This window comes from Hippichthys cyanospilos, chromosome 15 (assembly GCF_059441005.1).
Source record: "Hippichthys cyanospilos isolate Australia breed blue-spotted pipefish chromosome 15, RoL_Hcya_1.0, whole genome shotgun sequence".
Lineage (NCBI taxonomy): Eukaryota > Metazoa > Chordata > Actinopteri > Syngnathiformes > Syngnathidae > Hippichthys > Hippichthys cyanospilos.
In genome coordinates this window covers 17259489-17546722 of record NC_142383.1, presented here as the reverse complement: position 1 = coordinate 17546722, position 287234 = coordinate 17259489, and the positions used below count along the sequence as shown (strand labels likewise).

The 287234-nt window shown below is 41.6% G+C and overlaps 12 protein-coding genes and 2 long non-coding RNA genes across 29 annotated transcripts in view; 5 read left to right on the top strand and 9 right to left on the bottom strand.

The window, feature by feature from the left end:
* Window positions 1-9791: 9791 nt before the first annotated feature.
* Window positions 9792-15637, bottom strand: LOC148412007 (uncharacterized). 2 transcript variants are annotated; one of them, XM_088435110.1, is made up of 9 exons: window positions 15470-15637; window positions 13375-13739; window positions 13135-13212; window positions 12292-12353; window positions 12126-12218; window positions 11910-12063; window positions 11331-11447; window positions 11226-11259; window positions 9792-10953 (listed from the first exon to the last, which is right to left on the bottom strand). In XM_088435110.1, exons 2-9 carry the CDS (start codon window positions 13705-13707, stop codon window positions 10649-10651), a joined length of 1176 nt encoding a protein of 391 aa, XP_088291236.1. In that variant the 5' UTR covers window positions 13708-13739; window positions 15470-15637; the 3' UTR covers window positions 9792-10648. The 2 variants fall into 2 exon arrangements, with proteins under 2 accessions (XP_088291236.1, XP_088291235.1); XM_088435109.1 differs by having other exon boundaries at window positions 13135-13215; window positions 15470-15635.
* Window positions 15128-35854, top strand: egfl7 (EGF-like-domain, multiple 7). Of its 5 annotated transcripts, XM_088435113.1 has the most exons (9): window positions 15128-15676; window positions 26067-26296; window positions 28736-28936; window positions 29748-29891; window positions 31563-31675; window positions 31890-32045; window positions 33334-33413; window positions 33729-33885; window positions 33947-35854. In XM_088435113.1, the coding sequence occupies exons 3-9, from the start codon at window positions 28851-28853 to the stop codon at window positions 33964-33966; spliced, it is 756 nt and encodes a 251-aa protein (XP_088291239.1). In that variant the 5' UTR covers window positions 15128-15676; window positions 26067-26296; window positions 28736-28850; the 3' UTR covers window positions 33967-35854. The 5 variants fall into 5 exon arrangements, with proteins under 5 accessions (XP_088291239.1, XP_088291238.1, XP_088291240.1 ...); XM_088435112.1 differs by lacking the exon at window positions 15128-15676 and having other exon boundaries at window positions 25509-26296; XM_088435114.1 differs by lacking the exons at window positions 15128-15676; window positions 26067-26296 and adding an exon at window positions 27237-27433.
* Window positions 34571-43555, bottom strand: agpat2 (1-acylglycerol-3-phosphate O-acyltransferase 2 (lysophosphatidic acid acyltransferase, beta)). The gene is made up of 6 exons (XM_088435111.1): window positions 43158-43555; window positions 39735-39868; window positions 38591-38766; window positions 38421-38516; window positions 36866-36938; window positions 34571-36769 (listed from the first exon to the last, which is right to left on the bottom strand). The coding sequence occupies exons 1-6, from the start codon at window positions 43334-43336 to the stop codon at window positions 36615-36617; spliced, it is 813 nt and encodes a 270-aa protein (XP_088291237.1). The 5' UTR covers window positions 43337-43555; the 3' UTR covers window positions 34571-36614.
* A 2186-nt stretch (window positions 43556-45741) lies between these two features.
* On the top strand, window positions 45742-100288 carry fnbp1b (formin binding protein 1b). 7 transcript variants are annotated; one of them, XM_088434751.1, is made up of 18 exons: window positions 45742-46117; window positions 64033-64148; window positions 67032-67088; window positions 67163-67310; window positions 72915-72977; window positions 74759-74863; window positions 76059-76076; window positions 78188-78316; window positions 79246-79392; window positions 80859-81053; window positions 82581-82769; window positions 90999-91013; window positions 91253-91288; window positions 93911-94020; window positions 94119-94251; window positions 95094-95215; window positions 95298-95464; window positions 95641-100288. In XM_088434751.1, the coding sequence occupies exons 1-18, from the start codon at window positions 46094-46096 to the stop codon at window positions 95817-95819; spliced, it is 1953 nt and encodes a 650-aa protein (XP_088290877.1). In that variant the 5' UTR covers window positions 45742-46093; the 3' UTR covers window positions 95820-100288. The 7 variants fall into 7 exon arrangements, with proteins under 7 accessions (XP_088290877.1, XP_088290873.1, XP_088290874.1 ...); XM_088434747.1 differs by lacking the exon at window positions 45742-46117 and adding an exon at window positions 55190-55379; XM_088434750.1 differs by lacking the exon at window positions 45742-46117 and adding an exon at window positions 61224-61486.
* Window positions 100289-100771: 483 nt separating this feature from the next.
* On the bottom strand, window positions 100772-139994 carry LOC148412003 (uncharacterized). Of its 2 annotated transcripts, XM_088434892.1 has the most exons (9): window positions 138650-139994; window positions 136887-137464; window positions 134353-134429; window positions 133856-133924; window positions 130080-130188; window positions 121860-121953; window positions 116622-116760; window positions 102030-102091; window positions 100772-101785 (listed from the first exon to the last, which is right to left on the bottom strand). In XM_088434892.1, the coding sequence occupies exons 4-9, from the start codon at window positions 133856-133858 to the stop codon at window positions 101782-101784; spliced, it is 411 nt and encodes a 136-aa protein (XP_088291018.1). In that variant the 5' UTR covers window positions 133859-133924; window positions 134353-134429; window positions 136887-137464; window positions 138650-139994; the 3' UTR covers window positions 100772-101781. The 2 variants fall into 2 exon arrangements, with proteins under 2 accessions (XP_088291018.1, XP_088291017.1); XM_088434891.1 differs by having other exon boundaries at window positions 136887-139994.
* col5a1 (procollagen, type V, alpha 1) lies at window positions 123449-188814 on the top strand. Its single transcript, XM_088434888.1, has 67 exons — window positions 123449-123765; window positions 138083-138250; window positions 141177-141390; window positions 142683-142845; window positions 153555-153686; window positions 155224-155331; window positions 155401-155772; window positions 155836-155924; window positions 156509-157232; window positions 157570-157626; window positions 159784-159825; window positions 160213-160275; window positions 161209-161283; window positions 163000-163092; window positions 163171-163227; window positions 163308-163361; window positions 164322-164375; window positions 164454-164507; window positions 164589-164642; window positions 164708-164761; window positions 164849-164893; window positions 166516-166569; window positions 166663-166707; window positions 167886-167939; window positions 168038-168082; window positions 168354-168407; window positions 169657-169701; window positions 169770-169823; window positions 170580-170624; window positions 170743-170796; window positions 172191-172298; window positions 172380-172433; window positions 172595-172648; window positions 172982-173026; window positions 173146-173199; window positions 173311-173355; window positions 173430-173483; window positions 173760-173813; window positions 173902-173955; window positions 174081-174188; window positions 174307-174396; window positions 174641-174694; window positions 174829-174936; window positions 175149-175256; window positions 175383-175436; window positions 175512-175565; window positions 175641-175748; window positions 175833-175886; window positions 176257-176364; window positions 178077-178130; window positions 178270-178377; window positions 178454-178507; window positions 178595-178648; window positions 178716-178769; window positions 178841-178894; window positions 179071-179178; window positions 179258-179311; window positions 179395-179448; window positions 179625-179732; window positions 180007-180060; window positions 180138-180173; window positions 180257-180310; window positions 180455-180722; window positions 181000-181112; window positions 182764-182832; window positions 185645-185878; window positions 187355-188814. Exons 1-67 carry the CDS (start codon window positions 123666-123668, stop codon window positions 187499-187501), a joined length of 6267 nt encoding a protein of 2088 aa, XP_088291014.1. The 5' UTR covers window positions 123449-123665; the 3' UTR covers window positions 187502-188814.
* On the bottom strand, window positions 167669-171820 carry LOC148412002 (uncharacterized). The gene is made up of 3 exons (XR_015867942.1): window positions 170557-171820; window positions 169165-169413; window positions 167669-167975 (listed from the first exon to the last, which is right to left on the bottom strand). It is a non-coding gene; the product is annotated as an uncharacterized LOC148412002 (long non-coding RNA).
* LOC148412001 (uncharacterized) lies at window positions 173802-185892 on the bottom strand. The gene is made up of 4 exons (XR_015867943.1): window positions 185555-185892; window positions 175817-175848; window positions 175616-175742; window positions 173802-174954 (listed from the first exon to the last, which is right to left on the bottom strand). It is a non-coding gene; the product is annotated as an uncharacterized LOC148412001 (long non-coding RNA).
* An 11169-nt stretch (window positions 188815-199983) lies between the features above and the next one.
* On the top strand, window positions 199984-226528 carry olfm1b (olfactomedin 1b). 2 transcript variants are annotated; one of them, XM_088434890.1, is made up of 6 exons: window positions 199984-200433; window positions 210003-210152; window positions 210323-210478; window positions 213211-213430; window positions 219033-219139; window positions 224754-226528. In XM_088434890.1, the coding sequence occupies exons 1-6, from the start codon at window positions 200368-200370 to the stop codon at window positions 225426-225428; spliced, it is 1374 nt and encodes a 457-aa protein (XP_088291016.1). In that variant the 5' UTR covers window positions 199984-200367; the 3' UTR covers window positions 225429-226528. The 2 variants fall into 2 exon arrangements, with proteins under 2 accessions (XP_088291016.1, XP_088291015.1); XM_088434889.1 differs by lacking the exon at window positions 199984-200433 and adding an exon at window positions 207102-207535.
* Window positions 226529-263682: 37154 nt separating this feature from the next.
* Window positions 263683-265253, bottom strand: LOC148411998 (uncharacterized). The gene is made up of 2 exons (XM_088435382.1): window positions 264902-265253; window positions 263683-264836 (listed from the first exon to the last, which is right to left on the bottom strand). Exons 1-2 carry the CDS (start codon window positions 265005-265007, stop codon window positions 263923-263925), a joined length of 1020 nt encoding a protein of 339 aa, XP_088291508.1. The 5' UTR covers window positions 265008-265253; the 3' UTR covers window positions 263683-263922.
* Window positions 265254-266232: 979 nt separating this feature from the next.
* dipk1b (divergent protein kinase domain 1B) lies at window positions 266233-271787 on the top strand. Its single transcript, XM_088435052.1, has 5 exons — window positions 266233-266649; window positions 267753-267866; window positions 268452-268559; window positions 268666-268842; window positions 269418-271787. The coding sequence occupies exons 1-5, from the start codon at window positions 266584-266586 to the stop codon at window positions 270228-270230; spliced, it is 1278 nt and encodes a 425-aa protein (XP_088291178.1). The 5' UTR covers window positions 266233-266583; the 3' UTR covers window positions 270231-271787.
* Window positions 271788-272514: 727 nt separating this feature from the next.
* mrps2 (mitochondrial ribosomal protein S2) lies at window positions 272515-273853 on the bottom strand. 2 transcript variants are annotated; one of them, XM_088435053.1, is made up of 4 exons: window positions 273758-273853; window positions 273482-273571; window positions 273261-273381; window positions 272515-273167 (listed from the first exon to the last, which is right to left on the bottom strand). In XM_088435053.1, the coding sequence occupies exons 1-4, from the start codon at window positions 273780-273782 to the stop codon at window positions 272621-272623; spliced, it is 783 nt and encodes a 260-aa protein (XP_088291179.1). In that variant the 5' UTR covers window positions 273783-273853; the 3' UTR covers window positions 272515-272620. The 2 variants fall into 2 exon arrangements, with proteins under 2 accessions (XP_088291179.1, XP_088291180.1); XM_088435054.1 differs by having other exon boundaries at window positions 273261-273406; window positions 273758-273807.
* A 421-nt stretch (window positions 273854-274274) lies between these two features.
* Window positions 274275-282243, bottom strand: ppp1r26 (protein phosphatase 1, regulatory subunit 26). 2 transcript variants are annotated; one of them, XM_088435049.1, is made up of 5 exons: window positions 282065-282242; window positions 277486-280160; window positions 275600-275702; window positions 274813-274865; window positions 274275-274741 (listed from the first exon to the last, which is right to left on the bottom strand). In XM_088435049.1, exons 2-5 carry the CDS (start codon window positions 280086-280088, stop codon window positions 274690-274692), a joined length of 2811 nt encoding a protein of 936 aa, XP_088291175.1. In that variant the 5' UTR covers window positions 280089-280160; window positions 282065-282242; the 3' UTR covers window positions 274275-274689. The 2 variants fall into 2 exon arrangements, with proteins under 2 accessions (XP_088291175.1, XP_088291177.1); XM_088435051.1 differs by lacking the exon at window positions 274275-274741 and having other exon boundaries at window positions 274809-274865; window positions 282065-282243.
* Window positions 282244-283302: 1059 nt separating this feature from the next.
* Window positions 283303-287234, bottom strand: part of ttll11 (tubulin tyrosine ligase-like family, member 11) — an 11491-nt gene continuing 7559 nt past the window's right edge. Inside the window, exons 6-10 of the mRNA XM_088434547.1 lie at window positions 286968-287063; window positions 286797-286909; window positions 285388-285615; window positions 284558-284664; window positions 283303-284433 (exon numbers count right to left, since the gene is read on the bottom strand). Of these exons, the coding sequence (XP_088290673.1) occupies window positions 284096-284433; window positions 284558-284664; window positions 285388-285615; window positions 286797-286909; window positions 286968-287063 (882 nt within the window). The 3' untranslated portion in view covers window positions 283303-284095. The remainder of the gene's footprint in view (window positions 284434-284557; window positions 284665-285387; window positions 285616-286796; window positions 286910-286967; window positions 287064-287234) is intronic.

Sequence of the window (287234 nt, the reverse complement as noted above, 5' to 3'; positions counted from 1 at the left end):
TTTTCTTTTCAAATTAAGGACAAATTAATTGGAACATGAAGCATTTTGTGTACGGCACTATAGCTAACTAACTCACGAGACAAACAGCTGCTAAAACCACGTTGACAGCTACCAAGTTAGCAAGTAACTCCGCAACTAGCGCAAGCATAAGTTCTATCCTGGTTTGCTCAATGCCCGTAGGAGTTAATACTTGCCGTTGAAGTTGGCGTGTTGCAATCCAAAGCAAATATTTCATTCCTCTTTCCCTTTGTTGGCGCCAAATTGCTAGCGGCTTTTTTTTCCCCCTTTCTTTCTTTCTTGCCTCCTGCGGTGCCGCTTTTGCCTTCTTCCCCGTGTGCCCGCTTTTTTTCAAACAAGTTGATGTAGAGCGTGTCAAGCGGATCCCCGCGGGCGTCAAATTATGAGCGGGGCGGAGAGCGGATCGAGGAGTAATTACGGCAAACAAACGCGGAGGAGACTCCGCCAAGGAAGGAGAACTGCGCCGGCTGCTACAAGCACCTTTTCAAAGCAAAACGCGTCGCCCCTTTTTGATGACCGGTGAGCGCGCGTGCCTGCGAGGCGAGACTCTTCACAACGAGCATTCCTCCTTTCTTCTTTTGTCCTCATTACTAACGTGCATTTTTTTGTTGCTGCCGAAAGGTGAGAATGCATTACACTTTCACGATACTCGCTAACAAAGCGATCAGTCGATAACGCATGATTAATCGTCTAACCAATGACTAACCTAGCAACCTAAAAACCGACTATCGGCCAAACAAGCCATCAACTAACTACAAAACTAAGTAATGTGAGCCAACCAAGCATCTGTTCAAATGACTGACTAATGAACGAGTGACTTAAAAACCGACAACCCAACCAACTTACCGCAAAACTGATCAACTGACAGGCTGACTGACTAACCACAAACTAAACTACTGAGTGACCATCTGAAAATCAGACCAGAAAACTAATTAAATGAATAACCAAATGGCCTAGTGAATTAGCCAAATTGCCTATTAGCGTAACCTTAACCCTAACCAACCAACAAACCAACTTACCGCATAACTGATCGACTGACGACCTTACTAACCACAAACTACTGAGCGATCATCTGAAAAACAGTTAAAAAATAACCAAATGACTTACTGAATTTGCCAAACTCCCTATTAGCATCACCTTAACCCTAACCAACCAACCGAGCACATAACTGATCAACTGACTGCATGATTAACCACCAACTCAACTACTGAGTGACCATCTGAAAAACAGACCAAAAACTAACTACCTAAATGAATAACCAAATGACCGACTGTATTAGCCAACTAACTAACGAACCAACTAACTAAGTAACTAACTAACTAACAAAAAAATACATAACCAAATGGCCTACTGAGCCGGTTGAATAAGCAAAAAAACTAACTGAATAAGTCAGCATCTAACCAATCAACCAAACATTCATTCGACTGACCGACTAACTGACTCACCAGCCAACTAACCAAGCGGCTGAAAAACTAACCAGCCAACAGTACAACCTATAAGCCAAACAACTCATTAACTAAACCAAATAACTGACTCACATTTGATCACTAACTAATCAAAAAACAACGGGAATAACTAACTTCCTTTTTTGAACTGTAATTGTATTTTATTGTATTCGTTTCACACATCTTAGACGAGCAACTCCGCCAGTCCCTTCCTGTCTTGTTGATGCAAAAGGCATTTGGCTGGGAAAAAAAAAAAAAAAAAAAGTAGAGACGAGGTGTCGAAAGCGACACATCTGGGACATTACTGCGGGCCGTGTACGTACGCATACATGTTCTTGTTGCGCGAGGTGTCATCTACGAGGTAGCTGAAGGAGCCAAAACCCGCGGGGATCCCACGGTTGCGCGCTATTGCATGTTTGTGACGCCTCCTTGTGTTTTGGTAAAGAGAAAGAAGAAAAGGTCACAGATGGGCGTCAGCGAGATGCTAAGCTCCGGGAATTCGGAACCCCGGTGTGACATTTGTGAAGGCGGTGAAGGAAGCGGCGCCCGCCGGCGATTCCCGTAAGCCGGAATTAGTCAACGACAAGGTCACGCTCACCATCTCGCACTTTACTTCAGACCGAGCGGGTCGAAACTTTTGCCTTTGAGGGACAAAATACAAAGACAAAAAAAATGTAGAAAATGGGCCATAAATGGCCCCCGGGCCGTAGTGTGGACACCTCTCCTTTAGACTATAATTTCTTAAGTTTTATACAACTTTAAAAAACGTTATATAGGATATATGGTGGAAAGGCCAAAGATATGATGTCTTTTTACGGATAGTCGAAAGAACAACATTCAAAAACTTTTGCGTTTGTGAGCTGGCAGCTAAATTGGCTGTCAAAGCTGTCAATGAGCGGTTGCTGCTGGCGACCTTTCGCTCGTTTCCTTGCTGTAATGTGAATGGAGGGCAACGGGGAGCGTGGGGTGTCTTTGGCTGTCACATGTTTCTGCGACCTTTTCCCGCGGTGCCCCGAGGGATAGCCCAATCATCGTCCGGGTCGCGCCTGCTAAATGCTAAACGCTCGATTTGGAATAAATTGGCGCCCACGCGATCTCAAAGCCCTGGTGAGCTCCGTGAGATAATTAGCTAGCCCCTTTAGCTTAACATTACAGAAGCTAAGCTTTATCATAGCCGTACAATGTTAGCGTTAAGTATTTTGTAATAGCAACAAGACCTGATATTAGCATTGCAACGTCAGCCATGTAACTAGCAGAGGAAAGTCTGACAAAGCAGTAATGCAATCGAAAGGAAGAAAAAATAAAAGCAAAGTTTTAGCATAGCTGAGCAATGTTAGCATTTAGCATTTTATAATAACAAAAATGCCTGATGTTATTGACGTACTGTCAAAACCTCTGCGTACTTAGCAGGAAAAAAAGTCTGACAACATAAGGCAAAATTTAGCATAGCCACTCAATGTTAGCATTTAGCATTTTAAAATAGCAACAAGACCACATGTTAGCGATGCAAAGTCAGCAACTTTTATGTACCTAGCAGAAGAAAGTCGACCAGGCAGTAATTTAATGATATAAAAAAAAAACTAAAGTTCAGCTTTAGCATAGCCACGCAATGTTAGCAAATAGACTAGATGTTATCAACACAATGACATCAACTTTTGTGTGAGTAGGAGAGAAAAGTGTGACAAAGCAGTAAGTTAATGTCAAAACAGAAGCTTTAGAAAAACCACGCAAAGTTAGCTAAGCTAAGCTTTAGCATAAGTGCGCAATGTTAGCATTTTATAATGACCACAAAGCCATATACTAGCAACACGTCATTAACTTTCCTGTAACTAGCTGAAGAAAGTCTGCCAAAACAGTAAGTGAATGGAAAATATATACATAAAAAAAACAGAAGATAAGCTTTAGCATAGCAGCGCAATTTCAGCATTCAGCATTTTATAACAGCAAAAAGACCAGATGTTAGCAATTTGTGTAACTAGCTGAAGAAAGTGTGACAAAGCAGGAAGTTAACCATATCAAGAACAACAGAAGTTCATCTTAAACATAGCCGCGCAATGTTAGCATTCAGCATTTTACAATGACAAAAAAGAAAAATGTTAGCGACACAACGTCAGCAACTTTTGTGTAACTAGCAGAAGAAAAGAAAGTCTGACACAGCAGTAAGGTAATGGAAAATATAAAAAGCGGCCGAAAATCGTCCTCCTGTGGTTGGACGCGTCACCGTGCAGTATATTGCGATCGGAGGCGATCCCACCCAAGAGAAATACGCGGTACATAGTATGTACTGTAGATTGTTGTGGCTTGCCATAAAAGCCTTATTACGACCGTTCTTCACATTTATTTGGCCACAGAAGTCATCAGACTCAGCAAAAATAAAACCCTTTCCCCGTTTGGCCAACTTCAACACGCGAGTTGAAGTTGCTTAGAATTGTTACCGTGGCAATATTACACTTTTAATGTCTAAGAAAGGATCGAACTACTTCCTCACATTTTTGGTCGGAAAAAATTCATGCACGGATCTTGGAGTTATCAGATAGAGATATCAAAAGTCCACACAACCAGGTTGAAATCCCGTTTCAGATTTGCAAAAGTGTGCACACCCTTTTAGAGGTGGTGAAAGGTTCAGATTTAACCATATTCACGCTCAAATTAATTTGGAGTCTGCACATGGTTTTTACCATTTGGGGTTCATCTCATTCCCTCCAAAATTTGATTGAAAAAAAGTAGAATAGTAACAATATGTTTCCATATCTTTTTATTATTCATACTGTATATTATTATTATAAATCTTATTATCTTATTATTCTATAATCTTATTATTATCATTAAAATGCCAGCTTTTAAAATATATTTGATTAGCAGTGAAATAAATGGAAAAATAATTACGTATGTATGGCGTTATACGTCAAATTCATTCTTGAGTCAACAATTGGCGAACATTAAAACCATTGAGGTTGAACAAATATTTTTTTTTTCTACTTTCAACATATCAGAGCTTTAATAACTAAGTATGGATACAACGTTTGTAATTTGTAAAAGTTTTTATGCTGTTTTTGTCCAAAACAAATATTACCCCCCCCGACCCTTTTCACTAATATCAGATCTAACAATATAAAGTTAGTAATATTTTGGTGGTAATGTTTTTGTTTTTGCTGTTTTTGTCCTAACCATTGAAGGAAAATATATAAATACACAAAATATGTATTACTTTCTCCCCTAAAACTTTCAAAAGAGAAAAATTGAGTGGGTTTTATGAAAGCCTTTGGTACATCAGTCATTTATAAGATCACCGATTTTAATGTATTTTTAAATGCTGGAGAAATGTCAGCTTAAAAACAACAACTCACTGTGGCGTTGTAAAACGTGTTGAACTTTATCTTAGTCTAATATTTCCACTTCACAAAAAATTGGCATTTGAAAAGGTGTGAGAGGACTTTTTTTCACATCCACTGTATGCACTTTTGAAAATGATACAACATAACCAAAACAAGTTATTTTTTTTACGGGCCACAAGCTACAGCTAGCGGACCCTTGAGGCTCAAATAGAACGGCGGAAAAATTATCGGCGGGTCTGCCGTCCTCAATTCAAAAGTCGATCCGAGTTTCCAGTGGTAGGAAACAAATCAGAGGTGAAAGCTGGTAAAAGTAGGGCCGTGGCGCCGTAAAACGGCGGCCCGCCGGAGCGCAGACCTGAAAATTGATGAGGTGATGAGATGAGATTCGCTCGCAGGAGGAATCCGTCGCGGCAATCTGAATTTTAACGGCGACAGAGGGGATAAACGTGATTGATGGCGAGCGGGGTAAGGCCGACGCTATTTTTGTATGAGTACAGTAATCCTCCGTGTACTCGCATTACTCATCTTTTTTGCTCCCCCAACGGCGTCCGTCTCCAGCCTTTCGCTGCAACTTAGCTTTGAGGGAATGAGTCGAGTAGCTTCACGTAGTGCTTTGGCGCCATCTTCGGCGCCACGGAACTATGTTGAAATGAGGAGTGCCGTGTTTTGTTTTGTGGCGAGGAATAAACGAAGCTTCGTGGAGCACTCCTGTGTGTGTTTTTTTGTTTTTTTGTTTTTAATTCGCCGTTAGCAACAGCACGTCCAGTATATCGAACAAAAACAAAAATGTCGACCAACGGGGGTCAATCACTGTTGTTGGAGGTCATGTTAGAATTTTTTAAACAACTTTAATGATATTAAAAATGTACCAGTGACTATGAAATGGCTGAAAGCGCTTCAGGAAGTATGGCACATTCGAACAAAGTCTTTAACGTTTAATTCACTGCTTTTTATGACTGAAACAGGAGGATAACAATTGTCTTTCCAAATTAAGAGCAAATTAATTCAAACACGAGGCCAATTATTGCTAAACTCTGTAAGCAAAGTGAATAGCATCCCATACAACACATGACACATCAATGAATGCCCTTAACAGAGGACACCAGGACTTGGTTTGAGAAATTTTAACGTGTCAAAATATATCGATCAAAAACTAATGTCCACCAGAGTGGACACAAATAATAGGTGTCTCAGGAGGATTTATGCAGGTTGCACTTACAGCTGCCGCATTCAAAGACGAGTCAAATCTGACGCTGAGGAGGTTTGACCCCGTTTGTCGCCACCGTCCGTCTCCATGGAAACCGGCCAACTAAGGTGACAACGACGACCTGAGGACCAATCACAAACAAGCAAAAAAAAAAAAAGAAATGATAAGAAGCATAATCACGGCGAAAGACAATGGAGATATTTTGGGGCCTTGAGTGCGTTTTTGCATTGATTTCCAGCTGCTGGTCAAATTCCTCCCGGGGATCCATAACACACTTTTAAGGACTTTTGGAGGTGGCTGTGCGTGAGTGTGTGTATGTGTGTGTAGAGGGCCAGGTGTGCTGTCATGGTAACAGATGGCTTGAACTATAAATTGCTTGATTGTGTCCCTGAAGGGAAATATGTGTATGTGCGTGTGTGTGTGTGTGTGTGTGTGATGAATGATTTTAAGTGTACATTAGAGAAGTGGTGCGAGCGTGAAAGATGAGATGTCAGCATAGAGCCGGCCAGCCTTTAGACGTGCTCTTTAAAAGCGTGTATGGCGCAACTTCATCTTTTGTTGCTATGGTGACACCCCAATCACGTTAACTCATTCAATCCCAAAGACGTATTTGTACGTTTTTAAGAGTCCAAGGCATGAAATCCCAGATATGTGCTTATTTATGATAAACTTTTTTAATTGTTTGAGACGGTCTAAAAATGGCGGATTGTATCCATTGCAATAAAGTAAGGATAGGCATTTTTTTTTTTTAAATATAATGCACTTTGATGCTTTTTTTTCATTTTTAGACTAATCTGTAACCTGTATAAATGCTGTAAAATGAGTAAATAACAGTGTTGGAAAGTTGCTTTTTTTCTCGTGTTAATGCTAAAAAAAAAAAAGATATGTTTTAGATATACATACTTATGTCATTTTTATAGATAGTAATTTTATTTCTCCGAGGGACTCCGGACCAATAAAATCATGAAAGCTATTCATATAAAACTCCAACTTCAAATGTATTATTCTTGTTTAATACTGCCCAAAATTCTACATCACTAATAATCATAAAACGTTAACATTACTATTAATCAGAAAATACTACATTTTTCATTTACTGAAAAGATTAAAAATCTGTGATTAAATAGCTGGACCGTTAAACAAACGAACAAAAGAAAAGACGTAAAAATACATCGATAGATTTTTGTTGTTGCGACAGATAATACGATGCATCTAGTCTGAATATTACCAAAGTCATTTTGTTGCAATTTTTTTTCCCCAAAAAACGGTTAGGTCATTATATTGCCCCCTAGCGGCAGGCGTATGCACACCAGAAGGTGGAAAAGTTCAACACTACTAGTAATGAAATTTGTCATCATGATGCCCAATTAAGAAAAAAAAATCAATCCAAACAAAGAAAAAAAAATCCTACATAAGATAAAAAGAGACATAAAAAAAATGGCAGTGTTTTGGCTCCCCGCGCTCATACGAGCTTGTCACATTGACATGACTTGCAGCCAATTAGAGCCGGCCTGAGCGCTGACCCCATGACCTGTTGCCTCAGGCTCACCAAGCTGCTTGTCAACTCCACTGTTGCCTAGCAACTAGAATAGACCCAAATAAGTCAATGAAGCAAAAAACGGGACTCGGTGAGCCTACGGTTGTGTGGGCAACATAAAGTGTTTTGACAAGTTTATATATATATATATATATATATATATATATATATATATATATATATATACTATTTTTAATATACACATATATATATAAACATAAATCCTAAAGCACAGTTACAAATTCTGACACTTGTTGACAGTTTTTCTGCAGGTATCCAGTAAATATAATTTAAAGGCATGCTATCTTTTCAAACCAAGAGCAAAACAACTGGAACATGAAGCAACTCATTGCTAAATAGTGTTATCGTGACTCCTTTGCAAAACTTTTTTCCCCTCCTTTTGTTTTGTTTGGTTTTATCGAACTCTGAATTCGCATTCGTGACACAACTTCTGGAGTTGCTGAGTAAAATACACTTGGAAATCCCACGACAAAAGTACATAAGACATAGAATGTTTTCATTGTATTTTTTCATCCAAAACTTGATCTCATACGGGCTTGGGGTTTGAGAAGTGGCGCTTTAGGTGATAGGTCAGCGACCTTCATGATTAAATGTGCTCCTTGGCTAAAAGTTAGCCTAGCTTGAAGTCCCACAGAGAACAGTGTGTCCTTTTATCTCCCGTTTTTTTTTTTTCCCCGCTGCTTTTTTGAGACAGAGGCAATCATTGAAGACCCTTTCAGGCTCCGGCGCTTTTAATTATTGCAGTGGGGCTTTTTATTTGCCGCACTTTAATTACCATCCATCACGTGGATGTTTATTGGCGTGTGGCGGCGGGGACAAATGGCGCTGAAATGGCGCTCATTATCTCAGCTCGTACATCAAGACGCCCGCTCGCCGGACTGTTCCCGAGCAGCTCCATTAAACCTCAGGGGACACCTCAGGACATTGCTTCTTAAAATGGGGTCCGCGGGACATCTTTCTCCTCATAAAATGTGAAAAATATTCTGCTAGACTGTAAAAAAATTGTCTGTTTTGACGGTAAGGGTCTGAGACCCTTTTTTCTTTCTTCAAAAGAAAAAAAATGTTTTCAAACTTTTGAACGAATGGAAGGACGTAATAAACCAGTGGTTGGGGACCAATGTTATATGATAATGAACTGCATTGAAGCTCGGGCTGCAAAATGGTTATTTTAATAAATCACGAGAAACTTAACAGAATTCACAACATAAAAATGATTGCATTGATTCATATAAAGTCAAATTGTATTTTTTAGTTTTAATTTTGGCATTTTTGTGTCAGGAAACAAAACTGGAATGTTTTTCATCTTCAATATTGGCACTCTGGCCAGAAAGATGTCCAGGGATTACAAAAAAAAAAAATTAAAATCCTTGAAGACAGACAATGCACGCATTCAATCAATCGATGAAAACAGCAAAAGGAAACTTTCAGTCTTGCCCTGCAAAATGTGACGGTGAAGTTACGTCTGTGAGACATGTGCGACCCCTACAGGCCACAAAACGTTCTACTGCCATTTTGTGTCGTTTTAGAGATACAGTATTACTAACTTTTTGGATCTATTTCTAACTTTTTTGACGGGTTATACGTACATTCTTGAACTTGTAGTATATTTATTTATTTTCTCATTATTTATTATAATTTATTTTCTACCTATTATTGTTCATACATTTCTTACTCTGTATTGGAATTATTGCATTATTTTTTTTTTTACATTTAGCCGTTTGGACAATTTTACTCCATTACACGTGCGTTGAAAAAAATGCTAACAAAAATAACAGCTAGCTAGCTAGTAGGTAAACACCTAGTAAGCTAACAAGCGTACGCTTCGGTAAAGTAACAATATGGATATCGAACTTAACTTTTCCAGGATATTACTGATGAAATGTTTAATTTTTAAAATGTTACATTTACGGTAGTATAATAATCAATATAAAATATAATCGATATGACAAATTAAATTCGAGGAATTCCGAAGAGCAAGTTTCCTGTGCACCCATTCAAAACACAATATACGTATGTTAACTACTTACATGAGTTACACTAAGATAAATTGACACTCAATATGTTCTGTATTTGAATGTTTATTAAACAAAACAACCTTACCTTTTACGCCACGCTAAACACGTGAACACATCCGCACTTGTTGATTCTGCGCATGCGTACGGTGGTTTAACCGTTTTAATCCCACTTTTTAGTTGTTTTTTTTAAACGTCGACACTTGGCTACATGCATGCTGTCAGGTGTTTTTTAATTGCAGGTAAAACGATACGATTCCCGGCAGATTTTTTAAAATTACTGACACAATCTCTTCACATTTCACATTGACAATTCGCCTAACAGAACAAAAAAAAACAAATACATTACAGTATAAACAATTCCCGGCTAATGGCAACATCTCGTCACGAGCTTCAGTAACGCCAAAAGAGCAAATCTCGTGAGACTAATTCAACTAATACAAAACTACCTGGATCTGTAAAAACGCCTCATTATAGTCACATTTTAATACGCCTGGCAATTCAAAAGAGGTTTTTTTTTTTTTAATTTTGCAGTCGCATAAATGTCATGGCTAACAATGTTCTGTAGTCGGATAGAATACACGCGAAAATTTTAAAAAGTTAAAATCTGTGGCAATAAAGTATAGGTGCAATAAGAATAAAAGATCCCCAATTTTTTTGCAACTTAGCGATATTGCCACAAGATGGCGGTAAAACACAACTTTTGACTAAAGTCATTGACCTCACGAGAACTTCTTGACTCATGACTCAAACTCAACTCACAATTGTTCTCGAGCCAAGTGATGTCACAGGATAGCGGCAAAGCACTACTTTTAGCTACCCTAATATTTTTAAACCACTTCAACATAGGTCCTTGGCGTCAACATTTCTCATTCAAAACAACAACAAAAAAAACACATCCCGATTTTACAAAAGGGGCTTCATAGCAATCAACCAAAATAAGTTAGTCAGTTCAAGTTATTGGTTTGATGAAAGGAGCGAGGAAGAGTAAAAAAAAAAACAAAAAAAAATCATATTTTTGTACACTATTTACATACACTTTACAATAGACAAAAATAAAAGCAACACTGAGACTAACAGCATCCGAGCAGGTGACGCAGCTTGGCGTCCATTCCCTCGATGTCGGATTCCTCGCCTGAGTCCGGACACTTTTTAAGGCCGAGCGAAGTGGGCGGGGCCGGCGAGGTCGGCGAGGTGAGCGAGCCGGGTGAAGCGAGGCAAGGCGCGGCGGGGGAGTCGGCGCCCTCGGCGGTGATAACCGTCTCCAGCCACGAGGACAGTGAGGAGGACGAGGATGAGAAGGAGGACGCCAAGGAGGAGCATGAGGAGGCGGGCGCATCATCGCCGGTGTTCCAGGCGTCGCCACCGTGATGCGTCGCTGCGGAAACAGCACGGTGATAAGGCGTTTTAATGCCATAACAGGACATTTGACTTTTCGAATTAAGAGCAAATAAAATGAAACATGACAACTCAAATTGTTAAATTGTGTTAAGAGAGAAATTGGACTACACTGGAGTAGATTTTTCTACATTGACCTTTACGCTTGTATTTGGCATCGTGACAATCATGATAGGAACAGTGCACGTTTCTTTTCAAATTAAGAGAAAATTAAGTGGAACATGATGCAACTCATATGTACACCATATTTACCGGCGTCGCAGTGTCGCCTCTTCTTCTTGGGCCCCTGCAAACACAAAACAGACATAAGCATTTGGTCAGCCGATGGTTTCGTTTTCCTGGAGAGCGTGGACACACATCGTGGTCGTCGTCGTCGCTGCTGGAGCCGTCGGAGGACATCTGCTCGTGCAGTTTCTTCTCCACATAGGCCTGTTCGTAGTATTTCGCCTGCTGCTCCTTGCTCAGCGACGTCCACTGTCAACACAAAAGTATTGTTTAAAAATGATAAAAAGAAAAAATCAACAGATCTCGACTTGACTTTATTTTATGTTACAGGAAACAATAACCTGTAATGATGGATAAACGAAGCTTCATGAAGATTTTTTTTTTTGAGGAGGGTCTAAAACAGGCTGGTAATGAATAAGTTTCATAATGTGTATTGAACTTGACAGAGAGATGTGAAAATGAAGCCTCATGAAACACTTGTAATATTTTTTTACTCCTCTAGATGGCGGTCCTGGTTTAAAAATAAAGTCTAGTGCAAAAGAAAACATTTCCAAGGCTTTTTTTTTTTTAACAAATAGCACTTTCTAAAGGAGCAAAAAAATCCCCAAATGGTTCATGAGGCTTCGTTTTCCCCTCACTCAACACCGAAGCTTCATGATGCTTCACTAAAAAAAATGAAGGTACCATAATGTGAATCTGAACGAGACTCACCAATTGTGCCAGAACCTTGTTGACGGCCACGCTGTCCTTTTGCTCCAATTGGTTCTTCAAGGTCGGGCGCCGCTCCCTCAGGAAGCACATGAAGGCGTTGGGCGGCTTTTTGCCGCCGGTCGGTTTGCGGCGCCGCTTGCGCTTCCTTTTATGGCTGAGGGAGCAAAAACCGTACGTCGCCTGAATGTTTTTGTGCTAGCTCCGCCCCCGTCTTACCTGGGTGAGCAGGATGTGGGCGTGGCGGGGGGAGGAGGAGGAGGCGGAGCGGCCTGAGAGGAGTCCACGGCGGCGTACAACACTTCGCCGTTCCTACAGACGTAAACAGGAAGTGAAGGTCTAGCGGACAGGAAGTGAAGGTCTGCTTGGCGTGCGGGCGACTCACAGCATCCCGACGGCGTGCAGCGTGGCGCCTTCGGGCAGCGGCACCACTGGTAGGCTTTTTTTCTGGAGGAAAGACAAAAAAGCTGCAGTGGTGGCACATGTCCTCTAGGTGTCAGCGTGTGCCTTCGTAAAACATGTCAAATGGAACTCTTTTCATGCCTAGAAGTCCTCTGAACCGGCCTTTTCATTTGTGTCCATTGTGGTGGACATTTATATTTGGTTTATATTTTTTTTGACTCATTTAAGTCCTAGTGTACTCATTTGAGGACATCCTGGCCTTTCCAATGATGGCTCATATTTGGGTGGAATGCAATTCACTTGGACTGAGACAAAATGGACAACAGTGGACACAAAAAAATTGGCTAGTTTTTTAGTTTGTTTTTTAACAATGTTTTACAAATCCACTGATTAACTCATTCAAGCCCAAAGACATATTTTGATTTATCTTTCAAAATGTATTCATTTGGATATAAAACTTTTTAGACCCTTTAACCCTAATATGTAAAAAAAGAAATATGATAAATTAGTACCTGTAAATTAGCACCTGGGTTTGAATGTCTGGACTGAAATGAATAGACGTATAAGTACGTCTTTGGGATTGAATGAGTTAATATTGGGTTGCCACAAAATGAATTGCATTTTGCCATGTTTTTTTTCACTCTTTGACTTTTAAATGTCTTCATTTGCTTTTAAATGTATGTACTTTTAACGACAGCATGCAAAGCATATTGTTAAGCTTTGATGAAATGATTTGTAAATCAGCCATTCTAAAATGATTTTAGGTCCTGACAACGGACAATGCGCGTGTGTGTGTGTGTGTGTGTGTGTGTGTGTGTGTGTGTACCGGCTGCGGCGGAGCAGGTGGGAAACTGAAGGACGGCTGGCTGTGGACGACCTGTGGCGTCATCTGGCACGGTAAGTACTGCTGGGAGAGGAAAAGCGTCCTCATTAAGAATAGAAAGACATTGTCAAATAAAACACACATGGGACGCGCGGAAGTCAAATTCACTTTGGGACATTTGCTTTCGGACGGCGAGGAAGATTTGTCCCCTTTCCGATCCCGACCGCTCGCCCCCCCGCTTACCTGGAGACGGTAAGGAGCCCCCGCCTGCCGGCTGAGGTGAAAGGGGTGCATGAGGTACGGGTTGAACTGCGGCCCGTATCTCATACTGGGGACCGGCACTAACTGCGCGTGCGGGACAAAGGGCAAGCGCGGAGGGAAGCGGGCCGGCTGGGGGCGGGCGTCGAAGGACATCCCGGCGTACGCGGGGGAGGGAGGGGGGTTGGGGGGCTGGGGAGGGGGGGTGTTGGTGGGATCGCACATGATGTTGGAGCACAACTCCTGCAGGGTGTCGGCGATGTCCTGCCACTCCAGCTCGCCTACGATCTGCTCAAACTCTTCCCTGAGCTTCTCCATCAGATCATCTAGCTCGCCCTGACTCTGGCTTCCTGCTCGCACACACAAATTACATGCACGCGTGCATAGATTAGACTGGATGGATGAATAGATGGATGGGTAGATGATGGATGGATGGATAAGATAGATAGATAGATAGATAGATAGATAGATAGATAGATAGATAGATAGATAGATAGATAGATAGATAGATAGATAGATAGATAGATAGATACGTGGGTGGGTAGGTAGGTAGGTAGGTAGGTAGATAGATAGATAGATAGATAGATAGATAGATAGATAGATAGATAGATAGATAGATAGATAGATAGATAGATAGATAGATAGATAGATAGATAGATAGATAGATAGATAGATAGATAGATACGTGGGTGGGTAGGTAGGTAGGTAGATAGATACGTGGGTGAGTAGGTAGGTAGGTAGGTAGGTAGGTAGATAGATAGATAGATAGATAGATAGATAGATAGATAGATAGATAGATAGATAGATAGATAGATAGATAGATAGATAGATAGATAGATAGATAGATAGATAGATAGATAGATAGATAGATAGATAGATAGATAGATAGATACGTGGGTGGGTAGGTAGGTAGGTAGATAGATACGTGGGTGGGTAGGTAGGTAGATAGATAGATAGATAGATAGATAGATAGATAGATAGATAGATAGATAGATAGATAGATAGATAGATAGATAGATAGATAGATAGATAGATAGATAGATAGATAGATAGATAGATAGATAGATAGACAGACAGACAGACAGATCTAACAGCCTGTTAATACTTGATCTAGATAGATAGATAGATGGATGGATGGATGGATGGATGGATGGATGGATGGATAGATAGATAGATAGATAGATAGATAGATAGATAGATAGATAGATCTAACAGCCTGTTAATACTCGATCTCGATAGATAGATAGATAGATAGATAGATAGATAGATAGATAGACAGATAGATCTAACAGCCTGTTAATTCTCGATAGATAGATAGATAGATAGATAGATAGATAGATAGATAGATAGATAGATAGATAGATAAACAATGTTTATTCTCAAGGGAAATGAAATGTATAATAGTGCATTCATCAAAACATGTATGGAAAAAAACGTTTTAAAACCTCAAGGTAAATTCATTGCATAATCATGTTATATCAAAACAGAAGCGCATATTAACATCCAAGTTGCGCACATCATAAAAAAATTGTCTTCATAGACCTCCATAGCTTAGCTTTGTTCATTTTAGAAGGACTTCACAGCGCTTAGGTATAAAATTCACAGCATGATGCAACGAGGAGCGAACAACACCATTGAAAATATAGAAACGAAAGCTTGACGTCACATAGACCAGAAACCGGTGGTAGGTTAAGCATACAAATGCATACATCCATGTACTTTATTTAATAATCACCGAGAGGGAATTGAAGGAATAAAATTCTTATTGCAGGCGAGACTTGCGCTAAAATCAAGAGCGGACATTTTGCGATACGAACGAAAACTAATACCGCCGTTGGTGCCTCACAAATGAGGATTTTAACACAACGATTTGCGTTTATCGCGTTTTTTCTTTATGTACATAAACGCGAGTGTACTTTTTTTTTCTCCTTAAAAATATCGCTGTTAATATTTGATTTTTTTAGGAAACAAGTGTCGTTTTTGGATGAGGTGTTCGACTAGCAGTTAGCGAAAACGCCAAAGATGCACGTATTTGACTTGTTTTTATTTATTATTTTTATCTTTATAGACAGCAGCTTACCGACTGTAGTTGATTCCCTAAATCTTTTTGCGTGTTTATTTGTCGTTCTGACGTGTTGGCAATGTTGCAAACTTTGCAACTTGTTGGCGATATTTTGGCCAGTTTGCGACCTCAAGTTGTCTCGAAGTACTGGAGTTTGCTGGAAGCTCCGCCCCCACCTTTCCCAAACGGGTCGCCATGGTAACGGTCGCAGCGTCACCCCCTCACGTGAGTCTCGAAAGTTCACTCAAAAATCTTCGTTATTGATCGTTTTTTTCTGTTATTTTGCTAATTTGAACACACTTTTTTTATCCTCCGTCTAATTCTTGTAACCTTTATTCTCGTACTTTTCCTTCGTTTCCTTCCTCCATTTCTTCGTTCTAATTTTCTTCACGCCGAGTAAAATGAAAGTGCAGTGTTCCCTCGCTACATCGAGGTTTGCGTTTTGCGGCTTCACTCTATCGCGGATTCTTATCTTTTGATTTTTCTTCCTTTTAAGTCTTGCTTCTAAGACCAGACAAAAATCCTGATTTTTGGGGGGGTTCTGTGTGAAATGTAATGGCACGTCCTTAAATGGTTTTAATGCAACAATTTCGCAAGAGGTCCATGAGGCGTGTCCTTGAAAAGGTTTACGATGGACTTTTTGGTCATTATTTGAGAAAATATGGCGTGGAAAGTGACCCTGAAGCCCACGCGGGGTCGTACGTGGGACTTCTTGTTTTCAACCAAGCCGGCTTAAAAGAAAACGCAAACTGGCTTTGACGTCCAAGTTGATCTTGCTGGGAGCCGCGGGGGGTGTCCTCCATTTTTATGTTTTCCCTCCGTAAATCAGGCTCGAGCATTTGAGCATAAAAGCGCACTTTATGGTTTCCAAATGTTTCCTGCGACTCTGCGGGGGTCCCGCCGCCTTTGAGGACGTCGGCGACGCAGTCAAACCCGAAACAGGTGGACGCACGGATATTTTTGGGGTCACTCACGAATTTATAATCGGCCTAAGCCCAGCATTTTTTATTACAAGCTAACAGTTAGCTGCTCAACAAATAGCAGCTAGCTGATTAGCAGGAGCGATCTCTCTGAGATTTTAGATGATCTCCTTGGGAAAGTGAGTGAACGCTTAGCAAGCTCATTCTGGCCTGAAGAGTCTCTGTGCACTTCATGTTCATCAAGTGCGGCGAGAAAGAATAACTGCAGGTTTATGAAAAAAAAAAAAAAACTGTTGAAGTTGGACAGTGTGCAACTCTTACTGAGCACAAATATTTTCCTTGTTATGGCCCACTTTAATTCTGCCTGCTTGGGAACACTCCAGTCTTCCGTATCAGATGTGACAGCGAGTACAGGCCACTTGGGCCGAACAGGGGCTTCGAGGGGGGGCAAAGCAAGCTGTTCCGTGTGAAAGGCGCACACGGTTCTGCGTGAAATGCACGGGGCCCAAATTGCATGGCTTTGATATGATACGTAAGCGAGGCTTGAAATGAACGCAAGATTGTGTGTCAGTGTGTGAAAACTGCATGCAGTTGTGGTAGCATGTCAATTTGCTGGGTTCTGCGTGAAACTTATACACAGTCAGGTTGAAATTTTCCTTTTCTGAGTTCAGTGTGAGAAGCATATGTCGAAGAAAATGATTCTTCCAAGATATACGGCTTTGATGCATCTATTTTGCTGGATAGCTACATCTAAGCAAAAACTGGATGCAGGATTTTGCGTGAAACTATACACAGGAGGAAATCTTGCTTTTCTGGGTTCTGTGTGAAAGGTATTTGTTGAGAAAACATGACACTTCCTACATAAATAGCTTTGATGCAACTTTTGCAGGATTAGCTACATAAGGTCAACGCAGGATTTTGTGTGAAACTATACACAGGAGTAAATTTTGCTTTTCTTGGTTCTGTGTGAAAAGCATCCATTGAGAAAAAAATGACGCTTCCTTCATAAATGGCTTTGATGCAACTTTTGCAGGAACGTCTACACAACCCAGGCAAAAGGTTGATGCAGGATTTTGTGTGAAACTACGCAGGCAGGAATCTCAGGATGAAATCTTGCTTTTCTGGGTGCTGTGTGAAAGGCATTTGTTGAAACAAATGGATGCTTCCAACATAAATGGCTGTGATGCAACTTTTGCAAGATGGATGCAGGATTCAGTGTGAAATTGTACACCGGGTAGAATCTTGGTTTTATGGGCTCTGTATCAAAGGCATTACTTTGCTGAAAATTCACATGGCTGTAGTTATATTACTCTTTGCTGAGTTCTGTGTGAATATTTTTGTCAGTTACATAGTTTTGAAGGGGTTGTCATACCTCGGTTCATCAAAAGGGGGCGCACACAGCTTTGCTCTCATTTCAGACTGGATGGATGTGGACTACGATAACAAAAGACAGCACTTTAGGTCTGTTTCATCTCAGTAAAGGCTTGTTTCCTAGGTTTTGAATATTTTATATTTTTTGATGGATTGAAATATAGAACAATGATGGAAGATAATATTAAAAACATAAGGAGTTGTGCCACGATTTAGATTTTTTTTTTTTAAACACGGGAATAAGTTATCCCACAAACAAGCCCTTAAAAAGTGAAAATAAGTTTTAAAATGCTTAAAGAAAATGATGTACACATGTTCCAATTAATTTGCTTTCAATGTAAAAAGAAAAGGTATTGTTCCCATTAGAATCATTGGCGTTGATGGTTATCACAGAATACTCTGTTTTAGGTCATAAATACTTTAAATATGAAAACATGAAAAAGCGCAGTGCGGATGTGACTTTTGAAACTGGAGCTTGAAATGAAAACACAAAGTTAGCGAGGGGGGAGTCGTCCTCCATTCATCAGCATCCTGAAAGCCTCCCTCACTCTCGGGCTGAGGCGCCCGCTTGCTGGGAGCCAATCAATCACGCGCGCTCATGACCCATCGCTGGCTGACCGCATGCGGCCAAAGAAATGTTAGCGTGCCGTTATTAATCGCCAACTTTATTGCTGCGTGCCCCGCAAATATTTGCTTTTATGACTTACTGCGGGCGCTCACGTGATCCTTAACTGTAACGCTATTGTTTGCTTTTATTACGAGCAGGCAAAAAAAAAAGTGATGCGCCGTCTCCCACTACATCGCAGTTAATCGTTTTTACTGCTAATATATATATATATATATATATATATATATATATATATATATATATATATATATATATATATATATATATATATATATACATATATATAATGTGTGTGTGTGTGTGTGTGTGTGTGTGTGTGTGTGTGTGTGTGTGTGTGTGTGTAAAACTAGGCTAAGCTAAAGGTACTTCCTGGTTTTGCTATTTTCAAACAAAGCTAAATATTGTGCCGCCAACTAGTGGTCAGCATTGGAATTACTTGTCTGGCTAGCCTATCTGGTGTTTTAAAGTACATGATATATTTAGCATTAGGCTAGCCCGTTTTTGCGAGAGGAAAAATGATTTTGTGGTCCACTTTTCATTCGTTGTTTGTATCACTTACAGTTTAAAGCGGGCATTCTTGGCCTCTTATTCGCGGAACCATGCAAGCAAGGACTTTTTTTGTTGTTTTTTTCCTCTCAAAGTGACGTTCTGCAAAAGTCTTCTATTTGTTGACGGTGTGCTTTACGGGTTTAGAGGGATAAAAAGCGAGCAAGAGACATCTGAGGCGATGTTACCACAGCGGGAATGTTTTTCATTCAGTTTCATTCATCCTCCTCCTCTTATGCACTTTGACCCTTGACCCCCACCACCATCCACACACGTACACAGATAACACAGAAAGGCTCGCAGACGTCTGACAGAGCAAAACTCTGATAAGAGCTTGCGTTCAGACATCTTTTGGTTGTTTGATGGGCCCCAGTGGGGGAATTTATTTATTTATTATTGGGGGGGGGGGGTTCTCACCTTTTAAACGTCGGATGGTTGTGGAAGGAAGGGGGAGGGACTTGCTACAGATGGCACCGACAATAGGACGTCTCCAAAGGACATCTGGTGAGGAAAGAAACCGCAAATGACTGAGCTCAGGTGTCCTTGAACGCATCGCAATGATTAATACAATGTGACTCATCATACTCACTTCACTAATCTTTTTCCTAAGCCAAACCATTCAAGTTACAATTCAGGTAGCCGAACGCACAACGCAAAACGCCACTGACAAGCTAATGAAACTAGCATCGATTTTCTGGTAGTTTCAGCCTTTTGCAGTATTTTTATCACTTTTTGGTCATTTTCTTCCATATCATTCTCGCCCATGGATGGACTCCATGTTGTACTCTGACATGTTGTCACCTTCTGGGTGAAATTTCAGCTCCATAGGGTCTTCTTTCAATGTGTTCCCTAATGTGAAATGGCTTTGATGTAAATATAAAAGGATTGGAGCAAATACTGCACAAGGCTTATGTAATGGACACAAAGTGTGCAGCAACACATGTAGACAAGCGATATAAAAACAGGCAGAGGCATATATTAATCTTACATTAAAACATGAAGATTACGACTCCACTTAGGTGAGTCATTTCGATGGTGAATGTGTTTTTGTGCGTAATGATTGTGTGTATATTCTAACATACGTTTTACATTATTAGAAAGAGGATGTTAATTACTGGCGCTTTTTTTCCTGCAATGCGCCGCTTCTTCGTGCACTTCCCTCCTCTCGTCATGGCCCTCGTCTTCCCCAACGCTTACCCTTGTGTTATTGTTGCAGGGAAGCAGCGGAAGTTCTGTTCTCGGAGATTGAAGCCGGTAGCTAAATGACGCTTCCTGCCCCCCCCCCCCCCCACCCCCAACCCAAAAAAAGGGAATCCTTTCTGCCTATAGTCAGTCTTAAAATGTCCATCTTAAAGCCTTAATAATAACCATCATTAATTGATGACAATTTCAATTTTGCATACTTCACTGGCCGCAGGAAACCAAAAACCTACAAGAGTCTATAATAAAACAGGATACAGATATAAATAAATTAAATTCCCTAAAAATATGATTCCACAGTACATTTGCACTACTCAGGATCTTTGATACCCTCTTTTTTTCCAGAGTAAAATGAGTACAAGTACTCAACTCTCTTTAGTCACAGATGCCGATATCAAGTACCGATACTACTAATATTTTTTGGGGTATATATATATATATATATATATATATATATATATATATATATATATATATATATATAGATATAGATATAGATAGATAGATAGATAGATAGAGAGAGAGATGCGTAAAAAGCCAGGCAAAATATTAGCAGCTGTCAATCAAAGTCAGGCCTTCTGATCTTTGGAAAGGTTCAATTTGTGCGTGTTGTAGGTCACGACGTCAAGTGGTCTGCCCCCATTCAAGGCGGCAAAACCCTACGAGGGAAACACCCAAAGGTGTGCGGGGGTCACGGAGGTCCGGTCTGCAGGATCTAGATAAATCCAGAGGGGAGTGGGCGGGAAGTGCTCTCACATCACTTCCTGTCTTTGTTTCAGTCGCTATTTTCAAGGGTCGGAATGTCGCTCCCGTGGTGCCGGGGGCCAAGGAATTCAAAACAAGTTCATTAAGTTACGGGAGAGGCACGGCCCGCCACAAAAGTTTCTCTGCTTGAGGGGCGCACGGCCGCACCCTGCTTACATCCTGTGGCGCTCCCGCCCGCCCACCATGGTCAGCGGATTTTTTTTTTTTGTTTGTGTATATATGTGTATATATATGTACATATAAATTAGGGGTGTGCATTCTGAATTAAAGTACGTATATATATATATATATATATATATATATATATATATATATATATATATATATATATATATATATATATATATATATATATATACATATATATTAGGGGTGTGCATATATATATATATATATATATATATATATATATATATATATATATATATATATATATATATATATATGTATAGAACTCTAGTGAATAAATTGCTTCTAAGTTTTCAAAAAAAAAAAAAATCGACATAATGATCTCAGACATCTCGACCTGAATGCTTCCTGTATTTGATGACATGCTAACAGAGTTATTCAAAACATTTAGCGTTTAGCCTTCCACAAAAGCTGTCAAACTGTCAGCAAACGTTGGCCGGGCCCCAGCCCGGTTCAACAAAGATCCAAAGATCCGATCCCTGGGGACACTAACGAGAAAGGGGACTAAAACGAAAAATGCATACATGAAGCCGTCTGAAGTTATAGAAATGAGCTTTTTGAATGTATGCAGGGATTTCAGGCAAGTGCTATGTCCGCCTTCATATATTCTTTGTTGGTAAAATGAAACACAAAGTCAAGCCGAGAAACGTTCTGTTATGGTTTCCAAAACCGAGACGACCGAGCTGCAGGAATTGGAGGTATACTGAACGTGGCCAACATGTGACAACAATCTCCATGTGCTGTTCATTAGTTTGGCGGTGAGGGGTTAATGTTTTTGTCATATGCACACCTTGCAGTTATATTAAGCGAGTTTCCCATATAACAAAAATCGACTACATTTATTAGGAAGGCAGTAATGTGTTTACATTTTCGAAACCTCATAGTTGCAGCAGTTTCTGGCACCGATTGTCTTTCTCCTTTTTTGTGGAAACAATTTACTGTATTTAGTTGTTGGCAGGGTTTTAATTTTTGGTGCATAGAATTCTCCTTGATGCAGAAAGTTCGGGCGAGTATGCATGACAACAATCTTCTGTATTGTCTGGGGGTGATTTATATGTGGGCAAGTGCTTCCTCTCCCTTATATGTGTCAACAATCTACTGTAATTTGCCTGTCTGGTGGTGATGAATTTCTGGCAAGTAACGGTTGTGCTTTTTCATGTGACAACAATCTACTGTGATTTGCTTTTCTGGGGGTGAATTTCTGGCACGTGCCGGCTGTATTGTATATGTGACAACAATCTACCGTATATTTTTAGACTGGCTGTTACGTATTTTTGTTTTTGGTGCACAGAAAATCCAAAGCTGCAGGAATGTGTGTCAACAATCTACTGTAATTTGCTTGTCTGGTGGTGAGGAATTTCTGGCAAGTAACGGTTGTGCTTTTTTATGTGACAACAATCTACTGTAATTTGCTTTTCTGGGGGTGAATTTCTGGAGAGTGCCAACTGTGTTGTATGTGACAGCAATCTACCGTATTTTTTTAGACTGGCTGTTACGTATTTTTGTTTATCCAAAAAATCCAAAGCTGCAGAAATTCCAGAGCTGCGGGAGGATTGAGCAAGCGCTGGCTGTGTTCTTTATGTGACAACAATCTACTGTATTTTTTTTTAGTGTGGTTGTGATGTATTTTTGTTTTTGGTGCACAGAAATTCCAACGCTGCAGGAAGTTTGGACAAGTCTTGGCTCTGCCCAATACTTGACAACAATCTACTGTAGTACTCTGCTGGTGTTGTTTTATTACTTGACAACAATCTACTGTAGTACTCTGCTGGTGTTGTTTTATTACTTGACAACAATCTACTGTAGTATTTTGCTGGTGTTGTTTTATTACTTGACAACAATCTACTGTAGTACTTTGCTGGTGTTGTTTTATTACTTGACAACAATCTACTGTAGTATTTTGCTGGTGTTCTTATAATATAGTCTAAAAAAAACTGCAGAAATGTCTAGCAAGCGTCACCAGCCGGGCCCTCTATGTGACAACAATCGACTATACTGTTTCTATGTCCAGGCTGCGAGGGGGAACTAAATCTGCCAAAAACATCCAGTAGATCTCACATTCCGAACATTTAGCGTCTCGCCTTCCACAAAAGCTGTCAAGCTGTCGGCAAACGTTGGCGAGCGTCCAGCCGAGTTGAAGGAAGGTCCGATCCCCCGCGCGATTCCGCGAGCTCCGGCAAATATTTATGAATTTGTGCCGGGAGAGAGGATGAAGTCACTCAGGGACGAGGCGTTCGCAGGAACGTTTGGAAAAATCCAAAGAGGGTACGCAGGGGTTAGGAACCCGGGGGGAGGCCGTCAAGGGGACGTTACGACCCGGACCGGCTAAATATGCGCCGTATTAGTCAAGGGCCCGCCGCGCACACGTTTTGAATTAGCCAGTCTTTGGACCAGGAAGCGCCGGGACCACCGGGGTAAAGGGGGGGAGGGGGCGGGGTGTGATCACACAAGCCTGCCTTGGCCGGGGTGGAGGTTGGTAGAGGAAAAGGGTGTCGGGCCTTGGATGGCAGGATGTCCTGTTTGGATGGAAACCCCGCTGAGCACAAAAAAAAAAAAAGAAACATGTGACATTGCTCGTGCTTCCAGATTCGAGTCTGCATGTAACGCACGTAATGTAAACACCACTCAATACAAAGGGGGGGGGGGGGGGGGGGGTAGTTTTGAAAATTACTGCGTCCTACGTGAGACAACTATCTACTGTCAAAAGTCCTGCTAAATTTGACCAGAATCTTTCCCCTAGAGTATTGGCACATATCGCCTCCAAGAAATCATGTGGCTAGAGCAATTTATGGCAAGTTCTGGCTGTGTCCTACATGTGACAACAATCTCCCATAAAAAAAAACACTGCTAAATTTGAAACCCCTAAAGTGTGTAGGTAAATATTTTACATATTTTACTTTTTTTTTTTATTTGGCTTTTGGAGGACATATAGCATAGAGCGATTTCTAGCAAGTGCTGGCTGTGTCGTACATGCGACAACAATCTCCCGCAAGAAGCCCTGCTAAATTCGACCATAATCTCTTCCATAAAGTGTAATGAAAAGTATGTTACAATGACTATAATTTTTTTGGGGCTCTAGGAGCTCATGCACCTAGAGCGATTTCTGGCAAATTCTGGCTGTGTCCTACAGGTGACAACAATCTCCCATAAAAAGCCCTGCAAAATTAGAAAATTTGAAGTTCCTGATGCTTATGTTCCTCAGAATTTAAACCCTCATTATTGACACATTTTTGAAAGCCTCACAACAGGAATTTCTGGCAAGTACTGGCTACCCTTTCCTTGTGATAAAAATCTGCAGATTTTTCTCAACCTTTATTATTGAACAAAAGCTTGCTGATTATGCTCCCCGGATTTTAAACCCTTAATATTGGCACATTGTTAAAGACGTCTCAACAGGAATTTCTGGCAAGTAATGGCTTCCACTCGACACTTTTTTTTTTTTTTAATCTCAACTCCTAGTACTGAAGGTTTCTATTGTTTATGTTCATGAGACTTTAAACCCTAATTATTGACGAGTTTTTGAAAACCTCACAACAGGAATTTCTGGCAAGCGCTGGCTTCATTTTACAGTTTAGCGTGACTTTGGATGGGCCAAAATCGGACGCTCTAACGTGACTTTGGATCGGCCAAAATTGGAGCCATTGTCCACGAAACGACGTCTGATGTCCGGACTCCCAAGCAGCGCCGGAGAGGCACGCGATTTTGCCAGGCGGGCGCTCCCGCTCCGAGGTCACCGCCGCTCGGCCTTTCCCCAAATCTGTCTGACGCAGATCCGCTTCCCGTCCGAGCGAGATCGGTATTGTTCGCGGGGAGCCGGCGCGGCCATCTCGCCGCGCAGCCGTTTCCCGTTTCCTGTCGATGAGGAAGTGGCGCCGAAGTTAAGCCCGCCCCCTCCGCCGATGCTCCTCTGGATTTCGGAGAAGGGAAAGCTGCCGCATTCCCTGCACTGATTTTGCAACCATATTTTTTAATAATGATTTCAACTACTACGCCTTTCATTTTTGTTACTTTCTGTTTGACTTTTTTTTTAATCCATTACTATTTCATGAGTTTTCTTTTTTTTTTCCCCAAAAAGTTTTGATTAGACAGGAAAGTAAAATCGATTACCAAATTTATAGATAACCATTTTCATGATTAATTGCTTGAAGATACACTTAACTCGTTTATAATCCCCTAGACATATTTGTAAGTTTATTTATTTATTTTTTTAGTCTAGCCATTTAATCCCTGGTACATGATTTTTACATTTTTTTTAAGTGTTTGGAAGGTCTATAGATGGCTGATACTAAATATAATTAAAAACTAAAGTAATCATTACTTTTTAGACAAACTCCTGAAAAAAAAAAAAATAATATATATATATATATATATATATATATATATATATATATATATATATATATACACACACCCGAGATTGGTTGTGTGAATTAAAAAAAAAATCCAAAATACCGTAAATCTTTGGGTTCGAATGAGTTTATTTAAGATTGTCCAGTAAATATTCTTCTCATTGTGTCGTCCCCTTCAAAGGTATATAATTATTTTTGTTGTTTTGTTGTTGAAATATTTCCAAACATTTGCTTTTACTTTGGAAAGCGTTAACAACGATTAGTCAAGCGTGAGATGACCAAAAAATTCACAATAAGTATTGTGCGATCAAATCTAAACAAAAACGCGGGTTCCACTGTCCCCGCCCACTTTATTCTCGAAATTGCAAAAAAATTGCCGTGCCTGCCTGAGAAAACGATCACTTAGCTTTCACCCGGCAACACATGCGTTCTAGTTCCATGATTTCCTTAAAAAAAAAAAAATTGGGGTGGTCCAAAGAGGAGATAAAACCCTCGTTTTTACGGCCCCGCTCATTCAAACCGAATTACGGGAGTATATCATAAAAAACGCAGCAAAAAGTGCTTCCAAATCACTTTTAGTCGCAGGATGGGAACATGTCGACTTTGCTTTCTTTTTTCTTTTTTTTTTTTTTTTTTGTCTTAATCAGTGCCCAACAGTGACAGGAAGTCCGCTGTGGGGATTGTCCGTGCAGTTCCTGCCTGAGTTGCAACAGGAAGCGCCGCATAAAACCAAGTGGGAAAACGCCCAGAGATCATTTTGGAGCACGGAGGAGGACCGCCACCGGGACGGGACGCACGGGACGGCTCCATGATGGAGGACGCAGACGGAGGGCCGCGGGGCCGTAGTCCGAGGGGGGCCGCCAGGGCCCGCGCGCAGGTAAACACGAATACAAAAAAAACGTACCTTGAAAGCAATGCAAACTTCAGGGAGCAACATTTGGATCCATTTTTTTCATCTTTGTATTTTTAAAGAATACTTTCTACCAGAGATGGGATAACGAAGCCTCGTGAACCACTTGTCGTTTTTTTTTTTTTACTCCTCTAGATGGCGGCATTGGTGTAAAAATATAGGGTAGTGTGACCGAAATGGATTTTGCATGAAAAAAGCAAAAGTGCAATCTAGAGGAGCAAAAAATATCAAACGTGAGGCTTCGTTTCACGGGTTTGTACATTGGATTTGTCAATTTAAATGAAAAAGGATCAATTACACTAAACATATTTGTGTAATATTAGCCCCTTCCTCCTAAAAAAAATGTTAAATATTTTCTGTTTGGTAGCACAAACAAAACACTTAAAAAAATTTGATATATATTTTGATAAAAGTTCTCTTTAGAATTTGAAAAAATATATATTTAAATTATATATTTAAATATAGTTTCAAATATTCAAGTATTTGTAAATTTGAAAATCTAATATTTTTAAACTCTAGACAGTTTAATAAAAAATATTTATTTGGTATATTTATAATGAACTTATACTTATAATGAACATTATAATCTCAAAAGTAATGAAAGTATTTCTGCATATGTACAGTATATATGTACGTATATAAACAGTCACATTTTAAATAAGTAGTATTACATTTAAACTAAAAACATTCTTTAAAAACTACTTCTCACGCTGACCACAGAGGGGAAAAGTACCGTTATTATATAACACGAAAAAAAAATCTGAATTTTGGGACTGACTTCTATCGTTCGTCATCAAAAAGAGACAAAAAACGATGACGTCAGTGAGTATCTGGAGGTCCGTCGGAGGGTGAGGGGAGGGGGGTGTAAATGGGGGGAGGTGCTCCCATCACCCCCCATGCGCACAGTGTGTGTGACAGTCTGAACTGACCAGTCACACACACACACCACACACACAAAATGACCGACAACAATTATTATTATTAATCGGATTACTATGACTGGGATTATAACGAGTGGATTTGAATTGGACTGGTACAGGAACCGATCTTGGTGAACGATTTTTTTTTTTCCTTTCGACTTTTTGGAGTTTTCCCACAGAAAAGGTGAATGTTGTGTGCACGCTTCTTTCTGTTTAGTGTGTGCGCGTAAACTCGCTCGGTCGCTTCTTACGCGCACGCGACAGTTGAGCGTGAACGCGCATTTCGTGAGTGCTTAGCGGTCCCTGGTGGCGGGGCGGGGAAATGGCGTCCTCCTGTGGACAATTGCGATCATGACACAAGAGTGTTACGTTTTGAAATGTTCATTCGTTAGTTTTTATTTTGTTTTGAGGCTTAGTTTTGATTTTCGAGGCAGGTTACTTGGTTTTTACTCGTTCAAGTTGTTCGTTTTAGTTTCGTTTTTGTTCGTATTTAAGAAATTTTTCGTCTTTTCTTTTCGGTTAAGTAAAATTGTGTCGAGCATTCAAAAAATGTTAATAGTTTATAAAAAACCGACCAATATAAAGGTAGCTGCATCACAATCCGATTTAAATAAAACAAGGAAGCCCACGTTTGCAAAATTGCTAGTTTGTCGCGTATTGGAGGCTTAAACTTCTGCTGAGAATTATTACATTTAGCTAAACAGCATATTTTTGTTATTTTCGTATTTTTACAGTTATATAATCAAAAAAAAAGAAACCACCGCTTACCTGACGTAGCGTTTCGAGCCACAAGTCAAACAACCCACTCGTCACTAAAGAGCGACGTACTTAAAAGTGGGGCTTTCTATTTGCGAATGTTAATGACGTCACGCACACGCGACAGGACTACAACTAACAAGGGATCCTCTGTTAAATTTATTGCGAGACAAAAATGAAAGACACACATTTTAGACTTTATAAAACGTACGTAGTCATTTTGCTATCATTAAAAAATAATTGATTTTTATTTTATTTTGTTGTATTTTTTCACTTTTAATTGCTTAATTTCTGTCAACTAAAATAATAATGACTCATCACAAAGAGTTCTTAAATCGAAAACAAGATGACTGAACCTACAGGGAACGGAACATACTAATGAGGTTGGAAAGTTCTAATTCTGACAAATATTTGAAGGATAAGCACATCCAGGCAAACTAAAAATGGTATGCTCCGAGGTACGTCTTAAATTTGAAGATCCTTCAAGAGAAAAGCCCATGAAAATGTGAAAATTTTTAAAGTTTGGGAGCGTTTTTAAATTACTTTAAAAGGACAAATTATAAAGCTTTGATAGTTCTGCTTTTGAAGCATCAACATTTTTATGCTCAGACCCAAAACAAAAAATAACATCTAAAAAAAAAGAATGTTATTGTCATGAAAGACAAAGAAATAGGACAGATTATTGACAAATTTCCCTCTCGATTCCATGATTTGTGGTTGTGCGTCCCAGGCGGTCCTCGGTTTGGCGCGGCGCATTCCCGGTCTTCCCCTGGCTCCAGCTGGCACGACTCGGAAGAGTGTGAGAGCAGAAGAGAGCGAGCGGGGGAACGTGCTGGGAAAAGGACATGATCCAAACGACGTTCCTCGCCGCCGCCCTTCTCGTCCTCCTCGCCGAGGCCGCGCCCTCGTCCTACGCTCAATACCACCATGGGTAAATCCAAGCCATCTTTTTTTTTAACGGTTTCTGACAAAATACACATAATTGGTTTTCAACATTGTTTTCATAAAATCGCAAAGTCATGCTAACGTTGCGACAAGTTGACACATTTATCTGAGAAATAACAAGTCCACCATTATGCGGATGCAAAATGGCTGCCTCACCCTAGCACTTGACTTCTGGTGTATGGAAATGACATCGTAAAGCTCCCTCTAGTGGCGGTAATGCTAAAAAAACATCTTGAGTGGCAAAAAACTCAAATTCTGAAAGATCTTGAGAAAACATGTTGCACATCACAAACTTTGTTTGGGGAATGACACGTGGAAAGAGATTTTGGAATAGATTTTGCTTTTAAACAATAATACTTACGTCTTTACCGCAATATTATGGATGTATTAAAAAGAAAAAAGTTCAATCGTGTAAGACTGGGGTTACATTCCAAAAAACAATTTTTTTTCTTATGCTTTTTTGATATTTATTTGGATTTGTTTTAGTTTTTTTTTTTATTACTATAGTGATATCATTTTGTTTACAGTTTTTGTCGGTAAATGTTTTTTCATGTATTATTTTTTATTTAATTCAACTTGCATAGAATAATTCAACTTTCATAGAAGTAAAAAAATTTTTTTTAAAAATCAGTTTACATCCCGGCTGCCACGCTAAACTGAATCCAGCTCCTGACTCACTAGGCCACGCCCCTTAAAGAGGCACGTCCAATAAACGAATGGATAAATACCAAGGAATAAAAGTAAGAATAATTGACAAAATTGAAGGAAATGACATTTCTTGGTCTTTGTGTTTCTAGGAGGAGGGTGTGTGGCGGCGGACAAGCCCGCAACCATCAACGACGGCATCATCACGTCGTCACGGCAACCGAGTCGTACATCCTGCCCCTGCACAAGCCTTACATGACCGTGTGTCATGGCCACCGCCTCTGCAGCACCTACACGTGAGAAAATTCGTCATTTCGATTTTCATATTTTTGTCATTAAATGATTTTATTTGAAATAATCATCGGACGCATTGAACAAGGTCTAAAAAAATTCTGATAGGCCGCTTGAATAGCACAAACGCACGCACACACACATACACACACAAGTGGGTCAAAGTGGAATGTAGCGTAGTTATCAAATATTTTGTGTAACTACGGGAAATGTGCGCCCGCAGAGACCGCTCCGGTTGTTTATTTTGGTCGTCCTCCTTTTGGCTCTCTCGTTCCCACCATTTTTTTTTCCTGTTGCACCACTAGTCAAGTTTAAGCTTTGCTCTTGAAGATGTCTGCGCACTTTCCTGGTTTTCCAAGTGAAAGGGCGGATGGAAGGCAGCTGCTTGTCTTTTTTGCCGTCTTCGCTTTTGTGAAATTTTCTTCCTCTGCAGCTTTCCAGACATCAAATTAATACGCTTCTCAAAGTCATGATTGGACATTTATCTTGCTGTAAACAAGATGGAGGGGCCAGATACACGAAATCGGCCGTAAACTGGCGAGGAAACAGGAAATCTTCCCACATGCGATTAAAAAAAAAAAAAAAAAACTCAAATTTTTCACAATATCGTCAACCCCGGGAAATGGTCTAAAATGGCCGTAAAATGGCCGCTTTGAAGCAGAATGGAGCACTTCCTGTGGGTTTTGTGGAATGGATTTTTCAAACTTTTTGTAGGCTTACTCATGAAAACATTTTTCAGGAGTAATTTTCTCCATGTCGTATGCAAAATATTTGGCACAAAGGGGTCTATGATTTGAAAAAAGGGCCGCTAAAATGTTTTGAAACTTTTTGTGGGTCTACTCATGATACCAGCTACTCGTGATAGTTGCCGTTATTAACTTTGATGCTTCTAAGTCCAAAATCTGTCTATAGATGACCCCTAAAAATGGGATGTAAAAAAGCTGCTTCAAACCAAAATGGCCGACGTTAAATGGCTGCTTCAATTCAAAATGGCCAACTTCCTATGTGTTTGAGTGTTGGACTTAGCCTTTTTTGTGTGTCTACTCATGATAGTTAATGCTATTAGTAAGTTTGATGCTTCTAATTCAAAAATCCGTCCCCTAAAATTGACCGTAATATTACCGCTTCACACCAAAATGGCCGACTTCCTGTGTGTTTAAGGGTATGATTTCCTGAGACTTTTTTGTTGGTCTACTCATGATGGTTACTGTTATCATTAAGTTGGTTGCGTCTAAGTAAAAAAGTTGCCAATGAATGACCCCTTAAAATCGGCCTAAAATGACCGTAAAATAACCACTTCACACCAAAATGGCCGACTTCCTGTGTGTTTAAGGCTATGATTTCCTGAGACTTTTTTGTTGGTCTACTCATGATGGTTACTGTTATCATTAAGTTGGTTGCGTCTAAGTAAAAAAATTGCCAATGAATGACCCCTTAAAATCGGCCTAAAATGACCATAAAATAGCCGCTTCAAACCAAAATGGCTGACACGCACAACCAAAATTTGTTTCACATTAGAGTCATCAAAACAAAATCTGGACAAAATCTCTAAGACAAATTCATCGACCCATCAAAAAGGAGACGTAAAGTGACCGCTTTGAATCAAAATGGCCGACTTCCCGTGTGATTTTGCGCATGGCTTCTTGTTGTTTCATGTTTTCATCTTGTCTCCACAGAACGGTGTACACGGTGGCGTACCGCCAGGTGAGCAGAGTGACGTCTTTCCCCAACTTCTACCCCGAATGTTGTCCCGGATGGAGACGCTATCACTCGCTTCACTGTAACCAAGGTAAACATTTACGGCACATTTATAGCCATGCTAACTATATGCTATATGCTAACTACCTAGGTAAGGGTAAAAATGCTACAAGCTATTCTATTGGTTTATCGAGCCCAAAATCGTTAAATTTGAAAGAAATTGTAATTGGAAAAAGTGTAAAATTAGTTTGACTAGGTTCCCCTTTTCATATTCACGCCATTTTTTTTTTTTTTTTGTATTCCAGATGTGGACGAGTGCTTGGAGCATCCGTGCGCGCACGAGTGCGCCAACACCATGGGTAGTTTCCGATGCTCGTGCCGCGAGGGTTTCGTCCTGGCCGATGACGCTCGCTCCTGCCGCCGTCTCGGGACGTCCGCCCCCGCTCCGGCGCCGCCATCAGGTGGGCGAAGGAAAGGCAAACGCGCGCGTGTCCGCGTGTGCGTCTCGTGTATTTTTGTGAAGACGAAGAAGACGACGACGAGATCATAGCCAGCCTCGCGGCTCATTATTACTTTTGGTACGCGCTATGCCGCTCTCAACTCGTACCGTGAGTAATAATGCACTGCGACTGGCGCCCCCTACGGCTCACACCCATTATGAATCTGTGTTTTTCTCCAAGTCAAGTTTATTTGAATCAGCGCAGGGCTTCCCAGGTGAAAAAGAAATCACATTTTGTGTTATTTTGCTTTTTAAATGTTTTACATAAAAGCTATAAATGAGAACCGACATCCACTATTTGAGTGCCATATAAAGCGTGATATTGCCATCCAGTGGACACAAATGCTAATTGCACGCTGTCCCACCTGCATTTTCTCTGAGATTTGATGCGGGTTAATAAATATGACGGTGTATTATAGCTTAGGGTTAAACCCCTTAGCTGGCTTTGTTTTCGTGTTACACTTATATCACTGTGATGTGTTTCAATTGCAGTGTAACTGTAGAATCCCAGACATGGTGTTGTCTTTAAGTGTAAGTATAAAAACAGAAAAAATATTAGTATAAGCGCAGACAGAAGTAGACCAGCGCCTGATGAATGACGGACAAAATTTCACCCTCTAGTGGCGGTGGAAGGTTGGGCAAAAGTATACCTGACGGCGGAGTTTAGCAACTTTTTGTTGCTAAACTGCGCTAGCAAAGAGCAGTTCTGTAATCTGAAAGGATTTGTGGAGGACCTCCGTGTCTGGCTGTGAAAGTGTAAAAATTGCAAGGTTAGCAGATACCTACATTCCGTCGTTGAAAGACTTTTTTTTTTTTTTTTTTGGCCCGGTTGGCCTACACCTGCGCTTTTGGTTCCAGCCGCTTCTGGTTCCAACCGCGCCTCGTCCGCATCTGAGTTCACGGCGTTCTCGCTCCGCCAGTAAACTCCAGCACATCTGGGAGAGATTGAATAGCTCTATTTTTAGTCACCTCTACTTTTCCCGCCGTTCCCATGTACTAGCCCCCCTTTAACCGCACCCCCCACTCATGTTTTACATTCCCTCAACCTCCCTGCAACTTTTCTGTCTGGCGGCGTTACGGATACCACCTGCCGCCGATTTACTTGTGTTGACGGGGTTGTTTTTATTTTTTTTTTAGCTACGGAAAGCTAAATTGAGCAAAGAGTTTAAAAAGTTGAAACGTTTTCGCTCCGACTGTGGCGGCTCTTCACTGCTACCTGCTAATGCTGCGCTTACCCTCCGAAACTGCAGGCGGAGCGTTGAGCACCATACCCGAGAACATGACGGAAGAAGTGCAGAACTTGAGGAGCAGGGTGGAGCTCCTGGAGAAAGTATGTACACGCAAAGATTCAAAAGGCCAGTCAAAGAAAAAAAAAAGTTTGCACGATTTTACTTTTTAACTCATTCAATGCCAGGGACGTATTTTCACGTTTTTTAAAGACATTCAATCCCGGATACTTAAGATTTAATACTTAGGTATCTGTGAATGACGGTCCAGACTCTTAAAAATGTGAAAATACGTCCCTCTTGAGAAGTCAAAATTCTGACTTTAACGTCAGAATTCTCTCGCGATAAAGTCAGAAATCCTGCCTTTTTTTATCTGTAGATTTCCATATTTTTGTTTTTATTTTTGTAATTCCATCCAGAAGCTGCAAGTGGCGCTGGCGCCTTACAGCAGCGCATTCCCAGAGGAGGAGGCGTCAGACAACAGCGCCACCTTGCTGTCGCACTCCTTCCGCCAACTGGACCGCATCGATTCTTTAAGCGAGCAGATCGGATTCCTAGAGGAACGTTTAGGAACCTGTAAGCGAAGCAAAGTCGGACATTTTTCGATTTTCTTTTCTAATTTTGCCGCTCCTCTTAGGTTCCTGCCGGGAAAACTAAAACAACAAGGCCGACACGCACATGGTGGAGATCGGACTCATTGAGTCATCAACCGGATGGACCCCACAAAGTCTTGAAATATCAAGCATCTCCTTGATGTTTCCAATAATAATTGAAAATGAAGCTTCATGAAGCACCTGTTATTTTTTTGATGGTGCTCTTGGGTCTCTTTGAACAAAGAGTGCCATCTAGTGGAGAAAGAAAAAACCAAGAAAGTATGTACACGCAAAGATTTAAAAGGCCAAAGAAAAAAAAAAGTTTGCAAAATTTTACTTTTTAACTCATTCAATGCCAGGGACTCATTCAACGCCAGGGACGTATTTTCACGTTTTTTAAAGACATTCAATCCCAGATACTTAAGAGCGCTTCATGAAGCTTCACGTATGTAAATGGTCTTTGATGTGTAAAAAAAATAACCCGTCTGATTGGTCAGTATTTATCTTGTTTCAAATTTTATTTAAAAGTACGTCCAGTTTGTTTCTCCATACATGTTTTTGTTACGTTTTGTAATAAAAAGAGAAATCATTGAAGAAAAATCTGATGCGTACAAAGCACCGCGGGAAGAAGGTGACGGAAGCAGGCAAAAAAAAATGGAAGACGAAAATGAAAAACAAATTAATTTATTGAAATATTTGCAAGGCATTCACATTTATCCCACTTTTTTTTAGTAATTGAAAAACACAACATTGTCAATATTAGCCAGAATACTGAGAATGGGGGGGCGGGGCTTAGTGAACACGCATGCACGCACACACACACACGGCAGGGTATTACGAATATTCAGTTTTTGAATCACTTTAATAGCTTTGGTGAACGTAAAAAGTAGAAAAAAAAATGTCCATTTTAATGGGGGTCGAAAGTTGTTTTTTTTGCCATAAATGGCACCGCATTTGGCATACATAACTGCACAACCAATCAAATGGTTAAGTCAAAAAAAAGGGGGCGGGTACATCCCTGATTTTTTTTTTTTTTTTAAGTTTTTGGTCACAAATGAAACAAAAAATATAAATTAAATTACAAACGGATCAGTTTTGGTTCGATCTGACATTCAAAACAGCATTTTTAACAAAACCTTTTTTTTTCCACCCAACATTTTCAATCTCAAAACCCAAAATTTGGTGATGAAAGTATTTTTTCCCCGATATCAACACAAAGACTAACATCAGTAGAATATATATTTTTTTAAAGCAAAATCTTATGAACAATTTCCATAACGAAAGTCAACACAAAGTGTAATACGAGACTACAATACCAACGCTACGAGATTAAAATCTGAGATTAAAATCGCCTATTAGGTAGCGGCGGGAAAAAAAGCCAAATGATTGATTAGTACTTAACATTCCCACGACCATTCAACGCAACATCAACTCTGTGCGCTTGTGTGCGTGCGTAAAGCCGAAGCGAATACGGGCGAGCGTCACTCGTCAAACCAGCTATATATCGAACATTGAATCAATAGACGCGCGCTAGCGCAGATGCTAGCTCAGCGCGCAATGACGTCAGCCCACTTCCAAAACGCGCGCACACAAAAACAATTTTACGATGCAGTTAGTAGCTTATCCCGAAGAGACGAGAGGGATACATTCGCAGAACGTTACTTAAGGCCGAAATTTCTTCGTTAAATATATGAAACGCTAAGGGGTTAAGTCGCAAAGGTAAAAAAAAAAAAGGTTAAATTGAATGCCACTTCAGTGTGACAAGTAAAGAAACGAGACTGAGGAATGATTGAAGAATTTTTGGAAAGCGGTAAAATGCGGAGAAAATAGTTGTAACCACAACATTTTCAATAATCAATCGCGATCATTCGCGTTTTTCAACTGGTATTGACGCTTGAAATTTCCATAGTCTTGGAATTCAGAAAAATCACCAAATAAACATCTTGATTGTTGTCGTAGCTTTGTTTGTCCCATGTAAAATTCGCCTTCAAAATCTGACTGAAAAGTGCGCAAAATGTTCATGTTGAGTCATTGAGCAACTTTTTTTTTTGTTAAACTCTACAAACATCTTTGTGCTGCGGATTATGAGTTCCATTTTTCTAAACACTTTCAAAAACTTTTAATTTTCCAAATGAAAACATTAAGAGCCCATATATATATATATATATATATATATATATATATATATATATATATATATATATACACACATACACACACACACACACACACACACCGAAGTCACACTGCATTTCTTATAATGTATATTCAGTGCATACATATATATGTATTATATATATATACATATATGTATATTAGCGCAGAGTAACGTCCAGATAACTGTGACAATAGCAGTCTCGTTTTTTTATTGTCACCACATGTGATCAGTTCCTTAATAACCTCGGCTTTCTAACACACAAGATGAACTCAATGGTGAGTGGACCTTCAAAACATCCCAAAATAAGCAAAAGAAAAAGGCAACAAAACAAAAAAACTGCATCGAAAGAGAGGGAGGCGCAAGGGCATGCACGAGAACCAACGTCCATGTGGGCCCGCCGTCCGTCACTCCGCTCGCAGACACGGCGAGGGTCGGGACCGAGCGGGCCGGGCCGGGCCGGGCCGGGCCGGGCCGGCCGGAGATCAAAGTGGCGCGGTGGGCGCGGAGGGGCGGCCGAGGTTGACGAAACGACGGGCGAGCGGGCGGGCGGGACATCAGTGCGCGACGGGCCCGTTGCCGCACGTCAGGCCGGAGATGTCCAGGAAGGCCGAGCGCATGGCGTCGAAGGACTTGTCGCTGAGGGACGCCACGTCCTCGCTCGTCATGCCCTTGGTCTCGATCTTGGGGAGGATCTTCAACCGGATGGTCCCTGCGCCGCAGGTGGCGACGACACTCACGCGCTGTGCTTACCGCTAAAAAAAAGCTAGCTAGCTAGCTAGCTAGCTAGCTAGGTGGCGGCACTTACCCGATTTGAATTGCTTCTCCTCCCGCAGGTAGAAGTTACTGTAGGAGGAGAAGACCACCGGTATGATGGGCGCCTGCAGACAGGAAGTCAAATGACACATTATGACAGATGAGGAAAACAGGAGATTGTTGTCCCGTGTAGGACACAGAGTACTTGCCAGAAATCACCATGCTAAATTTTTACCAACTGCAGCTTCCCTAATTTGTCCATGTCAAATTCCAGTCTTGCAAAGATTACAGGGTAGATTGTTGTCCCGTGTAAGACACAGCCAGTACTTACTAGAAATCCCTCCGCTAATTTGACCAAGTGCGGCTTCCTTTATGGATGGCTTGACTGGCATGTCCTTTTCAATGTCCAGTCATGCAAATATTACAGAGCGGATTGTTGTTCCATGTAGGAAACTGCCAGTACTTGCCAGAAATCTCCCTGCTAAATGTTAGCAAGTGCAGCTTCCCTCATGGAGGGCTCTAGCGGCGTGTCCATGCCAACGCAGAGACATGCAAAGATTACAGGGCAAAATGTTGTTTTGTGAAGGACACAGCCAGTACTTGCTAGAAATCGCCCTGCATTACCCCAAATCTGTCTGCTAGCAGAGACAGGAATGGCGGAATGTCTCACTTGACTCATCACTGATGTCAAGAATACTAAATTGTCCTGAAATTAAGTTTGATTGCTAGTAGTGCTAATTAAGGGAGCTAAGCTAAGCTAACATTGTATTTTAAGATGCCTATTATCAGTGGTTAGCAGCGGCGCCGACGTTAGCGGCTAGTGCTAAACTGCTCCATATAGGCTGGCGAGAGCCATCTGATTGTTTTCAATAGACGAAAATGTTGACAAAGTTGCCGTTCCTACTGATCACTAAAAAAACAAACAAACAAACAAAAAACAAGTTTACGCAAATGCGCTGTTCTAGCTAGCAAAAATTGCAACTTTTCTTTTTGGAATCACTTCATTGAATTGTTATCCATATACCTATTTATTTGATCAAAATTTCAATATGCTAACTGTAATAAAATAAAGACTTAGCTGATTTTTTCTTTTTTTTTAATTGTATGTTTACTGTCCTCATTTAGTGAAATTCCTCACACCTGTCCTGGCCTTGAGCATGTGCTCTGACGGAACTCTTCCACCCGTTGACCCCCCCAGGCGAGGCAGCTGAATAACGAGCGCAGCTGTCTGTTACCCCGTGGCAAAGTGACGGTGTCAAGAAAAAAAAAAGAACTAAAACAATGGATGTAGGCATGAACGCAACATCACTTATTACGCTTAAATCAGGTCAAAAGTTCAAATTCAGCATCAGTATCTTTGGCCTGCCAGCAAAGACATTGAAAAAAAATGAGATACAGCTTAAATATGTGCCTACTGCCATCTAGTGGAAAAGCATATCATTGCGCTGCGTGTCACTACACCAGGCATGTGGCTTAGAGTGATAAATACGATTGTTTTGACATTTAATAATCGGATAAATTATTTTGATACTTAATTGTTTAGAAACCGGAAATTTCTTGAGTCTTTCAGATTATTTTGGAAAAGAATGATGGACATAGGTACTGACTTGCGCTTGGACGGCCAAGTGGAAGGCGCCTTTTTTGAAGGGCAACAGGTCCCCGCTGTGGTTCCGCGTTCCCTCTGGAAACACCCACAGCCGGATCTACGGAAAGTTGGAATAGTCCGTAAAAACGTGTTGTGGGCGGGTCCCGTTTCAAATGGGATTTCATCCCACACCTGCTGGTCCAGCATGGATTTGGCGGCGTCGCCCAGGACGCTCTTGGCGTCTCGGGTCTTCTTGCGATTGATGAAGATGATGCCGCCCAGCCAGCAGACCAGGCCCACCGTGCCGGCGTAGATCAGCTCCTTCTTGGCGATCATGGAGCAGCGGTCCGGAAGGATCTCCATCATGCCTGCCCCAACGCCGTTTTGGAAATCGTTCAATTGAAGTCAATGATCGTTCAATCCCAAAGACATGTTTTTATATATATTAGTATCTACCTAAAGTAATTGATTGCTTTACAAAGTAATTGACAAGTACTTTAGTATGAAAAGTTAGCACCTTAGACCTTTAAAGTAATTGTAAAGTAATTGAATAACACAAAAAGTAATAATTTGCTTTGTAACTTTAGTACCAAAAGTCGTTAATTGCATGAAAATCTTAGTACCAGAAGGAATTAACTGTTTTAGTATTTGAGTACCGCAAGGAACTGATTGCTTTATTATTTGTGTACCAACACAAGTTCAGTACCAAAAGTAACTGATTGGTTTATAACTAATTACCAAAAGTAATTAATTGGATTAGAATGTTAGTACCTAAGGTAAATGATTGCTTTAATATTTGGAACAAATAATAATTTAAAAGTAGTTGGTAAGTACTTTTGTTCCAAAAGTAACTGATTAGTACTTTACTTTCTCAAGTAGATGTTTAATACTTTCTTATTTTAAGTAATTGATTATTTTGGTACCTAAGTACTATAACGTAAGTAATTCATCGCTTTAGTATTTTAGTCCCAAAAGTAATTGTTTGCTTTCTAACATAGTCCCAAAAGTAATCAACTGCATTGAAGCTTTGGTCCCTAAAGTAATCAATTTCTTGGCTATTTGCGTACCAAAAGTACTTGATCAGCACCAAATGTAAATGATTATTACTTTAGTACCTTTTGGATTTGTTTAGTACTTAAGTATGTCATCGATTACTTCAGTACGCTTTCATATGTATTGATTAAGGGATGTCCCAATTTTTTTTTAACCCCTTGGTGTCAATTTCGGCCCGATCTGGGCTATTGATCTAGACGCATCTAACAAAAAGCATAAAAAAAACAAACAAACAAAAAACACTACATCCGCGCGACGGCGCAAATGGGGTTTGCTTACCCACCCAAAACATCGAGGGAGCTCTGGTGGTTGGAGATGATGACGTAGGGGCCCGGGGTCTGCAGGTGCTCCCAGCCGCTCACTTGGAAGCGCAGGCCCAGGAAGTACTTGACGTGCCGAACCAGGGCGCGGATGATTCTGAAGGGGGACAAAAGAGCAGCGTCACTCCTCGGCTGGCGCCGGAATCCTCTTGACACCTTGCTGAATCACACCCCTTTGTCGGCGTGTCCTCGCTTGGACCCCGGGCGCCAGCGTCTCTTGATTTAAACGCTAGCGGCATTGGCTTACGCTTAGAAAAAGTCTACACGCCCCTGATCGAATTTGTCACAAAATACATTCTAATATAACATATTTCGCAAAACGTTTTTCCACCATTGTTGCGATTTAAAAACATCTGAGGGGAAAGTCAAAATAAACAGGCTGAGATAATGCAGTTGCATAAGTGTACACGCCCTTAATTTGGCCCCAATTAACCCCAGATAACGTTCATTTAACAAATAAATGATTTTATTTCAAACACCGTCCTGTATATAAAAAATAGCTTTGGTTTGGACATACAAAAGAATAAAATAAATACTCCACCACTATTAAGATAAACCCGTAATATATACACATACCTTCTATATAACCAACTATCCTTATACATATATATTATGAACTAAATTAGCACATAACACATTACATCACACTATTCTATTCTTTTCTATGCATTTTATGATATATATATATATTTGGGCATTTCAATGAAGTTTATTGTTTACAATGATCTCTCGCTACTTTGCGCCCTCAGGGCATTGCAGATTTTTTTTTTTTGGGGGGGGGGGGGTATATTATATATATCGTGGAGATACGTGTTGTAACAGTTTCCTGCATGCCAGATAGGCGAGTTATTTATGAATGCACTTGCCACTGGCACTCCTTGGAAGTCAAACTACAGTACAATTTTAGTAAGGATTTATTTTTTTACACCATTTTTTTACACTTTGAGTATCAGCTCCAAATATCCTGTACTACTAATAATCAGTATCGGTCGATCTCTACAGCAGAGAAAAACCAAGTTGTTATTTATGTTACAAATTTTGCTGTAGCACTCCTAAACCTAATATGTAACCTTTATCTAAGATAAGCCGGCGGTCAATTGCTTGCTGTTGCCGTTTTTTTTTTTTTTTATGAGCAGTCATAACAGCAAACAATTGAGCTGTGAGCGGGACTCGTGTTCAAGGCTGTTTCCAGGTCATGTAAACTCACAACGTAGTACATTTCTTCATGTCATTTTCAGCTGATCGTAATCGGGGAGAAAAAGATCGTGGGTTTAAGGAAATGTTCGATACCGCTTTTTTTCAGGCCGATACCACTTTGAGTACAGAACCCTTGAGTTGGCACCGATTTTGATACAAAGTACACATATTACTTGTAACTCTGATACACAAAACCGATACACAAAATTTCCCCAAACAACAATAACAGATCATTTTAAAGCTAGAAAGTAAATACGTGTGAAGAAACAGCTGGTAGGGTAACATTCTGGTAGCTGTCACAAGAAGCTAGCGGTAAAATAGCTAGCATCAGCAGTATGGAAATGATACAAAAAGCAAAGATTTGCAATGTGGATGTAAATTGAGCACTATTTTGGGAGGAAAGGATAGTGCTTTGTTCAGTATATGAGTACATTAAGCATCATTGCATAGATCGAAATATAAAGATGCATTATTTGCAGTAAAACAATCTGCCATTACTGGGGAAAAATAAAACAATCAACTCATCCACTGCCAAGGACACTTATACGCGTCAAAGATCCATTTTTACTGGACTAGATCCTCAAAACGGATGCAAAAAAAATGTCATCGGAACATATCTCCAAGCCTGACATAAATAGGAAAAAAAAAAATCAATGTCCAAATCGATGCATTCAAATCAATGTGGAATAGATAAGCATGTGAGTAAACTATAGTGGTCCTAGGAGGGAGCTTTGCGGTACACCCGATAAAAGAGTATGTTGGCTAATCCTGTGAGATCTGGTTTTCTACATCTGCATGCAGCATACGAACGAGACTTTTTCAAAGTACGGTCAGCTGACCAACTCATGTGCGCTAGCTAGCTCCAATCAGTGGTGCCATCTGGTTCTTGGTGGTAATTAAAGCGATGTAGCAATCAAGCATCACAGCCGCGCTACAAACATGACAGGTGCAGTTTGCCCTGCTGCGTTCCGCTCAGGTGACTCACAATTTTGTGAGTCTTGTTTCCAGAGATAGATAAGATCAAAACGTTCGCACAAAAAGCAGCCGGGTGAATTATGCTGATAATATCGGAAACAAATAGTAAGCTAATGTAGCCAGTTACTACATTCTCCAGCGTCGACACTGACTAATTGATGGGATGGTGGTGAGAATACCAAATTCTTTTTCTGTTTTTTTGTCGATGTTGGTCACGAGGAGATGTCAAATATGCTGGGAGTCATGTGAGGTGTTTACAAACTTTATTACAATTTTTTGGGGATTATTCATACATCTGGTTGTACGAGTTAGGAAAGTACTCGGAAAAAGTCAATATTTTATTATGGAAATTATAAGCATTAAAAAAATAGTGTGTCTAACACCCTGTGGGACTAACAAAAGTTAAATTGGTCAAAATATTTTATGTTTAAAAAAAAAAGTAAAAAGAGTGCACAGAAGCCAACGACAAACATTGAAGTTTTTTTTATGGATTTTCTTTGTTTTAAATTTATTTTACAAAAAAAAAACAAAGTAAAAAAGGGAAACAGAAGCAAAACAAAAAACACTCAAGCTTTTTTTGCGGATTTTCTTTTATGACCATAACTTTATTGCGGGTTTACCCCATGTTTTTCTTGATATTCTTCCATTTTTCTAAGTTAGACCAAATATCAATTCCATATATAATTAATTCTTAACAAACGAAACAAAGTTATAAAACGGGCACAAAAGCACAAAAGAAAAAGTTCCCTCTCTCCTTCGCGGATTTTGATTACTGGGCGTATTTTGGGGACTTAACCCTCGCGATAAACGAGGGAACACGGTCGTTAGTTGAAACATCTGCCTGACTATGACGTTGTGTTGAAAGCAGGATTTCCTATGTTCTGTACGAAAATCCAAAGTTTGACAGTTCCGCATAAATGTAGCATAAATGTATTTCTAGGCATTGCATTTCACCCCCCCCGCCCCCCGCGCACACAAGGGAAATTTCCAGAATTGCACCTTGTTGTTGTTATTGTTAGCGGCTAACATATGGCAGCAGCCAAAGCTCGCTCGATTTCCGTTCAAGGCTTCAAAAAGACTTTAGCGCAGACTTTGTCGCCACGGGAAGTGGAGCTTTTGCTTTTAGCCGCGCGATCGCGGCTAGCGTGTTAGCCTAGCAAGCTAACGGGCAGCGGATGGAGCTGTCAAAGCGAGCACGAGTCAAAAGTCGTCACCTCATGTTCTCCACGTCCCTGCCGCCGCTCTTGAGCACGCACAGCGGGATCGCGATTAGCGCCAGCACCATCATCCAGGCCACGTAGAAGACTTTCTTGAAATAAAAGACCAACGCGTGACCGCTGCTCCACAGCAGCAGCAGCAGCACCAGCGGGGCCACCCACAGGAGAACATCCATAGCGGGGGAAGAGGAAAGCTCGCTAGCCGGGGCTCCGCTCACGCTGCTCGGCGAAGGAGAGGCGCCTCGAACCGCTCAAACATAACACGCTACTTGGTACTTTCTCTTCCTCTCCAGTCTTGTGACGACCATGTATCGTTATTCATCTGTTGCGAGGTGGAGCCCAGCGCACGGTTGTCGTCATTCGCTCTTGTTTTTTTTTTTTTTACAATTTCCGGGACGGTTACTGCTGGACCACACAATGTGACGTCATCAGCACCGTTAGCTTTGGGTGCTAGGGAAATTAGCATTGAGCAAAAAAACAAACAAATTACATATATGTATAAATACAAAAACAGTAAGGTGAAAAATTAAAAAAAATATTTAAAAATATTAACTGTACGTATTAAAAATATATTAAAACAAAAATACAAATACAATATGAGAGAACAAGATGCAAAACACTACTAAAGTAAAAAATATTATATAAACTCTTTGGGGTGGAAATTTGACTGGCTCACAGGTCGATTAGGTTACAAATTTTCGTATACGATTCAATTCTGAATCGATTTTCGATTCAAAATGATTGGATTTGATTCAATTAACAGTAATTTCTAATTCAAAATAATAAATGTACAAAACAATCACATTACTCGTGTCTGCAGACTAACAAAAGTGACGCTAAGTGTGTTTTTTTTTTTCAATTTTGAATTGTAAAGAATGTGCTTTCCCCCCAAAAAAACTAACATGTGGACCATATTATCTGAATCGTGGTAAATGAGATTCCCGTTCTTATGCGAATCGATTTTTTTGGCCCATCCCTAAATTTAAGTTAAGTGTTTAAAAAAAAATCATGGTTAGCTTGTTCCATTTGGCCAATTTGCCCAATTCACTTGTCTATCCCCAGAAATGAGACTAGCATGCACATAATGAGATTTTCTGTGCTAATCCAATCCGTGGCCATATAATCTGAGGCTGTCTGTTTAGAGTTTTTCGACTCTACTTGACACGATTTGGGAGATTAGGAGGGATCGTTGGATCCTTCCTTCGTCCAGATCGGATCCTGATCCCTGAATATCTGTGAGCAGGCTGGCTGCAAAGCCACAAAAGTCTTCTTTTTTTTTAATTATGATTTTTTTTTAATCACAATTTACCTGCAGTAAAATCTGCTTTTTCTTCTAAACACCAAGGAAAAATATGTCTCCAACACAACAGTAGTAACATAGCTTCTTTGATAAAAACAAAGACATTTTATGTAAAAAGTCTACACACCCAATATATAAGGTTGTGTGATATGTTTGAAAATGGCCACTGTTGGTGTGACTTTTATAGCCTGTATAACTCAATTGAAAACGTTCCCCACAAAGAGGTAAAAAAAAATAAAAAAGTGAGATAATGTGTTTGCATAAATGTGCACACCCTGGTAGGAAGTCACCAGTCAAGTTCAAACGGCGAAAGTTGAACCTGGATTTAACAAAATCCCTTAAAGCACACCGAAATGTTTTTTTTTATTCATAATTCCATGACTTTTAAAAATTATGTATCCATTATGTTTTTATAAACATCAAAAGCTAATTTTTGAACAGGTTAAAGCCGAGTAGTGGATTATTTAAATTTTTTTCCACTGGGCGGCAGTGTTGTTCCAACAATTCTGATTTGCTGAGCAGACCCATGATGCCTCTCACGTTGTAAAAATCTTTATTTCTTTATCTACTTGAGTGAAATTTTACAGATGTTGCGGGTCACCCATTTCCCATAAATATCAATGGCAATTGCGTCTCCAGCCAAGTTTTGGAAACAAAAGACAAATCACCAACACCCAAATTGTACGTTTAAAGACAAGGTTCAACACACTTTTTGTCAAAAGATCAAAGACAAAGTAGTCTTTATTTGAGCCTCGCTTGCATGTTTTGGAGGACCCATAAGAACAAACTGAAGAGGATTAAGGTCTTTATCGTGTTGACGAGACTATCAAAAACGAGTTTAACAATTTTGGATTAGTTTATAACATAGAAATGTCATAAAAAAAAACCTTCTAAAAAATCAGAAGCATACTCGTGCAACCATATTTTTTCCTGTTGTTTATTTTATACTTATCCGTTGTACAAGTTAAAGGTCATATTAAGGTTGAATAAAAACGCAATAATTTATCTGGATTATCATTTGGAGAGGGGTGCGCAGACTTTTCATACACGTACTATATGCGCACATTTCGGTGCATACCAGTCAAGTGTTTTCTTGAAAAGCGTGAGGCCATAAAAAGAAAAGGATGGGGGGGAAGTAGTTGTTAAGCCCACTGGGGGGTGTCATTCAATGAAACATCTGCCTTGGCTGCTGGGTGGGCGTGTTCTTGGGGGGCTCCTCCCACCCACTGCACCCCCACAATCCCTCCCGCTTTCCTTTCAAGCCTCACTTCACGTGAAAACATCTGCGAGGAGACTTTGCACTTGTATTATTTGCTCAAAAAGGACAACTAAAGGAAGCCCCCCAGTGGGACCCCCCCGCCCCCGACTCGGTTGCGGTTCTCCATCGTGCACGCGCACCACCAGAGCAGCTGTCATTGAGTCGAGGCGGGAGCGCGCGCGAGCGCTGCATTGAACGAGGATCCATCCGCGAGCTCAAAATGAGACGCTGAACGAAACAGCGAGCAAAAAAAAAAAAAAAAACAAGGATTTTTATGGTGCTCCCTCTCTCACATCGATTATCGTCATCATCACCATAACGATAACAACAAGCAGTCACGTCGTGGATTAATTCCGAGGACATCGTCCCGAAACCATGAGCTGGGGCTCAGAGCTATGGGTAAGTCTTGCTGTTATAATAATAGCATATCGTCACATTTAAAATAATTCTTGTGTTTCCCCCAACGGAGTGCTCCATTTTGAACCTGGAAATAAACGTAAAAAAAAACATTAGCCTGGCTAGCCTGTCAAACGCAACCAAGCTAATTTGGTTTAGCATAGCTAGCTGCCTTTGATCGTTTTTTTTTTTTTCATCGCCTCTCTTTTATGTTTGATGTCATCATTTTCGTTCAGTCGTCGTCATTGTCGTTTGGCGTCCATTTCGACCCAACACGTTAGTTAGGGTGTACACTCCCCCTTTTCATCATAAAACAATAACAACTATCATGCAGTCACCCTATACTCTATCTATCTATCTATCTATCTATCTATCTATCTATCTATCTATCTATCTATCTATCTACCTATCTATCTATCTATCTATCTATCTATCTATCTATCTATCTATCTATCTATCTATCTATCTATCTATCTATCTATCTATCTCAAGATCGAGTATTAACAGTATCAAGATCGAGTATTAACAGGCTGTTAGCTCTATCTATCTATCTATCTATCTATCTATCTATCTATCTATCTATCTATCTATCTATCTATCTATCTATCTATCTCAAGATTGAGTATTAACAGTATCAAGATCGAGTATTAACAGGCTGTTAGCTCTATCTATCTATCTATCTATCTATCTATCTATCTATCTATCTATCTATCTATCTATCTATCTATCTATCTATCTAAATAAATAAATAAATAAATAAATAAATAAATAAATAAATAAATAAAGCGGTGCATGGAGTGGTTAACATAGAATCCCGTGGCAATCCGAATCACCGCATTGACATAATGGAATCGATGGGAGTTATAAAGTGGCGATTTTTAGCTTTCAAGGTTCAAGTTAATGAAGTGGAAAAAAGTCAAGCGACGTCCCGGCTAAATGTCAAGCAAATGGGAGTAGAGGAGTGCATTACGTCATAAGTCGTGCACGCCAGTCTTGCTCAGTACCAACGTCATGCTACAAGTTGGCATACAAGGTTATTGACAATTTGACAGAAGCTGTTGCATATATTTTTTCTCCCATCAATTGCAGTTCGGTGTTAATGTTAGTCATTTTACGATTGTCAGTTTTTAAGCAATGTTGCACACGCAAAATGTTGTCAAATAAGGCCTCCTAATTAGAGCAAAACAAACATTTTAGAAATGTTCCTTTTTCTTGCAGATGACTGCGTTTGATATGATTTTAAATCAAACTTAGGTGCAATATTCATTCTGCAACATTTACAAACATGAAAGAAAATGACACCATTCCATCAACTTCAAAACAATGAAAGGCTGGTATTGCGATAAAAGGCAATACTAGTATTGTCCACTGTTACATAGAAAAATAAGAAAATTCCCATTAAAGGGAAATGCATTATTGTAATATATAGGTCTTTCTTTAAAGTTATGTTACTTTTTGGGGGAAATTTAAGGTATCAAAAGTAACATCACAAGTATCAATGCTTGGTATCGGGTACTCAAGAGTTGAGTACTGGCATTGATCTAGGTCTAAGGACACCAAAGAGGCTCTTTGATGTTTTTTTTTTTTTTTAAATAGGCTTACTGAAACAACAAATATGGCAAATCTGAAACGTAAAATACATTTTTTTCAAGTGTCTCTACTTTTGCGCTTATGTGTATGTACATTGTACATAAATGTAGGGCCCTAACCTAGTGGTGGGCTACCAGGTTTGCATATAATCTTAAGTACTTCATATAGTCTAAAGCACTGCTTTGCTGTCATCTTGTTGCATCTTGGGGCCACTGAACTATGTCAAAGTGAGTTGAGGATCTTCATTTAGACACGAGTAGTAGTTTGCCTCCATCTTGTTGTATCGTGGTGCTTCTGAACTATGTGGAAGTAAGTTGAGGATCTTTATATAGTATAAAGCAATGCTTTGCAGACATTTTGTGGCAACTCGGGGCCACTGAACTATGTCAAAGTAAGTTGAGGATCTTCATTTGGCCACAAATAGCGTTTTGCCACCATCTTTTGGTATCTTGTTGCTAGTGAACAATGTCAGTAAGTTGAGAATCTTCATATAGTCTTAAGCAGTGCTTTGCTGCCATCTGGGGCCACTGAACTATGTCAAAGTGAGTTGAGGATCTTCACATAGTCACAAGTGGCACTTTGTCACCATCTTGTGGCATTTTGGTGCTACTGAACTATGTCAAAGTGGGCTGAGGATCTTACTGAGGCATGTCGGGGCCATTTTAAGTCTTGTTTTTCTGCCATCTTTTGGCATCTTGGCGCCAAGGAAATATGTAGCGTCCAAGCTGCTTCTTTGAAACAAAACTAGCGCTCTTGACTTCTTGCTGACAAGCAACTAACTACGTGTTTTTCTTTTTCAGAGCGAAGATAGATAAAACGGATTACGATTCCAAATTGCATACACTCCTTAAATCACCAACTTGCTGCCGCTTGTTCCACTGTTGTTTGCGACCTTCCTGCACCGCGTCGTCGGTCATCTAATAAGGAATTATCGAGCGTTGACACGCCATTGTAGCACTCCAGATGGTGTCAGGGTTTCTGCAGGTGTGCATCGGACGTATCGTAAAGCCTCGCAATACATTCCCGTCATCTCGCGTCACATTCAAAGCCGTCCATTAACCGCTTTTAGGCCTGTTTTTAGTCATGACGCGACGACCCGGCGAGTCAAAGCTATTTTTATGATAATAAACGGTGGCGGATTGCGGCCTTCCCGCCGTTGACTTCCTGGCACATGCTTGCAAGTCGCTACACGGAGATGTCTTGCGAGCCAGCGGGAAGCCTCGCTTGTATTTGTCCAGCTCCCCTCTATAAAATGTCATAAAAACGTCGCATCGGGTTTAATATGAAAATGCGTAAATCAGAACGGCTTGATCAAAGCGCTACGACATCTCACATCGAAATAACTTGAAGAAACTGGTAGTTTTTTTTACATAGTGGCTCAGTAACAGATAGGAAGGTGTGATTGATAACAGTACTGAATGATTGAATATTCACCGATACAGATACCAAATAGCGATACCACTAGCACTAAAAGTCCCCCCCCCCAAAAAAAAATCGCTTTAATCCCTGTGCGATATTTTATCCTTTAATCTTGACATCAAACGCATTTCATATCAAAGGGAAAGAATAGAAAGAAGACACTAGGAAGCTGAAATTTCACCCGACATGTCACGACCATTTATTTATCACACTATCAGGAGTGTGCCATCCATTTGGGTGATTTGGAAGAAAATACCAAAAAATGGTCAAAATACTACACAAGCGCTAAACCAAGTGCGCCATCTAGAGGAGCAAAAAAATATATCAATAGTGACAAACAAATGGGCCCCAACTAACTCATTCAATCCCTAAGACATTTTTTTTTTTTTAAAGTCCTGAAAGTTTTGATTACTTTAGAGACTAATTAATTACTTTAAAGGCTAAACTAATCAATTACTTTAGATCATTAACTATGAAAGTAATCAATTACTCTCATACTTGGTTATCTAAAGAAATGACTTTGGCTAATAAGTAGTGTCGATCGAATACTTTGGGTAATTAGTTTTCTAAAGCATAGGTGTCAAACATACGGCCCGTGGGCTGGATATGGCCCACTAAGAAGTTGAAGAAGGCCAGCAAGATGTGTTTCAAATCGTCATAACTTCTGACCCATTTGCGCTAACAACTTAATTCTAAGGAATTTTGAAATCGGAGAGGCGGAGCCTAGTGTCTATCACATTCCGGTAGCTGGCATGTTTTCAAGTGTTGAAAGTGGATGCGGTGCGTCATAGTGGAGACAGAGGCGGGCCCTATATTATGATGTGTTCTAAAATATGTATTTTATGAAGGAATGGTAAAATAATCGAATATTTCCATTCATTTCATGCAATTAATGGAAATATTCTACTTTGCATATATTGGGGACTTAAAAGGAAGTTACTTCATTTATCTTTAGTTGTTTTTTTCTTTTCAAAAATCTATTTACAGTTGTTTTTACAATGAATTGCGAAGTTTATTTCATCTTGTCGGTTTAAAGAAGAATAAACAGCAACACAGAAACGTAATGGCGCCGACCGCAGCTTCCTGCAGCGCGTGGCCAGGATGTTGCGGTCGCTGCGCAAGTGCAATTGCGTAACTGATGATATATAATATGCAATACGGTGGCGTTGGAAAAAGTAGGCCCCTCCCTCCTCATTTCGTATTCATCACACTTAAATGTGTTGACTCACTCACTTGAATGCCTCGCTAACGGAAAGACGGATGAGAATTTGCTCACGATTGCCGTAGCTCAACATTCACTACCAGGTGCTTATTTATACTGATATTTTTTTCACAATTTTTAAGGTTAAAAGATGGTCCGAAAATGGATGCTTCAACGTCCAAAACGAGTTCTCAATTCGAGTACCATATTTTCATTTTTGAGGGACAAAAAAATGAAACTCAATCACCATGTCAATTCTAAAATTTTACCTCAGTTATACATTTAATTTGACTTTTTTTTTTACTTTTTTTTTTAACAATTGCATTTTGATATGCTGAATATGCTCCAATTTTGAAGGAAGTTATTTATTTTTTTTAACAATTGCATTTTGATATGCTGCATCTGCTCCAATTTTGAAGGAATTTATATGGGGACAAGCTGCCAAAAAAAACACATAATTTTGTAAAAGAAAGCACAAATAAATCCAGAAATATTTTTTAAATCAACAAAACAATTATATATATATATATATATATATATATTGTTTTTTTTGGTTGGAGTTTGATTCAACAATTTCACTTGAATATTTAATCGAATCATAATTATACTCCATAGGCCATATACTCTTATAGGCCACCGCCACGTGATCACGAAACGGGATTCATCTTTCAGGAAGTGATGTCGGCGTCAAGCAGAATTTCTCAACTTCCTGCAAGCGTGCTTATGAAGCAATGTTGAGGCCCCGCGGTTGCCGTCGCATCTTGGACGGATTTCGTCGAATTATCATTTGTTCGCAATCTAAATTGTACTATCACTAATACGGGACACACCAGATACAAAAAACTCGAGAAGAGCGGTATTTTTTGATCGGTATTTTTTTACGGCACGGCCCAGATGACCGAGAACCCAAACGGGGAACGCGGTTGCTCGATGGACCTGAAATGGCGGAATGCCTTTGGTGCACCGACACAGAACTGATGATGCTATTGACCGTGCTCACCAAGGCGGACGAAGCGAATGAACGGCTACCGCTAAATCATGGCCGTCTCCGTCCCGCGTCCTCGTCAATTCTCCGTATCAAAAGAAACGGAGGAATGTTTCCACTTGAGTCCAGCTGCAAAATCTTAATTTCAAATCCAGAGCCACTTGAAACTTTGTCTTCTGTGATGTCACGTTTGTAGAATGTTGAGTTGCGTAACCACCGAAGCGTCCAACAATCGGTTATTGAATCCCTCGCTTTTGATAGTTTATCTTTTGTGCACTTGTTTGGGTGGTTTGGCTAGCAATGGCTACTTAAGATCTCCGAGCTCCTACGGACGGATAGGCGGACGAATGGATGGATGGATGCATAGATGAGAAAAAAAAAAGTCTTAAAGAAGAAAGACACGGCGTCATAATCTCGCACAACATGTAGATGATAAAAAAAACTACAATGAATTATCCTAAAATTGTAGTTTTTTTCAATCCCTCACTCCTGTACAAGGGCTGCAGCTATCAAATAGTTTAATGTTCGGTTATACTACTTGAAATTCGATTAAATAACAAGCTATTTAGCTTGTTATTTAATCGAAGATGAAACTCAAACAAGACACTGGTGTATTTTTACTTTGTTTTACTTTGTCCTGAATGCAGAAGACAATTTTTTTTCTTACGGTTTTAGACAAATATCGCCGCAGTTGGTTTATAAAACAAAGTGACATGAAATTCACAGTGGCGATTTTTGCTCGATGTTTAAGGATGGTTTGTTAAAATGTGATCAGTAGGAATGGCAACTCTTAGTCGAATCAATGAAAATAATTTTTGAAAAGTAATCCACCAGCTCTCGCCAGTTTTTATCAAACAGTTGAGTGGCATTAGCTGGTCACGCTGCTATTAGCATCCAGCGCTGCTGCTAGCGGCTAACGTTGGAGCCTCCGCTAATTGCCGCCAACACTTGCCATATTTTACAGTGTAAATGTAATCGCGTCTTTTTAAGGCAACCGCTTTGCACAAACATACGCTACAGATCAATTCGACAAAAGTTTTGGAAAAAAAAAACAATTAAAAAACAGCTTCATTTCTGTTTTCACGTTGACAGTTCACCTTTTCACTTTGACTCACCTTGAAAATTTCACTTCTCCAACAAAGCGGGAGTTAGTGAGGAACTCTTTTCGGTAGACTTCTGATGCTTTGAATGGCCTGCGCGTCCTCTTCCGTATAATCGTTGATCAGGCGAGATGGAAAAGATCGAAAGCCTCCTCAAACAGCAGCGGCTGAAGGTAAGCCGACTGCCGATTAAATATTTGAATCGGGAAAGCTTTTTGCCGGAAACATTTACTCGTCGTTAGTTTTACTCGGGGGCGGGCGGATGGATTTCAGTCACGGTCTCTTGTTCTGCATATTCTCACGGTGTCCTTCAAGCTCGTAGTCCACCAAGAGTCCAAATGCTATCTCCCCTGCCGCTCATTTGTCATCCAAGAGAGTCCCGGAAACCCGAGCTGGTTTGTTTCCTACTGTGAGTCAGACGTTTCATGCAGCCAACCCTTGTCATCGCCCACCTGCTGATACTGCCCAGACCTCTTTGAACGGCCCGTAAATTGCCAATGAACGGATCCACATCTGATCTAAAAAGCTTCTGCTGTTCACGGGCTTTTATGGACTATTCAAGCAAAGTAGGGCTGCCTCTCAGTCTATTGTGCGGGTCTACGGGAGATGAGCGAGTAACTGGAATCTTTTGACGTTCCTCCAAGCGTTTGGTACATCTTTAAGGGTTTAGAATAAGATATGTCATGTAATATGTGCGGAAAAATTACATTTGCGCGATTTGATTTCTGATTGAGTTTTATGGAACCGATATTTCTAACCCGTGTAAAAAGCGCGCCTCTTAACGTGTGGCCGCCTTGCCCCCTTCATGACGTAGGTCAATGGCGGCGGGCCGCACAACATGCATCCATCCCTCGTCATGAGCGCTCATCCTCACGAGGCTAGCGGCTAATGGAAACTGTTCAAACTTTGTTTAGGGTGACAAATCAATATTGGAACGTGGTTAAAAGCTTCAAAAAGTTGACTTTTTATGTTACGGCGCTCTTAAATTTCGTCAAGTTTGACCGTAGGGTTACATGGGAGTGGACTCCTATCCTGCAGAATTCCCCAAAATTGTCAACCTCTACTATAAACCTCCTAAAAGTTACTAAGACTATCATTGGATCTACATTTCCCGTGGTATCTTTATGTGTATTTTATCAACTCCAAAGGTTAGAACATGTAACATTACTCGATTTATTTCTGGTTCACTAATGGCAACGTTCATCCCTACGAACCAACAAAATACAAGCATGCACTGTTTTGCAAAGGAACCGCTAAACAATTGAGCAAAAAGCTGCTTCATGTTCCGATTAACTTGCTCTTAGTTTGAAAAGAAAACCGTCCTGTTTCCCGGCATCGAATTGGAATTGCTGTTACCCGCAGAATCCCAGTTAAAAACATAGAATCTAAAGTACTCGTACCCCCAGGAATGTGTGCGTCAATCCTTGTTTTTGTCCTAAAAGTAGACAATGATACCTCCTCACCAATCAGAAGAGGGAGAAGCTGTTTAGTAATGTTGCCTATGACTCAATCACTTCCTGTCACGGACTGTTACAGCCTCTAATCTTTAACCATTACACTCTTGCTAGCTAGCCTCTAATCACCTCTTGAAATTATACCGCCAGTGCAACGGATTTACCTGTTCGGGGTCCCGTATTTATTAATAGTCATATGAGATTAGCTTCCTCATGGCAGTGGTGTCGCACGCTACATACTTCTGCAAAAACAGCAAATAAAGAGACAACAAAAGAGCAAAATTGGCTGTTAAAATTTGTCTGGCAAGATTTACTGACTTTTAGAGTTTCGCTTCATTTTTTATGACAAAAGTTGGTTGAATTGTGTACAGTAACACAAAATGACACTTTGACGTTTCTCAACAGTATTTAAAAAAAATGCATGGCTGCGACTAACGATTATTTAATAATCGATTAATATGTGGATTATTTTGTTGGCTTGGTCCGTATTGTCAAGTAATCAGAAAAAAAAGTTAGTGATTGTTTTTTCAAAGTAAAGCAATTGTTTTGTTTCGATTCAACACAAAGATCATCAAAAATGGGAGCATATTTATTGTTTAAAAATATTCTGGAATTTCCATCATATGTGCAATTTTAAATCAAAACGGTATGTAAATATTGATCAAATAATTTGATAATCATTTAGCTGTGAATTTATCGATTATGTGATTAAAAAAAGCAAGCTGTCACAAAATCTTTAGTTACATTATGAAAATGGTGTGACGTAACGATTGTAATTTTTTTGTCGTTATAATTGATTTTACAATTTCAGCGACATTTGATTTTAGCGTTTACACTATGAAAATTTGGTGAATTTTCGTGAAATCCTTTGAGGCAGAACTTTAAAATAGAATTGATGCCTGGATTACATAACAGAACTATTATTTTTATTATTCATGACAGCACGTGCGAAAACTGACATTATTTCGAACCATTTCTCAAAGAATAATGCCGATTTCCAAATAGCAATTCGAATGACCAGACTGACCCCAGAATGGTGCTTTAGGAATAACGTTTATTCAACCCTAATGGAGTTTCATCACGTTTAGTATTGTCATAGCCCTATTCCAAACAATCTGTTGCATAAGAATTAAAGCGCTTTGTCCCGCACAGAGGCGAAAAACAGCTCAACCGCAACAATGGCCGACGTGTACTTGAAGGCCAAGCCGAATTAATCCGCAGAGTAACAGCCTCTCATTGGATAAGTGAGCTCGTAATCGGATTAATAACTGCTCGTTTCAATTTTCTAACTGCTCGTTTCCACCTCATACGTTTTTGGCCCTGACCAGAGATGGACTGACTACCTCCTGAGATTTTTGCTCTATAAACTTGCGTTAGCGTCGAGATGTTGCGGCGACGAAGCGAGTTTTTTATTTTCCTGGAGAGCCCGTCTGTGAAAGCCGAGATGGACAGGCGAAAGCTGAGTCCTTATCAAGAGTACCTGCAGGTTCTTCTCCAGATGAAGATGACCAGCACTGTGAGTGAGGGCACCTGTTTGAAAGGCCCAGATTTTAGCTCTGAAAACCATCTAGGACCTCCCTCATGATTATAACAATTAAATAGGAAACCTTTCATGCTACGTCGTTTAGGAATTGGCGGGCAACCAAATTCATTGAAATTCGTTTTGTTGTCTTATTGATGAATCAGTTTTAAAAATACATTTGATTTTCCATAAAGGCATCTTTTTTTAAATTGATATTGCAATTTTTGTTATTTGGCTGCTCGGATGGTCTGTTACATGTCAGAAAATCGGAAAAAATATTGATGATGGTTTTCCAACGTAATGGCTAGTCCGCTTTCCAGTCGAGAAGCGAAAATTCTTAGCATTCGGTAAACAACATTATCAAAAATCGTCATCGACTGACTCGATTACTTGTCGATTTATCGATTAACCGTCGCATCTTTCGCCAAGAACAGTTTGACCGGTGTAGTTAGTGAGTTTTCCAACCTCTCTTGCTACTACTGTTGAAAAAAAGTTCCTGATAGCGAAATAATTTCCACGTTTTGGAGCTCAACATTGCCAAAGACTCGGTGCTCTGTGATATGTTGCAAAAGCAGCGATTCTTTTGACCCAAGGTACGGTATGTTCTTTTAACTTTTCCGAGGTCACCGTGCCTCTCTCGCGTGCACAACTCTACATGAGAGTGAGTGCTAAAAATGTCAGATTTTTCATATTTTTTAATGGCCCTAAACCCATGGTAGGTAGAAGTAATTGGTTTTAGGAGATTTGTTTTGAAAAAAATGATCCCACAGGATTATTTATCGCTAATCATTTTGGAGACGGACGTCATGGTTCGCGGTTTCTGGATCCCGGTTTGAAAACCACCGTTGGAGATTGATTGATTGAAGATAGAGTCTGAAAGGAAGGGGCGGTAATAAGGATGAGTCGACCAGGCTTCCAGTTAACCAACGTGACTCATGTTGGTTTACTGGAGTACACCATACGGCGGAGGTCTTCCATTTCAGGCGGGCTGAGGCGTTGCAGCTATAATTAACCGTGCGGCATGCAAACGGCGATTCGCGCGGGTGAGGTCAGCAAACAGCTGCTCTGATTTTACATGTACGAGTGGCCGTCTGCTGTTACTTTGCAGTTTGATAACGGTCCGGTTACTTGGTGGTAACAATTTGAGTAAAGACACCTGAGATAGGAGTTTTAGCCAAGTCTCAAGTTAATATATCTTAATCAAACCAGTCAAGTTGATTTTTGACTTTTCAAGTCATATAATCTCTATCTGCGCCAGTTTAGTCAAGTTTTTAGGGCACATGTCGGCGTTTGAAACATGACGCTAATTGGGACACGTCCCGGAAAATTGGTGTATATTTTTAATGCAAACTTAGCATCCAACAGAGTTCCCCGAGTAGAAGACGAAATAGAAAAATGGAGAAAAACGTTGAGAAATAATGACATGATCCTGGTTTACTCGGATTTGAAGGTGTTTTAGGTCCTGATTTTCTAAAGGCGGTAGATATCATAGAAAATCGCGCCTCAAAAACGTCACGAAAGGTTAAAATTCTTCCAAAACACGTCATCCCATTTTCAAAATTCAGTCATGTTGCTAGAGATTCTCCATCGTCTTTATAAGGATGTTTCACTTAGGGGCAAACATCGGCTTGTGGTTTTGCTGTTTGAAAAAGCAACTTTTTCAAATTACATTATACCCTGAAACTGGTAACCGTATCATATTCTAGTAAGACTGATTGTTCCTAGTCTGTTTATGTACGATTCCGTCAGGAGCCGATAAGCAACTAAGCTATTTATTTTGATAATTGTAACCTGGTCCATTTTTTTTTTCACAATTTCCTCCGATCCGGTCAGCTAAGCTCCTCGCTCTGTCACTAGTGGCTGCTTCTCTCCGGCCCCCGTTCCCTGCCATGAGGTTACTCGGGGCTACGGGAACATTATTCCACCCCGCTTCCTCGGACAAAGCGCCATGTGTGTCGGAAGAAAGGGCTCGGCACGTCCGCCAAATATTTGTCCACGCTTGCCGTACACCCACGGGTGTGACGCAGCGAATCGCTCGCACAGAAGCGGCATAGTGCCTTGATGTGTGTTCTGGTTGAAGAAGCACTTATGTGACCGGTTACACACACTTTATTTGTTTTATTGGAGGAGATTATTGGCCTATTATCACATTTGGGAATAGGGCTTTTCCCTCTCGACTGGATTTATGACCTCTGCAAAGCGCAAAATGCGCAGCGACTCTGCCGTGAAACCGGTTCAAGATGTGAAATCGGTTCTAATTTAGAAGTCAGTTGAATCGTGCTTTATATTTCTCAAGATTGCATCGAAACATTTTTTTTTTTGGTTTTCTGGTTGTGTTTTTTCGGACGCTGTAAACCTATCTCTGTGTTTCCTTGTCAGTTAGCTAGATGCTAGTTTCCGCTTCTTAGCTAGAACTAGCTTTTAAAGCTAATGTTGGATCAATTCAAATATTTTCGTCGTCAAAGACCGTTTTTACTTTTCATGATGATCATGCCGTTATATTTACGAGTTAGAAAGGTCATCGTAAAATTCAATCTTTGTGTTTCCTTGTCAGTTAGCTAGATGCTAGTTTCCGCATCTTAGCTAGAACTAGCTTTTAAAGCTAATGTTGGATCAATTCAAATATTTTCGTCGTCAAAGACCGTTTTTACTTTTTATGATGATCATGTCGTTATATTTACGAGTTAAAAAGGTCATCGTAAAATTCAATCTTTGTGTTTCCTTGTCAGTTAGCTAGATGCTAGTTTCCGCGTCTTAGCTAGAACTAGCTTTTAAAGCTAATGTTGGATCAATTCAAATATTTTCGTCGTCAAAGACCGTTTTTACTTTTCATGATGATCATGCCGTTATATTTACGAGTTAAAAAGGTCCTCGTAAAATTCAATCTTTGTGTTTCCTTGTCAGTTAGCTAGATGCTAGTTTCCGCTTCTTAGCTAGAACTAGCTTTTAAAGCTAATGTTGGATCAATTCAAATATTTTCGTCGTCAAAGACCGTTTTTACTTTTCATGATGATCATGCCGTTATATTTACGAGTTAAAAAGGTCATCGTAAAATTCAATCTTTGTGTTTCCTTGTCAGTTAGCTAGATGCTAGTTTCCGCTTCTTAGCTAGAAACTAGCTTTTAAAGCTAATGTTGGATCAATTCAAATATTTTCGTCGTCAAAGACCCTTTTTACTTTTTATGATGATCATGCCGTTATATTTACGAGTTAAAAAGGTCATCGTAAAATTCAATCTTTGTGTTTCCTTGTCAGTTAGCTAGATGCTAGTTTCCGCTTCTTAGCTAGAACTAGCTTTTAAAGCTAATGTTGGATCAATTCAAATATTTTCGTTGTCAAAGACCGTTTTTACTTTTCATGATGATCATGCCGTTATATTTACGAGTTAAAAAGGTCATCGTAAACGCCTTTGTAGCATTGTAAGTAGACGATGTCATTAAATAGATTGTCAGGTCTTATGCTGTACTTTGTCTTCATAACAATGGGCCTCAGGTTCCCCACCCCCCCACCAGCGGTAGAACATCTGCACAGACCCCAAAGACACCGGCGGGACATCTGCTTTGCGTTGACTCAACAGGTTTCCTGTCTGTCTCTTATGCAATCTGAAAGATGCATGAAGCAGAGTAAATTTCAAACTTGCAAATAAGTAACTGTGGCGCCCCCTGAGAAAGTTTTTGGGGAAAAAAAACCCTCAGCACAAGTTCCACTAATCTACACAGGTCTCAAGGACATTTTGCAACATTTTGGAGATGGTGACATTAAGGAAGAATCCCAAAATTCTCTAAATGGGGCTCTTTTTAATATTGAAAACAATATTGAGACAATAATATCAAATTTGGGGTGTTCAAAGGCCTTGTTCGTTTTTGGGCTCAATTTTTTTGTGGGAGGAATCCATCCTTGTATTATGTTTGATTAAATGATCAAAGTATTTATTCCGGGCGCCTGCAGATATTCAAAAATTCTTCAATCCGAAAATAAGCCTTGAAAATGACACATAATCCTTAAATCCACTGTGCAGAGGTCATAAAAATGGCAGACCCACAATGAGCAACATTACTACAGTTGACCGAGAAGCAACCTTATTTGGCTTTGAATTAGCCTCATAAACTTCATAAAAGCATAATTATAAACTTATGAAAAGCATACTTTGACTCTCAGCTGCTTTTCTCTCCCTGCCTCACTCCTTCCTGTGTCTTGAATCCGATATTGATTTTTCTCCTTTTTCCAATTACCACTGCTGTTGTCCCATCGCAGCAAAAATTTGACTGTCATAAAAAAAAAAAATAAAAAAAAAAAAAAACGGTGCATTGGGACCATCCGTAATCCCGGTCACCGGTCGGGAAGGGCTGCGGGTCAGCAGGCTGAGCCTACAACAAGCGGCGTGTTTGTTTGCTTTCTGTCACATGGGCTTTCTGTACTTATATTTAGCTCGGGGCTCCTTTTGTCGGCCCCCCCCCTCGCGTGAACTCTTTCCATTTCCCGAATAATAAAAAAATGTTTAGCCCCGCACTTCTATTTGTTTTTGCTCATGGGCTTCCACAATAGCGCGCTCATCATGGGGAGCGGCGGCTGTGTCCTGAAATAACAAGCGGAGAACTACTCTAACTTTTTTTTTTTAACTCAAATATGTATTTTTACTTTTTTTTTTTAAAGTTTGACATTCATTGCTAGAGACTTATTGATATTTTCTTCAAATATTTGCCACATGCTTGGTTAAAGAAGGGGCCAAATCAGGGGTGTCAAACATACAGCCCGCGGGCCGGTTCTGGCCCCCAAATGGGTTCGTTCCGGCCCACGAGAGGATTTAGTTACATAAAGTATAAAAATGAGCATAATTTTTGAAATAATTTAAAAAATTGAGATGTTTTACGATTAATAGTAACGTTGATGTTTTATGATTGCTAATGATTTTGTACTTATTTCGAATTTCTTGTTTCAAAACATAAAATGGCCACAAGGTGGTGACGGACACTGGTGTCGGCCTCTGTTTTGATTACTGATGCCATTGAATGAGCCGCACTGCTTTCTGGGAATAAAAGAGTGTCCGAATTTTACACAACAGACTAAAAGGTCAAACAGTTCGTTGGCAGTTCATTTGAATTGTATAAAGAACATGTAGTTTTCTGATCTTTTTTTTTTTTTTTAACAGAATTCTGTATAGCAGGGTTGTCAAACATACGGCCCGCGGGACGATACTGGCCCACAAACGGGTTTGATCCGGCCGGTGAGATGATTTTGTAATATAACGTATAAAAATGAGCAGAGCTTTTGTCAATAAATGAACAACTTGAAATGTTTTATGATTAATAGTAATGTTAATATTTTATGATGAATGGCAATGTCATACTTTTTCCTTTTAGTACACTATTAAAAAAGGTATGAATTTGAAGTTGTTCTTTTAAAGTATAGAAATTTCATTGTGTAGTGTCACTATGTATATGACAATAAAACTCTTTAATCTAGTTTAGCTCCTCTAATAAGCTTTTTATGTTATTTTTTGTGGGGGGGTGGAGCCATGTACATTTGCATATTTCGGGTTTGCGCTAACATTGACTGCTATTTTGCAGTGTTCATAACAAACCTTCAAGTTATACATATAAAGCAAAGGTAATACCTTTGAAGGAGTCAAATGGAGGCCTCCAATGTTATTGTTTTGGTTTGAACGTCAGTCCAGCGAAGGCCTGCGGGTTTGGGAGGTTCAAGGCCAACGCTCCCCCCTCAATTGTAATCCCTTTCCTGTGTAATCCCGCCCCATCCCTCTTCCCTCCCTCCCTTCCTCCGTTTCTACCTCTCAAACTCCCTTCTTCTGTTTCATTCCCTCGCTGTCCTCCTCCGCCATCCCGCCCGTTGCACCTTACGCCCGATGGAGCGCTAAACGCCGCGGGCCGCTTCATATTTCATACTGAGTCGGAAAGCGGAGTCTCTACCGGATTTCTCCACCCGACCGCCGGGAATTACGCATTATCTCGCGGGCGGCGGCGGGCGCGATTCCCAGCTGCTGCTCGGATATGTTTTTGTGGACGGGCGTCGTTTTGGGATAACCTGACGTTTGGATGTTTTCCGGAGCAAAGTGGGATACGATGGTGCCGTTGCAAAAGAGGGTAACGTCACTTTTGAGTGGTTGATGATTGCAATTTATTTGTTTTTTTTTCTTGTTTGGCAAACTTTAGATTCGGGGACTCCTTAGAAAGAGATTTGGATTCTTAGGGTCCATCTCATTATGGACATTAAACATAATTACCATGTGGACTGTTGTATCATAATCACCATTTTTTATATATAGTCCAGTTGTCTTATGACCAACACAACTCTCCACCCAAATTTAGATTTTCTTTTTGCATTTTAGTGACTATTTAAAATGACCAACCAGACCAGCGAACTGCTTTGCCAATTTATTGCACTTTTTTTTGCACTTCCATGCATGACCCCAGTTTGAGTACCACTGTTCAAATGATTGGACTTTTTTTTGCCACTTATCTGTTCTGCCGAGTGAGTCGTTGATGAGTGATTGCCCATTGAAGCTAGCAAACAATGCCGGCCGGAAACTCTCCTCCTCACTCAAGGCACTGTTATTGTTCCCCCACCCTCTGAGGTTTTCAACGGTTGAAGTCCATTACGTCCTTTAGCATGCAATATTGTGGCCCTTTATAAAGCTTTTGCTGTGCTTGGCGATGGAATTTCAAAGCTCATAAATCCTTATTGTCCATAGGCGTTCATTTTAGCGTGACTTGCTTGTTTGTCCATATGTGGCCTCTAATTGGCATCCAGTCTAGGTTGCATTCCGAATCTTACTCTGACGTCCAGCTCACACAAACGTAGTCAGATAAGTGGTATGGAAAATGCATGGGCACTTAGATAGTGCTAGCATGGTAGCATCTCTATTACAGTTCAATAAATCACAGTGGCTAGCATGACAAGCTAACATAAGAGTAAAAATTCACTCACAACCTCGCCCCCCCAAAAAAGTAAAAAAAAACACACTCAAAGGAAGCTTAAAGCAATTATCAGTGGCGATATTTGGCATTTTTATGATTTTTTTTTTTAAATGCTAGCCAGCAGAGATGGGAAAATCAGGACCAGAAAGTATAAAACCCTGCCACAGTTTGGCTTTAGCCACATGTGCTTTCACTTAACAGATACGTTAACAAGCTCATTTGACTGCAAGTTGATATAAGCACCTGTGGCTAAAGCCAAACCGTGGCAGGGATTTTACTTTCTGGACCCGGATTTCCCATCTCTGCCAGCCAATAAAAGATCAATTTAAAACGAATGATTAATGTAACATGAACATTATAAGAGATGCTTCTGAACATGGGAGCTCGCTGCATTTCACTTATTCATTACATTTCGGAAAAACATAAAACGACAATCAATGTTTTTGGAGACATTTTGATCAAACGCTCCTCCATTCTGAATGAGAATTTCCGCCATTTTTAAGGCAGCTCTGGCGATTCGGAAGATGTGTGCAAACGCTCACACAATGTCCTCCACCGCAGCTACTTCCTGTGTCACAATAACACACTTTCCCGCAGAGATGCAGCAGTCAGTCATGTCGCCCGCAGGCTGGGCTCATGAATGTATTGAGCGGACGCTTCAAATATTCTAGATGACAGGATGGGAAGCTGCCAGAGTGATGCCAATCTAGTATGTTTGTCTCATCAAAAATATAGCGACAATATTGTGAGTACACCGGTCGATTTGATCGTCTTTAGCACGGGGTTTCCACGAGCACCGTGGGAAACTTAAAGCAAAGTAAAGAATGTAGAGTATCCAGAGATTAGGCAAAGCAACAAGCTATGCTAACATTAGCATGCCTATTTTTGACATATTTCGCCGTGTAAAGTTGAGTGGATTGCGCTGATACAGCAGTATTCAAATTAAGCTAACGCTACTGCACCTTGCATGTTTTGTTTTGTTTTTTGTTTTTAGCCAGAAATCTGCTCGCCCAATGAATAAGCCGCCATGCTTTAGCTTTAGAAGTTCTCGAATTATTAATCTCCGTTTATCTTGATAATTTACTGGTTGTCATTCACAGTTGTGGAACCGTGTATGGCAAAAAGAAACACACTTGCTATCGTTAGCGTCGCCTGTTGCTATGCCTTTTCCACTCTTTGCATTTTCACGTGGTACATGTGGAAAGGCTTTTCTGGTTGGTTGCTCATCGGTGGCGCAGATTTGTGATTCGTGGTTGGAAATGACAAAAACAAACACGTTTGCTAATGTTAGCATAGCTTGTTTCTGTGCCATAGCACCGAAACCTTCTGTTATACTCCATTATCTCCACTTTGCTGATTTTTTTTTTCTTTGCAGATGTTCATTAAGAGGATTATGGCTTGAAATGACAAAAACAAAACTTACATGCTAACATTAGCTTAGATGTTGTGCCTTCGCTTTAAAGGGGGATTTTCATTATTCCATGCTTGATTTTTTCCCCGTTACAAGTGGAAAATCATTGCCGATTAAGAAGATTTGTAATTTGCCGCAAGAAATGGCAAACAATAATAATCACATGCTAATGCTAGCTTAGCATGTTGCTGTTTCTTAGCTTTTTCAGACAAATACATTTCAATGCAGTTATCCCTTTTCAGTTCATCAAAAGACGCTGCGAAGTGACTGCCATTAATGAGCACTCCATCTTTTTCTGCAGGATCAATTTGACAACTTGGAGAAGCACACGCAGTGGGGGATCGAGTTTCTGGAGAGGTACGCCAAATTTGTCAAGGAGAGGTCCGAAATCGAAGCCAACTATGCAAAACAAATTAGGTGAGTAATTCTAACATGTTACAATGCCGAGCTGTAAAGGGAACAGACACATCATGGCAGATTGGGATATCCAATACCATTTTTTTTCATACCGATACCAAGTACTCGATACTGCTAATACAACGCAGTCCCTAAAAAAAAAACAATATTCCAAGATGGAATTTTTCTAATTGAATGCAATTTTCTATTCTTCTAATTTGTAATACCTGCTTCAAAAGAATGGCTGATGCTGATATCAGTTGCATGGCGTGTACCAAAAATGTTAATATGTTGCTGACTTCTGCTTCAAGTGAGAGAAAGTCAAGTCTGTGTGTGTGTGTGTGAAGTGGAAGTTGCGAGGGCGGGGCTTGTGTATTTCCATGGCAACATGTAGGTATCAGCGTCATATGTGCCCCCCTAGGTCTGACCCAGATTTGCGTTCCTCCAACCAAAAGTACACCCCCACCCCCCACCCCCCCATGAGGCGATGAGTGTATGAGCAGCCCGACATAGCGAGGGATTACACACCCCGACACACACACCATTAGTCATCTTTAAAGAGAACTGGCAATATGCTTTACCCCCCCCTCGTTTTTTTTTTTGACAGTTTAGCCAATACCAGGGTATTTCCATAGCAACAAACACTTTGTAGCTAATGGGCCTACTGCATGTGCTCACACTACAAAGGAGAATTACCCAACAAACATTTATTTAAGTTTGATTTATAATAATGTGTATTGATTATAAATCAGTTTTAAAATATTTCTTCATAGTTAATGCAAAAAATGTCGCTGTGAAAATAAATCTACCTGCATGGATAATTTGCTTTAATGCCACAATTCAGTAGTTAATAAATCACTTCAAAGCATCCCACTTGTACAAAACCTCAATTCCAAATTTTTAAAATGACAAATTAATCCATTTTAATTGCTCAGCTGTATGTTCTACCAAATGTACATTTTTGTGAATCTAAAATTGTTTTATTCCCATTTTATTTTCATGATTTTTATTGTGTACAACAAAGGCGCTAGCCTGAACAGATACAGATATAGTTTGATAAAACAACACAATTCTTACAGTTTTGATTGTATTTCGTTAAAAATTTGTTCTAGTAGACCGTTATCATTATATAATTACGGTTTTGTTCAAATGCGATTCTGGGAGAGTTGATTGTGTTGTATGCTTTTAAAATGATACCTCAATTTCTGTCAAAAAGATGATTTTACTCTGCTGGAATGACAGATTTATTGTGACAATTTTAAAAGACGATGGCATCACCTCAAATGTCCACCACCTGCAGTGTGTCTGTCCCCTCCCATAGCAACCACACACGCTGCACTAATCCACATCTAATCCTCTTCCAGTTGCAATGGTGTAAACATGCACAATGCTCCGGTCCAGGCCATACGTTAAAGCTTCATCCACCCCTCCCCCCCCAAATTCCCGTCCAACATAAAACACGGTGGCGTGGTGACAATAAGGACGATTACCTTTCTATCGAGTTTTTCTTTAAGCACGCGAAATAGGCGAGAGAACCCAAACAATCTTGGCACGTGACGACCGGCCCGGAATGACTGAATGGCGACCTGGGTGCTAAAATTAGACAAGGAGGGCAGGGGGAGGAGTAAAATCTGCCTAGCAACAGTGCAAGAGAGGCATCGGGGATAAGGGCAGATTAAGCAAGATGGAGGACACCTCGCTTCCCTATTACTACTGATGTATATTTTCCCTTCCGACGCAATTAAGAGGAAATTCCATTGTCCATTTTCGAGAGCACTTAATCCTCATTAGGGTTACAAGTGCGCCAGATTGGCTGGATTAGTCGCCAGTCGCTCTCTTCTATTCTCGTAAAATAGTGATTTTATCCAAATAAAATAATGTGACTAATGTGACGCACTAAAGGGCAGAAGTCATTTGGCTGTTTGCAGCCAGTGTGACGGCATTATTTCAAATAAGAAGCAAGCAAACTGAACCCACGGCAGACCTTGTTCACACGCAGGAATATAATCATGTAAAAGTTATGAGTTCTCCACCTGACTCAAATAAGAGTGCACCAAATATGACTCTAAAATCAAGGGTGTGTCCTACACACAGATGTGTCCTAAATTTGGGCACTTAACGATACTCGATTATTAAAGTAGTTTTAGATTTGTTAATTATTTTTTTCACTGCTTTAGTTGTGATTTTCCTCTCATAAATGTATAACTTCTAGTAGGTCGTATGACCATTAAAGATGTCTCGATTTGAAATTGATTCCTGTATCAGCCCCTCCCCCCAAAATAAAAATAGTATGAGTTATTTTTATATATATTTATTTGTATATTAAGTATTGTCTAACTTGGCTTAGTAAACAAAAAATAAAAGAAAACTGCTGATTTCCTTCAGATCATTGTCGTTATCGGACAGTACGCACTCTGTGTTCCGATATCGGTATTAAAAGTGAAAGTTTTGGGATGCCCCTATCCAATTCTGGTAAAACGAAAATTTTGCCATCGGTGACAGTGCTAGAACATCCGTTTTTCCGTCTCGCGCTGCTCAATCGGAGTCAAAACAAGGGCGCGTTAGAAAATGTTTGTTCTGGTGACTGACTTGGCGTTTGACCTCCCCCGGGGCTCCGAGAGCGGGTTGGGGGCGGGGTTGATTTACGACCCGACGAGAAGGATGGAGATGTCGTAGCCGGGACGGAAAACACTCTTCGGAATTGACTGGCTAGGCGCTCTGACGGCTCCGCAAGGCCTGTGTCGGGGAAACATAATAACAGCAGTCACTTACGTGATTGATTGAGTAACATTATAAAATGAAACATGGCAAGCGCCCGTCATTATTGGTAACTGCTTTGAAAAGCGACACCGTCACATTAATAAATAAACATGTTTAGAAATCCAATATTTTTTGCTCTCGCAGAAATTTATCGAAGAAGTACCAGCCGAAGAAGAACTCTCGGGAAGAAGAGGAGAACAAGTAAGGTTAAACGGCAAACGCGCACCCTAGTTTTCCGTCTTCAACAAAATGTCAACAGTGCGGCCTTTGTTTAGGTACACGTTCTGCAGGGCCTTCCTGACGACGCTCAACGAGCTGAACGACTACGCCGGGCAACATGAGGTGATCGCGGAGAACTTGACGTCGCAGATCATCACCGAGCTTTCCCGCTACCTGCAGGATCTCAAGACCGAGAGAAAATCGGTGAGTTGTTTATTGACGAACCCTGTGCACATCTTTATAGCGGCTTTGTCGGTGGCTAGTTTTCTTTACCAAATCAGATTGAAAACTGTTCATATCTGTCTGTCTGCCTGCCTGTCTGCCTGCCTGTCTGTCTGTCTGTCTGTCTGTCTATCTATCTATCTATCTATCTATCTATCTATCTATCTATCTATCTATCTAGATCGAGTATTAACAGGCTGTTAGATCTGTCTGTCTGTCTGTCTGTCTGTCTGTCTGTCTATCTATCTATCTATCTATCTATCTATCTATCTATCTATCTATCTATCTATCTATCCATCCATCCATCCATCCATCCATCCATCCATCCATCTCTGTGTAGCTAGCTAGCCAGTTAAATGATGATGATCGTACTAGCTAGCTATCGTCCTAGCTACATATCACTCATGCTACCTGGCAATCTGTCCATCCTGCTAGCTTGTAATCTATCTGCCTATTGCGTTGGACCAGGGGTCGTCAACGTAGGTAGCCCAGGTAGCCCCCAAAGATAACAAGAGTAGCCCTTAGCTAGCAAACTAGCTATCAATCAACAAAGGTCGGAAAATGACTGGTACTCAATGAGGTAAAAATGTTGACTGTGACGCAAGTGGCTCCAAAATGAAAGTAGGATTTGTCAATATTCACAAAAAAGACAAAAAACGGGTTGATCCAAACATTTACTGAACTTCCTGGTGTGGCGGTGTATTCATTTTGTCTTTATTTTTGGATGATTAAACATGTTCTAGCATCCCAAAGAAGCAAACGGAACAGGAGGGTTAAAAGGGAAAGCGGTGCAGAAATGAAGAAGCCCATTCGGTGAGCACGCTTCGCTCACCCTGCGCTGAGGTCACGCTCGAGTAAATATAGCTTCACCCAGAGGCTTGCCTACAAGTGCCCGACGTCACCGACTTGACTCCCGTGTCTCTCCGACTTGGCCGGCGTTGAAGGCATATTAGGACAAACCCCATACACCAAGGAGTCGCGGATCTCGACTTTTGACTTATTACTGATGTCCGTCCTAATTAAACAAAACGGAACCAGATGGAACATTTACTTTGCGATTATTTTTTTTTTTAACTGGTCGCAGTGAACTGATGTCACGGAAGCCCCGAGCTAGAGGAACTGGAGTGGAAAAAAAGCCAAAGCAGATCTTTTTTTCCAAAGCAACTCCGACCCTTTTTTGTGTGTATGTTCGCTGTTGACATTTTGCCCGGAGTCACGGCTAGCGATCAGTTTTTATTTGACGCTTTGTTCACGTGGTTGCATAGCAAGGGGGGGGGGTATCTAAGCTTTTCTGAAGCCCCCGCCGCCACACAAGTCCTTTTCCTGCTCTTTTGGCTGGATTTGATCCGGAACATTCTCTGTCCGGTGTCCAGATTCTGGCACCTACATTCTGCAGAGTGACACTTGTGGAGATTTTCCCACAGCTCTTTTCACTGCTTTGGTTCTTTAACCCAGTGCTCCTGCGAATTTTTTTTTTTTCTTTTAGCTATCCCTAACCATTACAAAGCAGTTTTGTATGAAAACAAAAGACTCCAAACCTTGGAACAATATTGCTCGTGGCATCTTTTATTCAGTGCGGTAAATCCACAATCCACATCCGCCTTTTATTTTTTGGTTGTCCGTTAGAAAATTACATCAGTAATGTCAGTGTGCATCCTTGTAAAATTTAACCAAAAAAAAGGCTTACGGAGTTTTGCAAAGAAGTTGCAAATATGCAACAAGTTGCTTCATGTTCCAATTAATTTGCTCTTAATTTGGAAAGAAACTGCTTCTTTCACAGCATTAAAAAGCATGAAATTGCATTTTTTGATACCTGCTCAAACTGCTGCTTTAATCTTCTCGTTACGTTGTAGAGGTGAAATTGAACCTTCTAAATTTGACCAGTTAAGTTCCTTTAAAAAAAAAAAAAAAAGAAATGCCCCAAAAGGTCGGCGTGTATTTTCTCCGCACAGGCGGCGCAGAACCCTTGTCATCTAAAAAAAAATCGAATTATGTAAGGTTTCTCAATTACAATTGAATAATAATCATATTTTTGGAGAGACGTATGCATGCAGAGGCGAAACTGAGATTCAAGTCCCACTTGAGACTCTTCAACTTGTTTGTGATATGATTGGACAGGTGCATCCAATTATGAGCGTCTCACAAGGCTTTTTGTTTGCGTAACGCTTCCCCCCGCCTTTTACTTGTTTGTGCACCTCCGGCTACGCTCAGCTGGAGGTAGCATCCAAGGTGAGGCCCACAACGGTGGGATTTTAAGATTTCACCACAACACAGACTGGATTTTAGAATTCATTCTAGTTACGTAAGCATATTTAATTAGCTGTGAATTATTAAAGCCTCCCTAGAAGAATATGATGACACAATCGGAGAAGAATTTGGCTTTGCTGCACAATACAGTGTTTTCCCGCTTTCCCGGTGGCACGAGGAGATGGGATTGCATTTGTGATTGTGCTGAGGAATGATTATAAGGTGTTCGGTCAGCAAACGGGCCGCTGATCTCAGGCTTAGGTGTCATCTCCTTTAACAACTCAAGCACCGGTGTGCGCTACTTTCACGCTACTTGGCGCTCAGTAGGCTTTGCGGGCACTTGTTGCCGCAGCCCGGCATGCACTCAACCACTCGGAACCAATAAAAACGATCGCATCCTATTCGGACGTACGCGTTTAGCCAAAATCAGCTGAAAAGCACAGTGTGTGTGTGTGTGTGTGTGTGTGTGTGTGTGTGTGTGTGTGTGTGTGTGTGTGTGTGTGTGTGTGTAAAAAGTACTTTTGAATTTGCTGCGGATGCTGGCCTCGTCTACAAACGCTGAAGGCAAAAGAGGCTGATGCAACCACAGGCTAAGAATAGCAAAAATCATGTCAAGACCAAGACCGAGGAACTGCGAGACAGTCAAGGCCTTGCAAATGCGTCGAGGCGAGCGCGAGACGACGGAAACGTAAACACGGAGGAAACCGGAGACGGAGTTCATAACGACATCGAGAAGACAATGTTGAGGATGAGTTAAGAAGAAAACCGACATATGTGAAGGCCAACACTAAGGAAATGTGAGAGAATGAAAACAAAAACAAAACAAAATGAGGGAAATTAAAATTTGAAGACCAAGATCGAGGAAATGTCAGACAGTCGTCAAGATAGTATGAGGCACGGTCAAGATCAAGAAAATGCAAAACCCAAGTCCAGACAAAGACCAAGAAAATCGAGTGCGACGGCCTGAAAACGAATCAAGAGCATGAAAAACAAGATTTGAGGGATAGTCAAGATATCAATGTGGGTTAAAACCAAATGCAAGCACATGTGACCAAATTACTGATTCAAGAATAAGACTAAGGTGTCTCAAAAAAGGTGTCTCAAAGAAGACCAGGAATACTTGAATCCAAGTCATGAGCAAAACTAAACCAAGACCAAGGAAATCCGAGTCAAGATTGAAGACCAAGGAGACGAGAGCCCTTAGTACTTTAGATCGCACGGTCAATATGATTTAGCTGGTCTTTCATTAGCAGCTCTTGGTTCTTTTGAGTGAGTGTAAATTCCTCGCTTATCGCCCTTATCTCCTCTAGTTCTTCTATGATTTGTGGCTGTTTACAGTGATTATTGCACGTGGTGACAACTGTTCAGGAGTGTGGTGGTGGTGGTGGTGGTGGGGGTTGCATTCCTGTGAAGCAATGTCATGCCCATGAGTGACTTCACAGTCTTGATAGAACCTCAGTACAGATTTGTACAGTGGGGAGAGAAAATTTTATTAGTTTCACTGCGTTTTACTCTAGTTATTCTTCCGCGAATCCCGTGAGGATAAGTGGTCAAAATGGATGGATGGTTCGTGGCTGGTCGGCATTGAATGACGTCACGGATGGGGCGAGGCAGCCGTGTGGTGAGAGGTGCGGCTTCAGTAAACAAGACGTTTCACTTTTTGAGTAGAAACGTTATCGTAAAAGTCATAAAACTCAAAAGTTTCTCGCCGGCCTGGAAAGTGCAGTTGAGTGCCACTAGCCGCTAACAATGCTAGCATCTAGCATTGTGTGCGAGCATTGCTAGCTGCTAACGTTGGAGCCGCCTCATATCATAGGCAACATAATTCTTTTTTAAGCTTTTAAGTTTCTCAAATTACTCGTGATCTCGTTTCACTTAATAAATGTATAATGCATTTTATAGTCCGAAAAATATAGCTCTCTAACCTAGCAGCCGTACTGTTTACATCAATAAACAATTATATGCGGGGAACATTGTTCAATTGATCATCAGCAAACTTTTTTCAGCGCAGCTTTCTTGGACGGCAGGGCAAAAAACACACACACACACACACACACACACACAGGCGGTGGATAGTTGGCACGGCTGCATTCCCGCATGCCTCCGCTCCCGTTTGATAACCTGAAAAGAGCCGCAGGGTCCGCTTGAATTCCTTTGTGGAAAATGTACCATATTTATTTTCAGGACCTTGCGATTGCAGCGCAAGGTCTTTGTTCGCGTTGATGGGCGTTTTGGAAGCGCACCGGATGTCAAATATTTTCCGCAAATGTCGTAATGGAGCAACATTTGCTTGTAGGAATGAAGTCAGCCGCCCTGACACTGTTTTGTCATCTTCTGTCAGTTAGTTCTGTTACAGCAGAATCTAAAGGCCGAGCCGCTGAAAAAAAATCCACAATCGCGGGACTCCGAGGGCTCCTGCGTGCATCGGAGTACTTCCTCTGAAACGCTCAAAACGCTTCCTTATTTTAACCAGCTTCCCTAGAAACTTTTGGAAAAGGGAAGTGTGACTTGTGTTGTGGTAAAGCCACCGTCTAAATACAACCTATTCACCAAATTATATGTATGTTGAAACACGCCGCACAAAAAGTGAAATTCAAAGATTTTCATGCTCACGAGAGATGCTCAAAACATGATCAAAGCGGTCACAGAAAAATGTAAAATAAAGTAAAACGCTAGCATACAAATGTTTGGAAAACCCACAAAAAAATTATTGCTGAATTTACATTTGCATATCAAATAACATATCTTTCAAAATACCTGTCAAAATTGGACTATATTTACAAAACAATCATAAAAACATTATCAAAGAAAATGATCAAAGAAATGTAAAAAAAATACGTAGAATGTCCTCAAAACAATTTTAAAAAATTCACCATATACAGCAAAACAATAGCATATCCATTGTGAAACATTATTTCATGACAAAATAATCCTCACACAATCGCCAAATGATGCATTGGCTTGACAATCACACAACAAAATTGAAAACTATGAAAAACCACGAGAAAAAATTCAAACCAGTCACCTTCAAATGCAGCTAAATATTTTTTCTGCACTTTTAACAGCCAAAATTTTGTGAACTCTTGCAAAAAAAAAATCCTAAAAGTAACAATTGCATAATCAACATAGAACAATTCTGAAACGTTAACCCAAAAACTGCAACACGATGGCATAACAATCAACAAAATTGAAAATTGAAAACCAGTCGCAATTACAAAAAACATCTTACAATATTTGCAATATTTGTTTCTCGTCAGCCCTACTTTTGCCCCTTCTCTCCATTTTCACCTGATGAATATTGATGATGTCATATGCGCGTTTGTGTGTGTCTCCCAACAGCACTTCCACGATGGCCGCAAAGCACAGCAGCACATCGAGAGCTCGTGGAAACAGCTGGAGTTGGTGAGTTCCGAAAAAAAAAAAAAAATCTTTGCCTTTTGGCCTTTAAGTTTGCTTTGTTTTGAATACGCCGTGGTATCGAACCAAACGGCAAAGCTTGTGACAATAAGCACGGAACTGAAAGAAAAAAACACGTTTTTATTCACATCCCCGTGCATGTAAATGATCTCATGACAAAAAATCTAGGACACTTGTTTTGCCAACGAACGATGAGAAATTTAATTTAAAAAAATGGTATTTTGCTCACCTATATTTCTCTTAGTCTGTGCAAGGAAGAAAATATATATCACACTGGCTCATTTGTTAAAAAAACAACACCCAAAAACACGTCCACACCAAAACGTATACGTGTGGTGTGCAAACACGTCAAGGTGTATTCATTAGAAATAAAATGGGAAATGAAACAAATGACGGACAGGTAGAATTTGTATAATTTCCCATGTGGAAAGGTGCTTCACTTGACTCTACTCGCATTTTTGACCGCGTGGTCGGTTACGGGCTGGAGCAGATGCATCCGTGTCTCATCTATTTGTTTTAGTGGCGAGTTTGCACAAAACAACAGGCCTTATCGTGCCTCCTCACCCCTCCCTCCCCCGAACCGGCACGACCGCGTTCAATGATCCCTTTGTGAGGTTGATCGGCAGGGTCCGCGGTGCACGCCGGCCCCCCGACAAAACTCCCGATTGTTGCTCGGGAAAGGGCGGGGTTGTGGACGGACGCTCGGATGAATGCTTGTTTTCGCGCACACAAAACGCCACTATGGACGTATGTTTAATCTGTAGCCTGCCAACTTTGTCATCGTGTCAAAGCGACCCGTGTTACGTATATAAAGCTTTTATGACGCATTGCACACAGTCGAGTACATTTTACCACGCTTGTTGTGAAAGGTCGCCAACTTCTAGAGTGCCAGTATAGTTAGCATTTTCACTCATCTTTCAAGGCCGACAGAATCTTGTAAACATGGGTGGTATCATATAAAAGATTGACTTCCATTCTTCAGTTATGCGTTTTTGTTACAGCTGTGTTGTAAGTGCGGAAACACTGCCATCCAATGGTCACAGTTGTCACTACCGGCTCAATCGACTTAATATTAGATAAGCACTAGTCAAGGGTATCAGCTACCCTCCATAAAAAACGTATTTGAGGAGAATTTTATTTTTCTTATTATTCTCCTCCATGGCACTGAAAGAGTTAATATTGAATTGTCAGTTTGGCATCTACAAAATATTTGATCTTACGCAATATTAACTCATTCAGCCTATTTTAGACCCCCTTCAAGGCCAACGAAAAAAAGAAAATATACGAGGTATTGAATATCTGAACTCCTAAAAAAAACGTAGATAAATGTCTTTGGGATGGAATGAGTTAAAAGATAAAGAACATCTGATTCCCAAATTTGGCAGAGTAAAATTCCAGTAACTGATTAATTTTCTCTTTCATTGGAAAATAAATAATAAATAAAATTACTTATTTATTCTTATGAAGATATGAATTAGAAGCAGAACATTTTTAACCAGATAACTAAATTTGCTTTTTTTTTTGTTTTTCTTCTACATTTTTTGGGGATGGCGTGGGGAGTGTTTGAATGTTTTTTTTGTGGCTATGTGTTTTTTGGTTTAGAAAAGAAAAAAACGGACACTTTTTGCAAATTTTGAAAGCGCTAATAAGTGACATCTGGATCAGTCACGACCTAAAAAAAATGGTGTGTTGACTGTAAAAAAAAAAGAAAAGAAAAAAAGATCATTTTTTTTGTAATTCAAGGGGTTCCGCTCTTTTGTTTTCAGTGTAAAAGAAAGTTTGAACGAGACTGCAAAGAGGCGGACAAAGCACAGCAATACTTCGACAAGATGGACGCCGACATCAACGTGACGAAGGCCGACGTGGAAAAGGTACCCCGAATGCCTCGTCGCCGTCCTTCCCGACGTCGACTCGCCACTTCCCCTTTTGTCACCCGATCCAAAGAGTCCCCGGACGAGCCTCCGCAGCTCGAGTGTCACGTTCAAGAGTTGACACAGTTCGGGGCCGATTATTATGCAAATGCCCCCCGGCCGAGAAAGGGCCTTTCTGCTCGCAAACGGCTTCCGCGCTTACACGCGGGAGAAAGCGAGCCAGCCCGGCAAAAACAAGCGCCGTGTTGTCCGGTGTCCACGGTGGAGGCGTTTGTGGAAACGCGCTGTACGAGCCTCGTGGCATCGCACATAATTCAGTAGCGCGCAACAGCAACTGTCACAGTCACAACAGCGTCATATGATTTAGTGCGGCAAAGACCGGCAAAAATATGTGGAAGTAGGCAATTTAAAAAAAAAAAAAATCAACCCAATCTCTATCCGTCCATTTTCTTAGCCTCGTATTTCTATATATCTGTATATATGGGAAATTAATCCGAGTTGATGCTTTAAACAGTCAGCTCTAGTATATACACTGTTTAAAAAATGCTTTTTTTACAGTAAAAGCCAAAGTACCATAAAATTACTGTTAACACATCTTCTATATTGACGGTATACTGTTGATTTTGCACAGGAGATTTTTAATTGTAAAATCAACAGTATCGATGCAGTTTTTTATGGTAAAACAGTTGAAAATTTGTTAGCATAATTTCAACATTTTTTTTCTGGCAACCAATTTGCCAACCATACATATATATATTAAAAAAATAAATAAATAAATATATATATATATATAATATATAAATGGTAAAAATATTTTTTTATTGTAATTATGTTTGTATGTATGTTGGCAATTAATCAGAAAATTCTCCACAATTAATCACATTTTTTTTCAACAACTTTTTTCTGCAAACATCATTACTGGAATTAACGTAAAATCAAGTAAAAAAAAAGTTTCTATTGAGTGCTCTAATACCATATTTGACGCTTTAAAAGGATTCTTAACCCACGAAATACGACTATTGAACAAAACTTTTAAGTCTGATCCATTTTTACAGGCAGGGTTTTATAGTCTCCTCAAAGACTTTTCTTTTTACGTTTTATACAAATTTACATTAATCCCTGAAGTTAGCACTTAACTTACACTTACCTTTTTTTTGTGTGTGTTTGTATATTACTTTTTTAATGCCTCGCCTAGAAGCGAAGTACCCTCAAGGTAGGTGGGGTGGAGACGAGGCGATTCCCCGTATGTGTCTGGACGTCCGTGGCTTGCCTCACTTTGTCGTTTACGTGTGCAAAATTTCTGAAATCAGGTCGGTTCGAACCGCAATCTGACAGGAAACGGCGACAGGATGTGATTTGGTCTCCATGGCGACACGCGCCGGTGTTGTGCAAGCACACTTTGCATTGCACGGCATGCTCACACATGCACTCACACTTGACCTGTCAGGGTTTTTTTTTTTTTTTTTTTTTGCGGGGTCAGCTTCATCCAGCATATCACCCTTGTTTTTGTGTAGGTTATAACGTCCACACGTGTGTATTTGGACCAACGCCTTTCCTCTGCTGGAATCTATGATGTCAGCTATTGCTTATCCATGTGTGTGAGTGTGTGTCTAAAGTAAATGCGGTACGCTCAAAACACAGGTATCAAAACTTTTATTTCCCCATTCAAATGAAAGGAAATGACAGGGGGGGATAGTGAAAAGTCGCTAATGTGCCGGAATGTTCTCCAAAAAATTGATTTTTGAAAAATTAAATTGTCCTGACAAATATGTTTTGATTCACGCATATAATCCACGATGCTGCTGTTGAAAAGTATAACAAAATTCACCAAAATAGGACACACTTTTTATCCCAAAAACGAAGGCCAAAACTATGGGTGTGTCAGTAGCTGAGAAATTTTATTTTTTTTCGACGCCATTCGAGGAAAATTGATGTCAGCCACATAAGCTGAGTTTTAACGCACAGATGTGCATTTTTATATCGGCCATATCCTTACTTACAATAATTACCGTTAGCAGCCAGTGCCTGTAGCAGCTCGTGTTAGCAGAGGTTGTTACGGCATTATTTTCAGTAAAAGAAGCGAGCAAACTGAACCAACGTGTGTTCGGGAACACGAAATATATTCCATTTTCCTCGCTTATTAAGTGCCGTCTTTTGGCATATACACACAATCATAAACTCAGTAAAAGACGGATGCTGCTCAACTTTTGGGTATTTATGGTAAAATGAACTCGAACCGCGTTGCGAGCAAAAGGAAATACAACAGCTTTGTGCGCATTCAACGTTAAACTGGCGAGGCCTTCACTGACCGCTCTCAATGTGGGAAATCTGAAAGACGAAAGGTGCGTCTCATATTTGGGTAATTATGGTATATTTTTTTTGGCATTGCGTCTTTGAAGGCTGCTTTATGGGGACGGCTTCTGGGAAAGCGTCTGTTCTACATATAACCTTGTTTTTTTTCCAATATCAGTGACAAGTGATATTGAGTTTGCGTTGCACAAGGCTTAGTTATGCTGGAAAGAGGAAACAGACATGCTTAGTTTAGCTGTGCGCACAAAGGCAGCACACATGTTGTCTTGCGGAGATAATCTCATCTCCATCTGCTGCCATCTGTAATAGGGCCGCTCCTGCTGCACTTGATCGTCATGAATGTCAAATTAGCCAAATTAACTTCAAATCCCAACGCACAAAATCCCTCCCAACCCACCCACCCAACTTTTTTTTTTTTTTTGGATTGCAAAACCACTTGTTGAAATGAGAAAAGCCCTGCCTTAAATGAGGGCAAAAGTGATACTAGAGCTGTTATAAGTCAGCCATTGTCTCAAACAGACTTTTTTTTTTTTTCCCCAAGTACGGACATTGTATTCTATATCGTTTTATTACTTAAATAATATATAGTTGACTAACTGGAGTGTGAAATTTTACAAGGGTTTCTGGAGGTTAACTTTGTAAATGGCGTGACAAGAGGAGTACCCTTTGCTTTTCAAATTGAGAGCAAATTCATTAGAACATGAAGCTACTTATTCCTCAACAGCTTGCAGTGACCTTTTTGTAAAATATTGTCATCGTGTTATATTTTATACGGATGCTCTATTTTCTTCTCTAATGCGTAGTGATTTTCCATCACTGCGAATCGGAATCATTTATGAAAACATTCAAAAGATAGCATGTGTTTGTATGTATGCACACAAAAAAAAAAACTATCAATAAGTGTTTCTGTGCTCCAGCTGTGTTTGTTCGTTTTTATCTGTGTCAAAAAAACATTTGCCCCACTGTTGTAACAACACACTTGTTTGCGTTTCTTTTTTTTTTTTTTTGGTTCAGGCGCGGCAGCAGGCACATACCAGGCACCAAATGGCGTCCGACAGCAAGAACGATTACTCGGCCTACTTGCAAAAATTCAACCAGGAGCAGAATGAGCATTATTACACTGTCATACCCAACATCTTTCAGGTATGTGATTTCATAATACATTTTTTTCAATGATGACAGATGATTTTTGATGTTCTCTCAACTCTGTCATAAACACACAGCAATGCACTAGCCTATTTCTGCTTTTATTTGGAATTTTTTCCTCTTGAGCGCTGCTTGAGTTCCGCTTCGCTTGACACGTCTTTAAGTACTTGGTAGCTGCTGAAGTGAGGATGGGACGTATGAGGCATTTAAATTTAAAATATAAAACGCATCCAAAATAATTGCTGCATTACAATAAATTACATAACATTACATAAAAAAACGTTGCTAAAGGTCCCTGGGATGACAACAATAAAAAAAGCTCCTGCCTGAACGTTTAGCAGCACCAAATTGCATTACACTTATATTAGAATACTGCATCAACACCACAGTAACATCATTACACTTATATTAGAATACTGCGTCAACAACACAGTAATATCATTACACTTATATTAGAATACTGCATCAACACCACAGTAACATCCCGATTCATGGTTACTATTGCAGAATGCCCCCTAGTGGTGAATAAAATAGCCGCACTTGACTATCAGCCGCAGGGTTCAAAGCATGAGGGAAAAGTAGCGGCTTATAGTCTGAAATTTATGGAAGAAAATTGCTCGTCAAATTAAGTCCAGTGATTCACAAAACTGCTCTGCAAAATAAAATCATTTGTATGACGTTGACGACAGTTGTCTCCTTTTGTTTACCTGAAGATTGCCCTCTTGTGGCTAGAAAACAAACTGGCGCTAAGCCGCACTGGACTACAAGCCACGGGGTTCAAAGTGTAAGAAAAAAGTAGCGGCTTATCTTCTGACATGTACGACAAGAAATTTGCTCCTCAAATAAAGTCAATGATTCCCCAAACTGCTCTGCAAAAGAAAACAATAATTTCGCACGGCATTGACGTAGATTTTATTTGGTGACAGAAACTCCAAGACATGGAGGAGAAGCGTATCGAGAGGATAGGCGCGTGCATGAAGACGTTTGCCGACGTGGACCGCCAGGTCATCCCCATCGTGGGAAAGTGTCTGGACGGCATGACCAAGGCGGCCGAGTCCATCGAGCCCAAGACGGTAAGCCCGCATATTAAAAAAAAAAAAAAAAAAGCATGTCTAATCCGTCAGCGAGTCATATGCCGGCCGTGTGACGGAAGAGCATCCCGAGGGGAGCGTTCATACTTGCCGTTTCCGCCGATTCCACCGCAGTAAACAAGCAACTTGTCACATGCTCTCCAAGCAAAGTTTCTCGGAAAGCACCCGAGTTTGCAAATACTTATTATTAGCTTAACTCATTCAGTACCATCCCATTTTAGACAGACAGAAATATGAAAAAAACATATGTACCGTAACTCCCCAAATATAGGGCCGACCTATGTATAAGATACGCGCTTAATTTTAGGGTCAAATTCTGGTATTTTCGATGTTACTATGTATAGGACGCACAAACAGTTTGGCGACAATGCAAAACTAAGCTAAAACCAAACACATATAATAAACATTTTCCACCAGCAGTACACACCATAGAGCTAACGATCTTAAAACTGACATTAGTTACGACTAACATTGTTCATATTCACATAAAAACACATACGTACCACTTTGGGCTTCTGTAAACAAACCACTTGCCGTCACGTCTGACTTTAGCGTCGTTAGCACATCTTTAGCACATCGTTAGCACAGTAGCATATCTTCGCATGACCTTCAACTAAAGACAAGTCAAATGACATGCTCAAAATGATCCTATAATAAATATTATTGCTCCCGTGGACTTGTAGATGATGCCTAGATCACTGGAACTGTAAAATAAAAACATACAAATAAAATGCGCTAAAAAAGTTCTCTGCGTGCACCACCGATACAGCGGCGCCATCTCAAGGGAAACAAACGAACTACATTCATACTATCAACGACTTCAATTAATATCACGAATTTAAAGGGGTTTATGAGCATTTTTTTAGGCTTGGAACGGATTAAGCTACGCACATGTAAAAAGGGCCTCTACCTACGAAAAAGTCACACTTCTGGGATTGATTAATTTCATAAATAGAGGTACCACTCTACCTGGCATTGAATTTCGAGACTAAAAACTCATGTAATAGCTTTTTGGGGAGTGAATGAGTTTTAAATGCTGCATTGACTAGAGTAATTTACGCTCTTGTTGTTTTTGTCCGGTTTCTCCCCTATTCTCCTGTCGTCCTTATCGCCCCGGCCGTAAACGCGCCAGACGACAGGACCATGCCGTTTGGCGGCTTATCTGAAGCCCCGCCGATTAGTCGGGAGAATCGCAGGAAGCAGACAGACGCGTTTAGATACAATTTGACGGATGATCCGATACTTTTTTCAAATTTGTGGCTCTGCTACAAAAAATACTTTTTTCAAGTCACATTCGATTGTATTTTTCAAGTGATGGGCCAAAGGAGATTTTTTATATATAAATTTTATATTTATATAAGTTTAAAACAAGTTAAGATTTATTAAGAGTGAACTTTGCCCAAACATCACCATATATACGGTAAATATCAACGCCGGCGTGTTCGCAGGACTCCAAGCAGGTTGTGGATTCGTACAAGTCCGGCTTCGAGCCGCCGGGGGACGTGGAGTTCGAGGACTACGGGCAGGCCATGAAGAGGGCGGTGTCGGAAACCAGCTTGAGCAACTCGCGGGGGGAGCCCCGCGAGAGGCCCGCCGGCAAAAGCAAAGGCAAACTGTGGCCCTTCATCAAGAACAAAAACAAGGTAACGCACCCGCGCGCCGGCACGGCCTTCTCCCTGGCAAAAACAAAAACATACCTCGGGTTGTGTTCGTATTTTGATGCTGGTTTATTCCCCCCGCCCGCACATCCCTCACCGACGTGGAGCATCCGTCCCGTCTGTAACACAAACTAATACATTTCCCGCCTCTCCGGCTCCATATTAATACACCCACACTTTTTCCACTGACTGGCTGTCCACTGTGATTACTGATTTCTGACATGCGAGCTGGGGGTACACTCATATATCGTTTTTTTTTGTTTTTTTTTAAGGGCTTTCACATCACTTTTGGGTGCTTTGTTTTTAGGATGAATGTCCTTAACAAGGTGTGTGAGATGTGGTTAGACCAAAGTAGTCGAGATACAGTAATCCTCCGTGTAGGATTGGGCGATACTGGGAATCAATTGACGGAAAACAGAATTGGTGGTGTATACAAGACATGTTTACAGTGGGACTAACAACTTAATTTTGGCTTTAAAGGGATAGTTACATTATTTAGTTCTTGTTTAGCAGAAAAATGTCAAAATTTTGTCTGTAATTAACACTTTTATCACCACATTGCCTTGACAATATTTGGAAAAAATATATCACTTAAACCACAGGTGTCAAACTGAAGGCCCGGGGGCCAGATCGGGCCCGCCACATCAGTTTACGTGGCCCGCCAAATGCTGATTTGAGTGACGATTCTGCAAACGTTTTGACTTTAACAAAGTCAGATATTTGAAAAAAATCGTTGGAAAAGAAATGAAACCCGATTTTTGGCTCACTTTTTCTATGTACAGCAAATTTTGACGTTGATTTTGACGTATTTATCCGTCATTGGCAGTGAATGAATAAAATATGAACATTTCACCAAGTGGTCCTACCCTATTGTCCACATTTGATGTCTTTGTGAATTAGTTAAATACTAAGATTTCACCAAGCGGTCCAACCCAATTGGCCTCGTCTTGATAATTTTGACATCTTTATCCGTCAATGGCAACGAATGAGTAAAATGTGATCATTTCGCCATGCAGTACTAGCCCATTGGCCTCGTTTTTATTCATTTTGACGTCTTTATTCGTCAATGGCCGAGAATGAGTGAAAATGATAACTCTAAAACGAATATGGCGCCGATTCTCGCCAATAGCGGGGGATTACTGTTGTAGCGCAAAGCATCAGAATGGCTTTTTTTTTTATTGATAGTCTTTCGCTTTGTTTTTTTGTTTGTTTTTTTTTGGGAATGGCATCATCACAGCGCATGACATGACGGCGGGCAAAACTTGCCGGGAATGGACGGCTCGCTTGCATGCGCTCGGGCTGCCGCCTGCTTTAACGCACCTCGGCTTGGTCTTTTGTTTTCCTCGCGCGATCCCGCCGACGACATCGACCTTCCCCGCGTCGGATTTATTTTCCCGAACTTGTCGGAGGAGGCTTATTGATTTTGTGTCCCCCCCCCCCCCCCCCCCTTTTTTTTTCTTCCGTTGGGATTCCGGCCCCCTCTTCTTCTTCTATGGTTTTCCTTATCGGTAGTTTATGTCCCTTTTAACGTCCCCCCGCCAGCCCCCGCCCGCCCCCCCGGCCTCATCCCCGCCCTCACCCTCTGCCGTTCCCAACGACTCCCAATCTCCCAAGCAGCACAAGGAGCCCCTTTCGCACCGCCTCAACGACTTCATGGCCTCCAAGCCCAAAATGCACTGCCTGCGGAGCCTGAGGCGAGGGGTAAGTGTGTGTGCGTGCGTGTGTGTGCGCGCGCCCAGCTTGATGCATGCTTTTGTGTCACTCCGCACCTGAGCGCTTCACCTTCCGCACTGCGTGGGCCCCCGAGGTATTAGTAGCTGACAAATGAATAGCCTTGTAATCAAGTCATTTAGCAGCCTTTTGTTTGGGTTTTTTTCAACTCAACTGCAGACAATTGCACTCAGGTAAATTACTTTCATGATATTATTTTTTCCTAAATTTTACCTTCAAAAATAAATTGCTTTATCGAGGTTTTTTTATTTGTACCTCCCAAAAAAGAAAAAAAATATACTCTCTAAATCCCTAAATAAATAAAGTATCTCTAAATAAATGCCCATGTTCTCTGTAGTAAAAAAAAAAAAATATATATATATATATATTATTATATTATATTATATATATATATATATATATATATATATATATATATATATATATATATATATATATATATATATATATATATATAATTTTAAAACAAGTTAAGATTTATTAATAGTGAATTTATACATATTTTTTAATATATATATATATATATTTTTTTTTAGAGAGAACATTGGCATTTATTTAGAGATACTGTATACATATACTGTATACACTCTATGTATGTATAATATATATGTAAACATATATAATTACATTTATATATTTTTTTTTAAGAAGAAGAGTACAGGTATTTATTTAGACAAATGCCCTTTTTATTATTTTTACCCTCCACAAAGAAATTTTTCAATTATTAAGAGTATTTTCATTTGTTTTGTACTTGTTTAGTAATATTTTGTACTTGTTAAAATGATTGTTTGATATATTTTCTCCCCAAATGTTTACCCTGACAATTATTTTTTGTAATATTATGTTTTATATTTAATTTGTAGCCTCCACAAACAATTTTTTTTCCCCACAAATGTTTAACCCCCACAAATAGCTCATGCAGGTTGTTTTTTTTACTAGAATGCAGAAAGCATTTTTACCCCCTTTTTAATTCTAAGTTTTTACACATGCAAATAAAATTGGAATAAACTTGAAACCTTTTTTTTTTAGTTGAAACCATGCCATTGATGGCACCTTGCAATCGGAGCATGGATTTTATTATAGAGTCAAGGAAGTACGTTATAGTGTTTAAATTAAGGTACTTGGTGTTTATTTTCGAAAAGAACTTTTTTATTTTTTTGAAATGTTCCACATGTAATGCCTTGCTTGACCCACACAGTGCGGAGCAGGTCCTTGTCCTTATTTTTTTCTAACTGGCTTCCCGTTCCCATGAATCAGTGCTGGCTCCCTGATTCACCAGCCGCGTCTTCATCTTGCGTCCTCATTCTTAACTCCTCACCGCACGCCATACTCCCCTCATCCTGGTCCTCGGCCATGCGCATTGACAGTATCGCGGAGACGTGTTGTCCTCCTTGCTGGAGGCAGATTGTTCCTTTCAGTAAGCGGATTTGCGGGCCATGATGGCAATTTTACCCATTCTGCCATCTGAAACGCCCGAAGATGACAGCAATCTTCAAATTTTGTTGGAAAGTGATACAGGGAAATGTGTTTAATTGATTGTAGGCAAGATATGTTTAGCCTGGGTTGTCATGGAGAGTCTTACACTTACAAGACATTGATTTTTAGTTGTCGTTTTGAATTGTGGCTTCTAAATGATGTTGAAGTATTTGGGGATTTTAGTTCTTGACATATTTTGGTTTTGCATGATACTGCTCCTGAAATTGTCAGCCATTTTAGAGGTTTTTGTGTTTGGCTTTCAAGAACTTCAGGAATTTGTGTTCTGTGACAATATAAGACTCTAACTTACAAGATAGAAATCAAGTAGTTTGGTATTTGGATATCCTACTGAAAATTCTGTCAGATATTTACCTGATTAAAAAAAAAACATACATTTTACATACATAAAACACATTCCCACTCAATAATAATTAAAACGTGATCAGTAGGAACAGCGACTGTCAAGTGAGTTGTTTACATCTATTTAACTGCCTTTGAAAAGTCGTCTGATGGTTCTCGCCAGCCTATATGGAGCAATTGAGTGCTGCCAATCGCTAACGCAGCTAGCATCCAGTCCCGCTCATCGTTGCTAGCGTGGCTAGCAGCTAATGTTGGAGCCGCCGGCGGATATTACGATCTCAGTGCAATCAAGTGTTTATTTAGCATCTAAATTAGCATAATTAGCAATTGACTTTTTGCGAGTATCTGAGAGTACATGATAAACGATGTGGCAATTTTTTTTTTTTTTTTTACAAAATTTTGCAGTCACTGTGGAGTGACTTTCTGGAGGTTATCTTAAAAAGTGTGTCATGGTCACAGGGGTGGAAACGCACCTTCCCGTTTCCTGCCTCTGGTCGTCCCTGACCTCGGGACCGGGTGTTATCTCACGTTTTCCTTCTGCGTGACAAAAATTTATTTGCGGCATCTTGTCAAATGTCTTTATTTGGTCATAGTTGTTTTCTGGATGAGTACGTCACAGTTTTCAAACCCCCTCCAGTTATTTTAATTCAGCCTCTCCAGACACTTATAACGAACCGCTTTTTATTAGGCAAATATTTGAAGAATTTTAAGAAATTTTGAGGTGGTCGGACCAGATCCAATAACACACCAGAAAATATGTCTACCTACATTGAATATCAGCCAAATCCCATCTCTATATTCAGAACCAAAACAAAAGCAAAATTTCCATTTTAAAGCATTGAACTTTGGGAAAAAAAAAAAAATCATGATTTGTACCTTAACAGAAGTGGAGGAAATCATTTTTTGCGAGTAAAAATTATTTTATTCACCATTTTGTTAGGAAGAGAAATTATATTTTTGCTCTACGCCGCGGGTCATATAAAAATCGACAGCGGGCCGCAAATGGCCCCCGGGCCATAGTTTGGACACAGTTGACTTTGGTGCATTTGAAGTGGTCATTTTCGGGGACCTAATTTTCATGAACTGCTTAGAAAAATGAAGCTTCGTGAAGCACTTGTAATATTTTTTTACTCCTCTAGATGGCAGTTACGTGCAACAGAAATATGAAAAAAAAAATCAAAGTGCTCCATGAGGCTTAATTTATCGTAAAATCCCAAGTTAGCCGCGCAAGGTCAGCTCTTGGCCCAACGTTGACCCGTTGATGGCGTTTATTGCGGTTTCTATTCAGAAGTGTCGACGTTCTATGAATTGGGGTGAAAAGCACAATGTAATGGAAAGCATTTGAAGTTGGGGAGAGAAGAAAAAGAGGAAGTGTGGCTCTTTGATAACGGCGCTTGAATCCGGTGTCAATTTTGGGCTGCCGGTTTTTCCATGTGTCCTTTCATCACATGGCTGATAGCAACTTTTCTATGTTTTGTGTATATCCATGTTTGTCCGTGTTAGAAACTTTAGGGATGATAGTTTGTTAAGTCCACCTCCACTGGCACGCACGTTTAAAAAAATAGTTTGTTCAGTCCATAATAATATTTTTTTTATCGGCCTGCGGATAAGATTCAGTGCCGAGTTTATACAAAGTAAATAAATGGGCCAGTATGGACTACTTTTTTTAATAATTAGCTTTTTGTATTCGCAAATTGCAAAATCAGTATAAACTTTCATGACTGTTAGTTGTAAGTTGCCATGTTTCACTTTGGATTAGTAATTTGTCCAAAATGCATCTTAAACTTTTTACACAATGATTTATTTATTGTACCCGGTTAAATATTTATTGTCAACCAGCACAAATTACAATGTGAATCTGTATAAAACTTAAATGTTTTGCAAAGGAGTCGCTACAACACAATTTAGTAATAACTGACTTCATGTTCCAATAAATTTACTCTTCATTTGAAAACTACTGTTCTTTTCATAGAAGTAAAATTTAGATTTGCCGATACCTCGTTAAAATCTCACGTACCCCCTGTAGTAACTTCACGTACCCCTAGGGGTACACTAATTGAAAACTACTACTAGTTACTACTAGTTAAAACACCAGAAACACTGAAATATCACACATACCAAAACTTTTTTTTTTTGAGTTAGAGTTAGGATTTAATACAGAAAATCCATCATTAAATTGCCACTCATTCACAACCACCGATGACCATAAATTGCGTAAAAACGTATACAAATGTATAATACGTCTTTTCGATGGAATGAGATTGAATTTTCATTAATGAGTGTTTCTGATAATCTCTTAATTTGTTAAAATGCAGATTTTGTCCAAATGCTCATTATGCGGTCAACACAATAAATACCAACACCCACGATACATTTCAGTGACGTTAATATTTTATTCTTATTTACTAAAAAACACAATGACTTCCTTTAGTTGATTAGAAGTGCTCACAGGAGAAAGTAGCGTAGAAAGTATAGTAATCACCGCTAGTAATTAAAAATTGTGCCAGTGGAGGTGTTGTGTACAGTATAAGGATCATTTCTTGGGATTGGCGTTTGAGCAATTACGTGAGATATGCTTCGTATCCAAATGAAGTTCCATGTACGAGTTGTAGGACAAATCAGTGCACCAGTAACTTCCACAGCTGCAGGACATTCTGCTCACTATTAGATCGAGTTTGGCGCGCATGAACAACTTCGTCATTAGAAGAGGTTGAATCAACTAGTTGCCGAGTCGGCCTTTTTCTAATTCTTTGATCTTTACATCAAAGGTATTTCACATAAAGTGAAAGCACTGAAAAGTTCAGGGAGCTGAAATTTCACCCAGTTGTCAAATTTCAACATCACATTGCCATCTATTAGCTAAAATACTGCAGAATGATGTTGAAGGACCCAAAAAAAGGTCAAAATACATCAGACATTTCACATCAAAAGAAAAGCATTGAAAGAAGGCTGCAGGGAGCTGAAATTTCACCCAGATGGGGACAACATGTAATACTTCAAAAAAGCGTGACCGTTTAGTTATCACATTGGCAGGAGTGTGCCATCCATTTGCTAAAATACTGCAGAATGATGTTGAAGGACCCAAAAAAAGGTCAAAATACATCAGACATTTCGCATCAAAAGAAAAGCATTGAAAGAAGGCTGTAGGGAGCTGAAATTTCACCCAGATGGGGACAACATGTAATACTTCAAAAAAGCGTGACCGTTTAGTTATCACATTGGCAGGAATGTGCCATCCATTTGCTAAAATACTGCAAGAATGACATGGAAGAAAATGAGCCAAAAATGGTCAAAATACTACAAACGGGCTAAAATGAATTTATCAAAATAATTTGTTGTATTATGTATTATCCAACCTGTAGTTATGAGGCAAAACCTGAATGCCAGTGGGCATTTTGGGGCAACTTGTAGGTTCCATGCTACTGCTAAATACGTGAAGGATTCCAAGTTGGGTCTAGTTGTGCTACTGCTGGGAAAAAAAGTGCACTGAATTGTTTTCGAAATAAGAATATTGCTCAAACGGCATCCCGTGACGTAATTTGACATGTGTTCTCTCCGACGACCACGGCAGCAGCAGCAACAATGGCCGCGCTCGCCGGTTTGTCGCAAAGAGCTCATGAAGAGGACTTTGGGCCGGCCCACGTACGCTTTCGAAGCCCGGCAGTACGTCGTAAGTTTCGGCTCCGACGATCCGGAACGATGACCTCATCCCATCACATGCGCCGGCTTTGACGTTAGCGTGCGGCGCGGCCGCTTTCCCGGACCCGCCGTTTCGCTCGGAAAGCGTCACGAGCGCCCCGGGGGTGTGATGATCATCGTGATGATGATGTCATCGCCAGAGGTGGGGGGACTCGAGTCACATGAGTGAAAGACTTTATTTGATTTGGACTTAAACTACATAACAGTACACGTCTTGTTTTTGAGGCATTGTGCAGCTTTAAAATTTTGATAGGGAACTCAATAGTCCTGTTGTACAAAATTTGTCGATTTTCATCGGGTGCGGAATGAAAATTCAAGCCGGACCCATTCATCGGCCGATTATTGAATAATCGACCAAACGGCAGATAATTGCTGTGTTTTAATTTTTTATCTTTAAGTACTCTAACATTATATCTGTTGTATACAAGTATCGGTACTGATTACACATAAATCCATACCAAGTATTTTTCTATAGGAGGGCCTAAAAATGGCTGGTAGTAACTCACGGATTATATATTAATATGCAAAAATGAAAAGTAGGGGACTGACTTGTCAAGTGTGTTGAAATTGTCCAGTTTCACTCTTACTAGATATGAGAGTGAAATATTTACGTTCTAAGCCCAACTGACACAATGTGTATAATTGAGAACGCTCCAGGAAAAGCGTCTAAAACTTAGTAACAATCGAAAACTAATTGCATTTGAAGTGCTCATTTCAGGCTTTTCTGAAACGTGCAGCAATTGTCAGGGTCCTACTTATTGGGGACCGGATCAGACTAGCTTGAATCCCACCTCTGGACTCATCATCCATCCCAGTGTTGGTCACACTTTAGGGGGCCCCAAAATTGATCCCTGCAGCCTCCCGCAATGTACATGTTCTATATCTGTCTGTCTGACTCCTTAAAAGCACTGCTAACGGTGGCTAGCTTGGTACTTCATTTTAAGGGGTCATCGTGTTTTTTCATTTAAAAATCCGCAAATAGTCATCAGCTCCTTAAAAAGGTTCATTAGTTGTCAAAAAATACTTTTGTCTCGACGAAGCTCTTCATTTCACTCCAACATAGTTCCTTGGCACCAAAGTGCCAGAGATGAAGACGAGGAAAATGTCAACTTGGTCCGTGTAATTTTAGGAAAATCGTAAATAATTTGTTTTTTTTATTCATTTACATTGTATGTAGAATAATAAATGTTTAAGCAATCATACGATTGTTTAGGTTCAGAAATTATTGAATAAAATAAATCAACTCAAATGTAACATTATTGAGTATGATTGTTTGCGTTTCCGCCCCCCAAAAAATTCATATATTAGTGGAAAAAAATACTTTTAAGAACGGAGGCCCAGAATTCGACTTTGCCCTCACTGCTACTTTTGAGTCATATTTTTCATCCAGCTTTTTTTTCTCTACAAAATGGTGGTTGTGTAAACGGATGGGAAATTGTTTTCCGGAGTGTGCCTCATAACGAAAAACAACAGCTTCTTCAATATTGTCTACTTGTTGCCAGGGAACATTTTTCATCTTGTGTCTCCTTATTTGGTATTTGCTTGTGTTTACATAGCGCCCTCTGCTGTCGAGTGTGCGTCATGGCAGTAGGAAATTAAGATGCAGGGGAACATTTCATGCACTCCTTCTCACTTGCCTTTCCCTGTAACTCCTCATCCTTTATTTATTTATTTTTTTGGTACGGGGCTTCTCAGACTGCTTGGGTACAGGGGAGATTTTTCGTTTTCACACTTGTTAAATATAAGTAACATAGAAGATTATTGCTGTAATTTTTTGTATTTAATTTGGAGGGGGTTAAATGAAAAAAAAAGAACTATCTTTTTGGGAAAAATGCCTTTTGTTTTCATGTTAAAAATATGTAGTATATAATGGACCTTTTTCTTGAAAAATCACTTCATTGATAGACACTAATTAGTTGCTAGCTAGCTAGCTAGGTAAAGGATAAAACGAAGGGCTCGCTAACGTAACCGTCAACATATTTCTGAACCACTTTTGACAGAAACAAGCTTTTATCACATTACTTTGTTGCTGTAGTTTTGTAGACTACACGCATGCAGCTAAATAGCTAGCAAAAGCATGTATTTCCGAATAGTCTTTCAGCTAAATAGTTAGCTAGCTATTTAGACCTGTATGAAGGATGTCATGAATCAGCAAATGATAATTGCTCCCTAAATTGGAGGCTTTTGTGCACAATGCTTGTTTTATTATTGCGCTTTCCGTAAAGCTATACTTTTTGGTCTTTAAATTAGCCTTTTCATGACACTTCATGGCTAGCTAGCTAATTAGCTATTGAAACCCTGTATTTAGCTAGCTAGTTAGTCTTGTAAGGGGGATGTAATAACTCAGCTAATGAGAATTGCTCAATTAATTGGCTTTGGATAAATTCGGGAACAATATTTGAGCGATTGTACACATTGTTTGTTTTATTGGCATGTTGCTAAGAAGTTGGACATTTCAGCGCAAATTGTGGACTCCCATGGACCCCAGTTTGAGAAGCGCTGTAATTTAGCAGACGCGAAGCAACTGATGGATTTTTTCTTTTTTTTTTTTTTTTTGCGGAAAAGTCGCAATGTCCCTTCCTGGTTTCCCTCTTGACGTTGACTGTGTTGTTTCTCTCTTTCCCGCCTCCCCTCTCCCCTTTTCTTTCCTCCCCCACCATGAAGCTTTCTCTCAAGCTGGTAAGCATGACCGTATAACCGGCGCACCACCACCATCAACGCAGCATGACGCATGTCCACACATCTGTCAATAACGCGAGTTGTTGTGCTTTGTTGTTACTTTGGATTTGCTGCGACGTAACCACGGGTCCTGTCTCATTTCTCTTCAATTTTATTTTCTTGCGTTCTTTTTTTTTTTTTAATCCCATGGCTGTGTTGTTGCCCCTCATCCCTCTCCCAACCCCTGCGCTGTGGTGCAGCTCACACTCAATTCCCACGTCCGGAATCTCATTGAGGTGATCATGTTTTACTGTTGTTGTTTTTAGCCGTCCTGCTAATGGCACAAAAAAAAAAATACTAACTTTTGGGTTGTAGTTGCCAAATGGTGTCCCCACACTGCATGATTATTATTTATTGCTGAGTGTTGAAAGCATTGCTGGTGTTTTGATTGTTTGCTTCATGTGGATATTTAAATAGAAAATAACAACACAAGTTTAACTCATTCGCTACCGATGACGGCTATAGACGTCAAAGATTCATTCTTACTAGGCTGGCTGAAAAGGAGTTATAATATTAAGGTAGTAGTTGCAATTTGTTTTCTGTGGTATTGAGATTTACCATAAAAATGAAGGCCAAAATTGCGGGCGCGTCCTATAAACGCTAACTGAGTTTTCAGTAAAAGAAGCGAGCAGGCTGAACCCCCGTCCGAGTCCGTCCTTGTTCACGCACAGGAATATTACTCAAACTTATAGAATTATGTAAAATGCATGATGTCTGTCATTTGACTGCTTTCAAAATTGCGGTCTTTTATACACACAATCATAAATTTGGCGGGACACATATGTTTTTTATGGAAAAATGAACTGCTTGGAGCGCATTCAACGTCAATCTAGCGTTCACTGACCGCTCACAATGTGGGAAATCTGAAACACACTTGACCCGCAACAAATATAAACTTACCGATACGAACACAAGAAAATCTGAATAATTTTGAGATTTGTTCTGTATTGTTACATGTCCTATACACCATAACACGATAAAATACCAGAATTTGAGCCTAAAATTAAGGATGCCTCCTATATTTGTGGTACTACGCGGTTATTAACACAAGAAATATCGCATTTGTTATACATGTTTAAGTTTTGAAGGTGAGGCGAGTTGACAGCTGAGGGAAGTAGAGGAATTAAAAATAAATGAATTAAAAATTGAGTTCAAAAATTAATTGAAAAAAATACTCAAACTGAATCTTTCATTTATGGATCGTGACTACGATCGCTAATCGATTAGCTGTGGTTAGGCTAAATGCTCAGCATGCTAGCTCCTGCTCACTCTTAGCCTGTAAGCTAACTCTATAACTGATTGGTAGAAAAAAAATGCGAACATGAATCAACTGTTTGAGTTTTTTTTTTTTAAATTGATTTTCAATCTTGTAGATTGGCTTGTTTAAAAATGAATAGTTTAGCATGTTTTTGCATGAAAACGTTCAGTGTGTGTGTGTGTTGTGAAAAGTAATGCATGGCACTGTGAACTAGAGTGGGCTAATTCCATTTTGTTTGATTTTTTTTTGTTTTTTTTTTAAGTACAAAACTGAATCGACAAAATGGACATCATGGAGATAAATACTAGTTTTTTTTTCCCTTTGCTGCCATTGGTCATTTACCATCAAACTGTAAATTGCAGAATGACGAAAATGGAATTAGCCCACTAATTGGGCTACTGTACGGTTGCTACGGTAACCAAGCATGTGTTGACCTCCAGATTGGTAGTTTTCCAGCAGTCACGCCTGTGCTGACCAAAAACTCAATGAGATCCAAAGCCATCGACCCGCTTTCCTCGTCCGCCCTTTTTAATAACAACATTTTCTCAAAAAGAAACGCCCTTATTATCCTAAAACTTTTCTGCAGCCATTTAAATAAATACATAAAATAATTGACATGAATTGGTCCTTTCGCGTTAAAGTGTGCAAAAAGTTTCTTACCTGTTATGTTAAAAAAAAAGGACATTAAAATTAAAACCAGGGGTAAATGAATTCAGTTCTACTTTGATAAATACATAAATATGTCACGAATATGTTCAAAGGGGCCTTAAAACGTGTCTTACAAAAGTAAAAATGGACACTGAAATACATTTAGAGGGGAAAAAAAATTAAAAATATAAAAATGTGCACGTTTTCATAATTACTGAATAAAAGGTCTTAAAGCAGATCTGCAATAGGTTGAAAAAAAAACAATAATTAAAAAAATGAATGTCTTGAGTGAATAAAATAATTTTGATTTGTGGTTTTTGAAAAAATATATTTTTCATGATAAAATAAAAGAAATTAACATTCAATCCCTAAGATGTATTTTTATGTTTTTTTTTTTAATGCCGAGATATTCAATCCAAGATACTTATTTTTAAATAAAAAATATTTAATCCAAGTTTGTTTAGAAGAAGTTCTAAAGTGACTGCAAGGTGCTAAATTAGTTAAGCGCTCAATCTAAAGTAATTACTTGATGTAATTAGGTACTAAAATAATGAATGACTTTAATTACTAAAGTACTCAATTACTTTGCATTAACCAATTACTAATTATTTTAATACTTAATTACTTAATGTAATTGTTTGATTAAATAATGACTTCATTTAGTGTCAGCCATTTTTAAACCCGTTTCCAGCCAAAGCACCTGAAAAATATTTTGAAAAATGAATAAGTAAAAGAGATTGAATGTGTGTAAATGTAAAAAAGATGTCTTTGACATTTAGGAAGCTAATACAGATCTCAAGAATCTTCGCACGGGAATATTTTTGAATATTTCTTTCGATAGAAAATGTCTCCTCGAGGTCAAAGATATTTCCAACAAGTCCAAGTCGGAGTCGCTTCAACAAACACAAAACCCGCTTTTTGCATCCCTCTTTGGTTTTTCCGGTCCCTGCAGGGTTCCGGACCCGAGGACTTCAGCCACCTGCCGCCGGAACAGCGGAGGAAGAAGCTTCAGGCCAAACTGGACGAGCTCAACAAAGACATCCAAAAGGAGACGGAGCAGAGGTGCGCCGCTCAAATCCAGATCTGATGGCTAAATGCGCAAAATGGCTGACGCCTCTTCTCCTTTCTTCTTCTTCTTCCTCTTCTCCCCGCCCCTCAAGGGACGCGCTCACCAAGATGAAAGACGTTTACGTGAAGAACCCGCAAATGGGCGACGCCTCCAGCGTGGACCCTCGGCTGGTCGAGCTGGGCCAGAACATCGAGAAGCTGCAGCTGGAAGTGCAGAAATTTGAGGCGAGTCGCCGCAGCCTCTCGTCTAAACGCGGCATTTGTAAAACATGAGTTCGTTTTTACCCATTTCCTCGGCCTTAAAAGCATCGCGAAAAGCGGGTGAGCTGCGATTGGTCGTTCCGAGTCCACATCGCATCTTAAGTCAAAATGGCTGCCTAAGATGAATAAAAATGTGTGCATTCCTCGGCGTAGTTTTCCACATATACAATAATCATCGGGATGTCATTTTTAGAACGTACACCAAGCAACAACATCAAAAAAATTAAAGTCTTTGAAGGGGACGTCAACCCAAAACATTTCTTAACATTATGTTTTCAATTCAAAGCTTAGAAAGAAAACTAGTGAAGTTATCATTTCTAAAATCATATTCCTCAAATCCCACACATTTGTCTTGAAAAATAAACTTCACCAATAGACGCTAGCTAGCTGACTAGCCATTTAGTCAGCTAGCTAACTAGCTAATCAACCTGCTGGCGGTCCGGCTACTTAGCTAACTAACTAGCGAGCTGACTGACAAGGATGATTGGAAAAAAAAAACACTAGTTCGTCTGCAAGCTAACTGACTAGCTAAGTAGGTAGCTTGCGGCTGACTTGGATAGATAAGACTTGTTTTATTGAAATAATGACAGAAAATCAAGATAAATTCTTGAAAAAAATAAAATAATAACAAGGAGAGCTACTTAGTTTGTTAGCTAGCTAGCCGGTCACTCTGCTAGCTGTCTAGCTACTTAGTTATATAGCTAGCTTGCCGGGGAAAAAAAAAATCATGCTAGCCGGTTCGCTACGATGGATAGACTCGTCGAAATCTCTGGAAGCTGACTTTTTTTCCACCCGACCCCGTTCAGGGCTGGCTGGCCGAAGCGGAGGAGCGAATGCCGTCCAAGAGCGACACGCAGCGGCGAAGCGGACTCTACGAAAGCCACAGCGCCACCGCCGTCAACAACAACTGCGCCCAGGACCGAGAGAGGTAAGTAAGGTCTGCCCGCGGGGGGCGCCCCGACACGCGTTCTTACCTTCCGCCGCCTTGGTGCCCGTTGGCCCTGGAGCAGCCCGGACGGCAGCTACACGGAAGAGCAGAACTCCGAGATTCACGTCAAGGCCAACGTGGCCAACGCCAAAACCCCGGCGGCCGGCACGCCCGACTTCGACGACGAGTTCGATGACGAGGAGTCCTTGCCCACCATCGGGAACTGCAAGGCCTTGTACCCTTTTGACGGTGAGGAAAAAAAAAAATATATATATATTGTATATATAACTCAAGAATATAATTCTTGAGTTGCCGCCGATACCAAGGACGGATACCGATAGTCTTTTAACAGAAATGCAAATCTTCTTGTTACCAATTGATGATGAAATTGAAGATGTTTTGGTACGTTTTGCGAACGCGGTCAGGTCACAACGAGGGCACCATCTCGGTGGCGGAGGGCGAGCTGCTCTACGTCATCGAGGAGGACAAAGGCGACGGGTGGACGCGGGTGCGGCGCAACCAGGACGAGGAGGGCTACGTGCCCACGTCCTACGTGGAGGTCTTCTTGGGGACCAACGCCAAAGGTGCCATGACCTACATTTAAGCCCGGCCGCGGCCGCGCCGGCCCGGATTCCGCTGGGGCGTAGAGGGGCCCCATCCCTTCACACGCTCAAAATCGAAATTTTTTTTTTTTAAGAGGTCATCCATCCATTAATCAATCAATTTTCTTTCAAATATTGCAGTTTTTCAACAGTTTTATCATAGCATTTAGAGATTCAAAAAAATCTAATAATTAAAAAAAAACAAAAAACTAAACAACAGCTAAGGTCATGCTGTAGGGACAGCATACTATTTTTCAACTAAAATTAAAAAAATAATGAAAATTTGCCACAATATTATTTTTAAACAATAGAAATTAAATGCTGCAAGTAGGGCTGTCACTATCAAATATTTTTAGAATCAATTCTATCGAATATGCCATCAATTAATCGAATAATCTGATCAATTGTTTTCTTCCTAATTTTTGCTTCGTAGCTTTTTAATTTAATTTTAATTTTTAATAGCAAAAAAATTAGATTAATTACATTAAAAAATCAATTAAATGTATTGCATTTTTTTCCAATTTATTGATTAAAAACTAAACAATTCAGCAATATCACAGAAGAGAAAAATCAAGTTAATAGTTGCCGCTTAATTTGGTTCGTTGTTGATGAATCGGTTAATTTTTTACACATTATCATTATCGTAACCCCAAGACAAACATTCACAAGCAAAATATTCCAAAAAATCTGCTAACACATTTTCTATGGGTTGGCCAACCTCAACATTTACATTTTTTTTATTTTTTATTTTTTTATACATTTAAATGTAAATATGCAGTTTCTCGCAGCTACCGAGGCGTCTGCGTTTACGTCATAATGACAGATAATCAAAATTGTCTCCTTGGTGTGTGTGGGCGTGGTCATAAGGGTGGACACCTTGTAGCTCCGCCCCTGTGCCGGTAATTCATAGATTTAAGCTTTAAGAAAGAAAAAGATTGTTTGTTTTTCATTGTAGTTTTAATTAGTTATCGGATTTTAACTCGAATTTGGCATCGGTATAAAAAAAAAATTCTTATGGGTCGGGCCGTGTTTAGTATTATATATGTGAAAAGTTATTGTTGTAGGTTCCTATCACAAATTATATTTTGTGAACTGTGATATATGAGACAATTTGAAATGTGGGCTTTGCTAGCATAAGCCAATTTGTTTGCCAATGCACGTTTTTCACTTTAGAAAAAATATTATAGCTCATCGCCAAAAAAATCTATTCTTTTAGTTTCAATTTACTTCATTTAAATTGAAAATTTTACGAAAATTTCCCGAAAATTGTATATGAATTTCGCAATGATTTTGCGAAAATTTCTGGAAAATTTTGCGAAAATTTCTTCTGCTGTATGAATGTCAACGGGTGACACGAGTTGATTGTACCTTTCGATTGCGAAGTTTGCATATGAAATGAGTCGTTTTGACGCTCACGGCTGTCTTCCATATCAATGCACTTTTCCTTTTAATTTTCCCGCTCCACCGCCATCTAACATTTTTTTTTTTCTTCTTTGTGTCATGTGTTTTGTTTGTTGATTTCCTGTCCTGCATTTCAGATTCCTAGAGCAGATGCTGGCTGAGGAAGCGGCAGGGCAAGCGGCCTGGGGGAGAAAACTTAAAAAAAAAAAAAAAAAAAAACGAGCGGGAGATGGACACTTTAGAAAACTTTTTTTCCTCCACGCTAAAATTGTTACGCGCTTGTCGCAAAAGTTGTTGGCTTCTCGGCTGCCCGACTAACCCGCAAAGGCGTCGTCAAAGAGGGGACGTCCCATTTCTTACCCCATCCATCCCCTCATCCATCCCGGAGCGCGGACTACAACAAAACGAGAAAAAAGTCGGAATATCAGCGCTTAATTGTCGTAATTTTGGTGTAATTTTGTTCTAAAAATAAACGAAAGTTGTAATTTTACGACATAAAACAAGCGGAAAAGGAGCCGCAATATTACGATTAAAAAAAGTAGCTAAAGTCGTAATATTACCTTTTAATTCTCGTAATATTAGTAAGTGACATGAAGTGTTTTTGTCGTAAAATTGCAATTTTGTTCTTTAAATACATGACGGTTGAAATTTACAAAATAGAATTTACGGTAAGTTGTCATTTTACGAAATAAAATTTACGGAAACGAAGCTGCAATTTAACGAGAAAAGGTCTGAAAAGGAGCGGCAACATTACTAGAAAAAAGTCGGAATATTAGCGCTTAATTGTCGTAATGAAGTGTACTCAAGTCATACTGTTCTAATTTTGTTCTAAAATAAAAAAAATTTAAGTTTACGAACTAAAACAAACGGAAAAGGAGCCCCAATATTACGATAAAAAAGTAGCTAGAATATTACCTTTTAATTCTCGTAATGTTAGTAAGTCACTTGAAGCGTGTTTGTCGTAATATTGCAATTTCGTTCAAGTAAAAGATTAGGGGAACAAAAATTCGTCATTCCCCTAACAGAAGTTCCAAAATGGATCGTGGGGAAAGAAAAGTCATTTTGTAAAATTGGAATGGTAAAATGGGCAGGTCATTCTCATAACATTCCCTAAAAAGTCGTAATATTTGTCGTCTGACAATTTGAGATGTGTCATGAAAAAACTGGCGTTGTTTCTCCCCACTGTGTGTGATTGGAGGAGACGTGCATAGCTCCTCCCACTTCAGGAAATGATCTTTTTTCTTTTTTTTGTCTGTCACGATGTCATCACGTCACGTCATTTGTGCTGTCCGCTCCTCTCTCTGACGTCGCCCCCCCTTCCCTTCCCCTCCTCACCTGCATATAGTCTCCTAACCCCGCCCTTTTCCATTTTAACCACGCCCCCTTGCAGAATGCCACCTCCAGCTGTCTTTTGCAGCCAATGGAGCGTTGGCATCGTGGTGTGCCGCATGCTTGCCCTGTCTGCCTCCTCGACCCCCCCCTCCCCCCCTCCATCCCCGAAGGGTGGATGCCACTAACTTCCAGGGGGTGGGCGGGGCTTCGTCATTTTATTTTACTCCCACAGGACCGCCCCTCGCTACTTTTAGTTTTTCATCAATGGTTTGCCACCCCCCCAAATTTGATCTTATTTTCTTCGTCCGTGCCTCCTACCCCCCCCCCCCCCCCCCCCCCCAAAAAAAAAAAAAAATAGCTTCTTGGCTTGTCATTGTAATTTTTTGTCAGCGCTGAGAAAAGTATGCCCGCCCCGTTTCTGTTGCCCCGCCTGCCACCACGCCCCCGAACCCCCCCTCCCCCCAAACATACTGTGAGCCCGCTTTATCTGTCCAACTGACTAAAATCGCATCGGCACATATGTCTTTTTCTTCAGTTTTTTTCTTTTTTTTCTTTTTCAATGTTGTTGTCGTTGTCCGGATCAGCAAACGTGCGTTAATGGCATGGAACGGCACTGAAAACCCACTTTACTGCAAGAGCGAAACCACTAGGGGGCGCACCACGCAAACTGGACGACCAACGAGGAACGATTGAAGCCAAGGAGTGTCATGCTGAAAAAAAAAAAAAAACCTGCAGTTATGCGAGAAATAGTCGCGATAATGGGAAAATATTGAGAAAAAAATATTCAATTTTTCTTTTTTATACAACGTTAAATTATATTGTAATATTGTGAGATTTAGCAAATTATTTATGTTGTTCTTTAAAGATTAATTTTAAAATGTACCACAGGAAGAAGTTGAAAAATGGGAAATTTATTTTAATTATTAATAAAAATTGAAAACTGATTGTAATAGGACAAGAACTGGTATAGGAAAATGATGAAAAAATAAAGTAAAAACTTTCGATGCCAAGTTATTTTTTTAAAGAGTTTTTTTTTAAACCATGGCATAATTACTTTAATTTTTAATGAAACGGTAATTTGGAATTTAAATTGTACTATAGGGAACATAATTGTTTATTTTCAATTAAAATAAAGTTTTTTTTTTATTTAAACTCGGAAAATTTAAGTTTTTTGAAAGAAAAGACAGGAAAAGATGGGAAATATTTTTGTAAAAGTAAAAATTACAGGAATAAGTTAAAAAAAATGTCTTTTTCAAAGTAATAAAACCTGAAGAAAGTTCCTCATAGTTTTAATAATACGAAAAGAAAAATGATATATTTTACTATTGGGAATTTTGAGATCCTTAAGATCTCATTAGACCAAAAAAATTTAGGGGGAAATTAACTTGCTACAGAAAAGTCAGGAAAATGAAACGGATGTATAAAGAAAGTTATGTTCTTTTATTAAAAAAAAAAAAAAAAAAAAAATCTAATTTGTATTTTTGGAAGAAGACGATATCTGGTTTCAGTTTGCACTCCTTGGCCAAAAGTTGCTCCTGGTGGAGGGAGCTCAACCTGCGTGTACATTGGAGAGAGTAGAAATATATAGAAAGAAGAATGAATATATTGATCCACTTGCAAAATTTGACAACGTGTGTGTACCGCCAACACGAAAGATTTTGTGACTGTTTGCTTGTTTTTTGGAGCACTGAATACTTTGTATTGTGTTGACTGTGCCAATTAAATATGCCTGAAAGTCCCCAGTCCGTCTCGTCTTTCGCCGCCGCTCTGACTAAAAACCTTACTGGCCATTTTTTGTGAAAAAAGCATTGCCGACAGTAAGGCTTTTTTTTTCTCAGTAAAGGACAAAAAAGCCTTACTATAGACAGTCGTTTTTTGAGAAAAAAGCCAGATTATAGACTGTCGTTTTTTGTGAAAAAAAGCCTTACTATAGACTCGTTTTTTGTGAAAAAAAAGCCTTACTATAGACTGTTTTTTTTTGCAAAAAAAAAAGCCTTACTCTAGACTGTCATTCTTTGTGGGAAAAAAACTGTTTTTGCGACAAAAAGCCTGACTAAATACTGGCATTATAGAGCGTAAGTCCTTTGCATATTGCTATTATTGTAATATATGTGTATATAGCGTATGCTTTCTTTTTATTTTCATATTTTTGTAATATACTAAGTATTAATATTAATTGGGGGACTGGTAGAGGTTTTGCCAAAAACCAACAAAGTTTGTCATCTTTTCTTCATTTATTTACACAGCGTTTACCAAGCAATCAGTACAACACTCCAATGCTTGTTAATACACACACGTCGTATTGGAGGCCATCCAATCGTTTCCGCTCATGCGCAGAAGTCAATCAAGGGATGATTGGTTCCGGCGCATCCGGTAGCTACGACGTCACATCCCGCAACACATCTGGAAGCGCTCGAGAGCGTGTGTGTAGCTTCAGAAAAAAAAGCGTGTGTGTAGCTTCAGAAAAAAAATAAAGGTAAGAGGGAGAAAGCAGAAGCGAAAAAAATGATTATTTGTTCAAAAACGAAATAAAAGTGTCTCTCGTAAAAATGTTTTTCTTTGTGTGCTTGTTGGTTGGGAAATGCTTGTTGGACTAGCAGTACATAAGAAAAGCCGCTAGAGGGCACGATCACCTTTCTGATGGCAATCGGAGACGATTTGTTTGCGTCTCATTATTAATGACGTTTATCTATCACCGTTCTGTCATTTTTTGCAGAAAAAAGCGGGACTATACACTGCTGTTTTTGATAAATTGTGTAAAACATTGTGTAAATATGCCTTTATTTTGCTACATGGATAATTTGGTTGGTTGGAAAAAGTTTAGCGGGAAAATCAACTGACGACTTAATAATTGTAAAAATAAATAAATAAATAAAACCTGTGTAATACATTGTGTGAAGAACGAAATTAGATTTTTAGAAGGGCAGTGAGGTGAAGTTGTTGCTCCTCCTCACCACCAGGGGGCACTATCATCCTTGTGGGGCAAGCCCATTAAATTCTGATGTCATTATTGAGTATTAAGAAGAAAAAAATGGTAACAATGGGACTTTTTGTGTTCAATGAGTGTCCCATGCGAGCACACCCAACGGAATTCGGGGGGGGGGGGGGGGGGTGCTGGTGGTGGGGGGGCTGGATGACGGAATGTGTTTGCCAGATGTTTGTCTTCCATGTTGAAACAAACAAACATTCCGGGCGATCTCTCACTTTCCTTTCCCCGTCTGGTTTCCATTTTCAGCTGCAAAAAAAAAAGTTGGGGGTCAGAGCCACATTGGACACGTGTGCTTGAGATGTTGAGATGTTGAGCGCGCGCCGCGCCACGCCACGCCGGGCTCTCCGGCGGGCCCCGCGGACCTCCGTCCTCAACCAGCTGATTCATCGGCTTCCTCCTCATCCCATTAGCAATCAGAAGCCCCCGCCAGCCAGCAGGGTTTCCCTCGCCACGTTTTTTTTTTTTTTTTCTGGGGGGGGGGGTGACTCACCGGTCCGTTAAATTCTTTTGCGATGTGGAAGGGTTCCCACGAGGACGCCAGGAGATGATGAGCTACGGGAACAAAAAGGAAGATTTAATATGCAATAATAATCATAAATCTTGCAAAAACAACGGCTACGGCTTGGCACCGCGTTGGGGAAATGGCTGACATAACCCCCCAACCGGTAGGACTTAAAACTACTAGTGCTCTCCATCGACTATAAATATATATAGCAATGTTTTTTTAAATGACTCCCCCAAAAAAAAACACATTTAATTTTCAAATTAAGAGCAAGTTAATTGGAAAATAAACAGACTTGTCTGTTTTGATGAACAAGTATGTTTCTCTTGTCAAATTAAGAGCTAATTAATTGGAAAACAAAGTCGGGGGCAGCAGCAGTACTTTTTTTTTTTTTTTTTCTTCCCAAGCTAGGCAGCTTTGCTGTCGTAGCAAATGATTTGCAACACAAACCAACTTTTGGGATTATTTTTTTTAGATGACAGGAAAAGCACTTTTTAAAAAGAAAACAAAATCAAATTAAGAGCAAATTAATTGGAAAATGAACAAACTTGTCCTATTTAAATGAGGAAAAGCACATGATTCTCTTTTCAAATTAAGTGCTAATTAATTGGAAAATAAACAAACATGTCCTTTTTTAGACAAGAGAGAGTACATGGTTCTCTTTTCAAATTAAGAGATAATTAATTGGAAAGTTAACAAGTTGGTGACGGGAACAGTACTTTTTTTTTTTTTTTTTTTTTTTTCCCAAGCCAGTCAACTTCGCTGGAACGTACTCATTAACAGTCAGTTCATACGTGGCAGGAGCACAAAAAGAAGACACGTCTTGTACTTCTTTTCTTCCCTCTGTTTTTTTTTTTTGTGTTGGCTGCCAAACAATTGCGAGAAAAATTCTGTCCGAGGGAGATGCGCTATCAGAGCTTGAACAATTTCTGGGGAGGACTCAAAGCCCATCCGACAAGTCAGCGCATTGTCATTTGCTGCCGAGTTGACTCATCTCCATTTTCACTCGAACGCACCACCTCGGGCCACGTTCCAATTTTTTTCCCCCCCTTCTATCAGCTGGGCCGTCTCAACCAAGTCACGTGTTCCGGACCCAATCAGTTCCAGTCAGTACACAAGTTATGTTTCAGTTAATTTGCTCTCAAATCGAAAAGAAAACTGTCCTCTTCCTGACATCTAAAAAGTACGCCTTATATCATGCGCGAATTAATCCTCTCAATTTAAAAATAAAATGTATTGTTCCGATCGGTACGCAAGAGAAGTTTCAGTTAATTTGCTCTCAAGTTGAAAAGAAAACTGCAGTCTTCCTATTTTCTTCTTAAATTGGAAAAAACAGGTGCGCGATTTATGTACTATTCCATGTTCAAATCAATTTGCTTTTAATTTGAAAACGAACGGTTCCCGTCACCTAAAAACTACGCAAGTTGGATGACGTTCAAATCATTTTGCACTACGCAAGTTGGATGACGTTCAAATCATTTTGCTCTTAAATTGAAAAGAACCAAATACCGTTCCTTTCAGACAAAATACGAAAAGAACCCGGGATTGACGGCGGTTTTATTTAATAGAAGAACGTCCGTAAAAATCCGTCTTTGGCCTTGAACGAGTGGAAAACGGCCTTTACGAGAAAGAAAGTCCCCGTTTTCCAAAGGCGCCTTGCGCAACTTGCAACGTCTCCGCATTTTGGCCGGAGGAAGAGCAAAGGTTTTTTTTTTTTTTTTTCCTGCCACCATCAGCTGTTAGCGATTAACATGTTGAGCGGAGGGAGGAAAAGCGCGGAGGGAGGAAAAGCGAGCGCTTGTTCTTGTTGTCCCCCCTCCGCCAAGGCAGCTGCGGGATGAGTCAGCGTCTGGGTCGGTATCGGCGATAACGGAGCGCCTCGGACGTCCCGGGCGGGAAAAAAGCCTCTCATCCGTGCGTCATTTGCTTCTTCCCGGCTTTGCGGGCGCCGTCCTGGGAACCTTTCAAAACTTCAAAAAAAAACTTACTATAGGCTCATTATGTTTTGTTTTTTTTTGCGAAAAATTAAAGCCTCATCTGTCATTTTTTGCCAAAAAAAAACAAAAAACTTTACGATAGACTTGATGTTTTTGAAAAAAATAAAAACCCTTACTATAGACAGGCCATTTTTTGGCGAAAGAAAGCCTTACTATACATGGTCGTTTTTTGGCAAAAAAAATAAAAGCCTTACTATAGACTGTCATTTTTTGTGAAAAAAAAAGCCTTACTATAGACTGGAATTTTATTTTCTTGAACAAAAAAAAAAGCCTTCCTATAGACTTCTTTTTTTGCAAAATACCCTTACTATAGACTGTCAATTTTGTGCAAATAAAAGCCTTACAACAGACTGTCATTTTTTGTGAAAAAAAAAAGCCTTACTATAGACTGGAATTCTTTTTTCTTGAACAAAAAAAAAGCCTTCCTATAGACTTTTTTTTTTTCAAAATACCCTTACTATAGACTGTCAATTTTGTGCAAAAAAAGCCTTACTATATATAGACTGTCAGTTATTTTGTGAAAAAAAGCCTTACTATAGACTGTTTTTTGGGGGGGCGAAAACCCCTCCAAAAACCTTACTATAGACTGCTGTTTTTTGGCGGAAAAAAGCCTTACTGTCGGGTTTCTTTTTTCTTCCAAAAAAGCTATTCAAAAGACGTTTCATGAAAAAAAGCCTTGCTATAGACTTTTTTTTTTTTTTTGCTAAAGAAAGCCTTACTATACATGGTCACTTTTTATTTTTTATTTCGAAAAAAGCCTTACTATAGACTGCTGAGTTTTGGAAAAAACAAAAAACAAAAAAAAAAAAAACAAACTTTATAACTGTCATTCTTTGGCGAAAAAAAAGGGCAGTTATAGTTGATAGACGGTTGCGATCAGCCAATCAGACAATGAGTTGGCGACAGCGAGGCCAGCTAGAAGGCCTCACCCGCGATTGGATGGGAGGCAGAAGAAGAAGATTGGATTTTGCCTTGGAATAAGTGTTTGTCGGAAAGGGAAAAAAAAATCAATAAATATAGAGGCCATGTAAGCGAACGTCCTCCATCCAGCATCTTCAGCATCCTCATTTAGACGGAAAGGCTCGCGCGCGCGCTAGCGGCTAGCTCACGTGTTTCCAACTTTTGCGCGCCACCTGATTAAAGACAAAGAAGGAAGCGGCTGGAAAGTCTGATTCAAAGAACCGCCGCATCATCACCGTCGTCGCCGGGGGGGGCGGGGGGGTCTGGTTCCGCTTGACCCGAGAGGCCGACGGAGGTGGAAAGAATGCGCAACCCAGACGGTGAACACGTTAACGTGGAAGGAGGGGGGGGGGGCTTCCTTGCAAGAACTTTTTCCCACCATGAGTATGAGCCGCAAGAAAAGCCCCGCCCCCTGTACCCCCGCAGTGGATGGAAAAGGTCGTGAACGGCTTGGGTTCGTTCTTGCACGCGTCGGCTCGACGAGAGAAGTAGTTCAAATTTGTTCTCGAACTGGTCTGGCGAAAATTTGCGTCACTATGGTAATGCCAAAAAAAAAAAAAAAGAGGTTGCTTCGTGTTCCAATTTATTTGCTCTTAATTTGAAAAGAAAACCTGATCCTGTCACTGATGAAAAAGCATGAAATGTGATTTGCTGATAGCTTTACAAAAAAAAACGACTGTTCGTCTCGCCCAAGAAGTACACGTCGTTTTCCAGTTCACTTGCTCTTAATTTGAATACAAATTGGTTTATGTTCCAATTAATTTGCTCTTACTTTGAAAAGAAAGTTTACAAAAGTTCACCAAAAAAGTACATGAGACTATTTTCTAATTAATTGGCTCTTAGGTTTAACATTATAATATACTGATCCCGTCACCTGAAAAGTACACAGGTTAGTTTAGTTTCCAATTAAATGCTTCTTAATTTGAAAAGTACTGTTCCTGTCATCTAAAAAGTACACACTTCCGTTTATTTTCCAATTAATTTGCTCTTAATTTGAAAAGAAAATGTACTGTTCCCGTCACCTGAAAAGTACATGTTAGTTTATTTTCCAATTAATTGGCTCTGATTTGAAAAGAAGTTTTGTTCCTGTCATCTATCCTGTTCCTGTCAGTTTATTTTCCAATTAATTTGCTCCTAATTTGAAAAGAAAATGTACTGTTCCTGTCATCTAAAAAGTACACAAGCCAGTTTATTTTTCAATTAGTTTGCTCTAAATTTGAAAAAAAAAAGTACTGTTCCTGTCATCTAAAAAGTTCACGCGCCAGTTTATTTTCCAATTAATTAGCTCTTAATTTGAAAAGAAAATGTACTGTTCCCATCACCTGAAGAGTACATATTCATTTATTTTTCAATTAATTTGCTCTTAATTTGAAAAAAAAAGTACTGTTCCTGTCATCTAAAAAGTTCACGCGCCAGTTTATTCTCCAATTAATTTTCTCTTAATTTGAAAAGAAAATGTACTGTTCCCATCACCTGAAGAGTACATATTAATTTATTTTCCAATTGACTGGCTCTTAGTCTGAAAAGAAAAACGTACTGATCCCGTCACCTAAAAGGAACTCAATTGGAATTTTCCCAATTCATCTGCTACTAATTTAGGTTGCATCAAAAAAACGGCATCAAAATGTATCGATCGAGCCGCTAGCTGCAGAAAGCCTGTTCCGATCTCTAGCCTTTTGACATTGCACGAACAAAATCTTTTCGAAATGAATTATGGTTTTAAAGATCTCTACCAAATGATCTTCCCATCCCTTCCAAAAAAAAAAATGTTCCGGAAAGAAATTTAGCAGCTAAATCCAGTTCCCAAACAAATCATGGTAACAAATGAAAAAAAAAAAAACAAAACAAAAGAAAAAGAATTAGTCAATTCAATTTGAAGCGTTTCCTTCATATCTCGCCATCTTTTTTCACATTCCGCACATTCTTCAAAAGGCTTTTTGGAAGAGCGGCGATTGTATTGGCCGCGTGCCATTTATCACCAGCGCGAGCGGCAGAACCGGGCCGGAGAAGCCATCTGCGCGGAGGTGGAAAACATCTGCTCGCCAACCGTGTCGTGAAGGCGCTCGGGCCCGCAACCATTTTTGGGGGCGTTCGATAACTCGGGCGTCTCAAATCGAGAAGAAGTCGGGAACGGAGGAAGCCCCGGAACAAGTCCCGAAGCCGACTTGTTGACATTTCCTGTTGATTCCGTAAACGGAGGGCCCACCCAGCCAGCTGCAAGTGTGCACCAGTGTGTGTGTGTGTGTGTGTTTGGAGGTGTCAGGCCTTCTCGGTGAAACAAGGTTCCAGAGGGAAATCTGTAGCTCTGATCGTGACGTTTTGGGTCAGAGAGAATTGTTCCTCCGGTAACAAAGCACGAGCGCGCTCCTGGGATGACCCCGCCTCAAACGATTCCCCGGAAAACGGCGGTTTCACCTCAGGTTCCCCCTGCAGGCATTTTCTGGTCCTGATCCCCGAGGAAAATCCCATTGGAGCGCGCCGTGATGGCCTCCCTATTAAACACGTGGCTGGAAGCGGGTTCTAATGTTTATAGCTGAGCCCCTCCTCCCACCCACTCTGACACTCTGACTGACCTGAAAGGGAAATCCCCCGAGGATTTCGAGAAGGTCCGCGAGCAATCGAGTCAAACTATAAACTCCGATTGTTCTGACCATGGAACACCTGGAGCTGAAAAACTGGAGTGGGATCAACTAAGAGTGCATCGCCATATGGTCTACAATTGATGACAAATGTTTTTGATGCCGATTGGCGTATAGCTGTTTTCGATTATTACACCGGGGAGCTGAAATTTCACCCAGGTGCTGACAACACTGTGTGGAAGCTAATGACCCAAAAAGGTCAAAATAATGCACAAGGGTGCAGTATTTTTTCCAATCTAGTGATCTTCACATAAAAGCCATTACACTTTAAAAGAAAAGCATTGGAAGAAGCTAGTGGGTGGCTGAAATTTCACCCAGATGCCGACAACATTGTGTGGAAGGTAATGATCCAAAATGGTCAAAATAATGCACAAGGGTGCAGTATTTTGTCCTATCTATTGATCTTTACATCAACGGCATTTAACTTCAAAAGAAAAGCATTGAAGGAAGATAGTAGGGAGGCTGAAATTTCACCCAGATGCCGACAACATTGTGTGGAAGATAAAGACCCAAAATGGTCAAAATAATGCACAAGGGTGCAGTATTTTTTTCCAATCTATTGCTCTTCACATAAAGCCATTACACTTTAAAAGAAAAGCATTGGAAGAAGATAGTGGGTGGCTGAAATTTCACCCAGATGCCGACAACACTGTGTGGAAGACAATGACCCAAAACGATCAAAATAATGCACAAGGGTGCAGTATTTTTTCCAATCTATTGATCTTCACATCAAAGGCATTTAACTTAAAAAAAAAAACATTGAAAGAAGATAGTAGGGAGCTGAAATTTCACCCAGGTGCCGACAACACTGTGTGGAAGACAATGACCCAAAACGGTCAAAATAATGCACAAGGGTGCAGTATTTTTTTCAATCTTCGTTTCTCAGAGAACTTTGCCCGCTAAACCGGACAATGCGAAAATAAAAATCAACGTCCGCCATTGTTAGCGTTTGAGCCGCAAGGTAACGGCTTCACAAGATCCGCGTGCAGTAGTCCCTCCCGACATGGGAAATAACGCTTCCGCAATTATCCGACCAATTTTCGAGCGCTCCGAGGAGAGCGGATGTCATGAGAAAAGTACAGGACTTTTATGAAACGCTGCTGTTTACATTCCGACCCCCGTTGGCCACGGTCGGGGGGGGGGGGGGGGGGGGGGGGGGGGGTCTGTTTCTCGTCCCGGACGCCAGACTCCGGAGTCAAAACGGGTTCCTCGTTAGGGAAAACTAAAGGCAAATTACATGCAGGGTAGTAGTGAGAATGTTGTGTCAGAGGCAAAAAAAAAATGTGAGGGTGGAAACATTTTCTTTTCAATTCCCTTCATACACACAATGTATCTTTTTTTATTTCTACCTTTTGAGTCTACATATTGTTTGCGTTAGGAAACTGAACTGCAATGTGTGTTTTTTTTTTATTATAGAGTTTAGTTATCAAGAGAATGAAGTTGAATTTTTGAAAGTGACTTTATAGCTTTTTGAACCATTTGATACACCGTATTTTGATATAGGGTCTGAACAATAACATGTGGAAAACAAATTGTAAAAAAACAAATCTTCTAACCTCACAAAATGACATTTTCCTCTGAAAATGTGGCCCAAATTCGCCAGTAACTACACTGAAGGGTAATTTAGCTAGCTAGCTAGCTGACTGCTAACCTTCTATTGAACTTTTCAGTCAATCTGACAGCTCATGCTTCAAAATGAGCAAATATATTAGCCACCGTTTGCTAAATGAAATAAACTTCTCTGACAGGCTATTTACTAACTAGCTAGCTTGGCCACATTGAAGGCTACGGAACTGGTAATATTCGATTTAACTTTACACTCAAGCTGCGTTCGATAATTAGCGTGTTTAAGCTTTATTTATCCACAAGAATTTTGCCGATATTATTTTGCAAACGGATAATCTGACATTTTAAAAGCTAGCGATCCGACTGCTAACCTTCAATTGAATTTTTCAGCCAATTTGCCAGTGACGGGTGGCTAATCCGTCAAAATGAGCTCATTACACTAGCCACCGTTTGCTAAATGAAATACATTTCTCTGCCGGGCTAGCTAACCGCTAGCTCGGGAGCGGGAAGCGAAACCGCACGCTGCTCATCTCAGTGTCGTTCAGTGAGTAATTCCTGCAATTTTTCCCTTTATTCGTTCCTTGTTTTACGGCTCAATCCCGAGTTGCGTCCAGCAACGTGTTTACATTTCTCCCGACGGGCAAGGAGGTGCAAAGGGGGAAACGAGAAGTGAGAAAGCAGAAAAAAAGGGAGAAAAAACGTGCAAGCTGATCTGTGAGAACACCGAGCGAGCGGAGCAGGGGAAGGGGAGCCCGGCCAATGGAATTTGCTGGAAAGTCACCACGCCAAGCAAATGTGCAGCAGTTGTCGGAGACTTTTGTTCAGAAACCAAAAAAAAAACCCAAAACAAAACATTTCGCTGAAGAAAAAGCCAAGAAAGCGAGGAGAAAGTGGGGTCGAGAAAACGGGCACGATGGAGAAACGAGCTCGCCGCACCGCGCAGCCCTCAGCCTCCCTGCGGACCCCCGCGTCAACATATGTTGCGATGACATGACTATAGCAAATTTGCAGGACGGGAGGGGCGGAGGAGGAGGAGCAACAGACGCCTCCCGATCGCACCGTTTGTTCCTCCTCTGTTCAAAGAAGCTTTATTGACAATCCGACGCACGCTTAGGAACTGACCGCTAGCCTGGCTTTCTATTCGGGGTCAGTGAACCGGGGGAAAAGCTCACACAAATAACCGTGTCAGCGATAACAAGAACTACTTTATGGGCTTCACATTTTCATGGTGATGGAGAGAGAAAAGAAAAAATGTGAGGGCGCTATGTCATTCTGCTAGACGTCCCTGCGAAAACAATTACCGTCGTCTCGTCTCGAACCAGGTGGAATGTACGGCGGGTTTTGGTTTTCGGGCCTCCGGTGAGAAGCCGACGGCTTAGGTCTAAGGTGGGATCGGGGTTTAGGGAGATTGAAAAAGAAATCATCTTTCAACAACTACTTTTTACAGTGTTTATACAGGTTACGGGTTCGTCTGAAACTGAAAAAAATGAACACAAAGTGCGTTGAAGTTGTATTAGTATACCTAACACAGTATCCTTTTTAGCATCAACAAAAGAAGAAAGCAATATAACTCAATTTTTAATAACTGTTAACTACATGTTTTAAAGCGTTTATACAGGTTACAAGTTAGTCTAAAAGTGAAAAAAAAATAAAATTTAACACCAAGTGCGTTAAAGTTGTATCACTATACCTAACACAGTATCTGTTTTAACATCAACAAAAAAGAAAGCAATATAACGCAACTTTTAACAACTGTTAACTACTTTTTTACAGCGTTTACATAGGTTACGGGTTAGTCTAAAACTGAAAAAAAAAAACACCAAAAACACCAAGTGCGGTAAAGTTGTATGACTATACCTAACGCAGTATCTGTTTTGACAAAAGAAGAAAGCGATATAACGCAACTTTTAACTGTTAACTACTTTTTTACAGCGTTTACATACAGTAGGTTGCGAGTTAGTCTAAAGCTGAAAAAAATATGAAGTGCATCAAAATTGTATAAGTATACCTAACTATCCTTTTCAACATTAAGAAAAGAAAAATCTAAATCAACTTTCAACAACGGTTAACCACTATTTTACTGCGTTTATACAGCTTACGGATTAGTCTAAATCTGAAAAAAAAGTGTCTATAAAATATTAGGCAGCAATAACCCAGAGCACATTACGTAATACGTTACGTACACTGGCAGCAATAATCCAATCGGACAATATTATGCACCAAAAATACAATCAGAGAATATTACGTAATACGTGTAATACGTTCACAGGCAGCAAGAAACCAATCAGAGAACATTATGTATTCGCTCGCAAGGAGCAATAAACTATTCTCAAAACATTGGTTAAGTAGCTAAGTACGGACATAGACACCATAATCTAGACCGCGCTAAAGTGTACCGCATGGTACGGAAAATACGGTATATACAATATGGAAGTGCGTTGTCATTAGTGCCGCAACATCCAAAATAAAAATCCAGCTCCAAAGTTGAACCAATCAGACATACCGGGCAAATCATTTTATTTTAATTCTAGCGTAGGGCTACTTGATTGAAAAAAATATTTCACGAGCGGTATATCACGGGGAAAAAAACGTGCGTGGAAACGCAGGACAGCTCGAACCGGGAAGCTCCGAGAAGTTAACTCGACGCAGCCGAATCGGTTCGACCCTCAAGCGATTCTTCATCAATTTGCGCTTGACAAGTCTCAGAAGCACCCATGGTGGTGTCAGGAACCCGCACTTGGCGGAGCAGAACGTGTCGGAATGCGAGCCAGAAGAAGGAGCTAGGATCCGGACTCCCTCAGCCGGCGTCCGATACGTGCCGATTTTATGATGCGAGCGCACTCGGTGAACCGAAACCCCGAAGTGTTTGTGATTGGAAGAAGCCGGCGCCAGTTGGCCCGGCAGCTGGGAACAACGGGGGATCGCACGCAGTGCTCCAAAACATCACAAAGGCCTCTTCTGGGTTACCGTAATTACCGAAATATTAGACGCACTTTTTTTACCCCGAAAAAGACGACCGCAAGTGTGTTCTATAAACGCTAGCTTTCGTCAGCCACATAAGACGAGTTTTTGTCTGAGGATACGACATTATTTTCATTAAAAGAAGCGAGCGGACTGAACCAGCGTTCGAGTCACACGCGGGAATATTTCGAAAACCGCGAGGTTATGATGTCTCCATCCGCAAAGGTATTCCATTTGACTCGTTTATTAATTTGGCATATACACACGATCATAAACTCAGCGGAACACGGATGGTAATCGAGTATTTCTGACGAAACGAACTCGAGCTGCGTCGTGAGGAAAACGAAAAACAACTGCTCGGAGCGCATTCGACGTTACGCGGGCGAGGCGTTCAAATACCGCTGGCAATGTGGGAAATCTGAAATGCGTCTAATCTAACCAGCAACAAATAGATAACTTACGGATATGAACGCAAAAAAACATGAGGACTTTACAAAGATATATATTTTGTTTCGCTATAGTTTTTACATGGTTTCCAAATTGAAGTGATACTGCTTTGAGTTACAAATGTAGTTGCGGAAGGGAATAAACTCATACGTGGAGGCGCCAGTGCATTCCTACAGTTCGAAACGCACATGGCGCGCGCTGACTCGGCGTAAAAGGGAGCGAGCTAGCATAAGGGCTAACGTGTCTGGATCCGCCCTTGCGAGCCTTGCGCTTTGAAGCCGGCATGGTCGCCGCCTGCCTTATTCCGCATCTTGGAGCGTCACGTCCGGATTTATGGTCTGCTTCAGGGCTGGTGTCTTTTCCATTTAGATCCCCCTCGCCGGAGATCCCGCACGCGATTTTCTCTTTCCTTCCCCTCCGGTTGCGGCAACACGTTCCGAGCAGATGTTGAATTTGAGGCGAGACGAAAGGCGCAATCGATTAGTCGATGAGAAATAAATAAGAAAAACGCTTGTTTTACGAGATACGTAATAAAATCGCACTTATAATAACTGAAAGTGTTATAAGAACGCCCGTTTTTTTCAAATACAATCAAAGCTATCACATTGTGATGAGAAAAGTTGTAATGCTACATTGTTTTTAGCAAAACGTACGGGAAAAGTGTAACAAAATTTTTTCAGAAAAAAATGGTAAAATTACGAGAGAAAATGTCAGTTCCCGAATCATATCAGTGAAACGTAATGTCGTGTCGTATTCTTATCATTTAATGAGAAAAGTTGTACCAAAAACAAAAACTCATAACGAGAGTTAGTATAACGTAATTGGGGAGAAAATATCGTAATGCTACGAGAAATTGTCAGTTCCAAAATCATATTACAATTTTACAAGAAAAGCTGCATGAAGATGAAAATATCATAACGTCATGACAGTTATTAAAGCGTAATGACAAAAAAGTAGCGATAATACGAGGGAGATTTTCATAGTAACGAAATTTAGTTCGGGAATTTTCAGAACGGGTATGTTTATTGAGAGAAGACTTATGAGGATAAAATTGTAATACCAGATAGTTGTGATTTTCCGGAAAAATTTGTGAGAAAAAAAAAAAAACATCGGATGGTGTCAAAACGCAACAAAAAGTCGTAATGTAACTTTGTAATTTGCAATACCAGATAGTCGTGATTTTCCGGAAAAATTTGTGGGAAAAAAAAAACATCGGATGGTGTCAAAACGCAACAAAAAGTCGTAATGTAACTTTGTAATTTGTAATACCAGATAGTCGTGATTTTCCGGAAAAATTTGTGGGAAAAAAAAACCTCGGATGGTGTCAAAACGCAACAAAAAGTCGTAATGTAACTTTGTAATTTACAATACCAGATAGTTGTGATTTTCTGGAAAAATTTGTGAGAAAAAAAACAAAAACATCGGATGGTGTCAAAACGCAACAAAAAGTCGTAATGTAACTTTGTAATTTGTAATACCAGATAGTTGTGATTTTCTGGAAAAATTTGTGGGAAAAAAAACAAACCATCGGATGGTGTCAAAACGCAACAAAAAGTCGTAATGTAACTTTGTAATTTGTAATACCAGATAGTTGTGATTTTCCGGAAAAATTTGTGAGAAAAAAAAAAAACATCGGATGGTGTCAAAACGCAACAAAAAGTTGTAATGTAACTTTGTAATTTGTAATACCATAGTCGTGATTTTCCGGAAAAATTTGTGAGAAAAAAAAAAAAACCTCGGATGGTGTCAAAACGCAACAAAAAGTCGTAATGTAACTTTGTAATTTGTAATACCAGATAGTTGTGATTTTCCGGAAAAATTTGTGAGAAAAAAAAAACAAAACATCGGATGGTGTCAAAACGCAACAAAAAGTCGTAATGTAACTTTTACGACAATTTCTTTGAATGTGGCGTACAGAATTTGTAACATTTCGTAATTTGAGTTGACTTCGCTTTGATTTTAGAGCGCTTGACTAAAATTGAAAACATCTGCATCAAAACACAAGCTTTTTTTTTTGTGATTGATGCTCGAACATCTTGAAAAGGCCTAAGAGCCACGCAGTCATGTTTTCGCAACGCCGTCATTCGTTAAATGAGCAATCGTGCAGAAAAATCGGTGAAGTCATTTTTGCCTTTTATTGGCTGAGCTCACCATTTGATGCCGTTTCTCTGCCACTGTGCTCAATGATTTTTTTTTTTTCTTTTTTCTCTCTGAGCTTGTGGAAAGTGCGGGTTCACCTCCCACGCCGCCTCGCTGAAACTTTTCCACTGTACAATAGCGCCGATTGTTAGCCGCCTTTTATTTTCCCTCAAGGTTAAACCATCGCAGAGTATGTTGGAGTTTGAGTCCGAGAGGTCGGACGGAGTTTAGCAGATCACTGAGAATAGGATTATTTTCTAATAACGTACGTTTCTTTTTCATTAAATTTTTTTCTGCCCATGAAAAATACTTTTCGTAAAACGCGAGTATTTTTGGAGTGACGGTTAAACTTTTCAGAATATTTTGATCCAGGCTATTTTGATAACGTTACACTCTCGTAATGACGCCATTATTTATTGTAACGTAATTTTTTTTAATATTCACGTAAACTTTCGGAAAACTAATAGAAAGTTCGCGTAAGATTTTGTCGTAAGGTTTTGTTTCCTAAAGCAAGATTGTCTCCCACCATCAGAACTTCTCAAGTCTTGTAAAATGATTTGTTTCTCATAAAAAATACTTAAGAACGTGATTATTTTTGTAGAAACGTTTAAATTTCTCGTTATACCGCGATATATGCTATTTTCATAACATTAAGCCAATAGTAATACCATAGTATTACGTTATTATAACGTAATTTTTTTTTCCAGGTAAAATGATAGGTTTTTCTCATATACAAATTTTTCGGAAAAACAATTATTTTTGCAGTAATATTAAAACTTTTCATCATATTGTGACATTTTCACAATGTTACGCTTTCTAGGTATATTACCAAAAAAATTATTTATTTTAATGTGATATTTTCTTCCTCGCAATACTACGTTTTTCTCATATACGTCTTTTTCAGCATAATTATTTTTGTCGTAACGTTAAAACTTTTCTAATTGTATTGTAAGCTATTTTCATAACATTACTGTAAGGTACATTAATAATAAGTTATTGCAATGTAATAACCCGACGTCACAACTTTTTTCTCATACGCAGCTTTTTTTTTTAACGCTATTAGCATAGCATTCTCACTTCTTCTTGTAATGTGAGAATTTATCCGATAAAACTGTGGATTTTTTCTCGTGCATGGAGAATTTTGAATCAGCTTTTTTCTATAACGTTGCTAGCAGCAGCGTGTGACCGGTCGACCGATATGAAAATGAAACAAAATCCGATCGGCGATGCGAAACTTGCGGTTTTCCAGACGTGGTGTTTATCGAAGGTGTCTGGCCCGCTGCGCGCCGCTCACATTTTCCGCGGGTGCGCCGCCAGGCCTCCACGGGACATTAGCGATGGATGCCTGGATGAGTGAGCGTTGCGTACAAAAGCGGGCCACCGACATTCTACAGTACGTATTCGCGTTATAATCATCAAAATGGAGTTTTGCTCGCTCCGGGACCGATCTTATAAATTCGATTTATTTGTACTATTTTGAGGTTTCCTTTCCCTTGAACGTTCTCTAATCCTTTGATAGTTTCATCAGTCATTTTCCGTCAAAAGGAAAGCATTGAAAGAAGACACCAGGGAGCTGAAATTTCACCCCGATGGTGAAAACGTCAAATTTCAACATGGCAGGACCACTCGGTGGCCAAAATGGTCAAAATACCACATTAGGGGTGAATCATCTTCAATACGTTTTTAAAAAAAAGTGCTTAGTCTGATTTTTTTCATTATTATTGCTCATACGAAAAAACTCTAATAGAAAAGTAGTTTGAAGCCCTATCAACTTCCAGAAGGTGCACTTTGAAGCCCCAATCGGCGCCCGGAACGGCGCTTTGATGGCGTAACCCCCGCTTTGAGGCCGCGCACGCACTCGCTGACCTTACTGTCTGGTGGAGTGTAGCCCATGTGGCACACAGCTCTTCTTCAGACACGTCACAATCCAGGAAGACCTGCCGGCTGCAGTCAGGGCGAGGCCAACGGCGGGGACGGAGGGAGGGAACTTTTGACGCTGGAATCTGCAAACTCACGAGACAAAAATGATGACAAATGTTACTTGCCTTTTGAAGTCATTCAAACTTTTCGATAATAAGTACCATGTATATATGATGTCAATATGGTATATTAGAGGTACAGTACATGCAGTAAATATAGTACAATAGAAAAGCAACCGTAAAACTCTGCAAATATGGTACACTAAAGAAGTACTATATAAACTTTACATAAGGTGTATGTATGGTATACTAGGGGTGCATACGGTGAATATAATGCAAACATGGCAGATTATAAGTATATGTAGTGGACGTAGAGAGGGTGTAAGGCACACGGTAAATATAGTATATTAGAGATTTACGGAATATAATGATATAAGATGTAAATATGGTATAATAGAGGTACATGCAGTAAATATGGTACATTACCGGAGCAGGAACAGGAACATGAAAGGTTCCGCAAAAATGGTATACTAACGATATACTGTATATACATTATATGATGTGACTATTGCATACTAGAGGTGCAGACGTGAAATATTATGCAAATGTGGTGTTTTATGAGTATATGTACTGTACATATAGATGGTATATTAGAGGAACACATACATTTCAAGTAGTTAACGGTATAGAGGTTTCAGGCAGTAAATATGGTACATTGGAGATCTAATGTGTACGTTGTATACCATGTAAATAGTGATAGTGAAGTGACGCGTTAAACATGCAAATATGGTATATTAGAAGTGTATTTAAAGTACATGTGATGTATAGACGGTATACGAGCGGTGAACATACATTTAAAACTATGATGTAAATATAATAATAAAGTACCAAGACATTAAACAGGATCTAAATGTGTTTTGAATGTAAAACCGGAACATAAATCGTCACGGCACTTAGTGGCTAGCTGGCTAGCGCATGTTAGCATGGGAGGCTAACAGCTCGGAGATACACGCTCGGCGTGCGTTAATCATGAAGCGATGTTTCCAAAACCAGTTGGCAGACAGCACCCGGACGGAAATGGCGGCGTCTGAACGAAACATCGTCCTAGATTTCAGACCTAGTTAGGATGACACATTGCGGGGAAACTCTGGAAAGAGTGACCCACGTGCGCTGAGTCGGCAAGGCTGCGGCGCCGAACGCGAAGCGGGACAGGCCACGGGATGACTCACAGGCGCGTCGTCACGTGCCGGAGCCTGTCTTGAAAATGGCCACTTAGAGTTTGGGCACGGTTCCATTTTCTGGGGCACATCTCATTTGAAACGATTTTGTATTCCGCATACCGAAACGGCAAAGCGGTAACATTTCATTTTTTTGTAATAGTCCATTTTCTTTGGGCAGAGAAGTGATTTGACGCGAGCGCTATTTTTAGATCTTGCTAGCAGCTTCGAGGCTACATACTCAAGCTTTAAAAAAAAGTAGAGTTCCCTCGTTTACCGCGTGGGTAAGTTTCCAAAAAACTGGCTTGAAGTGAAAAGTTTGTTTTCTTCTTTTAGTGCTGTCAAGCAATTCGTTTTTCAAAAACTAATTTAGCATAAAATCGGAGATGATTAATCGACAATTAACTGCATTTTTCAATGAATCTTCGTATTTGAATCAAACATTTTCCCTTTTTCAGTTTTAAAATGAGCCGTCAAGCAAGTCCGAAAAAAATGTCTTCGTGGTGTTTTGTCTTAATTTCGTGACACGGCTTCTTAAAGGGCCGGTAGCACCCGCTCGATAAGAGCAGCTGCCGACTTCACGACAAGGCGTCAAGTGGCGAAACATCGTGTCGTGTGTGTGTGTTTTGATTAGCGCGTGTGAAAGAGGGCCTGCTCGCCGTCGGAACCTGTTTTTCTTCAACCCCCACAAACTCCACTCAAACGTCAAAGCCTTATGATTACGCGCAAAATAAGCCACATATCTTGTAAAAACACGAGAACAAGCAATTACGGACGCCGCGACAGGCGGCTGAAGAGACGCGGCTCGTTAGCGGTTTGCGTTTGACGCCGGAATTTTTTACCGTTTTTTTACCGCTCGTCGCGGAGCCGGCCTGAGATAATTCGCGAACGTTTACTCATAAAAAAAGCCACATTGTATTTATTGCAAAGGTATTCTTCGATCTTTTCTTTTTAGATAGTTTATGAAAAGTTGCGTTAAATAAATGACATTTTGTCTTAATAATCAACTTTTTTTTAGGCTTTTCGCATATTTTTATGAGCTTATATCATATATATATATATATATATATATATATATATATATATATATATATATATATATATATATATATATATATATATATATATATGTGAACTATTTTTTTGATGCACCTTTAGCCTAAAAATTGAAAACTATTCCAAAATATACCCTGCATATAAATAAGTACCTCATAGGATTGAGGAACAAAACAAAAACGTAAAATGACGTCTTTGGGATTGAGTGAGTTAGTGAGAAAACCACACTACGAATTCAACGGAATAATTACACCCCTAAAATGAAGTATTATTTTAAGTACAATCATTCTCATGTTTTTTTTTCAACCTCATTTCCGAATCAGCTGGTAACGATTGTAAAAAAATGAAATGTGCAGTTACATGCAACAACTTGTTCAAAGTTGACAAGCTAAGATGGAGCACGTAGCATAAGAGATATCCAATCGAAAGCCAGTTCAAAGACCGCAGCTATTTGACCTGGAGGCATCCAATAAGTGCGCGCCATCAATCTTTCCTTCTGGATATTCTTCATGCGAGTCCCACAGGACTCATTTATTAGCTCGCTAGCTAACGTTAGCATTCGGCTTAGCTGGCTAATGATAACGTTTGCCGATAAAACAAGAACATGCTACGCCTCAGGAAAGCAGGGTTTTTTTTTCGCTAGTTGTAAGGCAGTGACGTTACGCTGTGTTCTAAAATGGATGATTTAGCAGAAGCTATGCTAGGGTTGAAAAATATTACTTTTTGCAAGTAAATGAGATTATGCTACATTTTCATGTGCTATACTATGCTAAATTTTAAAATACCACCGTTTATAAGGCAATAAAGCTATGCTAGGATTAGCATTTGTTTTTGCTAGTCTTGTTGACATATTTTGTAAAACTTTGGATATTACTAGATGATTTGATGCTAGCTGTGAGCTAATATAGCTATAACAGAATTATTAGTATTTTAAAGGCTATGCTCATCGCAGTGCAACTTTATAACGTTATAAAATTGATAATTTAGCAGTGGCTATGCGAGAGTCCAAAACGTTGCTGGATGTAAGAAAACGACTGATCTTACATTTTAATATTTTATGCTTTGCTACATTTTAAAAGGCAATTACGCTATGCTAGGTTATTAGAAAAAAAAAATTGAGTCGTAAAGGAACAAGACTGCGTTATGCTGTAAAACTTTGGATTTTGTCGTCATCGGTACTTGTTGCTAGCTGTCAGGCAATGAAGCTATGCTAGCAATTTCAAACAAGTGCAAAAAAGCTAATGTTACGTTTTAAGGAAAGGATCATTTTGCTTGTCGTAGGGCAACAAGACTGCTACATTTTCAAATCCTGCGCTATGCTACGTTTTGAAATTTCGCTAGCCACACGGCAATGCTACAAATATTTTTTATATTTTAACGAATACGATTATATCATTTAAATTCATCGGAACGTCGAGTGTTAAGTCGCCGCTCTGTGCTTCACTGTGATTGGCCATCATGCATTTGGGGGCGTGGCTTCGCTAAAGCTTCAAGACAACGTTTTTTTTCGCCGTCTTATGTAATCGCGGGTTTACGTGCTGTTTTGAGGGCGGACTGGAAGTTACAAGCGCTCATTGCCGATGTCCCGAATTTGTCCGCCGGTCTCCATTGTTCATCGGAATTCCCGCAAGAATATCCTCGCTAGCCAAAATCCTGAAGGCGAACAAAGCTATGCTACGTTACCAGCTATGTTTTGATGGTTGTAAAGCGAGATGACTTTGTCAAAGAAATGGTCATGTCGGGGGGGAAGTAAGTAGAGGCTTGGAGGCCACCGCGCGCCGCGTTTTGGCTTTGGCGGTCCCTGCGGGGTTAAAGGCTACCAATTAGAGGGAGGGCGTGGCGCTCCAGGCACGCGCGCCCCAAGGCCGCGAGAAACGTCAGGGCACACGTCGGCCGCACTTAGGGCTCCAAGGCCGCCCTGTCCCGTGCCGGTTATCCTTACCTTAAATTTGTGGTTCTCAATCTTTTTATTTGTTTATTTATTTTTTGGAGTATTTTTGAATCAGAAAATGAAAAAAATAAAACAAAACCAGGTTGTGCTATACGTGTCAGATTACATTTAGGGAATGAATTTTCCCCATGATTTGATCAGATAGATGCACTCTGGCCGGAATAGTACACTGGTTAAATTCCAAATAATTTGCTCTTATTTCGAAAAGGAAAATGCACTGTTCCTGTCACCTAAAAAATAGACAATGTAAGGTTTGTGTGCCAATTGATTTGGTTCTAACTGAAAAAAAAATGTTGTTCGTGTTACCTAAATGGTACAATGAATTTACTCTTAATTTGAAAAGAAAAGTGTACTTTTCCAGCTACCTAAAAGTACATGGTTAATTTTCCTATTAATTTGCTGTTAATTTGAAAAAATGTACACTACCTGTCACCTATTGAAGTAGACAAGTAAAAAATCACTATTGATGTTAAAAACTTCACAAGTTGGTTCATGTTCCAATTGATTTGCTCTTAATTTGAAAAGAAAGGTATACTGTTCCTGTCACCTGAAAAATAGTCACGTTGGTTCATGTTCCAATGAATTTGCTCTTAATTTGGAAAGAAAAAAAGATACTATTATGTCACTTAAAAAGGTGGCAAATTGTTTTATGTTCCAGTTAATTTGCTCTTAATTTGAGGGGAAAGATATACCTGTCAACTAAAAAGAAGACAAGTTGATTAGTGCTCCAAATGATTTGCTCTTGATTTGAAAAGAAAAAAAAAACTCCTGTCACAGCGTTAAAAAACATGAAATTTGTAAAAATCTCACGTACCCCATGAAGTATTTATATTCTCATTTGATACACACTAAACTGTAATATGCTTGTACCGGTACAAACGTCTTTGCAAATGATTTTGTGCTAATTACAAAAAATTAGAGCCCCGATTTTGCCACAAAAAAAAAGAAAAAAAAAAAAGGCCAGACCTCGTACATCCTGGACCGGTCGTCAGTAAATCACAGGGTACGTAGAGACAAGCGAGCATCCGCACTTCCAGCAAAAGAGATATAACTCGTACACCTGTAAAGTTGTCAAAAAGGACAAGACGCAATGTTAAATTTTGCGCAGGCAGCACCTGGACACCCGTGAGGGGGAAGTTTGCCCCCGAGGTGGGCTGTTCGCGGGTTGTAATGTGCGGGCCATGTTCAACAAATCTTTTGTGCCCAAACCATAAAAGTGCTCGACCGCAGTGATTTATTTGACCTTGCGTCTCGGTTGCTGTGGTGACGACCTCACCCATAAAGCCCCAAAAGTTGTTTTTGTGTGCTTTTTTTTTTTTTAAATTGCATTATTTCAATGTCCGTTCTTACTCATAAATGGAAATATCTGAAAACAGTGAAAATACATATCGTTCAGCATTAAAAAAAGACTTAAAAGAAGAAAGATATCGTATCTGTTTTATTCTTGGCTTGTCAAAAATGTGTCACTAAATTCACGAGAAAAAAAAAGTGTTAGTAAAAACAATAAACACCTTGATAAAACTTAACAATTTAAAAGCATACAATAATTTGCAAAGAAGGCTATTCAGCAGTTGATTCATGTTCCAATTAATTTGGTCATAATTTGAAATATGTTCCTGAGTGTTAAAGTTAAAGCGTTAACTTTCGTCCTGTGAAGTGTCGATGACACGTTAGCTGCTCTCTACCGCCACCTACTGACTTGAAGTGAAACACAAGTCAACTAAGAATTTTCTGTTTGCTGACATAGTTTGCAAAGGGATGTTTCAAAAATCGCAGGAAAATCAATGTATTAAATCCTATTCGAATGAATCTCAAAAATTGCAATTATAACGGTTTTATTTGGTCCAAAATTTGGATAATGCTTATTTTTGTGCACCAAATTTTGCGCGTCCAGCTGCAATCACAGAGAAATGTCAGAATCATTGCATTTTCTGTCACATGCTGGAAATTTCAGCTCCCTAAGTTGATTTTTCCCGTAGATTCTTTTATAAATCATAAAAAATTCAAAGGAATTTCCGTAATTTGTAACATAATGCCATCAGGGTTAAATAGCATTGCGGGCCATGTCGAAATATATTTTGAGCATATGTCGCAAATGACCCCCGGGCCGTAGTTTGGACACTCCTGCGAGGGAAAGTTTTGAGGACTTTAATATGAAGAATGGTTGTCTTCTTTTTGGGAGCATTTTACAGCATAGGTGCAACGTAACATTGCCTTTTCATTTGAATCGATTTCTACTTGCGGGATGACTTTTCCACCCCTCCCTCTCCTCCTTTTTTCTCTTTTCCTTTTTTTTTCTGGAATTCCAAGAGCAGGAATTGTAGGCGTGAAACTTTCCCTCGCACTTTTCCCCTCCCAGCCTCCCTCCCTTCGCCCAATAACAGGCTGCGATTTGCCTAAAGCGTGCAAGGCCGCCTGCTGATTGACAGCCCGTGGCGGTGGGTGTGTGCGTGTATTTTTTTTTTTTTTTTAGGATGCGTGGGGGGGGGGGGGGGCGGCCGAGTGACGGCTGCAGTCGCCTCAGAGGAGCGCAGCATCTGAGCGGGACAGACGGCGAGTGTCCAGTCCGGAGGATCCCCCCACGAAATCTCGGGACTCTTATGGCTGCTTGAGAGCCCCCCACCCCTCCCCGCCACCTCAACACTATTCCTCCCCCGTCCCCCTTCTTTTTTTCCCCCTTTTTCTTTTTTGCTCGTCAAGCGATTACAAGCGGCCGCGGGTCCGACTTGAGTTGAGCTGCGAAGAGCCGTGGTGCACTCAAGGCAGGCGGCCATGGATACCCCCATCAGATGGAAAGTTAAACGGAGGTTAAGGGACGCCCTGCTCTCCCTGTCGCTCATTTGGCTTTTCGTCACATCGCCAGCGAGTTCAGGTAGGATGCAAAACGCGCTTCCTCCTTCGCTTGGTTGCAAAAAAAAAAAAAAAAAAGTGATTTCAGAAGTCACTCGAAAAGGGCTTTGAAGGCTTTAAAACGTGCGTGGATGCCACTTCAAGTCAATTATTTGGATTTTTTTTTTGCACTGAAGTAGAGTTGGGACTCAACTCACTGATAAAAAAAACGGAAAAAAAAAAGAATTTAAATACTATGCAAGTGTAAAAAGAAGCCAAATGCACTTGAAAAAATGAGTAAAAAGTCACCAATGCCTTCAAAAAAGTTTTGAGGTGCAAAAAGTTCAAACTTCTGACAAGTTTTTCTTACAAGCTTTGCAGTGCAAGCTAGGAACCTTTTGAGCTTCTTCCATAAATCATACACATTATTGTATCATTATTAGCGCCGTGCGGGCTATGCGATCCAACTAAGATAAAGTCTGGATGGACACATGGTGGAGACGAGGGGAGAGAGCGAGGTGTGACGTGAGGCTGGGCAATAATCGGAATGAAATCAAGAATCGAGAAATCGATGCTTTGCAAAAGCGTCCGAAATCCGCACGAGTGCCTGACAAGACATTACGAACTACTTGACTCATTCAGCGCTAGACATTTTACGACCTTCCTTTACCCAAAGAAATAAAAAGGATTGAACGCCTGACTTATGAAAGGTCCGTAAAAATACGTCTTTGGGATTGAATGAGTTAATTTGTGACATTGAAGCAAAATATGCACGTTATAAACCTTGAGCTTAGGTGGAAACCGTTGAAATATTTTTCACAGGAGTTATTTTTCAAAAAGACGTGATGTTCGTCATTATAAAGCAGTAAAAAGTGTTGGGGAAAAAAGCTGCAAAGAGAAACACTCGTGTAGTGGTTCACATAGCTCAGAATCGCTATACCATCCCAATAAAATTAAGTCAAACTAACGCTAATCTTTTCATGGAGGTGGAAAAGCGTAAAATCCCAAAAAAAAAGGCAGTAGATAACTGATTCCAAGTGGAAAACGACTATAAAGCGATGTAGTGGTTCACATAGCTGATTTCCATGCAAGTGTCGAATTCGCTGGCTGACAGTCAAATGGTTTAAACAGGATAAGTGACAAGTTTAATGGATGTATAGAGATTGCTTAAAGCAGGGCATTGAGTAAGTGTGTAGTGATTCACACAGCTGAATGTAATGGCAGCCAATTAGCAAGGAACAATAAAATCTTCATGCCAAGTGAAAAAAGTGGATGGATATATGACTGAAAGTAAGGCATAGGGAGTGTAGTGTGTAACACAGCAAACGTGGACAAATCCATACGATCAAACTAGATTAAAGAAAACATGTAAGTAAAAAATGTCATACATGAGTAAAAAGTTTAAGCAGATTGCTTAAAAAACGGGCAGTCGATAGTGTAGTGGTTCACTTAGCTAACATCACATGAAATAGAAAACCAAAGTAGCGAAAAGAATGATTGCGTTAACTCCATTAGCTTCATTCCAACCCAAAAAAGTTGGCTAAAGGAAATGCGACCTAAAATGGAGCACAGGAAGTGTAGCGCGTCACATAGCGAGTGTTGACGTTTGACAAAAAACATACGTTCAAACGACAATAAAGAAAAACTACTTACACGGTAGAAAAGTGGTAAAAATGAGCAGTTTGAAATGTCATACCTGAGTAAAAAGTTGGACAAATTGCTTTAAAAAGAGCAGTTGATAACGTAGTGGTTCACATACTGCGGCTAACTTCGCATGAACTCCAAAACCAAAGTAGCAAAAAGAAAGACTGTAATAACGCCATTAGGGCCCAATGGCATTGTAGTTGTTTACAAAACGTTCCGATAATCACAGTGGCAAAAAAACGTAGTGCTTTTGGTAGTCTTCCAAAGGAAAATTGTCCAAACAGATATGCTTGATGGAATTAGTGAATAATGGACGTCAGAAAGACATTTGGCATGTAGTGGGTCACGTAGCTGTTTTTCCTAAAATGACCCACATAAATCGCTGAGTGGGCTGCAAGCTTGGACAAATGGGACAAGCATGCAAGAAAAAGAAAGTAGGGCATTGGCTGTGTAGTGCTTCATCTAGTGCGCAGACTGCATAAAGTGTTGGGTGTGTGGCTTTACAAATCTGACTTTATTTGCAAGCGTGTCTCATTTAGCTAAAACGGGACAAAATTAATGGCTGTATTGATATCGCGTCAAGCATCGCTAATATAGTTGTTCACATTCCTCATGAACACCAGCTGGGCTCGACGTAAAGCGGAGGGGTCCCTCAAAGCCGCTTGTCATGTGGGGTCAAAGGGGGTCGGGCCCGCATGTATTATTAGCATCCAGCTTGCCACTGTTGGTGGTCCAACAGGTGTAGCCTTTGCGCTTTTCTTTGCTAGTGATAATTAGCTGTTGATACCGATGCTAGCTTGTTTAGCTATATGTTTATAAGCGCAGAGAAAAGAACTTGTAGCTAGTATCTTTGGTTTTTTTTAAATTCATTTTGCTATTGTTGGTACAAAAAGGTAAATTTGGCCTAAAAATGTAGTGTTAGCAGCTAACATGCTAATACCGTTACTGTTCATTCCTGCTGAAGTGAAATGCACTTTGTCGAGCCTCCACTGTCCATTCCACCTGGAGATTTTTTTTTTTGTGCTATTGGACCACTTAGCCAACTTTGTTATTTCGCTAACATGAGAGCCAAATCTAAGCTATACAAGCTAACAAGCTAATGATGCTTTCCTTTGTTTAATTTGTGACTATATACTACCCGAGCTAATCATGCACTCTGACTCCACTTTGCTATGCTAGCATCAGAGGCCATCAGTCATCAGTCTTAATATCCCAGCAAATGTTCAAAAATGAAGCTAATAAGCTAACAGGGCTTTTGTCATCATTTGGTTACGATTACAGTGAAAAAGAGCTAATTTCTAACATGTTTATGTACTTTTAGGAGCTAACATGCAAGCACTGCTTTCCTTGGTTTGATTTTTGGCAAAATACTGACAATACCAACTAACAGCTATGTAATAGCGAAGCTAATCGTACACTCTGACACCACTGCTATTGCTAGCTTCAAAGACAGATTTACACAGCTAAGAGTTTCAACAAGAATGTGGTTAGCATGTAAACAAAGGCTTTTGCAATCACGATTAGTGCAAAAAAAAAAAAGAATTTTGCTCAAATCAAATCACTTGACAATCATATTCTATCAGAGCAAATAGCTTCCATGTTAACATAGTTTTAGCGGCTAACATGCTAACCTAGCGACATTAGCATGTTGTACCATAAGAAAAATTGATGTCCTTTTTGTACTGTTTGATCACATCAAGCGGCGCTAATCATGACCGCTGACTCCACTGCTCATTGCTAGCTTCAAAGATAATTAGCTAAGCGTTTCAACAACAAGAACCTCACTAACATGTGAACGAAGGCTTTTGCTATTATTTAATTACGCTTAGCATAAAAAAGACAATAATTTTGACAGCGAAATATTTGAAAAATCAAGACAACTGACCACTGTGTCCTAGCAGAGCTAATAGTTAGCATGCTAACAAACTTTTAGCGGCTAACATGCTAACGTCGCTATTAGTTGTACCAATGGAAAACTGTATGTCTTTTTTGTACTGTTTGATCACGTCAACGGCAAGCGGCGCTAAGCGTTAAATAAGTATCAAAGAAACTGGAATAACATTCTCGGAATAGCGCGTCCCTGCGAAAACAAGGACGGATTTGGTCCAAATCCAGAGGCGGTGGCGACACAGGGTGCTGGAAGTGCATACGTCCAGGATCCATCAATACCTTATTTTGTTTCATCCGGAGAAAGAGAAAAAAAAAAAAATCGACATCAGAAAAGCTGGCCGCCACATCTGGATTTGATACGCTTCCACTGCGTCGTCTGCTAAAGCCTCAGAAAAGCCAGGAAAAATGTCTTCCAGATGTTTTCTTCTCCATTCTCGGTGGAAAAAAAAAACTGCCCCCCCCCCACCCCCCAAAAAAGAAAATACACCATTCTTGCGGACGTTTTTTTCCTCCGAGAAAATTCCAAATGGAATAACATCTGTAGCCTCTCAGCTGAATTTTCTTGAAGACAAAAAAAAAAAAGCTATCACGTCCACGTTCAAGGTCATTAAAAGATGCTTTTTCTTTCGGGCAGCCATCACATGTGTTCCTAATTGCAGAATTTAAACATTTGTTGTTTTATTTCTCTCTCCCCTGCGGGCACTTTCGAGTTGTTTAAAAGCGATTGACTCTTGCGCAGAATTTAACGAGTTGCCGTGCTGTTGACTTCCCGATGACGCTAATGCTAACGCTAATGTTTGTGTTGACTGTGATTGGCAACGGGCAGGATAACTAATAAAGAACCGTATCTGGAATCGATTGATCGTGTCTGGACTCAATTTAAGATGTTAAAGCACGACTTTTTCGGAGTTATGGAGAACACGTCACGATTAGGGACGGGCGAAATAAGCCATTAATCCGCGTTACTAATCGTTAAGAAATCCATGTGGAATTGATCAATGAAAAACCGCAACGGGATTTTGACGACTCATGTCTTGGAAGCAGCTAGAGCAAAGTCAGGATTGAATGTTCTTTTCAAATTAGGAACAAATGAATTGAAACAGGAAGCAAGTTGTTGCAAAGTTTGCAAAACGTTTTAAGTTTAATGAGCGTTGTCATTTGATGCAATTTTAAGGTTTTTTTTGTTTTTTTTTTTAATGAGTCCAGACAATTACACGTATTCCAACTTTTTTTTTCTTTTTTTTCCAAGTGTTTAGCTAAAGGAGTGTCAAACAATTGGGTGTACTAAAGGAAATCAATTTCTTGAGGTACTCAAGTAATCAATTACTTTCTACAATCATTTACTTTGGTACTATTATTAAAAACATCATTAATTTCGTTGTTTCTTGAAGTAATTGCGAAAATAAATGATTATTTTAAAACTTGATTGAAAGTACTATTAGTTCCGAAGTGATTAGTTTATTACTTAAATAGCTAAAGTAATCAACGACTTTAGGGTTTATTATCAAAGTCATCAACTATAGCTTTAAATTCCTGAAAGTAATCGACAAGTACTTTAGTACCTAATATTATCAATTAATATCGTACTCATGGTACCTAGTCAATTACCTTAATACTTAATTAGCTAAAGTAATTAACAGTTCTTATTACCAAAAGTAATCAATTACTTTGTTCTTAGCTAAGTAACTGATTAATTGAGTAATTTAGTTCTTGAGGTAATTGTTTACTATTGTACTCAGTCCTAATTGATTACTTTAGTCAGAATAATTATTAATACATTTGAATTCGCCGGCAAATTTTTTTAGAGCCTCCCGAGCCAAACACTTGAAAAAAATCTTACCGTTTTCCGATCATTTCCGATAATCAAGATGCTTCGGAAACGTTTTGCCAACATCAAGCTAGCCGCTAAACATGCTAGCTCTACCTGAGGTACAAGAAAGTCCGGCGGACGGGATTTTGACCCCCTTGCGCACTGGTATCTAGGCCCGCCCCTTTTTCTGGCGCACAAACGTTCCATTCTTCACGGACGGCATCCTGCACTGTATATCCCGCCTATTAGATCCCGTCGCAATTAAGGCCGATTGTTTGAAAGTGCTGAATGGCGCTCTGTGTGTAAAAATACGCCCCCCACCCACTCCCACTCCCCCCTACGCCCCCCGTCCCCGATCGGGCCGGGATGTGCCGCGGGGAGCACAAAAGCTCCGCGGCTCGGGTTTCGGGTTACAGCTGATGGGGACAGGAATGTTCCGGGCGACCTCTCGGTTCATTTGGGAATTGTAGTCCTTTCACAAGAAAACTGTTGTTGTTGTGAGTTTTTTTTTTTTTTTTTTTTTAAGTGTAATGAGGGTCTTATAATCAGCGCATGACTCATCCTTTCCAACCTCACGTCCCCCGGCCGGGCTTAGCCGCAGTTTGGGCCGCAGGAATACTTGGGCGAAGCGTTTTTTTTTTTTTTTCCTCCTGTCTTGTTTCCAACCGGATGATTTACAACGGTTGTACGTAGTTGAATTCGGAGGAGATACGATGGAAAAAATAGACCATACGCTGATTTCGCTAGCTAACCTTTAAAAATATATCAAAGAAGTGGCGGTTAATATATCTGACTGACAGCTTTGAGGGGTCTTGTGATTGGTCGATGACTGATTTGCCTCTATTTAGTGGCGACCAATCCGTGGCATACGTGATTAAGCTGTGATAGGCACCAAAAAGACTAACGAGAAAAAATACCGCGAAAAAGTATAACCTTTTTTTTTTGGCATACTTTAAAACAATTCCGACACTTTTTAACACGTTCCGTTAAAGTGACGACGCAGCTCTGCTTACCTTTTGGTTTCGACTTAATACCAGGGGTGTCACGCTTGTGTTGGATGTGGATGCGGCTTGAAAGTGGCTCCGGATCTTCAGCCAGCCCAGAGAATACTTGCAGCCGTGTCTGAAGTCATATCAGGAAAACTTTTAATTATGAATATTTCTTTTAGGTTTATGTATGACAGACAAAATCTCAAGGAAAACTTTCAATTATGAATATTTCTTTTAGGTTTGTATATGACAGACAAAATCTGGAGGCTTTTTGAGGGTTATGTTTCAGGAAATTTTCTGCGTCTAAAGTACTAGCTGAAGTAGAATTGAATCCTGATGCTGGTTTCGGTCTGTAAAAATGGTAATGGTAAATGTGCTACCAAACAGATATTGTTTTTCTGTTTTGGTTTCTAATATTACTTTTTTTCAATAATTACTTCTCTCGCAAAATAAAAAAAATGGAATCTCACGGTGAAACGTGGCATTTTTATCGCATTATTATAATGTACGCTTTTCTCATAAGGTTACGTAAAAATTATAAACACTACGGTATTTTCCCGTTTTTTTTTCCCTCCTTCTTTGTTTTAGCAAAGCGTTAACGACAAACACACAAAAGAACCGAGGAGGATTTTAAATCACAGTCCCAAAAGTGTGATTTCCAAAAACGCAGTTGTAAAATTTCGAGAAAACGGCGGTCGCCGAAAAGGCGCTCTGGAAGGCCTTCCCACTTTGGCGTCTTGAAACGTAAACCATTATTGAGTCTTCTTTGTGCTTTCGAGTGCGAGGGAAAAAAAAAAAAAAAAAAAAAAGAAACAGCGGAGCATTGAGTCAGTTTTTCCGTTCTAGTTAGGGGTGGACTGATTTATATCACGGGCGCCGTGAAGTAAACCATCTGGAGCTCTGCTAAAGCAATGAGACACAGAGAGAGAAGGAGCGAGCCAGAGTCCTTGAAAAACACTCTCAAACTTCATCGTTCGGGGTCTTCGGATTTTCTTTCGCTTCCGCTTCAAGCTAGCAAGGATTTAGAGACATTAGGACATTTTTCAGTGGCAAAATGGCGGCGCGCTCACAGAGATGGTTTCTGGTTTGACATGTACAAGTGGAGGCAACTAAAGTCTTGTTGCTTGTTGAGGAACTGAGTTCTGAGTTCTTAATGATTGAGTATTGGTGCGGTCCCTGGTGGGTGTGTCTTCTGGAAGTGGTCACATGGGTGTTTGTTTTTTGGTGTCATGGCAGCAAATTGAGTTTTTGTAAACTAGACTGGCGTCAACTTGAGGCACCTTTTTTATGATTCGGGATTGAGCTTGATAATAAAGTAAAAGACTCTGGCTTTGACTCGATTTGAGACACGGTGAGGGGTCGTACGGGTTGGACATTGTCCAGGAAAATCGGTATTTGACCATTGCCGTTCACGAGTAAACTCGTCGATGTGACTGGAATTGGAATTTGATCGGAGAAAAACTGTGACTTGAATTGACAAAAGGACTTGGGACTTGATACGTCCCTGTGCATGATCTGGATCTGAACTCATCCAATCTTAAAATTATTTTCCATTTTTTTTAAGAGGCCAGGGATATTTTTCTTCATAAATTTTCAAGGATTTGCATCGAGTAGGGTCTCAAAATGAGCGGTACTAAACTACTAAAGATGACTTTGGTACTTAAATTGTTACTACAGTATATAAGTACCTAAAGTAATGTATTAAAAAAGTACTCCAGTACTTATTGCTTAAACTCATTAATTACTTATGTAATATGTTCAACAGTAATAATTTACTGTCGACAGATCTACAGGTAATCAAATACTGAAGTAATTATTTACTATAGTCCTTTTTTTTTTTAGATACTACTAGCCAAACAGTGGAAAAAAAAACAAAAACCAAAAACTTGGATATAACATTTTGCATTAAAAGGTGAAGGCCTTTCAGAAACCGTCAAGAGTTCGGTTGCCTCCGTTCAACTTTTGACAACACGAGCTAGCACTAGCAAGCTAGCTAGTAGCTCTAGGTTAGAACAGAGTAAAAACCTTTCTTACTTAAGTACCTAAGCGGTGTTCAAAGCTAGGAAGCGCCTCATGTTTTGAGTGTGCGTATGTGTCGTGTGGACACTTGGACTTGTCTCAACATGATGTCCATGTTGCGGATGTGTGTGTGTGTGTGTGTGTGTGTGTGCATGTAATGAGCTCAACCTAGCAGACGTAATGCTTGCAGTATGATTTCCCATGTCTGGTCACATGCTAAAGGTCGGCGCTAATGCAAGCGCCTCTCGCTATGATATGGTTCCATTGGCGCACACAGCAAAAGTGATTAGGGTCGGGCTCGGTTTTAGGGTTGAGTTAAGGGGGAAGGTCGGCGTTAAGGGTTTGGAATTAGAAGCCGTGGGGTTTCGAGAGAAAATCAAGCTAACGTGACGACCAGGTTCTGGCATTGGAGTGGAGGAAGACCGGGTCGCAAGGTTTGGTTTAGACCATTCAGTGGTTTGGTTTCCAGTGGTTAGCTTTAGAGGGGCTGGGGGTGGTTTATTAGTTCGGGTTGGGGTTTTGGGGTTCCGAGAGTGGAGATTCCGGTCCGATTCTGGCTACACGGCGGTGAGGGTTTGGGGGTTGAGGTAAGGGGATTTGGAGGTTAAGGAAAAGCGATTTGCCGGTTAGGTTCCCGAGGTTCATTTTAGAAAAACTCAACTTTTGAGGCGATGGGTTCATGTGTATGGGCTGGATTTTGGGGTAACCGTGTTAGAAAGGTTAGCATCGCATGACAATGCTGTGGCTGTTCAAGTTAGGAGGGATTTTAGCTTAGAGTGTTTTGAGGCCAGGTTGGAGGGGTTGTTAGGGTCAGGGATTAGGTATGGAGGGTTTGGGGAAGAGGGCCGGGGGATGCGCTAAGAAGGTTTGAAATGTAGAGTTGGAGGATTAGGCTGTGGCGACAACTGCGGGTTGATGTAAAAGTGTTCAAGGTATGAAAGATAGCGAAGCTAAAGTGCTATTGAGGGCCCCATTGAGGATGCGGTTACACAGCGCACCAGAGTTAAGTTTTGCGTTATGTTTACGACATATGACGAGGCTAATTGGCATATTGACATCCCTGCAGAGAACCGACCTCGCCCGGTGAGGTGGAGAGAAGATTTCGTTGGGTATTCTTGTTTTTGGGCTCCTCGTTTTGACTGCTAATTACCCCTTGCTTGTCCTCGGAGCCAGGTCAAGCATGCGCGCCCGGAGAGTCGGCCGGACTTCGCCAAGGGTCCGTGCCCGTCAGGAGAAAGAGGAGGAGGAAGAAGGAAAGAGGAATGTTAATCTCCTCCCCACCATGAAATTTCACTATTCTAGCTCCCCTCCCTCCTGTCAAAGAAACGGGTGCTGTCTGAAGAGTCTACAAGGAGTGGAAAAGAAAAGACTGGGAATGGGATCCGCCACACATTTGGCACCGAGCCGAGACCTGGATTATGGATCCCAAGCTACTGTTCAAAGAAAAGAAGGTGGAAATAAAAGGTCGCGGGGCGGGTGAATGATATTCGCGCAAAGCCGCCGCATATTTGAACAGAATTTAATGCTCTTCTTTTGACCGAGTGTCAAAATGGCAGTCCCTCTTCATATAAAGTTCATCTAGCGTTAAAAATTGAATGTCAGGCAACGCGACTGAAAAAAAAAGACATTAGGTTGGGATGAAGAAATTTTCAATCGGATTTACGCCCCTTTACCGCGTGTCAAACGGGCGGCCCTTTGAAATTGTACTATTCTGTGTAAAAATCCAGATTGCAGTAAGGTGGAGCAGGATACAATTTTAAACAGAATTCATACTTATTTACCATGTGTCAAACTGCTGGTCATGTGAAACTGCTGACTCTTAGAAAGTTCATCTTGTGTGAAAATTTGATCTTGGAGAGAAGGAAAGTGTTAGAAGATAATTAGGCAAAAATGCAACGCAATATATCTAAATATAACGCGCTTATTTAGCCTGTGTCAAACAGGTGGCCCCGGGACACTGCTGACTTTGTAGAAAGCGCTCGTGTCAAAAATGTAATCTCATGGACCTGTTCAGAGGGAGGAAGAGCTCTTGCAAATTTTCGCAAATCTTCACCTTGTGTCAAATTAAGACTCTTCATCGGTAGCTCATTTTGTGTTGAAACATCCTCCACAACAAAAACACACAACAAAACAGAATTCCCGCTCTTTTACCATGTGTCAAACTGTCGGTCGTGTAAAATTGCTTGTGTGAAAATGTAATCTTGCAGTACAGTTTAATGAAGGAAGGTGTTAGAAGGTAATTAGCTTAAAAAGGCAACACAACGACATGCTTATTTACCTTGTGTCAAAAATGTGGCCCCAGGACACTGCTGACTTTGTAGAAAGCTCTTGTGTCAAAAATGTCATCTAATGGACCTGTTCAAAGAGAGAATAAGATCTTGCGAGAAAACAGCGCTAATTATTGACCGTGTGTCAAATGAAGAGTGACTACAGACACTTGGTAGAGGGCTCATCTAAGGTTCAATATTTAGTTGACAAAACCATTAAAATCTAACGTTAAGGCAGGAAACGTTCTGAAAAAACTAGTGTAACTAAACTAGCTATTAGCACTTTAGCATAACAAAGATCAGAAACCCATACAATCATTTTGTAACCAACTAGTAAAATATAAATAAGAAAAAAAAGGCAGGGTCTCAGTTTTGTGACAATTCCGTTCCATTGGTAGCTAGCTACATTCGTGGTCTATCACTCACCTATGCTAGCACTTTAGCTAATTCGAAATTACTGTAAAAATGAACCCCTTGAGTACGATAAAGTCCAAGTGGGCAATGAATCTTACGTGCAGTCTTTAAAAAGGCCCTAAACTTCCATTTTAACTCGCAGAAAGGATATAATGTAGCATTTTGCTTCTTTGCATCTACAAACGGGAACACCTAGCGTGTCTGCGAGGGGAAACCCCTTGGATGTGAGGGGTATTTTTAGCAGGTGGGCCCAAAGGTGGTGGTCCCCGAGGTGCTTTCACTAAGTGGGTAAACATCCCGATTTAACAAGGTGGCGACTGACAGCTTGGGATGTGGTCGTCATGGCTTCCCAAGTCGGTGAATGACGCCGTGTGTCTCGCTAATGTTTGCCCGCGGCCGGGTACGTAGCCTGGCATTGGAGAGACTTTTTGGTGGTCTTTCTCGCTGAGAACGCGCCATTGTGTTAGCGTTGCACCTTTCGCGCTTGGCTCACCTTACTTTGACCTCGCCGCGGGTTCTTAGATGTGGGGGGTGGAAAAAAAGCCCCGATTGTATGCCGGGAAAATGGGGGAAATTGGAACGAGGAATGTGAAGGCATTGGGTGATTGATGGAAGCGATGGCAAACATACTCAGGACTTGTTAAAAAAAATAGCGGTAAAAGTACTCATTCATCTCGGTAAGATAAACGTAATTATAATAGTAAACGTTCCACTAAACTCAATTCTGACTGGGTTATCAAATCTGAACTGACATATCCTGCGCGATTAAAACAAAACATCCAAAAATGCTAAGTGCGCTTTATAATCCGCAAAATACGGTGTATGTGATATTTCAGACGAGAATTTTTGAACGTCAGAAGCTTGAGGTTTATAGTCACAAATCCTTGTAGCTGACATGAAATCAAACAAATTTCAACCGCAGATGATGCAACCGCTCACCACTTTCTCCTTAAAATCATTCAGGACCAACCCTGGAAAAACTGATATTCAACGTTCGTTTGTGGAGGATGGTAAACGTAACAAGCATATTTTAATAAAGTAAGAAGTAGGACGTAGATAGTTGTTTTGTTTTGTTTTGCTTTCCCGGGTAGAGTTAAAAACGGTGTCAGGGCTATCCCAATGAACGGTTTCCCTGACGGGATTATCTCGTGTCATTGCGGATTAGCGCAGGCAGGGTTGCGCCGCTCCAGGTCCTGACTCAATTTGGATCGACTGCTTGCCCAGCTGCGGTTATTTTCGCTGTTGTTATTGCTTTGTTTGCTGTCGCTAAACTAATAAGTTGACACCTGGATGTTGTGATTGCTACACGCAAGTACGAAGCTAGGCTCTGCTATTTGCTAAAATAAAACTCATCTACTGATGCTTTTCTGCACTTTCGTCACAACATAAAATGCAACAAATTAGCACTTTAGGAAAGTAGTAATTACTGTCGATAAAGAATTTGATGTTCTTGAGTGCAATGTTTTATATATATATATATATATATATATATATATATATATATATATATATATATATATATATATATATATATATATATATATATATATATATATATATATGTTTATATAGGCGGATAAGGGTCACTGATGCTCAAACCAGTAGTGTCAATGGCCACACGCGGGCTCGTACCCTTAAAAGGAGGAAAAAAAAGGAAGTAAAGACGATTAAAGGACTGCCGGAAACTACAGGCAACGGTTGGCTGCTCGCTTGTAAAAACAGTCTGAGGAGGACAACGCCGAGCGTTGCGATCGGATCCTTTGATTCATTCTGTCGTTAATGCAGAAGATATGAAGGTAGTCAAAGCTAGCGAGTACTGGATTTTACAGGGTAGTTTTCAAAGAAAACCTTCTTTAAATAAAATGGGTGTGAAAATGATGGTCATTCAGAAATTTGTCTAGAATGAAAAAAAAAATATATATTTTTTTTATATATTTTTTTTTGGGCCATATTGCCCAGCCGAATTTTTGGTCCTTTAAATACTTACAGCAATAAATACAAAAATTCAAAGACTTCTCATTTTACACTAGAAAATCCAGTTTCAGGGAAGTGGGATTAAAACAATCGTGCCTCAAATCGGTGCTCGTTGCTTGAAAGAGAAACATGACTTCATTTGCACAAGTATAATTACCATGCGGGGGCGTGCGCCGTCCTCCCGGACAGGAAGTGTCGGCCGGATCGGTGAGAGAGCAGATGAGAACATCCCGATTAGGAAGTCCCTCCGCTCGGAATGAATCCTCCTCGGAATGCTTGACGGCGACTTGTTGTTTGTATAATTTGTGATAAAGTTGCTCCGTTTGCCCCCGCTAGGAATGCGAGAAAAAAAAACAAAAAACAAACAGGAGATGCTGTACGTTGTGGAATCAGAAATGAAAGTTTACATCTTGGCAATAAATAACCCATTCTTATACGTAACTAGGGCCAGAAATGTCAAGTATTAAAAATGCGGAGAAATTGTTATGGAACTTTCAGTTCAAAACTTTTCAAAATTCACAATAAAAAGCATGGAAGTTCTCTGGTTTGTGTGTGGTCCGTTGCCGCCTGACTCCAAAGAATGCCATACCTGCGCATGGGAACTTTCCATTGAGAACAGCACTCACTTTTGTTCTGTCCGCGCCATAAAAATTGGGCCGTCCGTCCCCGGTGTTTACCCGTCCCTTGTAGACACGACCCCTTCTTCTGTCCACATGGACCGAGCTTGAATGCTTTCTGTGGGAACAGCTGTTGAACAAAGCGGTTTTGGCACTTCAATGGGGTGCGGTTCCGGTTTGGGTAGGCTTGACCCCATGTGTGTATTCTGGTGGCCGCGGCAAGTGTGCTAAATGCACGTTTTGGGATGCGGCTTCCCAATGTCGCATGGAAGGAGCGAGTGTTTTGAACGCAACGTTTGCCGTCGTCGCAAGTGTTTTTTCACCCGAAAATGGTTCATCGATAATTACATTAAAACAACGTTGTGCAAATTATTAATAGAAAAGGCAGCATGATTTTATCACCTTACAACCAGAAAAAGCTTGTTTTTTTGTTTTGTTTTTTGAATTAAACTACGAGTGTTGAAAAGAAGCATAGTCACTTGAATAGTTCAAAAACGTAACGTTGTTACCTCAAATCATGCTATGCTGCTGTTATATATTTCCGATTGTCTTCTATTGCTATAGGCCCATTGTTTTTTTTTTTTTTTTTTGCTTTTGGATGCAAAATTACCGTTTTCATGGAATATCCTGCTAATTTAGCGGCTGGTAGCAAATTTAGTAGCTAGCGGCTAACAGCCACACGTCAAATTATGCTCCAAAGTCAAGGACTAATGATTTCTTTCTTTCTTCTGTGCAGCGGACCCGGTGAACCTCTTGAAGATTTTAGATTTTCCCAATTTACCAGAAGGCGTCACAAGATCAACGGGCTTCTGCTCGAATCGGCGGTCGTCGCAAGGACCCGACGTAGCCTACAGAGTCTCCAAAGAGGCGCAGCTCAGTGCCCCCACCAAACAGCTGTACCCAGGTGAGCTTTGCCTTGACTCTCATCCTGTGCAGGTGTCTTACTCACTCCCATTTTTACCAACTTTCGAGCCCGCACGGCAGTAAGGCAGGGATATAACGGCCAAACGTGGCGGGAGAGCAATTTCCTTTTTTTCCTTCGTGCCCGACGGGTGGCAATTTTATGGGCTCCCGGAACTTGAGAATTTATGTCAGCCACCTAGCACCAACTCCAGCTGTCAAAAGCATCTGGAGGAGGTTTTTTTTTAAACTTCAAAGTATTCAAAGTACGCCAAGTTCTTATGATTGATCAAATATGTGAATTTAAAAGTAAAACAAGTATTTCAGGAATTGAGATTAAAAAAATGGAGCGTGTCCCGAAGGCCACACGGGTTATACGGGTTACGGCTGCTACGGGTTATACCGCGCCGACGTGGCTTTGGGGCTTCTTTTCTCATTTTCTCTCCGTTTTCCCAGGAGCGCCGTCATTTTCCACCGTCCATCATTTCGCTTTGCTTTGTAGTGTCATCATATTTTTTTTCTTTTGGACCCCAGAAAGATTTTTCATTCTTGGAGTAATTTAACGATTGGCGGGTAAAATAAAAACGGTGCAGTGATGTGGTCGGGAGGCAGAAAGACGAGCGAATTTAAAACGGATCAGACCACCATCCATGTCAGAAGTTTTTCGTCTTTGTTGGCCGTTTGTATCGCATCACGCTGCCGTCCTCCTTGTTAAACGGCTTTGCCGTCATGCGCTACCAAATCACAATATTCGCTTTGGAGCAAAGAGCGGTCAGATGAGCTTCTATTTGGATGCTCGTGGTGTAATTACGGGACTTTGGCAGGCACGGCTCCGAGGGTTACTGGATATGAGTTGTTTTTTTAACTTTATGTTGAAAAAAAAGGTCTTCAGAGTTTTTGAAAATGATACCGGCGACTTTTCTGTCAAAACTTTAAAAACTATGGCCTGTATTCATAATAGAAAAACATTAGCTGCAAGCTATCCGTAGGAGCTATCTAGCGTCAGGCTATATGTTTGCAGAATTTTTTCGCTTCCGTTTTTGAACATGACACTACAACACATTTCTGTTGAAAAACTGAATAAACTTGTTTAAAAAATTATACGTTTCTAGTCGACTTTGAAAGAAGACCCAAGCTAGTCTTCTTGTTAAGCATTATGTTCAAAACATTTAGCCTATTTTTGCATTTTTATCTTATTTCTGTGACCTAACACGACAAAAGGTAACCTGTCATAAAAGCAACATTTGTGTGAGGCATTATTAGCAGCTATCTTTATGATAACATTAAAATAATCTTAGTTGTTCCGGCCATTCTTTCAAAAAAAAAGTTGAAAAACGATTTTGATGTTTATATTAACATGTAAACAATCTCAAACACAAACCAAGTGCGACTAAAGCCATGCTAACAGGTAGCATTTAGCTCTAGCAAAAAAAAAAAAACGTTTTAAGTGACATCACTCCATCCCATTAATTTTTCCAGCACAGCTAAGACTCTTTGAAACTATTAAGCTCAGCTTTCTACCACCTAATCCTTAAAAAATGTCCACGAAGGAATGACAAAGAGATGCTAAACGATGTTGGACAGCGCTACAAGCAGTTGCGGCGGCGTTGTGGAAAAGCGCAGACATGCAGTCATCAAACGTGGGGAAAGGATGATTCGTTTAAAACCAGAAACACAAGTCCTTTCTATTACCTTTACGGCCTGAAAAGGGCAGGCTAATTATAATGCACGGTTCCCATGCCGTACTACGTCTGCTGAGGCGATGTGCAAATTATCGCCTCGGGCTACAGAAGCTAACGCCGCCAGGGTTCTTCTCGTCAGCATCTTGTGTTTTTTTTTTTTTTGACTCATTTCGCTTTCTGGGGGCTGTAAAATGTTTTAGTGGCCCCTATTAAATGTAACACTACGGCCATATACATAGACCTCAAAATAGCCATACAGTATATATTAATTGCGTTTATGTTTATTAATCAATTCAAGTGATATTGGCTAACACTTCAGATTATTCAAATAAGGTGAAAAAAAATACAACATTTTGGGGCGCAAAACACCAATTTTAAGCTGAAAATGTCGATATTTTGAATTTTCCAGTTCGTAATAAGCGAGTGCAGCTCAAACAATGTGGGATATCGCTCACCTGGTGGCCCCCGAATTAGCGATTTTAGAGGTGAAGCATTCCAGGAGGAAACCCGAGCCTTCCCAAACGGGAGGGTGATCCTGAGGAGAAAGTCTATTCTTACGTTTGGCGAAAGATCCTCCGTGGGCGTCCTTGGAAAACGTCGACGGAGAAACCCTTCTGGAATGCTCCGAATTGTTTTGTTTTGCTTCCCTGACACTTGCCCCCTGGTCCTGAGTCATCATCTCTGAGACTCTGAGAAAATCAGGGCCTGAAGGACGCTGTACTGTATTTTGCCTCAAAAGTAGCCGTCAAGCGGCTACGTGAATTGGCAGCCACAATTCTGAAGATAGAGAGCTGGCACCTCCATTTTTGTCTCGAGCTACCGAAATGTTTTCTTGCTCGTCTCCACCTCGAGGATCAACCAGCAAGGTATTACGAGTGGAATCCAATGCCAGCTTCCATAAAAGTGAAAGATTGTAGAAAAAAAAGCACGGGGAAAAAAAGTTTTGGTAATTCCCAAATATGCTCATTTGTATGCATCTATATACTATTTGATACTTTTTTATGGGGCCTCATAAAAAAAGAAAAAAAATCTCAAAAGAGCGCTTTGGAAGATAGTTGATTAGCCTTTGGAGGTTTTACAAGCAATTGTACCGCCAGCTTCTCCAGCTGATTGTTTCCTCATGTTGCTCCAAACTGGATTATGCGATTCTTCCGTATACTCATACCCTCTTCTGTCTTTGTGTCTTACTCCATCAAAATACGCCAGTTCTCCGACCCAAGTACTTAACTTTTTCCTTTCTCCGTCCAGGTGATGCGTTCCCTGAGGACTTTTCCATCTTGGCCACAGTGAAGCCCAAGAAGGGCAGCCAGTCATTCCTGTTGTCCGTGTACAACGAGCAGGGAATCCAGCAACTGGGACTGGAAATGGGGCGTTCGCCCGTATTCCTCTACGAGGACCACACGGGAAAGCCCGGACCGGAGGACTACCCGCTCTTCAGGGGGATCAACCTGGCCGACGGAAAGTAGGTGGATTTATTTCGTGGGGGGATCACCGTTTGGGGTTCAGTTTAGGAGTCTGGGGTAGGATAGGGTAGAGTTAAGGTTAGCAAGGGGATTTGGGCTAGTGAGTTGGGGTTGAGAAATGACAAATTTGTGGGTAGGCTCACAGTTTATGTTTCGGTTAAGGGATGGGCCTAGAATTTTCTTGAATTCAAGATTAAGGGTTTCGAGGGGATGGGATTACGGGTTAAAGGTGGAGCAGGGATAGGTTTAGCATTTGTGAGGTTAAGGTTACCGTTATGGTTCGGGTTAAGATTGAGGGTTGTGAATCATGATTAATGTATGGGTTTGATAAAAGGATGAGGGATATTGAGGCGGGTTTAGGTGATTTGTTTTAGAGTTTAAGTTAGATTTTAAATTTATGGATTGGGGAACTGGGGATCGGGGATGGGTTTGGCTTCAGATTTTAGAGTATACCTTTTATATGGGTGAGGGGGTTAGGTTTTAGGTTAGTAGGGTTGTGGAGCTCATAGTGAGGGTAGGAAGAGGTCTAAGGTTAGCAAGGAGATTTGAGCTAGTGAGTTGGGATTAGCTAGTTAGATTTAGAGGGTGTTTTAGCATGTGGTGAATACATTTAGCATAGCGGGTCGGGCTTTTAGATTGAGCCTTTGGTTTAGAGATAGGGCTTTTAGGTTGAGCCTTTGGTTTAGAGATAAGGAGTTAAGCGATCAGGAGTTGGTATTGAGTAGGGTTAAGGTCAGTAGGGTAAGGGTTTGTTCATGGATTAGCTTTCAGTTATTGGGGAGGGTCTTGGGGTTAAGGTTAATGTTTAAGGTCAGGGGATGGATGAGGGCTTAAAGGGGAAAAGACAAATTCTAGCAGCGACAGGTTTGTCTGGTTCAGGTTACTGTTCGGGGTTTGAGTGAGGAGTTAGGGTTACAAATTATGAATAGGCTGTGGTAAAAGGATGATGAAAAAATCTAGGTGTTAAATTGGTTTAGAGGAATTAAGTTGGGTTAGGAGATTGGCGAATGGTCAGGGTTAGACATGTTGAGACATTTAATTTAGGGTTTTGGGGTTGGGTTAGGAAAAAAGGGTTCGGGACTGGCTTTTGCGTTCGAGGTTAGGGCATCGGCTTTGGTGTAAGTAAGCCGTTGAGGGAGTTACGGTATAGTAGGGCTATGGGACTCGTGGTTTAGTATAACTAAGCTCCTTGACAAACGTAAAGCTCAAAATGGACCCAAGACTGCACAATAAAACCACTTGGTCCACAAAGTCTCCGGCAAATAAACGGACAACTCTTCTTCTCATCTAGGTGGCATCGAGTGGCCATCAGTGTGCACAAGCAGAGCATCACCCTCATTCTGGACTGTAAAAAGAAGACCACCCAGAAGCTGCTCCGATCGCCCCACCCCATCATCGACACCAAAGGAATTATTGTCTTCGGGACCAGAATACTTGACGAAGAAGTCTTTGAGGTCGGCCATGTTTGAGTTCTCTTCATTTCATAGCATGAGACACACAAAGAAGCTTTACAGTCAAGCAACTCATTGAGCTGTTTGGATTTTTTTTTTTTTTTTGTGAGGCAGTAAAGGACATCGGTGCCCATTTGAGGTTTGTGGCCACGACGGGCATTTCCTCCGCAGACATGTCGGTGACCGAGCTCGCCCACGATCCACGTGCCGTAAATCAGAGTGTTAGCGCGTAGGCCCGGTCGAAAATGTGCTGGAGCTCCTGACTGCTCGCTTGATAGTCAGATGAATTTGTGGAATGTCGGAAGTTTGGTAGCTTGTGAAAAAGTGATAAGAGGAGCAAGTTGTTAGCATTCCGCGTCCATAGATGGCAGACGACGTCTGTTTGACTTGTTTTGACAGATTGCTGTTCTGAAACCGAATTCACCGAGTTAGCTCGATTCAGTTCTGATCGTGTCTTTATATGGCAATAAATTGAGCAGGGACTTAGCAATAGCGTTAGCATTCCCAGTCAGTTGTAAGCGATTTTCTTGTACGGCGTGCATCCAAAGGGAATTCTTGTAAACTCGCTAAAGTTTAAAGCCATCAGATGAACATTTCTTTTTTGGCTTTGCTACCTAGCATCACGCCAATTTATTTAAGTCGATTTTGTTTGAAGTGAAATACGAAGAATTACGACGGGTTACATGATGATGCCAAGGCATTGTCTGCGTGGGACCACAAGCACTTCATGTCAAGTTGACAAACTATTCCGTCGATTTAATTCACTTGTACAACTTGAGGGGCACAAAGCCGCGATTAACTCTTTTATGGAAGCTAGTGAGGTTTTATAAAAGCTAATGTTTCATTTCCCAATATTAGCCTAGGTTTGTGAAAACGCCTGAAAAGTAGGCTGCAAGCCAGAAACCAATCAGAGAACATTACGTAATACCATACATACGCTAGCAGCGATAAACGTACTTTCTTTTTTCACCGTAAATATATATATATATATATACACGACAAAAAAAAAACAATATATGCACGGTCACAGGGCATATTATTCGTACGGTGGCGGTAAACAGGTAAAAAAGGTGAGTCAGTAGACTCGCTAAATATCAAAAAATTTTATTGCGTCATCAGGAGTTTGCATGAGCAACACGGAGAGACTTTAACATCGCAGAAGGGAGGAGAAGTGGAAGTTTTTGGAAATTTCCACAAATACGAACGAACCAAAACGATTGTAAGGATTATAATAAATTTTCGGTTGATTTCTCAACGTTTTTTTCACAAGTTCTTACTTCAAAAGTACATTAGTGATATAATAGGGCACATTATGACTTATGTACAGTGGTAGGGCCATGACTATAGGAACATTGGAAGCTTCCATGGACCCCGACATGTAAATTTAATTTTTTTTTTGCTTTAAACGCCTTCCCCGCTGCTTGTCCCGCAGTTTGCAGGCGGGACAGACAAGACTCTCCGGCAGAAGATGGAAAACTACACGGCATACTTTCCAAAGCATTCTCCCCTTGCTCCCTTCGCCCCGCCGCCGTTTAGTCTGATCACGCTATTTTTTTTTTTTTTCTCTCGTCGGGAGTACTTACCATGCGTGCTGGGTTTCACGCGGTGGAGCCAGAATAATCACGTGTAGAAACAAGTTGAACTCTCTCACAAATGTTCTTACTAGAGGAGGGAATGATGGCGGGAGGCCACGAATTTTCATCGGCACTACTGGGTGGGGGATTGGGAGGGGGGGGGGGGGGGGGGGGGGGGGGTCATAGAGAGGGAGCATATACTTTCAAACCAGATGTAGAGTATCATAAAAAGGAGGGGAAAAAATGTCTTTTTAAAATCATTTAAATTTCAGGTTTTCCAGACGGGTTGTGACTAAGTGAATTTTGTTGGTCAAAATTTCAATCATTCAATCGATCAAATGGTTATCAAATGGGGGCACGTGTACCCCTGGGGGCACGCGAAGGAACTTCAGGGAATAATATGAAATCCCAGCAGAGTTTCGGCAGGTATCAGCAAATCTAATGTAATGCTTTTCAATGTCGTGGCTGCGTTTTTTTCTCAAATTGACAGCAAATCAATTGGAACATGAATCAACAATACTGGCGTTTGGCTCGGGTTTGGTTTTAACTTGGCCTGGCCCACATTTCTTTCTAGCAAATTAGCATGAACGGTTTAAGTTACATGGCAGCCTGCAGGTATCGGCAAATTTCACTGAACTGACAGGATCAGTACAGTTGACAAACTGAGAGCAAATTAATTGGAACATCAAACTGCCCATTTACAAATGATCGTAACTCCTTTTTTGCCTTCACTTTGCTCAGTTTTACACGGTAAATATACATTTTTGAAATAATCCAGCGGATGTTTCATTATATATATCCTGCAATTGCTGAATAAAATACATCTGGAGGTACCTCAACAAATGTAGTATCAAGTCTGATAAATCAGATAAAATGATACCCTGCGCTTAGCGTAAATGTAATGTGGACTCGGCGGCGGTATAAGAGCGCTACTTACCCTCAAGTTTTGGTTTGTGGTTTGGTTTCCCGAGTGGATGTCGCGGTCAGCGGGACAAACGTCCGCAAGTCGGTGGCTCGTCTCCGCCTGCCCAACGCAAACGTCCCGATTACTACGTACAGGACGTTCAACGGACGGCAAATCCTGCACTTTATGTTTACTTGTTGGAGGTCAGCAAATGCAATTTCGTCGAGCAATTACGAAGGGAGAGAAATAAAAAAAGGATACGACGGCGAGGCTGGTGAACGCTCGGTGTGGCCGCCAACTTTGGAAAATGTGATGAGCCAGCAGCTGAGGTCAGTGTTGGAGTGGTCGCCAAACGCTATGACATCATTCGCGGATTTCTTCTACTATCGCAAATTAAGGAGGTCCAGAGTGAGGGGATGTGGAACACACTGTTTTCTTTTTTACATTTTCATTTGAACCCATTCGATGCCATTGACGACTTTTGACGTTATGCTTGATTTTATGGATCGTTTTTCTACTGGCCTCCGTTGCAGATTTTGACGATCTGGCTCCATTTTTTTACTGACCTCAATTGCAGATCAATTTTTCACTTGGCTCAATTGACGAATTTTGATGTTATAAATCTTTTTTTTTTACTCTGTTCCGTCGCAAATTTTGACGTTATACACCAATTTTTACTGGGCTTCAATGATGACATTTATAGAGCTTAGGTGTCGAACTCCAGTCCTCGAGGGCCGGTATCCTGCTTGTTTTTCGGTTTTCTCTGCCCAACACACCTGATTCAAATAATTAGCTTCTCGTTAGCTCTGCAGGAACTTGAAAAGTATCATCTTCATCTGAATCTGGTGTGTTTGAAATAGAAGCTTCAAAAACATGCAGGATACCGGTCCTCGAGGACTGGAGTTCAACACCTGCGTTATAGAGTCTTTTTTTTTTTTACAGGGCGTTGCATATTTTGACATTGTACATGAACTTTTACGGGGCTCTATTGAAAAATTTGACGTTGTATATCAATTTTTACTGGAATTCATTGACGACTTTTGACGTTACGGATCAATTTTTTTTACAAGCCTCCCTTGCAGATTTTGACGTTATGGATCCATTTTTTTACTGGCCTCAATTGCCAACTTTTGACGATAAAGATCCCTTTTACTTGGCTCCATTGACGACTTTTGACATTATAGGTCCATTTTTTTACTGGCCTCAGCTGCAGATTTTGAGTATATGGATCCATTTTTTTACTTGGCTCCAATGCCGACTTTTTTTATTTACTCTGTTCCGTTGCAGATTTTGACGTTGTATACCAATTTCCACTGGGCTTCAATGATGACTTTAAATGTCATAGATCCATTTTTTACTGGGTTCCGTTGGAGATTTTCACGTTGCGTGTTTTGCTCTTTTGACGATTTTGACGTTATAAATCAATTTTTCATGGGCTTCATTGACAATTTTTGACGTAATGGATCAAATTTTTACTGACCTCAATTGCGGACTTTTGACGATAACGTTCAAATTTTTACTTTGCTCATTGATGACGTTTGACGTTATAGATCCATTTTTTTACTCGTCTCCGTTGCAGATTTTGACGTTATAATTTTTTACTGGGCTTCAGTGATGACTTTGAATTTTATAGCTCCATTTTTGGCTTTGTAGCGCCTATCAATTTTTACGGGGCTCTATTGACAACTGTGACGTTTCATGAGTACGTCAATTTTTACTGGTCTTCATTGACGAATTTTAACGTTATGGATCCATATTTTCTGGCCTCAATTGCCTACTTTTGATGATAAAGATCCATTGACGAAATTTGATGTCATGGATTCTTTTTTGTGTTTTTTTTTGACTGGGCTCCATTCACAACTTTAGACGTTAAAATCGTTTTTTATAAAAGTCAATTTTTCGCGACGTGAAAGGGGCCTCATTCGGTTCGTTTTTACTTATTTTTGTATTCACAGCGACCCTGCTCAAACATGCTGATTGTCCTTCAACGCATCATCCGTGTGTCACCTTTTTCCATACTTTTGGGTGCGGGAAGGGAATATCCGTTCCTCCAATTAGGATGCGATCCCAAAGTGGATTCAGATGTTTGCACTCTTTTTATTCCCTCTCAGCACTTTTTCTGGGAAAAACCAAACAGGCCAGCGCCGTCTGGTATAGGAGGCAAACTCATCTGGTTTCCTTCCACCTTTCCACACCCCAGAAAAAAAAAAAAAAAAAAACAGGAAATGGGAATATGGTCCGTAGAGATACCGGATTAAGATCTTTAGCGGGGATTGTGGGGGCAAAAGTACTAACACACTTCCAAAAACGTATTTCAATTTTTTTTTTTTTGTGTGTTTAGAGTTCATTCAGTCTGAGGTAGTTCTATATACTTTTTCCACAAAGCTTTTCAAATGTTTCGCGAAACCATGCTGTCAAAACCGCTGGTGGATTCAAAACAAAATCCTTGATGGAGGAAGTAAGAAAGTAATTTGTCACTTTATGTACTAAAGTAAGTTGCTACTTTTGTTATTAAAAGTACTAAAGTAAAGTAAAAGTAAACTAAAGTAATCAATTAATTTAGGTCGCAAAATGATTGAAGAAATTGCTTACTTCAGATACTGACAGACCTGAATTGATTATTTACTGTTGCTATTAAAAGCATTAAAGTTTAAAGTAATAAAAGCGTTAAAGTAATTGATTAGTTTAAGTACTAAACATATCAAAGTAATTGATTACATTAGGTACAAAATGTACTAAAGTAGTCAATTACTTTAGGTAGCAAAAGTATTGAAGAAATTAATTTAATAAAGTCCTGAATAATTGATTACTTGCTGTCGATATTAAAATCACTAATGTATTTGATTACTTTGGGTACTAAAAGTACTAAAGTCAGTTCGCAAAAGTTTTGAAGAAATGGATTATTTGAAGTACTAAATTACTGAGGTCATGTAATTACTGAATAAATAATTATGAAATAAAAGTCCTGAATTAATTACTGTAGGTATTAAAATTACCAAAATATTGGTTTCTTTAGGCGGTAAAAGTATTAGAGTAATTGATTACATTAGGTACTAAAGTACTTGAGACCAATTATTTGAGGTATTCTAATACCAAGGTAATCAGTTAAATTACCTAAAGTAATTAACTTGCATGTGTGAAGTGATAGATTACTTGATTACTTAATTACTTAAAGTAATCGATTACTTTAGTTCTTACTTCATTCAGTACCAGCAATTTTCAGTCAAACCTTTGAATGCGGAAATAAAAAAAGACGAAAATAAGTACCTTGGATTGAATATTTGGACGTAAAAATACATCTTTGGGATTAAATGAGTTAAGTCCGATCGCAGGCGCAACTTCTCGGTTGTATTGACGGAGGGAGGGGCTCGGACCTCCCAGGGACTTTCTGCCCCCCCCCCCGTTAGTTCTTAGGATTTAACTCAATCAAGGCGCTAGGTGACGCGGAACAAGTTAAGCATTGGCGGCTTTTGGCGGCTTTTGGGTTCCAAAGTGCCCGAATGCTTCTGCAGCGAGGGGGCGCCGCCATTAAGATAATGCGCCGCACTTCAGGACCACTTAGCAACAAAAATGCCATTGACTCATACCTAATCAAAAATAAACGGCCAGAGTAAAGCACACCGCACACAGAGCCGCACGGCTGAGTGGTGGGGGTGGGGAGGGTCACGTTGGTGGGGGGGTCACACCTGTGAAAAAACGCGACCCCTGGAGTACTTTTCGGGAAATGTCGTTTTGAGGCGACGGAGCTTCTCAAAATTTTTTTTACAGGGTTACAGCAGGCGTCTGTTATTCTCATTTAATTCCACGACAAACGCGATCGGTTTCTTTTCAAATTAAGGGCAGATTAATTGGAACACGAAGCGCCGCAACGCTGAACTTACATTTTAGCAGATTTCTTTTCAAATTAAGGGCAAATTAATTGGAACACGAAGCGCCGCAATGCTGAACTTACATTTTAGCATGTCCTACATTATACCAATAGGTTTGAATTGTTTGTAAAAACTAAATACTGCTCATTAGTTATTTTTATTATGTCCATGAAGCATTGTTCCCATCATGCAACAAACATTGCCCTAGCCGTGCTCAAGTAAAATAAATAAATAAATAAGTATCTATATTTTTAGCAAGGCCTACCTATATCAATCCACGTTAAAGAAGAATACAGTTTATTAGTCATTTTTATTGTTTTATTATGTGTATAAATCCTTTTTCCCATAATGCCACTAACATTGCTCTGGGCATGTTTAAGTTAAAAAAAATGCTCTTTTTGTGTTTTTTAGAATTTAAGCTAGAGTTTACCAAGACACTGAATGCCAATTACCAATACAAAACCTCAAATATGCAAATACTGTTTATTAGTAATATTTCAGGTTTAATTTTTATGCCCACTGCATTTTTACCCATAATGCTAAGGGATATGCACATGCGCAACTTGATACCCTGTGGAAATGCTATGTTTCTAGCACTTGCATTTTCAAATTAAGAGCAATTCAATTGGAACATAAAACAATTCGGTGCTAAAATGTGCTACGCAAAATATGTTTTGCCTTCATTTCTTGGGGTTTGATACAGACGAGATTTTCCAGCAAAGAACCAGAAATTATTCAGCTTTCTAGAGTTTCCGAATGAAATACGCTAGGATATCGCCCCACAAATGTAGATCCAAAGTTTAACTCTTTAATTAATGATATTTTAGACCCTCCTTTATTATTATTATGAAAAAATAAGAATACGTACTTACGGTTAAACGTTTGGACTTAAAAAAAACGTGAAAATACGTATTTGGGATTGAAGGGGTTAAAAAACGGACCACACCGTGAGACGCGTTCCCATAAAACGTCAAGGCTCGTATTTTATGCGCCCGCGGCGGCCGATGTCGCAACGGCTTTGAGAACGATCGCAAATCACGGAGCGCAATCCGGGGGGCTCGGATCCAAAAGACCGAGTCCAGCCCGAATAGTTTCGGGGTCGGATTCGGGGAGGGAGACAGATGTTTGGCTGGGTCCTTTGGAGGAGCTCCCCTCCGCCCCCACCTGGACACCGGAGGAACAACACTGGACCCAGGAATTAAATGCTCATAACCAATCGCATGTGTACAACATCCGCAAACGTCCAATAAACGGAAGGAAGAAAATGTGTGGTGTTTTCAAAGGATGCTCCGGAACTTTTCTTAATTGAGATCAGAGTCAAATTTTGGACCATATAAAACCATTCTAATTACAATTTTTGAGACGCATTTTAACAGGACTTCTTACATTGATTTTCCTGCAGTTTTTGCAACATTCTGTTGAACGGCAGTCAAACTATGTCAGCAAACGGAAAACTTTTTGTTGACTTGTTTCATCTCTAGACAGTAGGTGGCGGTAGAGAGCAGTTCAAGTGTCATCGTACTTCACTGACTACAAAGACAAACCATACCATTTTTCATTTTTTTTGTTAATAAATTTAACTTACATTTGTATGGATAGAACTGATGCCACTGAAGAAAAAAGCGGTGAAAAATATTCATAAATAACTTCACTGCGCCGTTAAAAGCACATACAAAATTTGGGGAAAAAAAAAACGCAACGTTTGCAAAGTGTGTGCACAAGGGTTAAAATGAGTTCAACCTGAAATTTGGTAGGGATGTCTAAAACATCTAAAACAAAAAACTCCAAACAACTCGGAAAAAATCGCGAATCGGAACATTTTCGCAAGTAAATGGAGCGACAAACGTCGGTTTCTCTGAGCAATATGGAATTTGGTAGGACTTTTTACTCTGAGAATACCCACAAAAAAATAAGTCTCAAAAACCCATACCCGAAAAGACCCTGGAGGATTTGGTCTCTTTGGTTTGAACGATCTCCAAAATCGAGATTCCATTAGATCGCTACCAAATTTCGGCACTAAATCGCTAAAAAGAACCCTTTCCGATTCAACTTGAGATTTAATAGGCGAGTCCCACACTAGGAGACCCAGAAAAAAGTCACAAGGCCCGACGTCTGAAAACCCACACAAAGTCCGTCCTCCTGGTTCCAAGTGGTCCTTCTCGGCATAACGTTGTCGTACGGTTAAAAAGACGGATGAGCAATTTCCTTCGGTCTCTTTACGCTGGCTAGCCGTCTCCTCTTTCATAGCTAACTAAATATTATGCTAACGTTCAATCAATGACACGTAATACTTGAAGCGTACGTCGGTTTTCCACGGAGCAAAAGCCAGGGAACGCGGTCACGTTGTTCCGACGCCGCCGCCCCCGAGCGAGCCAACGTGAGCTCATCCCGAACCCCGAGATCCCACGGTCCCCTCGGAGCGCAGCTGCGAGTCGCCGCCCGGGCCAAAGCTAACGAGCCGACCGGGCCCAAATCCTCGCGCGGCGCCCGACGGGGACACGCTCGCTTGAGCCTTTCTCGGCTACTTCATTCCTCCCGTCCGATGTTTGGGAATTTGTGTGTTTATACTAGTAGCTTGCATTTTTTTCATCATTCGCATTATACTAAATAAATATGAATAATAAATGAACTTAAAGGGATAGTGTGTAAGATTTAGACCGTTTTTCATTACATATAACAGGAGGCGCAACATTTACCATTGTCCGTAGCTATAACAAACATGGCCGCCTCCGGAGAAGTGCCACCCCCCCCCCCCCCCATGTAATATAATTTGATGATTATATTTAAAACAAACTGTTGGTCATTAGAACACGTTTATTTGCAAGTTTTTGAACTTTACAATCATTTATTTCTTTTTAAGGAAAAATGGTCTAAATCTTACACACTGTCCCTTTAAGCAAAAGTTGTTGTAATATTTTTATTATTAGCCACTCTGCAGTTTTTCCCATAAAGCCACGGGGTATGCACATGTGCAGGCCCGAAGCCTGTGGGAGCATGGGAGAAAAATATGCTACGTTTTTAGCATTTAGCCATCAAGTACGTTTGAACTTGTTTACGTTTGAATGTACTTGCTTAATGTATTCAACCCTTGCGCGGATTTTTTTTTTTTTAAATCCCTAAATCAAAGGCTTTTTACAAGCATTAAAAAAGACATTAGGGAGCTGAAATTTTACATGTCAAAATTCCACAGTCACTTACAGTAGTTATCGCTAGAAAAATGTGGAAGAAAATGACCCAAAAATGGTCAAAATAAGGGTACTTAATCCTTATAATTTAACATATTGTGTTTGAACGTACTAGTCGGTTAAAAGCTAAAAACAGCCTTATTTCCCACATTTTTTTTAGCATTTGGCATACATTATACCAATAGGTTTGAAAAGTAAGTAAGAATTTTTTAAAAGTTTTATTACTGTGGCCAATCTGGTATTTTTTTCCCCATAATGCCGTGGCGTATACAAATGAGCAAATAAATAACTCATGGCATTCGAAAAGCCTTTCACATCAAAGAGAAAGCAGTGAAAAAAGACAGTTAGGAAGCTGAAATTTCACCCAGTTGGTGACAAAATGACAAAAGTCTCAACAAGCCATGGCATTATGGGAAATTTGAACAAATTTACTCACGATTCATGTTCCGATTTCAACGAGTTGTTGCTTCCTTCTTATGATTTGCATTTGTGATATCGCAAATACATTCAAACATATTTCCTAAGTCCAGTTTTTGCAGCGCACAGCTGGCACAGCCTGGAATCGGGGGCCCTAATAAAAAACAGAAGGTGGGAGTCCATTCCCACAGTTGTGCCTCGTTATTCAATTTTTTTTCTCCCCTCCCCTCCGTTTTGTTTGAGCAACGTTGATTCCGTATTGGATTGATGTGTGATGACATCACTGCATTCGGAGGTGCGATGAGAACATGTTTGGACAGAAGCGATACAGTGTGTGCGCCGACGCTGCGAAAGCCGTAGCAGACGCACACCCGGCTCCCCGTGTAGCCCGGGGATCCCGCGGAGCCTTCGGCTTCTTTTCGCTCCTCTGGCGCTCGCCTTCCCATCAATCTCACCCCGCTCGTCAGCATTTTTTCTTTCTTAAATAAGCGTTTTACCGCCAACTGCCCCCCCCCCCCTTCCACGCTGCTATACGATCTCCTGTAAGTCCAACTCCTACAGGTCTCCTCACGCTATGTGCAATCCTTTCACCATCCCCTCCAAGGCATACGTCTTGAAAAAGTCAAGAGAAAAATGGAACGAAGGTTGCGAAGGCAAAGTCCGAGCCCGACCTAGTTTGTCCCGTCCTTATTTGCTGCCTGATTGTTTGTTGAAATGCATAACTTGCTAGTCTGGTTCACTTCCTGTTTGGGGTCGTTTCCAGGGAGACATCCAGCAGCTAATGATCGTAGCAGACCATCGCGCCGCCTATGACTACTGCGAGCACTACAGCCCAGACTGCGAGGTGGCCGTCCCCGACCAGCCGCAGAACCAGGACCCCAACACGGACGACTATGTGAGTTGCCGCCATTTTACATAAACCGACTCGTCTCACGACGCCAGAGTTAACTTGCAAGCACATCCCAGATTGCTGCCGCAAAAATCAATCCCAATTGAGGCCCCGCTAAAAGTCGGGCATATCAAACCGTTGCTCGGGTTTGGCGAGTCATAAGCCGCGCTTTGATTTCGAAGACTTGAGGCTTCCTTATTATGATTTGCATTTGTGACATTAACTCCGACTGATGCCAAGTAAAGAACAAAGCCACCAAAAACACGACAACAGCGATGTTCCGCTCGCTTGAACATAGTTCCCTGGCACCAAGATACCACAAGATGGTGCCAAAGCATTACTTTCATATTTGCGTCGACACGGTTGGCTCTATTTTATCTGAGCAAGACAGCAAAGCTAATCGCATCCCGTCCAAACACTTGAGACATCGTTGAAAACGCCAGGAATTCCTCTCCTCAACACGTTAGGACTTAGCTCAAAAGACATACGAAAAACAAATGTCCTCCACAGTCGGTCCCAGAAGGATATGAAGCTAACCATCTCACATTCCTTGGAACTAAAATGATGCAAAAGCACCACACGATACTACTCAACGCATTCCAACATAGTTTCTTGGCACTAAGGAGCCACAAGATGGTGCCAAAGCCTAATTCGATTGTCGATTAGGCTTAATTCGGAACAAAAGCACTTTGAAGTTAAAACTCTATCAAAAAAACAAAAAAAGGAACCCAAATTTCCGACCTTTTTGGGTTGAATTGAAAGCATTTTAAGAGGTTGGACGTGACAGGTTGTGTAGATTGATTGGGCAACAATGACGACGATGATGAACTGTGCCTGTCCGAATCTGAATTCCTGCCTCAATACGTACCGCTACTCAAACGCAACCTCGAGAGGTGTTAAACGAAGAACATGAGCCTGACCTGCGTGTGTAACGTTCACTCCAAAAAAGCTACGGAAAAGTCATTTTTCATCGGAGGGGGGCTAGCAAGTTGAAACAGGGGCGTCTGATGGAGGTCTCTACAAGTTGAAGGCATTCCTGTGTCCTGCTCTCCTATACCATTAATCCCGATTGTCACAAGGGACATCACTCTCCAAAATCCATGATTTAAAGATAATCTCATTTCATAAAAATGCCTCTGTTACTTCCACTTTCAACCCAGGCTAATCTAAACTTCGCCATGACAAAGATTTTGGTGTCACAGACGAGACGTACCACTGCAACATGTATTAACAATCTTAAGAACATACTAGCTAACATACTAGCAGCTAGCTTCATGCTAACATATTGTACCACTCTCTACATGCAAGTTTACTGTGAAAACCCATTTAAAAAGAAGAAAACGCTCAAAAGCGACAATATTTTTAGGGTCATAAGAGGTCTGTTTTCACTGTTAATATGTTATGTAATGGCAGATTAAAAATGGCATTTTATAGCATCAAAGTACAAGAACCAAAATCCGAATATCAAACCAAAACAACGCCGGCTTTCGGATTCAAACAGTTCATGCTGTTCGTGTTGTCATTGTCCCTGTTGAAATTCCAGAACACAGAGGAGGACAGCTACTATTATGAGTACCCCTACTACGAGGACATGGACGGAAAAGCTCTCGAGTCAACTTCAGATGCAGAGGAGACGACTAAGGATGTCAAGGTAGTCGATCGCTAACGGGTGGCTGAAATACGCTATGTCATACCATGACAAATCTGCGTCGTGTTACAGGTGACGAGCGGAGGCACGGGTGGAAAAGTGGTCGTCTCATCGTCTTCCAGCTCGTCTTCCGGCTCGGGCTCATCGTCCAGCAGCTCATCGTCCAGCAGCTCATCGTCCAAAAGCTCCTCGGCGAGCACCACGGATGACGCCGGCGCCTACGACGGTTATGACAACTACGGGACCTACGAGAACTACTACGACGAAGTGACGCCAGAACCAGGGGTCGACGGCTCCCAGCGCATCACCATTACCGGCACCGGCGGGCAAGTGGACGTGCTCGCCGGAGGAAAGATTGACCTTGGCGCAGGAAGCTCGGTTGAAACCAGAGTTATCAGCGGCGGTGCTGCCGGTGGATCCTCAATCACCATTAATAAAACTAAAGTAGGTGAATCACTCAGGCGTGGGTGCCGGTAATTCTTGGGTTAATGACATTGGTTTCCCTAGCTCGGGACTTCCTATGGTGACTACGGAGATTATGGCGATGGGGATTATGGTGTGGACAGCCGCGTGACCACTGGTGGAGGCAGTAGCAGGTAGGGGACTACAGTCATATGACATCATCCAATCAGACTTGAGAAGAAGGGTGTAAGGATGTCTTAGATCAGAGGTAGGGAACTCCGGGTCCTCGAGAGCCGTATCTAGCCTGTTTTCGATGTCTCCTTCTGTAAAAAACCCTTACCTGGCTCCCACAGGGCTTGCTGATGAGCTGCTCATGAAATCAGATGCAAAGAGATAGGGAGACAACAAAGACAGGTAGAGAAAAATGGTAGGATACGGCTCTCGAGGAACTAGATTTTCCTGAGGATCTGTTGATAGTGAGAATTTTGCTGTTAATGTTTTGTATATTTCTCGGAGGTTGTCAGCCATAGTTTGATTAGAAACAAGGCCTTGATTACACATTCCTAACCTACCAAAGCTTGAGGGGTGGTTAACCTCTCCAACGCTAAGGCTACCGGAAGTGATAGCTAGAAAGGGAGGTTACACCACAGAGATAGCGCACAGGGATACTTCCCATGCACTAAATCTCAAAGCCTCAAACCTTCACCAACAAAAACTTGGCTTGACTAGAAACTGCATGATTTGACAAATCTTACTTTGATCTCTATGAAAATCCCAGTCGTACAGTTCACATTGGCGGTGGCGGCGGTAGCAGCACCATCCATCTTGGCGGCGGTGGCGGTAGCAGCAGTAGCAGCACCATCCATCTTGGCGGCGGTGGAAGCAGCAGCAGCGGCACCATCGACATTGGCGGTGGCGGCAGCAGCAGCAGCATCGACCTCGGCCTTGGCGGCGGCTCCATCGACCTTGGCGGCGGAAGCAGCAGTACAATTGACCTTGGCGGCGGAAGTAGCAGCACCATCAGGCTGGGTGGCGGAGGCGGCAGCAGCAGTAGCGGCACCATCAGGCTGGGCGGCGGAAGCAGCAGCATCGACCTTGGCGTTGGAGGAGGTAGCAGCGGTGGCACCATCACCCTGGGCGGTGGCGGAGGAAGTTCCAGCACCACCATCACCCGAGGGGGCGGCGGAAGCAGCTCCACCATCACCCTCGGCGGCGGTTCCGTTTCGGTTGGAGGCGGTTCCGTGTCAGCCGGAGGCTCTTCTACAGTCGGCGGCGGCTCGGCCAGCGCCGGAACCGGAGCCGGCGGTTCCATCGCCACTGGAACCGGCCTTGGCATCGAGGGCGAGGGGGACTACACCGACCTGGACACCTTCAAAGAGGAGCACATCAGTAACTACGATGATTTGGATCTGAATATTTACGATGAGAACTACGAAGACCTGGACTACCAAGACAAAGGTTCCAAAGTGCTTCCTGCCGAGACCAACGAGTATTACGGACAGGTGAGCGAAGATGCGATGCAATGGCGGGTAGAAGTCGAAAAAATGAACAGGAAGAGTAAAGTCTGACAGAAGGGCAATTGTTGAACTGAAAGGTTTACTAGTGTAGATGTTAGTGAGTAGCAGGCAATGCTAAGAGAAGACAAAGTTCGTAGAGACAATGGGAGAAAGCTAGCAAAGGACAAAAAAATAAGTACTTTTTCTTTTAGCAGATGATTGAGTACACGGGAAGAGGATGATAACATTTACACCCAGAAGGAACAAAAATCTAGAGAAGACAGGATGCATGACAGAAGACAAGAAAGATGGCATGTGGCTCACGGCTATGTTTGTCTTGTAGGTCGATGGCGTCCGTGGCGAGAAGGGCCAGAAGGGAGAACCTGCTATCATTGAGCCTGTAAGTATCAAAGCGTAAGTTTGCGGGGCAAGTGAGCTATGGATCTATTTGCTATCAAGCTAACAATCTATCTTGCTAGCAAGCTATTGAGCTATCTACTTGATTATACAAGTGAGTTATATTGCTAGCGAGCTATCAATCTATTTATCTATGTTGCTAGCAAAGTATCGATCCATCTTGCTAACGAGCTGAAAATCTATCTTGCTAGCAAGCTATTGAGCTATCTATCTACCTAGCTAGCTAGCAAGCAAACTATCAATCTATTGATTATGCTTGTGAGTTTTCTTGCTAGCGAGCTAACAAAGTATCTGTGTTGCTAGCAAACTATTGCGCTATCTATCTTGCTAGCAAACTCGATGTATCGATCTATCAATCATACAAGTGAGCTATCAATCTATCTTGCTAGCGAGCTAACAATCTATCTATCTATCTATCTATCTATCTATCTATCTATCTATCTATCTATGTAAATGATGCAGAAATTCTGCCTTCATTTATGGATTGTTTGCCTGTGCCATCTGTACGCACTCACGCAGACACAAAACGTTAGCGGACGTAGCAGCAGGGAGACCCGTGGTCATCGGTACGACAATGTAAACATTTGGAGAAGAGCCATGCGGGGCTCGTCAGTCATGTGTAAACACGGAACGGGAGAGAGCGGCGGCCGATTCCCTCTGAGCGCTTTGCTCAGAACCGAAGCCGCTTCACTCCCAAAACAAATGTCAGCGAGTATACACTGCTGCGTGACGGAGCGTTTTCGTATTTACGCCGACTGTGTGTTTAGCTTCTTCGCCTGGCAGACAATGGACAGATGTCCTCGCTTTTGTCATCGCAAGGTGGACTTTCACCGCAATTTGTATTTTCAAGTCAGCGTATTCTCATCAAATTGACAAGTTTCTTTTCTTGACATTTTCCTTACCGATACAATTATTTCCAGTCAAGGTTTCTGCCGATAATCTTTTTCGGTAAAAGGAAAAATAGCCGTCAAAATTTAAAAAAACAAAAAAACTTTTGAAGACAAATTGACAAGACTTTTGTTTACGTTTTTTTCTTACCGATTATTAGTAGTCCCAGGTGTCTGATGACCCTCAAATTTTTGTCCATTCAACCACGTAAAAAAATAAAATAAAATAAATAAATAGTTGGCGCACCACTGGCACATCGTGGTCATTACAAGAATGCCTAAAACCTTTTCATCCATTTCCAGCCATGCACCCCTTTCATACATCGTCTTTCGAGCACTCACAAGTTACTAGCGCTAGCTTTTAATACAGCGCACCCCTTTCAAGATTAAGTTGGCACAACCTTGTGAAAATACTGTCAACAATCCATGGTGATCATTACAAGAATCTCCGCAAAACTTTTCAAACCTTTCAAGCCATGCACCCCTTTCGTACTTCCCCTTTAAAATGTGGTTCATGGAGCCGCTAAGTTGGAGTACTGTGTTTGAAAACAGCGCACCCCTTTCAAGATAATTTACGCAAGTTGGCACACCCCGGCTCCCAAAATCGTTAAAAACAATGTCTGTGTGTGTAATCATGATCTGACCACCATGTTATTACACTCTTAATCCCGCGCACCCTCCCTTGAGGGCGCACCGAGGACGAATCGCGTTTGAATCCACCAAACATGTTCCCAGCACAAACACGGCTTGAACAAGGTTCCCAGTGTGATGCGCTTGGATATTTTCCCCTAACCTTTTAAGCCGCGCACCCCTTTCAAGATAATTTACGGATGTTGGCGAGCCCCCGCTCCCCAAACTGCAAAAAACAATGTCTCTGTGCGTAATCATGATCCGACCACAATGTCATTACTTTCTTAATACCGCGCACCCTCCCTTGAGGGCGCACCGAGGAGGAATCCCGTTTGAATCCGAGCGACGTGTTCCCGACCACAAACGCGGCTTTGGAGTCAAGCTGACATGCTTGTCTTTGCATGAACGCACATGTTGTCCCTCAAATAAATCCTCTGCAGTGGTGCGCTCAATGGTGCGCCATGCCTTCCACTACTTCTTTTTTTTTCCTGCGCAAATTTATCATGGGTTGAAGCGACGGGATGACAGGCAGGAATGCGTGTTAAGGCTCGACCTTGTCATTTTTATACATTTTTCAAATCGCGCACCCCCCGGTCACGATTCCTGTGTTTTGCGCCTTGCAGGGAATGCTGATGGAGGGTCCGCCTGGGCCTGAGGGGCCAGCGGTAAGTCAAGCCGCCTCAACATTGTCCTCGGCATGTCTTGTTCCTCCCGATTGTTGGCGCTGCTTGCCTTTTTTCTCCCGGGCCCGGCCTGTTTATGTTAGCGCAGAAAACATGCCTTGATTCCCCCCCCCCGTTCAAAAAGGGAGCGGTCGCTTTCCCAGATGAGATACGGACTTGCCCAGATGCTGATTATTTCGTTTTTTTTTTCTCCCCCTTTCAAGAGGCAGTCCCAATTCAAGCCATAGACATATAAAGAGCACCCTCTGATGGAAATCTCATATTTGTTCCCCCTCAACATGTGTGACCACTTTTCAAACGAAGACAAAAAAAAACCACTTCATTAGATACACATGAGAGTTCAATGTCATCTTTTTCTCGATATATCAGGGTCTCCCCGGACCCCCAGGTGCCCCTGGCTCACCCGGCATTGCTGGAGATACCGGCGAGAGGGTAAGTAGAATTAAAAAAAAAAGGGTTTTACGCCATTTAGTTTTTTGGAGCAAAAAATTCTTCTTTATTTTATCTATCTATCTATCTATCTATCTATCTATCTATCTATCTATCTATCTATCTATCTATCTATCTATCTATCTATCTATCTATCTATCTATCTATCTCTATCAAGATCGAGTATTAACAGGCTGTTAGCTCTATCTATCTATCTATCTATCTATCTATCTATCTATCTATCTATCTATCTATCTATCTATCTATCTATCTATCCATCTATCTATATATCTCTATCAAGATCGAGTATTAACAGGCTATTCTATCTATCTATCTATCTATCTATCTATCTATCTATCTATCTATCTATCTATCTATCTATCTATCTATCTATCTATCAAGATCGAGTATTAACAGGCTGTTAGCTATCTATCTATCTATCTATCTATCTATCTATCTATCTATCTATCTATCTATCTATCTATCTATCGGCGTATCCATCCGTATCATCTACCTAGCTAGCTAGCTACTGTATCTATTTAGCTAGCTAGCGAGGTAGGTCGCTACGCTGCAAAAAATGGGTTTAAAAAAACATGAACTAAAGAAGCGGTGACAAGATGAATATTTTTCAACGTGGTCTGCCAATAGAGGGGGAAAATTAGATTTGGTTGGCTACCGTGGCAGAAAAAGAAAACTGATCTGCACTGATAAAACAGGGTTTTAAAATAACAAGAAAACAAAGTAATGACATTTGGAATATATGATTTGATTTCAGCGGAATTATTTGCCAAAAGAAGCAGAACATTTGATTTTGCAAGATTCCTTAAAACAACCAATGAACCTGGATCATTTGAATAGATTTCCATTTTTTTTTTGTATTTGCAGAGTTATATTCCACCAAGATGAGTTTACACTGACTGTTTCCTCACGTTTCAGGGTCTTCCCGGTCGTCCTGGTCTCCCTGGTGCCGACGGTCTTCCAGGACCACCTGGCACCGTCCTGATGCTGCCTGTAAGTAAAGCGCCCAACAATGGACACTCTAATTATTTCATTTTCAATTACCGTATTTTCCAGACAAGAAACCACAACTTCGTATAAATTGCACCGACAAAAATTGATCCTGCTACATATAAGCCGCACCGGACCATAAGCCGCACCAACAAAAATTGAACAGAAAATAGATTTTGCCACGTATAAGCCGCACCGAACTATAATCGGCAGGTTTTAAGTTCAGGTATTTATGCAGAAAGATGGAGAAATAAGATAACATAACATCAACTGATTCAAATACTGCACCAACACAACAGTAACACGCCCGATTGTTTACTATTGGAGTGTGTCGCCTGGCGGCGAGTAAAATAGCGGTTCAGACTCAACGTCTGTCTCCCTTTGTTTACCGAGAGATTGCTCTCTGGTGGCCGTTCAAAAAACTGCAGATAAATCACACTGAATCATAAGGTGCAGGATTCAACACGTGAGGAAAAAAGTAGCAATTTAAGCGTCCAGCTTCCATTTTTGCTTCTTAACGTCCATGATGACTTTCCCAAATGTGAATTTGCTATTTTTTTATTTTTTTTTGTCCATACACAAACGGTATCCGAGCAGGAAATCTGTCATTCCGCAAGAAAAACGATTCCCTGAAAAAAATCCAAGCACGTTGAGTTCATTTGCGATTTAGAGAATAAAACACATGGCAAGTGAGCCCGCTGATTTTCAGCTAATGGAAACCACGTGAAAGCGGCGCAATCGCTGCTGAGTCAACATTACATCGCCATATTGCGCATTAAAAAAAAAAAAAAACCTCTAAAATCAATTCCCTGAAATTGTACGTGTCATTTTGGATGACGGTGTTCCTGAGCACCGGCCAAAATTAATTAATAATAAAGTTATGGAATATTCCCTTAATTTGTGTGAAAATGATCTCATGGATAGCTTGGAAAGTTTCAAATTATGAATCATTGCGGTGGCATCGCGGCTAGTAAAATAAATGTCCATAAAACGTAAAATATAAAACATAAATCGGCATTTGACCCCAAAAACACCAATTGGTCATTTGATATTTATTATTTTATTTATTCCAGATTAGTGTTGTCAAAGTTAATGTATTAACTTTGTCATAAATGTCATATACTCTTAGTCAGATTTTTAAATCGATTAATCGACAACTAATCGGCAACTATTCGTTATTCCGATTTTTTTTTTAGTCTGAGTCTGAATCTGAGTCTGAATCAATAGACTAATCGATTGAATAATTGTACCAAAAATATTTAAATGAAAGCCCTAGTTGGGGAGTTGTATCTCTAAATGAGAAAAAAAATGAGAAAAAATATGATCTGGTCATACAATTTTATGCAAAGTCAAAATATTCTCATCCGATTATTTGGTGGGATGATTGGTCGAAAATAAGATTAATCGCGATAAATTATTTAAATATATGCGTTTTTTTATTGCCTGATAGCACTAATAAAAATACACCCAAAACACATCACAGGATAGCATTGAAAATCTTCCTGGAATATTCCTTTGTGGTGCAATACTGCCATGCGGCCACCAGATGGCAGGTGATGCATTTGTGAAAACGGCCTAAGGTGCCGCTGCAGGAGTGATGGACTTTTTTTTTTTTTTTTGCAATGGCGGGCGAGATTTAATTCCAATAAGAATTTAAAGAGGACGAAATGGGACGAGCCCTTGACCGCTAAAGGGGTTTTTTGCTCTCCCCCCGGGCAGTTCCGATTCAGCGCCGGAGGGGACTCGGGCCAGAAGGGCCCGGCCATGTCGGCCCAGGAGGCCCAGATGCAAGCCATCATGCAGCAGGCTCGGGTGAGCGCCGGCGCCGCCGCCCGCGCTCCGGACTCGCTCGCCGGGTCCGGGTTCTAACCGGGTTGCGCTTTTTCCCAGCTGGCCATGCGCGGATCCACCGGTCCCATGGGCTTGACCGGCAGGCCCGGCCCGCTGGTGCGTACCGGGAGGAGCTCGGCGGAGGTCACGTGACCGACGGGACGGGGGCAGCCTCGCTTATCGGGTTTTTGTTTCAGGGTCCGCCCGGTGTCGCCGGAGTCAAGGGAGAGTCCGGGGAGGCCGGTCCTCAGGTCAACATTTTTTTTTTTTTTTTTTTTACGTTACATGATTCGAAATTTGACGGTATATCTTTGCTGTATTGAATTCATAACGATATATTTCTATTATTATATAGATATTATATTTTATAATCATTTATTCTTATTTTATGTTATGTCTGAGTCAGTATATTTTTGTGACAATTTTTCATTTATCTCTACTCAAGATGCATATTTATTCTTACATTTTTAAATATTATTTATATATATATATATATATATATATATATATATATATATATATATATTTTTTTTTTTTTTTTAAATCACTGTAATACTAATGGAAATAGGGCTGTCCGTTGAGTGATTTATTTTTCTAAAATGCTAAAAACAAGCTATGCTATTTTTTGTTTCATAAATGTTATTTTACAATATTTTTGTGATTATTTAAAATTTTAGAATACAAAATGTAATTTCACAGAATTCAATCATTTTCTCGCATTATCTGAACAGAATTAATTTCTTATTTCATGTTGTGACCCACAACAGTACGTATTTAATGGAAACATTTTTTAAATTACATTTTTGTACATCTTTGCATATTTAAATCATACTACATATATTTATCTAATTATATGATAAAATACAACAGTATTTGCTTTTATTTCAATTCATATTTAATCAAACGCATATCTTATTTTATGGTACATTATGACAAATAATACAGTACATATTTTATTTTATTTATTTATTATTTACCTTTTGATTTGCCTTTGCACGTTGCATATTAAATTTTTTTTATCTTACATATTTTTGAAATACCTGGTGGTATTAGCATTTGTTTTATATATATATATATATATATATATATATATATATATATATATATATATATATATATATATATACACAGTATTTAGGTTCTTATTTCTTGAACGGTACGTTCTCACGTTTTATAGCGAGCGTTTAACTGAAGGTCAAATGTTCCGTCAGGGTCCACGGGGCCCGCTGGGATCGACCGGACCCCCCGGGAAACCCGGCAGAAGGGTACGTGAGCCCCCCGAGTCCAATGAAACCGTAAGGCTTCCGAGATCCTCCTGATGGTGAAAATGTCGCCCTTTGCAGGGTCGCGCCGGTGCGGACGGCGCCAGGGGAATGCCGGGTCAGTCTGGACCCAAGGTACGTGGGACCCGTTGGGACTTTTCTCGGGACGCCGCATCGTTACCGAAGACCGTTGCGAGATTTTTTCTGTTTGGGTAGGGCGATCGCGGCTTCGACGGCCTCGCCGGACTCCCCGGCGAAAAAGGACACAGAGTGAGTGATCGGTTTCCGCCCCGTTATGGTTCGCGCGCTTCCGGGACTAACGCGAGGGCTTCCAGGGCGAAGCCGGACCCCACGGGCCACCCGGTGCACCCGGCGAGGACGGCGAGAGGGTAAGCCCAGCGCCGCGTTCTTTGATTTGGTTTTTCACCCTACTTGTACACAAAGTGACCATTTATGTCTTTTTTTTTTTCCACCAGGGAGATGATGGCGAGATCGGACCTAGGGGACTTCCCGGGGAACCGGTGAGTGCTTCTTTTTTTTAGAATAAATAGATTTTCGGCAATTTTTTTGCGGTATTCTCATGACAAGCAATCATGAGGGTGTTTAAGGGAATTGGTGTAGCGATGAAATCGGGTTTTCATGCGTGCAATTTTTGCGGGATTTACGGTACTCTGTTTTAAGCCTAGCAACTTTTTGTGAGGGTATTTAAGGGAATTGGTGTAGCGATGAAGTAGGGTTTTCATGCGTGCAATTTTTGCGGGATTTACGGTACTCTGTTTTAAACCTCGCAATTTTTTGTGGATTTTACTAAGCGCGAGTTTTGCAGGTTTACGGAATTATCATAACATGAGCAATTTGGAAGGGTGAATTGGTGGATGGATGACTTAGGTTTGGCAGGTTTACATGTGTGCAATTTTTGTAGGATTTACAGTACTCTGTTTTAAACCTCGCAAATTTTTGTGGATTTTACTAAGCGCGAGTTTTGCAGGTTTACGGAATTATCATAACATGAGCAATTTGTAGGGGTGAATTGGTGGATGGATGAATTAGGTTTGGCAGGTTTACATGGGCGCAATTTTTGTGGGATTTACGGTGTTCTCATTTCAACCAGTAGATTTGTTAATAGGAATTTAGAATTTTATGGGATTTACATTTGTCTCATTTAAATCTGTACAATCATTGTGTTCTTTATTGTACCTCTTATATTAAGCCTTGCAACTTTGGTGGGATTTCTGTACTTCACTTCGAACTTGTACAACTTTGAGGGATTGTCGTCATATTTTAACTCGAGTTTAAAAAAAATCTGTGAGTTCCAATTGTCTGATTTTCAGCCTTCCAGCTTTTGCAGGATTTACGGCAGTCTCGTTGAAGGTGTTTTGCGGTCATTATTTGTTTTGTCCACTAGGGTGTGCTAAACTGGCCTGATGACAAGTGGAAAACTGAATTTAGAGTGGAGTCAATTTTTGGCTATAATTTCAAGCGGGACGCACCACGAAAAGAATGACATAAATCAATGTTTTCATATTTTGAATCTGCTTAATTTTTGTCCATTTTTTTGTGTGTTTTCTTTTCATTTTGGTTTACCTTGAAATCACAGTGAACTGGAGCAGGATTTTATGTTATGACACGTCTAAAATTACATCTAGAAAATGACGATTTACAGATTTTCTCATAACATGAGCAGTTTTGACGGGATTTAAAGGAATTGGTGGAGGGATTAATTCGGGTTGTCTTGTTGTCACATGTGCAATTTTTGTGGGATTTAAGATACTCTTATCTTAAGCCTTGCAGACTTTCGTGGGATCCAGTGTTCTCATTTCAACCAGTAGATTTTTTAATAATTGATATAATTTATTTAATAAATAAAAGACAAAATGCAGCTGTCACTTTTTTTTGGGGGGGGGGAGGGGGGGGGGGGGCAATTACTGTCTGTAATTGCCTTTCAAATTCATCTTGTGGGCCACCAATGGAGAAGGTCACTTGAGACAAAAGTGATGTCACTAAATTGAATTAAGTTGAAATAAATTAAATGAATTTGTGTGTGTGTGTGTGTGTGTGTGTGTGGGGAGGGGGGGGTTATGATTAATAATTGACTGTGGACGGGCGCCATGGCATTTCTGATGTCATTCTCCCTTTCTTCCAGGGACCCCGCGGTTTGCTGGGACCAAAAGGACCCCAGGGCCCCGCCGGACCTCCTGTGAGTCTCCCCCTGGCAACTTTCACAGCTAAAGCTACGGCTAACAATTTTGGATGCTTATGCTAATACCCGGTTTCACGTGGCGTCCCGCAGGGTGTCACCGGAGCGGACGGCCACCCTGGACCCAAAGGCAACATCGTAAGTGACCGGCGTATAGGCCATGTTTCATTTTGCAATTTCTGAGGGATTTCTGAAAACCTGCCTGACTTTTGCAGGATTTGCACTGGTCTTTTTGGGATATGTTGAGCTTATGCTGGGATTTACAGTCTTTTTTTCCACCTAAGTGACATTTATGAGATTTAGGATGGTCTCATTTTGACTTGCGCAACTTTGAAAGGATTTCTAAAAAATTAGCTTACACAGTTGTCCTAATTAAAGTCTTATTTGAAGCCGCGCAACTCGTGAGAGATTTATGCTCGTTTTATACTATCTAGCACAACATCTGAGGAATTCACATTTACCCAGTGTAACGTTTTGGGGAATTTACGGTCGTATTGACTTCAAACTTTGCAATTTTGGAGGGATTTAATATACAGTGGTACCTCGACTTATGCATGCCTCCTTATGAAAAATTCAGCTTATAAAAGACGGAAAAAAATGCCTCTAGCAACGAGAGAAAATTCGAGATACAAAAGCGACATTGTTGGCATATATTATGAGATAAGAGCCACCGACTTGACTGGAATGTAATACGTTATTATGTCTAACGTATTTGTTGCAGTTTGTGATGCATTTTTCGCTTAACTCGTTTCATCCACACTTCCCGCCAACAATTTACGCCGTAGAACCGACAAACATCAAGTGGACATTAGCTACGGCTAACATTGGACATATTCACATAAAAACACATATGTAACATACCACATTGGGCATCTGACATTCGCGTTGTTAGCGCGTCGTTAGTACTTTAGCAATGATGTCACACGGGAAGCACTTCGCATGACCCCAAACTAAACTTAAGCAAACTTACATGCTCAAAATAGTCCAAAAAAGAAATAATATGGCTCCTGTGGACTTATAAATGGATCACTGGAAATGTAAAATAAAAACGTACAAATTAATCGTCCTAAAAAGGTGTTTCTCCCTGCACTTATCATGAGGAGCATTTTTTTAAATTATTTTTTTAATGATATGTTTGGATTATTATGCACTAATATAATTCTAAAATGTATTATCTTTTTTTATGCATTTTTGTAATTTAACCATCTTCATTTGAAGGATTTGTGAGCATTTTGGGGGGCTTGGAAAATGTATTTTTTTAAATTTTTTACCCATGTTACTTGTGTTTATTTATTTATTTTTCTCCTGACCAAAAGGGACCTCAAGGAGAACCAGGACCTCCCGGTCAGCAGGGCAATCCAGGTGCTCAGGTGAGCAGAATTTGGAAAACTTAGTTGTCCTTCTTCCTGGAAAAAAAAAAAAAAGAAAATAAAGAGTTTCTCTTGCTTTTTTTTTTCCCTCTCTGCAGGGACTTGCCGGGCCCCAAGGTGCCATCGGGCCTCCCGGAGAGAAGGTGACGTCTCCGTTTTTGCGGATCTTAACTCTATTGAAGGCATAAATCTGCCGCCTCTGCAATCGGCGGACTTAATGGCATGCTAATGCAAATGCTAATGCTAAGTCATGAGCGCGGCGTGCCTCTGAGGCACCAGTGAAACATGGCCCCCATCCACTTTTTAATTACTCAACTATTCAATGATTTAGCTGCTTTCCTCCCACGCATTTCTAGTAGCGTATGACTATATATTTTCTTCTTCTTCTTTTTTTTTTTTTAAATAAACTTGCAGGGTCCCACCGGAAAGCCCGGCTTGCCAGGAATGCCAGGAGCTGACGGACCACCTGTGAGTACCCCCCCCCCCCCCCTTTTTTTTTAATCAAATGTCCTAACACATGTTTGTGATGCTAACGTCCATTTTGGAAATATTTTCATCTTTGTTTTTGGATTTTGTACATTGATGCCAATCAGTTACTCAAATACATTTGATTTTTATTTTATTTCGCCGCTTTTCCAGTCAAGAAATATATAAACAAGACACGACGAATGCAAATTCATAATTAGATCATAAAAGAATGACATTTACAAAATTGAACATACTTTTGGCGATTTTTTGCAATTTAAAAAATCAGTCAAAAATGAGATCTTAACGAGTTTTGCTGTATTTTTTCTCTCAACTATAAAACAGATTAAAAATGTATAAAGTGCTTTGTTGAGCACAGCAATATTTGAATTATTTTTGTACAATTTCTATGTGCCATCTAACTCATTGCCAATTTGTAGCTTTAAAAAGAAAATGAATCAATACTCAAAAGTGGTGTCCAACATACGGCTCGGGGGCCATTTGCGGCCCGCCAGCTCCATTTTGGGGCCCAGTGGCAAAACATGAAAAACACATTTTTCGTATGGCATGCAATGCAATTAAAAAATTAAAATTATTATTATATTATTATAATTATTATATTAAAATTATGATTTTTTAAATGGTAGACAGCGTTAGAAAAATATTAGTATTTTTTTTAAATAACTCAAGTACATTATATTGGCAACGCTTGTTATTTACTGCTTAATAAATTAAAAGCAAAAAATCGTGGGCCTCATACCTTTTTTCCCCCGCATGCGACCTTGTGGGGTAAACATTTAGACACGGCTCGGTCTCCCCTCTTTAGCCGCGAGAGTCCAAAAAGCTCTTTGCGCTTGTTTTATTTGCCCCTTTTTCATTCCTCCGCTTCCATTTGTCGGCGGGCGGCGGGCGGGCCGCACCTCATCTGGGATCCATTTCCTCGCCAAAGTGGCGACGCGGCAAAGCCATCAGCGCTCCATTTCCTTCCAATCTCTACACACTCTTTCGGCTGAAATCAACAACGCGTGTGTGTCAACTCCATATATATGTATATATGTGTGGATGAAGTCCGCTTGCAAGCGGGGGAACTTTTGCGTTTGTTGACGTCCTCTAGTATAATCAGAACTTCCTCTTTTATTATCATCTAATAACGCGTCTTAACGATGATCTTGGGCCGACATAATGAATTTTTTTTTTACGAGGGCCATTACGCGCAGATGAGGCGGTATTAATTGACTGTGAGCATTTTTAGGGTCACCCCGGAAAAGAAGGACCTCACGGAGAGAAGGGACACATGGTAAGACGCTCGCTACGGCGCCATTGTGCGTGGCAAGAGCGCTTTTGACCTTTTGCTGTCCTCTCCAGGGACCCGCCGGCCCCCAGGGGCCCATCGGTTATCCCGGTCCGCGAGGCGTGAAGGTGAGCAAGCTGGAGAAAGGACAAGGGACTATGCTTTACATTTTGAAGGAATTTATATAGGTTACATCTTATTCTGAATCTGAAAAAAAGAGTTTAATGTAAATCAAAGTGCCTGAAAAAAAAAATGTCAATCCATATTCGATCCAGGGACGTTTTTGACCAATTGAAACATTTGATGCTGGAGAGAAAATAATGAATAAATAAGAATAAATGTAAATTGATTTGGAAGATGAATCCCTTGTTTTTTTCAGTTAATGGGGACTGAGAACCCCCGCGAAAAACGAAAATAGCTTTTTAAAAGAACGGTTTTTTTTTCCAGGAAAAGAACGACATTTTTTTTTAGTTTTTTTTTCTGGAAAAAAATTTTTATTATAAAATTTGAATCAGAATCTTTGTTAAATTATGATTTTTTTTTCATTAACAACCCTTCTGTTCCCAGAAAAGAAATCTAATTTTACTAGACTGAAACCGTTTTTTTTTCTACAAAATTTGAGATTTCAATTGAAAAAAATTGGGATTAAAAAATTGTTGATTCCATGAAAATCAAGTCGTTTTTTTTAAAGAGTAAATTTGTGCACCATTACAAATATAAAACGTCAGACAAAAGCCACACTGAGTAAGAATACAAAAACAAGGTGACATTTTTTTAGATATTTTTTTTTACATTATGAAAATAAAGCAGCATTTTTTTTTTTTTCATCTGTAAACTTTTCAAGTGGCGAATCTTACTTACTTGTGTACGTTGTTGCTCTTCAGGGCGCAGATGGCGTCCGCGGCCTGAAAGGAACCAAAGGAGAGAAGGTAAGAGAAGGCCCAGCGTGCGGCTGGCGGATGAATATTCACGGCACGCGGCGCGCCGGCCGTCCCCGTTGTCGTTTGAAGAATTTCCATTTAAATGGAGCTCGGCTTTTGTTGCCAGGGAGAAGACGGCTTCCCGGGCTTCAAGGGAGACATGGGGATCAAGGGTGACAGGGTAAGGCTTGTTTGTTTCTTCCTTTGTTTCCGAGTCCATATTTTACAAGATGGCGCCAAAAGAGCGAAATTAGGCGTCGTTACGATCGGCGAAGTCCGCTTTCCGGTTGGAATCTGGAGAGTTGCAGCCTTTCAAGTTGACTCATACTTAAGAATCCTAGTTTTTAACCTGTAACCTTGGGTTTTGGCCCTGAACGAGACTCACGAGTCTTAGTTTTTAACGCGTTCGATCCCAAAGATATATTCTTACATTTTTGTTCTTTTTTGGAAGCCTTCTGCGGTATTTTGTCCCATCATTTATTCTTTGCGGCAAAGGAATTTCAAATCAAAGAGAAAACATTGAAAGAACGCTATAGGGAGCTGAAATTTCACCCAGAAGTGCAAAATACTGCAAAGCTGGTTAAAATACCTTCTATGGACAAGGATTAACCCTTGTGCAGTACTTTGGCCGATCATTTAATCTTTACATCAAAGGCATTTCAAATCAACACTATAGGGAGCTGAAATTTCACCCAGAAGGCGACAACCAGGAATGCAAAATACTGCAAAACTGGTCAAAATACCTTCTATGGACAAGGATTAACCCTTGTGCAGTATTTTGTCCCGTCATTTAATCTTTACACCAAAGGCATTTCAAATCAAAGAGAAAACATTGAAAGAACTCTCTAGGGAGCTGAAATTTCACCCAGAAGGCGACAACCAGGAATGCAATATACTGCAAAACTGGTCAAAATACCTTCTATGGACAAGGATTAACCCTTGTGCAGTATTTTCTCCCGTCATTTAATCTTTACACCAAAGGCATTTCAAATCAAAGAGAAAACATTGAAAGAACACTCTAGGGAGCTGAAATTTCACCCAGAAGGCGACAACCAGGAATGCAAAATACTGCAAAACTGGTCAAAATACCTTCTATGGACAAGGATTAACCCTTGTGCAGTATTTTGTCTCGTCATTTAATCTTTACACCAAAGGCATTTCAAATCAAAGCGAAAACATTGAAATTACATTCTAGGAAGCTGAAATTTCACCCACGTTACAACGTTGGGTCATGGTGAAAGCATGCAGCTTCTCACCTCAAGTCGTAACATAGAGTTATACCCTTGTACGCTGAATTTTAGCCTAAAGTAGCTTCCATAAGGCGCCGAATTGACACTTCACACGTCAAAGCATCCGCTCACCTCACCCTGACTACAAAGACATCAATGGCTCTTTAGACCCGTCAAATCCCTGGAGACCTTCCTCCAGTTCCACGAGAAAATCAATATGAAAGATTAAAGGCTAATCCAACATAAAAGATGTGTCATGCTTTCACATTTTGGACCATATCTTTTCTTAGCATCAGTGCTAACGTTTGTGGGGAATGCTAACGCTTGACTTGTCCCGTCCACTCAGGGTGAGATCGGACCGGCGGGATCCAGAGGTGAAGACGGTCCCGAGGGGCCCAAAGGTCGCTCTGGTCTCCCCGGGGATTCCGGTCCTCTCGGCCCATCTGGCGAGAAGGTAGGAAGCTGTGACAGTCGTGTTGCTAGCATGTGAAGCTAACGTAGCAGCCATCACTCATTTGGGTATATCATTTTCCAGGGTAAACTCGGAGTGCCTGGTTTGCCCGGATACCCGGGACGACAAGGACCAAAGGTAACAACTGAGGACACTTGTACATTTTAGCCAAAAATGTGTAGGTTTTCATTTTCACGACCTAAGTCTACTTTGCAGGCCGTAATGCTAATTCTGTATTCAAGTAAAACACCGCATAAATACATATACCAAATATTGTCTTTTTTTTTTTCCTCTCATAGGGGTCTCAAGGTTTCCAAGGCTTCCCTGGTGCAAACGGAGAGAAAGGAACTCGGGTATGTGAGACTCTGTATGTCAAAATAGTGCATGACATAGTATGAGAGCATAGCGCAACAAAGTTAGCATAGCATAACATACGATAACACACAGCAAAACAGACATACTGTAGTATAACATAACAGAGCATAGCATTGTGCGGCATAGCATAGCAACAACATAGCATGAGGTAATAAAAATAGTTCAGCCGATCATAATTTAGCATAACTTAGCCTAGCATAAAAAAAATGGTACTTTGCCTTTTGTCTATCCAAACAGGCTCATAAATAGTTCTGGAATTGGAATGAGAGGGAGAAAAAAGAATTTCACTTACCTCCTTTTTGTGTCCGCAGGGAACGGCTGGAAAACCGGGGCCACGTGGCCAGCGAGGACCGACGGTGGGTGTCTTAGTCAGCAGAGTCGTGACACGGGCAGATGGCCGTCCTGGCACCTCGCACAACTCGCACAAATTCTGAGGGTCTTGGCGTGATATGTAAGCGTTCCTGCTTTTCTGCAGGGCCCTCGTGGTGAGAGAGGACCCAGAGGACCCACGGGAAAAGCTGGACCAAAAGTGCGGCAAACTTTTACTTTACATGTCAAGTCTATGGACATTTTATTATACTTTTCATAATCCTTTTTATTCTACTCATAAATGGATTTTTTTTTTTTTTCTTTCCGGCAGGGCAACTCAGGGACCGACGGACCACCGGGACCTCCCGGCGAGAGGGTAGGTGACTTTCTGAGATCTCAAAGTCGTCATTCAGATCAAGTTATTAATACGTGCTGGTGATTGTGTGTCAGGGTCTGCCAGGACCTCAGGGACCAACCGGATTCCCAGGACCAAAGGGCCCACCCGTAAGTATTCAGCCCTTTCATTTTTTTACACAACTGTATTCCTACACATTTCTCGTTTGTGATCGTTAAATTGATCCAAAAGGTCAACCAATACTAGATTCAGCTGCCGTCACTGGTACCAGTACCTTGAAAGAGGGTCGCGTATTGGCCCGAGGCTGATACTTAGTATTGGTGCTTGCCGATCCACTATATGCTATAATTGGTTCAAACTTACTCATAGGGGGAAAAAAAAACAACTTTCTGTGGTGTAATATGTGATTTTGTGTGGTTCCTAAGGGGCCTGCCGGGAAAGACGGACTTCCTGGACACCCTGGACAGAGAGGGGAGACCGTGAGTGGTCGTCTAAAACTCAATCGTCTAAAACTCATTTTTCAAGTACTGAAAAGTCACGCATTTTTTTTCCTCCTGCAACACGCAGGGTTTCCAAGGAAAGACCGGCCCTCCTGGTCCTCCAGGTGTGGTCGGACCTCAGGTGAGCGCTTACTCCAACAAAATAGAACCACTAGGATCATAATGAATCCTACATGGTGGGATTTTAGAAACAATTTTCTAAAATGACAAAAGAGAATCTTAAAACTATTCCTTGGGATTTTGCAGGGACCAACAGGCGAGACAGGACCAATGGGCGATCGTGGCCACCCTGGACCCCCTGGTCCACCAGGAGAGCAAGGTCTTCCAGGAGCTGCCGGCAAGGAAGGTGCTAAGGTAAGTGGTCAATGGGCCAAAAATGACTCCCCATCATTGTTGATCAAAAATATATCTAGACTAAGAGGCAAATCCGCTTCCCTTGAGGGCCTCATGGCATTGTCTTCTCCCCCCGCAGGGCGACCCGGGACCCGCTGGCCCCGCCGGTAAGGACGGCCCACCCGGCCCCCGAGGCTTCACCGGGGAGCGCGGACTGCCTGGCCCTGTGGTCAGTATCATCTTTTTTCTGCGTTGTCATTGCGTAACGCTCGTGGGCTATCAAAAGCCAACGAGACCTTGCGTGGGCTTGAAAAGAACGAGGTGATCCTGATTTGTTTGTTCACAAGCCCGCACACAAAGTCCCGCAAGTTATATAATCCGATCCTACTTTGATATTGAGCCAGAAACAAACATTTTGAAGACAAAAGCTCAAGATCTGGGTTGTGTTGTGAGACCTCCGCTTGTGTTCGCAGGGGGCTCACGGTCTGAAAGGCAACGAGGGTCCTCACGGCCCACCTGGCCCAGCTGTAAGTACCTATGCACCCCGCTTTCATCCTTGAAGGAAGCTCAGCGTCGATCCTTTTTTTTTAATGTGATTCAAAGGCCTTCGTCTTCTTTAGAAAAAGCAAAACTAACTGATTGTGGACAATTTGTTCTACAGGGTTCTCCTGGCGAACGTGGTCCCGCTGGCCCCGCCGGACCCACAGGCCTGCCCGGACGTCCCGGTCCCCAAGGACCACCGGGTCCCGCAGGAGAGAAAGGCGGACCGGTAAGGAAGTCTCGAGTCCTGAAAATGAAAAGATAACCGAAGCAATGAGGAAGGGAGTGTTGTTACTAACCCCAAAATGTGGAAAATTATCGGATTGATACCACAAGGTTCAATTTTACAGAGAGTATAAAAGGGCTTTAGTACAATCTCCATGAGTTCAAACGATCATTGTGATTCATGAGTCCTAAAGCTGTGTCTGAAATTGTTCTTAGGGAGAGAAAGGTCCCCAAGGTCCAGCCGGAAGAGACGGCATTCAGGGACCGGTGGGTCTGCCAGGACCCGGGGGACCCCCCGGACCACCCGGAGAGGACGGGGACAAGGTGGGATACTTATGTCAGCTTTTTATTCCAGTTGCAATACTCTCTAAAGGTGTTTATTTCATCTGCAATTATGTCTGAAAAATGTCTGGGTCGACCACATTTTTTAATAGCTGAGTTGTTTGTTAGGGAGAGCTTGGAGAACCCGGCCAGAAAGGAAGCAAAGGTGACAAAGGCGAACATGTGAGTTCATCTGATCTTTAGCCTTACTCTTAACGGTAGATTATCATCAATTAACATGTCCTTTAAAATCAACAGGGTCCACCCGGCCCCACCGGACCCCAAGGACCCGTCGGAGCTCCTGGTCCTGCTGTGAGTGACATAATTTCCGCGCACCGGTCCGTGTAAAATTGGCAACTGACCTGTTTATCTGATTGGGCTGTGCAGGGAGCAGATGGCGAGCCCGGTCCCAGAGGTCAGCAGGGTTTGTTTGGCCAGAAGGGAGACGAAGGATCCAGAGGCTTCCCCGGTCCGCCCGGCCCAGTCGGGCTGCAGGTAAGACAAACGTTTGTGGTGGTGTGGAGAGATTTTTTTCCCGGTACCGCTGCGATTGACTGACGCACCTCTCCTTGTCCGCAGGGCTTGCCTGGTCCACCTGGCGAAAAAGGAGAAACGGGCGATGTTGGTCAGATGGTAAGTGAAACGCTCATTTATTACGCAAAAGATATACGTGTGAACATAAAATTACCCATATAATCATAATTAATACAGAAATCGATTCTCAGAAGGTTCTATTTTTGACAATCCTATTTAAGACCCTTTGTTACGCTGCTCTGTCAGAGTCAGTGCTGCCACACTTTTTTTGTGGCAGAAAGTGGTACTACAAAATGACCACAACTCTAAATTTAAAGTATACTTAATACTGTGAAAATGTAAAGAAAAACAGACATCTTATGAAACAGCCATAAAGCAGGTGGGTTCAGAATAAACTTTGATTGAGCAGGGGTTCATGTAATTCAAATAGATTTCGAGATTTTCACATTGTTTCAACATTTTTTGTCAGGGTCCACCAGGCCCACCTGGACCGAGAGGCCCGTCCGGACCCCCGGGTGCCGACGGTCCTCAGGGACCACCCGGCGGTATTGGCAACCCCGGCGCTGTTGGCGAGAAAGTAGGTCCTTCCTCTTACGCTGCCGCTCCGCCTCCCTCCCACACTTTCGTTCCTTCGGCGTGTTTGCACTTTTCGGTACATCTCGGATAGCTGTTTCCTCTCCTGGGAACCCGACAAGTCGGTGCCTGGTCACGACTGGCTGTCCCACAGATCCGCTCCATTTGCGGAGACGGATTGCGGCAAATGACACTTCCGCTCGGGCGTCCTTCTTTCTTTCCCCAGACGGTCGGGTGACGATTGTAAACAAGCCAACGCCACCCCGCTCCAGTTTACTTGATTTAAGAGGAGATTTGGCTGTGCGCAAACAGTTTGCGCGGCCGTTCTGTCGGTACCACAAACAAGTCGCATCTGTCGGGTGACAAACGCGTTCATTAACGCCATAAGCCAGCTGACGGGAACCCTCCGCAAAGGCGTAGATGAGTGTCGCAGTAAAAATTCTGTTCAAATAACGGCAGAAGAAACAGAAGAGTTGTAAAAGTTCCTAATGAAGATACTCGCCGTTCTCGTGGTCAAGAAAACACCGACATACAACCTGATTTTTCAGAGAAGGGCTATTTGAAAGGGGCTTGTTACGACCTTAAATTACGGGCTGTAAACCGCACCGGTATATAATCCACAGAAGTAAAAATCGAGAAAAAACAAAACACTGGATTATTGGGCGCAGGTCGTAACGTCAAATATTTACACACAAAGATGCTGTATGGAAGTTTTCCAACATCTTCACCTGACCTAGCATATTTTCAACATAGCAATATTAAAAGCAGTTTTTACTTAAAATTTATCGTCTCCCTTTGTTGACTTGAATCATTTACTGAACACACGCATTGCACATAATTCATATATACAATCATGTATGTTTATCTATACATAGATTTTCATATATCTATCAAAGAGACAAACCTTTAGTCAAGATCTTTTTCGAATTATACATATTTCTTATGTTTTAATACTATATTTTTAAAACCTTTTTTAACAGCCATTGATTCACATCTTTTCAGTTCTATTTCAGTTATTCCATAAAATGACACCTTTAAAATACACACATTTTCTTTACCAGTGGCCTGCCCCCTGGTGGCTAGTAAAAAAAAATGCAGATACACCACACTGGGGCTCAAACCGTGAGAAAAAAGTTGCGCGTTTTAGCCCGAAAAATTACAGCGTTTTAAAAGGTGAATGACCAATTTAGGGAACTGGCTTCATCCCGCGATTCCGTGTCATCAGATTTTACAGTGCGATACAGTAAAGAAGTCAACCTTTGAAGAAGTATGAAAGGGGCTTGTCAAAAAAAATGTCCGGATTGACTTTGTACCATTGATACACAGCAAGAATCTTGAGAAATGCCTTTCACGGGCCTCTGATGGCTCAATCTTCTCCCTTGCGAGATGACGACGCCGCGCTATCGCATCTCTCTTCGGGCTAATGACACTTCCGCCGAAATGGCACTTTTACGAGGCGGAACATCAGCATAATAACGTGGCTGAGTAGCTGTCAATCACGCGGGCAACCGAGCTCTTGTCAGCAGAGGAGAAGCAGTCAGGCCCAGAGGGGATGTAAAGTCACAAGATAGGGTCTTCGTTCATAAAAATGGAGATAGGTTTTATTGTGAGGAGAACTAGCGGCTTGTACCACAAGTGTTGGCATTATTAAATCTCTCCAGAAAAGCTGCTATCGTCGACAACTCTCCTAAAACGATCCTCTTACTCTCTCTCCAGGGAGATGCCGGTGAGACCGGAGAGCCGGGTCTTCAGGGAGACGGCGGTCCGCCGGTGAGTGACTTTGTCATTGAACTCCAGCGGGAACATACAATTTATTCACAGTCCATGAAAACCACATGACAGGTTCCGTTTCATTTCCTTTAAGGCACTTTGTTGCACTAAATATTCATGCGTGCTTGCGTTATTCCAGGGACCGAGAGGAGAGCGAGGAGAGAAGGGAGAGGCCGGCCCGGCTGGTGCTGCTGGACCACCTGGACCCAAGGGTCCCCCTGGAGATGATGGTCCCAAGGGCAGTCCGGTAAGTTCCGATCTGGAGTCATCTCGTCGCTGTTTGTAAAGAAATTCGCTTTGACTGTTTCGACTTCAACTTTCAGGGTCCAAGCGGATTCCCTGGTGATCCAGGTCCCCCCGGAGAGCCCGGCCCAGCTGTACGTATATATCTAATCTGTGAGAGCAAATGTTGTACACGTTGTGGTCTAGTGAAATGAAGTCTGGATTCTGCTTGTGTTGTGCAGGGCTTAGATGGTCCACCTGGCGACAAGGGAGATGATGGCGAGGCCGGTCAGGCCGTAAGTGTCGCTTGATTGTTCGTTAATTTTACTTTACGTGTGTTCATTTTATGAAATTTCAAACTAGGGTTCCCCTGGACCCACTGGAGAGTCTGGACCCTCGGGCCCACCAGGAAAGAGAGTGAGTACACTCTTCTCAGGCCACTACTATCGTATACCAAGAAAATAATCATAAAATGTTTTCTCAAACAGGGACCACCCGGAGTGACAGGACCCGAGGGGAGACAAGGCGAAAAAGGAGCCAAGGTAAGACATCAAATCAAATAGTAGAATTGCATTGCAAAAATCTAAAGTCTATGGACATTTTAAACGTCAAATTAGTCAGGGGGTCTGCACTCGCAAGAAATCTGAAATACTTGTGTCGACATTACTGTTCATCTGCCCAAGGTGAAGCTAAAACCATTTTGTGTCCAATTGTGCAGGGAGAACCCGGCTTGGAAGGTCCTCAAGGAAAGACCGGTCCTGTTGGACCTCAAGGATCACCTGGCAAACCCGGTTCCGAAGGTCTGAGAGGAATCCCTGGCCCTGTTGTAAGTTTAAACACTTAAAAAAAAAAAATATCCAATTTTTCTTGCGAGCCCAACGTCACTGCTTGTTATTTGCGCCCAGGGGGAACAAGGTCTTCCTGGTTCTCCCGGTCCAGACGGACCTCCGGGTCCAATGGTAAGTTTAACCTTCGCGCAAGTGTGTTGGCGGGTTTGCGACCCGGATACTAATCGGTGTTTTCCAACGTATAACAATCGCAGGGTCCTCCTGGATTGCCTGGTTTGAAGGGAGACTCTGGTATCAAAGGAGAGAAGGTAAGGCCATAAACTGAAACAACAAAGACTAATGGACTCATTTCCTGGCCGATTGATCAGCTGTGTTGTTTGCCCGCAGCTATCAAACCATTAGAGCCCTAGCTGACAGTTAGATGTATGATGGTGCTAATGTCTCTGCTGGTGTGTTATTGACTAGCTGTATGCTCTCTCCTCAGGGCCACCCGGGTCTCATCGGTCTTATTGGACCACCGGGCGAGCAGGGAGAAAAGGGCGACAGAGGTCTTCCCGGTCCGGCGGGAACTTCAGGTCCCAAAGGAGACAACGTGAGTGACAAAAGGTCGCAGGGAAAATCTCAAGGAAGGTCGTACAGAAAAGGGTTCAGTGTTTGCTAGCCATTAGCAAACGAGAGTAAAAAAAGAAAGAAAAAAAGAAAACGCTCTGTACCTTTACACATCTAGTGTAAATCCAGCCATCTATTCTATCCACAGAAACTGGAAATTGCAAGCTCTTAGCCTGTGACATTACTCTCAACACAATCTAGAAATCCTGCCATTAAGTAACAAACAACTAGTCATTCTACTTTCCTTTTTTCTTTAGGGTATCGCTGGTCCATCTGGTCCTCTTGGTCCGAACGGTCCACCCGGATTACCCGTAAGACTCCAACGTTCATATGTCGCTTAGTCTCGTTTGATGAAATCATGCTGACGTTATCAATTATGTGTCCTCAGGGTCCTCCTGGTCCCAAAGGTGCTAAAGGCTCATCTGTAAGTTGTCGGATGAATATAAGAGCGGTCATACTGATTTGATATTCCCTATATTTGAGTGTTTTGTTTTTTTTTCTTTTCAGGGTCAAACTGGACCTAAGGGAGAGACTGGTTCACCAGGAATTCCAGGCCCTCCGGTAAGGCAAAACATTTTGACCGGCTAGCAGTTAATGATTCTGATGCGCTAACAAAGAGTTCTCAAACATTTTACCGGATTAAAAAATGGTTCAAGTACCAGTTTGAACATTTAATAAGGTGAAACCTTCCTCTCTCCGTAACAGGGCCCACCAGGTGACGTCATCCACCCACTGCCGCTCCAGGCCCCCACCAAGGGCCGCTCGCGCAGAAACATCGACGCTAGCCAGATGATGGACGACGAGCCCGCGGACGCCAACTACAAGGACTATGACGACGGCATGGAGGAGATCTTCGGCTCCCTCAACTCGCTCAAACTGGAGATCGAGCAGATGAAGCACCCATTGGGCACGCAGGCAAACCCGGCCCGCACCTGCAAAGATCTGCAGCTGTGCCACCCGGACTTCCCAGACGGTTGGTAGCCGCTGCGCCGTAAAAAGCCGACAACAATCCAAAATCGAACATCTTCCTGAAATCCACGCCCCTTAAGGCACACGTACAACACTAAAGCTACTATCAGGACTACGCTTGTGCCAACATACGGCAATCCCAGACAAAATACATAAACCTAATGCGGTTTTTCGTATGTTGCGGGGATTTCAGTGAAAGACAAGTCGATACGTTCGGACAGAATATTTTCAATCTGTTAACTTCCTCGAGGGTGAACTGAAAGTCCCGCGACTCTCCACAGGCGAGTACTGGATCGATCCCAACCAGGGCTGCTCCCGGGACTCTTTCAAGGTTTACTGTAACTTCACAGCCGGCGGCGAGAGCTGCATCTTCCCCGACAAAAAGTCTGAAGGGGTGAGTAGGGGCGCTGCTATTTTTAGCTTTTGGCTTCAACGGAGCGAGTACCATCACTCCCGTGCTAGCGACCGTACGGCTTCATACATAATCAGTGCTTCGCGGTAAATTGTGTTCATTTTACTCTTGTACCCATGTTACCGGCCTCTGTTAGAGTACAGGGAGGATCTGTGTAGGGGGGGGTATTACCATATTACCATTCTAAGTCCCCCCTCGCTTGCACATTCTTACCTTTATTCATGTCTGAACAACGGGCATTGAGACCGAGACAATTTAACCAGTTTTTGCTTCAGTACATAAAGCGAGCTGTCTGTCGGGTGGGAGTGCTGCGTGTCGGCCATTTTAATGAGGCCTCTAGCCAAGGCACCCAGCCCCCAAGCCCACGGAGAGGCGGAATCAGTTTGCTTAAGATGAGAATAATGAAGCTAAGGCGAAGAAGAAGAAAATAAATCCCGCCTTGTTAAGGCTTTGCGTTAGCCGAACGCTTCCTATCCAGTCGGGGGTTGGGGTGCAGTTGCCTTGCGACTGCACTTGAGATTACTTGTATCTGTACTGTTTACTTTTTTGGACGACATTTTGATTCTCTTTACATTTAAAAAACATTCATTTGTCAAAATGGGATAATTACAGCAGGACCAGAGGGCCGTAAAGTCAAACGAGTTTGGGATTTTGATCGATTGAGATCTTTGGGTTGAATGAGGCTTCGTGGAGTCAATGGATTGGTAGAGGTACAATCCAGTATTTTACAATTGTAGGGAATGTACGGAATTGTTCGATATGCTACGGTTCAACAACTGCTCCTCGTTAGGCTAGGTAAAATTTTCAGTCGGAGAAGCTAATTTAGTTTTTTTCAGTGAATTTTCTACAGTTGCAAGACCACCTAATGTATTTCTTGAAGTGTTCCTCTTAAGGCCGCTCCTTTTATCCACTCTGTTCCCTTTCAGATCTGAATCGATAGTCCCCTTCCATCTGTTACTTGGTCGTCATTATTTTCTTTTTCTTTCTTCCATTTTACATGACGTGTCTTCTGAGATGTTGTCTTCTAGTTATCCTCGCGACATGTTCGAACCATCTCAGTTGTGTACTTTCTTTGAAACCGGCCAAGCCACGATACAGTCATTTTTTATTCCGTCTTTTCTTGCCACACTGGACCTTCATGGCAACGTTCTCATTTCCATTTCTTTCTTTCTATTTTCTACAGCTTGCAATCTTTTTATCATTCCTGGTCTAACCACGTCTTTGTGGCCGCCCGCATTATGTATAACGAACTTCCCGACGTATCACTCAATTAGCGCGTTAATCCCATGATGACATTTTTAATCCAGAGCCGGAGACAGCTTCCTCCATGTCAAAGAGCTGAGGTCTGCCGCTCTTTAAATAGCATCGCAGCAAAGCCCCCGGCGGGCGGACTCTCGTTGTTTTCATTCGTCTCTGCGTACGCCGCAATTTTTACAGCGGCAATTAGCTGCCAGCTGCAATTTGTTTGAGGCGAAACGGCACCTCCGCGCAACGGTCCATTCCAGCAGGTGTGGACGGCTACCCCGACTCCTCGCAGCCCCCAAAGGACGAGGGAGAAAGGGCTGAAGTAAACATCCCTCCCCCGAGGACAACACTAACAATTTTTTCCTTCCTGTTGATCCGTGCCCCCCAGGCTAGACTCACCTCCTGGTTAAAGGAGAACCCCGGCTCCTGGTTCAGTGAATTCAAACGCGGTAAACTGGTAAGCTGGCTTTTCCCAGACTCCTTTTCCCTGAATGCCTGTTATATGGTTTTTACAGAGCAAAATGGCAAAATGGCCCAAAGACTCACCAGGCACTTGGTATAGTCACTACAAGAGAGGTTCCCTGGTAAGTGGCCCCTTGCCTGCGGCCCAGGCTGGGATTTTGTGGGCCCCCAGACTCAGCATGGTTCTGGTACCGCACCTGACGTACAGTACAATACTCGGAAAAAAATAAGGGATATTTGGCTTCTGGGCGACATTTCAGGATGAACTGAAATTTGACCCGAAAGCCCAATGTCCCTAAATTTTAGGAGTAGTGTATGTACGGTATACGCGGCGCACGTGGCTTGACTTGATGTTATGATGGTCTTGGCGGTGCATGACTCGGCATGAGAACGCATGCTCCTTCAGTCCGAAAGCACAACTGAGACGGACGGACCCAAGGGCCCCGTTCTGCCGCCGCCCTGTCCCAAGTCCCAAGAGAGTGGCTGTATGTCCCGATGCCGTAATGACAATGGCTTTCCACTGCAATTCGAAGTCTAAAAAAAGAAATACGATTCTGAAAGGTTTCACTTGAAGGCTGCGTTTGCACATTTGCCACTTAAATCCGTTTTGGGGGAATTCAATTGTTATGGTCCAGGAGTTGGGATAAATTAGGATTAGTTTTTGGGTCTACAATATATGGTTATGTTTGTGGGGTCTAGCTCACTGATTCTAAACTACTTGGGTGTGGAACATTACTGCTTATGCAAAACTTCCTTGGCAGATAGCCAGGGCTTTGGCACAGTTTAACGGCGAGGTAGAAGAACAAAACAAAAACTAAAGCAAGCCACCGGATACGGTTCCTAACATATAAACAATGCCAGAGACTAGAAGATGTACCCGGTGCATCCGAAAAAGACCTGAACCGGTATAGACGGTTTTACAGAATGCCAGCTACCACCTTCAGGAAATACCTTGCCTCCCAGTTGCTACCCCTACTCTTAGCAATGAAACTATCAATGCTAAATGTAAACTGTGGGAAGGTGGGTTTGTGTAACCACCCCAAACTGAACCTCCCGCCTTTCCTTTGCCGCCCTTACGCAACACTCGAGCCATCGGGTGTAGCGTATTTGGCTCGTTTGATGCCGAACACAACCTTCATTTCTGAAACCTTCTTCAAAATGGAATTCGACTTCCACTGTAGAAGTTGCCAGTCAAACGGGTCAGGACACTTAGTCAGCAGCCACCCGGGTGCTTCTGGGAAAAAGTCCTTTGAGGGTGTTATGATGATGATTATCAAGAAGAGGTAACATTCTTGCTTCTACATTCTGGGCAACGGGAAGACGCATGACGACTAGAACTCTTCGAGCCACGGTTGGCCACAGAACAAAAAAATTACCTGCAACTTTCACATTCCCCCACCGATTCAAATCATCGGCGTGTCTATTCGGACTTGGATGTACCGTAGAACTGGTCATCAAGTCTCGTGTTGGTGTGGCTACCGTGGCTCAGGAGATGCATGCGAATGAAGGAACGGAGTGAATGAACGTGCATGGAGAAGACATGGAGACAAAAGGACACTTTTCGCCGATGGCTGCCATTCCGCATGCGCCCCAGTAAGTTTGTCGGGAAAGAACAAGTCACAATGTGGACCTTAATGGAGTTCTCATGGTTGGTATACAAATCGGGATCCGGGGCTCATGCTGTCTCTTCATGCTAACGGGATCCGGCTATAAAGCTAATGATAATCACCTCATTTAGAGACCATTAGCATATGGTTAGCATAAAGGAAGATAAGGTTTTGATTTGATAAGTTTCATCATCGTTAGCGCATTTCCAACAACGCATTTACAAAGTCGCAGTCATAACTAATCATTAAAAGATGCAATTAGCGTATCGCGCGGGTTTATTAAAAAAACATGCTGAAAGCTTGGTAGTGCAACATTGGAAAAATTCACTAACGTTTTGGCAAAGAAGCCGATGAACACTGAAGAGCCCTCATTAAGGTTCCGAGGCTTCTAGTTCAAACGTCTTGGAATTTTCCTACTTGGATTTGCACCGGAACGTAAAGATTCAAAGTTCAAGAGGTACATTTGTAGTTTTGTAACGCAAAAGCTATCAATTTGATCGTCACTAATTATCGTAACGCAATCATAATAGAAGATCAAAAATACGTTGAAAATTTTGTGTTTTTGTTGTGATCAATCAAAAAAATTTCCCGGAAATTCCCATGTTTAATGTAATGTGAAATATAGACATGAAAGTTAGCTTAAAATGTTACCATCGTGATTATATTAACAGAAAAACTTTGTGATAAAAAGGTGGGAAAAATGTACACTTTCATCCAGCAATCAGTTTTTTGGTTGAGATCTGTATCGGAAAAGCTAAAAACAAAATAAGATATATTAACTCATGTAGAAGAAAAATTCATCATAAAACTGTTGTAGATGTAGCCTGAAAATAACCGAATTTACCTCTGAATTATTACTTTGTTTTGGATCGGAAAATCCAGAAGCAATTAGCATTAAAAAAAATAATCGTAGTTGTTGCCAGTGGCTAACCAACGCAGATCAAAACTAGCTGAAAATGTCATGATAGAACGCCAAGGAGGTAAATATGATAAATCATAAAATTAGGTAAAAAATCCACTAACGGTTTCGATTGATAGCTGAAAACGTGGCAAAGCATCAAAGGTCACGATCACAGTTCATATCCTCGGATTAAATGTTAATTTACTCACCGACTTCGCCGCTATCACCACGCTAGTTTTTTCGCTGGCGTCGTTTCGGCGTTTCCCGATCGTGCTGAAATCAACTCCTTGTCGTTGCAGCTGTCCTACGTGGACGCGGAGGGCAACCCCGTCGGCGTGGTGCAGATGACCTTCATGCGCCTCCTGAGCGCCGCCGCCCGCCAGAACCTGACGTACAGCTGCCACCAATCGGTGGCCTGGCACGACCAGGAAGGCGACAACTACGACAAGGCCATCCGCTTCCTGGGCTCCAACGACGAGGAGATGTCTTACGACAACAACCCCTACATCCGCGCCGTCATCGACGGATGCGCGGTGAGGAAGCCGCTTTTGTCCTGGAATTATATAACACGGTCATTTCTGTACCGTAAGGTGCACCGCTTTATTAGTCATGAACACGTACGTCGTACCGTATACACGCGTCGTATTAAAAGGCGCGTGCTCAAACATATAGTCGGGAAGGGTTAGGGTTAGGTTAGGGTTAGTGGACGTACATAAAGTTCTCTGAATGGTTCCGTTTCCGGTGTGCGTACTCAACGTATTGCGTAATGTTCTCTGATTGGTTGTACGCACTGTGAGTTTTGCGTCCCTTGGGAAATGTTTTGAGGTTCAGTCGCACATTAACAGTTTGAACAGATTTTGGGATTCGCAACGGGTTTTACGGCACTTAAAAATTTGGAGGAAATGAAAGGCTTTTATTTGCGCTGTTTGGTACGGAAACTGTGGGAAATTGCAAATGTCGCTGATTCGTCATACGTCTTCGTCAGTCCGTTTCTTTCGAGCCGAACCGAACTATAAAGGTCGATCTGTGGATCCGTTGTTTTATTTTACCGATACGAGCGGCGGGCGTCCGTCCATCTGCGACAGACCGAAGAAATGGCCGCCTCAATCCCGACCGAAACGACAAATACGACGGATGAAGGGCCAATTTCCCTCACCGGTTTCTCGTTATTTGTCGTCGGCAAAACTGAAAGCTCACTTCAGTTATATTAGAATCGCAAGTACCTATTCTAAGTATCGGGATACCAGGTTGATATCTGGGCTTATTTCAGAGAATGAGAATGGCTGGCGATTGGCCGCTCCCTGGAGCAGTTTTTTTACCACAAAAAACCCCACAAAAACGGAGTATTACAACGCCGCGGTTTGTTTTGCGTCGTTCCCAAAATGGAGCTTCCTGGAGCTATGGAGCTGAAAAATAAATTAAATAGATCGAATTTATAAAAAGAAGAAACAAGATTTCGACCTTGAGTTTTCTGCCTGGTTTCTCTATGTACCGTAAATTTCACCCATTCCGTTTGCCCGTACTTATATTATTATATTATTATCCCGTACCTATACTATATTATATCCTTATTCCGTACCTATACTATACAATATCATTATTCAGGACCTATATTATATTATATCATATTATATTATATTATATTATATTATATTATATTATATTATATTATATTATATCACTATTCCATACCTATACTATACTATATCATTATTCAGGACCTATATTATATTATTATATTATATCACTATTCCATACCTATACTATACTATATCATTATTCAGGACCTATATTATATTATATCATTATTCCGTACCTATACTATACTATATCATTATTCAGGACTTATATGATATATGATATATGATACGATACGATACGATACGATACGATACGATATTATATGATATTATATGATATGATATTATATGGTAAAAAGGAAAAGAAAACTCGGGTGTCTCCTTTAATCCTAATTGGCGACTATTTTTGTTTGTTTTGGCGGGGCGCAGCTGAAAAAGGGCTACGACAGGACGGTCCTGGAGATCAACACTCCCAAGGTGGAGCAGGTGCCATTTGTGGACATCATGTTCAACGACTTCGGCGGCCCCACGCAGAAGTTCGGCTTCGAAGTGGGCCCCGTCTGCTTCGTCGGCTAAAGACTGAGCGACCCATGGAGGCGAATCCAAAGAGAAAACAGCAACACCGATTTTTCTTTCTAGGACAATTCTATTTGTAAAAAAAATGTCTTTTTTTTTTTGTTTTTTTTCCGTAAAGCAAAATTCTGTAGGATGAGAGGAAATAACCTTGAAACCTCAGCGTGCCTTCTCCTCCATCCATCGCACGCAAGTTTTGAAACTGTCCCGCCACGGACTCCGTTTTGGCCCCTCCTACTTCCTGTCGCGCTCGTTCTTCGCTTTATCGTTGGGAGCTTTGTTTGTGCATAATTGTCCTTCCCCCTTTCCCGCACTTCTTGTTTTTTTTTTTTTATAAATATATATAAATATATAAATAATTTTTATGTTTGTAAGTACATTCTGTATATTGATCCTGGTGTTTGTTTGATTGCTCTACTGGCTTCTACGGGCGGATACGGCGATGACATCATCATCATCATCCAGAACGACGACGAGGAAATCCGTCGCCTTAGAAAAACGCGGGACTAAAAAAAAAAAAAAAGAAAAGAAAAAAATTGGGATTCTGCTTTTTATGAATGGAAGTAAGAGGAAAGAACAATAGAAATTGGACAGATTCGCCAGAACCGAATAAAAATCGGAAGGCCTGGCCGGAAAATGGCAAGAACTTGGGTGCTATTGTTCTCTTCTGTGGTGCTACACTTTTCGATGTTTTTCCTCGTGGATCTTTCTGCTGCGTATTGTACGTTTTTTTTTTTTTTTATTTCCTCTCAACGCGGCCATCTGCTTGAATTTCGGGAATGAATCGAGAATGACGGGGGAAAAAAAAAAATCCAAAGAGCCTTTTTTGTTTGTTTTTGCTGTTTGTGACGAAAAACGCCGCCAAAAAAAAAATTTGAGCTTTAAAGTCGCGATTTCGAACGGGAAAGGTGCTTTTTCTTCTTCCGAAACAGGTTTTTATTTGAATGATAATAACCGTTGGATCTATGCACTCTTTTACGCTTATGACCACTAGTATCTTACCACAGAATTTTCTACCGTCTTTCACACGTTTTTTTTTTGTTTCCGTTCCATGTTTTCTAAATTTTAAAAAATAAAAATGAATAAACAAATATGTGACTTGAACAATTTCTCCAAATGCATTTGCTGTTTGTTTGCCAGAAGCAGCCGTTTTTTTTGTCTGTTTGTCAAAACTGTGTACAGTACAGACAAAAAAAAAACAAGATACATTTTTTTCGTTTTTTTTTTCCAAAAATGTCAATAAATCAAAGTTTACTGTGGCCATCCACTCCTTTGTATGTCTTTTGAAGCATTAAAACTCATCTGTATGCATGAAATGGTTAAGTTTGCTCTCTTGTTGTCGTCACCGTTATTTATTGTACTATTTAATAAAAAGAAATAAAAAGATATACATCACAAATGTAAGTGTATAAAAAAAGAGCATTGCAGTATCCAGAGTTGATATCTTTTGTCTTTGTCAACAGCGGCTAGCGGTTGCTAAGGTAAGTTGGAACGTTTTGCTTTGCGCTGCCTGAAAAATTAGCACTACCTGCTGGTGTGGAGAGGTATTACAACTGTCGTAATTTTTTTTTTTTTTTTTTTATGCAATGGTCACAGATTTTTATTCAGTTTTTTTTCCCCCCCAGAAAAAAGGCAAAGTAATTTCCAGGTGAGATTGATCCGTGCCCCGACTGGTCCCGGCAACACCCGTGTGGCGGGAGCGCGACGGCTTGGGCGCGTGGACCGGAAACGTCGGCGGTTCAATCCGGAAGCCCCTCGGAGCGGAAAAAGCCGTTATTAAATTCCGGGGGACGCCCATTGGCGCTTATCTGATTGGCATGCAAGTAGGTCAGCGGCGGCGGGACCCGACTTGTGATAACCGCGTATCCTCCGGCTCAAAGCAATTACCCGCCGACACGATGGGGAACACCGGCCGAGCCCAATCTCCCTCCTCTTGACCCTTCTAAACGGAAAGCGCAACGAGGCGCTCTCATTAGAATTTTAACGATGGCTTTTCCCATCCGCGTCCGGTCCATATTTTAAGAAAACATTCTCACAAAACAATAATGATACGAATGTATATGGAGCGTATTTTCCGCACTACAAGGCGCATCGGATTAGCTGCAAGGAATGGCCTATTTTTCAACTGTTTTCATAAATAGGGGGCACCGCATTAGAAGGCGCATAGAATAGAAGCCACAGTAGTGGCTGATGTTGCGTTAGGCGTCCACTAGATGGAGCTGCGCTAAAGGGAATGTCAGCAAAGCAAGGTAAGTCAGTCAAATTTTATCGACGATCAGAAGCTAGGAATAAAGATTATTTGTGGAAAGTACAATCTTGATTACATCAAAAGAGTGTTTGGCTCACAGGTGTCCAACTCTGGTCCTGGAGGGCCGGTATCCTGCATGTTTTTCAACCTCCTCTTTCAAACAGACCTGATTCAAATGATTAAGAATATTTTCAGGCTTCTGCAGAGCTTGCTAAAAAGCAAATCATTTGAATCAGGTGAAAACTGGAAAACGTGCAGGATTTGGATTCCCAAACCTAAGGGACTCTAGATCCTTAAAAGTCTTGATCTGGACTCGGCTGTGACCTGTAAGTCTTGGCCTTGATCTTTAAAGGTCTTGGTCTTGTCTTGGTCTCTACCTCTAAAAGTCTTGGTTTAGACTCGATCTTAACTTAAAAACTTCTAAGCAAAGGTTTTGGTCTCCACCTTGAAAAGTTTTGGTCTTGTCTCGGTCATGATTTGTAAGTCTTGTTCTTGTCTTGTCTCAACCTTTAAAGGTCTTGGTCTTGTCTTGGTCTCTACCTCTAAAAGTTTTAGTTTTGACTTGATCTTAACTTAAAAACTTCTAAGCAAAGGTTTTGGTCTCCACCTTGAAAAATTTTGGTCTTGTCTCGGTCATGATTTGTAAGTCCTGTTCTTGTCTTGTCTCAACTTTTAAATATCTTGGTCTCATCGCCGAAATTGTGTTTTTGGTTGTCTTGGTCTCAAGCTCCAAAAGTCTGCGTCCTGTCTCTGGTCTCGATAATCTCTCGGTCTCTGTGGTCTCGACTACCAAATGAACCCTACTTTTTCGTTTGTGTCTTATCACGAATAATATAAATAAAAGATTTCACAAAAACGCCTGCTGTCGCCTTGTTGGCATCTTAGTGCCGTTTAACTCGTCTTTTGTGCAAGGAATCAGATTTGGGAGCTTAAAAAAAAAACACACAGTCAAAAAAACGCCGCCATTTTTCCGTTTTAATTGGACGTCTTATCAGCCCGTTGCCATCAATCAAAAGTCTTAACAACAAACGCGTAAAAAGACGTACGGGCAAATACGGCCGCTGATTAAACGGTAAATCCTGCGCCAGTGCTCAGGTGCGAGGTGACGTTTGTCAGCTTTGCGTCGACTTACGTCGAAGGCGCTCGGGCGAATCGGCCCATTTTTAATGACGGAATATTTCACGGGGCTCTTTTTTTTTTTTATTATTTTATTCCCTGTTAAATCATTTGCGGAACAACAAAAGAGGAAAAAGAGAATTCCGAGCGTGTTATTTGCCGATGCAAATGAGGGCACTAAAATGTGATATATGCGCGGGTTGTCCCTGAGGGGCGTACCTGTACGTACACCGCGTTGCACGGAGATGGATTCAATATTGGTGATGCGTTGGAGAGTGCGCGGCTTTTCTCGATTGACTCAAAAATTCCCCCCGGAAAAAACTGAACGTCTGATGAGGGTAGGGTTTTTTGTTGTTGAAAATCGAGCCCCCAAATTCACTACGCATGGTGAAACGTGGTCAAGTATTATAAAAAGACACAATAAGTCCTAATTCTAAATCTAAGTCCTAAATCCTAAGTCTATAAGTCTATATTAAGCTAATATCGAATAGTTTGCAAATATTCAGTCGAATAATGGAGTAGCGCCTTTGAGTAACAATACAGAATATATGTTTTTGCTTAGTTAGCAACAATATCGAATACGAAAGAAAAAAGTGTAAATTTCACCTAATACAGAATCCTAGGAATATTATTGCGTGCGAACAAAGATGGACTCGGAAGGTCGAGGCCTAGAGGCTCTCTTCTGCAGAAGATCAATTCCTTTGACTCAGATTGTTTTTTTTCCAGTCTCTCCTATTGATGATTCTAACACTTCTTGGGTAAGTTCAGGTTCATTTTAAAGTTGGAAGTACTCAAACGACTGAAGGACTCATCTCAGGCCTGAATTATGAATTATGATTGAAAAAAAGTGCAAATTTCACCTAATACAGAATTTTAGGATATTATTACGTGTGAACAAGGATGGACTCGGAACGTCGAAGCCTAGAGGCTCTCTTCTGCAGAAGATCAATTCCTCTGACTCAGATTGTTTTTTTTCCAGTCTCTCTTATTGAGATTCTCTCTTATTGATGATTCTACTTTGGTAAATTCAGGTTAATTTTAAAGTTGGAAGTACTCAAACGACTTAAGGACTCATCTCAGGCCTACTTTCCAAACCGTCTTGTGTTCAAACAAGCGAATGAATTATGATTGGAAAAAAAGTGCAAACGTCACCTAATTCAGAATCTTAGGAATATTACTGCGTGTCAACAAGGATGGACTCGGAACGTCGAAGCCTAGATGCTCTCTTCTGCGGATCAATTCCTCTGACTCAGATTGTTTTTTTTCCAGTCTCTCCTATTGATGATTCTGACACTTCTTTGGTAAGTTGAGGTTAATTTTAAAGTTCTAAGTACTCAAACGACTCGAAGGACTCATCTCCTACTTTGCAAACCATCTCGTGTTCAAACAAGCGCAGTTGATCAAAACACGCCATTGTCCTTGGCGATGGATTTCTTTGGCCGGGTCTCTCTGCGGGAGGACGCTCCCGTCATCAAAGCCAAGAGCGGTTTGGGCATCCCGAGCAAGAGGAGGAGCCGGGGAGGGTTACGGGCGCGGGACCATATGCTCTCCCTTCTGCCGCTTAAAGCCCACCGTCTAATTAAATCAAGGCTACGTTCCGCGGCGCCGCTACAAAGCGTCTCGTGCCGAGAGGAGCCTCAAAGTCATTTTTGTCTTAAATATTCCCTTTTTGGCCCTCTGATGGCAACCCAGCCAAGGATGAGCGCTGCTCTATTTTAAGTGCCCCCCCCTCACGAGAAATCTCGGATGTTTGCAACCCCCGGTGACTCGGCTACACGACGGTTCCTTTTCTTTTTGAATGTTAATGATCTGTGCTCCGACTTGTTACCTGCCATCCTGTAGGGGAAACATGGCCGCCTCGGGTGGCGTATTTACACATCAAAACAGCTCGCGCGCCTCCCTCGTCGCCGCCCGCCGCGCTCGTCTGTGCATCTCGCCTCGCGTTTTTACCATTGTTGCTATTTTTCTACGCCGATTTTTAAAAAAGTGACTGACGCTTTCGCCTCACGCGGAAATCTGCCTGGTGTAATTCCAAGACGACTTTGACGCTTGTACGAATCCGAAAAAATCTGTCGAAATGTGTTTGGTAAGGCTGATGCAAATTTTGAGCTTTTTCTGTGAGAAAATGTTTCTGTATTCCCGCACTTCCCCAAATATAGGAAGCACCCGCGTAAACGACGCACCCTTCGTTTTAGGGTGAATTTTTCGGTAAAAACATTGGCGTCAAAAGTTAAACGTCTGAATTAACCGTGTTGAAATGTCTATCAAGAAAATTTTATTGGACAATTTTTCAGATTAGCATGGCAATATTCTAAATAAAGAAATTTTAGACACGTAGACATCTAAAAACATACGAAAAATCGGATTATCGGAATGTCTTGCAAACTAATTCCCCGTCGTTACGGTTTTCAATGGATTATTGTTGGCCGTCAGACGCCGAATTTCGCTAAGCGCTAATCGCTCACATCCCTAAAACGGAGTCTCCCGACCCCGATGCACTTTTATGAAGCGCCCGTGTGAGTTTGCTAGCCGTGCTGACACCCGCCCAAGCGGCCCGATTTTTTTCATTAAAATCCTCCGACCGGTTTACCTTGCGTGATAGCACCCCGGTCACATGATCGCGCGGCTCAATTATCTGCTTCCGACACCTCGGTTGTGACTTGTCGGCCATGTCGGTGACGCGCGCTGGCCCCCCGTCCGCCAGACCCGTTTAAACGCGGCTGTGGCATGACGTTGTGAAGGGCAACGTGTCTACACCGGCATGGCGGCTAATGCTAAAAAAATTTGCGGCAAAACGGATGCGTTTCATGAAGGGAATGTAAAAAAATTAAATAAAATTAAGCCGTGTGATGTGCGTTCGTGCTTTGTTGATTTTTAAAAGATCTTATCGTCCAATACACTGTAAAGTTTCCATTTTCTCAACTCTTTGGTCACAAACTGGTGTTTTTGCTGAAACTTACTGCTGGTTATTAAGTACTGGACTAAACTAGTTGATTTTTAGAGGGTTTTAATTGCCAAAAACACTGCTTGACGTGTTATATTTCACACACAAAAAAAGAGCTCGTTTGATTGACTCTTTTGTCAGAAAATTGTGTTTTTTGGTGAAACTTGCGGCTGGTTATTAAACGGCGGACAAATCTAGAAACAAATGTGGCGTGAGGTTGATTTTTGGAAGATTTTATCGTCAAATACGCTGTGACAAGTTACGTTGAACAAAAAAAAACAAAAAACGTTTGCTTGACAATTTGGTCAGAAACGTGTTTTTGATGAATCTTGTCGCCGGTTTTTAGATTGCGAGCAAATCTAGAAACAAATGTGGATTTTTTTGAAGATTTTCTCGTCAAATACACTGACAAGTCACGTTTCGCAAAAAAAAAAAAAAAAGTTGTTTGCTGGACATTTTGGTCAGAAACTGGTGTTTTTGGTGAAATTTGAATATGCTTTGACGAAACTTGAATTAGGTACGTCGTTAAAATGATCTGTTGAAACAAGCGGCAGTGGTATCGGTACTTGGTATTGGTGACTACTCTAGTTGACAACTCTTGGTATCGTTCCGAAAAAAACAACAAAACAACTTGAATTTGATGAAATTCGAAAGCATAACGCTAACTGAAAAAGTCTTGTTACGTCATGAAAATAAATATTAGCGTTAGCCAAAAGCGTTAGCTTGTGTTAGGTGGCATATGTTTGCCCGCGTAAAGTGCTGCTCTCGTCTTACTTAAAATGCGTAATTGTTCAGTCTGTCACTATATGTCGCTGGCATAGATAGAGGGAGAAAAACAGCTCCTATATATGTAATAATACGATTTTTGGGGGGATTGGTAAAGCGGAATTATTTTGCTGGCTTGCCCGTTCGATTTACGAGCGCCGCCTCCAGTCGTCATGGCAACCGAATCCGGAGTGGGACGCCCCTTCGGACCGGCTAATTTTAGCAAACGGAGGACAAGGAATCTTAATGGTGTGCTAAGTTCTTGCCCCTTGGGGGTATTTGAATGAAATCGCGCCGCAAAGACGTTATGAAGACAACGGGGGAAGCGCTCGAAATGAGCATGGTTTGTCTCCCTTACGTTAGCGCCGATTGGCCGGTTTAGACAATTACAGACGTCTGTCCTCATTGTTTGCTCCAAACTGGGTCACTTTTTTTTTTTTTTTTTTCAAATCACGACTCACTGTAAAAGCTGGCAGGCGGTCAGCATAAGCGGCAAGCGGAAGCGTGCCGTCGGCTTTCCGGCTGCGTTTTCAGTTCGGCGACGGCGCACCTGCGTCGCCGTCCACGCTCGGCGGCACCCGCCGGAAACGCAAAGCCTAAAAAAAAAGAAAAAAGAAAAAAGTGTTGACAGGCTGACAAACGAGCGACGTCCGCGTGGGTCCGATCCTTAATGTGTGGCGGGCTCATTAGAGAGAAACGTATGCCGCTTATTCTCCCCGCGTCGGAAAAGCCCAGAGATGAGATTTTTGCACTTGATTCATCATTTATGGGATAAAATGATCCACCGAGGCATCGACAGCAGTAAAAAAAAATAAACTCGTCGCTTTGGAAAGAGTTAGTTTTGGAAGAAAACTATTTCCTGTTATGTTACAGATTTTTAAGATGATATTTTTATATTTATTATATTATTTATTTATTATAGATTTTTATATTATTAAATGTTATATTATATTAATATAATATAATATAATATAATATAATATAATATAATATAATATAATATAATATAATATAATATTAGACTTTACAGGTAACCGATCAACCGGATTAAAAATAACCAATAACTGCTCACTAATCCTATTACAAGATGGGTTTAATGTCCATTTAAATAACTTGTTTACTGTATGGATAATATACCATATCATATGTATCATATCAGTACACTATTATATACCATAACATATTTACTGTATGTATCATTTCATATATATGATATATATCATATCGGAACATATCATATCACGTCATACCATATTGTATGTATCATACAGTATATACCATACCATACGTCATACCATATTGTATGTATCATACAGTATTTACCATATCATATAACATATCATAGGAATGTATCATATCATATAACACATATAAGTATCATATCATACATACCATAGTAAAAGCAATATCATACGTATGTATTGTATCATATCATAATTGTATCATATATTGTAGCATATACCATATCATACGTATGTATCATATCTATACCATAGTAAATGCCCTATCATACGTATGTATCGTATCATATCATATCATGTCATACCATATTGTATGTATCATATATACCATATAACATATCATAGGTATGTATCATAACACACATATCGTAAGTATCATATCATACATACCATAGTAAATGCAATATCATACGTACGTATTGTATCATATCATATATTGTATCATATATTGTATCATATCATATACCATATCATACGTATGTATCATATGTATCATATATATACCATAGTAAATGCCATATCATACAGTACGTATGTACCGTATCATATCATATATTGTATCATATATCATATCACATGTTGTATCATATATCATATCGTACGTTTCATATATCATAATTGACCAAAAACATTTGAGTTCCAAGTTTTTTTGACTTTTATAGCTGTCAGTGGCAGCCAATGAGTTTTAACTTGGACGTCGGTGACATCGTTTCAGTTTCTCTCTTAAGAAAAACAAACAAAAAAGCTGGTTTGAAGGAACACGTGTGAAAAGGTGTTTGCCGCAGTCCTCCAAAAGACACGCGCAAACAAGTGTTGCGGCCCGCGCCGCCTAGCTGCATTATTAATGATGTTGCGCCGCGCCGATGACGATGATGCAAATGAGCGCGCTCTATTCCCGGCTCGGAAAATCGCACCCGATCATTTTCCGATCGGCTCGGCTTCCGCGCGACGGAATTTGGGCGAGATTTCGCGGTACCGCGCGCGAGCCCGTCTCATTCGCTTCGAAGAACGCCGAGCCTGCCGGGAGCCAAACTCGCCGATCGTCCCCGTCGTCGGCGGTGACAGATGGCGGGATCGACGGAAAAGAAAAGACGGGACTCCGCCTCTTCCCCGAGCCGGCAAACGTTTCGCCGGGATTCTAGTTTTGCGAGTAAGCCCCGACTTGAGCGCGAGGCCCGGGGCAAGACGTGTCCCGCTTTTGGCCCCCCCCCCCCCCGACGCGTCACGTCCGAACGTGCGCGGCGGTATTAGCGGCGGGAAAGCGGACAGACGGCGACGACGCCGTCTAATCTCCGTCGTATAATTGAAGTAATCCGGCAAACTGAAAGCAAACGGCTGAGGAAACCACGCTTAGCGCTGTTCAGGTGTCGCCGGTTAATTTCCGTCTGTTGTTTGACCAAATTTCAGCCTCTTGGGAGGAAATTCTCTCCGATTTTTGCAGTACTTTTGTATAATACACATTAGACATACGTCTTTGCTCACTTTGGGAAACGATTACAGTGGACCCTCGGTTTACGACGTCCCCGCCTTACGTTTTTTTTTCACCTTACGACGTGGCCCCCAACGTTTTTTTTGTCCCCATTTTTTTCCCGTTACGACACATCCAAGATGGCGGTCGGTGAGCGCTCAGCTCATACGCATATACACGTGTCGCGGGTTAAATTCCCTGGCATTTTCTTTCTGTTGTTTGACCGAATTTCAGCCTCTAGGAGGAAATTCTCTCCGATTTTTGCGATCCTTTTGTATAATACACATTAGACATACGTCTTTGCTCACTTTGGGAAACGATTACAGTGGATCCCCGGTTTACGACGTCCCCACCTTACGTTTTTTTTTTTTCACTTTACGACGAAGCCCGCAACGTTTTTTTTGTCCCCATTTGTGTCACATTATGACACATCCAACATGGCGGTCGGTGTGCGCTCAGCTCATACGCCTAAACACGCGTCACCGCTTACGTCAGTATAATGCTGGTCTGCTATTGGTCAGACTCCCCAAGATACTGGTCTACTATTGGTCGGTGTCGCGGAAACAGGAAGTAAAGAATTAGCCGTTATTTGCAGTCATATGCTAATCACATGCATATATTCTTTATCCTCCAAAAAAATGACTACTACTTCTTATTTTCTATTATACTGCCCCCAGTGGCCAAGGTGAACACACGAGAAAGAGAAGCACACATCCACTGAAGCGATAAATGTGTCAAAAAGTAATTCAATAAAATCATTTTTTTCCTCACTATATGCCACTATTCTTTTGGCATATAAAAATAATAAAAATAAAATCTCTTTTATCTACAGGAAGCAATCTTTCGCAGCGTATAATTCAGATTTATTCAGTTTTTCGGGAGCAAAACAAAGACGAGTGTGTTGACCCGGGAATCATACGCTTCGAATTATTAATACGGTCATTAAATATTGTATATTTTTTTTTTCTTTCTCCACTATAAATAATAGAGATATATTTTTTGGGATGTGGTTTTTCCAAATCGGGAACGCATTCCGTTCCAATTTGGAGGCACGTCACACGATATGCCTGCTGACATTTCAAAAGGTCGTTTAGAACAAACAAGTCGTCATGTTCGCGGCGCGGGGACGGATGGACGAGGCCATAATGGCCCCTGCCCCCCCCCCCCCTCCATATTCCTCATAAATCAATGGATGCAGCGCCGGCCGTTAACACGGAACTAATCGTAGCATGAGGCTGCTGCAGTAAGTGAACACGAAGATGGGGGGGCGGGGGGGCAAGGGGGGGGGGGGGGGGCGATGGTGATGAAACGGGTTAGTAATGGCAGCGCGCCGGAGAGCCGAGGAGAAAAATCTGTCAGGGACCTAAATTTAAAGCCGCTTTCACTTTCCTTCCATTTCCGTGCCGTTTTCTTGACGGCGCCATCAAATCTCAATGTTGACTTCCCGACAAAAAGGAAGCGTCACGCAACGTTTCCGCAGATTTTGGCTGGAAAATTCTGTTAGATCAAAAAACTAAACTGTTCTAGAGAAAAATGTCTATTTTTTGGGGGGGCGAGAAACATTGTTTTTTGTAGCATTGTGCTAATTTGTTAAAAGAAAAACGTTTAATTAATTCTTATAAATGTTTAAATACTGCACTCTTGTGCAGTATTTTGACCATTTTGCGTCATCTTCTTCTACATCATTTTCGCAGTATTTCGGCCATGGTACACTAACTAAGTGGTCATGCCATATTAAACTTTGACATGTCACCATCTGGGTGAAATTTCAGCTTCTCTATGTTTTCTTTCAGTGCTTTCCCTGTGTTGTGAAATGTCTTTGATGTAAATAGCAAAGGATTGGACAAAATTCAGCACCTTTGTGCTGTATTTTGACCATTTTTGGACATTTTCTTCTCTATCATGTATGCAGTATTTTAGCCAAGTAATGTCACCCTCCTTGTAGTGTGATAACAGTTACATGTTGTTACCATTTGGGTGAAATTTCATCTCCCATAGTGTCTCCTTTCAATGCTTTTCCTTTTGTGAAATGACTGATTTCCATAAAATTAGATTTTGACCAGTTCTGGTCATTTTTTGGTCTACATCATTTTCACAGTTTTTAGCCAAGGAACGACAGACTCCTTGTAGTGTGAATACTAAGTGGTAAGGCCTTGACATGTCACCATCTAAGTAAAATTTCAGCTCCCTCGTGTCTTCTTTAAATGCCTTTCCTTTGGTGTGAAATGACTTTGAATCCATAAAATTAGATTTTGGCCATTTTGTGTCATTTCTTCTCCATCATTTTCACAGCATTTTAGCCAAGGAACGGCACACTCCATGTAGCGTGATAATGAAGTGGTCATGTTGAACGTTGACACGACCATTTAGGTAAAATTTCATCTCCCTAGCGTCTTCTTTCAATGCTTCTCTGATGTGAATACCACAGCATTTGCTACAAAAAAGCAAAATAAGTATCAGTGGTTGGTATCGGTAGACCCCACTAGTACTCAATACCTCCCAAATAAAGCTGGAATCTTACTTGCCCACCCCTACGTAATTCCTCTAAATACACAACACCCCCCTTTTTTTTCAGCGCCTCTCGAACACTGCTTCCAAATTGACCTCTATTGATTTTGCAGTCATTCATCTCCTTGGCGCGCGTGCCAGAGTTGGCCCGGCCCTCCCCTCCCCTCAACCCCCCCCCCCCCCCCCCCCCCCCCTCCCTCGTCAGGCTGCAACTTCCGGCTCTCGGCCAGTGTCTCCACCGGCAGCGTCGGCGCCCGTCTCTAGGCGGGGTGATGTAAACTTTGTAGCGCCGCCACCTACCGCCTACCAGCCAGCGGCCGACATGCTTGGACCCGACGCGTAAAACCGGAGCGAGGACCAAGGAGGAGGAGGAGGAGGAGGAGGAAGGCGATGCATCTTCACACGCAGCGTTGCTGAGGAAAAAGGGGGGCTTACTGTAAGCGCGCGTTTGCTCCTTACAACGACACCTGCAAAGAAGAGGCGAGGAAGGCGGCCGGGGGGGGGAGGAGAGGAAAAGAAAACAACAACAACAAAAAAAGAGCCTACAAGGTGAGGGGGTGGGGGGACGAGGCGAGAGAGATGCAGCCCGCCAGCAGGCTCCTCACGCTGGTCTTCCTCATCGTCATGGGTACCGAACTCACACAAGTAAGATTTCTTTTTTTTTTTAAACCCTCCTGTAAAACGCCATTTTGCTTCCTGTGGAAAAAAAAATTTAAAAAATCAAGCGGCCCTTTAATTGGCTCCCGAGAAATGAGCGAAGCGTATTTAACGGGATTACGCGTGCAGCCTTGACATCGCTGCTCGAGAGAGGGATCCGCTTATTATTGTTGAGCGCGTGACTGCGTTGCCTCCCGGAGGCGTCGTGAGCGTGCTGGCTCAGTCCATTAATGCTTTAAAAAAAAAAAGAAAAAAAAAAAAGACTTCCTGTGATGCGAAAAGGTAAACACTTGATCAAGGTGGGCGTCTGGATGTGCGTGACGCCTGGAGGAACTTGGAGTTTGTGATCGGAAACAGCAAGCACGGTAGCAGGGAAAGTGCCCTTTTTTGTGATGACATATGAGTAATTATACGATAATGCAAATTTTTTTTTTAAAAAAACGACGTCGTAATAGGGTATTATTTCCGCAAGACAATAATAATACAACGTAGTTTTATGTTGTCACAAAAGTGTTTATCTTTCAAACAAGAGCACCGTCCAAGGGAGTCAAAAATATCACCAATGCTTCATGAAGCTTCATTTCCCCAACTCTGACTCAACCACTTACGTAATTAATACCCTATTTGGGCAAACAATTTTCTTGCGTTACTGAATAATCAATGTATGTCGTCACAAAAAGTGCTTATCTTTCAAACAAGAGCACCATCCAAGGGAGTCAAAATTATCACCAGTGCTTCATGAAGCTTCATTTCCCCAACTCTGAATCAGCCACTTACGTAATTAATACCCTATTTGGACATACAATTTTTTTTGCGTGACTGCATAATCAATGTATGTCGTCACAAAAAGTGCTTATCTTTCAAACAAGAGCACCGTCCAGGGGAGTCAAAAATATCACCAGTGCTTCATGAAGCTTCATTTCCCCACCTCTGAATCAACCACTTACGTAATTAATACCCTATTTGGACATACAATTTTCTTGCGTTACTGCATAATCAATGTATGTCGTCACAAAAAGTGCTTATCTTTCAACCAACTAAGAACATCATCCAAAGAAGTAAAAAAAAAAATATCGCAAGTGCTTCGTGAGGCTTCATTTCCCCATCGCCGATAATAGCAGAAATAATACGCTATTACAACAATCGACTTTTGTGATTTACCGCATAATCACTGTTTGTCATCACAAGACATCGTTCAACCGAGTGTGAAAAAATATCACATCAATTGCTTCGTGAAGCTTCATTTAACCTTCACTAGAAGCACTGTAGGAAAACAAAGCTTCATGAAGCACTTACGATATTTTTTTCGACTCCCTTAAAAAAAAAAAACTTTTTGTCAACGACATAGAGTGGTTTTGCCGTAACGCTGAAAAATAATCTATGTATTGTATTATATCTTGTATTATATCTTGTATTATTATTTCCGTAAGAAGTTATATTGGTGATGGGGAAATGAAGCTTCATGAAGCATTTGAGATATTTTCTTACTTCTTTGTATGGTGATCTTGTTTAAACGTTTTTTGACAACAAACACACAAAAATCATATGTTGTATTATTTCTGTATGTGGTAATATTAGCGATGGCAAAAAAAAGCTTCACAAGTGCTTCATGAAGCACTTGCAATATTTTTTTGGATGCCTCAGCATGATGCTCTTGGTTGAAAAACACTTTTTGTGACGACATATAATAATTATGTTGTAACGTAAAAAAAATCATATGTTGTAATTGGTCAGTATTTCACTCGTGATGGGGAAATGAAGCTTCATGAAACACTTGTGATATTTTTGGACACTATTGGTTGAAAGATAACTTTTTGTGGCGACATAAGTGATTAAGCGTTAACGCAAAAAATAAAAAAGTATCATATTGTTATTAGGGTATTATTTCTGGCATATTGCGGCATAAGCTGGAAGACGGTTCACACATGCGACTTTTTGGCAAAGTTGATATCTGTTTTGTATTGCAATATTTTGTTAAATTAATGACAGAACGTAATGTAATCGTAATTGGCTTTCTTTCAAAGCAGAGAAATGAATCAAAAAGTAGGTTACGATAACTTTTAGGATATTTGCGCGGCGTTACATTATGTTATATCACATAACCGCCACCACATTATTTATTTAAATATTTTAATTTTTTTATTATTTATTTAAAATTACCACATGGTAATTTTCGCAATTGTGGCCATATTAGCTCGACTTTTATCTAAATACCAAATAATTGCCATTAACTCTTTCACGGACGAGAAATCTTGTCTTTGAAAAATCTTTGTGTGCCAACGGCGAGTTTTCTCGTCAAATGCGCTTAGTTTTTTTTTTTTTTAAATGAATGATTCATGCTTACGGTATTTTTCGGAATGCAGACCGGCAAAATCCTTATCTAGCAAAATAAAAAAACAAAACAAAAAAAAAAACCAAAATAAAAAACCTGCAGAGGAGCTGCAAGGCTCAAATCATGAGAAAAAAGTAATAAAAATACGGAGCAGTGATTGCTATAGAACAGAATAAGGTAGAAACACACTTTTTTGTATGTAGTATTTTGTATGTTACCGGAGTACTTTGCATAGACATATCACCAATATTTTGTCGGCTTTGAAAGGTGAGTGAAAATGCACCAAATCGGCCGTCGCTTTACTGAAAACAAATGGCTAACTAGCCATTTAGCATTAGCATTAGCTCAGTAGCTCAGCCCGTGAAGACGAATCCCACAAAAAGCGTTTGAAATTCCCACAAAAAACGTTTGAAATTGAGTTTTGCTGTTGGAAAGACGCTTGCCGGATAAAACCGCGACGCCCTTGTGCAAGGCACTCGCGTTTTTCACTGAATGATGTTACGTCCGCTTCCGAGCGCGGCGTCCAACGCCAAATAGCGATCCGAGCGGGAGCCCCATTTCTCCTGGAGGGCCACCGATATGTAGCGTAAATGAAAAAGACAAACCGTTAGAATTTCACGCAGAACCAAAGCTTGTTTTATTAGCGCCGAAGGGTATGTTTGTTTGTTTTTTTCACGGATTTAAAAAAAAAAAAAACCCATTGCAGCAGATCAATACATCAAGAGAAGCTCTCACGCAAAGGGCAGCTCATCTCCCGCCACCGCAAGCACCTTCCAACGGAGCCGCGATAAAAGCTCGATTAAAAAAAAAAAAAAAAAGAGAAAAGAAAAAGCGTCGGCGCGCCGATGCCGCCGTTAAAATTGCCGGAGATGCTATGAAGCCATTCCGATGATAATGGATGTGGGGGAAAAAAAAAATGCCAGCTGGATTGTTGAACGCGGCGCTTGCTAAAAGTGGTCCGTTTGCGAGCGTTGAGTGCCTGCGCCAATGTTTATAAAAACGAGGGTTCCACAATCGAAATTGCATTCGGCGTTGATGGAAATCCATACGCTTGCTCGACTAAACAACCGGCGGCGTCATCGGCATTTACGGGGGGAAAAAAAAAAAAAAAAAAAAATCGGAAAACGTACGTTCCATACGATGAAATTGCATTTTGACATTCGGTAGATTATAGCTTCAAAATTACGTTCAATGTTGATATTTACGTGCTTGGTCGATCAAAATTTTTATCTGTTTCCGAACGTACGTTTTTTTTTTCCCTCCACGTTTATGAAAATCCATAAATTTGTTTGACTGTCGAGCTCGATTGGTTTTTATGTTTTTGAACCGATTATCGGTAGTCATTTATGCCAACGAACGATATTTGGAGCCGATATTCGGTTTCGGTTGTCGAGCTAGACCAGATTTGAGTTTTTTTTTACCGATTATTGGTAGTCAAGTATGCCAGTTAGCGATATTCGAAGCCGTATTGGTTTTAAGTTTATTGTAGTCGTGGTTTTTGTCAGTGGCACTGAAGTGAAATAAATTTGAAGCGTATTTGTCACATGCCTTTGTGATGATGAAATTAGAGCCCATCAAAAACTGTTAAAAAAAAAATGCTTGTGGCTGTTGAAATCCATTGCAAACATTTTTTTTTCTTCAAATTGTTGGAACAAATTCATGATATTTCCATTCATTCCAATGCGGCGAGTTGATTTGAGATATGAACCTCAAGACAGCGCCGTATATTTGTGATCTTTTTTTGTTGTTGACAAATACATCTTAAAAATCTATGTTTTTGTTACTATATGCCACTATATTACTATATTACTATATTACTATGCCACTATATTGCCACTATATTACTACACTATATTAGTGGGTTCAAAGTGTGAAAAGTAGTCTGAAATTTACCGTAAATGTTATTTATTATTTACTACAAAGTACAAAGTTCGTTTTTCTGATTGAAAAACTCAGAAAGGGGGCGGGGCTACATGTCACTCACGCAGAGTATTTGGGTCAGGGCTGAATGGAACGTCAGCTGACTGAGGGTAAATCGATAGAAGGAAGCGCCGCCCAGGGAAAAATAGGAGCGGACTATTTTTAGCGGACTGACGGGGTGTCACTCTTCCCGTTTTCCAAAAACTTTGAAATATGACAGGCAATTATGCAATTTCTTGGCTGTGATTTATTTACTTTTCTAAACGGCATTTAGAATGGCGCAAATATTTTACAATTCAGCTCATCTTGAAATGCTCCATTATTAAAATGACGAATTGAATTGAATGTATTGCCCAGCCCTGGTATCGGTACTTGGTATCGAGTACTCCAATCGTAAACGATGCTGATTTAATTCTAATGACTTTACTTAGCAGTCTAGTCTCAAAGATGAGCGTGGTATCCATTCTTAGTTTACTGCCCAGTCCGAGTATCGGTATTTGTCAGAGCGGTATCGAAAACCTCCTATTTTTGACAACGGTTTCATCTTTAATGTTCACCGGCGTAAATCGCAAACAACGTTGATTTAAATCAAATCTTTCTAACGACTTTAATCAGCGGTCCAGTACCAAAGACGAGCGCGAGATATTTGATCATATTATAACCCATAATGACGGTTAAAATATAATTAAAAAAAATGGAAGCCGGAGGTGTTATTGCTACGAGTGGCAATCCGAGTGGGAGTTGAATTGTGGTAATGCACTTGTGGGCCCGGAGCGCGATTGTGAGTGTGTTAGCGTCGTCATGGCAACTGCTTCTCGCCGTAATGCGCCACGGGCTGCGATGTTACTTTTTTAAAAACGCGGCTCGCTTCTTCCCAACTTTGAATGCTCATTTGTCAGAGCCGGGGCGTGAAAAATGGATTCGCTATTTTGCGGCTGCTATTTTATTTGCTTCTGTTGACGGCAACCAAATCTCATATTCTCGGGACACAGGCGGGGGGGGGGGGGGGGGGGGGGGGGGGCGAGGGATGCTTGACCTCTGCTGATGCACCGCAAAGGTCGCAAAGGCACCGAGATGCGGCAATGCGGCCTGCCTTTTAGCCATAAAGTGTGATGGGGGTGGTGGGGGTGGGGTGGGGGGGGGGGGGCAGTAGACAGAAGGGCTGCGGCGATATCCGATGGTCTCATGCATGATGCATCCTTGCCATTTTCGCAGCCTTATTTCACATGGCTGAATTTAAAATTGTGTATAATCAAGCGCACCAAACAGACGGGGGGCGATATGAGTCACTGGCGGGAAGCAGGAAACTGCCCCCCCCACACACACACACACACACACACACTCATACAAGTATTTAATTTTGAGATAAATCACAAAAGCAAAAGTAGGCCTTTCACATTAAAGGGAAAGTGTTTTAAATGAGTTTTTTTTTTTTTAAATGTGTAACAGTATGTTCTTTTCAAATTAAGAGCAAATGCATTGGAACATGAAGCAACTTACTGCTAAATTGTTTTAATTTTAATTTTTTTTTTCTTTTGCACAGAATTTTGTGCCCTCCAGCTAAGAAACAAAAATATGCCACAATTAGAGCGCCATCTGTTGTTAGGATGCCAAGGAGTAGATGTTTTCGGGGGGGGAAAAAGAAAAAAAAATGCAACTTGGAGGATTTTTTTACTGATAGTCCCAAGAAAAAATTGACTGGGACAGGACACAACCGCTAAATAGCCCTATATATGGCAGAATCGAAACAGATGTAACACAAACTATCTCCTGGAGTTTCCGGGGGAAAATGCTTTACAAATATAGTTCCCAAGTTTTCTAGAAAAAAATATTTCACAGGGGATACACCGTTGAAAAAAAGTTGAGAACCAATATTAACATTCACAGGTGAAAATACAGGTTAACTGTTGTTGCTGCCATCTTGTGGTCGGGAATGTAATTGTGAGGGTCAGAAAATGGGCGGCTGTCCCTGCGGGTTTTAATTACACGCAGTACCACATTTAGCGTCCAGATGGCGCCAGAGTCCCGAACATTCAAGCCCAATCCTCATTAGGGGCTTGAAAGCATCCGGGCCCCCGTCGGAGAGGCTCCATGAGTTTGTTGAGAGGTGGAGAGGAGAGCGGAGGCAGTGTTGCCACGGCGACCGGAAGCATCCCCCCCCACCGTCTGATTAATCCCTCACTGTCACCTCGGCCCGGGGGGGTCGAGCCGCCACGGGCGGATCAAACCGCAATGGCAGATTTTTCCACGGGCCCGGCTGACATCATCGCGTCCGGAGACGGACGCGTAGTAGCTCTCCCCTCCTTTGTCCTTACCTCCTCCCCCCTTTCTCTCCCATCCTATCGGAGGGTGCGGCCTCTTAATGACGGCGGGCGGGAGGCGGGTTGTGGGCGTGGAGCAAATAGTAAAGAGGCGCATCACAGAGAGACGCCAGTGCGCGGGAGAAAGCCGAGCCACGCGCAGGATCCTACGCTTATCCCATCGCAACAAAAAAATCCAGCGGATCGCCGTCTGTCGGGAGAAGAAGATGTCGGAGAGAGGAGGAACCCGGCCGGGGACCCGGTGTGAAGTAGCGAGCCGGTCCGGGCTGGGCGACCCCCGTCCAAAGATGATCTTCCCCGGAGTGGTTAGGATGAAGACGGCGTGAGTAGGGGCGCACTTTTGTCAGGGCGGAGGGGGAGGAAGATGTCCGTGCCGCTGCTCAAGATCGGCGTGGTGCTGAGCACCATGGCCATGATCACCAATTGGATGTCGCAGACGTTGCCCTCGCTGGTGGGGCTCAACACCACCAAGCTGAGCACGGCGGCGCAGGGAGGCTACCTGGACCGGAGCACCGGAGTAAGTGCCAAACTCTTTGCTTTCGTCCTTTTACCGCCGACCTGGTAACTTCATCTGAGAGTAGGACAAAACCGCCAGGAGACAGACCCATCAAATACGTTAAGACCACGGTTGCGGTCGCAGGTCCGCTAACCCCGAGCGAGTCCTACAAGACTCGCTCGTCTGAATTTTCCACAAAGTCGTCAGACCGAGGGCTTACGGATCACAGTCCCGCTTTCGGGATTACCGCGGTCCCGCATCAGCCGCCGACTGATAAGAGTAGACCCGTCAAATATAAAAAGACCACGGTTGCGGTCGTAGGTCTACTGACCCCGAGCAAGTCTTCCGAGACTGGCTCATCTGAATCTTCCGCTATCTCAACAGTGTATGCATGACCGATGGGTGGTACATAAAAAAAAACAGTCCTAGTTCCGGGATTACCATCGTCAACCATCTGATAAGAGTAGACCCATCAAATACATAAAAAACCGCGGTTGCGGTCCTGGGTTGACTAACCACCAAGCAAGTCTCATGAGACTGGTTCATCTGAACTAAAGAGTATGCAAGACGGAGGGGTTAAAGACAAGTCCCAGTTCCAGGATTATATTCTCCTGCATCGTCCACCCCATCAAAAAACAGAAAAAACACAGTTGTATTTACTAACCCCCGAGCAAGTCTTAGGACCAAGTCCCTCCAACTGAAGGCCTATGGCTGAGGAGACACAGATACGACGAGTCCCAGTCTCAAGTTTACCATTCCCAAGTAGGAATCAAGTGCAATGTCCTCTCACTGATCAGAGTAGACCCCCGAGGTCAGTTCCAGTTGAAGGTTTACCAACCCAAGTACCTCTCATGACTCGCACCATCCACGTCCAAACCAAGGAGTTAGCGTTCCGGCCTCAGCTACGTGGTCCCAAACCGAGTCATCTTGAGTGTGATTTGAAAAACCGGGGGTGGCAAGGATGGCGTGATCTCTTCACGTTTGAATCAATCACTTCCCCCAGTGTTTTATTTCCCCCAAACCCCTGTTCAGTTTTTTCAAGGAGCGGATCTTGGCGGCGGTAGGCTTTTTCCAATTTGTTCTCCGCTTCCTCCCACTGATGGAATCAGTCGGCGCGCGCGGGATTCGCAGGGTGATTAATGGTTTTTCCGCACGCTGGGTTCAGTCAGTCGGTCAGAAATTTTTCTCCCGCCAGTGAATGATTGCGGATAGCTACCAAACGATTGATTGCGTTATCCGGATCCGTCGAGATTTGTGGCGTCGCCGGATGGGAGCGATCGGGACGGGGGAGCGATCGGGACGGGGGCCCTCCTGCTTTTCCGAGATATCTGACAGGTTATTTCCAATTTTTTCACCGTACAGGGTTGAAAATGACCTCTTAGCATTCACAAAGGAATAATCGCCGGTTAAAAAAAGAAAAATCAGGCCCAGATTTGACTCCTGAGAGGAGAGGTAGGAAACAGGAGACATTTCCATCTGAATGAATCCTGAGCCGGACCGCCATCATGGGATCCATTCGGGTTTGGGTTGTAAAATTCTGGGAATTCAACGGAATAGGTGTGGCAAAACTGACATTTCAAAATTGAACTTTGTCTCTTTCAATCCCAAAGAGACATTTTTATCATTTATTTAAACGAGGGACGGTAAAAAGGATCGTACTAAATGAATCAAGTAATAAAGTAATCAATTATTTGACCAACCTAATGTAATCTGTAATTAGTGATCGTAAGTATTACTTTAGTACCAAACTCTTTCGTACTTTAGTTCTATTACTTTAGGACCTAGTTTCATGGATTACTTTTTTCTTATTTACCTAAAGTAATCAATTACCTTGGTATTCAGCTATATAAAGTATCTGATTACTTTAGTAATTCATTCCATTAAGTAATCGATTAGTACTTAATGCTTGCATTAGCGATTGTTACAACTTCCTTTCACCAAAGTAAAAAATATAAGTACGTGTAAATAACATAAAAATATATACGAATTTCTGACCCGAACCCTTTAGTACTTTAAAACCAAATTAGTGCTTAACTACCTAAAGTAATCGATTACTTTGTAACCTAATGTAACAAATTACTTTAGCCTTTATTTACCTAAACTAATCTATTTCGGTATTTAGTTACCTAATGTATTGGATTGGATTTACTCTCTAATTTAGAACTTCTTTTCACCAAACTGAAAAAATAAGTACGAGTGAATAATATTTTAAAAATTAGGGTAAATAAGGTAAAAATCCGTCTTTGGGATTGAGGTTAGGGTTAGAACTTCCTTTCACCAAACTGAAAAAAAAAAAAAAGTACTAGTAATTAATATTGAAAACATTTAAGGGTATCTGAAGTCTAAAAATAAAAAAGGTAAAATTCCGTCTTTGGGATTGAATGAGTGAGGGGGAATTCAAAAATATCAGAGGAATTTACGTTTTCTCGTCAACAGTTTCCTTGAGACATCAGCACTAAAGCGTGACTTTTTTTCCCCCGTCCTTCAGGTGCTGCCGGCAAACCCGGAGGAGTCGTGGCAGGTGTACAGTTCGGGCCAGGATGGCGAGGGCAGGTGCGTGTGCACCGTGGTGGCGCCCCAACAATCCATGTGCTCCAGGGACGCCCGCACCAAACAACTGAGGCAGCTGCTGGAGAAGGTAGCCCCATTTTTCATTTTCTAAGACACGCCTCAACGAATCGTGTCCACAACGGAGGACACCGGTTTTTGGTCTACGTTATCATTCGAGCTGCCGCGCCGAGTCCTAGTCTGCTCCCGCTCGTGTCAACTTTGCCGTCTGACCGAGAAAAACTGGATGTTTGCTTGCAGGTCCAGAACATGACCCAGTCCATCCAGGTGCTGGACCAGAGAACCCAGAGGGAGCTCCAGTACGTGGAGAAGATGGAGGTGCAGCTCCGAGGCCTGCAGACCAAGTTCAGGCAGGTGGAGGAAAACCACATGCAGAACATCGCCAAGCAATACAAGGTGAGCAAATCCGCGAGGTCGGAACCATCTCGTCTCCGGGGACTGTTCGGTCCGGTCCCGATTATACAAAAGTTTGGGGTCACCCGGACCGATCTATGGATTAAAAAAAAGGACCGAGCCCAAAGGACCCCAGACTTTTGTCTACCTACATGTCTACCTTCCATGATCACGATTTCAACTTTGAAAACATCTGAACATGCTGGTGCCCTAATATTGCAAACTCAACCAACAGGGGGCGGCAGATTTGAAAGAACGCTAACTTTTTATGGCTTATTAACAAACTTAGCTCGTAGCGTTAGCGGTAAGTGGCTAACTTACTTTCTTCTGCAGCCGGTTTGGCCGTGAACTAATCGCGTTTTCACATAACACCAATGCCATAAAGGGACAATAAACATATTTCGCCATTTTCAGCAGTAAAAAGTGAATATTTTATCCAAAAATACCTTAACTATCAATTATTTTTCTTTTATGTACAACTAATACCTTTGAAAAATATTTTTGTCATTTGCATTTGAAAATTGATTATACAGGTTACAGTTTATTCTGAATCTGAAAAAAATATATCTTAAAGTAAGTCAAAACGCCTGAAAAATGCAAATACTTATTCAAACTATAAACATTTTTGACAAACTTAACTGTTTGATGGTGGAAAAAAAAGAATAAATAATAATAAATGTAAATGGATCTGGAACATTAACACCAATTTTTAGAACATTGTGCATTTCTTTTTCTAAATCACAATATAAATGAAGTCTTATAAATAATAAATAGTAAAATTCTCTGAATTTTTTATGGAGGGTTGCTGACACCCTTGACAAGTGCAAATCTAATATAAATGAGCCCTGTAGTGACAACTGTGACCATTGGATGGCAGTATTGCCATACATACTACACATACATGAAATCAGGGGTGTCATACATATGGCCCGCGGTCCAGTTCTGGCCCTCAGAAGGGTTTAATTCGGCCCGTGAGATTATTCGAAAATTATCTAAATTTTTAAATAAATGAAACCTCTTTTATTGATGAATTCCACTAGAGATAATTTATCGAGGATTGGCGCTAGCTAGCATGTTCATGTCCATGTACTGTGTGAGTCCAACTTGCATGTTTAGCATCATGATATTCATCACGTGCATGTGTTTGCCTTTTTTCCTGTGCAAAAAAAAAAAGTAAATCTCGCGCGTTTTGTTTGTTGTGTGTCTGCTAGCGAGGTTAGCAAGCTGCTATCAACAGCCTGTCGTTTTCTTGCTTGCAGGGCTAACTTTAAGACATGTAAAGAGAGAGAGAAAAAGAAAGAGCCAGAGGGAAGAAGAGGCAGGTCAAAATCCAGATTTTCCTCCCGTCCCCCTCCCCTCCTGACCCCATTATCCCAAGTGAGAGATTTTTTTAAGTGGAGGGGGGGGGGGGGGGGGGCGGTTGATTTAGCAACCATTAAGAGCCAGACCAGCCCCCCCGCCCACACCACTGATTTTTTCCCCTGCATGTTACTTATTGCTGACCCCCCCCCCCCCCCCACACCCCCCACCTCTACTTTGACTCCCAAATGTAATTGATTAATCATCTCTAATTGTTGTTATTTCATTCTACTTGCTTTGGAGCTTTTGTCTATGCATATTTGGTTACTCGACAAAAAAAAAAAAAAAAAAAGAAAAAAATAGATCAAAAACGAGTGATGAAGAAATGAAGCTTCACGAAGCACTTGTGGGAATTTCGGACTCCTCTAGATGGCGCTCTATGTTCAAAGATGCAGATGCACTAGTGCAGGGTTGTCACTCATTTTTTTTGTGGGCTGCACGATTATGTCCCAAAATGATCACGATTATTTTGGTCAATATTGAAATCGCGATTATTAATAATGTAATAATGTTAAAATAACGTCTATTTATTGCTCAATTTTTAAACAAGCAGCATATAAACAATGCTTCAAAGCTTGATATTCACAAAATAATAATAATAAACTCAAATAAATAAGGTAAATAATAAATATGGCAACACTTACTAGCTGAGTGCAAACCAATGAAAAAAAATGACGTCTACTTAGAAGGAGCACATTATTTACTTTGAAGCCTATTTTAATCAATTAGCAGCCAAAATGTAAATTTCGCTCATTTCGAACTAAATTCAAATTTTTTTAGCTTTTCACTATGGGTGAGAAACTCATTGCCATTTCACACTGGTAAATAATATATTAAATATATTAAATATTACATTTATATTACCACCAAGAGCACCATCTAGTGGAATCCGAAAATATGACGCGCTTCGTAAAGCTTCATTTCCCCATCACTAGTAAAAACCTACACGTAAAATTCCAGTTGTGTGTGACATGTAAAAAAAAAAAAAAAAAAAAAAAAAAGCATGTAACCCTTATTACGATGTTGCATTTTAAAAAGACTATGACCAATAAAGAGCTTTCCCAATTGTTGCTGGTGTATCGAGGGCTTGCTTTTTTTTCTGCATATTTTTTTGTTGGTGTTGTACGAAGCGGCTGGTCACCGCCGGGACGGAGCCTCGCGTAAAAAAAAAAAGACAAAAAAAAAAAATCGGGTTTGTGCACGCACACACACACACACTCACACCCGCAACACACGCAAGGGGGACTTTAGCGGCAGGTTAGCGTTAGCGTAGCCAGGAAAAGACAGCTTTTTTTCCTTTTTGCGAAGGTCCGGGTGGGCGGGGCCGCGTTCGCGAGGCGCCTGACACTCAACCGAGCTTATTCTAATCCTTTCAGGCCATAAAGGCGAAAATGGAGGAGCTTAGGCCGTTGATACCGGTGTTGGTGGAGTACAAGGCCGATGCCAAATTGGTATTGCAGTTTAAGGAGGAGGTCCAGAATCTGACGTCAGTGCTAAGCGGGCTGCAGGAGGAGATGGGGGCCTATGACTACGAGGAGCTCCACAGCCGAGTGTCAAATCTCGAGGAGAGGCTGCGAGCGTGCATGCGAAAATTGGGTAGGCCACAGACACGTGCACGCACACACCCCGGCGCCGCTCCGATTAATCGGTGAAATGAGTAAGGCAACAAAATCACAGTGCGAAAAATGCGCAAATGGATACGGGAAACGATTGGCCATTGTTGATTTTCAAAGTAAAAGCAGTGGTTACAAATACAACTAAAAATACGAGCACAGATATAGAAATCGAAGTATTTTTACACTTAAGAGTAGTCATAGGCCAATTATCGGCGCCCATTTTTGGGATTTTGACAAAAATCTGCATTGACCCCTTGTGCAATATTTTGACCATTTTTTGGTCATTTTCTTCCACATCATTCTCGCAGTATTATAGCCAAGAGATGGCACGCTCCTGGTGGTGTGATAACAAAGTGGTCCAGCCATGTTGAATTTTGACATGTTGTCAGCATTTGGGTGAAATTTCAGCTCCCTGCTGTCTTCTTTAATTCTTTCACTTTGATGAAACACCTTTGATGTACAGATCAAAGGATTGAAGGTTAATCATTTGATGGCCTGTACTATATCATTTTAAAACAGTGTTAACTTTCACATTATTTTGTAAGGAATTCTGCTGACAGAACATTCAGCATTTTTTTTTTTTTTACTTGACATTAAAACAAAGAAGAAGACATTTTGAAGCGGGTAATTTACTGTGGAAAACTATAGCGAGCTGTTTACAATTTAACTTTTTCTGACATAGCACAAAACGGTAATGTCATGTAAAATGGGGCATGGGCGCCATCTACTGGTGGCTGCACGTAAGTGAAGTTGCTTCCAATTTTGAAATTTACAGTGGAGCAGTAAGCAAAAAAAGCAAAACCAAAAAAAAAAACGTACATGACGAGAATACTCGGACTATCGTTTCATGTTCCGACCGCCGTACTCGGGCGTCTCGACTATCCCCTCGCTCTGATTGGCCGTGACGTCCTCTTATCGTTTTGGTTGACGGCGTCTCAATCACCGAGCAAATCATCTGACGGAAAGACGGAGGATGATAAATTGGTCCGGCCGAGTGGGTTTGGCTTTGCGGCCCGCCGACAGCGTCTTCACACCTCTGCCGCGAGTCCCGGCGCTAATGGATGCACACCCACACTCGGCCGGATAAGACAGCAGCCGCGCCGTCACGCCGCAAATCGCGGGGAGATTGTGTCCTCCTTCTCCTATTTGTCTGAGTATTATTTACGCTGCGAGAGCTACTTGGGAAGAAGGATTTTCGCGAGGAAATGTGAGCAAGCCTAGAAATCGCAGAGCTAATTTCCTCGGCTGCATCCGCCCCGATTTGGATTTTTTTTGTTATAAGCAACAGCATACACCGTCAACGTTCCAATTTTGTTTGAGTGTAAATAATGATAGCTGATTAAACGATTGAAATCTGCTTAACTCGGGAAATTTTAGCGGCATTTTTACGAATATCGGTTATCGTCCGTTTTAAAAAAAATATCATGGTAAAACAATTCAAAAGTGATTATCTCAAGGAAGGTATTTGGCATTTTTACGTTTCTCGGTATAATCTGTTTTTGGTTTGTTTTTTGAATAAAAAACCAGGAACTATTTGGTTAAAATTTCAGGTCACTTTATCAAACATGTTGTTGGACCTGGGAACTTTCGGCGTCTTTTGGTAGAAATTAAAACGAAGATTCCAGACACGTTTTAAAACTTATTACTTATTATTCTACGTACTATTACTCCTCACTTATTACCGTTATTTGGAATTTTTGCTGAGAATTAATATTTATAAAGCGCAATGATCATGACCTGTTTATGTTTTCATTTAACTTTTGAAACGACACATTACCGATGACACATAAACTGGATAATTTTGTAGAAAGGCCTAATTTTGACATCAATATTATTATTCCTTTTACTAAAAAAAAATATCAGTTCCAAAATATCGGCCTTCTCGACTACCAATAATCGGTATTGGCCTTGTAAAAAACATATTGGTATATTCCTACACCACCTAAATAAATATATATATACTGTATGTATATTATACATATATAATGTATATACATACACAAACACACACACACACACACATCTTAGGCATTTATGTGTAGACACACGCATAAATACGCAGCTGGGATTCAGTGTCTGCATTCCAAACACGAAAGCACGTCTTTGGCACTGAACGCGTTAACTTCGGGATGGGCTTTAAACTTGAAGGTCGAAATGTTAGACTTCTGCCCGGCGCGCAGTGCATGCAACTTATTTCCCCGCTCGTAGCGCGGTTTGTGTATGAACACAAGACAAGGGGAGATAAAAGACGAGGTCACCCGGCGAGGGACGGCGGCGGAATGGAGGCCCGCCGGTGCTTTCATGTTGGCACAAAAGGCGCAGCGGCGCTCCTGTTGCTGAGATTTCACTCATGAAGGTCGATAAGCTGCGTAAGCGTCAGCAGAACAGGATGGGAAAGAAAGCGGGGGCCTGGAGAGAGTGGAAAAAGGCAAAGTAAAGTCGCCCGCTGAAAAGGGGGTCCTCGCCATCTTGATTTTGGAGGCAATCGGGCAAAATCTTGAGCAGTCCGTTTCTAGGGGATCTTATGAGAAATTTGTCCCCTCACAAATTGGCATCGCTTATCTGTCGCAATTAGATCGTTTGTCTTCGAATGACCATGCAAAATGACCAAAGTGGCCAAACCAAAATGGCAGACTTCCTGTTCCTGTGCCTAAACATCATCAATATGTCCGCCTAATATCACGCTCCTGAGTGAAACTGGTTTGGGGATTCAGGACAAGTTTGAATGCTGGAAACCAGAGGAAAAAAATGGGCAAAAAAATGGATCGTTAAAAGCAAAATGGCCGACTTCCTGTAGCTTTTCGGGAAGGGGTTCTTCAGACTTTTCAGAGAGTCTAATCATCATAGATATGTTCACCAAATATTTTGTTCCCAAGTGAAACCGCTTTTCTAGGTTTAGGTCCAGATTGTCTGAATGCTGGAAATGAGGAAGAAGCCCAAAAATGGCTGCTTCAAATCAAGCCTTTGGAACTGATGACAATTCTGTCTCTGAAGGACATCTAATGATGGCCACTTCAAACCAAAGAGTAGAGATTCTATTGCTTTGAGGCCAGGGGTTCTTGAGACTCTTTGTGGGTCTACTGACGCTAGATATGCCTAGCAAAGAACTTGTTCCTTTGCAAAACTTTCTTTGGGGACTTTGAAAAATCTTGAAAATGGCTCCGAAATTGCTGCTTCAACCCAAAATGGCTGACGTTTTTCTTCAGGTTTATTTTATGGGTCTACTCACGACAGACATGCCTCCCCAACTTAATTTTCTGCCATCAAAAGTGTCTTGGGGTGGTGCTTGAAAATCAATTCAGATTATTTCAGCAGCACCTGAAACGGGAGCAGGAAAGTGAAAGTAGATTCCGTCCTTCAAGCTTTGCCGTGCGTTGGAAGAGTCCCGCGGCGCGGGCGAGGCGGACAGGAAACGAGCGGGGTGGGGCGCAATGACCATCGATCAAGGGGACGCGCCCGCTTGCCGCGCAATAATCAAATGGATAAATCACCCGCCATCGCGTCCCACCGATGCGAGCGCTCGGGGCCAAACGAATGACGGAGGAAGTCCATACCGGTGCGCGCAAAAAACACCTGCGAGATGGGCCCGGGTTATTAACTGACTAATATCTTCGCCATTTCTCGTGATTTCAACCGTGGGGTGAATAAAGACCGTAAGACTCGACAAGTGAAATCATAAACGCGGTCGAAAAACAACAAAATGGATTCCAGCGTAGCAATTTTTTCCAACAAACAGTTGTGTCATCTCCGGTTTTTCCCGTCTGCTCACCTTTGACCTGCGTACATTCAGGGCAAGCGGGGATTAGACCCTCTAGACTTTACAGGGTGCGAGGGGTACCGTTGTCAAGGTGAATATTAGCACAAAGGGAAGATTGCTTCACAGCGGGAAACCGACGGCCATCGCAAGATGGAAGCGTAATTGGAAAAAAAAAATGTATGAATTATTAAATAGAGCATGGAAGTATTACTTGATTCTAATCCTGTTGAGGATTACGTAAGAGACTCAACCCCCCGCTGCCAATCGTAAATACCGAGCACAACAACAGCAGCGAATCATTAGTTATTCATGTGAATGCGTTTCCTTTCAAATGAATCGATTGTCAAGATGATGGAGTGTGAGGATCTCTGATTATTTCGCGTGAGAACATTAAAGCCGGTCGCAGTCAAGATTGGGTTTGGACGTGTACCTAAAACAAATAACGGGGAAGCGAGCACTGTTTAGCGCCAAGACAAAGCTAGCTATCCCATGCTATTTTTAGTAGACGACTTTAGAAACATTAGGGAGATTTCTGACACGGTTTTTGAAACGAAGTAACATCAAAAGCAGAGTTTTTTGCTGGCTAAAATATTTCATTAGAGTGAGCTTGCTTTGTTCAAAAGTGATCAGTAGGAACGGCAACCGTGTCATTTGAGTCCCTCATGTTGATAAACTTCCTTTGAAAATAAATCAGACAGGTCTGACCAGCCTATATATGTAAGGGCAATTATCTGCTAATGCTGCTAGCATCTAGAGTTACTCACCGTTGCTAACTGCTAACGTTAGCAACAGGATAGATAGAGGGATAGATAGAGAGAGAGAGATAGATCGATCGATCTAACAGCCTGTTAATACTCGATCTTGATAGATAGAGAGAGATAGATAAATAGATAGATCTATCTAACAACCTGTTAATACTCGATCTTGATAGATGGATAGAGAGAGAGAGAGAGAGAGAGAGAGAGCGAGAGAGAGAGAGAGAGAGAGAGAGAGAGAGAGAGAGATCGATCTAACAGCCTGTTAATACTCAATCTGGATAGATAGAGAGAGATCGATAAATAGATAGATCTATCTAACAGCCTGTTAATACTCGATCTTGATAGTTGGATGGATAGAAAACGGAAAAAAAAGCTTCAAGGAGCCTTTTTTGGGAGCGTAGGTACTGAAATTACGCGAGTTGATCATCATGCCGAACACGCAGACGCGCGAACACTTGTCTGGCAATAAAGATGCCAAAGTAAAAAATCTAGAGCACTTAACAGCAGGGGAGGTTTTAGGAAACTTGGAATGGTTGTAAAGTTAGCGGATAATGAGTGAAAATTTGTGCAAAAGGAGCTAATGGGCGCCCAAACAGGCCATCATGACTTAGTCCTTAAATTAGCGCCGCGGAAGGGCTAATTACGAATGATCTCATCCAAACCGCCTAATTGACATTTGCCTGGGCGAAACGCCGTCCGAAGGCAAGCGTTTTATATCCCCGCGCTGATCCGTTCTCGTTAAAGTCGGCGCGGCCTCCGCGTAGTCGGGGGTGATGACTTTTGTCAAGTTCGCGAGAAGAACTCAATCGCCGCCAATTAAAAGCGTGGCGAAGACGCGCAGAGTACGCGGGGCGGCTCCCGGCGCGCGCGCGGAATAACAACGAGAATCTATCGAGCGCCGTAAAGACGGCGAGAAGGGCCAGATGGACACCGGCTCCCCTCATCCTTCAGGCAAACTCGTTTGGATGTCAAGCAAATGAAATCCCGGCCTAATGAATCCGACGTTTAAGACAAAGCGGCCCCGGGCGGCTCGGGGCTCCCGCCTTCTTACCTTTTGTCCTTCGCAGCGTGCGGAAAACTGACGGGCATCAGCGACCCCATCACCATCAAGACGTCGGGGTCCAGGTTCGGCTCCTGGATGACGGATCCCCTGGCGCCTGAAGGAGACACGCGGGTAAGAACGTGGATGCTTGTGCGTTCCCTTTGCGTGTGAAAAAATGACGATGATTGGATACGATGATTTGATACGGTTTTCTCGGTGGGTAGGGGCCAACGAGTTGAAAAAGCACATTTTACAAAAGGAGCGTTGACCAAGGCTGTGTCAGGTTCAGTTTCTAGAGATTTTCTGTCAAATACGCTGTTTGGGAAAAGAATAAAACTGAAGAAGAGGGAAGATGGTTCTCAAAATGGATCCCGTAGCTCCGGGTCCAAAATTTGTTTTTAGAAAAAACACGGTTTTCCATGGACAGCTAACGACTTAAAAACACACTGACAAAAACAAAAACAAAAAAGAAAATTGGCTATTGGCCCGTACCGTATAATACAGAGCAAATAATTTGAATCATTTGATTGGGACTACGAATCAATTCAATGTGGTACGTCTTAGTTCGAGAAGGTATGATTTTTCTTAATACAATTTCATGCATTTCAATCATCTTGTCAGTCCATTTCCTTCAAGAAGTATCTGTCCAAGAAAAGCCTGCTACATGTCTCGATATATTTCCAAGTGGAACGATTTGATTCCGTTGGATTCTACGCATCCTTTGAATGAAAAATGATTCTTCCTGTCAGAACAGGTTTTGTTATGCTCCTAATTTATATGTGTTGATGATTATTTCCTTTAAACAATATGAACAGTCTGATATTGCGTAGACAGCAATGTTATGAATCAGTGTTTTCTTTTACGCGGGTTCGACGTTGTACCTTTTTTAAAACTTACGATATAGATTTGATGATAACTGTCCGATTGCACCTCCTTTTATTTGGAAAGGGACTTTGGCGTTTCAGTAGATCACAAGAACCGACAACGATGCAATGCGAGGAATCGTTCTTCAGTTCTATCCAAGCGGGTCCGATTGGGCGCCTCTGGTGGACCGTTCCTGGCCCGCCTGCCATATATTTGACACCGCTGTCTTAAACCGATAATACACCTTTTGAGGGGGCCATAAATTATTCAAATTTTTAGCTGCAGGTGGCCTCTCGTTTTACAGATCTCGTTAGCGTTGGTAACAAAGCCGAGACTCTGAGCAGAAGGAAGCGGCTCGCGGCGCCTCAAAAAAGGAGCCTTATCCACACGCTTGTTTGCACGGAGCGAGCTAAAAGCCGGAAAGCCGCTAAGGCCCCTCTGACACGCTAGCCGGAGAGCGTCTGCGGATGGAGGCTTTGCGTTGGCGCGCGTCGCCCTTCGCTGGCGGCGTTTCGGTCACCGCCGAGGTAGCCAAGAGGCCAAATGAGCGAAAGGGAATTTCATTAAAGTCCTCATTGGATTTTCACTGAATGAGGCCAGCTGTTTTACGAGTGTCAGCCTGAGAGGCTTTTCGCAAAAAGGAAAGAGCGGGGAAGAGATTATCGCCAACGTAAATGATTTTTGAAACATTGCGGACCGTCAATCGAGAGTCTTAGGCTCCAAATGGGAAAGTGTGGCTCCACGTAGCACCTGGGCTGATCTATGAACCAAGAACAAGCTAGCTGTAGTAATGCTATCGCATACTTCCTGATTAGCTAAACACAATTCACGAAATTTGTGACCGTAAATATCGCACATTAGCGATCGTCTCTTTTTTTTTAGCGAACTAATAGTGCAATTACTTGAGTTTTATGCTCTTATCTTTGTCTCTGACAAGATAAAAATGACTCTTTCGCTAATGTACGTTCAAATTCCTTCGTTACTGAAATAAGGTCACTAGTTGACGTGGATTTTATTTATTTATTTTCCAAATGATGAATTGACAAAAAGATGCACGTCTCAGTATTTTGTCATTGTAAATTTTCCAATTATTTAAAAAATTACGATTGTCAGACCCTTGAAGATAAGAACGCTTCTTTTCCACGAAGACGTTACGTCGTCGTTACGCTTGTCTCGCTAAGAATCATTTACGACAACTACAGCACTCCAATGGCTAGAAACAACGGAATTAAAATTGAGTACGCGACGTAATAAAAATGACTACTTCGCTAATGTACAATCCATTTCCTGCGTTACCGAAATAAGGTTACTAGTTAACGAAGATTTTTCAAATAGGCGCGTAAATGAATTGCTGAAAAGATGTATTTCTTGACTAGCCACCGCAACAGAATTTTGTAATCGTAAATATTGCAAAAAAACATTTAAGATACGGAGGTTTCTTCTCCGAGGATATGTTACGTTGTTTGCGTCTCCTTAGAAATAACGAAAAAAAGTTACGGTATTTCAATGCCTGAACCCTTGATGTCGTCCGCATTTCGTTTCGTTCGTGCGAAAAAGTTACTACGACGGCTGAAAGGAACGTAACTATAATTTAATAGCGATGAGCTCATTAAGAATCTCCAACACCCGATCGATTAAACGTTAATTGCATTTACCGATACAAGCGGGCCAGAAATCGTCCAGATGATCCCGCGCAGAAAAAAAACGCGACAAGAAAAAAAACCAACGATAATGTGACACAAATACCCAAAAGATCCATGGGCCCGCTTCCGCTCCGCAATGAGAAAATGCAAATACAGGGTATAAATCATTGTAGATTTAACCAGACGCGGCGTAGCGGACAAGCAAAGGTGAAGTAAACACATTTTATTGGCGGCAAAACAGGAAGACTTTATTGGGCCCGGCGATCAGCGACCCGACTTTCAATGTCACGTCGGGAGGATGAAGAGCATCCGCCGCTATGTAAATGACTTCCTGGAGGCTGCTTCAACTTGCAAATTGCTGACCTAATGTTATATTTAGCGTAGCGCCAAGGCTACCTGGAAAGTGATACATAATAAGCAGATATCGCACCAAAGATCTGACGTTCTCCTCCTCACGGGGGGGAAATGAAGAATGCGCGCTAATTGACGTTAGCGTGGCGCCGTCTTTTTCGTCCTGTGGTTTCGATCCTCGCTTCTCACAAAGTCAGCATTGTGTTATCGGTTGGCTCCATGTTTAACTATTAATAGAAATGATTTCTCTTTTCGCATCCTGATACAGTACCGTGGAACTATGCGGGAGTGGGTTGAGGAGTTTCATGTGTTTTGCTTCCATCTTATGGCACATATAGGAAATTATTTAAAAAAAAATTTTCATTTCTTTATTTTTTAAATTTGTTGCCAAGGGAACATGTAAAGAACTTTGGAAGAGAATTGAAGAAAAGGATTTTCACCATGTCAGAATTTAGAATTTGATGTCAGAATTCCCACTTTCTGATTCCTCCATCCATTAGTCAGAATTCTCACTGACTGGTCAAAATTCTCTTTGTTTTTTTGACCCCGGAAGTCAATTTAGACTTTGAATCACTCATGTTACAGAAAGAAGTGTGTAAATTCTCCATTTATTCTGAATTCTCTCTTTTAATTCAAAATTCTCACGATTTTGATTTTATCCCCAGGATTCTTACGTTAAGTGCAATAATGAAAAAAAAAAATGAATGGGGAATCCAGAGGATAAAGTCAGAATTCTGAAAATAGTCAAAATTTAAGACAAATGAGAATTCTGGGAATTAGGTCAAAAATCTCACTTTAAAGTAAGAATTCTGAGAAGATGGAGAAGTCAGAATTCTCACTTTAAAGCCAGAGTTCCAACTATTGTCAACATTGGCACTGAATTCTCAGAAATCTCAGGAGAATGGGGAAAAATAAGTGTAAAAGAATGAGAATTCTGAGAATAGTCATCATTTCGACTTAATTACATAAAAAATAAGAACAGAAGCACTTTGCAAGAACTCTGAATCCTCTGACTTAAACGTCAGAACTCTCATTCCAATGCGGGAATTTGGAATACCGGAATTCAGACATAAAACTGTGCATCTTGTCGTCCTTATTTTTTTTTCCCACCGGCACACTTCTGCAAAGAACAAATCAAATCAGAACTTTCCCGACGCGATTCGACGGGATGGCGGCAGGTAAAAGGTAAGGTAGGATATCTGCAGAAGCGTTTGGCCTCTGGCGCCAAACGCAAGCGGGGGCGGTGAGAGCAGAGTCGCTGAGATGGGGATTTTTATTTGGGGGCGACTTTCCCGCGGCGCCCGGCCCGTTCCGCCCCGGAACTGTCCACCCCACCGTTTGCGTTCGCCCGCCGTACGCTAACTTAATTGGGACGCTCGTCGACTGTGTAATTTGATGGCTTCGCCGTAAGTGAGCTGCCTACAAAAAGAGAAATGCGGCGGAACGCTTTGATTGGAGCTGCGGAGATCCCTTCTTTTTCAGCTGCGGTTTCTTGTCGTTTGAATGTTGGCAGACGCTGTTATACGGTTGCTACAAAGGTTATATTTATTTTACGGTTTGCATTGTTTTTCCCCGTTGCCAACATTGTGTGGCGTCAGTTTTCCTCATTTTCTTGGGTTAATAACAAGAGTGAAAATCTGAATCTCGAGGAAGGAATTGGAAGACGATGGATCCGTCAAATCCGGGTTTTGATGCGTTTTTATTCGTGCCGTATTCTGACTTACAATAAGTCCCGTAACGGGATGTTCGTCGGCTGTTAGCATCCGGTGCAGCCGCTGCCTGTTGCAGCTAACAGCAGCTCGTGTTAGCTGAGGATTTTACGGCATTATTTTCAATAAAAGAAGCGAGCAGACTGAACCACCGCCCGAGTCCGTCTTCGTCCACACACAGGAATATTAATAAAACGGAGAGGATCGCGTAAAAGTTCGACGTCTCCTTCTTTTTCAATTAAGAGTGCACCCGTATTCCATTTGACTCGGTTCTTAATCGTGGTCTTTTGGCATATGCGCAGAATTATGACCTTGGCGGAACCGAATGGTGTGCAAAAACGTGTGTTTTTGGCAAAATGAACTTGAGGAAAAACAACTCTTTGGCGCACATTCATGTGTACACTAGCGTTCAACCCGCAGCAAATATAGCAGAAGTGAGTCCTATGTTTGGGTAACCGTCAGCTGTTCTCGAAGGTCACCCCAATAAACAACAAAATCAAGTCCTGATTATAGGGTTTCTATCCCTCAGCCTTGTTTTCACGGAGCGTTTACGGTTTGGTTCATTTCGGTACGTAGTTCAGTAATTGTGATTTGTCCATTAGCCGGTTGGAAATGATGTCCGCTGCACGGCGGGCGGACGGGCTCGGTGAAAATCCGCTGCCGCCCGCCAGTTGCAAAGCGTTGACATCGATCCGTCTTCTTAAATTAGCGTTGACGAGCACGCACGCCGCCGAAATCCTGCGGCGGCGCCGAGGAAAAGGTCAGCGTTCTTACTGCGGATAACGCGGTTTAGAGGGTAAAATAATACGGCCGATTTCGATGCCGCCGGTAACCGTCAATCCGCGCGTCCCTTCAGCCAGACTCCATTTTGCCGATCGATAAATTGATATTAGAAAGCGCGACGGAGGGAATGTCAATTTTCTGTTGGTGGTTAAAGCTGTTAGTCTCCCGCGGTCCCAGTTAGGGAAGGGCACTTGATGCGATTCCCTTCATCGACAAGTTTAACAATCTATGAATGAAGTCAGAGGCGCGCTCCATTTTGGCTAAATTAGCAAGCGGTGGCATTTGGAGTCCGGACACACAGGGGCAAACAAATTCTACTCCGGAGGGAGTCTCAATCCCGATCCCGATCCCAAGCGACCCTAATTCCTTTGTGTCCACCTTTGCTGCGGTCCACAGGTCTGGTACATGGACGGTTACCACAACAACCGCTTCGTGCGGGAATACAAGTCCTTGCAGGACTTCATGACGACGGACAACTTCACCTCGCACCGACTCCCCCACCCGTGGTCCGGAACGGGCCAGGTGGTCTACAACGGCTCCATCTACTTCAACAAGTTCCAGAGCCACGTCATCATCAAGTTCGACTTCCGCACCTCGGCCATCAGCAAGTCCCGGCAGCTGGACTACGCCGGCTTCAACAACGCGTACCACTACGCCTGGGGCGGCCACTCCGACATCGACCTGATGGTGGACGAGGGGGGGCTGTGGGCCGTCTACGCCACCAACCAGAACGCCGGCAACATCGTCATCAGCAAGCTGAACCCCAACACGCTGCAGATCGTCAAGAGCTGGACCACCAACCACCCTAAGCGGAGCGCCGGCGAGTCCTTCATGATCTGCGGCACGCTATACGTCACCAACGGCTACTCGGGAGGCACCAAGGTCTACTACGCCTACTCCACCAATTCCTCCACCTACGAGTACATGGACATCGCCTTCCAGAACAAGTACTCGCACATCTCCATGCTGGACTACAACCCGCGGGACCGCGCCCTCTACGCTTGGAACAACGGGCACCAGGTGCTTTATAACGTCACGCTGTTCCACGTCATTCGCTCCGAGGAACTCTAAAGACTGAATGTACGCGTAAGGACTTTGGGGGGGGGGGACAAATATCTGAAGATATCAGATCTAAACAAAAAAGAAGGAACATTTTATATGTTGAAAAAGAAGATCATACTACGACTATACTAGTTAGACAACGTCATTTTCTAGTCGCCATCCTTTTGTCGGACAGTTAGCTTGGAATGAAAACCTTCGATTGTTTACCGCGTAGAGATCGATTGTAAAAGTAGACTACATCTATATAAATCTATATATGTACATCAGATTGAAAATAACACAGATGCCAAAAAATAAGAAAAATATGCCTTTTTTATATCGCCTATCCACACTCATTCCAACGGCCGTGATGGTTCCAGGCGGATCCCCAAACAAAGACAATTACCGCGAAAGAAAACAAAAGCCGAACGGCGTGTTTCCGAGGACGGCGCGTCGCGTCGTATCGTTTTCATCCAGTACAGTAGCAAATAAAGTCCGTCGAGGACGGCCACAATAACGACCGAAGGCCCCGACTGTTGCCGGGCTCTCTCGGCGAAGCTCGTTTAACTCGTATCGGTGAAAACGTTTGAAAAAGAAAAGAAAAACAAAACGCTTTCTTTGCATGAGTGTTTTTTACTGCTACTGAATGTCTTTTGCTGTATGGTAGCCTCCGATTTCAAAAAAAATAACACGGGGGACTTTTACTTTGGGAATTTTGCTATCTTTAGCCGCTTCTTTGTCATTATTTATAGCTTGGTTTGATTTTTCACTCCCGTTCCGGTCTTTGTACCCGTGTAAATGTCGTCGCCATAGTTTCGCGTTTATTTTCGAGCGCATGGAGTAATCCGAAGAAGATGAAAAAAAAAAAAAACGTGACAGAATGTACTTGAGGTTGTCATCCAGAATTCGCCTCATGCACCCGTGGTTGAAATTTGGTTCTTTACGTTCCATGTCACGTAGACGCTTGTGAAGGACAGTACTGTTTTCAATGTAATCCCCGTGGATGAAAGAAAAAAAAAAAAAAAAAAAAAAGCTTTTCTTTCGTGTTGTACCTCAGATGAGATAGTTAATGATTTGTGTCAAAATAAAAAGAGAATTCTAGTGTTTGGATTGTCAAACAAAAAACAAAACCAACGAGCCTAGATTGATTTTTTTTTTCCTTTAATTAGCATTAACATTTTGAAATCACTTGCTATACAAGCTCATGTATCTTGTGTCAAGTTGCATGTTCGAAGGATTTTGTGCCTGTAAACCCTGCCACAATTTGGCTATAGCTACAAGTGAAAGTAAAATGTAAATTAAGCGGCGTAAAATAATGATGAAAGCATTTTTCTCTGCCTTGCCCAGCCATTTATTTGGCTAAATAAACAGCAGCTAGTAGCGTTCATGCTAAGAAATATTTTAACATGACATCAATGCGGTCAGGTCAACTTTAAAACGAACATTACCGCCCTGAAATTACAAATGACCCGGATTTCTAAAGTCAAAAATTATTAAACTGATATCACATTATTTGGCGATTAACAGCAGCATTAGCAAAGAACATTTAGATGCTAGCAGCATTAGCAGCACTCAACTGCCCGACTCGGACTATTGAGGGTTTTACGATTACTTTTCAATTGTTTTAAATGACTCAACTGATAGAGTTGCCGTTCCTACTGATCACTCTTTAACAAAGCGGGCATACTCAAATGTGCTAGCCCGCAAAAATCACTTCCTCATTTTGTTATATAAGCCGAAAGGCGCGATAAGCCTTAAAAGCTCTCAGACGTCTTTGGGCGTCAATGGCAGTGATTGTCGAGCGCAAAAGTGTTTTACAGTCTTCCGTATTCCGAATTTTCAAGAAAAATGCTAGTTTCACTGCATCCAAATTTTTGGATAGACTTTTCAGTAAGATACGTTCGATAACCGCGGGCCTAGCTGGCCGCAGGTGCTTCTCCTCAACAGGGAGGTCGAGGAGCTCCCGGGGAGCCTTTTTCCACGGGACGCTAAGAGGCATCGCTAGCTCGGTTGCGCTAACCCGCATTTTCTAGAAGGCTCTGTTTAGCTTTGATCTTGCGAGGGGTTTGATTGCGAGCGCGGTTAGAATACGGCCCTCCCCCACCCTGCCGTTTCTCAGCCCGCCATCAAACGTCCTCTGTACTTTGATGTCCTTTGTTCTGGCAAAATTGTCCTTTTTAGTCAGGAGCGCCGTCGTTTCTGGCTTTGGCCTTGATTCACAGTCCATTTGGCCGCTTCCCCGCCCACGTCTTCGCCGTCCATCCTTCAGCCTGTCAATCTCTTGCCCCGTTGTCTGCTAAACAAGCCCCGGCCGCCCTCCCCCCCTCCCGCCGCCTCTTAGTCCTGTGATGTTTCAATCGATGAATAAATGATTGCTTCTATTTTCACCGGGGGGGGGGGGTAGCTCGGCCAACACGAGGCGCTTTTTCTCCGGCGGAATGCGCTACAGATGATTGGGGAGACGTGTCAGCGGGACCGTCTCCCGACGCGCGCGAGCGAATGAGCTGTCAGTCAGCGGCTGAATACATTAGCATTTTATTTCTTTTTTTCCGTCGTGATCGGCGCCTCAAGCCTTCCCCAAAACTGATAGTTGCGTTTGGTTTCATCACGTCGTGGCGCCGACTCGCAAACGGCTCCCGTGGGCTAATTAGCCGGCGCGCCGCTGCAGCGGGGGCTAAAATAACACGGCCGGAGCTTTGACCTTGCCGGGGCCTGCCGAAAGGGAGCCGGATTTCCCACAGGACCCGAGCACTTATCGGTAATGGAACGCTACAAAGGCAACTAGCTGAGAAGTCGCGTGGCGCTACAAAACGGACGGCGGGGTGGCGCTGCGTTTATTTTCTTAGACGTCGGGGACGCATCCGGGGTCGATTTGTTTTCGGAACCGAGAGACGGGACCTTTAGGTAGGCCGATAACCCGTTTGACGGTTTGCCGTGTGCTCCGCCCGTCAATTTTTCTTCTCATCTAACAAAGGGGGCGTTTGAGCAGGGCGGAATATGATTGGTTGCTTGCAAGCTGCCTGGGAAAATAATTAGATGACAATCACGGCGTGATTTTGACCTTCTCGGCATGCGCGGAGGATAAGGAGGCGGGCTTTGTCATCGCCCCTTCGGACCCGAGCGTCACAAAACAGGATGTGACACGTAGGCGAGACTACATCAATAAATAGGCAAAAATTGGGATAATGTTGCCACCTCTGGGAGATGATTGGATGAACCGAACAAAATCAAGTCTCGCGAGATTGCTCCCAAAGTGTGACTTCAAAAGAGCAAACATCGAGTGCTTATTTTTTATTTTAAAAAAAACCCCACAGATTTACGCTCATGCTACGAATTGCTATTGCGCATCATTTTCTTTGAACCCTCTAAGTCGTCAAATTTATCGAAAAAATATAAACAGTAATTTTTGATCAAAGTCGTGGGCCTCGAGGTGGACATTGGAGGAAACGCAGTGCAGTTTGACAATAATAGGAGACAGTGATACGGTATCGCTAGTGCTTGCAGAGATGACTCAACAAGTCGCCTCTGACAATAATTATATGACAATCACGGTTTTTCTGTTTTGTTTTTTACTTTCTTGGCATGAATCGAGACTAAGGAGCAAGGAGCGGTTCTTTGTCTTCAAAATAGCTTCCCTCAAACTTTTCCGGTTGCCGTATCGCAAATCTTACCCGCCCGGCTTGAGCACGCTACACGTTTTCATCGTAGCTGTCAGCGGGGGTTTGCCCAGCCTAAAATGATTACAAGCCCGATGCGGCGTCAAATAACGGTTTATAATAAATCAATAGAAGCGCTTATGAGGGAAAAAAAAAATGAGGAAAGGTTGAATGACACCAAAGGGAGAGGCTTTGTTTTAATGATTCGCTGTAAACCGTCGCAAAAGATTCCAAGGGGGCCCACGCCCAACTCCAGGGGACCCGAATGTTTGCGCTACCTCGTCAGCGATACAAACACCTGCTCGCCGTCGACATGCTAATTAGCATTCTTTTAACCGGATGAAATGTTCTGTGATCCAACGGCAAAACGACTAACGTATTAAATTGATGTACCGCTATTTTTTTAACACCATTTAAATGTCTTTTATGTCTTACACACATCATGGTGTCCCAATACTTTTTCACGGATGATACAACCCCAAATTTGAAGGCGAGATTACCGTTTGATGTTACCGTTTTTTTTTTTTTTAATTTTATTTTAGAAGGGACCTGGAGAGACCTGTTGATGTGATATTTTACATATATATATATATATATATATATATATTTTTAATATAAATATAAATATAATATAATATAATAAATAAATATAATATAAATATATAAAAATATATTTTTGTCATGTCTGTTTGGGTTAGATGTTCCGTGTTGTATATAATGTATATGTGTGTGTGTGTATATGCTGCCATATAATTCATATCTTAATTGCTGCAAGCATTAACGAACAAAAAAAATAACATTTATTCATCATAATTTTACACTTACATGCAGATGGATATATATAATACATGGTGGTAGCTCAAAAACTGGCAGTTAAAGCAGTTTGAATGTTGATGTTCAAATTCTTAGTTCAGAGAAAAAAACATGTTTATATATTTACAAAAAAACCCACACTTGTATTAAAATTTGAACCTTATGGCTGCTTGGGAAGTGAACGTGTAGATCTTAAGGAGGTTGTTATTATAGAAATCCCAAAATGTTTATCCGTTGAAAATTCGCATTTTGGTCAATAACTCAAAACTAATACGAGCAACATAACCCTTGCGAAAAAAACCACAACGATTTACAGCGTATTTGTTAGCTATTTGATTGGTCCCTCGTCTTTATTCGTTCAAATATTGGAATCTACACCCGCCTCAAAATATCTCTCTCGGTCTGGCTCAAGTACGCAGATGTAAGGCCGAAACAATCGGCGGCGGGATAATAAGAAGCTATGATCAGAATCGTGTACGACAGCGTGCTTTGCATGCAGATGTGAGCGCGGTTAAAAAAAAAAACGTATAACGTGAAAAAGGCAGATCCGGTCGCGGCGACGCCCACTTATACAACCCGTGTCAATCGGGCTTATTAGTCTCGGAGAAATGACAAAGGGTGTCCTTTTAAAGGCCTGCGGGTCACCTCATTAGCTTCCCCGGAATTATGCGGCGCAATTAGGGACAACGAGGGATCCCGCCACCCGTCACTGCCGCGACAAGCTGTGGGAACATGTGGCGGGCGGGGTGGGGGTGTGGGGGGGCAAGGAGAGGAAGGTGAGGCGGTGCGGGATGAGCGCGCCAGATGGTGTTCATTGATTATTCATGGTGCGTGATGGATGTCACTGTCAGAGGCGCACGGCGCTCTTGGCCTCGGCGCACCCGAGGGCCGGGACGCGGGACGGGTCTGCGGGTTCTACCCGGGGTTTTTTTTTTTTGCCATCGTTGGATCGCGCCGCGTTCCCATTTGTGTATTTACGCTCATGTATTGCGGGGGGATCAGAGGGATTTGCAATGTTACATTGCGGCGGGATTAACCGAGGGCCCCGCGCTGATTGGTTTGCGGGCTTGGGCGGACCGGGGGCTTGAACCCGTTCTGATTGTGAAGGAGGGGCAAGGGGGTTGGGGGAGGGGGAGGGCGCGTTTCAAGTGCGCATTCAAAGGCATCGGGTCTTGTGGAGCAGTCGCGCGTGAGCTGGCGTTGCTGTCGCAAAGCGCCGCGTCAGATTTGACAGCATTCGCGATTAACTTGTCGCTTCAAATTTGCATCCTCCGCCAAGGCTGCGGGGGGGGGGGGGGGGGGGGGGGGGGGGGGTGAAGCGGGGAGGGGGCGTCCCGGGGAGCAAAGCATCTCGGCGGATTGGATTCGATCGCGGAATTTTTGCGATTTTAGGTTCGCCGTGTATTTCGGGTTGGCTATTATGACATAATATCCGGTAGCCCTAGTGGTGGACGGAGTACGACGACACATGCTAGCTTAGGAAACGCACGGAATGCGTACTTTAGTTTTGCTAGTTTTGGATCAAACAGTAGTTGATAACTTCCGAGGGGGGGATCGTGAATTTCGGATTATAAATAACTCGTGTGTCTTACGGTTCAGTGTGGTGTTTCTGCATTTTTTTTTACTAGCCACCAGGGGGCAATTCACCAGTGAAGCAAAGGTGTGGCTTCTCCGCCCATGACACTGGCTAACAACAACGGTAAATTTCGGACGATGAACTGCAACTTTTTTCTCTCGATTTGAGCCCTGCGGTTTATACTCCAGTGTGGCTTATCTGCAATTTTTTTACTAGCCACCAGGGGGAAATTCATTGGTAAAGTAAACGCGCAGCTTCTTCACCAATGAGACCAGCTCACAAATTACCGTAAAATTCGGGACTATAAGCGGCAACGTTTTTCTCTTGACCGTAGTCTAGTACGGCCTGAAAATACAAATACAGTATTAAAAATGTATAAATGATGTTGAATAAGATTTTAAGTTTATGTCACATATGTAACTTTGAAATATATATCAACGTTGTAATTCCTCTTAAATTCGTCGTATAGTTGCCGTAAATTTCGGACGTTAATAAGCCGCAACTTTTTTCTCACGCTTTGATCTCCGCGTCTTATAATCCGGTGCTGTTTTAGTTTGACGACCGATGACGGTGCGGAAAAAAAAAAAATGGCCTAGTGCGAGTGAGAAAATGCGTTTTAAAAGGTTTGACAAGTGTTTGAAACCTCTAACCTGCGCTGAATTGAAAATGTTTGTAGCTGCGCTTTACCGTTTATCATTTGAAGCGGTTTTATGAAGCACCTGCTGCATTTTGAACGGCGGCGAGCGGCAGGTCTCCCGGACTCCCTCCCGGCTTGACACGGGACTATTGGCGGCTTAGCGCCGCGCATTTCAATGTGGAGCGGAGTCTCGGCCTGCCGACTTCCAGCCTCCAATAACGATAAAAAAAAAAAAAAAAAAAGCAACTTCATCCCGCAATTGGGCTTTCTGCCTGGACGTTCGTGTTTTTTTTTTTTTTTTTTTTTTTTTTTTACGTGCGCGCCGGCAGAAGCGGAGGTTCTTTCAGGTCATATAAATCCCATTTGCCAGACGCGACCTTAGCTAAACTCAAGCTTCATCCGAAATCAATATTTTTCCTGTTTGTGTACTGGACGGTGAAAATTGTCACTGGTAGGGTGGCGAGAGCAACAATCGGTGACTTGTAAAAATTGAGAGGCGGCGAGGCCCGCTACGGGAAGTTGCACCCTCGCAGATGGAATTTTGGTCTCGGAATTCAGGTTCAACACTTGAACGCGCATGAAAAAAAACAAAACAAAACAAAAAACACTTCTTTTATCTTATATTTCTGACTAGTCTCAAAATTTTCATTTAAACTGAGCCCAACAAAATGTGCACCCAGATTTGGGATTTTGACCAAAATGGGCATTGACCCCAATAAAATAAACAGTTCTCTTATCTTAAAATTCTGACTAGTCTCAAAATTTTCATTTAAACTGAGCCCTACAAAAATTTGCACCCAGATTTGGGATTTTGACCAAAATGGGCATTAACCCCAATTAAAAAAAAAAAAAACACTTCTCTTAAAATTCTGACTAGTCTCAAAGTTTTCATTTAAACTGAGCCCAACAAAATGTGCAACCAGATTTGGGATTTTGACCAAAATGGTCATTGACCCCACTAAAAAAAACAAACACTTCTTTTATCTTAAAATTCTGACTAGTCTCAAAATTTTCATTTAAACTGAGCCCTACAAAATTTGCACCCAGATTTGTGATTTTGACCAAAATGGTCATTGACCCCAATAAAAAAAAGCAAACACTTCTTTTATCTTAAAATTCTGACTAGTCTCAAAATTTTCATTTAAACTGAGCCCTACAAAATTTGCGCCAACATTCGTGATTTTGACCAAAATGGGCATTGACTCCTTGAGTAATCGATCACTTTGTGTATTTAGTGGCAGTTGTTTAAAGCATTTAGCAATACGTACACACATAAAACTAAGTAAATGAGATTGTACGTCTAAACAATTAGAGGGAAAAAAAAACGTAAAAACACGTCTTTGGGATTGAATGAGTTAATCAAAAAGCGGGAAAAATGGAGGCGAATCCCCCTCGGCGACCACAAGGCGATTTCTTTTTTTTTTTACGAGCTCATCCAGGGCCGGCTTTAAAAGCAAAGACGAGCGCTCGGTCCAAGGCGATAAAACAGCCGGCGCTTTTAATTAAATCAGGTTTGCAAATGGCCCGCGATTGGACGGTCTCGCCCAGACGTGACAAAGACCACTCCGGCTCGGCTCCTGACCTCCCGCTGCCTTTCCCAGATATTTTCGGCACGAGCCTTCCCCGCCCGGCTTTATCCTCGCTCGTCAGGATTTCACATTCACGGCGGAGTTAATAGACAGCCGCCGCCGCCGCCGCCGCCGCTCGGATATGCAAATGCAAAGAGCTAATCCAAATTGGAGCTTTTATTAGAAGATGTCTCACGCAATCTTGGACTTGCGAGCGTGCCGCAGATTCGACTGAGAGAACAAATACGGCGTCGTATTGTTTTTCGTGATTTGTGCGCACAATGAAAAGCAAAAAGATTAAAGCCATAATGACCATAATGTCCAAGATTTCACCTTATAAAGTGAAAGATGTCTTTTTAAAATATTAACATTACATTTTATTGCGGAATTGACGTTAAAACGTGAAACTTATCACGTTAAAATGCCAATCACATTATAAACTAAAAGTTATCTAGTTAAAATACAAAACTTCCTACGTTTCAACGTTAAACTTGTCGTAACGTAAAACAAACCTTAAAACGTAAAACCACATTCAAAGGTTCAAGATTTCACGTTATAAAGTGAAAGTTATCTAGTTAAAATACAAAACTTCCTACGTTTCAACATTAAACTTGTCGTAACGTAAAACAAACGTTAAAACGTAAAACCACATTCAAACGTCCAAGATTTCACAATATAAAGTGAAAGCTAGCTTGTTAATATATTAACGTTACATTTTATTGCGGAATTGACGTTAAAACGTGAAACTTATCACGTTAAAATGCCAATCACGTTATAAAGTGAAAGTTATCTAGTTAAAATACAAAACTTCCTACGTTTCAACGTTAAACTTGTCGTAACATAAAACAAACCTTAAAACGTAAAACCACATTCAAAGGTTCAAGATTTCACGTTATAAAGTGAAAGCGAGCTTGTTAATATATCAACATTACATTTTATTGCGGAATTGACGTTAAAACGTGAAACTTATCACGTTAAAATGCCAATCACGTTAAAAACTGAAAGTTATCTAGTTAAAATACAAAACTTCCTTCGTTTCAACGTTACTTGTTTTAACATAAAACAAACGTTAAAACGTAAAACTTACCACATTCAAACGTCCAAGATTTCACGTTATAAAGTGAAAGATGTCTTTTTAAAATGACAAAACGTCCTACGTTTCAACGTTAAACTTGTGTTAGCATAAAACAAACGTTAAAACATAAAACATACGACATTCAAACATCCAAGATTTTACGTTATAAAGTGAAAGATGTCTTTTTAAAATATGAACATTACATTCTATTGCGGAATTGACGTTAAAACGTGAAACTTATCACCTTAAAATGTCAATCACATTATAAACTGAAAGTTATCTAGTTAAAATACAAAACTTCCTACGTTTCAACGTTAACCGTGTCCTAACATAAAACACACGTTGAAACGTGAAAGCTATCACTTTGAAAGGCGGACTTTATCGCGCTGCTATTGAATTTTCTTTCTCCTCGGCGCGGCAGAACTCGGCTTCCGCCGTAACGCTACCCGTTCCGATGTTACCGACAAATTAGCGGGAAACTAAATCTCCTTTTGTTGGGCGCCGCCGGCAACGGCAAACGTCCTCCGACGAGATGAATTGCGGCGGGCTAGCGTTTGGCTCTCGGCGGAGTGGCGCTCGTGACGGCGGCGTATGGATTTCCGCGGCCGGGACCTGCGAGGCCCTAATGATATTTAGACAAAGTGCATCTGACAAACAAGAGAGCGATGCGCGAGACGAGGTCGTGTTTTCTTTGCGCGGATGGGATGTCGCTTTCTTTGCGCGCGGCGACGGGGGGAACGCGGAAGCCGATGCTGATTGCCAGATTGCCGCCCGAGACGGATGCGCCCGATTTTACAGTCGTATCAATCACAGGCGGAAAAGCGCTAAATGTCTTAGCGTTTTGTTTTTTTTTTCGATTTACCCTACGGGGAAGCGAAAAAGGCTGAGTGAAGAGAACAATAAAGAGGCTTCATCCATGCTTTGGATTCACACTTGAAGAAGATATGGCTCGGAGAAGGTTTTACTGTTTTTGGCAAGACATATAAAAGGTGTACACAGATGACGAATATCTACCATAAAAAATTTTGGTTTGTTGATCATGGTGAGGAAAAATATGTGTTTTAAGAGCTGATAGATTATTTGAACCTTATGGTTGCTGAGGAATGAAAGTTGAGAGCTCAAGCGGGTTGTTTTAGTAGAAAATGAACGAATCAGTCAAAAATTCGGATTTTTGCCGGTAAATCAAATCTTCCCTGTGACGTAAGTTCGGTTTTGCGGAACACATTTACAGTTTATTTGAATTGTAAAATTCCAAACAAAAAAACATGAGATTTTAACAGAAGTGTTAAAAAGTTTGCTTACCTAGCACAATCTCTTATAAAATTACCTGAAAATCTAAAGAAATCCTTGACGATAACGCAGATCATTATCAATTATCTAAAAAAAATAAATAAATATAAGCGCAGATAAGCGACTCATCTGATAATCATCCAATCCTTAATGGTTAGTGCCGTAAGAAAGGTTGACTTCCATTCTTTAGTTAGAACTGATATAAGTAATAGATGTTTGTAAGTGTAGAAACACTGCCATCCAATGGTTACAGTTAGCACTGCAGTGCTCAATTGGCTTATATTAAGTAAGCATTAGTCAAGGGTGTCTTCTGCCCTCCATTAAAAACAAAAAACCTACGAGAATTTTATTATTTATTATTTTTCTTACTATTTTAAAAGATGAAAATTCTCATCCATGGCACTGAAAGAATTAATAAAAATATATAGTATTCATTTTATTTTATCTTATACAGTGATTAAAAAAAAAAACAATGTAAAAAGATAGCAATTTCGATGACACGATTATCTTCTGGAATCTAAAACTACTTAAAAAAAAAAGTCGAAAAACCAAATGTTCCGCTTCATCCATCTTCTTTATCACCTGGCCGGCCACTCGGCTCTCCTTTCCCCCGCCACAATCGCCGATCAATCCGCTCACATTCACCGAGTCATGAATTATAAATGCCTTTATTTATTCACCTTCACATCGCTAGCTATGGGGGAGGGAAAGAAAAAAAAAAAAGGCCGTTTCATTCCGCTCCAAGCACACGGCGGGAGGATATTCCGTCGGCGGCCAACAGCCAGAAGAGCGATATGACGTTTCTGGGCGGATTACAAAGCCGGCCCGTCAACGGCGGACCTCATTGGTGGTTTTTCGCGGGGCGACGGAGGGAAACGGCGAACGGACGGAAGAGGGTGCGATGCTTTATTGGACGCCGTTTCATCATCTCTTGATGGTCCCCTGAGGCTTGGCGCCGCAGATTGTTTACTGAGTTGCGCGCGAGTGTCACAAAGTGGAATTGATGTGTACTTCTTTGGACAGAAAGTCTCGCGCCCAATGACTCAACGGGGCCAACTCACAATTTACGGCGGGTGATTATCACCCCGAGAAACAGCATATTCATTTCGTCCTCTCATGCTAACAGCTAAGTGACGTCCCGTTACGATAATTCTTGTAAGAAAGGTTGTGGCCGAAATAAAACTACTTAAAGGACGCACCCATAATTTTGGAATTCATTTCTTATATTTGCTCTTCTCGGATCCTCCCCCCAATGACGGTAGCGATAGCGTCAAAAGGCCATGTCGCCAACTAGTGGCCCGGCATGTGCATTGCGTGCGCGCCCTTTCCCGTCATGTTTACATGACGCTGCGTTTGGCCGGGATGCGACTCGCTTGAGACAAAATGCACTTGATGCTAACAGCTAACTGACGTCCCGTTACGATAATTCTTGTAAGAAAGGTTGTGGCCGAAATAAAAATGGCTGAAAACTCGGCTTATGTGCTGACGGATCAATTTCCCTCGAATGCTGTAAAAAAACTAAAAACTAAATAAAAATAAGTTACTACTTAAAGGACGCGCCCATAATTTTGGCCTTCGTTTCTTATATTTGCTCTTCTCATATCCTCCCCCCAATGACGGTAGCGATGGCGTCAAAAGGCCATGTCGCCAACTAGCGGCCCGGCATGTGCATTGCGGGCGCGGCCTTTCCCGTCATGTTTACATGACGCTGCGCGCGGCGGCGCCGGAGTCACGACAGAACAATAGAGGCGTCTATTTCAAGTCTTTTAAATGATTCGCTCCCGTTGCGAGGAAGTCTATTTCCAGCGCGGAGGAGGCGGCAAAGCTGAGATTCCTCACCCGGTTATTGAATAATTTACACGAGCTGCCAGTGTACTCATTAGGACTGGAGTGTAGCGAGCGGAGTCGGGGCGAGGGAGAGAAGTGGGGGAGAGGCTGTCAAATGGCGAGGGATGAGGCTTGGAAGCGGGGGGGTGCGCCGTTGCCAGTCACGGATACAAGAGAAGAAGAAGTACCGAGGGAGGGGGAGGAGGAGGGGCGAAAAATAGTTTCTGTCGGTGTTGTGATTAAAAGATTTATGGGGGCTGGAGTATGCGCGCGTGTTGTCGGGTTGCCGCGCTTCCCTCGGTCTCCTTTGAACCGGGTCGTGCCGGCGGGCCCGGGGAGCCCGCTAAAGCCCGCATTGATCGCGCGCGCGAGGCGCGGCTCGGCCTTTGAAATAGCCCCGCGGTGACTGCGAGGAAAGGGTGGGTGGAGCGGGTGGGGGGTGAGGGGGATTCTGGATGGATGTGAGCCATGTGAAAGGTATCGGAAGGATATCGTGCGGAAAAAAAAAAAAAAAAACACTAGGGGGAATGCGGTTCTAGTTGACAAGTCTAAACTTCTTGAACAATTGTTAGCAAAGCCGGCGTTCACGTATAACCGCGTTTAACGCCAATTAGATTCGATTGAATTGGTTGTAAAACAGGGCTGCAGGATTATAGCCAAAAGAATAATCATCATTATTTTGGTCAATATTACATATATACTTTATATACAATACTATGTAGATATAATTACAAATAATAATACACTCAAATACATTTCGTAAATAATGAACTTACTTGCTGAGGGCAAACCAATGAAAAACTTGAACCCCAAACATTAACTTTTAAGCAAATTAGCAGTCAAAATGTTAGGGCCGGTATATTTAGCATTTTGACTTATATTTCAAGGACGACAGCGTTCTATGTCTATGAAAATATGGGTGGTATTATACAAAAGATTGACTTCCATTCTTCAGTTAGAATTGATGTACAGTAGGTAATAGCTGTGTTGTATGTGTCTAAACTCCAATGGTCACAGTTATCACTACAGTGCTCAATTGGCCTATATTTAGTATGCATCAGCCTCCATACGTCGACCAGAATTTTGATTTATTACTGTTGTAACTATTTTAAAAGACCAGAATTCTCGTCCGCGGCACTGAAAGAGTTCAATTTCCTCGACCGCAAGCTAATGATTTGTCTGTCGTATCAGTGGTTCTGAATTAGCATTAGCATTCTGACAGGGTTTCTGAAGGTAATCGATTTGTGGTGATTTATGATAAGAACACTGTTTCTTTTCAAATCGAGAGCAAATTAATTGGAACATGAAGCAAGATTGGGCAGCTCGGTGGAGCAGTGGTTAGCACGTCCGCCTCACGGTTCAGGGAGCCTAGTTCAAATCCGCCTCGCTCCGGCCTCTACTGCGTGGATTTTGCACGCTCGCCCCGAGCCTGCGTGGATCCTCCCACGTTCCAAAAACCGGTAGGATAATTCCTTGGCAAGAAGCGGGCATAAAGGGCCGGCGTGAAAGGGCTTGCACGTCACGCAAAACACATCAAGTGTGATCCTTAAGAGGATTTATCCGAAGACCCGCTGGTATCATCCCTGCATCCGGACCGTGACAAACGCCGGCCGCGGATCCCTCCGCCGCCCCCTCGCCGGTGAATATTTCATGAGCGGCGCGCGGCAGATGTTTCTCGTAAAGCGCATCAATATTTACTTTTGGTCGCCGCACTTCATGTTTTAGTATTCAGGTGACAGCGGGAGATTGGCGGCGGGCGGGCGGGCGGGCGGCCTAACCGCCGATACGGCGCTTTTTGTCTTTTTCGAGAAGGGTGACGATGCATTATGAATGAAAATCGGCTACGCAATAATGGATTTTTTTTTTTTTGAAACGCATTCATACCACTTGCTGTCTACTATGTCAACAATCCGGAAGAATAAATATATAAATAAAAGCAATCTCGGCGAACATTGTAGCTAAACTAACGAAAAGCGTGTTGCTACGTCATTAGCTAGCTAAGCTCATTGACATGGTGGTTATGGAGCTAATCAGACAATTTCGCCAAATACAATCAATCCCGGGATACGGCTTCAGTTTTTTTGTTTTTTTTTCACGTTACGAAGCGGAATACGAAGTTTTTTCGTGTTTTTTGTGACGGCGTTTTTCCCGCTTTACGGCATCAACAACGATAACAAAATTCAAACTCGGCGGTCCGTGTACAAGGGAGCAGTAAGAAGACGAATCTGGAGATAACCACGAAGAAGGCAGGCGCATCGTTATCCTCGTTAGGGAATATGGCCGAAACTAGCTTAAGTCATGTCACTCCAGTTTCATTTTTTCTTTATGTATTTTTTATTTATGATGTCATTTAAGTACATACATGTATATTATATTTAAGTAGTACTTACTATACTATTTCGTGACTAATTTTTAATATGTACGTACATGTTTTTATGTTTTTACCGGGGTTTTGCACGCATTAGCTAATTAGCATAGGTTTCTATCGCCCGCCATACGACAATTTCGCCTCCCAACTCCGGATCGGAAAATTGGCGTCTACTGTACAGCGTTTGTTATCCTCACAGCAGAAGACGGAACATTTGCAAGTTGATTGTTAAATTGATTTATTTTCGATTCATTCATTTATGTGAAATATGTGTTCGTATTAATATCGTCAGCAATATAAAGTATCGAAGGAATAATAGCTATGAGATTTGAGTACGGGCTAAAAGAATGTGACTGCTTGGTGAAATTTTCCCTTTTTTTGAGTTAAACTTCGAAACAGGGAATTTTATAGAAAATAGAGTGAAAAATAAACCAACATTGCTTAGCTAGCTTCCAGCTAGCCTCTTGATTTTGCGTCCTTTTCGCAAATTTGAAAATTTTGCCCTATTGGCCCGTACCCATGGATTACTTTTGGATGTGATTCTATATTTATATTGAATACGGTTGGATTGTGCCTAAAATTGTGGCCTGCAACTTTATTTGAAATGCCAGAGAAGGATGCATGTATTATTTCTGCATGCTATCACACATGTTGTGATTGCCACACTTGTTGTTTTGGATTAACACAAAAATTGGTAGTGGTAGGGGGGGCGAATCCAAACCTAATCTGGATTATCCTGGCCGCCTTTTTTGGCTGCCGTCAATTCCCTGGAGAGCGGAAAAAAAGGGAAAGTAAAAAGCCTCGTGGCAGTGCTATTACACCCCCACCCCCTCCTCGCTAGATGACAAATGGAAACGGCGCGAGGGCCTCCTCCCCGAAGAACATCCATTAGCGATCACTTAAGGGGCTGCGGTCCATTATGAAGATGTTGGCAAGGGGGCGAGGCGGCAAGATGGGGAAGATGCTCTCTGCGGACTCGCAAATGGTGCGGATTAGCTCCGCTCGCCTTTTGGACAATCCGCATTGTCCTGCCACTCTTTACGTGTACAGCAAACTTGAAATACTTTTCTGCCTTGTTAGTTTTAACCTAACGACCTGCAATATAAGCAAGAAGATAGCTACAAATCTATCTTGATGGCTAATTTTGCGCTTGACGTAGCTTGCGAGCTAACTGATTACATCCTATCTCGCTAGCTAACTATTAGTATATACGACCTAGCGAACAAGATAGCTAGCTATCAAGATAAATGTCTACATAATAAGATAGCTATTAATCCTGATTTCTACCTAGCAAGCTAATAATATAGCTTGCTAGCAAGCTATAAGATCGTCATTTATCTTGATAGCTCGGTAAAAAGATCGCTATTAATCTGGATTTCTCTCTCTCTTGTTAGCTTGCTAGCAGCAAGATAGCAATTTATCTTGATAGCTAGCTATATAATGAGATACCTAGCAATTTAGATATCTAGCTAGACAGCTAATAATATAGGTTGCTAGCTAGCAGTCAAGATAAATACCTACATAATAAGATAGCTATTAATCCTGATTTCTAGCTAGCAAGCTCATAATATAGCTTGCTAGCAAGCTAACAAGATCGTCATTTATCTTGATAGCTCGGTAAAAAGATCGCTATTAATCTGGAGTTCTCTCTCTTTATCTTGTTAGCTTGCTAGCAGCAAAATAGCAATTTATCTTGGTAGCTATATAATGAGATACCTTAGCAATTTAGATATCTAGCTAGCTAGCTAATAATATACGTTGCTAGCTAGCAGTCAAGATAAATACCCACATAATAAAATAGCTATTAATCCTGATTTCTAGCTAGCAAGCTCATAATATAGCTTGCTAGCTAGCAGTCAAGATAAATACCTACATAATAAGATAGTTATTAACCCTGATTTCTAGCTAGCAAGCTAATAATATAGCTTGCTAGCAAGCTAACAAGATTGTCATTTATCTTGATAGCTAGGTAAAAAGATCGCTATTAATCTGGATTTCTCTCTCTCTATCTTGTTAGCTTGCTAGCAGCAAAATACCAATTTATCTTGATAACTATATAATGAGATACCTTAGCAATTTAGATATCTAGCTAGCTAGCTAATAATAAAGGTTGCTAGCTAGCGGTCAAGATAAATACCTATCAGATAAAACAGCTTTTAATCTAGATTCATGGCTAGTTATCTCGCTATTAGTATAGCTTGCTAGCTCGCTAACAAGATATTTATTTTGCTACCTTCAATATCTAATATGATAGCTATTAATCTAGATTTCTGGCTAGCAATACATATTTATCTATTTATCCATGTGTAAAAATGGCGGTCCCTCCATCCATCCAATTCTGCTCGAAAATGACCCGGAATCTTCTCCAACCCATCTTACGTAACGTGATTGTATTTGCCTTTTAATGAAATTTCCATTGACACCAGACATGAAAATTGAAGGCGCTTCACTGGGCGAAAAGAGCCATTTCCCCGCAGGAGCGATTAGGCGCGATCCCCCGCGCCAAACAACAAAATGTCAGGACGCAACGCGTGGGAAGCCGATATTGAGCGAGGATCAGTTTGATTGCCTTTGACAAGAAAAAGCAGCCCCGCGTGAACCCTCGTTGACCACCGGGCTTTTCAGCACATCGATTTACATGACGGACCGGCTCTCCGCCTTAATCACCGCTAACCTTTAACGCCGGCAGATAGAGCTACTACGTACACGCTAGCTTTCAATGCTAGCAGTAGCTTTTGTGTTATTTTCAGTACTATCTATAATATTTTATCTACGTTATCATAATCCCCGTTTTCTCCGAATTGTATTTACCTTTTGGGTAAAGGCTTTCTGTTTCTCCCCAAAAAAAGTCAACTTTTAAGTGAGCATGTGCGAGCAAGAAGAGGATTGGGGATCTAGAGGGACGCCCCTCTCTGCGGGCCCCAAAGTGGCACTAATTGGCACCGAGTTTGACAGAAATCCAGCCGTCCAGGCAAACTCCTAATGACACGCTTCGCAACCCAGTCGGAGGCGCGGGTGAAAATTTATTTTTGTCTTCTTTTTCACTCCCCGCACACGCGCCGAGTTACTCGAGCATTTGCCGACGAGTTGAAATACACGCGATGTATTTGTATAAGTCCCGAAATACTGGCGAACAATCAAGAGGTTTCCAGTAAACAAATCATTTTGGTTCGAAAACAACAAACCCGTGATCTCAAAATACGTTCAAATGTTGAAAAATGAACGAAAACAAAGCTGAGCTTGAAACACTTCCTGGTTTCGCTCTAAGATAACGGTGACCTGCCATCTAGTGGCCGACACTGGAAATACAACAAAAACAAACAAGGCGCGGAACACAATAGTTATATAATCGGAACTAATTTTGACTATAATGCAGAGAATTTAACACTGAAATGTCGTCAAAACACAAGGTTGAGCTTGAAATACTGTCATACAAAATAGTTGTTCACCCTCTAATGGCCAACACTGGAAATGCACCAAATTTAAACAAGGAGCGGAAAAAGAAATTGTCATATAATGTGCACTCATTTAAATATACTGCAGCTAACTTGAGTAATTCTCCGCAGGGGATAAAGAATATATGCCAATTATCAAAATCAGTTACTTTTGTTAATCCCTAAAATAAATATATTTTTTTTGCCATCTTGGAAATAAATGTCTTGTATTTTAATGGGACACATTCTGTATGAATATAAATCGACAAATAAAAACCGAGCACGTTGAAAAGTGAACAAATGCGCGGCTCATTGTCGATTCGATTCGTCATCCATCAAGGGCGAGGACACAAATGATCGATTTTCATATCGTTCCGAGCATCATTTTTATTCCAAATGAATTGGGACAAATTTGCTGAGCTTGTGTCATTGTGTGTGTATGTCGATAAACACACACACACACACACACACACACACATATACACATATATATATATATATATATATATATATATATATATATATATATATATATATGTATCATGATCGTTTAAATGTTGATTGAAGCGACCTTCAGCAGTCATATTCATTGGACACACAAGCACGCACAGACACACACACACACACACACAGAGAATTTTTGTGAACGTGTGTGTCCTTGTATGCGAGGATGCTGGCAAGGGGAGTGTATGTTTGCGCCATCTGCATCCAGCAAGGATTTGATCCTCCTCCAAGGTTTCGGCCCGCGCCGAGACGGACGGGAGCCGAGGGACGTCTTTGCGTCTTAGCGGGCCGCGAGAGACGCGCGGCGGCCATTTCAGGCGCGAGAACGGGGGTGGGAAAAGTACGGCCCCGGGGTCACATATTGATGAAACGGCCAAGCCCGAGGCCGGCCGCCTCGAATGCGATTCCGCTTCGTTGCTACGCACTCAAACCGCGACAGAACGGGAAACAAAATGTCCAACTGGAATTCTGGGAAATAAATAAAAAATCAACTCGCTCAGTGTCACGTCCGTCTGGAGCTGCCAATCTCATTTTTTTTCCCCACTTTCTCCGACCGAGCGCCAGCTGGCCGACGCGTGACTCACTGGGCTCGCCGTCACAAGCGCCACCTTTTTTCCGATTGGCCTCTTCGGTCGACGTGCTAAGCTAACGTAGCATACGCAACAGTCAAAAATCAACAGCCATATAAATTGTTTAAAAATATGACGGGTTGATTCTGAAAAAACAAACAGCAAGCGTAACAATTGGTTAAGTCGGTTTAGCATTTTTTTGTTGCTAACAAGCCTACCGTGTAAAAAGAAAAAATGTGCAGTTCATGTCTGAAAAACACTCAAAACAAAATTGAGAGGCTAACAGTAAAACGTGAACATCGATTGAAGTTGTTTAAAAATATGACCACATTGATTCAAACAAAGTGGGAGCGTATTGCTATTCTTGTTAGCTTTGCAGGCTAACATAGCTTGCGTCAAATTTAATAGGTTTAGCATTTTTCAGCTAACAAGCTCACGATGTGAAAAGTAAAAAAAATATGTCTTTGAAAATCACTCAAAATAGAATTGAGATGCTAAGCTAACGTAACATAGTAAAAAAAACTAAAAACAGTTTTTACAGGTAAACCGGGCAGATGTTGCATATCTTTTTAGCTTTGTACGCTAACATAGCGACCGTTGCAAATGTTCAAGTAGGCTGAACATTTTTCCGCTAACAAGCTTACCAACAAAATCAAGATGCGATGCTAATGTAGCATACCCAGTAAAGGTCAGCATGTTGCTAGCCTTGTTAGCCTTCCACGCTACGATAGCTAGCGGTACGAACGTTTAAGTGTTTCATTTTTCAGCGAAAGAGACGAACACGAAAAAAGGAAAAGATGTGCAGTACACGTCTTTGAAAATCACTCGAAACAAAATCGAGATGCTAAGCTAAAGCAGCAGCAATTAAAATGGTTGAGCATGTTGCTAGCCTTGTTAGCTTTGCTTGTTAGCCATGTCGCGAATGGTTAAGTAGTAGGTGTAGTTTTATTTAGGTAACAATTTTACCATGCAAAAAGAAAAATCAAGATGCTACGCTAAACTAGCATGAAAATGATAGTGAATACAGACATGCTTGCCAGGTTTGTGATCTTGCAAATCGTTTCTAACCAATCAGCATTAGTCAACAAATGAAGCAGGATTCCCACGATGTCATGCTCACTTTAAGAAAAAAAAAAAAAAAACAGCAAGCAACCGATGGCAGAGATTGATTAAAGTGATGCTTGCATTCCGAGCCAGAGTCATTTGTTTGCATTTAGCGGCCCGCTGTTCATTTATCAAGCGCGGATTCGGGCCGGGGGGGCCGGCAGGTATTACTGCAACTCCCGTCGGTGAACTGGGGGGGGGGGGATATAAATATCACACCGTATCGTGAAGCTGCCCGTTATTATTACTATTTTTTTTTTAATATGTGTCCAGGATCACACGAGAGAGACAATCAAGGTGGCGGAGAGCAACAGGACAAACAAAACAAAACAAAATAAAATATGAACAAGCAACCGGGTTAATTGATGTGTTTGCAAAAGTGTGCACCCCCCCTTATAAATGGGAACGCGGCTTAAAGTTCTCGAATAAAATCCAGCTGTTCAAGTAGGCTTTTACAGACATTCGATTTTGAAAAAAGCTGGCGCAAAAGCAGGGGGTGTGTAGACTTTTTTTATATCGTCCAAAAGTGACAATAACCTCATCCCTACATAATTAAGACATACGAAATTTTGTTCCCCAGATTTGGGTCATTTAATCAAGTGTCTTAGGTTAACCTTACATAAAGCTCAGTTGTTCTTTTTCGATGCCTTATGACGGTTTAATGAATTAAAAAAATCATCGAGGTTTGAGTTTTATGCTGCTCAAATGATCGGAAACTCCAAATACAGATCGTTAATGTCTTCATTTCTCATTCTGGTCAGGATGTGTCCGGATGTCGATTTTTTTTTTTTTACATTTGGCCTTTCCTGCACAGAGACTAAAAAAAATAAATAATCTATCGTAAACAAAGTTGAAAAGAAACAAGTGTAGCGCTCTGCGCTCACTAATTCCATCTTCCCCAATTTGCTTTTGTCCGTGGTGCAAAAGGGTTTTTGGCTGTTGCATTTAACAGTTGAAAGCGCTTTTTTGTGTGTGTGTGATTAAATACTAAAATGAGAAAATGATCTGTTTGTGTTTTTGGTACGCAATGGCCCCAGTGGAGCAGTACTCGGCTTCGGAGTTCCTGAAATGATCGATATTCAATCTGGCGCTCTGACAAAAACTTCGAGCACTCACGCCAGATATTGAAATTCAACGCCTATTTTTCAGTTGTACAACTTGGAATTTAAGACGTACTTATAAAAAAGTAAATAAATAGTGATTAGTATACTTGTCACTATATGCCAGAGGTTCCGGTCCGCGGCCCAGTACAGGTCCGTGGATCAACTGGTACTGAGCCGCACCCAAAACAATGAACTATTTCCGTGTTATGTATTATCCGTTCCTGAAAAGGATTTTATTTTGAAAAACCTTTTATTTTGGCCTGATTCTCAGATTCGTTTGGGTCAAGGGACAGGTGACGAGCCTACAACTTCGTACAACTTCCTACTTACAAATTGTCAAAGGATGGATTCTCGAACTTTTTGACACCCAACCAGATGAGATAGCAAATGGCGGCACCCTCAAAAGTAATGTTGGAGACTCCCGACATTGCATCTGTGTGGAGAGAGGAATAAGCTGAGGGCTCACGTTAGTTTGGCGTTAACATCTGCTCGTCTCCCCAAGTGTTGGCCAGTCCGCGGTGATAAAAAAGTTGGGGTCTCACGATATATGTCATTGGCATGGAAAGGTGAACAAAGACACATTACCCGTAGGATAGCTTTTTTTTCTAATGCCGATTAGGTGAAATTGGATGAGTTGCCGGGAAGTCGTGCGCTCGTTAACCTGCGCGGTTCGAAAGGGTGTAAAAAAAAAACATTTCGGACACCTTCCTCCGCCTTGTCTGGAATGAAAGGTTCTCGTGTCGTTAAAGGTCAGCGTCCTTCATCAAAGTGACGTGAAGATGATACATCACTATCGCGTCTGGTCGGTCCGGCTTAGATTTGTAAAAGGTCAGGCAGGAAAATCACCTTGTTGGCGTTGGAAAAAGTGGCCCGCGCGGTTGCGTAAAGTTGCTCGCCCGTAGGCGAAACGGTTCGGTAGCCCCTCGGGTCGGCACAAATGTCGCAACCGAAAGAAAGCAACGAGACTCGTTAGCTCGGATTGTAACTGGATCGTGCGAATGTTAGCATTTTAGGCTAACAACGGCATACAGTTATTTTAAGCGTGTTAGAATCCCTGAATGGTGTTGAGTTAAAATAGAATCTAATTTTTAAGTTAAAGTGCATAATGCCCCCATACATTGTCTCCTGGTGGCAAACAAACCAAGATAATACACAATGGGGCTACAGGGCTCAAATCATGAGAAAAAAGACGCCGCTTTTAGTCCGAAAAATATTTGGTGAATTTATTTTCAAGTTGGCCTAAACCACGGGGACTGTTCCGTACCGATCACTGATCAAGTCCAACAAAAGCCGGTACCACTTGGGACCATTGGCGGGCGCTTGATTCTCATTTTAGCAAGTTTGTGTGTTTACACAGCAAACAGCGCCGCCAAAGTGCTTTTTTCGAGCCTTAGATTCAACCAATCCACCTGAAATATTTTAAAACGCAACACTGGAATATCCATCGCGATGATTCCAACCCTTTACGTGATAGTCGCTGATACCTTGAGCCAATACCGGCATCGTATCGCCCCGAAAGCGAATCTGGCTGTATGGTAACATAACCGCTAAGGGTTCGGGAGGTTAAGTCGCGGCGTTAAATCCTCATAAATCTCCGACTGGATTGTCAAGACAAGAGACACCGCGAGGAACGCGACCGCCATCAATCCCTCACTCGGGTGATAAACGCGTGTCTTTTAAGACTTTTCTTCCCGACGGTCCAGAAAAAAATTGCTGATCCGTCAAAAGGCGTCGGCGGCTGTAAATCTATTTGTATCATAATTCACGTTTTGTGCGGTGTTCAGTGAGACCCAAAAAAAAAAAAAGATGAGAAATTGCGTCAGTGCCCGAGATGACAACTTCTGACTGAAGATCTTTCACGGACATTAAAGGACAATCCTTGTCCTACGTCACGCCATTTTGTCTACGATGTCGCCTGGGACCGACTTATTCATCACGGATCCGAATGAAATTGCATTTCATTTGAATAAAAGATTAGGATTTCGCAGAGGAAGTTATGCTAATATTATGCGCTATCACGCCTCCGCATATGAGCCGTGAGACACAATGTCCTCATCTAAATGGAGAATTGGGGTTTTTGTGTCCGACGGAGAATTCATTGCGAGCCTCGTCGTTAGCTCGTCTTTGGCTTATAATTATGATCCTGACCGCGTCTGGTAATTAGTTCAGCTTCGTGCCATCGCTCACGGTGGAGATCAGGATCTTGGGAGGAAATATTGAAAGGAAAATCTTACTTATTAGCAGGAGCTTTGAGGTATAAACGTTTGAGAGACAAAACGTCAAATTCTTTCCAATTTCGTGCCACCAATTCGTCAGGGAAAGGTGGTTCAAATTTGGTAGTGAGCGGACAAAATCTTTGAGTTTGTTTTTGAAGGGTCAATTAAAATCGCTTCAAACCAAAACGACCGACTTCCTGTGTCTTCTGACTGCATGTAAAGGTCAGGTTGAAAAGTCGATTTGAAACCCGGCGTAAAGGTTCCTGGCGAACCTTTGACCCCTTCTTTAATCTTTAATGCTCGCAAACTATTTACTGTATACAAAGAAAAAAAAGGAATAAATAGCTGTGGAGCCTTATTCCGCTGGAAGCGGGAGAAGGTCCGCCTTATAATAAAATGGTTCCTGGTAAGTTCAGTCCTCGAGGGCCAGTCCCAACACGCTCGGTTCAACCGATTCGGGTAATTTTCAAGCTCTCACAGAGCTCGCCGATGAGCAAAGCATTTGGCGTTCTACGGAGGGGAAACCGGAAAACACGAAGGACTCCGGCCCGAGGACCGGAGCGAGACACCTGTGGTCAGCAAAATCCTATCACGTTTTGCGGAAGGGCATTTTTGAAGCATGATCTAAAACGGGCGCTTCAAACTAAACTTTTCCAGCTCCGCTCCTTGCAAATTTTGCGTATCTAAGGTAAAGTGTCTTCAGAGACAGACTTATTTTTCTCTTTACTCATTTTTTATGTGTTTTTATGGCGAGTCATGAAAGTTTGCTGCCAACGCTCCGGAATTTAGCGTCACCCATCTGTCTGGTTAGTATACGCGATGCAAATTTGTTCACAGGTTAGCCTGAGAACCGACAACCTGGCGGGGGACCGCCGCCTTGGATTTAATTATCCGCGCATCCCGGATCTGAAATCATCCGCTCGCTCAGCACATTCACGGTGTTTTGCTCCTGGAGGACCGACGGGTGAAGATGCCTCGCGTGCAAAAACAAAACCACAGAAGAAGAAGAAGCCCGCGTCTAAAATTAGACTCATGAATAATTAATGAAGAGAAGGCAAAGTGACCCAGATGTGGGGGAAGCTCGTTGTCCGTAAACGCGCCAAAATGGATCCCGAAGAGCTAACCCAGACCGCGCGGGCGCGCGGGCTAACGTGCGCTAGCCTCGGGTCTTAATGTCCGTGTCCGCTGGGAGCTCATTAGCCGCCGGGCGAAGTACATGAGTTAGCGCGCAATAATGGGTATTAGCCATTAGCTTGTGGCTACGCGTGCAAATATGCCACTAAAAGCCCCCTGACCGCCACTCCGCAAAAGCTAGCTGCAGCTTCATTAATATTTTTTCAAGCTAATCTGTGTGCAAACTAGCATGCTGGAAATTTGGACTAGAAGCTTGTACTAGAGATAAAAATTGTACCAGTAAGAGAAACAGCCCCAGAATATTAGAAGAAAGTGCAAGTAAAACAGTACTAGACATTCTATGAAAAATAGAACAGGAGATTGCACTACATATGGTACCTGTAACCCTAATGGAAACAAGACATAACAACGGTATTAGAAACAGTACTACAATAGTGGAACAAACTATAAATGTGAAAATGAAGCTTCATTATGCACTTGTGATATTTGGTGATATCTAGATGGTGCTCTTGGTGCTAAAAATAATCACCAGTGCAGTGGAAATGTATTAGCTTTCTACTATATCTCTGAACCTAGAGTGCCATCTAGAGGAGTTCAAAAACATTGCAAGTTTTTCATGAAGCTTCGTTTGTCCCTCGCGACGAGAAGTCACTCGACAATACTAGAAATAGTACCGCACTACTAGAAACAGTAATACAAATATTATTGTAGAGTCTCATTTAGAGGAGTCCCAAAATATCGTGCTTTGTGAAGCTTCATATGTCCATACTAGAAACGGTACTACAAATAAAAAGTACTGCACTAGAAACAGAACTACAACTGAAAGTATAAACAGTGTAAACAGTACGACAAATACTATTGTAGAGTGCCTCTAGAGGAGTCTCGAAATATTGAAAGTGTTTCATGAAGCTTCATTTGTCCATCACTACTAGAAATCATACCCCACAATACTAGAAATAGTACGACTAGAAACAGAACTATGACTCAAATTCAAAACAATACTACAGTACAAATATTATTGTAGAGCGCCACCAAAAGGAGTCCCAAAACAATGCAAGAGCTTCATGAAGCTTCATTTGTACATCACTACTAGAAATCATACGACAGTAGGCGAAATAGTTCTACTAGAAACAGTACTACAAATACAGATAGAAACAGTTCTACAAATACTATTGTAGAGTGCCATCTAGAGGAGTCTGGAAATATTGAAAGTGCTTCATGAAGCTTCATTTGTCCATCACTACTATAAATCATACTTGACAGTAGGAGAAATAGTACTACTGGAAACAGTACTACAAATAAAAGTAGAAACAGTACTACAAATACTAATGTAGAATGCAATCTAGAGGAGTCCCAAAATATCGCAAGCGCTTCATGAAGCTTCATTTGCACTAGAAATCACACTGAGTACTAGAAATAGTACTGAACTATTAAAAACATAAAACAAAGTGTTAAACACTCAGTGATAAACAGTACTAGCTATAGCAAAACTACTTTCAGCGGCAGTGGAAAAGCATCAATGAGAGTCGGTACTATTTGCAGTAGCTGGCGCTAGCTGCTTTTGCCAGTGACGAGCTACTCCGGTGCCAGGTACTGTCACGTTTTTGGTCAGTTTGAGGCGTGTTGAGACAAACATGTCATGCGACATGCCACATGCGTGCGTTTGGTGACGTGGAATTAAAAAAAAAAAGTCAATCAGCACGCACGCTGCGGCGTGTCCATATGGAGCGCGGCGGCCATCTGTCCTCCTCTGGCCCTCCTTCCTTCTGCTCAAGTCAGGCTGCTCGGAAAATGTCTGTCAGTTAGGGGTCTTTGCCACGCTAATATGCATGTTACAGTATATTATCTATTTTACATAGTTTGTTATTAAAATTATTTACGTCTGTACGCTAATCAACATTTGTTAGAATACTGCACCAACAAAACAGTCACGCACCTGGTTGTTTTTACCGGGAGATTGCCCCCTCTGGTGGCTGGCAAAAAAAAAGTAGTGGCTTACAATCCAAAGTTGGTGGTACATTTGTGTTACCAGCTAATAAGTAAATTACAATATACGATAAGACGCTAGTATGCTAACATTTTAGTGTTGACATGCTTTGTGTGTATTTTTGTGTTAACATGCCCAGTATTTTAGCATACTGATATTAGTACACTGAAACGTATATTAATGTTATCAATGTACGATATTTTTTTTCCTATAGGGCTTGAACATACCTGCATGTTTAGAAAGAAGAGCAGCACCAACATATTTTCAAAATAACACAAGGCGCTCAGACTGTTAGAATACCGCACCAACACAACAGTAACATGCCTGGCGGTTGTTAACAGATATATATTTTTGTGTTAACATGCCCAATATTCTAGCATATTGATATTAGTACACTGACACGTATGTTCATTTCAATGTAGCATATTTTTTTCATATAAGACTTGACCATACCTGCATGTTTAGAAAGAAGAGCAGCACCAACATATTTTCAAAATACCACAAGGCACTCAGACTGTTAGAATACCGCACCAACACAACAGTATCATGCCTGGCGATGTGGGAGATTGCCCCCTGCTGGCTAGTAAAGAAACCCTGCCTGATACACCACAGTGGACGATAAGCCTCAGGGTTCAAAGCGCGAGAAAAAAGTCGTGGCTTAGTCAGAAATTTACGGTACGTTTGCGTTATTATACCAACACACTTGTAAGCTAAAGCGTATGCTGCAATGTTAGTGTACGATTAGTATGTTAACATTGTTGTTTATATTTTTTACAGTAAACATGCTAACATGCTAGCGAAGTACACGTATTGTATGTCAGTTACGCTAACGTTTCTTCTTTGAGTACGCAATTCATAACATTTATTTCATCGTATTGAATACGTATTTTGTATATTCCTACGCCATTTTCACGCAGGGGAGTATTTTCGTGATTTTTTTTTTTTTTTCTTTGTTCCGATGATTTTGTGACCCGGCGGCGATGGATGCGGCGGCGCCCGGTGACGAGCGCTCACCTGCCTCGGAAGGTGCGATGCTATCTTCAGACATGACGACAGCTCGACAAACGCGACCACTTGCTCGCCGCCGTGCATTTGCACTTGGCGGTGTGTGTGAAAAGGAAGGGGGGGGGGGGGTGTCGCATTATTTCAGAGTTTGTCCCCCTCCCCGGAGAATGATGTGTCTTCACGTGCGCAAATGACAATCTGGACAAAATGCCCGCAGGTAGAACGACATGGATGACATCACCATTTTTTTTTTTTCGTGCGTTGAAGTATTTGTTGAATTTATTTAATTATTTATGACTCTAATTTGAATATTTGTTATAATTTCATGATCAGGTTTGAATCCAATTATGTAATGAAGGTAAAAAACAGCTCACTCATATTTGTGTATTTTATGAAAGAAAATCAGTCCATTTTTAGTTACTTTTTCTATTAGTTTTTTTTATACAAATAAAATAATTCGGGATCAATTACGTGATTTTATTACTTGATTACAATTTAAAATAAATTAAAAATGTATAAAAATATTTATATTTATAAATAATAAATATTTATTACTTCATTACAATGAAAAAAAATGAAAAAAAATGTTTTATTTAGGATGAGAAACTATTATTTTGATACAGTATTTCATTTGTATTATTTAATAGGATTCACAATATTTTTTTTTAAATCTGCTTTATTTTCAAATAGAATTTCTTTATTACTTCATTACAATGAAAAAAAATGAAAAAAAATGTTTTATTTAGGATGAGAAACTATTATTTTGATACAGTATTTCATTTGTATTATTTAATAGGATTTACAATATTTTTTTTTAAATCTGCTTTATTTTCAAATAGAATTTCTGTTTTAATAAATTCTGAAGTAATAAAAGAACTTCTGTTCACATTATTACAAATCTCTAATACACACAAAACAGCGTTGTTGTTCTTGTAATATTGCAAATTTTTCTCAGATTTTTTTTTTTTTTTAATTTATATTTCCAATGTATTTTAGGGTTAGGGATCTTTAAAAAAAACTTGCTTAGAATTAAATTTTCTAGATGAATTCATGAGTTCATGGAGTGTGAAGGAATTGTCACGTTTTTGACACGTGGTATGAAAACAAAACAAAACAAAAAAAAAAACCGACTGAGTGAGCAGGCAGGCAGATGACGCGGGATAAAAGCGGCGCTCCTTTTAGCAGCGCCTCAAGCTAATAAGCGCTCCGATTTTTGGAGGTCGGTAGTATTTTGGGACCCGCTCCCGCCGGCTCCTCTCAGCACGACAAGATGTCGCCGCAATAAAAGCTGAGAAAAAAGCTATCAAACGTAATGGTATATTACATATATACATATATACGTATATATACATTAGGAAACAAGCTAGCCTTTCAATGGGGTGTGTAGACTTTTTATAAGCGCCCGCCCAGATTCACGACAGGCTTTGCGCAACCGTTTTTCTTTTAGCGCTTTTATCGGGACGGAACAGCGAGCTTCGGCGTCGACGCGAAACCTATTTTCGTCGGTACGAGAGAGCGACGAAGATGGATGTCGGCGGCGCGCGCGAGAAGGCGAATTAGCGCCAGCCGACAATGAAGAAATAAATCTGGGTCACAATCCCGCCTGCGTTCTTTTTTTTTTTTCTCCAGGAGAGACTTCACAAAGATTTTTTTTTTTCTTTTCTTGTTGCTGCTGGAGACGAGAAAATGGGACAACTCCGAAGAGATAATGAGCTTTGAGTGTGTACGCGCACGCGTCTGTGCGTGCCAACCAACCTCATCGGTGAAAAAAGTTGATCAATGAACAATTTTTACACAAATGAAAACAATGCATTAAAAAAAAACCTCACTTTTATCCACTTAAGTTTATTTGTCTTTGAAACGTCACAATGTCTCAGTGCTAGCCGCTAGCTATACCGCCAATATTTTGTAAACAATATATACGATCAAGAGTTTTTAAATAGTAACATTTTAACATTACGACTTGTGTTCAAAAGAGATGCTGTCAGTAAAAAATGATCCATAAATAGATATTTTATTTCTACCGCAAAAATATATTTAAAAACAAGTCATAAAAGTCTACGTTTAATTTTTGTCACGATGTCTCAGTGCTAGCTGTTAGCTAGACCGCCAATATTTTGTAAACGATATATACGATCAAGAGTTTTTAAATAGTAAAATTTTAACATTACGACTTGTGTTCAAAAGAGATGCTGTCAGTAAAAAATGATCCATAAATAGATATTTTATTTCTACCGCAAAAATATATTTAAAAAAAGTCATAAAAGTCTACGTTTAATTTTTGTCACGATGTCTCAGTGCTAGCCGCTAGCTAGACCGCCAATGTTTTGTAAACGATATATACGATCAAGAGTTTTTAAATCGTAAAATTTTAACATACGACTTGTGTTCAAAAGAGATGCTGTCAGTAAAAAATGATCCATAAACAGATATTTTATTTCTACCGCAAAAATATATTTAAAAAAAAGTCATAAAAGTCTACGTTTAATTTTTGTCACGATGTCTCAGTGCTAGCTGTTAGCTAGACCGCCAATATTTTGTAAACGATATATACGATCAAGAGTTTTTAAATAGTAAAATTTTAACATTACGACTTGTGTTCAAAAGAGATGCTGTCAGTAAAAAATGATCCATAAATAGATATTTTATTTCTACCGCAAAAATATATTAAAAAAAAGTCATAAAAGTCTACGTTTAATTTTTGTCACGATGTCTCAGTGCTAGCCGCTAGCTAGACCGCCAATGTTTTGTAAACGATATATACGATCAAGAGTTTTTAAATCGTAAAATTTTAACATACGACTTGTGTTCAAAAGAGATGCTGTCAGTAAAAAATGATCCATAAACAGATATTTTATTTCTACCGCAAAAATATATTTAAAAAAAAGTCTTACAAGTCTACGTTTGTTTTGTTTTTTTTGATACATAAAATTTTCACCTTCCAGAAATCTATCTTGATAGCTAGCTAGTTAACACGACAGGTAATAACGTAGCTTGTAAGATAACGATATTTATCTTGCTAGCTAGCTACTGCTATAGATTGCAAGCTAATAATGTATGCTAGTTATTTACCTGCATAGTTAGTTAGCTAAGAAGTACTAACTTTTTATTAGCATTAATCTAGATTTCTTACTATGAATATTTATCTATCAACCACCTATATATTTTTTATTTACTTTCAACTCATTCCTTGCGTCCAACGTAAACAGGATTAAAAAAAAAAATATATATATATATATATATATACACATACATATATATACATATATGTATTTATAAAATAATGAAAAAAAACTGCTTTTATTCTGTAAAATACACAAAAAAAGATTTTGCTTTTTCTGAAGAATAGGGCAAAACATTTTGATCAAATGACACTTTATGGGATTTTTTTTTTTTATATATAAGACTTTTTTTTTTCTGGTCCAATTCCTTACAAAAATGTCATGCATCAATTCTTGTATGATTGTTTTGGTAGCCACGCTTCCTGAATTTCAATTTCAATTGTTAGCGCTGCGAAACCTTGATTTATTTTTTTGGCAACTCCATTTATTTATTTATTTATGTATTTTTTTTTTTTTTTTACCTCCTTGTTGTTTTGCGCATTACCTTCTTAAAAGTTCCACCTGTACGTCAAGAGCTTTTTCTTGGCAGCGTTACGATCTTTGTTATGCCGGTCCAGTTCCGTTTTATTTTTAGCTTTGGCGCGGCGGCGGTTGGCCGTCAACTTCACTCGTGCTCACTCGGATGCCAGCGAGAAAAGAACAACCTGAAATCTTTTTTCTATTTTTTTTATTTTTTAGTTTAAATCACATCGCCATTAATGCCGTAAGAGCACATTTGTGATTTCATTGCATTTGAAGGTAAACTAATAAAAAATGTTAAAAAAAATAATAAAGATCGCGCGTGGCTTGAAGCTTTGCCGAGGAAATTGTTTGGCGCTGTTTTTTTTTTTCTTTTTGATCAACAAACTCCGCCACAGCTTGTGTACTATTTGCATAAGGCCTGAATAATACATGACTGTTTTTACGACTGCAGTTCGCTTTTGTTCTTCAGCGGCACAGAGGCGGCAAAAATTGTGTTACTTTCGTTTTCGTAAAGGCGCCAAACGGTCTGAAATCAAGTCTTTGGGTTTCGGAGACAAATGCGGCAAAGTGTGAGAACTGTTAACCGCGGGCTGATGGTGACGTTTTCTTTTGGTGCAAAATGATCAAGAGGGAAAACGAATAATGAGTCATTTCGGTTCTCCTGATGAATTAATCATGAAAGCAATTTCAGAACAACAAAAGTAAATGTTCGAAGCTCATCTTTTTCTTCAAGTATTAGCATATGCGGACTCAGATACTGACACGTTTTGTACTATTGAAGACTCAATAGAAATTCAAGAAAATAGAAATATGAAAAAACTTAAGCTAACCCTAAACATGGAAGCAAAATAGGGGAAAAATTGTGGAATTAAGGTCAAATTTAGCTCGCTAGCTTTATTTATCCAGCTAGGTATATACAGTAGTTATTTTTAGCTTGCTCGCTAGCTTGCCCTCTATATGTAGCTACATAGCTAGCTAACTAGTTATCTACCGTTATCAGCTAGCCACCTAGCTACCTATATACTTATCTAGCTAGCTAGCTAGCAAGAGATAAATGGACGGACAACAGACGTACACACTGACAGAAAGAAGAGCTAGTTTGCTATACTTGGATGAATTGCGCCGCTAGTTAGCTCGTTTTGGCAAATATCTAGCTAAATCTAGCGAAAAAGCAAACAAACACAAAGCTAGCTAGATATTTGAACTGCGAAATTATGCTATGAAAAATCTGTAACCAAAAAAAAAAAAAAAAGGGAAGGAAAACATTGTATTTGTACCATGTTACTGTACATGCATTCGGTGGTGCCGGTTAAAGTCTGGTTCCAGTTCTCCGTGTTTTACAGCCCCACCTCCGATTCCCCGGAGAAAACATCCAACCCGACGCGTAAGAAAAGATCAAACTCAACATGAACTGCCGCTTGTTAGCGCAAAAGCGAAGCGACGTGCGCGGATGCTGCGCTCGTAGCATCCATAATTTAGCCCGCGGTGATGTTAAGATGCACGGAATCACGGCGCCTCGTCTTGTCTCTCGTCGCATTTAGTTTACATTCCCGTGTAAGACAAAACATCAGCCGAGTCCGCGCACCGGTCGTTACGCGCTAAACGCGGCAAAACCCGTTTGCGAAAGCTACATATTGGAAAAAACGCGAAAAAACGCGAAAAACGCGTGCTAGGCTTGTCTTGGACTCGCAATTTTGACTCTTTCAATATTGTTTGTAATATTTCGTCATTTGTATGCTAGCTTCGCCGAGGACTTAAAACCGACTTGAATGTTTACAAAACCATGCCAGCTGTTTAGAGTCCAGCTGCTCTGAGAGAAACGACCCCCCCACCCCCACCACCACCACCACCACTACCCCACCCCCGTATCGTATGAGTTTGTTCTCCAATCCTGTGAGGATTTAACACGACACCTGAGCTCGTTCCCCAAGTCCCAATTCATCTTGTCAGAAGCGATGGAAAAAAAGGCCACTGGATCACTGCCAGATTCTTTTTTGTCCCTGGCGACCGATCCCAAAACACCACCAAGGCAGCATGGACCTCCCAGGAGGTGAAGATCCTACCCCATCGGGATGACCTCTGATGGATGTTGTTGACTTCATTAGGTAGGCTAGCTACGTAGCTTTTGAACCGCATTGCTCAATTTGTGCTAGTTTACTGCGCTATCAGCAAAACCTGGCTAAATTAACCAGGCTAGCGACGTAGCTTGGTAACTAACGATGCTAACGTTCAATCTTGATGTTAAAAAACATCCCGTAAGACGGGTGAAGACACAAATGAGTCGCAAAGTTTAGCTTTGCAGAAATGTAGGTCGCCACGGACGAGAAATTGAAGAGGGTACATTGCCTTTGATGTTAACATGAATCCTCCTGTTCTATTATGGGTCAAATTGACCCATTTGAATATTAGTTTTTCAGTACAAGACTTCTGTTTGTCTTATGTATGTAAAGTTGTCATAAAATGGCATTCGAATGCATTTTTTTTTAATTAATTTGACTACTTCTTAATCGATAGGCAAAGCCCGGGTCAAAATGACCCATAAATATTATTGATGCTTCTAAGAGGAAAGAGCATTGTTATCTAGCACGATTACGCATGAAAACAGCTTCTGAAACTTTTGGACTATTACACATGACTCAAATTGGCGAGGGTCAAATTGACCCGTGATGTTCTAACTAAAGAACGTAACACACGGATATAAATTAAGGAGTGTGTTACTTTGTGAGTGGATTTAAATGTTTTTGAGACCTTTGGATAAATACACACACCGTCGGGTCAAATTGACCCCAAAATATTATTGTTCATTCTAAGCAGGAAGAACATTGTTGCGCTAGCAGGATTACACAAGAAAAAAAAGCTTTTGGACAACGACACATTGCCCGGGGTCAAATTGACCCAGGATGTTTTTACTACGTAACACACGGATATAAATTAGGTAGTGTAGAGACTTTGGAATGAATACAAACACCTTCGGGTCGTATTGACCCAGAGATATTATCGCTGTTCTTGAAAAATGATTATAAATCACTGGTTAAGACAAAAACAATCGATTTGGATCTTACACGTTTCTAACAAGTGACTAAATACGCCTCGGGTCAAATTGACCCAAGGACATAAATGCTGCTCTTTGTAAACAAACATACCAGGAGGGGAAAACGTTCGATTGTGCTTTTTCAATTTTTCTCTGACCCGAACACTGTTTTGCAAACTTTTTCCTCTCTTTTTTTTTTAATAATCCACATTCTAGCTGTTAAAAAATAATGAAAAAAAAAAAGGAGTGAGAACCTTTAGGCGCTACAGTGTTGTCTCCTAGCAACCAGCACAAAAAGGGTAGGCAATGGAGGAAAAAAAAAAGGCAGTTTCACCATTCCAAAGTGTTTTTATTTATTTTTGCAATATTAAAAAAGATAAATTGTCACGTTATTAAGGGTCGAAGCTCGGCACGGTGGAGATAAAACCCCTGAAAAGGAAGTAACCCGGAGCCCATCCGGCACCCGCAATATTCCCGGCCGTCGTGGCAGCTGGATTGATTTTATTTTATTTCGCTGCAGGGCTACAGGCAAACTTTTCACAGCCTTATTTTATGTTTTCCCAACAAACAAAAAACGAGTATACCAATGTCCTTCTTTTTTTTTTTTGGGTTTTGTTTGTTTGTTGTTGCTAAGATGCCGGAGGCAGTGTGGAAGCGGCGGGAATGGGGATGAGCAGGTACTAGACCAGACCTTAAATTCCAATTACGACTTTGACGCATTTTTGGATCAAATTTACTTTACGAAACGTTAGATACAGATGAAGTTCACTCCAAATGATGATAGGGTTGGATATGGATCATTAAAAAAAAAAAAAAAATCCATATAAAATATCAGTAGTTTTTTGTTAGTAAAATTCGATAACCGAGGTTCGTAATAGCCGTTTTTGTCACTGATCCCAATATGAGTCCTTTGAAAAAGTCACTGATACCGAGTACCGATACCACTGTAACTTTTGATATATATAAAAAAAAAGTCACTGATACTGAGTACCGATACCACGGTAACTTTTGATACATAAAAATTCCACCAAAAATCAATAACAATCATTTTGAGGAAGAGTATATATATATCCCCTTTTAATACTTTCCTTCAAGTCTACAGCAAAAATATCAACATTTCAGTTTCTATACACATACTAAGAGAAACTGCATCTTAATTGTAATATTTCAGACATGTACGTTTTCAGTTCACAATTATAAAATGGCCACAAGAGGGCAATATCAGCGATACCAATACCCGGTATCGGTCCTCGTCTGCTCCTAAGTATGATGTTAACTATTACAAACGGTACGATTACCGGCAACTATGATACGGTTCGTTACACTACAGTGATAATTACGTCTCAATTATGATGTATGTTATTTAAACCCATCACAAAGCATTCCAAAATTCCTAATGAATTTTATGATTTTTTTTTAACTATTTTCCTCTTTATGATTCATGACATGGCATGACTACTTAGTTAAAATACTGCCAGAATGATGTGGAAAAAAATGACAAAAAAATATTGTAAAAGGACAACCAATTGGTCACGCCACGTTAAAATTTAACACGTCACCATTTGGGCGAAATTTCAGCTCCCTAGTGCCTTTTTTCAAAGTGTTCCATTTGATGGGGAAAACCTCCGATGTAAAGATCAAAGAATTTGACAAAAACACCACACGAGGGTTAAAACGAACTACGATCCGCCGCATTCCGTTTCGACGCGCTTTACGATTGACGCTCATGCGATATGATTTTTATAACTCGAATCCAAGGAGGATGCGACACTATTTGCTCATTACAATGCAGCAATGATGATATAATTATTTCCTACACCGATATGATTCCCTCAATTATATTGCATGATCACTGTGCAAAACAGCACTTGACATGTTTTGCATATTTATTTGAATCATTACGGCTGCCTTCTGTCTTTTCTTTTTTTTTTTTTTTCCTTCAGGTTAGGCTTCTGCACATTTCCCGTGGTGCAGCGTTGCACGCACACGCGCGCGCGCACGCACGCAACGCCAGCAGCGCCTGCTGCTACATGCATATTTTATAGACAACCTTTCACTCCAATTTTCGCTGCACAGTCTGCAGGGGGGCATCCTGGTCAAAAAGTCACCAGGACTCAGTGGACCAAAGAAAACCTGAGCAAAAACTCCATAAATTCATTTCCTGGAAGAAACGGGCCGAGCAGACGCCTGTTTTGCGTTCCGTCTGCGGAAGGGTTGTCCAAAATTTTTCTTCCAGGGGCCACATACGGAAAAAAAAAAAAAATGCAAGGGCCAATTGAACCCCTGTGCACACGCGTTTACATTATTTTTCTGTCTCTACCGCCACCTACTGTGCTGAAGTGAAACACAAGCCAACAAAGAATTTTCTGTTCGCTGACATAGTTTGACCGCCGCAAAAATGGCAGGAAAATTAATTGAATAAATCCTATTAAAATGCATCTCAAAAAATAGAATTATAATGGTTTTATGTGGTCCAAAATTTGGACAATGATTATTTGGGTACACAAAATCTCCCACGTCCAGTTGCAATCACACAGAAAACTTGTTGCATTTGGAAAAAGTTACATTCGCGGGCAACAAATGGCCCCCGGGCCATAGTTTGGTCTACAGGGAAGCCATGATGACACGGGAGTCTCATGATGACAGAGGAGGATGAAAACAAAGGTGTTTACTTCAGGGTTGCAGTATTACGCTATTTATTTGAGAATTGGCCGCTGATTCGTTTTTTGGGGCCACTTATTTTTTTTTGGTGCTTTTAAGATTTATGACAGTGAACTCCAGGCGAAATAAAAAAAAAAATGCTTCATTTGCAACCATTAAGTGTGGAAAAAAATAAATTAATGTGCTTTATACCAAGTCACGTCATCAGCCTTAAGGGCAGTAATGAGTAGCTAGCAAGATTTTTTTTTTTTTCACACATTCTGCATTCTTTAAATGATGCTTAGATTATTCATAAAGTGGCCATTTTGGGGCGTAAATAAGAAACGCGCTGAATTAAGTGTCTTCGAAAGACACCTACAAAATATAGTGGATCTTTGCTGCTCTCTGCAGGCCAAGTAAATACTGCATGGATTTTTTATGGGTCACGTCACCTTTTTAAAACGGTTGATGTTATTTATTTTGGGCGTAAATCATATTACGTAGTTTCATTTGTGTTTATCTGGTTTGTTTACATTAATTTCAGACTTGCTTTTGCACTCGTATTGTTCTTAAAACCATTAGAATAAAGTCTTACATTAGCTTTTCGAAGAAAGAAAAAAAAAAATCAGAGTTCGGTTTGATAAATACCAGATAGGTGGAGGGTCCAGAACTGCATCCTTTTGTCCAACTTCCATTCGCATTTTTTCCGGGTGGAGTCCGACATCATAAACGATGGTATAAATATCCACTTGCTGTTCGCTGAGTAAGAACAAGCGAAAAGGAACAAGAGTTAGTTTTATTTGAATAAAAATGTGAGTACAAACCTTTATGGGTGGTTACAGGTGACTTGATAGTCTCACATGAAAACAAAACAGCAATAGCTAGCTTGTTTCTGACTATAAAGCACTTGGTTCTGATAAACTGGTCCGTGGTAGGTAATATTCTTTTGGGAAAATTTTACATGGTGCCATTGCTGTAGACTATATCAGGCAAACATCACTGCCCTCGCCGGTGAGATCAGAAAACCGCTAAACCAGAAGTGACCATGTACAGTTTGGGTAAACGCTAGCTTAGCAGAGCTTGAAGTCAGGTAGGGTCAGGGTTTGTGTTCCAGGAATTGTGGAACACTTTGCTAGCTTAAGCGAAAACACACGACAATTAAATTGAAAAAAAACGTTTTATTCAAACCAAGATACAAGGTACTTTACAGAACACGGCGGCAGCTGAAAAAAAGCTTACGAGCTGCCGCTGGCGAATTGCTGACTATGAAGAAAAGTTGGACTATCCGGTCTGGACTCTTTTGACCTGCAATGTGAACTAAACCCAACGCGGGGTACCAAATTCCCAGACGCGCTGGTTTTGCGCACCTGATGCGGCGGCAAAGTGGATGGACTTTAGCATAGCTAAATTTCATAGAGATAGGTGGTCCCGTTGTTGTAGACCTTGTCGGGCGGACCCTGGTTGGTAAAAGACAGGTAAGTATCATTGGCCTCGATGGTAAGGTCGTCGGAAAACAGGTAGGACCAAAAGTGTCCGCCGTGACGATCGGCGCCGGAGTGGCAAATGACAGAGGCGAGGCGGTACGTCTGCTTGGTGTTCTCGTCCACGTCCATCTCCAGGCGTTTGGGCGAGTAGACCCGGTCGCGACTCACGAATCCGTCGCCGGCGAGCCGGTTGACGAAGAAGGTCAAAACGTCGGGGTGGGTCCAGAACTGCTTGCGGACGGTTTTGTGGCCGCACGCCCTGCAGCGGCCCCGCCGCCCGCCCGTGGCGCGCCTGATCAGGGACACCAGCGTCTCGCCGTTGAGCGGTTTGGGCAAGGTGACCACGTTGCCCAAGTTGGAGACGGACGTGGTGGTGAGGCGGCACTGCGGGCAGCGGTTGACGTCGCGCACCTCCACGCCGGTGTTGATCCCGCAGCGGTCCAGCCACGACAAGAGCGGCACCAGCAGGTCCACCGAGTCGTTGTTCTCGTACAAAACCAGGGCCGGCACGAAGTCGCAGAGCTCGCCCAGGGCCACGCAAAGCTCCGCCGCCGTGAAGCACGTGCCCGGGTTCTCCAGGGCGCTCAAGTAGAGGCAGGCGAACGCCGGCATCTCCGAGAGTAAGCTGACGAAGCGCTCCATGCGCTCGGGTAGCTTTCGCTGCACCGCGTTCAGGTTCAGCGTGGCTTGCAGCGTGGAGTTCATCCAGCAGTTGTTGCAGTAGTTGGCAAAGCGACAGATCTTCTTCAGCGGGCTCTTCTTCTTCTGGTCGGCGGGCTCTTCCAGGGGCTCGCCGTCCCACGCGTCGAAGCGTCCCGCTCGAACCGTCGGGCCTGGCGAAACAGCGGCGCGTTTTAGAGCGGCCGAGGTGCGGCGAGGAACGCGGTGGTTTCGGTACCGGCGCTTTTGGTGACGGCGAGGGGACGCGGTAGGCCGTCCGCAGCGGTCCTCAGCGCTTTGGTGGCCGCGGCTCCCAGAAAAAAGCCCAGGAAGAGAAACGGCATGTTGCCCGGGAAAGTCGCCGCGATAACGATGACAAACGAACGGGAAGGGGGGTCGACGCGGGGACTGATCGAGCTTTGTGACACGTCATTTTTCTGCTGTGTGATGTCATAGCCTGTGTAACAAAGGCGCCTCCAAAAGGCCTTTTGAGCAGCTTTGAGATGAGAGCCTCCACCGGGTAGCAACTGGTTAACTTCAAAGACACAAAGGTGACATTGGTGACATCTGGTGGTCAGATAGAGACATAGCGCTACAATCTTTTTAAGTATTCACTTATTTGGGTTTACGTTTCACAATGGGATATTATACATGTATAATGAACTCTTAAAAAAAAAGCATTGATTCAATTTTAATTAAGTTTTCTAGGTAAACATCTCTCTGGGTCAATAGGACCCAGACGCATTTTTATTTACGAAAACGAGTCAAAACCCTTACTTGTGTGGAAAACCACTCGCAATGTTAGAAAGGCAGTAATTAATGTATGTTACGTTTGTTTCTCTAGAAAAGTAACATCCTGGGTCATTTTGACCCAGGGTATTAAGTAATCTTTCAAATGTTTCAGAAACATGTGTGTGTAATTCTGCTAACAAATCGCGTGACTCCCTTTTTACCCCTCAGAAACAGCAATAACATTCCTGGGTCATTTTGACCCGGGATTTGCTTGCTTGTTGGAAAAACAGCAAATATTAAAAGAAGAATAATCATCAACAAAAATGCATTCACAAAAAGTTGAGATTTTTTTTGTTGTAATCCTTCTTACTGACAAACTGTTTTCCCCGATTCCTCTTCAGAAACAGCAAAAATATCCCTGGGTCATTTTGACCCGGGATCTTCTTATTTATGAGAAGAGTTGCAAAAACCGAAGAAAAAAAATACATTAACAAAACGCTTTGAGAAACATTTTTCCCTGAGTAACCCTGCTTACTAACAAATCGTTTGATTCCTTTTTTTCCCCTCAGAAAAAGCGATTATATTCCAGGGTCATTTTGACCCGGGGTTTTCTCATTTATCAGAAAAATTGCAAAAAAAATATATAGTCACAAAAATGTATAGACATGCATAAACCAAGCAGGTTCGGTCGTGGAAAATCTCCATTTACCATTTACATTGACTTTCAAACGGGTCAGTTTGACCCACTGATTCATTTTAAGGATAATAGAAGCATGTCCCCTTTAAGAGGCCGAGACTGAGAAGAGGGGGGGAGGAGGGAAAAGGCGGGGGAGCTCATCCGGGGGAGCGGGTGGGAGAAGGCACCGGCTTCTTTTTTTAAATGGTCTTCACAATGTCTCCCTTCGCCTCCCCCGCCGTCAACCGTCTCCACAAGGGCCGAGTATCGTTGTCGGCCACGTGAGTCGGACGTACGGGAGGCGCGACCGGCCCGTTTGCCGTTGCGAAGCGCTGGCCTCAAGGTTATTATGTCGCCGCGGGGATAAGATGCCGCGCGGCTCGGCGGACGACGTGCGCCGCCCCCGTCGCGGCGTCCGGAGGACGTGATCGCCGGATCGAGCGCGAGGAGGAGAGGGGGGGGTGGGGACGGAGGAAAGGGAGGTTGACCCGCTTCTCCGCTCCCGCGCCGACATGGCCAGGGCTTTGAGGAGGCTCGTTCATCTGGTGCTCTTCTGTCCTCTCTCCAAAGGCCTGCAGGTAACAGCCCAGCGTAGCGTATACCCGTCGCCAGTGTTACCGTTACCGCGTTATCGTTAAGGTCCGACGGATGGATCGATGGGGCGCGCCGCGTCAGGTTCATTTACGCTAGGCCTCCTCATCCCTTATTTAAATCTGTTTACGATGAACGGAAAAATTCAGGGTCGCTACTGTAAGGTTTCTACATTTTTCGGACTATAAGGCGCACCTAAAATCCTTTCGTGTCCTCAAAAATTGAAAGTGCACATAACTGGAAATTTCCTGTGTATGGATGTCGAAATAAAGTTGAAAAAAGTTTGATTCATTTGCAATACTGTGCAGTAGTGCACCTTGAAAAATACAGGAATAAATAAAATTGTAATAAAGATAAACTCAAATTTAAAAAAAAAAAACTAATATATATATATATATATATATATATATATATATATATATATAATATTAAAAAAATAAGTATGTACTGAGTGAATTTGAATATTGACCTTCTACTATACCAATACATCAGTGCATGTGATAAATATAAATATGAAAAACATTAAAATAAAAACGTGACAAATATAGACATGTAGAAATTTCATGGAAAAATATAGAAGTGACTATTTTTGAGTCGAAAATATTTCTATTTTTCGGAAATTAGTCTGCCAATACTGTTTTTTTTTTTTTAAAGGGAATTGTTAACAAAATATTTAAAATTCCAGTAATAAAAATCCATAATGCAATGAATTTCAAAATGTAGAAATGTAATGAAAAAATATTTGAATGTCACTTAGAATTTTATTTTTTGCTTCTAAGTTGATCATAATATCTCTATTTTGGGTCAATTTTTATTCTGCTAACGCCGAATAACACATTTCAAAATAAAAATAGGGAAACATGAAAAAATATTAAAATTGAAAAAAAAAATCCAACATGTAAACAATTTTAAAATGTAGAAATATCTTTATCCCTTTTTTTTTTAACTTCTATGTTCATTCGAATATTTTTCTAGTTGGTACATCAATATTCTACCAATGCTGATTAGAACATTCAAAAATATAAATCGTAATTCTGTCCAAAATTGTATTTTAAACGCGATGAGGTTATTTTCCTTGCTGTCCATCAAGGTGAAGTACCTGCTCTTGGCGTGGTTGGGCGTCCTAGTGGCCAGTTGGGTGCTCTACATGCAGTACGCTTCCTATTCGGAGCTGTGCCGCGGACACGTCTGCCGGGCCGTCATCGTAAGTGCACCTCCGCCTTCCTTTTCCACTATTGACGTTTGGATGCTAACATGTAGCCACCTAGCATCGCGATACAAGCGCGCGACCGGGAAGCTGCTTCAAACGTGCGAAAACTTTAGACCGTGCACGTCTGTGAGGTCAAAGATGCTAACGGCACGTAGCGTCGTTGAGGGGTGCCGACACAACCATCTAGTTTCTCTACTCGGGGCATTTCTCGGACTATAAGGCTCGCCGAAAATGATTTAAGTTGACGAAAAATCGACAGTGCGTCTTATGTGTGGATGTCAAATTAAAGTTGAACGAGGTTTGACTCATTTACTGAACGGTAAAAAGAATCGAAGCGGTATCCCAACTGCAAATGTCAGATTTTAGTCAAGCTAACATGTAGCCACCTAGCATCGCGTAGCATCACGGATAATCGCGCTCTACTTGCGATCCGATTGTACGCAAGCGTAACCGACAGATCTCCTTTTAAAAATAGCTACTGACTGCGTCCACCCGAGACCCGAACCTCTTGAGAAGTCACAAAGCTCTCCCTCGCCCCTTATCCGTTTCCTGCGCCTGACTTCCTGTTTCCTGTGTCAGTGCGACCACTACAGCAGAGGTGTCATTTCCGGGTCATCTTGCGAGGCTCTGTGCGAGCAGAAAACGCTGACGCTGAGCCACTGCATGTCCACCTCCTCGCAACATCAGGTAACCGAGCAACCGCAAACATAACCTTGTTTCTCCCGCCTTGCCATCGCCGCTCAGAGTCCAAAATACCGGAAGATATCGGTACTTGATTTCCGATGCCCCGCAGGTGTACGCGGGCCATTGGAAGGAGAGGCCGGTGGTGATCAAGTGCAGCGCAGAAGACGGCGCGAAGGCCGACAACGGCCCGGATTCGGCCGATCGTCGGAAGAGGAGCCAGTTCGACAAACCCGCGCGCGGGACCTCCGTGGACGAGTTTAAGGAGATGTTACACCATTTCCTCAAGGTGGATGTCGGGATTGTCGTTTGTTCCTCGGCTAGCGCGGATCTGACGTTATCTCCCCGGACAGGAAAACAGCCGGATGGTCTTGGAGCATCAGTCTCTCTTATTCCAGCTTCGTCAATAGTAACGCGCGGTAATCCCTCACCCTGAAACCAGACTGAATCCTGACCTCAGTTTTGAACCCTAATGTCTATTTCTTAACCCTAAACTGAAAAAAAGTATTTCTGGAGTCCTCTAGAACCTTAACTCTCCTCACAAAGTGATTCGATAGAAGCTATAGGGCAGTTTAATTACGAAACCGTCCTCTGCGGTTTGAATCGTGCACTCTCACGTCTTCAGGGATTTCCGGAGCTGCGATGTCACAAAAGCCAAGGGGGCTTCACAGCTGTTTCAAAATGTCCTAGGACCCTCCGTTGAGGATTGTTTGAGGAACTCCTCGAATGAACTTTGACGTATTTCAGAAAATATTCACGGTGGAAGCATGAAGTTTAACACATACTGTGAAATCTTTGCTCCCTGAACGTTACGAAATCACTTCCTAACCCCGAATGACTACGGGCCCACCTTCTCTTTTGCAGGATAATTTCGGTGACCAGCCGTCCTTGAGTGCCCTGGTGGACAAAATCATTTCGCTGGCGGACGTCAACCGGGACGGCAAACTTTCTCTGGCCGAGGCCAAGTCCATCTGGGCCCTCCTGCGCGTCAACGAGTTCCTCTTGATGGTGGCTCTCCAGGAGAAGGAGCACACCCCCAAACTCCTGGGCTTCTGCGGGGACCTGTACGTAACTGAGCCGCTGGGCCACACCTCCCTCTACAGACTAGAGGTGCCGCCGTACCTGCAGGCCCTAGTCCCGGGGGCCCTCGTGTCCGGGCTGAACCACTGGCTGGCCCCGGCCTGGCCCCGCCGGGCGCGCATCACCATCGGCCTGCTGGAATTCGTGGAGGAGGTTTTCCACGGGCCCTACGGCAGCTTCCTGATTTGCGACGCTAGCCCGCGCCACGTGGGCTACAATGCAAAGTTTGACTGCAAGATGGCCGACCTGCGCGCCGTGGCCTCCGAGGCGGCGGTGCGGGCCCACTTGAAGGGGCGGCGCTGCGAGACCAACGCCGACTGCACGTACGGCCGCGACTGCACGGCCACCTGCGACCGACTGGCCAAGCGCTGCAACGCCGAGGTGGTGCAGCCCAACCTGGCCAAGGTTTGCGCCTTGCTCCAGGATTTCCTGCTCTACGGGGCGCCGCCTGAGCTGCGCGGCGACCTGGAACGCCAACTGCGCACCTGTGTCACCCTGAGCGGCCTTGCCAGCCAGATGGAGGTGCACCATTCGCTGGTTCTCAACAATCTGAAGACCCTGCTGTGGAAAAAAATCTCCAACACGCAGTACTCCTGAGAGGCCACCCGAACCATCCTTGACTTAAGGCCAGATTTACGAAGGCTTTGCGAGTCCGAAACGGGCGCACGGACGCGCGAATCGGATCTAACCGGGTGTAATTCTTCACTTATAGATTCTAAGACTAATTCCGGGGTCTGACTTTTTAGTTAAATACCTTACTGTATGTTTTTTTCTTTAACATGCACAGTCTCTACTTCTAAAACAGTTGATGCTACACGATTTAGCTTCTAGAGTTGCTGAAAAAAAAGGCCTAGAGCTACCACAACGAACAGAGTTCCTAAGTTTAATAATTCACACAAGAATGAAACAGAACTCTGTTTTGAGATGTTTTATCTAAAAACGCTTTGTGCTGGTTAGGATGTTTCCTGTTTAATTAGCAAAGAAAATGCTGCATTGCGATGTTTTAGTTACCTCATTTTCCAGTATCTGCTATCGAGGTCGTTATCGGCAAGACTTGATATATTTGCAGTATCAGTGTTTCTGTAGATCCATCCAACACAACTTTGCGGGTCCAACAAGATCAACTTTCTGATTTTTCGCAGTTGAAGTTGCGGCATCTGTAAAGACGAATCACAACGGTGTAGTCAGTTGCAAAAAAAAAAAAAAAAAATGCACTTCAAAAACTTAAAAGACTGGTTTGAGTATGCGGCTCGGTTCCAAACCCAAAGTCCACTGAAGGATGACATTGAGCTATCGTGAACCACTTTGTTCTGCTTTCTGCCCCTTTGTCTGCACAATCAAAGGCACTGGAGCCCAGCTTGCGTCTCAATGGGCAAATACAATGTAAAAAAACGAACAAAAACTCGTTGAAAAAAAGAAAATCCACTTACTGTCTTCTCTGCATGCTCCAAAACTGGCAACACAATAAAACAACAATATAAGATTACTATAGTTTTTAATGTTTGCATTTAAAATCGTTTTATTAAAGTTCAAAAGCTAATTATTTTATTCAAATTTAGGAATTTTCATTAAAGACGCATTGAATATTTGTCACGTTATTTTGTGAAAATGAAAAGGCGAACCATGTTTTTTGAATGTTTAAAGTGAGCGTTTAGATTCTTACTCGTACAAATGCAAAGATATAAATCAAAAGGGTGTGATATTTTTCTCATTGTCGTCATTGGTAGTGTTAATATTTTCACTTTTGCAGTCATAGCTAGGGCTAAATATTGAAAATAAATACTCACTTAATGGCGCACACGAACTGTTAACGCTCTAACACTAAAATGACGGTAGTTTTGCACGAATTTCAAGCTATTAGACGTTTGTATTATAAACATTATTAAATCTATCTTTGGGCGTTTTAAAACATTAACATGATAGAGCAAGCAGGTGTTTTTGAGAGTTTTAAGGGCTTAATATCGAAGTCAACTCACCTGTGGCTCTGCTTCCGTTGATGTGATTGACAACGCCAGGCTGGTAAAACTGGTTATGACTACGGCAACAAAGAGAAACCAAACTGCTCTGTGCTTCGCTTTTTTTGTGGACCCCTGAGAAGTAACTAAAACTTGTAAAAATTAAATCAAACGTTAATAAAAAGAACATTACATCTCACCAATTATTAAAAAGTATCTTTTTTTAATTTTATGGTAATATGTACCGAGAATTTAATTTGTATTGCTAAACTCTGTTGTGAGACTTCTCTGCTGCCCTCTGGTGGACTTGGTTGGCGAACGGAAATTCGGTAATTCCTCTAAGTAAACAAACAAACAAACAAAAAGCCAATACGTAAACTGTACATCTAAAGTATGTGTTAATAATGGTGCTTACACCATTATTAAAACATATTTTATTAAACTGAATGATTATACATTTCAAGTAATTTAAAAACAAAACAAAAAAATCCGTTAAAAGTATTTTTAAGATAAGATTTGTAAGATTTGTAACAAATCAACTGAATCATCTAAATCATAAAATGATTTATGGTGGACGAAATACCTAAAATATTTAATTTAAAAAAGGCACCAAAGGCAGCGTGTAAATATAAATGCCATCATTTCAATAACCGTCGTGCACATTTCAAAGATTTTGCATTCTTAGTTACCCATAAATAGGTAAATTTTACACGAAAAAGTGCAAAAAAAAAAAAAAAAACTGTTGTCAGAACACAACTCAATGACATTGAATAAACTTGAAATTTCATTGAAGCCCCCTGAGACCCAATGTCTACTATGTTGGACACAAATGAAAAGGCTGTCCAAAAAAAAATATATATGTGTGTGTGTGTGTAAAAATGCGTGTCCTTTCACGATTTATTAATGATGCAAAACACAAAAGGAGCTAAACAAAAGTATTCAGTATTTAATAGCCACATACAGAGAAGAGAAAAAAGCGAACGATAGAGTGTCTGTTTTTCGTTTTTTTAAGCTCGCATAGATATTGAGGGATCAGGGGTCGGGCGAGGCGGGCGCCGCCAGGCCGTGGAGAATGTCCATTTGCTTCCTCTTGTCCTTCCCGCGGCGGACGGCCATCTTGAAGAGGCGGCAGTACAGCTCCACGGCGACGGGCGAGTCGTCGTTGCCGGGCACCGGGTAGGTGACCAGGCAGGGGTTGCAGTTGGAGTCCACCACGCCCACCGTGGGGATGTTCATCTTGGCGGCGTCGCGCAGGGCCACGTGCGAGCGGAACACGTTATTGAGCGCGCTGAGGAAAACGAGGAGGTCGGGCAGGCGCACGCCTGCGCCGTACTGCACGTGGCCGTTGGTGAGCAGGCCGCCTTGCCAGTAGCGCGTGTGAGCGTACTCGCCGCACTCTCGCGCGGCGCTCTCCACCAGGTGGCAGAATTGGCGGCTGCGGCTGACGAAGAGGATGACTCCGCCGCGGTACGCCACGTGCGCGGTGAAGTTGAGGGCCAGGCGCAGGTGCTCCGCCGTCTGGTCCAAGTCCAGGATGTCCTGGTCCAAGCGGCAGCCGTACAGGTAAGGGATCATCAGCCTGAAATACAAAACGTCCGCGACCCCTCTTTCGGAACTGGCGTTTGAATTTTCCCATACCTGATAAGATACCAAAGCGCGACCAAACACTCACCTGTGCCTGCATCCTTTTTTGTGGCCAAGGTGCACTCTGGCGTCAAATAGTTCTTTGACCGTGAAAAGCTCGGAGACGCGGAAAAAGTCTGGCTTCTCCAGAGGAAGCTTCAAAATCTCTTCTGCGATCATAAAAATATCACATGACTACATGAACGTTCGACATCCGGTGACGTATCTATACGAATATATTATATCTTATGATATTAAGAGTGTTCTTACCCGAGGTTCGGTTGCTTTGCAGTGGTGGCGATTTGATGGACGCTGCGGTGGAGTAGGTGCAATTATGATGACGTAGAAGCCTCCATAGGCCTGAAAAATGACAAAAGTTTAGCACCCCAAAAGATATTTCCGCACCCAAAATTACGTGGACGGCGTTTTAGGAGTGACGATATTACAAGCGAGCCAGTACACGGATTTATAAACGCCTCTCGTAACAAACTATCCACGTGGCGTTTAAAACCGTATTTATATTAAAATATTAAAAGAAAAATATACCTGTAGTTATTCTTCGGCTGGCCATGCTCACTGGAAGCAGGGAAGGTCAGCGCAGGACGCATGCGTCGTTTTGCTCCTCCGCTTCTTCTCGTGTAAAACTCGCTAGTTGACTCACTGCTGCCACCTGCAGGCCTTGATCCCAGTGTTTTTTGTTTGTGTTCCTCGCAACGTTTGCGAATACGCTTTTTTGCACGCGGTTACTACAATAATAGAATAAAAATAAATGTAGTAAAACGGTGAATATTATTAGAATTCATCGAACCATGACCGGGGAAATAAGTTTACTCAAACGCTGAATTTTTAAACACAAATGGGTTTTTAGTACATAGTGAAAAAAAAAATAATAATACGGGGTGTTCTTAGTGCATCCATTGAAAAATAATAATACGGGATGATTTTAGTCCGATAATTAAAAAATAATAATACGGGGTGTCCACAAAGCAGGTTCGTAATAAAATTATTGAATAGTTTGTCATACATGTAAGCATGAAGGAATTTTGTTCTTTATAGATATTAACACAGTAAAATGTTGATCTTTGTAATACAAACCAGAAAACAAGAATACTTTATTTCTGTTCAATAAATGGCAGCTTTACAGATGTCACGTGTAAAGATAATTACAACTAGCTCCAATTATTTGAGGGGTGGAACTTATTTATCAGAGGAATGTAGGCATTACTTTGCATCTAGTCTTTTTTTTTAAATCTTATTTTATAGGAAAAAAATACCAGAAAAACAGAATTAGTCACCTCTTATAACAACAAATCTATTTGAATCCTGAGCCAATTGGAAGAATTTCAAGTCAACGTACAGAAAACGTCAAAATCTGCCATGACAAAATGGCAGCAACGGAGGGAGATATGAAGGTCGGGCTTGAAGAGAAAAGGAAGACAGAAAACTCTTGTCTCCCACTTAAAGTGCAACATGGACATTCAACTTGAACCTTCGGCATGTTTAAAGCGCATTCTGCTGTCGCCAATGCTCCTGCAAAAAGACAAGATAATAGAGCATAGAAAATGCGCGCACATGCCAATTCGCTCGCGCGCACGCTCTACCTGCGCACAGGAACAAACTCGAGTTTTCGCTTGACTTTCTCCACCGTGGAGGTCTGCAAAGAGTTTTTTTTTTTTTAAATCAAGTTTTTATTAGGTCCACCTGCATGAGCTAATGCAATGCATTACAAGAATATGCACTAATATACTGTATTTTCCAGATTATAAACAATTTTTTTCTCATGATTTGGGCCCTGAGGTCAGTCCTGTGTGGCGTTTCTGCAGTTTTTCTATGAGCCGCTAGGGGGCAATCCACCAGTTAAGCAAATGTGTCTACAGTGTATGTTCAAAGTGTAGATTTATGGAACCACTATGACATAGAAAAGATCTTGTATAAAAGTTTGTTACGTGTAAATTTGAAACATGATTGTATATATGAATTATGTGCAACGTGTTTATATGTTCATTAAAACGGAAGTGTTGATATTTTGTTGAAAATCCCCATGCATCCATTTGCTATAAATATCTCGGCGCTTAACATACAGGCATGTTAAGTATGTCGAAGATAGGATGTTGCTGTAAGCAGGCAATTTAAAAAAAACAAACAATGTTAAATAACATGTAATTAATTATTGTCAATCTTTTTTTAGCTTAAGTAATTCAAGTATTAATCTGTACCTTTAGATATTAAAAGTACTGTGGCTAAAAGTTAAAAATACGGTCTCTTTTCAAATCAAGAGCAAATCAATTGGAACATGAAGCATCCTATGCCTTTCGTTACGTTTTATGCAATTTTACGACAGAGCAAGAAATAGAACAGACGATGCTGTGTGATTTATCTTCCGGATACCTGCTTGTGGCATTTCCTCCTCAACATCCTGCTACGCTCCTCCGTGGAAAGCGCGATGCACGGCCGAACGTCCATGCCGGGGTCGATGGCGTGGGACAACGACCTGCATGGGCGAGCCACAGCGCGTCAAAGTCACCCGTCCCCTCCCGCGTCCCCTCCCGCCTCGAAAAATCGTGGCGACACGCCGAACGGATCGCGTAAGAATCGAAAACCAACTTGTTGCTTGGATTGCGCTCTTTATTACACGGATAAAAGACACAGCAAAACAAAACAAGAAGGATATTGAAAATAGGAGAAGAAAAGAGTTCATACAAAATATTTACAGGACTGGCAATGCACAGCATGTTCAGTGTTTCGTTTTTTTTTCCTTTTAATAAACAAAAATAAATAGCCTTGTTTTTTTTTTTTGTTTACGGACACGAAAGGCAGAAAGAGAAAGTGGCATCGGAGAAGACAAGAAGAGAAAGTGTTGAAAAAAACTCAAACGATAACACAACCGAAGCGGATTAAGAAAAAAAAAAAGTAGATCCGTAGAAGCATTAGAATCTTTGCAGGCAAAAGTTCGTAATAAACGTATCGGAAGCGTAAAGCTTATCGGCGTATTACGTGGGGCTGATAGTCAAGTTGATTAATTATGCCTTAGAAGAACCGAGTCAAAACAAGGCCACGCAACAAAACATGAGTAACTTTGCAGTAATTAGAATCAAAGGTTTCCGATCGATACGCCCGGCGTGTTGATTGATTAGTCATGTCTCGGAGCGACGGTCAACCAAAATTGGCTACTGAAGAAAACAAACATGGACGTGTCACAGCTCATTTTTATCTGCGCAGCTGTCCAAAAAAAAAAAGTGAGATGTCAAGAAAGTAGTGGATTGAGTGAAATCAAGAATTGATTAGTCATGTCTTGTAAACGGACACGTCAATCTATGTGGTTGTCAAAAAAAAAGACAGATTTATCAAGAAAGAGTCGATCGACAATTGATTAGTCATGTCTTAAAAAAAACATTTAAATTTGTTGAAAAATTGGTCAACAATCGAGATTGACGGTTGATTAATCATGTCTTGGCATAACAGTAAGAAGAAAAAAAGGGGGGGGGTCACATCGCAACTTGTATTTTTGGATGTCTTGAAAAAAAACTGAAGAAGCTCGTAATAAGTGTGTCGAACGTGTCAAGTAATCGAGCCGTGGTGTGAAATTGATGGTTGATTAATCATGTCTGAGTGAGTGGGACCGTTAAAGTAAATAGCCGAAGACAAGAAACATAAATATGCATGTTGTTGAACATGAACGTTCACAGAAAAAAGTTCCGATTATTGTCTTGGGAGACTTAAACAGACGAAAAAAAAAAAGACGCGTCAACATGAATTAATCAAGCCCAAATGTGGTTACGAAATGACTAGGAACAAACACAGGCAGCCAAACCTGTAAAAAACTCGCGTTTGGCGAGCACGAAGCGCAAGTTTGCAATAAATACGTTCTATCCGTCCCGAAACTAGCCGGCCGCGTTGAATAGACCAACGATTGCTGGATCAAACAAAACGGCCGACAACAAAAACACGGGCGCGTCGTAGCGTGAATATATTTTGCGATCGGCGGAAATTCAAACAAAGAAAATGTCTGTTGTAGAAAAGTCAACATATTTTTCAATATTAGCCATCCGTGGTAAACCAAAAATCGACACAAAATGGTCTGCACTGTTACAGTTTTTTCTTCTTCCTTTTTTTTTTTTTGCGCGCCAAAATATGGCCGTATTGCTTTTTGGTAATCTCATGGCACAAAAGACAGAAAAGTTTTCGTCGTCGGCAAATTTCCCCCACGGGTCCCGATCTACAAATAAGGAACGCAGAAGGTGACGTTGGACGCGGTGGGCCGAAGGGGTACTTACAAAGTGCTCTGCTTCTTCTCTGGACTCTCACCCCCTGACTCGTCTATAAAGTCCTCCTCGGGTGCTCGGAGCGGACCGTCCGGGGCCCCGGCCTCTCCCCCGTCGCTCTGGACCTGGACGTGGTTGGTCCGACCCGACTCCAGCTCCACAAACACGCTCTTGTCTCGCGGCACGTGCACCGTGCTGGCCGCGCCCTGACGCCGCCTGCCGGAAACGGCGGCGGAGAAGGGCGCGAAAGCGGGGCTCGCGGAGGGGGTCTTTGCGGACCACGAGGGTTTGGCCGAGGACCAAGGGGAGGCCGGCGCGGGAGCTTTGAAGTCGCCGGGCTTCCCGTGAGACGGCGGCGTCGCGGTTTGGGACGAGCTGATGCGAAAGGGGGTTCGAGCGAAACTTTTGGGTTCGGCGACGGGGAGCCCGAAACTCTGGCGCCACTTGATGGACTGATCCAGGGACGGGACCTTGTCGGGTCGTCCGCCCGCCGCGGGCGGCGTTCGCTCGACTCGGGACGACCGCGCGGAAGTTCTGGGGCCGAAGGACCAATGTTGACCGAGCGCAGAGAGCGCCGAGCCGAGCGGCGTGACGGGCGCAGGTTTGTCCCGGGGCGGACTGACGTTTTGTCTCGGAATCTCAGCCAGCTGATCTTCCCGACCGGGGGCGCGGTTGACGGCGGCCGTGCCGTTCCTGGGGGCTCCCGCGCCGTCGCGGGTTTTCTCGGAAACCTTCTCGGCCTTCTCGGCGAGGAACTTTCGGATCTCCTGCTCGATGCTGTCGTCGCTGTCGACCGAACTGCTCTCCTCTTTTGCTTTCTGGGCCGTCGCGGGCGGAAGGTCTCGGCTTTCGGTCTGACAGGTCTGTCTGTCATTTATGCTCGGCGAGGCCATCTTCTTGATTTGTCCCGGCGCGTCCTTAGAGTCGCTCTTCCTTTTGCGGGCCTTTTTCAAAACCGCGAGCTTGGATGAAGGATCGGGTTTTGCCTTTCTGGCGGCGGCTCGCCATTGTTCTGCTTCTTCCGACGGGCGCTTGGGCTTTGGCATCTTCTTGGACTTCTTTTTTGTCTTGAGGAGCGCTTTGATGGCCGTGTCCAGATCCTCGTCGCTGTCCAGCGAGCTGCTCTTGTCCCCGCCCTGCTCCGCCTCGTCCTGTGATTTTTGCGAGGCCGCCATTGGCTTTTGGCATTTGAAAGGTTTGCCGGACGATGGGAGCGCGGACATTTTGGAGCTCGTTTTGCCTTTCTGCCTGCGTCTCTTCGTTAAGGACAACCTGTCGGGTTTCTTTTGAGTTGCGTCTTGCGTGGCGGTTGCTTCCGCCGGCGGACGTTTGAGCATCTGCGCCTTCTGTTCCAGAAATTTCATAATCTCTTGCTCGATCCCGTCTTCGCTGTCGACGGAGCTGCCGTCGCTGTCCCGCTCCGGAGTCGCGCGGAGGAGCGCGGGTCCGCTCGAGGCGCAGCCGCTGGGGCCCACGTCCAGATGGGACGTAAAGGGCATGACGGTTTTGGAGATGTCCAGTATGGCTTCGGCGCACATCAGCTCGGCGGTGGTATTGGCTTTCGGGAAGGCCGAGGGGGGCCGCTCGGTCAAGCCTTCCACCCGGAACGGGAGCGAACCGTTGCCTTCGCCTCTCGGGTCGGCGAAGGGAGTCGGAGACGGCGCCGGCGCCGCCTTCTCCGTTTGTTTCTTTTTCTTTTTGAGCTTGCGCCTGGAACTTCCGGACGAGTCGGCTCCCGACCCGCCCGGCGCTTTGGGGGCGCCCTTGTCCCCGAGTCGCTCAAGCTGATAGCTGCGGATGGCCTCCTCGATGCCGTCGTCGCTGGAGGAGTCCGATTCTTCCACGGAGGCCAGCTGCTTGAAAGCGTCCCCCCCGGTCTGCTGCTCCAGTCGGTACCTCTGGATGGCCTCCTCGATGCCGTCGTCGCTGCTGGAGTCGTCGGAAACGTCTTCGATTTTGACCTGGCGTACCAGGCTGCCGCGGGTGACCGTGTTGGTCTCCTGATCTCGCAGCATGAGGCGGGCCAGCTCGGAGTTCCTGACGGCGGCCTCGTGAAGCGAGGCCTTGTGTTTGATGTACTTTTTCACCGGTACCGTCGCCGGCGCCGCTTGGATTTGGGGAAAGCGGCTTCTCATTATAGAAAAGGCCTGGCTTTCCGACTTGATTTCAGGAACGGTTTGCCCGGGCGGTCGAACAAAAGGTTCTTCCTGGCGTTTGTGTCCGTCTTTCTCCTTCAGGTATTCGAGGATGGCCTCCTCGATTCCTTTGTCCACAGAGTCATCGCTATCGCTGCTCTGGTCGCTGTCCTTGAAAGGGACGCCGGTTTGGTGTTTTTTGGACTTGAGGGAAGACACCGCCGCCTTACAGGTCTGGGGAGGCCCGTCCTGTCTCTGAAGAACATTCCCCTCCACCTCGTCGCTCATGTCGAGTGAGGACTGACTGCTCCTCAGGCTCTCAATGATCATCTGGACCTTATTTGAGATAGAAGTAGACCTGCCGGACAAATCGGTGTCCGAGTCATTGAAGCGGGCGGGAAGGCTATAGCCCGGGGGCGGTCCGCATGCTCTCCAGTCCGTGCCAGGCGCTGCGACAGTGGGCGCGCTCATCAAGAACATTCTACTCAAGTGAGGAGCGATTGTGGACCATTGGGAGCGCAGCCGCCTCCTTCTGGTCTCACATTGTTCAAACTATGGAAAAAAAAAAAAACACAACAAAGAAAAAGCAAATGAGACACAATGTGAAATGCGACAGGTATTTAGGATACACATGCCTAAAAAGAAAACATTTCAGCTGTTAAGTTTCTTTCCCCCTTGCTGGTCTCAAGCGAACTCAACATTCCCAACCGTGACTGAATTGCTGCACCAAAATGGAAAGTCTTGGAAAGTCTTGGAAAGCTGGAAAGTCTTTATTATGATGGTCATTAATTTGATGCGGGGAAATTTGGTGTTTCAAAAGTATCGCATTGCTATTTGGTAGTCGTATCAAGACAACTCAAGAGTTGAGTACTGTGCTATCGGACTGAAAAAAATGGTATCCGACATCCCAAATTGTTAAATGGATACAGGAGGTCAGCAATTAGTGAAAAAGGCAAACTTTACAGGAGAACGAGAGAAGGACACACTCAAGGGGACCCAAAAAGAAGCGATGTCAAATACATTGAAAAAAATGCCCGTTTTTCTATAAAATTCACTGTTTGTAGGGGTTACCAGAGGGGTTCAAAAATTGGTGGAAAAGAAACACATTGAGATTTAAAGCCCTGGCTTTTGGCACATTTCTCCAGCGAAAAAAAAATTTCAACAAGTGGTCCCTTTCTATTGAATATCATATATGCCTGTATACATGGCACTGTATATTGCCAACTGATAAAATTACATGATGGCATGCTATACTTTTACAATACTTTTACTATACAAACAATTTTGCACCAAAAGCACCAAAAAAATGAAACTCATTCATTTCTCAAGTGGTCCCATTCTATTGGCCCTTACATATGTATTAAACTGTATAATGCTGACAATATCACATTGCTAGTGACAATGAAATATTAAAATGTTTATAATTTGAGTGAAAAATTACATGATGGCATCGTTTTGGGTTATATGCTATGTTTATTTAGTTAGACAATTGAGGAATTACACAAATAAGTAGAGGCACCTGCCATCACAATTAATATTATTAATCTTGTACTAAAAAATGAATGGAATGGATCTGAACTTAACGGCAAAACATAAGTTCGAGTAGAGCAAAATGTTCCTCCATTACACGACCGATTTGCAGTGGATGCTAATATGGAAGTCGGCGCGTTTCATCCACCCAGCAGCCAGCTGGAGGCGGCCGGTGTTGAAGCACCGTGACCGGGCTATCCAAAACACATCCGCGCCTTCAGAAAGACAAAATCCCCACTGACTTTCAACTATTCTGCCCGTCGGTGACTGTTTAACGGCAACAAGGCAACACACAAGGGAAATGGGCCCGAGTTCGAGGCATTATCATGACCGGCAAGAGCCTCTCGGAGGCGGCCGGAAACCAACTGCGCCAAGCGGCTACGGCTCGCCCAGAGAGCCCCGCGAGTCGACGCGGAAAGGCGAATAAAACCGAGCGGATTTTTTACCAAACTTTGCTTCACCTTTGAGAGAAAGTTAAGACAGACGACGTTTAAACGGCGCGGAAGGCGCTTCATACCGGCAGAACCGGACGTTTTGCCACGGAGCTACCCTCGCTCTCGTCACACACTAGCGGCGTCGAGGGCTCGGCTGCTCGGCGTGAGGGAGCTACGAGACGCCGCAGAGCTACCATGTTTCTCGGAGAGGACCGCGGTTGTCAACGCGTGATGAAATACGGAGTAAAAGACAGTGAAAACACACATAATTCGGTTTTGGGTGAGATACCGGTCCGGGGGGTGAGGTTGCTGATGGTGGGGGGAGGAAGACGGCAAGTGGAAAGGCGGGAGCGGGGCCTCCCGGCTGCCGCAGCCCCGGCATTTTCTCCGGCTAGAAAGCCTTTGTACTGCCACCCCAAGCCTTCGCTTACCACGCCACCCTTGGAGCCAAAAAAAGAGAAAAAAACCCACCGAGGAACAGTGAAAACTTACCGGTTGAGAATGTAGCGAATGCGAAGAGTGCGCATACGAACGCTCCGGTGCGGAACACCGCGGTGGCGATGTTTCAAGTGGCCCGTCTTTAGAGCTTGAACGCCGGCTGCGAGGTTCTCGGCGTCAGGTCCTCCTCCGACTGGCGGGCCGATAGGCGGCTGCTGCCTTGCTACAACCGAAAGGACCCCTTTCAAATATGGCTACAGTCTTTTTTTTCCCCCCACCAGAAGCAAACTACGGAGATGTCTTTAGTTTTTTGGTTGTTTTTTTTTTTTTAAATATCCAATGAACTAAATTCAATTAAACAATATAGCATATATATATTTTTCCCCATATATATTAAGTTTAAATGTAAAATGGTAAAGTTTTATCTTCAGGCAGTTCAAGTTGATACCAACATAGGAGCACAATTATGAACATTTTTCACTACAAATGCACTCATTTAAAATATTACGTCCACAAAGAAACAAAAGTTCATCTAAAAACAACCAAAAGAAGGAATAAAACGATCTTTTTGTATTTTCTACTTGTATTTGAGCTCATTACATTGGACAGAGGCATCCTAAAATATGTATATAATTTTCCGATAGAAGTGTAAAATATATATTAGTGTCCAAAGAGGAAATGAAACGAATAATCAATTAGGTACTTTCCAATAAGTATATCCTCCTGAGACCCAGTATTTTCATTTGTGTCCACTGTTGTGTCCATTTTGTCTGTCCAAGACATAATCGCACGCAAACACGGGACGTCACTGGAAAGGCCAAAATGTCCTCAACTGAGCACACTGGGACTTAGCTTGGTAGCTCAAATGAGTCAAAAGATCAAAAAACAAATGTCCCCTACAGGGGACACAAAATAATAGACTTGATCTGAGGATTTACGTCATTTTATATCAGAATTATGATAACCTGGCTATTCATTTATGTCCACTGTTGCGCCGTTTGTCTCAGTAAGTTAACTGAATCCCACCCAAACACGTGACGTCACCGGAAAGGCCAAAATGTCCTCTACTGAGCACACCAGGACTTAGTAGAGTAGCGCGAATAAGTCATGGAGACAAGTGAAATCAGCAGTGGCTCTTGCTATGAGCCCTGAGGGACACCAGTTGAAAATTGAATTGAATTGATGTGACGACGTTGTTCCCGAAGCAACGGGCAGCCTATCAAAAATTCCCATGCGCGGCGAAACAGGACAAGGTTGAAAAACTACAAAATGAAAGTCAACGTGCATCCAAATCTTTGTTTGCTCAAACTTTATTTTCTGAACAAGCGCAATTAATATCTACTTCACTTGCACGTCAAACCAATCCAACAGCTGCCCGCTTTAATCATCTTGGCATTCAAATAAAAACGCATAGAGAAAAAAGTCTGTTTGATATATCTACCTTTCACATTTTTTCTTTCTTTTTTTTTTTTTTTTTTTATAGACGCATGCATACATTTGTGTGCAAATTTGTCTTTGTGCAAAATCAAGCAGTGACTGACCGTAACAGTAAACGCTCAAGGGCCACATTGGGGTTTGGATTCATCAATATTGTTTTTTTTTCCCAGGTTGCCAAGCGGCCATTCCCGGCTCAGTTCACTTGCGCAAGTCCCGCCCGTCCCGCCTCGTTCATCCAATCGCGTTCGGATGCCTTGGAAAACCCTCGCTATAGTGAATGAATGACTAACGATGAAAAAAACCTCACTGTTCCGTGTAGTGCCTTTTTTTTACATTTTACAATCAAGCGATTAGCCAATTATGAAATGACATTCATCATGTGTTTCCATTAATACGTGTATTTTTTTCAAATATGTAACGATTTATTGTAAATCGCTGATTTCATTAGTTTATGTGCAATATTATGTGAACTGTATTGCATGCAGTTCCCCAAACGCACGTGTAAACTTTGCATTTTAGTCTCAGTGTTTCTGGTTTGCACGCGCTTCAACCTGAGTTAAGGAGACGGGTTACTGTCAACGTGAAGCGCCGCGCCCCTCCCGAGTGGGTCTTTGGCCACGCCCCCGGGGGAGGGCGCGCCGGGCCACCTCAGTTCTCGGCGAGAAGCTCTCGCAAGCGAGGCTTGGGTCTGCGGCAGTCCTGGCTGGAGGCCCGGCGCTGCAGGGGCGCGGCCCCGTAGAAGGGCGAGGGCGGGGCCGGCCCGGGGGGCTGGGCGAGCGGCTTGGGGGCCCCCGCGGCGCCGCGGGACGCCGTCCGACTGCAACTGAGCGAGCGGCGCTCCTCGAGACCCGGGCCCGGCGCCGCCGACTCCAGCTGGGCCTCGCACAGGTCCAGGAGGGCGGCCGCCTGCTCCCGGGGGGTCTGCGACTTGAATCTGCGCGCCGCCAGGAACAGGAAGGCCTCCACGAAGGCCTGGAGGCCCATGCCTGCCAAGCAAAGGAAACCAGAATACTCAAAATAGCGCACTTTCCCAAGTATACCGCCCGCCCTTAATTTTAAGGTCAAATAGTTTTGAGCCGGGCCCGGGGCAGGCGGGCATCCTTCTTCTACCTGCTTCCCGAGTGTCGGGAAAAGGGCCGGCCCAGCGCCGCGCGATGTCAATGTAGAGGATGTCCACGGAGGCCATGGTGAAGTTGCCGCTGCTCAGCTTGCAGTTCCTGTGCACAATGAAAAAAAAAAGCTAAGATTCTGGAAAAAAAAAAAATACAAAAATATATCACACTCATTCATTGCCATAGACGGCTTTTGACGTCAAAGGTCCATGTTTATAGTGCAATGAAATTAGTTTTGTAACATTTCACATTAACATCAGTGAACCTTCAAAAAAAAAAAACACGTTCTAAGACATTTTAGCTTAGTTTAAGGCGGCCATTTTGGCCTAGTCGTGCTCGCAAGAAATTTTAAAATTATGGCCCCAAAGTTATTTTTCATTAGGGGAATGGAATTTGGTGGGAATGGCTTAGGAGAAAAAAAAAAGGGAAATAATGAGTCCGCCGTTTAGGTTCAAAATAGCTCTAATCTTATTTTGTAATGTTAAGTCGTTTGATAGAAAAACACGATATAAATGATTCATTAACTCATTCAATGCCAAGGACGTATTTTCACGTTCATTTTAAGAGTCCAGACATTTACATTTGAAATTTAAAGTTAAAATAAATTTAAAAAAAAACAGCTATTGCAGGTTTTTATACCCCTATGTTAACAATAACAATAAAAGGAGGTTTTTCAATCGGGATGGGGGGATAGTATTTGATGCTACGCAACTTCACTGATGTAAACTCACCAGTAGATGGCATCAGTGCTCCATCCTGTGGCTCTTAAAATGCCAAAAATTCTCTTTTTGGAGAGGCACCGAAGCTCCCGAGCGGCGCTCCGCCTACCTGATGAAGGTCCTGAAGGCGGTGGGTCCCAGGCGCATGTTGCCTTTGACGCCGAGGAAGCGGACGAAGAGGGCGGCGATGCGCTCCACCAGCCGAAAGTGCTTGAACTGCCGGCTGTACTTGGGGTACACCTGCTTGAGGCACGGCGAGGCCATGCCGTCGGCGCGCTTCCGGACCGGCCCGTCGCCCGCCGCCGCCTCCTCCGTGCCCGTCGTCCTCCGCTGGAAACTTGGCAGAGCCATGGCAAGAAACGTTTTAGACGCGGGGAGGCTACCGGCCGAAATATCGCACTTGTGGAATGCGGATGAGGACGCGGAATCCACTTGTTTATATCCGTCATGGGGCGGCCATTTTGCTACATGTCGGCGGCTAAAAATAACGCGGGTGTGGCTCGGGGCGAAGGTAATGACCAATCGCCGGGTTTTGGGGAGCAGTCGTGTGACAGTCACAAGCTGAGCCGCGATTGGTCGTTACCTGAAGCCGGAGCAAAAACAAAACAAGTGTCAAAATGGCCGCTCTCCAAGATGCGTAAAAGCAAGATATGTTCTTACAACATTCCTTTTTATGAAAAAAACAAAAATGTTGTAATTTATTTTATTTAATTGTTCACAAAATATTTTTATCGTGCTTTTTTTTGGGGGAAAAAAAATCCCCAAAGAAAACAAGTTACGACCTTAGCTATACTTTTATAGAAGGGGAAGTTACATTTTTTAGACACATTGGAAAGACTTAAAACGTTTAAAAGACCAAATAAAAACATTCAAATGTAGGTGGCGTTTTACTTAAAATAAAATTCACTCTTTATTAATTTAAAAAAAATTAGAATTTTGTGTAATTTTTGTCATTTAATTCAGCTGACTTTCTAGGGGTGGCTTAATTTTTAATTTGTTGATTTTAGAGATTGATTTTACATTTGTTTGTTTCTTTTAGAAAACATTTACTCAACAAGTTCCTTTTTCGGAATACTTTTGAAGCGAAAAAAAGCGTTTTTTTTTTAACAAAAGCTAAATTTCCTACACTTCTGCCATTTTTTTCCCCCGAACTGCACACATTTTATTTTTTATAGGAACGCGTGAGTAGCGATACCGATAGTATCGTGGCGATACCTGACCTTAAGTGAAGATATGGGTACTTGCTTGGGCCGATAATAGTAGCCAGTTTTTTGGAGGGAAATTCGGCGAATTAAAAGTACTCGTGCTGGTGGTACTTAGTATCCGAGTAATGGAAAGTTGAGAACTTGAAAAAGCGGTCTTCAACATCCCCATTATTGTGTTGTCCATATATGATGGCTGGAATAATTTTGCCGTTATAACAGTTATAACTACTCAAAATAAACGTTCTATGATAAGAGTAAAAATGTTGAGAACTCGTGAGAACATCCGAGAGAAAAGTAGCTCAGCGGGACGTACGAGGTGGCTCTCTTGAGTCTGGGGTCCACCAGGCGCAAGGTGTCCCTGATCACGCCCACTTTCACCTCCTCGTCCACCGGACTGGGGACGCATTCAAACACGCCCGGCTCCACCTGGGACGCAAAGGCGGCAGGTTGGGACGCGCCCAGGAGGGAGCCGCGCCTTCCGTACCTCCTGCTCGTGATCGATGCGCATGCTCGGGTTGGCGTTGACCTCCAGGAGGACGGGCTTCAGGTTCTTCATCAGCAGTATGTCGAAACCTAAGATCTGAAAAAAAAATTGAACGTTTTGCATTCCACGATGGTTAAACGTGCAAGATTTCACGTGAATCACATTAAAAACAAAACAAAAACAAACAAGTATATCTTTGGAAATGCATTTGAAGCAAACAAGGATTTCTATTTTGGAAAAACACTGCCACCTACTGGTGCTTTCCAC

Coding starts and splice junctions, on each gene's coding strand:
- LOC148412003 (XM_088434891.1), bottom strand. Junction 121,954..130,079: donor TATTAAGTCGAAACCAAAAG/GTAAGCAGAGCT, acceptor ACAACTTTACAG/GTGTACGAGTTATATCTCTT. Junction 102,092..116,621: donor GGGCTACACTCCACCAGACA/GTAAGGTCAGCG, acceptor TTGTTCCCGTAG/CTCATCATCTCCTGGCGTCC.
- col5a1 (XM_088434888.1), top strand. CDS start 123,666: ATGGATACCCCCATCAGATGGAAAGTTAAACGGAGGTTAAGGGACGCC. Junction 174,695..174,828: donor ACGGCCCACCTGGCCCAGCT/GTAAGTACCTAT, acceptor TTTGTTCTACAG/GGTTCTCCTGGCGAACGTGG. Junction 180,723..180,999: donor CCACCCGGACTTCCCAGACG/GTTGGTAGCCGC, acceptor GACTCTCCACAG/GCGAGTACTGGATCGATCCC.
- dipk1b (XM_088435052.1), top strand. CDS start 266,584: ATGGCCAGGGCTTTGAGGAGGCTCGTTCATCTGGTGCTCTTCTGTCCT. Junction 267,867..268,451: donor ACGTCTGCCGGGCCGTCATC/GTAAGTGCACCT, acceptor TTCCTGTGTCAG/TGCGACCACTACAGCAGAGG. Junction 268,560..268,665: donor CCACCTCCTCGCAACATCAG/GTAACCGAGCAA, acceptor GATGCCCCGCAG/GTGTACGCGGGCCATTGGAA.
- mrps2 (XM_088435053.1), bottom strand. CDS start 273,782: ATGGCCAGCCGAAGAATAACTACAG. Junction 273,572..273,757: donor CAGCCGAAGAATAACTACAG/GTATATTTTTCT, acceptor GTCATTTTTCAG/GCCTATGGAGGCTTCTACGT. Junction 273,382..273,481: donor GCAAAGCAACCGAACCTCGG/GTAAGAACACTC, acceptor TTATGATCGCAG/AAGAGATTTTGAAGCTTCCT.
- ppp1r26 (XM_088435049.1), bottom strand. CDS start 280,088: ATGTTCTTGATGAGCGCGCCCACTGTCGCAGCGCCTGGCACGGACTGG. Junction 274,866..275,599: donor GGAGGAAATGCCACAAGCAG/GTATCCGGAAGA, acceptor AACTCTTTGCAG/ACCTCCACGGTGGAGAAAGT. Junction 274,742..274,812: donor GAGTTTGTTCCTGTGCGCAG/GTAGAGCGTGCG, acceptor GTCTTTTTGCAG/GAGCATTGGCGACAGCAGAA.
- egfl7 (XM_088435113.1), top strand. CDS start 28,851: ATGATCCAAACGACGTTCCTCGCCGCCGCCCTTCTCGTCCTCCTCGCC. Junction 31,676..31,889: donor CTCGCTTCACTGTAACCAAG/GTAAACATTTAC, acceptor TTTGTATTCCAG/ATGTGGACGAGTGCTTGGAG. Junction 32,046..33,333: donor CGCTCCGGCGCCGCCATCAG/GTGGGCGAAGGA, acceptor CCGAAACTGCAG/GCGGAGCGTTGAGCACCATA.
- fnbp1b (XM_088434747.1), top strand. CDS start 55,248: ATGTTGCGGCGACGAAGCGAGTTTTTTATTTTCCTGGAGAGCCCGTCT. Junction 64,149..67,031: donor AACTATGCAAAACAAATTAG/GTGAGTAATTCT, acceptor TTGCTCTCGCAG/AAATTTATCGAAGAAGTACC. Junction 72,978..74,758: donor CGTGGAAACAGCTGGAGTTG/GTGAGTTCCGAA, acceptor TTTTGTTTTCAG/TGTAAAAGAAAGTTTGAACG.
- LOC148412007 (XM_088435109.1), bottom strand. CDS start 13,707: ATGGAGAAGCTCAGGGAAGAGTTTGAGCAGATCGTAGGCGAGCTGGAG. Junction 12,219..12,291: donor CTGCACGCCGTCGGGATGCT/GTGAGTCGCCCG, acceptor TTACGTCTGTAG/GAACGGCGAAGTGTTGTACG. Junction 10,954..11,225: donor GAGGCGACACTGCGACGCCG/GTAAATATGGTG, acceptor CTGTTTCCGCAG/CGACGCATCACGGTGGCGAC.
- LOC148411998 (XM_088435382.1), bottom strand. CDS start 265,007: ATGCCGTTTCTCTTCCTGGGCTTTTTTCTGGGAGCCGCGGCCACCAAA. Junction 264,837..264,901: donor CGCCGTCACCAAAAGCGCCG/GTACCGAAACCA, acceptor CTGTTTCGCCAG/GCCCGACGGTTCGAGCGGGA.
- olfm1b (XM_088434889.1), top strand. CDS start 207,383: ATGTCCGTGCCGCTGCTCAAGATCGGCGTGGTGCTGAGCACCATGGCC. Junction 207,536..210,002: donor ACCTGGACCGGAGCACCGGA/GTAAGTGCCAAA, acceptor CCCGTCCTTCAG/GTGCTGCCGGCAAACCCGGA. Junction 219,140..224,753: donor CGCCTGAAGGAGACACGCGG/GTAAGAACGTGG, acceptor TGCGGTCCACAG/GTCTGGTACATGGACGGTTA.
- agpat2 (XM_088435111.1), bottom strand. CDS start 43,336: ATGGATGTTCTCCTGTGGGTGGCCCCGCTGGTGCTGCTGCTGCTGCTG. Junction 39,869..43,157: donor AGGGACGTGGAGAACATGAG/GTGACGACTTTT, acceptor GTCCCCCTTCAG/AATCATCCGCGCCCTGGTTC. Junction 36,939..38,420: donor ACTTGGCCGTCCAAGCGCAA/GTCAGTACCTAT, acceptor TCCTGTCTGCAG/GCGCCCATCATACCGGTGGT.